Consider the following 269229-nt stretch of genomic DNA (forward strand, 5'->3'; position numbering starts at 1 on the left):
AGTTATTTTTAGTTTTTAAAGACAGTATGCATTGATAGTACACATTTGGAGACTTGGCATTTTTAAAATGTCTTTTTCTCTGTGAGGTATAGCATTTTTCGGCATATTATTCCGTTGCATACATATGCATATTTTATTGCACATAGTACGAAAGGTACACGACTGTATGCATTAAATTGTAACATATATTGTGCCCAGAGAAGACTGCATGTAACAGGTGTGTATAGTTGGCAGGATAATTTTAAAGAGATGTTCATGTACCAACCAATGAAGAGACAGAAATCGATCAGTGCCCACATGCTCTGCTGTTTGGTCTCAGGCTTAACCTGTGTCCACCGTCCATCCGATACGGCGACAGAGGGAAGGTCAGAAGCTGTGCTCCTACAGCAGAAGCTGGAAGGGGCCGGTGATCTCGCAGAAACTTCTCACAGACCCTGAGTTTAAAGCCATGGAGAGCGAGCCCTGGGAGAAGGAGTGCAGAGAGGCGGGAACGTGGGACTGGCTGAGAGACCAGGCGAGAAGCCACTCCAGTGCCCAGGACTGTCCTACAGGCCGGTGGCATCTCCCGAGCAGTCACTACGCGCCAGGCACCGTGGGTCCGCTCACTTCTTCCTGGGTGATAAGAACGGTTACCCTTATTCTACTTTACGGAAGAGGAAACTGGGGCTGAGCGTGCTTCGGCCACACGCCGAGGGCACACGGCGGGTAAAGGGTGGGGACGGTGTTTGAGTCTGCGCTCAGATCTCTGCTCCTGACCAGCACCCTTGTGCGGCGGTAGCTCGTTCGTGTACAAGCCGGGGAGCGTGCCCTGGGGCAGTAGAACACTGGGCCTGGAGCCCAGGAAGGGTGTTAGGTCTGAGGAAGGCGTGTCAGGGCCTCCGCAGGGAGGTAATGGTTCAGAGAGAGATGGGGGTCCTTTCCTCACCCCAGATCTTTTAAGTGGGGGTATTTTGTGACCCCAAAGCAGGCAGCCAGAGAGAAGGGGCAGCTGATTAAATCAAGGCGCAGTCCTAGACAGGAAGCAGAGATAGTCGGGGGACCCGGGGTCTCCCCGGTGGAGGTTTCATACACAGGGGCCGACCTATGGAGGCTCAGGGTGCAGCCCAGACACGGTCACTGCGCAGGGGACGCATCAGCCGGCTCTCCTTGTGGGGCGTGGCCCATGCTCTGCTCTGTCTCCTGTTTCTCTTCCTCTTTTCCTAAATAAGGACGTGACAGGGAGACAGACAGCACAGAAACGTGCAGGAAACCGGAACGCGCAGAAGGTGAACAGCCCAGGCGCCGCCGCGAACTTCTCGGTTCCAGCCGGGACCTGGGTTTGCCGGGGACACCAGCCGGGGAGAGAGGATCATGTGGCTGCCTCCAGCTCTGCTCCTTCTCTGCCTGCCAGGTGAGCGGGGCGGGGGCTTGGGGAGCCTGCTAACGCGGGGGGCAGGACAGAAGGCGGAAGGGGTGCTCTGGGTCCAAGCCAGAGGCAAAGCGGCAGCAGAAGCGGAAGATCGCACCCACCCACCTGTCTGTAGATTCTCCTGTGCATGTAAACGTCCACCCAGGACCCTGCGCGCACGCACTGAGCGCCCACCGTGCGCCAGGACCGCCCCGGAGGCGGTGGCTAAAACCAACTTCCGCGCTCAAGGGCTCAGGGTTGGATGGGGACGGCGAGTAATTACAACACAGCGTGGGACCCGTCACAGAAGCGACTCACCCCCATGGCGACGAGGGTGCGTGACAGGGACCCAGAACTCTGCTGTTGGAAGGACGCGGGCCTTCACCAAGGCGTTGCTGGGCGTTGCTCTTGAAGAGTGAGTGGGGGAGGGGAACGGCATCGGCAAGACTGTGGAGCTCGGGGAGACTGTGGAAAGTTCCGGAACTCGCACTGGGTCTGCTCCGCCGGCGTTCAGTCGGAAGGAGCCGGGCGGGCGCGCCAGGAAGCGCCAACGGAGGGTCTGCGGCCGTCCTCGGCATCCGCCTTTCCTTTCTCAGAGGCAGGTGTGGCGGGAGCGCGTGGGTGCCATCGTCCGCCGAGGGCCGGGCTTTCAGAAGAGAGACGCTTGGAAAAGATGTTCCAAATGCACGAGGACACGTTCCTGTCCCCACCATGGGAAGTAGATTTAGGGTAAAAATGAGAGCACTTGTGGAATTATATTTTTGGTTGGGTTTCCTCATGAGGCATAGAGCCTGCCCGGCGTGGTGGCGGACTCTTCCGGAATGGCGCAGGCAGGTAGAGGTTTAAAAGCAGGAACCAGCCGGTGACTCCCGCTGAAAGTAGTGGGTTTTCTTGTAGTGGGACGGCCGAGCGGCCTGGCGGGTCTTCGAGATGCCCTGAGGCCTTCACGATCCAGGTCTGAGACTCAGAAAGACATTTACACGAGAGACATTTCAGTACACATGGGAGGTGCCCAAAACGTCCTAAAAGAGGATGACATTTTGTGACTCACGGAGCTGATGCAATGGGCACCCAAGGCAGTGGGGGCGGGGGCCGGGGCCGGCTCGCTCGGGCCCACGGGAGCTGATGGGGAGCGCGCTTTCCCAGCTTCCTGCCCAGCGACAGCGCATGGCGAGCCTGAGATGGGTCACGGTGAGGCCCAGGGTGAAGGGCTCTTCCATCAGGGAAAGGGCCGGCGCTGCAGAGCGGGCCTGCGCCCCTCCCCGCACACGCTGCTTGCTTGCCGGAGGGAGATACAGGTACCCCAGTGCCCCGGCCTGGGGGCAGGAAACCGGTCCTGGAAACCACTTCCCACGCCTTCGAGAGTAGCTGGCTGACCCCTCTAAGCCCTGGGGTCCCCTGTCCCTCCAGGTACTTTGTGGCTGGGGCTCATGTGAAAACTTCGAGGTCACTTGTGAAACTCCCCGTTCCTGTCTCCGTTTCTGCCCCAGCCTCTGGCTCTGCTCCCTCCTGTCTTTTCAGGCGGTGGGGACAGACTTTGGGCAGTGGGGACTAACTTCTAGTGGTGGGGACAGACTTCGGGCAGTCAGTCCGTGCCCCACGTCCGTGGCAGGAGGCTCACAGGGTCTCCGTGGGCACCCGGCCCTTCTCAGCACCAGGTGTGTTGGTCCTTCCTAGAGGGTCACTAAGAGGCAGAGATTTTCTTGTCCTCCCCTGAGAGCCGGGTAGACAGGACACGCGCTCCTAAAGGACACGCCCCTGCTGCAGAAAGCTCAGAATGCTGAGCCTCCCCCCAAAGGGAAGTGTTGGAACCTCACATGCGGCAGGGGCTGCGGGCCCAGGACCCGGCAGGACGGCCGGCTCTCTCTGCTCCCCCTCCAGTGCTGGCCCGACTCTCCCCGCCCCGAGGGGCAGGCTCCCCTTCGGTTACGCAGTGTTTCCAGGCTCCCAGAGCATGGGTCTCAGCTCCTCCTGCTCACCACGGTCCCCGGGCTCCTGGCTCAGGTCCCAAGCTCATGCGTTCCTCCAGGCCCCCACCCCTGAGCCAGAGCCGTTGCTCCTCCCCGGCAACTTCCCCTGTGGGCTCCCGGCAGCCGCTGCCACTGGTCCTGGGGGCCGTGGGGATGGACTCCTGGGACGTGGTTTGTGTTTTCCAGGCTCTCGGTCCCTGGCGGGCCCCAGCTTTGTGATGGGCACAGAGGGCAGCTCCCTGACCGTCCGGTGCAGGTACGACGAGACGTACAAGGGGTATAACAAATACTGGTGCCGAGGACAACATGACACGGATTGTGACAAGATTGTGGAGACCCATGGAGGAGAGAGAGAAGAGAGAAGCGGCCGTGTGTCCATCAGAGACAACGCAGATGACCTCACCCTCACCGTGACCATGAGGGACCTCCGCGCCGCGGACGCTGGGCCCTACTGGTGCAAAATTCAGACGGTGTGGATCCTGGACGCATGGTCACGTGACCCCTCGGTCCAGGTGCAGGTGTCTGCCTCCCCAGGTGAGGGCCCCCCACGCTCCTGTAGCGTGGCCTATGACTGGCCACAGGGACAAGAATGGGGCTACCCTGGAAAGTGTCTCCAGGTCTGGCCTTGTCCCCCGTCTTGGTGACGTCGGGAAGAGCCCATCACGTGGGCAGGGAGAGGCAGCTGACCCTTCCGCCTCCACAGGGGCCGCGGCCTCCCCTCATTGCTGGGGGAGACCCCGCGTGCTGAGCTGAGGCTACTTCCAGCGAGCCCCCCCGGAATCTGTACCGAAGGACGTAGACACGTCACACAGGCACCTTCAGCTTGCCCACAGGACATTCCCTGCGCCCCTCCGTCCTGAATCTGGCCTCGCTCCCCGTTTCAGGAGGCGGGCATTCCGAGCAGGAGCTGCTGGTGCCTGGGCCCCTGCGCTGGGGGCCGTGGAGCCGCCCCGCGTTCTCCCAGCATGAACCCCCACCTCAGGCCCCTCGCCTTCCGCCTGTTGCCTCTAAAGTTGTGTCCCCGGCCATGCCGCCCTCTGCCGCCCCCTGACACGGCCGCCCGCTGGCTGCCAGACGACCCTCCACGTCAGCGGGAACCTGGCAGCTTCCCCACCCCAACCCCACTGTGGCCCCAGGAGGGGTTCATGACCTGCCAAACATCCTGGCCGCGGGTTCGCGACCCCCTCGCCTTCGGGGGCCTGCGTTCCGTGCTGGTTCGGAGCCCCGCTCCATGGCGACGTCGCAGATACTGCTGTCACCCAGGCGGGTCTGTGCCCCGCACCTGCGTCCCCAAACGTCCCGCTTCCCCAGCAGCTTCCCACGCCCACGCCCGCCGAGGCCTCGGCCCCACTACCCGCACCCTCGGCCCCACTACCCGCGCCTCCTCTCCCTGGTCTCCCAGCCCGTGGCCTGGCCTGCCCTGCCCGGCCCTGGACGCGCTCCCCACCCCCGATGCAGCTCCGCCGCTCACGGGAGACTGTGCTTCCTTCTCTCGGCTGCAGCCGCGGCCCCGGCGCCATTGCTGCATCCACCCTCCGAAACCCTCACCCCGAGTCCGCCCTAAAGGCAGCGACCAGCCGCGGCGTTTGCCCGGGACCAGGGACTCGGGTTCCCAGGGCCGCGGGCGCTTTCAGCGCGAGCGTGGGAAAGTCCCCGGCGAACTCGGGCAACTCGTCACCCTCCGTAAAATCCACCTGCTGCAGTGCCGCTGGGGAAAGTCACCCCAAGTTCATGGCTTCTCACCTTACCCTTCCGTTCTTCCTCCTTCCCCGGGAGCACACGGGATACCAGGCCGACGCGCCCAGCGTCTCCCCTTCCCCGCACACGCCCACGCAGCCGAGCCTGCCCTGCCCTCTCCGCGCTTCTGCGCCCGCAGAGCGCGTCATCCGCACGGCCCTCCCCCGTGGCGCCGCGCCTCCACCCCCTTGAGCTGAATTCCCTCTCCGCTCGCCCACGTCCTTCCTGCACTCCTTGTCCACACCCTCTCCTGCCCTCAGCCTGCCCCCCGCCACCGGTCGCCACCCGCCCGTGACCCCGCTCCTGTCTCCCCTGTTCTGAAGTCGCCTCGCAGCCCCCCGGCCACTGCGCGCCACCGTTTCCCCCTTTCCCTGCTTTCGGCCTCCCCGGAAGGCGGGTGGGGACTCCTGTGCTTGGTGTGACTCCATCCGGGTGCCCACCTCTCTCCACTGAAGTGAGTCCGCCTGTGTGGGGGTCTCTGTGCCCCCCTAGAAGGACAGGGAGGGCGCCGCATCCGCCTGCACATCCCCGACCGCAAGGGCCTCCAAGGCTGCTGGGTGGAACGGGCCCGTGTCGGGTGCTCTGTGAAGGCCTGAGCCCCTGGGATGGCCGCTTTTGGGGGGACGGCATGAGGTCAGAACCGAGGGGGGTGGGGATGGAGGTTACCCCGATAGTCTGGACACTTGAGGTCCTTGGGAGGAACTGAGTGACCCCCGAGCTGTGGGTTCAAGAGGCCTGAGTTTCCACGTGAAGGGCGCTCGGAGCCCCTCCCAAGTCTCTGTGGGGCTCTCGGCCAGCTTTACCCGGACTCAGTTCTGGGAAAGTCTCACTTGCCCCGGAGGGGCCCCCCCAGGAGGGGCCTGGGTTTGGCGCCAGGCTTTCTTCTGAGCCTTTCCAGGGCCCAGCGGGCGGGTAGTGAATGGCTGGGGAGGGAGCCATGCCTGATGTATGGTTTTATCTTCAGCACCTTGTACAACCACAAGACCGACCACGCGTCCGACACCGGCCGCGTCCCTGGCTGCGAGCGCCGGGCACTGCCCAGGGTGAGGGCCCGAGGCCTGGGGCCCACGGAGGAGGGGGGTCACCAGCCTCGTGGGACCCTGGCGTGGGGCTGGCAACGCCTTTTTCCCTCACTGTCTGTTGGGTTTTCCTCCAATTCTGGTCCTGGTTTTTACATTCTCTAAGGCTGCATGGGGCTTCTGAGTGGGAAATGCCACGTGTTCTGTGACTATTCCATCCACCCCACCCACCCCGGCCCGTGGAGCAGGTTTGGGGACATGGGCAGAGGCTGGTTTCAGGCGGCTGAGCAGTCCCTCCTCCCCTCCCCGCCAGGCCCCACCCCTTCCCCACGCACTCTGGCCTTGGAGTCCTGGCCCCTCGGCCCGCTCGCTTCCGCAGCTCTTGGCTCCACCAGAGATCCCGCTCCCTCGCTCCCTCGAGCCGCCCGTGGGCCTGAGGGGAGACGAGCCAGCCCCGGGCTCGGGTTTGGGGCCCTGCTCCTCCTCCCAAAGATCCCACAGCCACGCTGGGATGCTGCTGCCTGACCCTGAGAGGGAGGGGCAGGGGCTTGAAAGTGTGGGTTTCAGGACGTGGCTGGTAAAGGGGAAACTGAGGGGCGAGGGGCCAGAGAGGGTGCGCTCAGAGCGTGCTCTGGACGGCAGGCAGGGTCTGGCTCCTCCTCTCTCTTCTTCTCCATCATCTCCCAGCCAGAGCCCCGGGCAGCTCCTGACTAAGCGGGAGAGGTGGCAGGGGCCCCGCAGAGGGGCCCTGGGGCGGGTCCCTTCTAAACTTGATTCTGAGTTGTTTGGGCTCTGGAACGCAGGGGGAAGCAGGGACAGGGGTCCTGGGACCTCCCCGCCAGGAGGCAGAGCATCTCCTGTGACCGTGTCCCCGCAGGGTTCCGCTCAGCGCCGTCCACTTCCTGCTCCTGGTCTTCCTGAAGCTGCCCCTGCTGCTGGGCGTGCTCGGCGCTGTCCTCTGGGTGAGCAGGTGCCACACGGGCCCCGGCTGGAGGCGGAGCTGGCCTGACCAGGGGAGCCTGCCGGGCGGGCCCCAGCCCTGGGAGAGACGCGTCCGGGCACCCCGCCCTTCAGACCGGACGTGAGGGAGGTGTGGGCTCTGCACGCCAGGGCGGGGAGGCGCTAGCGCCTGCGTTCTGGGGGACTCGAGCCTCGGGGGGTGTTGCTCCCGTGCCTCAAGGGAGGGCCCTGGCTCTCAGGGAGCACTCACTCTGGTCCTCGAGGGGGGGACGATGAGTCTCTGGGTCCCTGTGTGGGGTCTCCTTTCTCCTCCTCAGATGCCCAGTTCCTCACCCTCATGCCCACCCCCCAAGGGAAAGAATTCTCTGGAAGCTGCGTGCTCAGAAGCCTGGCACAAAAGCTTCTTCAGTCAGTGTCCCTGGGGACAATGGCCACCTCCTCTCGGCAGACAGGAGGCCCCCTGAGGACATGCCCCCTCATGGCTTCTGTCCTTGGGCTCCCAGCACTCCGTCCCCTCCTCTGGGGGAAGGAGGGGACAATCCCAGGAGAGTTTGGTCCTGACAATGAAGCTGCCCACTGTCTTGCGTGATCACAGTCCCTTCTCCTCTTCTGACCCCTCTTGGGTCTCAGTGGGCTTCAGCCCCCTGCGGCTCTGTGACCAGGAATGTGTGATTGGGGTCAGTGCATCTTTGCTTGGGTGGCCATCTCACGGAAAGGGCGCGCCTAAGGCGCCGCGCGTGACATTTCCTTGTGGCAGTGCGCACGGAGCTAGCCTAGCACAGCTGAGGTTGGGCATGTGGCGGAAGCGGAGGACTCAGCTCTTACCTAAACTTGGACTTGAGACCCCTGGGGGGTCTGAGCAGATCGGAATGGGGTCGTGGGCGCGTGTGAGGAAGGCTAAGCTAGCAGGTGTGTCGGAGAGTCTGGACGCACGCAGCGTTCGAGCCCAGAAGACTAGAGAACGGGGCACCGTTTCCGGACGCAGGACCGTCAGGCACCGGCTCGGTGTGCAGAGCGTGGTTTTCTCTCTGTGACTGGGCTGGCCAAGCAGGAGGGACTAGCAGGAAGCTCGAGACCGGGGTTAGCAGAGCGTTGACGCCGGAGAGAACACGTATGCAGAGGTGAATCGGAGCCCAGGGAGAGCGAACTCTTCAAGGAAGAGATCAGAACCAAGGACAGGGCAGTAGGAGACCCTACAGTTAAGAACCAGGCGTTGGGGGTGCTGTATTTTCTTCTCTGAGCTCTCCGTCCCTCTAATATCACATTGTCTGGATTCCTGCGGCTACATAAGTAACGGCACCTGGTTTCTCAGTACAAGGCGAGAACTGGCAGGGGATTCCTCTCTCTGTGTCCTTTTCTACGTTGTCTTCGGCATTTAGTTCTTTTGCTTTTCCGCAGACACCTGAAAGTAAGCGCGTCTTTGTCTATGAGTCCGACTTGCTGGGGCTTTGACAGGAATTGTGGGGGAGTTATCGATCAATATTGTGAAAGGGCATCTTCACTGTGTTGGGTCTTCCGATGCACACACGTGGCACAGCTCTCGATTCATTTCAAAGCTCCTTTGACTCCCGTAATCAGCGCTTCATAATTTTTAGCATAAAGATACTGCTCATGTTCTGGTCAGTTTATACTCGGGTACTTCTTCTGGGAGAGGAGCAACTGCGAATAGTATTGCATCTTTCATTTTGTTTTCTAACACTTGTTAGCAGTATATAGAAATATGATTCGTGTGTGTGTGTGTGTGTGTGTGTGACCTTGTAAACTCATTTATCAGTTCTAGCAGTTTTTTGGTAGATTCCTTGGGATTTTCTACCTAGACGATGATGTCCTCTGGGAAAAAGGACAGTTTTATTTATTCTATGCTAATACGTGTGCTTTAGTGGTGTCCTGGGGGCCCTCGGGAGCCTCTGGAAGGTTCTGAACATTCAGGTGGCCTGCGGGGGTGGGGGGGTGGCACCATGGGCCCCCTGTCTCCCGGCATTTCTACTTTTAAAAGAGAAACCAGAGTGGAAGTCCTCATGTTTAAATATAGGCATCAAACTCCATTAAGAAGTATTGTGATCGGAACAAAACGTGTTTGAAAGTCCTTGCAAGGCATGGGTTGCAGAGCATCAGTGTGTGTGTGTCCAGAACTGGTGCCGGGGCCATATGGTGCCCTCCACAGGCTTGGGAACTGACCTTCTCAAGTGACAGATGGACTTGCGGGGACGATGTGCGGGCCGGCCCCAGGCTGGCTCAGGGCAGATCCAGTCCTGCTACCTGGGCTTGTGACTGAGGGCCAGGGGCTCAGCCCTGCAGATCTACGAAGATGCTAGATTGCGACTGGCCCATGACAGTTTTCAAACATAAAGCCATAGTCCTGTATCCGCCACCCCATATCAAGGGCTTGGTTGCAATGACAATAACCCAGGTGTTTACCTTTTAAAAAACTCATTAAACTGTGAACTTAGCATGTAATGGCTTTGTCATTTTTGGTTGTATATACACCTCAATAATAGATTTGTTTAAATATAGAAAATAACCTTTACGAAGTTATCTTAAAAAGTCCCCACACTTTTCTCTGCTCACCTCCGGCCAGCAGCGGAAGTCCGCACCTGCACGTGGGGGGCCCGGGGCCCCTCCCCTCCACATCCCTAACTCACAGGTACCTTCTGCGAGATGCAGCAAACTCGGGCCTTTGATTTCGAGTCCCTGGCACCCTCTGGAAGGTACGGAAAGAGCGCACCGAACAGCATCATCTCCAAGCGCACGGGAAACCCGTAGGTTTAATAGGAAACACACAGCACAGACATGCCGGGTGTGAGCGGTGATGGCCCCACGCTGCCTGTAATCCTCTCCACTCACGCGACTCTCCAGAAGGCCCAGATGCCGCAGAAGGCGGGGTCAGCAGACCTCTGTACACCTGCCCACGGGGTGCGGGGCCTTTGCCTTTGTAGACGCACTTGGAAGCTTTCTGGTTTCATTCTGGCTCCGTCCTTATCGGTGGGTCTGCAACCTTGACTCCGCTCTTAGCTGGAGCCCCACTTCTGGCAGAGCCGCGGCAGAGGCCCGAGGAAAGGCGGCCTTGGGGGCACCGCACGGGGAAGACTGCAGGTGCCTCCAAGGGCCCTGTGTTGGGAGAGGGCTCTCCTTTCTGCTCTCTGCTCCCACAGTGGGGACTGGGGCCGGAGCTGTGCTGGCGGTGTTCCTGCGGCCGGGACAGGGGTGGGGGTGGGGGTGGGGTCCTCAGTGCAGGAGGGACGCTGGTCTCTGTCGGAACTGCAGCCACCGCCCCTCCCTGACAGAGGTCAGGAGGTCCTGCCAGCCCGACATGAGGGTGTCCGTGCAGGGCGGCCGTGGCTCTCCTGCTCTGACGGCCCCTATTGTCCTTTGGAGACCCCCGCATACCTGCTCAGCCACATGGAGGCGCACAGCAGGGCCGTCAGCAGGGGCACCTTGATGAAGGTCAAGAGCAGGAAATGCATGTGGCAGAGCAGGGACCTGTACAGGGGACATGGCCACAGGCATGAGGCGCTTCTGGGACAGCTCCCTACCACCTCTCAGCCAGCCCCCACCCCCGCAGCCCAGGCTGGGGTGACGGACGAGCTGGGTCCCTTCCCTGGCCGGGAAGGCCCCTCCGAGGGGCTCAGTCACGCTGCCCAAAGGCTGAGCCTTCAGCGGCCTCCCTCCGGGCTCGGTCTGGGGCCCAACACCCCTTGTCTGTGTCCTGTCAGCTTTCTGGCTGGTCTCCCCCAGTTCCTTGTCAGCGCCCCTGCAGTCCAGCTGACCCTAAAGGTTGGCCCTTTCCTATCGATTTGATTCCACTGGTCTCTCCGCCTGGTCGCTCCCTCTGGAAATTCTGCCCATCCTGCAAGCTCGGGTCTGTGAGCCTGGCTCTCCCCACCGGGTCCTCTGGGGAGGGACTTAGCCGTCTGTCCCGTACAGTGGACGCTTGGTCCGTGAGACTCTTGGGCCTTGGGTCACTTTTGTTCCCGTCAGAGTACAAGAATCTGATCCCCCACCCTGTGCCTTATCCCATCCGCTGGGACCCCCGCCCCGCAGGCCGCCCCTGCCTGTCCCTCAGCCCGCCTTCCGCAGGAGGCGTCCTGGGGGCACCACTAACAGTCTTCTCCAGGGAGAGGGGGCGCGCTGCACCACTCACCCTAAAACTACCCCCGGGCCCTTTGCACAGGCCCTGCCCCCTGGGCCCTCCTCGCCCCCGGCCGAGTTTTCCCCTGGGCTTCTCCTGTCTCCGTGACAGTCCCGTATTCCGCTCCCTCCTTGACTCAACAGCACGCCCGGCTCCAAACAGCTGCAAGCGGGGCGAAGCCGGAGGTGGAGCCGGTGCCCCGGAAAGCCACGCCTGCTCCGGACCCCCGGCTGAACAAACCATCCAGCGGGGGCCGGGCTCCAAGGACTAGGATGCAGGAGAAGGGAGGGTGATGGGCTGGGGCAGAGAAGGGCGCCGATGGAGGGCGGTTCTGAGAGGCTGGAGCTGGGGAGAGAACGGACCTTGACCCTGGACTTTACGGGAGCCCGCCGGGCTGTGACGGGGCGAATCGGGGGCTCGGGGCATTTGCCCTTTGATGGCAGAACTGTCTGTCCTTTGGGAGCCTCTGAAGGGAGGGGACTTCAGGTGGCTGCCCTCAGCTTCCTACTCCTTCCGCTCCCCTCCCAAGCAGCTGGGGAGAGAAGGGGTGGAGCAGCGGGCCATGTGTCTCCCTGTGACTGTGGTGGGCAGAGTAATGGTCCCCAAAGATGCCCTCACCCCCAGAGCCTCTGGACATGCTGCGTTACACGGCAAGGACTGCCGATGGACGTGAAAGCGCCAGCCAGCCGACTCTGAGGTGGAGAGGTGATTTCGGGCCACCCGGGTGGGTCCCGTGTGCTCACCGGGGGCTTTATAAGGGGGAGACGGGCACAGGGGGGTCGGTGTAGAGCAACGCAACGTGGAAAGACTATTGGCTGTTGCCAGCTTTGAAGGCGGAAGGGACCCCGAGCCAAGGAAAGGGCTTGGCCTCTGAAAGCTAGAAGAGCCCTGGCTGGTGCGGCTCAGCGGACTGAGCGCCGGCCTGTGAACCAGTAGGTTCCCAGTCAGGGCACCTGTCTGAGTCGTGGGCCAGGTCCCTGGTTGGGGGTGCATGAGAGTCAACCGACGATATTTCTCTGCCCCTCCTTCTCCCTCCCTCCCCCTCTCTCTAAACAACATTAAATAAATAAACACGTGAATAAATAAAAAATAAATAAAACCTAGGAGTCAAGGGAGCGATTCTTCCCTGGGCTCTGCGGAGGAGCGCAGCCCGTCAACACCTCGACTTTAGCCGGCGACGCCCGTGTCAGACCGCTGACCCCCAGAATGGCACGATAATACAACTGTGGTTTTCAGGGAAGGGTAAGAGTACTTTCCTTCTGGCAACGGGAGGCTGAATCCCGCTGAACTGCCTTTTGTTTCTCGGGGGTGGGGGGGACAGGGGGGCGGGTGGCGCCAGAGGGAGACCGGAACCTTCTCCCCCGCAGCCCAGCTGGAGAACTTGGTTTCCGCAGCACTTCAGGCCCTCAGAGGTGAAGGAGGAGGGGGGCACAGAGCAGACTGCTGTCTCTCCCCCACGCGGGAGTGTCAGAGGGGCAACGTGGGGTCCCCGACATCATCGCCAGGGAGCAGCCACAGGGCAGCGGAGGGAAAGGTCACGGGGCCCCGCTCTGCTCACCTGCTAAGGACACTGGTCACAAACATGCTGCCGTTGCTGCTCTGGGCAGCTGCAGGCGAGGACAGCAGACTGGCTGGTGCGGCCCGGGACGCTGTCGCAGGTGCGGCCCGGAACGTTGTCACAGATGCGTTCGGGGACGTTGTCACAGATGCGTTCGGGAACGTTGTTGCAGGTGCCATTGGGAACGTTATTGCAAGTATAGTCGGGAATGTTGTGGCGAGTGTAGTCGGGGCCGTGGTCGCAGGTGTCGTCTTAGCTGTTTGTGGTGACAGAAGTACCGTCAGGTCTGTGGTGACCGTAGGAATGTGTTTGCTGGGTCACAGCAGAGCATCGGTCACTCTGAGGGTGACCCGGCTGGCCCCCAGGGCCCTCTCCACACCCCGACCCCTGACATCGAGAACCTTTCTGCCTTCACCCGCCGGTCGGCCACACTGGTCTGGTCTTTTCTTGCGTCTTTTTGGTTTCTTACCCCAAACATAACACAGAGAAACAGCATTTCACCGGCACGCGCGGGCCTGGGGTGGCGGGCTGGGCAGGCAGTGGGCGCAGGTTCCTGTCTGATGGCTGAGCCCAGCCTGGCCCTGACAGGTGAGAGCCGCGCTCCTCCCCTCGGAGCTGAAGCTCAGCAGGACCTGTGCCGCCTCCCAGGGGCAGCGACCCCGAGCTGGCTGCCCAGGACGCCCCTCTCCCCGGCAGCCCTGCCGGAGCCCTTCCTGCCTCCCAGCGCCTCCGGACTTCCCCGGTGAAGGCTGCCCCGCGCGCCCTTGTCTGGCCTGGAGGGTCCCGGCCAGCAGCTCTCCAGGCGCCGACTTTTCTGCGCACCCGCCCCGCCTTTGCCGTCTTCCTCAGTTCATCTCTGGGACATTCTGTAGCCAGCGCACCTCCCCACCGCACACACGTCACACCGTATTTCACACACCAAGTCTGAAAAGACTTTATCGCCGGGCTCACAGGTAACAGATGCTCTAGGTGCCTGCTGGGGACCCGTGTCTGCCTCCTCACTGGGAATGGCCGGGGCCGGGGGTCCCTGGTGCCCAACGTGGAGGCCACCCTGAGGGCTCCAGAGGCCAAGTGGGGAGACCACCTGTCGGAAACATGGCGGCGGCTGGACTGCTCGCGGGACTTTTGACCTACGCAAACGACCCGCATGCAGAGGAACCGTTTGCAAATTAACCTGGACCTAGAACTGAAAATGGACTTTGCTGGTTCCCAGAAGAAATGTTGAAGGACCTAGCATGACACTTTGGCCTGGTGGGGGAAAAGCGGGGAGATGTAAATGCCTGGTGAATGTGTTGATGGGCAAACTCACCCTAACCCCAATGTAAGTCTGAAAAGGTGTAGGGATGGCCCTTGAGGTGAACCCAGAGTTTCCCTCTGACCTCAACAAACGTGGGGTTTGTGTTCTCTGGGTGATCTCTCGGGAGCAAGGCTACCTGACACCACCTGGCTCTCCTCCCAGTCTCAGGCCCTGGGGAGGCTCTGGTGCGTCAGGGCAGGTGTGGCTGAGCCCAGAGTCCCCTCCAGGCTCCACGGGAGGCGCCTGCCCTGGGGTGAATCCTTTCCTTCCGCAGGAATGAGTTCAGCATCCCTCGTCCCCAAAGGGGGGGGGGCGGGGAGCGGGCACTTGTCCCGGAGCTGAGACGGCCACGATGACGGCTCTGGAGCGCCCCGCCCGCCCTGCACAGCTGACACGGCCCCTGTCCCCTGGGCGCTCCAAGGGCGCGTGTGATGCCCAAAGCGCTTGGAGAAGAGGACCTGCCTTCCCTGGACAAGCCCTCTGAGGACAGCAGACGAGGACGCGCCGACGCGCCGAGGCGGGCCCTTCTTGACAGCGTCCCCGGGCTCGTGGCGCCCCCCGCCCCCACGTGCACACGCGCCCCGCCCCCAGGCGCCCACACAGGCGCACACGCGCAGTCTCCGGGCCCCGCCCCCGCTCTCGGGCAGACCGAGGGAATGTCCTGGCTTCTCCGGGCACAGGGGGCGCGGTTCCTACCTGGGCCAACGAACAGGTGAACTTGGTGCCCCAGGTCGGTTCCGGATTTCTCAATACCACACCAGTAGGCGTCGCTGTCGCTCCCCGACAGCTGTTCGATGGTCACGGTGAACCGCCTTCTCACGTGATCGTCCTGGATGGAGACGCGGTCTCTCTGCACCTTTTGCTCGGACCCAGTGGTTTCCACGAGGATTTCACAGGACCGCCAGGCCGCTCCGCGGCACCACCACTTCTTATAGGTTTCCCAGCCTTGGTCGTAGCGACACTCAATGGTCACCGATCCCCCTGTCGAACCGCTCACTGATGACGGGCCGTAGATGGAGACGCAGCCTACGAAACAGAAACCCGCCCCGGCTGCTGTGGCTCCGTGGGGTGAACGCCGGCCTGCGCACCAGAAGGCGCGGGTTCGATCCCCGGTCAGGGCACAGGCCTGGGGCGCGGGCCAGGTCCCCGGCGCGGGGCACGTAAGAGGCAACCGATAGATGTCTCTCTCTCTCACATGGATGCTTCTCTCCCTCTCTTTCTCCCTCCCTTCCCCTCTGTCCAATAATAAATAAATAAAATCTTAAAAAGAAAAACAAAAAACTCAGAAACCCAATGTGTATCACCTTCCTGGAGCCCAGGGCTGGCGGGCTTCTGGCCCCTCCCTGAGCATGACCAGGAGACTCTGCCCTCTGCCCTCTGCCCAGCGTTCTCAAAACCCTCCTCCTGTTTGCTCCTTAACCCCATGCACTTCTTCTGCGTGACCTCGATTGAAAATGCCCCCTTTGGGATCCTGACTACTCAATACGGGACCTCTGACCACGCCCCACGCCCCGCTCTGGAGTCTCCCACCCTCGGACGCCTGCTCCCCCAGCGGCCCACAGTCCGAGTCCCAGAGCCGTGAGGCGGACCCCTGGGCCTGCTCCGCCCCCACCCCGACACCTGCACCCCCACACCTGCAACCAGCCCCCTGACGACGTCCACGATAAAGCTGCAGAAACCCAGCGCAGCCGTCCCCGCGCAGACTCGCGAACGCTCACTCCCACGCACGCGCCGCGCTCGTCTGGCCCGAAACACCCAGCCCTTGTGCGTCTCCGCCTCTGCGCGCTGGGCCCTCCGGCTGGAACGGCCTCTTCTCCCTGCTTGCAGGTCTTACACGCGTCCCCCAAGGCTCAGCGCAGAGGGCACCTCTTATAGGGTCGCCGACTCTGCAGCCGGCTCAACTCTCATGCCACCAGACTATTTGTCCCTGTCTCTGTTATGGCACCGACCCCACCGACGACCGTCTGGTCTCTGTTTGGTCCGGAGCAGAAACTCAGGCGGGCAGGTGGGCGGGGCGGAGCGACATTCCAGAGTGCCTGTCCCCCAGGCTTTGCTGCCTGTCCCCGCCCGGCACTCCCGGTGCTCCAGGGACAGCGTCTCAGCTCCGGCTACCTGTCACCGCCCGCAGCGGAGGCTCTGAAACTCTCCAGACACCCGCGCCCCCCTGCCTGAGTGGGTGTGAGCTGCAGCCCGCGCGTCCAAGCCCCTCAAAAGCCCCAGGAACGTCCAGCTCCTGAGTCCCCCCTGCTGTGTGTGGAGCAGGGCCGGGGTGAGGAACGCTGTCCCGGGGGGTGTGTCTGCCGGTCCCCAGCACCTCACAGAGCCTGTGACACAGCAGAAACGGGGCTCTCACTTAACGCCGGGTGTCCGCATGAGGGCTTGGACGCGTCCCCTTCCCCAGTACACGCCCTCTCTGTCACTCTGGCTCCTCAAGCCCAGCCCACTCACCGGGGACGAGGACAAGGAGCAGAGCTGGGAGCAGCCACATGGTCCTGGCTGCCCGCCTTCTCTCCCTGGGGACCATCAAGTGCCAGTGTCCTCCAGGGTCTGGACGGAGCCCAAAGGAAAACTGCCTTTGGTTTGTCTAAATCGTTGGTTTTTTCCTCTTTTACCCACTTCCTTTAATTTTTGTCTTTGGTTCCTTCCTCATTTCATTAATTAGGAGAACAGCAACATCTGTTGGGAACATCTGACTCATGTGACTTCATGATTTTTGGGAAGCAAAGCGCCCAGGCCTGGCTAGAACTCCATTTGTGAGTGTGAGTGTGGGCGTGAGCGTGGGTGTGAGTGTGAGTGTGAGGAGCTGAGAGGGTGGCAGCCAGCACCACGGAGCAGGATGTGCTGCAGGGCTGCAAGGAGGAGCTCAGAGCTCGGGTCCCAGGCAGCGAGGGAGACCCGCTGCGTTTGCACTCTGGGAAGGACGCGGGCTCAGGGCTGACCCCAGCCTGGCTGGAGGCACAGTCCCATCCCCACCTGCCCCCAGGCAGCCCCACTGCAGGGCGTCCCAGACCCCCGCCTGCCCTGTCCCCCTGCCCCTCCCTCAGGACAGCTTCCTCCCAGGCCCTGAGTCACTGAGGCAGAGAGACCGCCGTGGGGAACTTATAAGGAAGGAGAAGTGGCCTGTCCCCTGTCCCCTCTCCCTCTCCTTGCTCTCCTCCCCTTCACCACTTCACCCCTCATTCTGGAGTCTGCCCAGAATCCCTGTCCCCGGGGAGTGTCCCCTCTGGCTCTCTAACATCACCCACTCCCACAGGACAGTCACGCACACACGCCCCCTGCCACCCCCATCTCCGGATCTGCTCAGGCTCTCACTGCCAAGGCCTGTCGGCACTTCCGCGGAACTCAGACGTGCTCAGGATGACGTTCTTGGTCATCTCTGCTCCTTGGATCACCCTGTCACAACACCTGGTCCCCAGGCCCCGGGCTCCCCCTGTGGCCCACCCCTGTGGGCTGAGCCTTCCTCGGATGAGGTCCATCGTGTGTCCCTCCTGCCACCTGTCGCCCGCCGAGGGCCTCGCTGGGTCGGGGCTCGGAGGCAGCGTTCAGAGGGCGTTGGCAGCAGAGCAGGAGAGGGAACCGCACCAGCTCTGGGCGCGTGGGTGGAAGGGGGAAGGGGGGAGGGGAAAGGCGGGGTGCCTGTCTGTGTGCTTGCTGGAGGGGGGAGCCCTCTCCTGGGGTTGGGGGCCCAGGGGCCTGCAGCCAAGAACTAATGAGGGGTGCGGGGTGGGACCGCAGCGGGCACGGGCCTCCTGCCAAGCTCCCCCTCTTAACAGTTTGGAGGTAAAACTGAGATAAAATAAATCGCATGCATTTAAAGTGTCCCATGGGACATTTTTCCCCTTGTTTTTCCAGTTATTTTTTCAGACAGTAAACTTGGGGAGCTTCAACGCAAGCCTCATTTCATGGAACCACCACCAGCAACATACCAAACAGTTCCGGCCCCTCCCCCAAAGGTCTCTGACCACGGATTCGTCGCTGTGCGCTGTGCGCCCCGCAGTCAAGCTGGGGGTCCCACAGCCGGGTGGCTCTGGCCTGCGGGGGGCCGGGGAGGAGGTGGTCGTGGGGGGGGTCTGGGGGGGTGGGTCCTGTTCAGAGCCGAGCCGCGTGCACTGCCCAGTGTCCAGTCCTGGGTATTCTCGTCATTGCGGGGGCTAAGCCTGGGAGTTCCAGGGTCCCTCTCTTTCCTTTCCTTTCTTTCTTTTTAAAATATATTAATTTTTTCTTCAGTTACAGTTGACATACAGTATTATACGAGCTTCAGGTGTGTAAGCCAGTGGTGGGACATTTATGCCACTTCTGAAGCGATCGCCCTGATAAAGCTGGTACCCGTCCGACAGCAAACAGTTATTACATCACTGCCTGTGTTCCCGATACTGCACTCGACACCCTCACAGCTCTTCTGGAACCACCGATCTACCTCTCGGTCCCCTCGTCCTTTCGTCCGTCCACCCCACCGCCTCCCATCTGGCGACCATCAACACGTTCTCTGTACCCACGAGTCTGTTTCTATTCTGCTCCTTCTCTTCACTCGTTTGTAAAGGCCCACCTAGAAGGGAAGTCATATGGCATTGGGCTTCTTCCACTGAGCACCACAGCCCCAGGCCTGTCCTTCGTCGTGGCTGAGTCCCCTTCCGCTGCGTGTGCGCGCTCGGCTGCTGGCGGCCGGACAGCTGCTCCCCCGGCTCGGCAGCTGCCAACGACGCTGCGGCGACAGCTCCTGGGCGTGGTGTTTCAGGGTTCTTCGGATAAATACCGAGAAGGGCAATCGCTGGGTCCCTTTGTGTGTCTTGTTACAGCCTTGGCTTTAACGTCTACTCTGGCTGGTCTAAGTAGCGCTCCCCCAGCCTTGTTTTTCGTTTCCATCTTCGTAAAACACCGTCTTCCATCATTTTACTTGTAGTCTGAGTGTCTTGTGATGTGAAGTATACAAATATGTAAGGGTCTGGTTTTCTTATTCGTTCAGCTGCGCTGTGTCTTTTCATTGGGGCATTTAATTCATGTGCATTTAAAGCAGGTGTTCGTAGATATGTATTTATTGCCATTTTATTATCCATATTTTTAATATTTTAAATCTTCTTCTTAAAGGAGACCCTTAAACATTTCTGGTCATTCTGGTTTGGTGGTGGTGAACTGTTTTAGCTTTTCTTGTCTGGGAAGCTCTTCATCAGGCTTTGATTTTAAACGATAGCCTTGATCAGCACAGCGATCTTGGCTGTGGGTCCTCGCTTTTCATCACTTGGAAAATTTCCTGCCAGTCCCATCTGGCCTGTCAAGTTTCCGCTGAGAAATCAGCTGCCAGTCTTATGGGCATTCCCTTGTAGGTAGCTAACTGCTTTTCTCTTGCTGCTTTTAAGATTCTCACTTTGTCTTCAACCTTTTGCATTTTAAATATGATGTGTCTCGGTGTGGGCCTCTTTGGGTTCATCTTCTTTGGGACTCACTTTGCCTCCTGGACCTGTGTGTCTGCTTCCTTCACTGGGTGCGGGAAGTTTTCAGTCATGATTTCTTCACATAGGTTTTCTATCCCTCCCTTTCTCTCTTCTTCTGATAACCCTGTGATGAGGTTGGTGTTGTGCTTGATGGTGTCCTGGAGGTCCCCTGAACTATCCTCATTAAGAGTTTTTTTCTTACTTCCGGCCAAGATGGAGGCCTAGACAGACACACTGCATTTCCCCCCACACCTAAGAAGGAATACAACTACCTCAAAACCAGAAGTTCCAGAAAATTGAGCTGCATGAAAGTCCAACAAACAAAGACATAAAGAAGAAATACTCATCTAGACAGGTAGGAGGAGCGGAGCCGGGGCGGAGCGGACATGGTGAGGAGGTGGCAGCGGTGGCAGCAGCAGCAAACTGGTGGAAAGCACAGTCACACGTTTTAAAAAGTCAGGAGGGACACCTGGGGAGCGTTCCCAGCTCCTCACCAGACCTTGAAGCTCATGGTCCCAGCCCCGGGGAAAATCAAGCCTCATTGCTTCTGACTGTGCAGACCAGTGGGGGTTGGGGCGGAGGCAGAAACTGCCGGTCTCCCAGCAGAGCCCACTTGTTTAAAGGGCCCCCACGGACCTAGAGCATCCGCAGACCCATCCACTCTGGGAACGACAGCCAGGGCAGCAGCTAGAGGGGCGCCAGTCCCATACGGAAGTGGGAGAAGAGCCTGGAAAAGGGGTGAGTGCTGGGCAGGTGGCATTGTTCCCTCTCGGACCCCTCCCCCACACACAGCGCCACAACGTGGTGAAACGGGTCACCTGCACTGACAAATACTAAGGCTTCGCCCCTTACAATGTAACAGGTGCGACAGTTCTACCTAAGACACAGAGGCAAACACACACAGGAGCCTTTCAGGATGAGGAGACAACATCTGGCCCAGACGGAGGCCTAGGCTGACACGCTCTGTCTCCCTCCACAACTAAGAAGGAATAAAACTACCGCAAAACCCGAAGTTCAAGAAAATAAGCTACATGGAAGGCCAGCGTATGAAGTTAACAAAGAAGTGGGGCTCGGGCAGGAGGGCAGAGCCGGGGCGGAGGGGTCAGGCTGTGCTGGTGGCGGGGGACGGCGGTGAGCACAGACGCCCGTATTTAGGGGGAGGCGAGAAGCGCCCGGGGAGCACCCCCGGCTGCTGACCAGACCCGTCAGCTCGCGATTCCAACGCCGGGGAAGGCAGACCCCCATCGCCTCGGACTGTGAGGCCCGGAGGGGGTGGGGACGGAGGAGGGGGCTCCTGGTCTCTCAGCAGAGAGGGAACGACAGGAATGCATCTGGGACCCCCGCCCCCACACAAAGCACCACCACCTGGTGAGAAGGGTCACCTGGTAATGACAAGTGCACGGGGCTCCGCCCCCTATAGCGTAGGAGGTGTGACAGCCCCGCCCAGGAAGCAAAGGTAAACACAAAACGGTCAGGATGGCGCAGATCATGATAGACATCCCGGGGACGCAGCTGACCAGGCAGCAAATACACGAATTAATGGACGAACAGATAGAGAATCTTTCTGAGGCTCAGTTCAGAGCTGTAGTCATAAGGCAGCTTACAGGACTAACAGCGGGACATTATCAAGACAAAGAAGGCAGGAAGGCTAGTCCTGCTGAAATGAACAAAAACACATACGAAACTAGTGGTGAGGGAAGAAAAATCAGGGATCAAATCAACAAACCGGAACATAGGGAAGGAACAAACAGTCAACCAGTGCAGAAAGAGGAAACGAGAAATGAGGAAAATGAGGAGAGGCTCAGAAACCTCTGGGACAGCTGTAAGCGGGCCAACATCCGAATCCCAGGGCTGCCAGAAGGTGAAGAAGAACTAGAAATTGAAAAGTAAGTGAAAAAATAATGAAGCAGAACTTCCCTAATTTGGGGAAGGAAATAGACTTACAGGCCCAGGAAGCACAGAGAGTTCCAAAAATACTGGGCCCAGGGAGAACCACACCAAGACACATCATAATCAAAATGTCAGAAATTAAGGATAAAGAGAGAGTCTTAAAAGCAGCAAGAGAGAAGAAGAGAATTACCTACAAAGGGGTCCCAATAAGACTATCAGCTGATTTCTCAAAAGAAACTCTGCAGGTAAGAAGGGACTGGCAAGAAATACTCAAAGGAATGAAATAAAAAACCTACAGCCACGATTACTCTATCCAGCGAAGCCGTCATTCAGAATAGAAGGGCAGAGAAAGTGCTTCCAGGACAAAGTAAAACTGAAGGAGGTCATCAGATCCAAACCACTGTTATATGAGATGTTAAAGGGACTGGTTTAGGAGAAAGAGGATCAAACTATGAACATTAAAATGAAAACTGTATCACAACAACCAACAGCAGAAGCCAGGGAACCGAAACAAAGGCAGACTAAGTAGGCAACGAGAGTGGGAAAAGAACTATAGGTGTGGGGACCATTATGGGGGGAGGTCAGCGGGGAGGGGAAGGGGGGAAAGGGAGGGAGATGGTGCAGGAATTAAGAAGCACAGCAGGAGGGAGTGGAGCCAACAGGAAGATGCTGAGAAGAACTATATGCACAACCAGTGGGCATGGACTAAGGGGGGGCAACTGGAGGGAGGGGGTCACTGGGTGGAGGGGAGCAGAGGGAAAAGAAATTGGGACAAATGTAACAGCGTAATCAATAAAGCATATTAGCAAAAAAGAGAAATTGAGAGAAAATTTTTTTAAAAAAAGATTTTTTTTTCTTTTTGCTGCTCTGATTGGATGTTTTCTGCTCCCTTGCCTCCCAGACTGCTCATTCAGTCCTCTGCTTTGCCGAACCCGCTGTCGATTCCTTTGGGTGTATCTTTGCTTCAGTTATTCTTCATTTCTGACTTGTTCTTTTCGTGGCTTCTATGTCCTTTTTGATGCTGCTGAAGCTCTCACCGGGTTCCTGGAGTGTCCTCGTCACCAGTGTACTGAACTCTGTGTCTGGAAGTTTCCTCACCTCCATTTTACTTGCTTCTTTTTCTAGCCATTTCTCCTGTTCTTTCCTTTGGGGTGTGTTTCCTTGTCTCCCCATTCTGGCTGCCTCCCCATGTTTGTTCCTGTGTATTAGGTAGAGCTTCTATGTCCCCCATTCTTGGTAGCGTGGCTTGGTGCACACGTGTCCTGCAGGGCCCAGGGGCGCCGCTTCCCCGGTCACCCAAGCTGGGCACGCCAGGGGTGACCCCGTGCAGGTTGCGTGCACTCTCCTGTTGCAGCTGAGCCACTGGCACGTCACTGGGAGGGACTGGCCCCCCGGCTGATTGGCTACGACCACAGGCAGGGGCTACAGTGCAGAAGCTGCTGTGCGGGGCTGACCCCACAGGTCAGAGCCGGACTCGCTTCTAGGGGGCTCTGGTCCCCACCGAGTCCACCCCTTTATTGTGTCACTCCTGGAGGGGGTTGGGCAGTGCTGTGGCATGATCTGAAGCTGGCCACCAGGTGTGCTGCTGGCCCTTGGGCCCCCCAGGAGGTGCAGATCAAGATCAGCTGCCACCTGTGACCTGCCTGGGCTGTTTGGCACGAGCTACAAGAAGTCTGCAGGTGGCTGGTAGCTGTGCCGGGCGTGGGGGTGCCCAGGAGCGGCCGCGCTGCAAACCGAGTCCAGCTGCCATTCGTGCCAGGCCTGGGGCCACTTAGTGAGAGGTATGCGGCATGCTGAGGTCAGGTGCTGCTTGTTTGGGACTTGTGGACCTTTGAGAGGTATCAGGAAATTCCACAGCATGCACCAAAGCAGGTCATTTGTACAGAAAGCCCCTGGAAGTGACTTAGGGGGGCCCACAAGTTGGGTGAGGCAGGGTGTCAGGGAATCACCAGGGCAGGGAAATACAGTATCAGCCAGGTCGACAGAGACTCAGGTATGTCACTGGTCTGTGCCTGCAGGGGGCAGGATCTGCAAGGGAACAATGACTTCTGGCAACACTTCTGTCTGGGAGAAAGCGCAGGGTCCCTTTCTTAAGCTGCTTCCACTTCTTGATTTCCCCAACACCCCCTCCGCGCTTTCAGGCCCCGCTGCTCCCCTTCCTGGTCTTTGGGCTGGAAAGCTGGTCTTTTCACTCCCCAACTGCCCTGTATTCCCTGTGACTGGTCAGCTCCCAGGACAAAGCAGAGGGAGAATAAAGAGAGAAAGAAATGTGCCCTGGCTGGTGTGGCTCAGTGACTGAGCACCAGCCTGCAAACCAAAGGGTCACCGGTTCGATTCCCAGTCAGGGTGTTGCAGAGTGGGGTCCCCAGAAACTCCCCAGAGCCCACAGTGTGGGTTTGGGGGATGGGACTCAGTGGAGCATTTTCCTAAGAAATACCTGGTTTCTTAATATGTAAAGAGCTGTGGCCACTCCACACGCCAAGGACATGGGAGGGGCTTTGACTGTAGAACGGAGATGAAAAGCTTACGGGGCCTGCGCAAAATTCCACAAGTGGCCGCCACTGGTCACGGCACGCTGACTGCGTCGCGGGCTCCAGTCAGGCTCTTAAAAACAAGGCGGCCCCCATGAAGCAGGGGAGCGCCACGCGGTGTGCAAGGAGGTGGAAGGAGAGGGCCCCGCGGGCGGAGAGAGAGCAGAGGCACCTCACCAGCCGGCCTTAAGGCGGGGCGGGTAAGGAGGGGCCACGCGGCTCTGGAGCAGGAGCTGAAGACCACCTCGGTGCGCCCAAGACCTCCCAGTCACGCTCGAATGATCGGGAGCGGCCGGTGAAGCTGACCTGTGCCTGGGAAGTGGGGAGCCACGGGCTTCTGCTTCCCTAGAGGGAGACAGCACCCCCGGCCTTTCTCTTCTAAATCCGTGTAACCTTTAAATAAACAACCCTTTCCTTTTCCCCAGACTTCGGTGCTGAGAGTGATGCTTTTCCGTGGCCGGCAATCGAGCCCTCATAACTGAGCAGCCCAGGGGGCCTGTTTCAATCTGGTGCCCAACGGGGGGGGGGGGGCTTTAATAATTGCCCGAGGCAGGTCAACCCCCTGGGGAGACGCCTCCTGAGGGCACCAGCCGCCTAAGTACACCTGGAGGGTGAGAAGGAAGCAGAACTGGGAGGGACTGGGGAAGTGAGATTGTCTGGCTGAGAACTGATTTCTGAGCGTTTTTGGAATAATGGACCCGTGGACGCTAGGTCTGTTTGTCCGACCAAGAGGGTTCCTTGGAATAAGGGAGTCACGGGTGCCAGAGTGGTGTGCGTGCTTTCTGGCCCTTGGGGTTTTTCTGGCGACAGCCATTGGCCTGTGCTCTGGGTCAGTTCTGGGCGAGCCCCCGAGGGCAGCCCTCTAGGGAGAATTTTAGAGAATTGGAACATATACAGCGGGTTGGCATCTGAGGATACATTATTGCTTTGTTACTGTACACTGCCCGGCCTGCAGCGTCACAGTTGTGTGTAGAACTTCCTTCCAGTCCCTACTCATGGAGTCACCCAGCGTCCCTGCCTGCAGACGGCAGAAATTTGTCACCTCTGCGGCCGTATCCCAGTGGACCACACAGTGCGTGCCCTTTCCCGCCTGGCTGCATTTGGTCACCGCGGTGTGGACGAGATCCGTCCCCGTCGGTACAGTGGGGCTGCGTGTGTGTGTACTTGTTTATTCTGGTCACGATACAATAGTCCAGGCTGTGAACACACCCACCACCCACTCCACCGCTGTTCGTATGCAGGGGGGGCTGTGAACCCCTCAGCCCGTACCTCTGCTGACCGTCCGTGTACCCTCCACGGCAGCTTTCCGAGGGACCCTCATTTCCCGTCTCAGGCAGAGTGATGGAGGGTAGGTCAGGTCAGGACGTAACTGGAAGAGAAGGTTCAATTCTTAGCCTCGGCAAGTGGTGCAGAGCACGCGTTCCCGAGACAGGAGAGGGAGGCCCTGGCGCGGGGGCGGGCGCACCGTGACCCCACCTCCCTGAGCCCTCCGGCTCTGCAGAGTGGCCCCCACGTTGATGACAAGCAGGACTCTGAAGTGAAGCAGGAGACCCCCGGGCTCCACGGCAGGACTCTGCCCCCATTTCTCCTCCTGACGCCAGGCCAGTACCTGAGGTTAAGGGTCAGCCTGGGCCTCTAAAGGAAGAGAAAACTAACGCGTCCTGGAGGGAGCCGGAGAGCGAGCTGGGGGCAAACCTTGAGGTCCGGACCCCGGTGGGAGAATATAATGCGGGATTAGGAGGAGCTGGTCAGCGTGGGGCGCTCAGCACCCTGGCAGAGCCTGGGAGGCAGGTAGCAGTGCATGCTGGGAGGGCGCCTAGACACTTGGAAGCCCCAACTAACAGAAGCAAAGGTGCTGGAATGGCCGGGGCAGGGCCTGGAAGAAGGGGTTCAGCCTTAGGAACTGAGCGACCTGAAAACCCAGCGCGTGACTGTAATGACCCCTGGGAAGCCCCGGAGGCCCCTCCATTTATAAGGACAACAAGAAATAGGCTGGTTAGGGGGGTGTGGGTGTTACCTTGGGCTCGTAGGGGCTTCCTCTCTGCTCTGGGTTCAAGGTCACGGATGCCATTACCTACTGAGCTCCCCAGGATCAAGGGGGCAGATGGAATTCCAGAACGGCAGAGGCAGCTGGAAGCGCTTACCTGCCCGGGGCCAGGTGAGCGTCATTCGGGGACCAGGCTGCAAGTTCCGATGGCAGCCACTTTGGGACCCATGGAGATGACTGTTAGAACAGGGGCCAGATCAAGACCTGGAGGGAAGAGACGCGGCTCCGTGGTCATGTCCTTGGCTCTGGAAGCACAATAGGAGCGGGTACACCTAGCACCCCACGCCGCCCTCACGCTGGTCTTCTGGCCTGGAAGGTGAACGTGTCATATCGGGGATGAGCAGGCGGGAGCGCCTGAAGTGGCCCCTCTGCTGTGAGCAAGAGGGGAAACTGTACACATCACACCTGCTGAGAAAACCAGAGGTCAGTGCCGCCCCCCCAGACTTGAAGCCCACAGTCTGGGGTCCCTTCCTATCTGCCTTTAACTCGCCGTGACAATGGGCGCGTGAACCTGACCGGGGAGCGGCCGCGTGGCAGCCTCGGTGCCAACAGCGAGGCCTCGGGTGGAGTCGGCGAGCACATCTGGTGTACCGTGTGATCCGGCCACTGTAGCGATGTTTCAATGCCCCCCAGGAAGGAGGGCCAAAGGCAACTGGGTTCACTTGGTCCGGACCCCTGTGTACCCCCTTACTCTTGTCCCAGGGCGGCGTTAATTTCTCCTCCGTCCGAGGACCGTGTTAAGGAACCTGGGGCCTTCGGACACTGCTCAGAGCGTCGCTGGTCCACGGTGCTGACGATGTCATGATAATCAGCCTGATGGCAAGAGACGAGCCACCGAGTGTCCTTCAGGGACTGGGAGCTAAACCGGCCCAGGCCGAGGCACCCGCGCGGCGGACGTTTCAGATCCCGCGGCCTGGCACGTGCTGGGCATAACCGTCAAGGCAGAGAGCACGGAAAACGTATTGTGTTTTGCAACTTGTGCTTCTAACTGACCTCCTGAGAGCTCCGGGGAGCTTTGAACTCAGGGTTAGCAGGTGTGGGGGGGAAGTGGGGCCAGAAGTGGGAAGTGGTTGGACAGTTCCCCAAACTCATGCCTCCTGGCATAGCCCCAAATACCTGCAGGCAGGCGCTGCCCAGAGAGTCCTTTAACTGGCCAACGGGGAAGGCGTGGCAGCTGGAGACGGGCGGGAGCCCAGCTTCGGTCTTCTTCATTCTGTAGTTCAGCTGGCGCCTCCTGACCGTCCTCCGTAAAGCACCCCGTAAGGCAAGAAAAGGTGGGGGGCTCCGAGAAGGTGCAGAACTATTTTGCACATTCTGTTGCTCCCACTTGCTCCGAGACCCCGGTCAGTGCGGCTTTGGATCAATTATGATCAGATAGCCAAGAATTACCAGGCATTTGAGGAAGGCCCGTCACATAGAAGAGAATGAGAGGACCAAACCAAACCAAACCATGAGCATGGAGTCAAGACGTGTAATTCAGGGAACAGGAGAAGGTTCAAAACACCATCAATCAGAGAACAAAAGAAGGAGCTTTTGCAGAAGTACATAATCTCTAAGAATAAAGATGTAATCCAAAGGCTGAGAGAGAAAGCAAGTACACAAAATAAAAGCCTCCCAAAGGCAGAACGGAATTCACAAACCTGGGAAATATATATTAAAACAGAGACAAAAAGAATTGATTTGAAGAGAAAGCAGACAGAGGGCAGGGAAGGAGAGAGGGAACTTCTGAAGGAAGTGGGGACAGGCAAGGGACCGTCACTCAGGACTCACTGGCATCATCACTTTCTATGCAAATGAGTTTACCACGAGGACACAGCCAGGGAAACAGGCAAAGATTTGGAAAGAAACATCTCAGATAAAGTGAGGTCAAGGGGACAGGCCACTTCTCCTTCCTTATAAGTTCCCCACGGCGGTCTCTCCGCCTCAGTGACTCAGTGTCTGGGAGGAAGCTGTCCTGAGGGAGGGGCAGGGGGACAGGGCAGGCGGGGGTCTGGGACGCCCTGCAGTGGGGCTGCCTGGGGGCAGGTGGGGATGGCACAGTGCCTCCAGCCAGGCTGGGGGTCAGCCCTGAGCCCGCGTCCTTCCCAGAGTGCAAACGCAGCGGGTCTCCCTCGCTGCCTGGGACCCGAGCTCTGAGCTCCTCCTTGCAGCCCTGCAGCACATCCTGCTCCGTGGTGCTGGCTGCCACCTTCTCAGCTCCTCACACCCACACTCACACTTACACCCACGCTCACACCCACACTCACACTCACATTTACACCCACACTCACATTCACACCCACATTGGACACTTTGCTTCCCCAAAACCATGAAGACACATCAGTCATACACTCGTAAATGATGCTGCTGCTGTCTCCGAATTAATGAAATGAGGAAGGGACCGAAGATAAAAGTTAAGGGAAGTGGATGAAAGAGAAAACAAACAATGATTCAGACAAACCAAAGGCAGTTTTCCTCTGGGCTCCGTCCAGACCCTGGAGGACACTGGCACTTGATGGTCCCCAGGGAGAGAAGGCGGGCAGCCAGGACCATGTGGCTGCTCCCAGCTCTGCTCCTTGTCCTCGTCCCCGGTGAGTGGGCTGGGCTTGAGGAGCCAGAGTGACAGAGAGGGCGTGTGTTGGGGAAGGGGACGCGTCCAAGCCCTCATGCGGACACCCGGCGTTAAGTGAGAGCCCCGTTTCTGCTGTGTCACAGGCGCTGTGAGGTGCTGGGGACGGGCAGACACCTCCCCCCCCCCCCCCCCCCCCCCGACAGCGTTCCTCACCCCGGCCCTGCTCCACACACAGCGGGGGGGACTCAGGAGCGGGCCGTTCCTGGGGCTTTTGAGGGGCTTGGACGCGCGGGCTGCAGCTCACACCCACTCAGGCAGGGGGGGGGAGGGGGCGCGGGTGTCTGGAGAGTTTCAGAGCCTCCGCTGCGGGCGGTGACAGGTAGCTGGAGCTGAGACGCTGTCCCTGGAGCACCGGGAGTGCCGGGCGGGGACAGGCAGCGAAGCCTGGGGGTCAGGCACTCTGGAATGTCGCTCCGCCCCGCCCACCTGCCTGCCTGAGTTTCTGCTCCGGACCAAACAGAGACCAGACGGTTGTTGGTGGGGTTGGTGCCGTAACGGAGACGCGTGGAGTGGTGTCAGGGGGCGGCAAGACCAGAGCTCAGAGGGCATCTAATCTGGGCTGAATATCAAGCCCCTGGGAGCAGCTGGTGCTCGATGCTGGGAGAGGACAGACAATAGGGAGGCAGGGTCACCTGGCTGCCCCCGCTTGGCCGCCTCCGCCCTCCCAGGTGAGTGGACGCGGGGCTTGTGGCCAGATTACAGTGGGTACACCTGGATCCACCCGGATACTGTCCCCATCTCTAGGTCTTAAACTTACTCACGTCTGCCAAGTCCCTTACGCCATAGAAGTTATCATATTCATTCACAGATTCTGGGAATAGCATGTATTTCCATGGGAAATAGACGGCTTTACTTCTGAAGCTATATCCTGAAATCTTTTATTTGCAGTATTCTGTTGTTTTTTTACTTAAAGGATTTAAACATTTGTATCGTCGTGGTTTTCTTCACTCCGTGGTTATCTAGAAGTGCGCACTGTTTAAGGTTTGGTTTCTAACCCAGCCAAGTGAGACCCGGAGACACACTCATGATTTCAGTCCTTGGAAACGTCTAGGACCCGATTTATGACAGAGCTCTGCACGGTGAATGTTTGCCCATGTTTTCTCTGTGTTTTGAAAGAATGTTTGAGGTTGTTAGGACTCACGTGCTCCCACGAACTTCCAGAGTTACCTCGGACATACGAAGGGGGAAAAAGGAAGTTTACTTATAAAAAAATTGTGTATTTATTCCCAGTGTTTAAACTTCAGTCACCTTCAAGGTGCACTCCATCTGATGCAAAGCACCCATGGAGACAGTTTTGCACGGCTCAAAAGCTTTTGAACTTGTCGACTTTGATGGTTTTTAGTGCTTCTGCTATTTATTTTTGTTTGTTGGTTGGTTGGTTGGTTTCACCTCCTCCACGTTGTCCTCTGAGGACTTTTTTAACCAGAGAAACAAACAAGCAAAAGTCTCTCGGGGTGAGATCAGGTGAATAGGGAGGGGAAGGTACAAAGGTCAGGTCATTTTTAGTCAAAAACTGCTCAACATGCAGCACAGTTGGACAGGTGTGCTTGTAAATCACCCGTCATGAAAGGGACAAACACGGTGACAGAGTCTTTCTAAAAATTCCCTGAAGCCGAACGCAGCCTCTCACAACAACGCCAGCTGGTGCACGGACCCGGACGGGTTCCTAGAGCGCTGGGCTGGCCCGGAAGCCGGTGCTACAGGGTCCCGCCCTCCAGAAGATGATTCCAGTTTTTTTGTGGTTCCCCCCTCATATACTGCAACATTCACACATACTGGTCATTGGAAGCAAAGAAATCATCAGTCTCTCATTTTTGTGAACCAGTCTGCCTTTGGTTTATAAACAAAGAATTTTTCATGGAAGCCTCATGTAATTTATATCCTATGCTCTGAGTGACTGAGGAAGAAGATTCCCAGGGACACATGTGCAGGCTGGGGTCCTGTGTAGTTGTTTGAAGAGAGGAGCTGATAAGGCCGGTCGGTTTTCTCATTATTTAACTTTTGCTCGAATACTTTTCATAAAGTTTAAGAAAAACCTTCCCAGGTGCATGAGGTCAGAGCGCAGGCGTTTTATCTTACAAACCACCTGGGGCAGGAGGTTGGGACCTGAAACTGAGGACAATTCAATGGGGAGAATGGGATCTCGTCGTGACATGGGTTCCCTCCCTGGCATCACCACTTGGTCAATGTCACAGGTGCTCCCTCTGCGGGAGGGGCTCCTGAGGAAGCACTGGAACCTGCAGAAGCATCAGGAACAGCCCCTGCAGAGGCAGGGGGGGCGGGGGGCCTCAGCCGGACCTCCGGGGTCGTGGGCGCAGGTCAGGGCGACCACAGTCCCATGGGCAGGGGTCCTCTGTGTCTCCCCCCAGGAGACCAGTTTAACACGGACAGGTGCAAAGGGCCGTTGGGGAAACAAAGACTTGCTGGCCCCAGGGAGGCGGAGGGCGTGAATCGCCAGAAGCTGTGATTGCTCAGTGTCAGCCCTGGGTTCTCTGAGGTCAGTGTCTGTGCCCTTAGGTGGCTTCCGCGGTGGCTCTGAGGCAGTGGGAATTCAAGGACAAGTGGTCTTTCTGGAGGGAGGTGCATTCCTTCCTGGACTCTATTCCACCCGCCAGGCACGGGGACTTACAGGAGCTACTCCCAGCGCAGGAGGCAGCGGCCCTGCCCTTGGGCGGGGGTCTGAGGGAAGGTGACAGGTACGTGGGGTTGTGTTTTCTAGGCTCAGCGGATTCATCAGCTGACATCACAGGCCCAGCCGAAGTACGTGGCCCAGAGCGAGGCTCGCTGACCGTGCAGTGTCGCTATGATCCAGGGTGGGAGACCTACAGGAAGTGGTGGTGTCGAGGAGCCGTTTGGAGCAGCTGCAAGGTCCTTGTTCAGACCACTGGGTCAGAGAAGGAGGTGAGGAAGAACCGGGTGTCCATCAGAGACAATCAGACAAGCCGCACGTTCACCGTGACCATGGAGGAGCTCAGGCAGAAGGATACAGACACTTACTATTGTGGGATCGAGAGAGCTGGAACTGACCCTGCATCCCGAGTTAAAGTGACCGTTGGCCCAGGTAAGAGCATGTGACTGCGTCTCCTGAGGGCCTGCCCTGTCCTGGCCCCTGAGGGCCCTCTCCAGTGACTGCGCTCGCCCAGCGTGAGCTGTCACAGAGGGTGGGTGAGTTTGGGGTCCCACTCAGCAGAGTCCCCAGCACCCTGGAACCGGGGAGGCCTGTTACAGCCGCAGAGGCTGCACGTTCAGTGTCCCGCGGAATCCTGACCGTGTTCCTCAGAAGGAACTGGCCCAGTCAGAGAAACTTAGTCACTTGTCCCAAGTAAAGGCTCATCCTGAACACGGTGATTTCGTTCAGGGCTGGTCCTGACCTCGGAAGTCTCAGGTCTTGGGCGTGGGAGCCACCAAACCAGCCCCGTTCTGCTCTCGTCCCTGCTGGACAAATAGATGGGGGGTGGGGTGGGGGCTTAGGTCCAAGCCGCGTCACGTGCAGCAAGTGTTCCAAGCTCAGCTGAACTGCCGCTGCCCCGGACCAGAGGCTGTCCCGGGCCCCGCCCCGCCCAGGGCCTGCTCGCTGTCCTCGGGGACCTGCGCCCAGACTCACCTGAGCCTCTGAGGCTCCCAGAGGCCAAGGGGCTGTGAGGGGTCCGGGCTATCGGCCCCTCCCCTGGCCCTGCTCCAGGCTGCCCGGCCCCCACGCCTCCCAGGCTGAGAGCCACGAGCAGGTCCACGGGTGGGGTGGCAGGCAGAGGAGACCGTAACCTGTTCTGTACGCCAAGCGACAACTACAGTGTCGACCACCAAACGCACCACCAACATGCTCACAGTGCCAGTCACCACAGAAGCCACTACGGGCGCCCCGACTGTGACCAGCATCCGCTCTGATGGCAGGTAAGTCAGCTCGGATGCTGAGTCCCGGTGGCCCACTTGTCCCAGACTTCTCCACTGTGGGGACCCTTTGTAGTCCCAGCTGCCAGCCAGGATGCCAGGCCCCCCCCAATTGCTCTCAGGCCACACAGTGTCCGCGGTGACCCCAAGTCCCGATCCTGCCCCTGGGGCTCCGTGCCCTGGGAGGGGGTCGGCTCAGTCACTCATCGTCCCCACTTTTCCTGGGTTAAGTCCTTGTTACTGGCACTGCGTTGAGCTCCGGTCACACAGACGTGGAGCGTCCCCTGCCGAACTCAGAGGGTGGGACATGGATGGGCAGGCGGTCAGGGCAGAGGGCATGTCGGGTGTGTGGGCACAGGGGTCATGGTGCCACACGGATGGCTGTTGGTTCTGATTCCGGGAGAACAGGGAGGCTCTGGGAAGTCCCGTGTCCCTGGTTAGTGCTATGGCCACAGTGGTGAGACTGACTGTCCCCTGAGCCTCTAGAGCACCTCGCAGCTCACAGAGGGCTTCCCTGTCCCTGTCCTACTCATGCTGTGACCCACCTACGACCACCTCCTGCGGAGGAAGGGGCAGACACACACGTCCCCATTCTACAGAGGGAGAAGCTGAGCCTGGGTCATGCTGCCTAGGGCCCTGCCCAGCCCCGCGGCCACGGGGCTTCCTGGGAGCTGGGCAGCCCTTTTCGTCTGCCCCCCCCTTGGCCCCTGGGCTTTGGTTCTAGACCTGCTGTGACCTCGGGTTGCTGGGCCTCCCCCCAACTTTCCACCCCAGGGTCCCCTCTGTCCCCTCTCCATTTATGCTCTGTTTTGAGAGTTCCTTTCTATTGAACTGTTTTTAAAATGTAATAGCAAGAAGTTTTTCTTGTTTCATGAGTCAAAGCCAGATGTAACTACCAGTTAGGGTGTTCGCTCAGCTTGCACGGGTAACTCATTCATTTACAGTGAATAACCGTGGGGCTCCCCGTGTCTGTCACTGGTTTAGGGAGCACTGGGGACAGGAGCATGAACAGAATACCCAGGTGTCTGCCCTCCAGGCACCTACAACCGAGAGATACTAATGTACCAAGGAGAGTAATTAACTGATTATTGATGAATTCATCCCACAATTCCTGTGAGAAGTGTTGAACAGGGGGTGCTCCCTGTATCTGTCTGCTTGGGCCGCCTCGCATGGCCCCACCTGCCGGGCGGCGGGCACAGCAGTCAGGTGTCTGGGGACAGCTCTGGAGGCTGGAGGGCTGAGTCACTGTCGCAGACGGTTTCTCCTAAGGCCTCTGTCCTTGGCGTGTAGATGCCATCTTCTCCATGTGTCATCCGGGGGGGTCCCCTCTGTGTGAGTCCATGTCCCCACCTCTTCTTCTCAGAAGCCCCGTCACCTCCCTCCCAGGAGAGCACACTGGGGGGCGGGGGGAGCAGTCAGGAGTGAGGGGAGGGAGTCTGGGGACTGGAGGCCAGTGTTGCCCTGGGCCCAGGCCTGTCCTCACGTCGGTTATTGGGAACCACATCCTGGGCAGAGGTTGAGCTGGAAGAGGGTCCTGGGAGGCAGCTCACTTCTGTCCCTGTGTCCCTCCCACAGGTCCCTGCTCAGCAGCGTCCACTTCCTGCTCCTGGTCTTCCTGAAGCTGCCCCTGCTGCTGAGCATGCTCGGCGCCGTCCTCTGGGTGAACAGGCCCCTGAGGGGCTCTGGGGGGCGGGGGCCGCCCCGCGCTGAGACTCAGTAATGCCATGTCCATTCATGTCTTGTCTGAACGAAAGGACCTCCGTCAGAAGGGAAAGAAATGTTATTACGGACTGACTGTGGTCCGCGGGGCTGGGGCGTCTAGAAGCAGCACAGGCGCTGCCTCAGGACACCGGACCCGCGTCCCCCGAACCTACCACCATGACGCTGGGCCGCTGCGCCTCGCTCCGGTGTCCCCTTCTCTGCAGCCCGTGTCCTTCCGTTGTCTTGAGGCCAGTACGCAGCAGGAAGGACAAACAGACATGCAGGAGGAAAGGCCCTTCCCTGGGTCCCAAGGCCTCGGGGCGGGTCTGATCTCCAGCCTGTGAGCCGCCTGCCTCGGCACTGGCCTGGCTTCTGCGTCCCGTGGGGTCCAGGGCCGTGCCCACGCGGGGTTCGCAGCTCCTGACTCCTGACTGGAGAGCCTGAGCCACACACTGGCCACGTGCCCCCGGGCGTGGAGATCCGGCCGCACAGGCGAGCGGAGACGCTGGAGCTCTTGCGCGCTGCGCCTCTGCTGCTGGCGGGGAGCGAGGCCCTGAGGCGGCTGCCCTCGGGCGTGGGAACGGACATCGCGTTCTTCGTTGTCCCCGTCACCCTCTGTGCACATACATCAGTGCTCTCACGTCTCCGGAGAGTGGTGAGCGTGGCCACTTCTCTCGTCTGGGGCCACAGGCAGAGCCACCTGTCTGGGGACGGAGGCGCGCTCCGTCCATCACGCTGTGGAGACAGAAGAGACCCAGCAGCCGGGCGCTGGGACAGATGGGGGAGGCGGCAGGGACGGGCCGAGGCGGCTCCTTACTGTCCTGAGAGCCCGCGCTGGGACCCCGCGGTCGGACTGCGAGCTTTCGCCGGCGGTTAACTGCGGCGGCGGGAGGCAGCCCCCCACGAGCGGCTGCCTAGGGGTGGAAAGACACTGTATTCGGGGCTCCTCCCTGACCTTGAACATGCCGCGCCTTCAAAGCGGGAAAGGGCCACTCTGCGCCCACCCCCGCCGCTCTGCGCCCACCCCTCCACCGCGCTGCGCCCTCCCCAGCCGCGCGTCTCCCCCTCGGTCGCGGCGGACCCCACAGTGGTTTCGCCAGAGTCCTCGCTCAAACTCTTGCTTTTTGTCTTTTTTAATCCGGGGCATTGGACCGCCGGGGTGCCCGCTGTGTCAGGCGCGGCCGTGGGTACCAGCTCCGAGAGCCCCACCGAGGGCGTAAAGGAGAAGAAGGATGTTGCAGAGGAGGCAGAGAATGGAAGAGAGGCGCCCGCTCACGGCACCGCCATTGAGGAAAAGGGGGGGCAGGAGGCTGACAAGGAGGCGGATGAAGAAGAGGAAGAAGGAGGGGAGGAGGAGGAGGAGGAAGGGGATGGTGAGGAAGAGGATGGAGATGAAGAGGAGGAGGCTGAGGCAGCTGATGGTGATGAGGATGGGGGTGTTGACACCAAGAAGCAGAAGACCGATGAGGACGACCAGACGGCAAAAAGGGAAAAGTTAAACTTGAAAACAGGCCGCGGTGACCTGGTCACCGTCCACGTCCCCTCTCAGAGCAGAGAGTCCTGCCCGCCGCGGGGAGCGCGGCCCTCTGAGGACACTCGCTCCACCGTCCACCCAAACCCACCCGTGAATTTGCAACAGGGAAGGAAAAGCACCAGAACCTCCAAGGCCCTGCTTTTTGTCTTAAAAGTACTTTAAAAAGGAAACTGTGTTTGTATTTTTTATTTACGTCTTATATTTTTGTACACCTTGTGAGGGGTCAGCCATTTTTCATGACCTCGGGACGACCAGGCCGGCCTGTGGCGCGACCTCTGTCCTGCTTCCGACCGGACGTGTGCTGTGAGCCTGCTCATCACAATCTCAAAGGAGAAACACACCTCGGAGAAAAGCAAACACAGCACCACCAACAAATCTTACTCCGAGCGTCCCGGTAACTCCCTGCGCGTGTGCGTGGCGGCGCTGTAATGTGTGAGATGGTGAAAAGGCCAAGGAGGAGGTTGCTTTTTCCCCCTTTTTGGTCTGTGAAGTTGCTGTTTATTTCATTTTTGGCCTGTTTGATGTGTGTGTGAGACATGGTGTCCCACCAATAAACGGGAATTTTATTTTGCTGAGTTGTTCTGAAAAAAAACAAAACAAAACAAAACAAAAAGCGGAGAAGGGAGGCCACCAGAGCAAAGGGACAGCCAAAAAGGAGAAACAGCCCCCGGGGGTGCTGCAGTCCCCCAGAGGCATGAGGGGGAACAACCCGTGGGGGGCACACAGCCATGCTGGAGGCTGTTTTCTCAAGAGCCCCCAAATCATGACCAGTGTCTCGTTTAAATCGTTGCCTGAGGAACCCTCGCTCCTCCAACTAGCGCCTGCCACCTGGTGGCCTGTCTTTAGGCAATTGTCACCGCGTCAGCTGGGGACAGTCAAGAGAGTAGCTGTGGCCCCAGAGAGGTTTCCCAGGGACTAAACCGCTTACGGACTGCCACTCAACGCTCTATGTGGGTCCCGCCGGGTCTTTCCACGGGACAACATTTCTGGGGTCTGCACTGCCATGCAGGGGACTGTTCACACTTAAGTACAAATGGGGTTTCCCTCTCAGCTAAGTGACTGGTTACAGGTGTAGCCCAGAAACCTTCAACACTATCCCCAAAACCTGCGTAAGCCTGGTTCCTAAGCAATGATCACCATGTTGCCGGGGGCCAGCCCGCGGGGGGCGCACAGACACCCCAACCCCCTATGGGGGGCTATGGGTCCCCTCCCACGGCTTGCTGGGGGCCAGCCAGCCTGTGGGGGGGCGTGTGGACACCCCCACTCCCTACAGAGGGTTCTGCGGGTCACCCCCAAGGCTTGGGGGGGTGGGGGGGCCAACCTCAGGGAAGAAATGGAGGTGGTTTTCCAAGTTCTCGGTGAAGCTGGAGCCATGCAGACTGGTCATGAGCGCGTGACCAAGACGGAAAAACCATTCAAGGCTTCAGGGGTCCGGTGGGGCAGACCCAGTGCTGGGAGCTCAGAAGAGGAGAGGCCCCCCAGGTTGGCCCCAGCCTCACTCCATGTCCCCCCGAGAGACAGTTCGGCTCATTGTCGCCTCCTGAAACCTTAATATTCTGGAACAAGAGCCCTTCCCTTCACCCTTGGCCTGAAAGTAGCTGGTCTCACATCCCGATAAGGCCCGGTCATGTGTGCACCGCACGGGACGCCCCCGTTGGCCACAGGAAATCAGCCCTTCGTAAAGGGCAGGACTTGCTCGGAGACGGTGGGGGGACGTGAGCCCAGGCGGTCGCAGCTGTGCTGCGGGCCGAGAAGGGCGTGGGGCCGCCAGCTGCAGCCGAGCGGGGGTGGGGTGCTCTCCCGCCTGGGAAGAGAAATGGGAACTGCAAATTCAAATTCTCAGCACTGCTTTCCCAGCCACGGGGTGCGCTGAAGCCCCGGCAGCGCACATTTTCCGACCAGCTCAGAGCGCAGGAACAAGCGGGGGCTGGAGGAGGAAGCAGAGGCGCGCTCAGCGGGGCGGAGGAGGGCCGTCGAGCAGCCCCGGTGAGCCGCCCCCAGCGCCGGGCGGCCGGCGACCGCGGGACCGCCCAGGGCCATGTGGCTGCTGCGGGCGCTGCTGCTCCTCTGCGTCCCAGGTGAGCGGGGCGGGCAGGGCCTTGGGGAGCCGCCCCGGCAGCAGGGTGGGAGAAGGGCTGTCACGGGAGGAGCAGAAGCAGCAGCGTCAGCAGAAGGACGCGGCGTGCCCCCGACGCCCCCGTGCGCCCCGGGTCCTCGCTGGCACGGGGTGAGGACCCAACAGAAAGTGCTTTCCGCGCGCGCGCCTACGAGGCCCAGAGCAAACCAGGCCGTTTAACCATCATTTCCATTACTGTTACCGTCGGGACTGCGCCCAGGGAAGGGGGACGGGAGCCCCGAAGCGGTACTTACGGGTCCCCCCGCGATCTAATCCTTTTCCTAACCCTTATCGAACCCAGAGAGGTGCAGATGTCTTGCTCTAGGTGAGCTCATGAAAGGCACAGCTAAGATTCACGCCGAAGTACTTTCCCTTCCAAGGTCAGCGACCCCTAAGTCCCTGTGAACAGCGGTCTGGGCCCCAGGAGTCGCCTGCGCCTCGTCCTGGTGGGAAAGTTCCCATAAGCGAGGGAGGCGGGTGCAAGTCCACGCTTCTCTTCGAGGCGCTGGTGGGCAGGGCGCTGGCTCTGGGGGTGGGGCGTGGGGTAGGAGCGGAGGAGTATCCGAGGAGAGGGGGGTCTGGGTGCGACTCAGGGTGACCTTCGCAATGTCTTTCCACCCAGACCTGAGGAAGCGCCCCCGAGTCTTCACGGGTGGGACCTAAAGGGGTGACCAAGTCCCGCGGGGAAGGCCACCCCACCCCCACTTTAGAAACCGGGAGAACAGCACCCCCAGAGGCAGAGCTCGGAACAGCAGCAAACGCAGGGAGGGCTCAGAGCAGCGGACGCGCTCCCTGCGCCCCCAAACCCATCCTCGGAGGTTCTCGGGTTGGAGCGTTTTGTCCCCTCGAGCAAGGTCCCTCAGCCGCAGCACGCGAGGCGGGATCATTCCGTGCTGCGGGGCCGGCCTGTGCACTGTCAGAGGCTTATTTAGCAGCATCCCCGGCCTTTACCCACACACACACTGTGACAACGAGAAATGTCAAACATCAGCAAACGTCCCCTGGGGCGGGGGCGGGGGGAGATCACCCCTGGCGGAGAACCCCCACGTCAGGGAACGTTGGTGGGAGAGGCAGACAGCACGCTACGCAGAACAGCGGTCAGCGGGCCCCGAGAGCTCGCTTGCTGGGAAACAAAGTGCAAGATAAATAAAACGAAGAAGCACAGGTTACGGTTCTTCTTTTCATTTTAGAACAAAACAGAGCAGAAGTCTCACCGTCTGGGGACGGCAATATCTTGCCTGGAGAGCTGGATGTGTGGAGGGAGGGAGGGAAAGAGAAAGGGACGGATGGATGGACGTGTGGACAGATGAACAGACACACAGACAGACAGATAGGTGATAGGCAGATAGAGCACATGCACAATTCTTTTTCTGAAATTTGGAGCTTTGCCAAAGCCGTTCTCAGCAGCCTCGTACCCTGGATTGACCCCTTCCTGTCAAGAGCAGAGCAGGCAGCGACTCCTCGGCCTGAGGCTGACTCTCCAGGTGGGAAGCAGAGATTTTAAGGGACGGGGCCCTAGGCATTTGGAACTGGAGCCTCCAGAGAGACCGGAGAGGCAAGGGCAAGGTCTCAGCGGTGACAGAGGACCTGAGGACGAGATCCCGGGCATGGCGAGGCTGGCAGGGGCTGCTGAGGAGCAGGGATGGGAGGGGCCGCTGGCGGGCCAGCCGCGAGAGCAAGGAGTCCCTAAGGTGTTAGGTGTCAGCAGGTGGTGCTGCGGTATTCTGCGCCAGGAGGGAAATCGAAGTACGGAAGTTCTCAAATCACAGCCAGGAAGACCCCCTTCTTAAATGGCCTCTGCACAGCCTGGCCGCCTGTCATCTCCTGTGGGGTGCAGGCCTATGAGCAGGAGGTCCTGCCTACGTAAGCGGGGACTATGAACTTGGTGTCCACAGGTGAGCCCTGGGGACAGGAACACAGCCAGAAACTGAAGGCTTTTCCTCTCAGCTCTGAGCACCGGGCTCTATCTCATTTTTCCTGGTTCCCGTTCTTATTTTCTGTTTTCTAGTCCGTCCGTCCATCCACTCATCCATTCCCCCATCCGTCCCTTTATTCAGATTATATTTAGTGGCTTCACTCAATTCTTAGTGATGAATGGGGACAGGCACCTTGTCTCAGGGCTGACACTTCTGGGGACCCAGAATCTGTCCGGGGCCACTGGCCTTCCTCTCCCCTCTCATTGTGAGTTGTTGGCTGGGCACGCAGGCCGGGCCAGGCCTCTGAGGCTGGGACCCCGCAGCCGGTGCCCCCTTAGATCTCCTTGTGTCTGTGGCCCTTCAGGAGGAAGACGAGACTAACTGTGTCTTCCAGGCTGTTTGTCCCTGAGCGGCCCCCGCACAGTGACGGGCACCGCGGGCGGCTCCCTGAGCGTGCAGTGTCGGTACCGGGAGGAATATGAGACGTTTACCAAATACTGGTGCAGACAGCCATGCTTGCCGCTCTTCTCCGAGACCGTGGAGACCGGCGCCGCGGGGGCAGAGGCGAGGAGGGGCCGCGTGTCCATCACGGACTGCCCCGGAAACCTCACCTTCACGGTCACCTTGGAGAACCTCACTGCAAGCGATGCAGGAAAATACAGGTGTGGGATTTCCACGATACTGGTGGAAGAAGGCCTTCCTGGCTTCTTGCCTGACCCCTTTTTCCAGGTTCAAGTGTTTGTTTCCCCAGGTAAGTCCCTCCTTCCTCCTGTAGCAGCGACGAAGGAATCTGAGCTCATCTCTGCAGAGCGTCCCTGCAGGGAGGGCCTGGGCCTGGTGTGTGTGCATGTGAGTGTGCGGGAGATGCGTGTGTGAACGTGTGCACGTGTGTGTGACCTCCAAGTTTCCCGCCACCACCCCAGCCGCTGGCAATGCCAGTGGGCCTCAGGTGTGGGGGGGAGGGCCCTGTATCGTCCCATCCCTCAGGGCGGAGGGCCACATGCGCCCTTCCTGTCCGCACGGGGGTGGGATGGGGTGGTGTATGGAGGTGGGGGGCGGGGTGTCTACTCCAAAGGGGTCCCCCTCTCACTTTCCCTCGGCTTGAGCTCTCAGGATTGAGACCTCTCCGCACTCCTAGGCCCAGGGCCTCACTGGGGGTCAGGCACCCTGAGCGGCTCAGGGTCAGGGGTGGCCCAGACTGCCAGCCTCCTCCCTCCGAGTGGTGACCCCCGCTCCAGGGGTCCAGGGCAGCCCCTGCTCCTCCCCTGCCCTCTCCAGCACCCACCCTTGGGCCTTTCCTCAGCCTCTGCCACTGTGCTGGCCCCGGGGAAACCCATTTTCTGGAGGCCCTGGCCATGGGGTCAGCGGGGTTTGTCCGTGGGCGCGGGGAAGGCCCAGGAGGGAACCTCTAACCCTCTGTCTGGCCTCTGCATGTGTCATATCAGCTCTGTCCCCACCCCCCCCCCCCCCCGCCTCTGCTTCTGCTCCTTCTCCCGCTGACACTCCTGACCAGGCAGGAGAGAGCCCAGTGACCAGGCACCTCCAACGTCCTGTTCTGTTCAAAGTGTTTCTTGATCTTTTCATAAGTCCGTCCTTCCTTCTTCCTTCCGGCTTGTTCTTCTTTCCTGAGCGCCCTTCTTCCTGGTCAGTCTGAAGGGGCTCGGTTCTCCTTCCGCCGCCTGCATGTTCTCAGCTCCCCGGAGGCCTGTCCTCTGCGCTGGCTTCTCTCTCCTGTGCCGCAGGCTCTCCCCGAGGTGTCGTCGGTGTGCCCTGAAGAGCGCAGCCCTGAGAGGCTGGCTGTGGGCCCAGTGGGGAGAGGGGGGCTTGGGGGGCTGCAGGAGGTGCCCCCTTTAGGTGACAGCCCAGAGCTTCTCTTTTCCGTGGGGTCCCTCAGTGTCTGAGCCTGGAGGTTCGTCCTCTGTTGACCACTGAACGGGGCGGGATTGGGGGGTCTGCTGCAGGCTCCTGCCTGAGGGGGTACAGGTGAGGCTGCCAGTACCCGAGGAGCTGGGTGGGCTGAAGGGGCTGGGGGCCCACTTTGCAGAGTGCAGGTTCCACCTTTGGGGGGCTGCTGGCATCTTCCAGCCATCGACTGTGGGCGGTGCCTCAGCTCCCAAACTTCCCTGAATCAGCCTCACAGCTTCTGGGGGGGCGGTGGGAGGGGGTAGTGGGGTGGCGGGCGAGAATGGATGCGTGGGCTGGGGGCGGGACCTGAGGTCTACCTCTTGATCTGACCTCCACGCGCCCCCGTTTTCAGCGAGAGGAGGAGCACCTCAATGCTCAGAGGCAGGAGGGGATGCACTCCCGACCTGGCAGATAAAGCGCCCACCCGGCTGCAGAGCGTGTCGGCCTGGGGTCGGTGGGGACACGCCTGTGCTCTGGCCAGGCCTGGGTCTCACTGCGGCCCCGTGGTGGTCTCAGAACAGCTGCGCAGCCCCTGCCCTGAGCGCCGCCTGCTTCATGAAGCCAGGACCACGCAGCTGACAGGGACCTAGGCCGGGGGGGGGGGGGGGGCACGGGCAGGCTCTGGGCCCTGCCCCTCACCCTCACCCTCACCCTCACCCTCCCCAACGCCCTACAGCCTCCAGCAGCGAGAGCTCCGCAAGGACACCGGGGCCTCCCAGCCAGGACCCCAGGTAAGGCGCCCACGGCCTGGCATCGTCTGCCCTTCGCGCAACCCCTCCCCCAGGGCCGGGCTTCCCACCCACAGCGCCTCAGTGACGCGCCCCCCGGCGAATGCCGAAGTCACTGCCTGGGCACCAGAGACCGCGCACGTGCCGGGGGGTGAGCACGGCCAGGCCGGCCAGGCAGGGCCCTGCAGGACGGTCCCTCCAAGTCTAGACAATGGCCGATGGGCAGGTCGGTGCCAAGGCAGAGAGCTGATGACCGATGGCAAGTGGGCGGGATCGGGCGAGAGGAAAGCAGGTGACAGGTAATAAAGGTGCCGGCTAGACAGGCGGAGGCGACACCAGTTACCGATCCCGACTACGGAGGGAAGTGAAGCGGGAGGTGTTGAAGGACAGGGGGTGGGGGATGGCGGGTGGTAGGCATGACAAAGGCTGTTGAGATGCTCCGTGGAAACAAGGAGCAAGAGACCGTCTTAGCCGGTTCCCTCAAAATCAGACCCTGAGACGAGAGTCCAGGTGTGACCAGCTCACAGAGAGGTGGCCCCAGGAAGTTCAGGGAGGGGCGGGGAGATTAATGAACGAGCTGCCGTCAGGGGGGCTGGTGGGACACTGCCCCGAAGGGCCCCGCTGGGGGACGAGGGGGCCTCGGTGGTGACGCACACTCATCTGTCCTCGCCGCAGGGGGCCGGGGGGCGGGGGCGACTGCTTCCCTGTTTGTACACAAAGGAATGGTCAGAGGCCTCTCAAACAGTGACATTTGAGCAGAGACTTGAGGGAGGTGGGAGAGTTGACCAAGCAAGAATCTGGCCCAGGCATGTCCCAGGCCGAGGGCCACGCCCGGGCCTGCGCTCTGTAGCGCTTCTGGCTCCCAAGCCGTGTGACTGCTGCAGCTAGCGGCCCCTCGGGCGGGGCTGGGGGGCGGGGGGCCGGGGCGGAGGGAGAAGCCACTGGCAGGTCCAGCACCGTCCACGGCTGCAGAAGCTCAGGTGGGCAGAGGCCCCGGGGCCGGATGCCGGCGGGTGTGCTGCCTGTGAGGAGCCCGAGGGGGCTGTGTGCTGGGACGGGGGGCCGAGGGGACCGGCCAGGAGCTGAGCCTGGGAGGTCGCTCCTCGGGGTGGGTCGTTGGAGGCTGTCCGTGGGGTCTCTGCTCCCATGGTTCTATCTAAGGATGAACTGAGACTTGAATTTGAGTGTGGCATGGCTACAAGGGGACACGGGTCCTTAAGGAGGGTCCCCCCAGAGCTGAGCTCCTGTGCGTATTGATGGCTGAGGGATCGACACCGGGGTCAGAAAGCCGTCACAGGAGCCAGGCCGCCTGGGGCCCTGCGTGTGCCTTCCTCTCCGTCCCTCACCCCCATTCTCGTGCGGCTGCGGTGCCCTGGCACCTGGAGTCCGTTCCGGGCTCAGTGGAGGACAGGGGTCCGCGGCTCTCAGCCTGGGGCTGCCTGGCCCACGCGCCCACCAGGTTCAATGCTGCTGTTCAGCGCTGAGGCCGCAGGACCCGGCTCCAAGGAACATGGGGAAGAGGCGCAGCCCGGGCTGCGGCTGCTGCGGGGAAACCCACGGCCAGTCCCTGTGTCCCCCACAGGTCCCTGCTCCGCAGCGTCCACTTCCTGCTCCTGGTCTTCCTGAAGCTGCCCCTGCTGCTGAGCATGCTCGGCGCCGTCCTCTGGGTGAGCAGGCCTCGGCGGGCGCCACGGGGGCAAGCCCAGTCTGACCGAGACAGGCTCCGGCCGCCCCTGCCCTGGGTGTCCTGTCCGGAGACACGGGCACTGGGCCAGCGAGGGCGCCTCTGACCCTGACCCTTGCATCCCCTCCCAACTTACTGCCGGAGGCGTTAGAAACAACCATTAAAAACGCATTTTCATGAACTAGGTCGCCTACGCAAAAGCGTGTATATCATGTATGGGAAGAGTGTGCTTTTCTTGGCGGTTTGAGACACAAGACAAAAGAACTTGTTCCAGACCATGGACTCCCTGGACTGGAATCTAAGACAGGCCCCCGAGACTCTGTAGGGTCCCTCTTCACTCTGGTGCAGGTGTGTCTTCTTGGGGCGTTGGGGTGACTTGCTTTTTCCTGCTCTTCCAACTATCCATAAACGGAACAAGCATGATGTTCTCTGGAGCGTCCACTCTGAGTCCCCTCTCACTGCATGTGACGGGGTGGAGCCATCGCCGCCATCCCGGGCTGATGGTGGACCTATATGGTTCTCTGCCCAAGGAAACAGGAACTGCTGACCGTCCTTCTTCCCACGGACGGAGAGGACGCCCTGGCCACGGGGACACAGTGCGCCACGCACCAGGGGCTGTTCTCAGAAAGACGGCGTGGGACGGAAAACCACTGGGGCTGGGCTAGCAAAGGGGCAGGTTCACAGCAGCCACCATTCCGCACTGGGACTCCTCTGGGTTTGTCAACAATCAGCTTAGCGAATGGAAAGGATGTTTTCAAATGGGCCCAGAATTTGTTTTAAAAGGGTTCATACTATAAGAGATGCAAATATGGAAAATGACTTAAAAAAGAAGTGTGTGCTCATCAATACCACCACGGGGGCCACTTGGGGACGCCCCGGAGCCCGAGGGTGAGGGACCCCTGGAGCCCCAGGGTCTGGATGGAGGCAGAAGAAGACAGAGGAACTGAGAGCGGGGAAACTTGCCTGTGTTTTCTGCGGGAAGGAAATGGGTGAAGCAAAGTAGAGCAACCGAGCAGGTTTAGGATGGGAGACCCTGAATCACTTTGGCAGGCCCTGGTCTATGGGAGTGGCCCCCAGTTCTTAGATACAGGCCCTGGGGTGATTTAGGGCAGGGGCACACGGTCCCAGACCGCAGGAGCCTGGAAAAGCACAGCAGTGGGGGCAGGGCCTGGGGCCGGAGAGTCTGCATGTCCCAGGCAGGTGTGCAGGCAAGTCCTTTACCACCTGAGGAATCGGCTGCGCCAAGGACGGCCCGGCCCCAGGGCTGTGGCACAGCCGGACTGTGGCACCGCTGAGTTGTTTCACGCTGAATAAAGTTTCCTTCTTCACCGCGCCCCAAATTGGGGATTCTGACTGGCGTTGAGTCCGTGCCAGTGACCATCGGGTGACACATACTAACATAAAGTTGTGCAAATCATACTATTCTCATGTAGCCACCGCAGGGATCAGACACCCACGCCCTGTGGGGGCCCCTCCCACTTGCATCAGGGAGCGGCTGTGGGGCCCATCGACCCAGCAGAGCAATGGTTTGTGGCTTCAGGGGTGGGTCCCAAGATACACAGCACCTTGCTCTCTCCTGGATCTCTGACTCTGAGAGGAGCTAGTGGCCACGTCATGAAGCCACTCAATCAGCTCTATTTATTCCCCCCATCCGAGGGGAGAGAGGGAGAGAGAGAGAGAGAGAGACCTTGATGTCAGAGAGGGGCATCGATGGGGTGCCTCTTGAGGGTCAAACCTGCACCCAGGCATGTGCCCTGACCCCCTGACCAGGAACCGAACCCACAACCTTGTGGAGGACGGGGTGATGCTCCAGCCGACCGAGCCCCCTGGCCGGGGCGCCCACCAGCTCTACTGAGCGAGGAGATGAGGCCTCTTGCTGACAGCCCTGGGAGGGCGCCATCTTGGAAACAGACCCGCAGCCCAGCCTTGGGAGGAGGACAGCCCTGGCCGACACCCTGACTTCCTCTCCGAGAAACAAGCCCTGAGCCAGGACAGCCCAGATCATCACTTGGATCCTTGACGCTCAGGAAGTGTGACGTAATAAGTGTTTTCAGCTGCTATGTTTTGGTGGAATTTCTTGTGCAGATGGATGCTATCTGATACAGTGGGGCCACACTTTCTAGGGCCTCTCTCTGCGGCCACGTCAGTCCTTAGCCCTCACTCACTCACCTACAGTCAAATTCAGCAAATAAGTATCAGTAGACTTCCAGCCCAGATGGAGGTGTAGACAGACACGCTGCCTCTCCCTCCACAACTAAGAAGGAACACAACTACCTCAAACCTAGAGACAACCAGAAGTTCCAGAAAGTTGAGCTGCATGGAAGTCCAGCAAACAAAGATATAAAGAAGAAATACTCATCCAGACAGGAAGGAGGGGCGGAGCTGGGACAGAGAGAACGTGGTGTGGTGGCAGCAGTGGCAGCAGCGACAGGCTGGCGAAAAGCACAGTCAAACATTTAAAAAGTCGGGAGGGACACTGGGGAGCGTTCCCAGCTCCTCACCAGACCACTCAGTTCACGGTCCCGGCCCCGGGGAAGATCAAGCCTCATTGCTTCTGACTGTGCAGACCAGTGGGGGTTGGGGTGGAGGCAGGAACTGCTGGTCTCTCAGCAGAGTCCGCTTGTTTAAAGAGCCCCACGGTCCTAGAATGTACACAGGCCCACCCTTTCTGGGAACAATGGCCAGGGCAGCACCTAGAGGGGCACCAGTCCCATATGAAAGTGGGAGAGGTGCCTGGAAGAGGGGTGAGTGCTGGGCAGGCAACATTGTCCCTCTCGGACCCCTCCCCCACGTACAGCGCCACAATGAGGTGAAACAGATCACCCTGTACTGATGAATCCCTAAGGCTCCGGCCCTTACAACGTAACAGGTGTGACAGCTCTACCCAAGATACAGAGGCAAACAAACACAGGAGCCTGTCAGAATGAGGAGGCGGAGAGGTATGGACCAAAACAGGGAATGAATCAAGGTTCCAGTGGGAGAACTAAGCGATGAGGAGATAGCCAACCTCACAGATGAAGAGCTCAAAACACTGCTGATAAAGATGCTCACAGGCTTGACAGGTGTGCTTAAGTACGACAAACGCATAAGGGAAGAAGTGAACGCTATGCTAAGTGTAAGGAAGGAAAGTCCACATAAAACCAATGGTGAAGGGAAGAAAACCGGGGTTCAAATCAATGATTTGGAACATAAGGAAGAAAAAAAGAGTCAATCAGTACAGAATGAGGAAATGAAACTGAAAAAAAATAGAAGAGGCTTGGGAACCTCTGGGACAATTTTAAATGTGCCAACATCTGAATCATAGGGGTGCCAGAAGGAAAAGAGGAAGAGCAAGAAATTGAAAGTTTATGTGAGAAAATAATGAAGAAAAACTCCCCAAATTTGGCGAATGAAATAAACATACAAGTGTAGGAAGCACAGAGAGTCCCAAACAAGCTAGACCCAAAGAGGACCCCACCAAGACGCATCATCATTAAAATGCCAAAGGTTCAAGATAAAGAGAGAATCTTAAAAGCAGCAAGAGAAGAGCAGAGAGTTACCTACAAAGGGGTGCCTATAGGACTATCAGCTGATTTCTCAAAAGAAACTGCAGACAAGAAGGGATTGGCAAGAAGTATTCAATGTGATGAAAAGTAAGGACCTACTGCCAAGATCACTCTGTACAGCAAAGCTATCATTTAGAATGGAAGGACAGATCAAGTGCTTCCCAGATAAGGTGAAGCTAAGAGTTCATGATCACCAAACCGTTATTATATGAAATGTTAAAGGCACTTATTTAAGAAGAAGAAGATCAACACTATGAACACTAAAATGACAACAAGCTCACAATTATCAACAATGAATCTAAAAAATATAAACAAAATCCAGCTAAGCAAACCAGAATAGGAACAGAATCATAGGTCTGGGGATCATTGGAGGGTTATCAGCTGGGAGGGAGAAGGGTAGAAATGGGGAAATGGTGCAGGGACTAAGAAGCATAATCGGTTGATACAAAATAGACAGGGGGAAGTTAAGAATAACATAGGAGAGGGTGAAGCCAAAGAACTTATATGCGTGACCCATGGACATGAACTAAGGGGGGCGGGGTTGCTGGAGGGAAGGCATGTACTGGGCAGAGGGGAGCAAAGGGATGACTGTAACAACATAGTCAATAAAATATACTTTAAAAAAAGATGTGTCATTAGCTAACCATCGTCGCTGCTGCAGTGGGGCACTGGGTCACACCGGGATGGATAAAACAGACGCCAATGCCACGATGACATGAGCTGCGTCCTAGTGCGGCAGGTGGGCGGGACCCAGCAGAAGGAAACCCAGTAACCGCGCTTGGCAGACTGTGGAGGACATACAGGGTCAGTGACCCAGGCCAGCGGAGGGATCCCTTGGAAGCATCATCAGGGAAGCCTTTCTGAGGAGGTGACGTCCCAGTGGGCTCTAAAGGACAAGAAGGAACAAGCAGGGAGAGAACTGGGGAAGGGACCCAGGAAGAGTGAAAAGCAGGGGCCAAGGCCCGGGGAGGGACGGACCCTGTGACTGGAACACAGGGTCACTTCGGGGCAGGGGAGTGAGACCCAGTCGGGTCCGCTCGCGCCGTGGAGGTCAGACTGGAGGCGCGTGTGACGAGGAGCGGCGCTGACTGCTCTTGACCTTGCTGGTGAGGAGAGGAGAGCGGGAAAGGGCATTAGGGGCACGGGAAAGAGGGCTGTCCCTGTCATGCTGAGAGGACTGAGGATTCCTGTGTGTCAGAGGGAAGGGGGGGAGGGCAGCTCGGGGCGAGTCCAGGTCAGGACAGACGGGCAGTGAGGAGAGGAGAGCCCCACCTTACAGGGTGTGGGTGGCCGCCACACTGGGGCGTGTGGCCTGGACCGTGGAGAGCGTACTTGGGGGGAAAGGGGCAGACCTGGACTGTGCAGGGCAAGGCTGAGAAGCCAGCGTCGCCCAGGGGAGAGGTTAAATGGGTCCTGCGCCTTGAGGAGGCTGAGCGGCCCCCCACGCACCGGCTCGGTGGGGAACGGTCCGGCAGAGGATTCAGGGCCACACGGAACAAGTTTCTCCAGGACACTGTTTTCGTATGGAAGGATGGGAGGCGGCTCATCTCTCAGGTGGAGAAGAGCGCAGAACTTCCGTCTCCCGCGCCTTTTATTGGGGAGGGGATTCGGGAGATACGAGGTCAGGACTCATGACTCATCAGTAAGCTTCCAGACGCTCGGGTTACAGCTGACAGTTACTGCTAACAGAGGCCAATACAGAGAACACAGCGGCCAGGCTGTGTCAGGCCTGCCAAGCGTCCCGACGCCAGGCTGACATCAGGGGCAAGGCTGCGTACATTCCTTGCTACAGACGGTTTGCAGGTAACTGAGGGATAAGAAAAGCAGAGCGAGCTCCAAAGCATAGCGAGCGCTCTCTAAACCCAGTTCCCGTGGGAACCCTCTGCGTGGCATCCGGTCCTGTCTGCCGCACGGCCTTCCAGTTTTCCCCAGAGACTTGGAGGCCTTCCTGGGGGGGCCTGGCTCACGGCTTGGGCTACAGCTCCCGAACCCACAAGGTGCGGTCCCCCACACCTTGACCTGCCTCCCTGCCATTCCCGGGGTGAACTGGTCCGAAAGCCATCCTGTCATGACAGCAAGCCTGTCCGGGTTGGGACAGACCTGCCTCCCTGCCCCTGGGCAGGACCGTCCCCGTCTCTGCACCTTGCAGAGGGGCCCCAGCAGGCAGCGCCTCTGGGCAGACTGGTCTCTCTGTGCCGCCGATGGAGAGGAAAGGCCTCAGCTTCACAGGGTCCCCGATTCCCGTTCGGCATCCCCACACCTCCGACCCCTCCCTGTGGGCGCTCCGCCCTCTGTCCTGGATCTCACAGCGGAGGTGACACAGAAGCGCGAGGAAGAGCATGTGGGCCGCTCCACAGCGGTGTCTGCAGAGCAGGGGACACACAGGGGGAGACGCAGCCTTGGGTGGGACCCCAGGACCAGGTGGGACCGTGAAGGCATCTGAGGTCGTGGTGCCAACCTGCGTGGGGAGCAGAGTGGGGGTCCCGCAGGGCCAAGCTCACCGGTGTGCCTGGGGCCACCTGTTGGCGGGTCACAGCCCCTCTGTGGTCACCACCGAGTTCTTCCTCCGCAGGACTGTCTCCCCTGAACACTAGGAAGTGAGACATCGCAGAGGGTGGGGACACCCCGTCAAGGAGGAAACGTCCCGGCTTGGCTCTGCTGTGTGTGGCCGTGCGTGGCCCTGGGAGGAGGGGTGGCTGTGCGCCCTGAGAAGGGCCACACCTCACCGTGGGACTCTGACCTGGGTCAGGCACCGGGAGCGAGGGGAGCCCAGGGCGCCCAGAGGCCTTGCGGCTGCCTGCCCAGGCTCCCTGCCCCTGACCTGCCCCAGCGGTGGACTGGACACCGGGCTGGACAGGGGGCACAGAGGCCCAGGAAAGCAGAAGCGCACCCGGGGGACTCCAGCTCTCTGCGGGGAGGCTCGGCCTTGTCACCCGGAGGGCCTGGTCTCTGCGGCCCCGTCTGCGCTGGAGAAATGGCCCCGGGGGACAGGGCCCCATGGCTGCCCTCCGCTCTGTTGCTGCTCCAGGCCCTAGGTGAGCGGCGCTGGGCCCGGCAGGGAGCGCGGCCCTGCGTGGGAAGGAGGGAGGACCGGGTGGCCGTGGGTGAGGACCCGGCCCACAGGAAGTGGGGGACATGGGAGGGAGGGGAGGCCGAGAGGCTCCAGGAGCGGCAGCACCTGCCTCTGCAGCCCCCCGAGGGGTCGGAGCATAAGGCAGGTGAGGGGGCTGCTGCGCCGCACAGAGGAGCGCCGGGAGAGAGCGCCGTGCTTGTCCCATAATTGTCACAGTCAGGGTGTGGCCTCGGTGCATCCCTCACACTGATGGGGAGCTACTTCCCCATCACCCTCACCCAGTAGGAGCGAAGGCCTGTCTCCTGCCAAGGACTCCAGGCCCTGAGGGCCCTTGAGGGACCTGCACCCCAGGGTGCCCCCGGCCCTGACCATCGGGTGAGGAGCTGACACTGGGTTGTGTCTTCCAGGCTGTTTGTCCCTGAGCGGCCCCAGCCGCGTGACGGGCACCGTGGGGGGGTCCCTGAGCGTGCGGTGTCGGTACGAGGAGGAGTACAGAGGAAATAAGAAATACTGGTGCAGACACCCATGTTTTCCGGTGGAGAACAAGATTGTGGAGACCACGGAGCCAGAGAGAGAAGTGAGGAGCGGCCGCGTGTCCATCAGGGACGACCCAGCAAGCCTCACCTTCACAGTGACCTTGGAGAACCTCACAAAGAGTGATGGAGGCACATACGTGTGTGGGATCGATATACCATGGCACGAACTACTTTTGGACCCCACCTTCCAGGTCGTGGTGACTGTGTCCCCAGGTGAGCCACATGCACCCTCCCCCGTCCCCGCCCCGGCTGCCTGGTCTGTGGCAGCCACCCTGTTGGTCAGGACACGCGTGGACTTGAGCTGGGTGAGTGGGGGGAGGATGGGCATGATCACACATGCACATGCACGCACGCCCATGCACAGCGCACGCACAGGCGCACACATGAACTCACGCACGTGTGCACACAGACATGCACGCACGGCGCACACATGCACACATGCACTCATGTGCGCGCGCACGCACAACGCACGCACAGGGGCACTCATGCACACGCACAATGCACACACAGGCACACATATGCGTGCACGCATACACACGTGCACATACATGCACACGCACACACAAGCGCCCTCTGGCTGTCCTGCACCCCTCCGAGTGCCACGCCTGGACAGTCCCAGGCCGAGATCTGTCCTGGGGGCACAGGCTGAGCACGGCCCTGGCTCTGGGGACGTGTGCTTACTGTCCACTCTGAAGGGGACCCCGTGTCTCTCCCTGCACGTCTCTCTGTCGTCCCTGAGGGCACCGCCCGGCTGGGACATGTCCTCTCACCGTCGGCTGTCCTGGGCCGGGTCCGCGAGAGGACACCCTGGACGGCCGCTGGGCACCAGCCGTGACCCTGGGGGTCGGCAGCAGCCGTGAGAGCGCCCCATGCTGGGCTCCTGGCATGTTTGGGGGGCCACCTGGTCCCTTCAGGCTGGCCGTGTCCCTGCCCTCTTTCCCTGAGGCCTTGTCTCCGCAGGAAGGGGCCCAGAGGAACCCCTGAAAACGCTTCCCCCCGACAAAGGGGAAGAGAGAGGATGAAGCGGCCCCCACGTGGTGTGGACCCAAACCCTCTGCCACGTTCCCCCCCAGTCCCCGCTCACAGCTCGCCCGTGTGCCTGCTCCTGAGCTCAGGTCACCGTTCTAAAGACCTAGACTGCCCCCCGCGTTCTCGTTCTGCCACCGTCTCTGGAGCCCCTCCTTCCGTCCTGCAGTTCTTAGCTTCTCGTCCCCACAGGGAGTTCCTCACGTGCCCTGAATGCGCCCACCGAGCCACAGGGTCCCCTGCAGAGGGGCCCCAGGAGGGGGCCCAGGTGCCGGTCTGGCGTGGCGGTGGCCGCGGGGGGCCGGTGGACTCAGCACGTCTGTCCCGATGGCCTAAGTGGCCTTGACTGGATGAGGCAGAGCCATGCAGCGGGAAGAGCGGCCGGCCCAGGGGGAGGGCACAGAGCCTGACGCGTGCCTCTCCCGCAGCCCCCACGCCCACCCCGATCTCCACGAGCCCCCTGGGCCCGCCCTCCTCCCTGCCAGCGACCACCTCGCCCAGTATGACCAGGCCGGAGACCCCTGATCCCAGCCAACACCCTCGGTAAGGGGCTCCCTCCTGGAGGACTCTCCTCTGGGTGGGGGTTACAGTGGGGAGGGGGGTTATTTCCTTTCCTGGCCCCTCTCATTCATCAGCCTCACGCCTGATTATGAAGCCCCTCCTGCGTGCCAGGCACCCCTCTCAGCTTTGGGGCGCAGCAAGAGCCACCCAGACAGCACTGAGCTCTGATGGAGGCTGGGTTCTAAGGGGCGGAGCCAACACACATGTTAACATGTAAACATGCCAGTCCATGATGAGTGCTTGGGGAGACTGCGGGCCGGGGCAGAGCCTAGGTTTGCTACTTAAGACGCCACGTGCTGATTAGAGGCCGCTTGAGGGACGCTTGCAAGATCTGGGGGAGCCGGGCTCTCGGGTGTCTGCGGAAACAGGGCTCCCGGCAGAGGGCGGGCGAGTGCCAGGTCCTGCAGAGGAGCCTGTGGGACCCCAGCAAGGGCCGGGGCCGGCGGTGGAAGCAGCACTGTGGTTGGTGGCCCTGCCCAAGCCCTGGTCACAGTCTCATCCTCTGGGGGCGGTGGGGGCTCAGCAGCGTCCCTCCTCCTGCCGTCAGCGGCCACGGAACCACGGCCCGTGCTAACGTCCTGCGGACGCTGACCTGGCACCAGTTACTTGCTGTGAAGAAACCAGAGCCGTCTGTACCCTCACGGGACGGGCGGGCTACAGGGGAGAAGACATCCAACCAGCACCCACGTTACTGGTTCCTGTACCGCAGATGGGGGACCCGCTAACACGGAGGCCTGGGGACAGACCCTTCTCTGGGGCTGAGGGCCACCTGCCTCCCCGGGTCTATGGCAGCCCTTCCCTGTGTCCACCGTCCCGATTCTCAAGGGCGGCTGTTAGCCAGAGAGGCAGAGGCAGCTGCCCCGTCCGTGGCTGATCTCTGCAGGGGCTGTCGTGGCCTCAGGACCTGGGCTGAGGGACCGGGGGAAGGTGGAGGTGGCTCACTGTGTGTCCCTGTGTCCCCCGCAGGTCCCTGCTCAGCAGCGTCCACTTCCTGCTCCTGGTCTTCCTGAAGCTGCCCCTGCTGCTGAGCATGCTCGGTGCCGTCCTCTGGGTGAACAGGCCCCTGAGGGGCCCTGGGGGGAGGGGACAGCCCCGCGCTGAGATCGAGTTACACCAGTTCCCATCGGTGCTCCGCCCAAGGACACAGCCAGGACGGGAGTGACCTCGTGACTAATAAATCCAGTGTCCCTGTCCCTGTTTCTGTCCGACTGTTCTGTAAGCTCGTTAGAAGGGTTCCCCTTGGACTGTACCAGACGCACAAAAACTGTCCCTCATCCACGCGTGCTCAGTCAGCCGGGGGAGCCCTCCAAAGGGGCGGAAGAGCCCCGACAGCCAGCCGCCCTCAGTCCGTGGCAAGTCCACGAGCTGCTCTCCGTCCTTCCTCGTCCCACCCACTGCCCTGTCCGGGGCGCCCCGACCGGAGCGCGGACCCTCCAGGGCTCCCGGCCTGGCTCCATGGGTGATGTTCTGCGTCCATCCCCTTGTTTGCCCCATGGTCCTGCCACACGTGTTCACATGGGTTTCCAGAGCATACCCATGTTTTTAACAGTCCCCAAGGTGACTTTATTTTGGTTCTTCAGATTCGTTTAGAAATAATTGACCCAGAGCGCTGTGCACGTTTAAAGGGCACCACGTTTTCATGATTTTAAATGCAAAGAATGCGCACTGCGCTATCAGCGCGTGTCTCCACTGGGTGCGCAGTGGCTTCCTCTTTCTTGGGGTGAAAACATCTAAGACCCCTCTCCTCGCTCAGCAGCTTTCAGGTGTAGCTATAGCAGGAGTCGCTCTAGTCACATCCGTACATTAGACCCCAAATTCATCTTTCAACTGGCAGTTTGTGCCTGTGACCATGGTCTCCCCGTTTCCCCAACCCCGCCTCACTAGCCACACCCCACCCTGTGTGGCCTCTCTCAGATCCCACGTGTAAGTGATACCTTGCAGAGTCTGCTTGTTTAAAGGGCCCCCATGGTCCTAGATCATCTGCAGACCCACCACTCTGAGAAAGATGGCCAGGGCCGCAGCTAGAGAGTCGCCAGTCAAATACAGAATTGGGAGAAGTGCCTGGAAGAGAAGTGAGTGCTGGGCAGGCAGTATTGTTCCCTCTAGGACCCCTCCCCCACACACAGCGCCACAACGTGGTGAAACTGGTCGCCCTGTACTGACAAATGCCTAAGGCTCCGCCCCTTACAATGTAACAGGTGCAACAGCTCTACCTAAGACACAGAGACAAACACACACAGGACCCTGTCAGAATAAGGAGATAGAGAAGAGTTGCCCAAAAGGGGGAACAAATCAAGGTTCCCGTGGAAGAACTAAGCAACAAGGAGATAGCCAACCTCACAGACGCAGAGTTCAAAATGCTGGTGATAAAGATGCTCACAGGCTTGACAGATACCCTTGAGTATGGCAAACACATAAGAGAAGAAGTGAAGGCTATGCTAAGTGAAACGAAGGAAAATCCACACAAAACCAATGATGAAGGGAAGGAAACCGGGGTTCAAATCGATAATTTGGAACATAAGGAAGAAAAAAACAGTCAACCAGTGCAGAATGAGGAAATAAGAATTGAAAAAACGAGGAGAGGCTTAGGAACCTCTGGGACAACTTTAAATGTGCCAACATCTGAACCACAGGGGTGCCAGAAGGAGAAAAGAAAGAGCAAGAAATTGAAAGCTTATGTGAGAAAATAATGAAAAAAAACTTCACAAATTTGGTGAAGGAAACAGACATACAAGTCCAGGAAGCACAGAGTCCCAAACAAGCTGGACTCAAAGAAGACCACACCAAGACACATCATCATTAAAATGCCAAAGGTTCAAGATAAAGAGAGAATCTTAAAAGCAGCAAGAGAAAAGCAGAGAGTTACCTACAAAGGGGGGCCTTTAGGACTATTTTAGGACTATCAGCTGATTTCTCAGAGGACACCTTCCAGGCAGGAAGGGACCATCAAGAAGTATTCAATGTGATGAAAAGCAAGGGCCTACAACCAGGATCACTCTGTCCAGCAAACCTATCACTTAGAATGGAAGGGCAGATAAAGTGCTTCCCAGACAAAGTGAAGCTAAAGGAGCTCATCGTCACCAAGCCATTATTATATGAAATGTCAAAGGGACTTACTTAAGAAAAAGAAGATCAACACTATGAACACTAAAATGACAACAAACTCACAATTATCAACAATGAATCTAAAAAATATAAACAAAATCCAACTAAGCAAACCAGAACAGGAACAGAATCATAGGTGTGGGGATCATTGGAGGGTTATCAGCTGGGAGGGAGAAGGGGGAGAAATGGGGAAATGGTGCAGGGACTAAGAAGCATAATCGGTTGGTACAAAATGATAGGGGGAAGTTAAGAATAATATGGGAAAGGGAGAAGCCAAAGAACTATATGCACGACCCATGGGCATGAACTAAGAGGGGCGGGGTTGCTGGAGGGAAGGCATATACTGGGCAGAGGGGAGCAAAGGGATGACTGTAACAACATAGTCAATAAAATATACTTTAAAAAAGATGTGTCGTTAGCTAACCATCGTCGCTGCTGCAGTGGGGCACTGGGTCACACCGGGATGGATAAAACAGACGCCAATGCCACGATGACATGAGCTGCGTCCTAGTGCGGCAGGTGGGCGGGACCCAGCAGAAGGAAACCCAGTAACCGCGCTTGGCAGACTGTGGAGGACATACAGGGTCAGTGACCCAGGCCAGCGGAGGGATCCCTTGGAAGCGTCATCAGGGAAGCCTTTCTGAGGAGGTGACGTCCCAGTGGGCTCTAAAGGACAAGAAGGGACAAGCAGGGAGAGAACTGGGGAAGGGACCCAGGGAGAGTGAAAAGCAGGGGCCAAGGCCCGGGGAGGGACGGACCCTGTGACTGGAACACAGGGTCACTTCAGGGCAGGGGAGTGAGACCCCAGTCGGGTCCGCTCGCGCCGTGGAGGTCAGACTGGAGGCGCGTGTGATGAGGAGCGGCGTTGACTGCTCTTGACCTTGCTGGTGAGGAGAGGAGAGCGGGAAAGGGCATTAGGGGCACGGGAAAGAGGGCTGTCCCTGTCATGCTGAGAGGACTGAGGATTCCTGTGTGTCAGAGGGAAGGGGGGGAGGGCAGCTCGGGGCGAGTCCAGGTCAGGACAGATGGGCAGCGAGGAGAGGAGAGCCCCACCTTACAGGGTGTGGGTGGCTGCCACCCTGGGGCGTGTGGCCTGGACCGTGGAGAGCGTTCTCGGGGGGAAAGGGGCAGACCTGGACTGTGCAGGGCAAGGCTGAGAAGCCAGCGTCGCCCAGGGGAGAGGTTAAATGGGTCCTGCGCCTTGAGGAGGCTGAGCGGCCCCCCACGCACCGGCTCGGTGGGGAACGGTCCGGCAGAGGATTCAGGGCCACACGGAACAAGTTTCTCCAGGACACTGTGTTTTGTCTGGAAGGACGGGAGGCGGCTCATCTCTCAGGTGGAGAAGAGCGCAGAACTTCCGTCTCCCGCGCCTTTTATTGGGGAGGGGATTCGGGAGATACGAGGTCAGGACTCATGACTCATCAGTAAGCTTCCAGACGCTCGGGTTACAGCTGACAGTTACTGCTAACAGAGGCCAATACAGAGAACACAGCGACCAGGCTGTGTCAGGCCTGCCAAGCGTCCCGACGCCAGGCTGACATCAGGGGCAAGGCTGCGTACATTCCTTGCTACAGACGGTTTGCAGGTAACTGAGGGGTAAGAAAAGCAGAGCGAGCTCCAAAGCATAGCGAGCGCTCTCTACACCCAGTTCCCGTGGGAACCCTCTGCGTGGCCTCGGTCCTGTCTGCCGCACGGCCTTCCGGTTTTCCCCAGAGACTTGGAGGCCTTCCTGGGGGGCCTGGCTCACGGCTTGGGCTACAGCTCCCGAACCCACAAGGCGCGGTCCCCCACACCTTGACCTGCCTCCCTGCCATTCCCGGGGTGAACTGGTCCGAAAGCCATCCTGTCATGACAGCAAGCCTGTCCGGGTTGGGACAGACCTGCCTCCCTGCCCCTGGGCAGGACCGTCCCCGTCTCTGCAACTTGCAGAGGGGCCCCAGCAGGCAGCGCCTCTGGGCAGACTGGTCTCTCTGTGCCGCCGATGGAGAGGAAAGGCCTCAGCTTCACAGGGTCCCCGATTCCCGTTCGGCATCCCCACACCTCCGACCCCTCCCTGTGGGCGCTCCGCCCTCTGTCCTGGATCTCACAGCAGAGGTGACGCAGAAGAAGCGGGAGGAGGAGCGTGTGGGCCGCTCCACAGCAGTGTCTGCAGAGCAGGGGACACACAGGGGGAGACGCAGCCTTGGGTGGGACCCCAGGACCAGGTGGGACCGTGAAGGCATCTGAGGTCGTGGTGCCAACCTGCGTGGGGAGCAGAGTGGGGGTCTCGCAGGGCCAAGCTCACCGGTGTGCCTGGGGCCACCTGTTGGCGGGTCACAGCCCCTCTGTGGTCACCACCGAGTTCTTCCTCTGCAGGACTGTCTCCCCTGACCACTAGGAAGTGAGACATCGCAGAGGGTGGGGACACCCCGTCAAGGAGGAAACGTCCCGGCTCGGCTCTGCTGCGTGTGGCCGTGCGTGGCCCTGGGAGGAGGGGTGGCTGTGTGCTCTGAGAAGGGCCACACCTCACCGTGGGACTCTGACCTGGGTCAGGCACCGGGAGCGAGGGAGGCCCAGGGCGCCCAGAGGCCTTGCGGCTGCCTGCCCAGGCTCCCTGCCCCTGACCTGCCCCAGCGGTGGACTGGACACCGGACTGGACAGGAGGCACAGAGGCCCAGGAAAGCAGAAGCGCACCCGGGGGACTCCAGCCGTCTGCGGGGAGGCTCGGCCTTGTCACCCGGAGGGCCTGGCCTCTGCGGCCCCGTCTGCGCTGGAGAAATGGCCCCGGGGGACAGGGCCCCATGGCTGCCCTCCGCTCTGTTGCTGCTCCAGGCCCTAGGTGAGCGGCGCTGGGTCCGGCGGGGAGCGCGGCCCTGCGTGGGAAGGAGGGAGGATCGGGTGGCCGTGGGTGAGGAGCGGGCCCACAGGAAGGGGGGGACATGGGAGGGAGGGGAGGCCGAGAGTCCCCAGGAGCGGCAGCACCAGCCTCTGCAGCCCCCCGAGGGGTCGGAGCACAAGGCAGGTGAGGGGGCTGCTGCGCCGCACAGAGGAGCGCCGGGAGAGAGGGCCGTGCTTGTCCCATAGTTGTCACAGTCACGGTGTGGCCTCGGTGCATCCCTCACACAGATGGGGAGCTACTTCCCCATCACCCTCACCCAGTAGGAGGGAAGGCCTGTCTCCTGCCAAGGACTCCAGGCCCTGAGGGCCCTTGAGGGACCTGCACCCCAGGGCACCCCCGGCCTTGGCCATCTGGTGAGGAGCTGACACTGGGTTGTGTCTTCCAGGCTGTTTGTCCCTGAGTGGCGCCAGACACGTGACGGGCACCGTGGGGGGGTCCCTGAGCGTTCTGTGTCAGTACAAGGAGGAGTACAGAGGAAATAAGAAATACTGGTGCAGAAGCCCGTGTTTGCTGGACAAGATTGTGGTGACCACGGAGCCAGAGAGAGAAGTGAGGAGCGGCCGCGTGTCCATCAGGGATGACCCAGCAAACCTCACCTTCACAGTGACCTTGGAGAACCTCACAAAGGGTGATGAAGGCACATACTGGTGTGGGATCAATATACCATGGCACCCACGAGTTTTGGACCCCAACTTCCAGGTCGTGGTGACTGTGTCCCCAGGTGAGCCGCACGCACCCTCCCCCGTCCCCGCCCCGGCTGCCTGGTCTGTGGCGGCCACCCTGTTGGTCAGGACAGGCGGGGACTTGAGCTGGGTGAGTGGGGGGGGTGGGCATGATCAGGGCACAATGTGTGTGTTACGTTGTCTGCGTGCACACGCACATGCACACACGCCCACGCACAATGCACGCATGGCGCACACATGAACTCATGCACGCGTGCGCACGCACATGCACGCATGGCGCGCGCACACACGCACACGCACAACGCACGCACAGGCACACACGCGTGCACACATGCACACGCATGCACGCACATGCCCACACGAGCGCCCTCTGGCTGTCCTGCACCCCTCCGAGCGCCACGCCTGGACAGTCCCAGGCCGAGGTCTGTCCTGGGGGCACAGGCTGAGCACGGCACTGGCTCCGGGGACGTGTGCTTACTGTCCACTCTGAAGGGGACCCCGTGTCTCTCCCTGCACGTCTCTCTGTCGTCCCTGAGGGCACCGCCCGGCTGGGACATGTCCTCTCACCGTCGGCTGTCCTGGGCCGGGTCCGCGATAGGACACCCTGGACGGCCGCTGGGCACCAGCCGTGACCCTGGGGGTCGGCAGCAGTCGTGAGAGCGCCCCGTGCCGGGCTTCTGGCATGTTTGGGGGGCCACCCGGTCCCTTCAGGCTGGCCGTGCCCCTGTCCTCTTTCTCTGAGGCCTTGACTTCGCAGGAGGGAGTTCAGGGAACCCCTGAAAATGCCTCCGCTCAACAAAGGGGAGGAGAGAGGATAAAGCAGCCCCCACGTGGTGTGACCCCAAACCCTCTGCCACGTTCCCCCCCAGTCCCCGCTCACGGCTCGCCCGTGCGCCTGCTCCCGAGCTCAGGTCACCGTTCTAAGAACCTAGACTGCCCCCCGCGTTCTCATTCTGCCCCCGTCTCTGGGGCCCCTTCCTTCCGTCCTGCGGTTCTTAGCTTCTCGTCCCCACAGGGAGTTCCTCATGTGCCCGTGGGCTCCGGTTTAGGGGAGAGGAAGCGAAACCCCGCAGAGGCCTCGGGTGTGTGAGGACAGGGGTCTGTCTGGGGGCCCCCAGCACAGGCCCCACTCGGTGGGCCCCTCGGTGACCTTCCTTTCTGCTCCTGTCCTCCCCCAGAGAGGACGGTCCTGTGGCTGCCGTTGGGGGACCCAGGGCACCTCCTCCGCACAAACCGCCACGGGCTGCAGGCTTAGCACCCACAGAAATGCATTGCTCGCCTGCCTGGTGCGGGGGCCGCACTCAGTGGCCCCCCCGTGGGTGGGGACGGCTTTGGGTCGCAGACTTGCTGTGCCCTCTCGGGGTGCCGACCCCGCGGACGACCCTCGGTAAAGGGCCTGCCTCCTGGGGCTCTGACACCTGGTGGAGTCTCCTCCAGGTGGGGGCGGGGAGGGGGGTTTTAATTCCTTTCCTGGCCCCTTTTATTCCTCAACCTCACAGCTAATTATGAAGCCCCTACTGCGTGCCAGGAACCCTCTCGGCTTTGGGGCGCAGCATGAACCACTCTCACGACCGATCACCTCCCAGTGCTTCGCCCCCTAATCCCATCCCACCGGCGCCAGGTGCTCAAGCGAAGACTTGGGGGGACGCAAACATTCAGACGGTAGCATGTGCTGAGGGACTGCGGGGTCCCGTCACTCAGGGCTGACCCCGCCGCACATCCCTGTTCCCCGAGAGTCTCGCTCAAGCTGTCAGCCATGCCCGAGGCCACCCATCGCTCTGGCGGTCAGCGGCCACAGAGGGGAGTCACCGCACCCCCTGCAGGGGGACGGGGAGGAGAAGGGGCGGCTGTGGCTGGGCAGTGGCCTGGAGCCAAGCACTCTTCCCACAGACCCTCAAACGCTTGCATCTGAATGCACCCACCGAGCCACAGGGTCCCCTGCAGAGGGGCCCCAGGAGGGGGCCCAGGTGCCGGTCTGGCCTGGCGGTGGCCGCGGGGGGCCGGTGGACTCAGCACGTCTGTCCCGATGGCCTAAGTGGCCTTGACTGGATGAGGCAGAGCCACGCAGCGGGAAGAGCGGCAGGCGCAGGGGGAGGGCACAGAGCCTGACGCGTGCTTCTCCCCGCAGCCCCCACGCCCACCCCGATCTCCACGAGCCCCCTGGGCCCGCCCTCCTCCCTGCCAGCGACCACCTCGCCCAGTATGACCAGGCCGGAGACCCCTGATCCCAGCCAACACCCTCGGTAAGGGGCTCCCTCCTGGAGGACTCTCCTCTGGGTGGGAAGGGGGAGGGGGTTTTATTTCCTTTCCTGGACCCTCTTATTCATCAGCCTCACGCCTGATTATGAAGCCCCTCCTGCTTGCCAGGCACCCCTCTCAGCTTTGGGGCGCAGCAAGAGCCACCCAGACAGCACTGAGCTCTGATGGAAGAAGGGTTCTAAGGGGCGGAGCCAACACACACGTTAACATGTAAACATGCCAGTCCATGATGAGTGCTTGGGGAGACTGCAGGCCGGGGCAGAGCCTAGGTTTGCTACTTAAGACGCCATGTGCTGATTAGAGGCCGCTTGAGGGACGCTTGCAAGATCTGGGGGAGCCGGGCTCTCGGGTGTCTGCGGAAACAGGGTTCCCGGCAGAGGGCGGGCGAGTGCCAAGTCCTGCAGAGGAGCCTGTGGGACCCCAGCAAGGGCCGGGGCCGGAGGTGGAAGCAGCACTGTGGTCGGTGGCCCTGCCCAAGCCCTGGTCACAGTCTCATCCTCTGGGGGCGGTGGGGGCTCAGCGGCGTCCCTCCTCCTGCCGTCAGCGGCCAGGGAACCACGGCCCGTGCTAACGTCCTGCGGACGCTGACCTGGCACCAGTTACTTGCTGTGAAGAAACCAGAGCCGTCTGTTCCCTCACGGGATGGGCGGGCTACAGGGGAGAAGACATCCAACCAGCACCCACGTTACTGGTTCCTGTACCGCAGATGGGGGACCCGCTAACGCGGAGGCCTGGGGACAGACCCTTCTCCGGGGCCCAGGGCCACCTGCCTCCCCGGGTCTATGGCAGCCCTTCCCTGTGTCCACCGTCCCGATTCTCAAGGGCGGCTGTTAGCCAGAGAGGCAGAGGCAGCTGCCCCGTCCGTGGCTGATCTCTGCAGGGGCTGTCGTGGCCTCAGGACCTGGGCTGAGGGACCGGGGGAAGGTGGAGGTGGCTCACTGTGTGTCCCTGTGTCCCCTGCAGGTCCCTGCTCAGCGCCGTCCACTTCCTGCTCCTGGTCTTCCTGAAGCTGCCCCTGCTGCTGAGCATGCTCGGTGCCGTCCTCTGGGTGAACAGGCCCCTGAGGGGCCCTGGGGGGAGGGGACAGCCCCGCGCTGAGACCCAGTAACACCTGTTCCCATCGGTGCTCCACCCAAGGACACAGCCAGGACGGGAGTGACCTCGTGACTAATAAATCCAGTGTCCCTGTCCCTGTTTCTGTCCGACTGTTCTGTAAGCTTGTTAGAAGGGTTCTCCTTGGACTTTACCAGACGCACAAAAACTGTCCCTCATCCACGCGTGCTCAGTCAGCCGGGGGAGCCCTCCAAAGGGGCGGAAGAGCCCCGACAGCCAGCCGCCCTCAGTCCGTGGCAAGTCCACAAGCTGCTCTCCGTCCTTCCTCGTCCCACCCACTGCCCTGTCCGGGGCGCCCCACCGGAGCGCAGACCCGCCAGGGCTCCCGACCGGGCCCCCCGGGGGGTGTTCTGCGTCCATCCCCTTGTTTGCCCCATGGTCCTGCCACACATGTGTTCACATGGATTTCCAGAGCATACCCATGTTTTTAACAGTCCCCAAGCTGACTCTATTTTGGTTCTTCAACTTTGTTTAGAAATAACTGACCCAGAGCGCTGTGCACGTTTAAAGGGCACCACATTTTCATGATTTTAAATGCAAAGGATGCGCACTGCGCTGTCAGCGCGCGTCACCACTGGGTGCGCAGCGGCCCCCTCTTTCTTGGGGTGAAAACGTCTAAGACCCCTCTCCTCACTCAGCAGCTTTCAGGTGTAGCTATAGCAGGAGTCGCTCTAGTAACATCCGTACGTTAGACCCCAAATTCATCCTTCAACTGACAGTTTGTGCCTGTGACCTGGGTCACCCCGTTTCCCCACACCCACCCCGCTAGCCACACCCCACCCCGTGTGGCCTCTCTCAGATCCCACGTGTAAGTGATACCACTCAGAGTCCGCTTGTTTAAAGGGTCACACAGTCCTAAATTATCCGCAGACCCACAACTCTGGGAAAGACGGCCAGGGCCGCAGCTAGAGAGTCGCCAGTCAAATACAGAACTGGGAGAAGTGCCTGGAAGAGAGGTGAGTGCTGGGCAGGCAGTATTGTTCCATCTCGGACCCCTCCCCCACACACAGCGCCACAATGTGGTGAAACTGGTCGCCCTGTACTGACAAATCCCTAAGGATCCGCCCCTTACAATATAACAGGTGCAACAGCTCTACCTAAGACACAGAGACAAACACACACAGGACCCTGTCAGAATAAGGAGGCAGAGAAGAGTTGCCCAAAAGGGGGAACGAATCAAGGTTCCCGTGGAAGAACTAAGCAACAAGGAGATAGCCAACCTCACAGATGCAGAGTTCAAAATGCTGGTGGTAAAGATGCTCACAGGCTTGACAGATATGCTTGAGTCTGGCAAACACATAAGAGAAGAAGTGAAGGCTATGCTAAGTGAAACGAAGGAAAATCCACACAAAACCAATGGTGAAGGGAAGGAAACTGGGGTTCAAATCGATAATTTGGAACATAAGGAAGAAAAAAACAGTCAACCAGTGCAGAATGAGGAAATAAGAATTGAAAAAATGAGGAGAGGCTTAGGAACCTCTGGGACAACTTTAAATGTGCCAACATCTGAACCACAGGGGTGCCAGAAGGAGAAGAAGAAGAGCAAGAAATTGAAAGCTTATGTGAGAAAATAATGAAAAAAAACTTCCCAAATTTGGCGAAGGAAACAGACATACAAGTCCAGGAAGCACAGAGTCCCAAACAAGCTAGACCCAAAGAGAACCACACCAAGACACATCATCATTAAAAAGCCGAAGGTTCAAGATAAAGAGAGAATCTTAAAAGCAGCAAGAGAAAAGCAGAGAGTTACCTACAAAGGGGGGCCTTTAGGACTATTTTAGGACTATCAGCTGATTTCTCAGAGGACATCTTCCAGGCAAGAAGTATTCAATGTGATGAAAAGCAAGGGCCTACAACCAGGATGACTCTGTCCAGCAAAGCTATCATTTAGAATGGATGGGCAGATGAAGTGCTTCCCAGACAAGGCAAAGCTAAAGGAGTTCATCATCACCAAGCCGTTATTATATGAAATGTCAAAGGGACTTACTTAAGAAAAAGAAGATCAACACTATGAACACTAAAATGACAACAAAATCACAATTATCAACAATGAATCTAAACAATAAAAACAAAATCCAACTAAGCAAACCAGAACAGGAACAGAATCATAGTTATGGGGATCATTTGGAGGGTTATCAGCTGGGAGGGGGGAGGGGGAGAAATGGGGAAATGGTGCAGGGACTAAGAAGCATAATCGGTTGATACAAAATTGACAGGGGGAAGTTAAGAATAACATAGGAAAGGGTGAAGCCAAAGAACTATATGCACGACCCATGGACATGAACTAAGGGGGGCGGGGTTGCTGGAGGGAAGGCATGTACTGGGCAGAGGGGAGCAAAGGGATGACTGTAACAACATAGTCAATAAATATACTTTAAAAAAGATGTGTCGATAGCTAACCATCGTCACTGCTGCAGTGGGGCACTGGGTCACACCGGGATGGATAAAACAGACGCCAATGCCACGATGACATGAGCTGCGTCCTAGTGCGGCAGGTGGGCGGGACCCAGCAGAAGGAAACCCAGTAACCGCGCTTGGCAGACTGTGGAGGACATACAGGGTCAGTGACCCAGGCCAGCGGAGGGATCCCTTGGAAGCGTCATCAGGGAAGCCTTTCTGAGGAGGTGACGTCCCAGTGGGCTCTAAAGGACAAGAAGGGACAAGCAGGGAGAGAACTGGGGAAGGGACCCAGGGAGAGTGAAAAGCAGGGGCCAAGGCCCGGGGAGGGACGGACCCTGTGACTGGAACACAGGGTCACTTCAGGGCAGGGGAGTGAGACCCCAGTCGGGTCCGCTCGCGCCGTGGAGGTCAGACTGGAGGCGCGTGTGATGAGGAGCGGCGTTGACTGCTCTTGACCTTGCTGGTGAGGAGAGGAGAGCGGGAAAGGGCATTAGGGGCACGGGAAAGAGGGCTGTCCCTGTCATGCTGAGAGGACTGAGGATTCCTGTGTGTCAGAGGGAAGGGGGGGAGGGCAGCTCGGGGCGAGTCCAGGTCAGGACAGACGGGCAGCGAGGAGAGGAGAGCCCCACCTTACAGGGTGTGGGTGGCCGCCACCCTGGGGCGTGTGGCCTGGACCGTGGAGAGCGTTCTCGGGGAGAAAGGGACAGACCTGGACTGTGCAGGGCAAGGCTGAGAAGCCAGCGTCGCCCAGGGGAGAGGTTAAATGGGTCCTGCGCCTTGAGGAGGCTGAGCGGCCCCCCCACGCCCCGGCTCGGTGGGGAACTGTCCGGCAGAGGATTCAGGGCCACACGGAACAAGTTTCTCCAGGACACTGTGTTTTGTCTGGAAGGACGGGAGGCGGCTCATCTCTCAGGTGGAGAAGAGCGCAGAACTTCCGTCTCCCGCGCCTTTTATTGGGGAGGGGATTCGAGAGATACGAGGTCAGGACTCATGACTCATCAGTAAGCTTCCAGACGCTCGGGTTACAGCTGACAGTTACTGCTAACAGAGGCCAATACAGAGAACACAGCGACCAGGCTGTGTCAGGCCTGCCAAGCGTCCCGACGCCAGGCTGACATCAGGGGCAAGGCTGCGTACATTCCTTGCTACAGACGGTTTGCAGGTAACTGAGGGATAAGAAAAGCAGAGCGAGCTCCAAAGCATAGCGAGCGCTCTCTAAACCCAGTTCCCGTGGGAACCCTCTGCGTGGCATCCGGTCCTGTCTGCCGCACGGCCTTCCGGTTTTCCCCAGAGACTTGGAGGCCTTCCTGGGGGGGCCTGGCTCATGGCTTGGGCTACAGCTCCCGAACCCACAAGGCGCAGTCCCCCACACCTTGACCTGCCTCCCTGCCATTTCTGGGGTGAACTGGTCCAAAAGACTGCCTGTCATGACAGCAAGCGTGTCCGGGTTGGGACAGACCTGCCTCCCTGCCCCTGGGCAGGACCGTCCCCGTCCCTGCACCTTGCAGAGGGGCCCCAGCAGGCAGCACCTCTGGTCAGACTGGTCTCTCTGTGCCGCCGATAGAGAGGAAAGGCCTCAGCTTCACAGGGTCCCCGATTCCCGTTCAGCATCCCCACACCTCCGACCTCTCCCTGTGGGCGCTCCGCCCTCTGTCCTGGATCTCATAGCAGAGGTGACACAGAAGCGCGAGGAAGAGCGTGTGGGCCGCTCCACAGCGGTGTCTGCAGAGCAGGGGACACATAGGGGGAGATGTAGCCTTGGGTGGGACCCCAGGACCAGATGGGACCTTGAAGGCATCTGAGGTCGTGGTGCCAACCTGCGTGGAGAGCAGAGTGGGGGTCCCGCAGGGCCAAGCTCACCGGTGTGCCTGGGGCCACCTGTTGGCGGGTCACAGCCCCTCTGTGGTCACCACCGAGTTCTTCCTTTGCAGGACTGTCTCCCCTGACCACTAGGAAGTGAGACATCGCAGAGGGTGGGGACACCCCGTCAAGGAGGAAACGTCCCGGCTCGGCTCTGCTGTGTGTGGCCGTGCGTGGCCCTGGGAGGAGGGGTGGCTGTGTGCTCTGAGAAGGGCCACACCTCACCGTGGGACTCTGACCCGGGTCAGGCACCGGGAGCGAGGGGAGCCCAGGGCGCCCAGAGGCCTTGCGGCTGCCTGCCCAGGCTCCCTGCCCCTGACCTGCCCCAGCGGTGGACTGGACACCGGGCTGGACAGGGGGCACAGAGGCCCAGGAAAGCAGAAGCGCACCCGGGGGACTCCAGCGCTCGTGGGGAGGCTCGGCCTTGTCACCCGGAGGGCCTGGCCTCTGCGGCCCCGTCTGCGCTGGAGAAATGGCCCCGGGGGACAGGGCCCCATGGCTGCCCTCCGCTCTGTTCCTGCTGCAGGCCCTAGGTGAGCGGCGCTGGGCCCGGCGGGGAGCGCGGCCCTGCGTGGGAAGGAGGGAGGACCAGGTGGCCGTGGGTCAGGACCCGGCCCACAGGAAGGGGGGACATGGGAGGGAGGGGAGGCCGAGAGGCTCCAGGAGCGGCAGCACCAGCCTCTGCAGCCCCCCGAGGGGTCGGAGCATAAGGCAGGTGAGGGGGCTGCTGCGCCGCACAGAGGAGCGCCGGGAGGGAGGGCCGTGCTTGTCCCTTAGTTGTCACAGTCAGGGTGTGGCCTCGGTGCATCCCTCACACAGATGGGGAGCTACTTCCCCATCACCCTCACCCAGTAGGAGCGAAGGCCTGTCTCCTGCCAAGGACTCCAGGCCCTGAGGGCCCTTGAGGGACCTGCACCCCAGGGTGCCCCCGGCCCTGGCCTTCTGGTGAGGAGCTGACACTGGGTTGTGTCTTCCAGGCTGTTTGTCCCTGAGCGGCCCCAGCCGCGTGACGGGCACCGTGGGGGGGTCCCTGAGCGTGCGGTGTCGGTACGAGGAGGAGTACAGAGGAAATAAGAAATTCTGGTGCAGACCCCCGTGTTTGCTGAACAAGATTGTGGAGACCACGGAGCCAGAGAGAGAAGTGAGGAGCGGCCGCGTGTCCATCAGGGACGACCCAGCAAACCTCACCTTCACAGTGACCTTGGAGAACCTCACAAAGGGAGATGGAGGCACGTACTGGTGTGGGATCGATGTACCATGGCACGAACAAATTTTGAACCCCACCTTCCAGGTCGTGGTGACTGTGTCCCCAGGTGAGCCGCACGCACCCTCCCCCGTCCCCGCCCCGGCTGCCTGGTCTGTGGCGGCCACCCTGTTGGTCAGGACAGGCGTGGACTTGAGCTGGGTGAGTGGGGGGCGTGGGCAGGATCAGGGCACAATGTATGTGTTGCGCTGTCTGCGTGCACACACACGTGCACACATACACACACATGCACACGCATGCACACACATGCACACGTGCCCACACGAGCGCCCTCTGGCTGTCCTGCACCCCTCCGAGCGCCACGCCTGGACAGTCCCAGGCCGAGATCTGTCCTGGGGGCACAGGCTGAGCACGGCCCTGGCTCCGGGGACGTGTGCTTACTGTCCACTCTGAAGGGGACCCCGTGTCTCTCCCTGCACGTCTCTCTGTCATCCCTGAGGGCACCGCCCGGCTGGGACATGTCCTCTCACCGTCGGCTGTCCTGGGCCGGGTCCGCAAGAGGACACCCTGGACGGCCGCTGGGCACCAGCCGTGACCCTGGGGGTCGGCAGCAGCCGTGAGAGCGCCCCATGCCGGGCTCCTGGCATGTTTGGGGGGCCACCTGGTCCCTTCAGGCTGGCCGTGCCCCTGCCCTCTTTTCCTGAGGCCTTGACTCCGCAGGAAGGGGCCCAGAGGAACCCCTGAAAACACCTCCCCCCGACAAAGGGGAGGAGAGAGGATAAAGCAGCCCCCACGTGTTGTGGCCCCAAACCCTCTGCCACGTTCCCCACCAGTCCCCGCTCACGGCTCGCCCGTGCGCCTGCTCCCGAGCTCAGGTTGCCGCTCTAAGGACCTAGACTGCCCCCCGAGTTCTCATTCTGCCCCCGTCTCTGGAGCCCCTTCCTTCCGTCCTGCGGTTCTTAGCTTCTCGTCCCCACAGGGAGTTCCTCACGTGCCCCGTGGGCTCCGGTTTAGGGGAGAGGAAGCAAAACCCCGCGGAGGCCTCGGGTATGTGAGGACAGGGGTCTGTCCGGGGGCCCCCAGCACAGGCCCCACTCGGTGGGCCCCTCGGTGACCTTTCTTCCCGCTCCTGTCCTCCCCCAGAGAGGACGGTCCCGTGGCTGCCGTTGGGGGACCCAGGGCACCTCCTCCGCACAAACCGCCGCGGGCTGCAGGCTTAGCACCCACAGAAATGCATCGCTCGCCTGCCTGTGCGCTCAGTGGCCCCCCCGTGGGTGGGGACGGCTCTGGGTCGCAGACTTGCTGTGCCCTCTTGGGGTGCCGACCACGCGGACGACCCTCGGGAAAGGCCTGCCTCCTGGGGCTCTGACGCCTGGTGGAGTCTCCTCCAGGAGGGTGCGGGGAGGGGGGTTTTAATTCCTTTCCTGGCCCCTTTTATTCCTCAACCTCACAGCTAATTATGAAGCCCCTACTGCGTGCCAGGAACCCCCTTAGTTTGGGGCGCAGCATGAACCACCCTCATGACCGATCACCTCCCAGTGCTTCGCCCCCTAATCCCATCCCACCGGCGCCAGGTGCTCAAGCGAAGACTTGGGGGGACACAAACATTCAGACCGTAGCGCGTGCTGAGGGACTGCGGGGTCCCGTCACTCAGGGCTGACCCCGCCGCACATCCCTGTTCCCCGAGAGTCTCGCTCAAGCCGTCAGCCGTGCCCGAGGCCACCCATCGCTCTGGCGGTCAGCGGCCACAGAGGGGAGTCACCGCACCCCCTGCAGGGGGACGGGGAGGAGAAGGGGCGGCTGTGGCTGGGCTGTGGCCTGGAGCCAAGCGCTCTTCCCACAGACCCTCAAACGCTTGCATCTGAATGCGCCCACCGGGCCACAGGGTGCCCTGCAGAGGGGCCCCAGGAGGGGGCCCAGGTGCCGGTCTGGCCTGGCGGTGGCCGCGGGGGGCCGGTGGACTCAGCACATCTGTCCCGATGGCCTAAGTGGCCTTGACTGGATGAGGCAGAGCCACGCAGCGGGAAGAGCGGCAGGCCCAGGGGGAGGGCACAGAGCCTGACACGTGCCTCTCCCGCAGCCCCCACGCCCACCCCGATCTCCACGAGCCCCCTGGGCCCGCCCTCCTCCCTGCCAGCGACCACCTCGCCCAGTACGACCAGGCCGGAGACCCCCGATCCCAGCCAACACCCTCGGTAAGGGGCTCCCTCCTGGAGGACTCTCCTCTGGGTGGGGGTTACAGTGGGGAGGGGCGTTATTTCCTTTCCTGGCCCCTCTCATTCATCAGCCTCACGCCTGATTATGAAGCCCCTCCTGCTTGCCAGGCACCCCTCTCAGCTTTGGGGCGCAGCAAGAGCCACCCAGACAGCACTGAGCTCTGATGGAAGATGGGTTCTAAGGGGCGGAGCCAACACACACGTTAACATGTAAACATGACAGTCCATGATGAGTGCTTGGGGAGACTGCGGGCCGGGGCAGAGCCTAGGTTTGCTACTTAAGACGCCACGTGCTGATTAGAGGCCGCTTGAGGGACGCTTGCAAGATCTGGGGGAGCCAGGCTGTCGGGTGTCTCCAGAAACAGGGCTCCCAGCAGAGAGCGGGTGAGTGCCAAGTCCTGCAGAGGAGCCTGTGGGACCCCAGCCCAGGCCGGGGCCGGAGGTGGAAGCAGCACTGTGGTCGGTGGCCCTGCCCAAGCCCTGGTCACAGTCTCATCCTCTGGGGGCGGTGGGGGCTCAGCGGCGTCCCTCCTCCTGCCGTCAGCGGCCACGGAACCACGGCCCGTGCTAACGTCCTGCGGACGCTGACCTGGCACCAGTTACTTGCTGTGAAGAAACCAGAGCCGTCTGTACCCTCACGGGGTGTGCGGGCTACAGGGGAGAAGACATCCAACCAGCACCCACGTTACTGGTTCCTGTACCGCAGATGGGGGACCCGCTAACGCGGAGGCCTGGGGACAGACCCTTCTCCGGGGCCCAGGGCCACCTGCCTCCCCGGGTCTATGGCAGCCCCTCCCTGTGTCCACCGTCCCGATTCTCAAGGGCGGCTGTTAGCCAGAGAGGCAGAGGCAGCTGCCCCGTCCGTGGCTGATCTCTGCAGGGGCTGTCGTGACCTCAGGACCTGGGCTGAGGGACCGGGGGAAGGTGGAGGTGGCTCACTGTGTGTCCCTGTGTCCCCTGCAGGTCCCTGCTCAGCAGCGTCCACTTCCTGCTCCTGGTCTTCCTGAAGCTGCCCCTGCTGCTGAGCATGCTCGGTGCCGTCCTCTGGGTGAACAGGCCCCTGAGGGGCCCTGGGGGGAGGGGACAGCCCCGCGCTGAGACCCAGTAACACCTGTTCCCATCGGTGCTCCGCCCAAGGACACAGCCAGGACGGGAGTGACCTCGTGACTAATAAATCCAGTGTCCCTGTCCCTGTTTCTGTCCGACTGTTCTGTAAGCTCGTTAGAAGGGTTCTCCTTGGACTGTACCAGACGCACAAAAACTGTCCCTCATCCACGCGTGCTCAGTCAGCCGGGGGAGCCCTCCAAAGGGGCGGAAGAGCCCCGACAGCCAGCCGCCCTCGGTCCGTGGCAAGTCCACGAGCTGCTCTCCGTCCTTCCTCGTCCCACCCACTGCCCTGTCCGGGGCGCCCCGACTGGAGCGCAGACCCGCCAGGGCTCCCAACCTGGCCCCCCGGGGGGTGTTCTGCGTCCATCCCCTTGTTTACCCCATGGTCCTGCCACACATGTGTTCACATGGATTTCCAGAGCATACCCATGTGTTTAACAGGCCCCAAGGTGACTCTATTTTGGTTCTTCAACTTTGTTTAGAAATAACTGACCCAGAGCGCTGTGCACGTTTAAAGGGCACCACGTTTTCATGATTTTAAATGCAAAGGATGCGCACTGCGCTGTCAGCGTGCGTCTCCACTGGGTGCGCAGCGGCCCCCTCTTTCTCGGGATGAAAACGTCTAAGACCCCTCTCCTCGCTCAGCAGCTTTCAGGTATAGCTATAGCAGGAGTCGCTCTAGTCACATCCGTACATTAGACCCCAAATTCATCCTTTAACTGGCAGTTTGTGCCTGTGACCAGGGTCTCCCTGTTTCCCCACACCCACCCCGCTAGCCACACCCCACCCCGTGTGGCCTCTCTCAGATCCCACGTGTAAGTGATACCACTCAGAGTCCGCTTGTTTAAAGGGCCCCACGGTCCTAGATCATCTGCAGACCCACCACTCTGGGAAAGATGGCCAGGGCCGCAGCTAGAGAGTCGCCAGTCAAATACAGAATTGGGAGAAGTGCCTGGAAGAGAGGTGAGTGCTGGGCAGGCAGTATTGTTCCATCTCGGACCCCTCCCCCCCCACAGTGCCACAATGTGGTGAAACTGATCGTCCTGTACTGACAAATCCCTAAGGCTCCGCCCCTTACAATGTAACAGGTGCAACAGCTCTACCTAAGACACAGAGACAAACACACACAGGACCCTGTCAGAATAAGGAGACAGAGAAGAGTTGCCCAAAAGGGGGAACGAATCAAGGTTCCCGTGGAAGAACTAAGCAACAAGGAGATAGCCAACCTCACAGACGCAGAGTTCAAAATGCTGGTGATAAAGATGCTCACAGGCTTGACAGATATGCTTGAGTACGGCAAACACATAAGGGAAGAAGTGAAGGCTATGCTAAGTGAAACGAAGGAAAATCCACACAAAACCAATGGTGAAGGGAAGGAAACTGGGGTTCAAATCGATAATTTGGAACATAAGGAAGAAAAAAACAGTCAACCAGTGCAGAATGAGGAAATAAGAATTGAAAAAATGAGGAGAGGCTTAGGAACCTCTGGGACAACTTTAAATGTGCCAACATCTGAACCACAGGGGTGCCAGAAGGAGAATAGAAAGAGCAAGAAATTGAAAGCTTATGTTAGAAAATAATGAAAAAAACTTCCCAAATTTGGCGAAGGAAACAGACATACAAGTCCAGGAAGCACAGAGTCCCAAACAAGCTAGACCCAAAGAGGACCACACCAAGACACATCATCATTAAAAAGCCGAAGGTTCAAGATAAAGAGAGAATCTTAAAAGCAACAAGAGAAAAACAGAGAGTTACCTACAAAGGGGGGCCTTTAGGACTATTTTAGGACTATCAGCTGATTTCTCAGAGGACACCTTCCAGGCAAGAAGTATTCAATGTGATGAAAAGCAAGGGCCTACAACCAGGACGACTCTATCCAGCAAAGCTATCATTTAGAATGGAAGGGCAGAGAAAGCGCTTCCCAGACAAGGCAAAGCTAAAGTTCATCATCACCAAGTCATTATTATATGAAATATCAAAGGGACTTATTTAAGAAGAAGAAGATCAACACTATGAACACTAAAATGACAACAAACTCACAATTATCAACAATGAATCTAAAAAATAAAAACAGAATCCAACTAAGCAAACCAGAACAGGAACAGAATCATAGTTATGGGGGTCATTTGGAGGGTTATCAGCTGGGAGGGGGAGGGGGAGAAATGAGGAAATGGTGCAGGGACTAAGAAGCATAATCAGTTGGTACAAAACAGACAGGGGGATGTTAAGAATAACATAGGAAAGGGTGAAGCCAAAGAACGTATATGGACGACCCATGGACATGAACTAAGGGGGGCGGGGTTGCTGGAGGGAAGGGGGGTACTGAGCAGAGGGGAGCAAAGGGATGACTGTAACAACATAGTCAATAAATATACTTTAAAAAAAGATGTGTCGTTAGCTAACCATCGTCGCTGCTGCAGTGGGGCACTGGGTCACACCGGGATGGATAAAACAGACGCCAATGCCACGATGACATGAGCTGCGTCCTAGTGCAGCAGGTGGGCGGGACCCAGCAGAAGGAAACCCAGTAACCATGCTTGGCGGACTGTGGAGGACATACAGGGTCAGTGACCCAGGCCAGCGGAGGGATCCCTTGGAAGCGTCATCAGGGAAGCCTTTCTGAGGAGGTGACGTCCCAGTGGGTTCTAAAGACAAGAAGGGACAAGCAGGGAGAGAACTGGGGAAGGGACCCAGGGAGAGTGAAAAGCAGGGGCCAAGGTCCGGGGAGGGACGGACCCTATGACTGAAACACAGGGTCACTTTGGGGCAGGGGAGTGAGACCCCAGTCAGGACCACTCGCGCCGTGGAGATCAGACTGGAGGCGCGTGTGACGAGGAGCGGCGCTGACTGCTCTTGACCTTGCTGGTGATGAGAGGAGAGCGGGAAAGGGCATTAGGGGCACGGGAAAGAGGGCTGTCCCTGTCATGCTGAGAGGACTGAGGATTCCTGTGTGTCAGAGGGAAGGGGGGGAGGGCAGCTCGGGGCGAGTCCAGGTCAGAACAGACTGGCAGCCAGGAGAGGAGAGCCCCACCTTACAGGGTGTGGGTGGCCGCCACCCTGGGGCGTGTGGCCTGGACCGTGGAGAGCGTTCTCGGGGGGAAAGGGGCAGACCTGGACTGTGCAGGGCAAGGCTGAGAAGCCAGCGTCGCCCAGGGGAGAGGTTAAATGGGCCCTGCGCCTTGAGGAGGCTGAGCGGCCCCCCACGCCCCAGCTCGGTGGGGAACGGTCCGGCAGAGGATTCAGGGCCACACGGAACAAGTTTCTCCAGGACACTGTGTTTTGTCTGGAAGGACGGGAGGTGGCTCATCTCTCAGGTGGAGAAGAGCGCAGAACTTCCATCTCCTGCGCCTTTTATTGGGGAGGGGATTCGGGAGATACGAGGTCAGGACTCATGACTCATCAGTAAGCTTCCAGACGCTCGGGTTACAGCTGACAGTTACTGCTAACAGAGGCCAATACAGAGAACACAGCGACCAGGCTGTGTCAGGCCTGCCAAGCGTCCCGACGCCAGGCTGACATCAGGGGCAAGGCTGCGTACATTCCTTGCTACAGACGGTTTGCAGGTAACTGAGGGGTAAGAAAAGCAGAGCGAGCTCCAAAGCATAGCGAGCGCTCTCTAAACCCAGTTCCCGTGGGAACCCTCTGCGTGGCCTCGGTCCTGTCTGCTGCATGGCCTTCCTGTTTTCCGCAGAGACTTGGAGGCCTTCCTGGGGGCACCTGGCTCATGGCTTGGGCTACAGCTCCCGAACCCACAAGGTGCGGTCCCCCGCACCTTGACCTGCCTCCCTGCCATTCCCGGGGTGAACTGGTCCGAAAGCCATCCTGTCATGACAGCAAGCCTGTCCGGGTTGGGACAGACCTGCCTCCCTGCCCCTGGACAGGACCGTCCCCGTCTCTGCACCTTGCAGAGGGGCCCCAGCAGGCAGCGCCTCTGGGCAGACTGGTCTCTCTGTGCCGCCGATGGAGAGGAAAGGCCTCAGCTTCACAGGGTCCCCGATTCCCGTTCGGCATCCCCACATCTCCGACCCCTCCCTGTGGGCGCTCCGCCCTCTGTCCTGGATCTCACAGTGGAGGTGACACAGAAGCGCGAGGAAGAGCGTGTGGGCCGCTCCACAGCGGTGTCTGCAGAGCAGGGGACACACAGAGGGAGACACAGCCTTGGGTGGGACCCCAGGACCAGGTGGGACCTTGAAGGCATCTGATGTCATGGTGCCAACCTGCGTGGGGAGTAGAGTGGGGGTCCCGCAGGGCCAAGCTCACCGGTGTGCCTGGGGCCACCTGTTGGCGGGTCACAGCCCCTCTGTAGTCACCACCGAGTTCTTCCGCCGCAGGACTGTCTCCCCTGACCACTAGGAAGTGAGACATCGCAGAGGGTGGGGACACCCCGTCAAGGAGGAAACGTCCCGGCTCGGCTCTGCTGCGTGTGGCTGTGCGTGGCCCTGGGAAGAGGGGTGGCTGTGTGCTCTGAGAAGGGCCACACCTCACCGTGGGACTCTGACCCGGGTCAGGCACCGGGAGCGAGGGGAGCCCAGGGCGCCCAGAGGCCTTGCGGCTGCCTGCCCAGGCTCCCTGCCCCTGACCTGCCCCAGCGGTGGACTGGACACCGGACTGGACAGGGGGCACAGAGGCCCAGGAAAGCAGAAGCGCACCCGGGGGACTCCAGCCGTCTGCGGGGAGGCTCGGCCTTGTCACCCGGAGGGTCTGGCCTCTGCGGCCCCGTCTGCGCTGGAGAAATGGCCCCGGGGGACAGGGCCCCATGGCTGCCCTCCGCTCTGTTGCTGCTGCAGGCCCTAGGTGAGCGGCGCTGGGCCCGGCGGGGAGCGCGGACCTGCGTGGGAAGGAGGGAGGACCGGGTGGCCGTGGGTGAGGACCCGGCCCACAGGAAGTGGGGGACATGGGAGGGAGGGGAGGCCGAGAGGCTCCAGGAGCGGCAGCACCTGCCTCTGCAGCCCCCCGAGGGGTCGGAGCATAAGGCAGGTGAGGGGGCTGCTGCGCCGCACAGAGGAGCGCCGGGGAGAGAGGGCCGTGCTTGTCCCATAATTGTCACAGTCACGGTGTGGCCTCGGTGCATCCCTCACACAGATGGGGAGCTACTTCCCCATCACCCTCACCCAGTAGGAGCGAAGGCCTGTCTCCTGCCAAGGACTCCAGGCCCTGAGGGCCCTTGAGGGACCTGCACCCCAGGGTGCCCCTGGCCCTGGCCATCTGGTGAGGAGCTGACACTGGGTTGTGTCTTCCAGGCTGTTTGTCCCTGAGCGGCCCCAGCCGCGTGACGGGCACCGTGGGGGGGTCCCTGAGCGTGCCGTGTCAGTACGAGGAGGAGTACAGAGGAAATAAGAAATACTGGTGCAGACGCCCATGTTTGCTGGTGAAGAACAAGATTGTGGAGACCACGGAGCCAGAGAGGGAAGTGAGGAGCGGCCGCGTGTCCATCAGGGACGACCCAGCAAACCTCACCTTCACAGTGACCTTGGAGAACCTCACAAAGGGAGATGGAGGCACGTACTGGTGTGGGATTGATATACCATGGCACGAACAGTCTTTGGACCCCGCATTCAAGGTCGTGGTGACTGTGTCCCCAGGTGAGCCGCACGCACCCTCCCCCGTCCCCGCCCCGGCTGCCTGGTCTGTGGCGGCCACCCTGTTGGTCAGGACAGGCGGGGACTTGAGCTGGGTGAGTGGGGGGCGTGGGCAGGATCAGGGCACAATGTATGTGTTGCGCTGTCTGCGTGCACACACGCGTGCACACATACACACACGTGCACAAGCACACGTGCCCACACGAGCGCCCTCTGGCTGTCCTGCACCCCTCCGAGCGCCACGCCTGGACAGTCCCAGGCCGAGGTCTGTCCTGGGGGCACAGGCTGAGCACGGCCCTGGCTCCGGGGACGTGTGCTTACTGTCCACTCTGAAGGGGACCCCGTGTCTCTCCCTGCACGTCTCTCTGTCATCCCTGAGGGCACCGCCCGGCTGGGACATGTCCTCTCACCGTCGGCTGTCCTGGGCCGGGTCCGCGAGAGGAGACCCTGGACAGCCGCTGGGCACCAGCCGTGACCCTGGGGGTCGGCAGCAGCCGTGAGAGCGCCCCATGCCGGGCTCCTGGCATGTTTGGGGGGCCACCTGGTCCCTTCAGGCTGGCCCTGCCCCTGCCCTCTTTTCCTGAGGCCTTGACTCCGCAGGAAGGGGCCCAGAGGAACCCCTGAAAACACCTCCCCTCGACAAAGGGGAGGAGAGAGGATGAAGCAGCCCCCACGTGTTGTGGCCCCAAACCCTCTGCCACGTTCCCCACCAGTCCCCGCTCACGGCTCGCCCGTGCGCCTGCTCCTGAGCTTAGGTTGCCGCTCTAAGGACCCAGACTGCGCCCCGAGTTCTCGTTCTGCCACCGTCTCTGGGGCCCCTTCCTTCCGTCCTGCGGTTCTTAGCTTCTCGTCCCCACAGGGAGTTCCTCATGTGCCCGTGGGCTCCGGTTTAGGGGAGAGGAAGCAAAAACCCACGGAGGCCTCGGGTGTGTGAGGACAGGGGTCTGTCCGGGGGCCCCCAGCACAGGTCCCCGCTCTGTGGGCCCCTCGGTGACCTTCCTTTCTGCTCCTGTCCTCCCACAGAGAGGACGGTCCGTGGCTGCCCGGGGCCGTGGGCTGGGCCGACCATTGGGGGACCCAGGGCACCTCCTCCGCACAAACCGCCGCGGGCTGCAGGCTTAGCACCCACAGAAATGCATCGCTCGCCTGCCTGTGCACTCAGTGGCCCCCACGTGGGTGGGGACGGCTCTGGGTCGCAGACTTGCTGTGCCCTCTCGGGGTGCCGACCCCGCGGATGACCCTCAGGAAAGGCCTGCCTCCTGGGGCTCTGACGCCTGGGGGAGTCTCCTCCAGGAGGGTGCGGGGAGGGGGGTTTTAATTCCTATCCTGGCCCCTCTTTTATTCCTCAACCTCACAGCTAATTATGAAGCCCCTACTGCGTGCCAGGCACCCCCTCGGCTTTGGGGCGCAGCATGAACCACCCTCACGACCGATCACCTCCCAGTGCTTCGCCCCCTAATCCCATCCCACCGGCGCCAGGTGCTCAAGCGAAGACTTGGGGGGACGCAAACATTCAGACGGTAGCACGTGCTGAGGGACTGCGGGGTCCCGTCACTCAGGGCTGACCCCGCCGCACATCCCTGTTCCCCGAGAGTCTCGCTCAAGCCGTCAGCCATGCCCGAGGCCACCCATAGCTCTGGCGGTCAGCGGCCACAGAGGGGAGTCACCGCACCCCCTGCAGGGGGACGGGGAGGAGAAGGGGCGGCTGTGGCTGGGCTGTGGCCGCGGGGGGCCGGTGGACTCAGCACGTCTGTCCCGATGGCCTAAGTGGCCTTGACTGGACGAGGCAGAGCCACGCAGCGGGAAGAGCGGCAGGCCCAGGGGGAGGACACAGAGCCTGACACGTGCCTCTCCCGCAGCCCCCACGCCCACCCCGATCTCCACGAGCCCCCTGGGCCCGCCCTCCTCCCTGCCAGCGACCACCTCGCCCAGTATGACCAGGCCGGAGACCCCTGATCCCAGCCAACACCCTCGGTAAGGGGCTCCCTCCTGGAGGACTCTCCTCTGGGTGGGGGTTACAGTGGGGAGGGGGTTTTATTTCCTTTCCTGGCCCCTCTTACTCATCAGCCTCACGCCTGATTATGAAGCCCCTCCTGCTTGCCAGGCACCCCTCTCAGCTTTGGGGCGCAGCAAGAGCCACCCAGACAGCACTGAGCTCTGATGGAAGATGGGTTCAAAGGGGCGGAGCCAACACACACGTTAACATGTAAACATGCCAGTCCATGATGAGTGCTTGGGGAGACTGCAGGCCGGGGCAGAGCCTAGGTTTGCTACTTAAGACGCCACGTGCTGATTAGAGGCCGCTTGAGGGACGCTTGCAAGATCTGGGGGAGCCGGGCTCTCGGGTGTCTGCGGAAACAGGGCTCCCGGCAGAGGGCGGGCGAGTGCCAAGTCCTGCAGAGGAGCCTGTGGGACCCCAGCCAGGGCCGGGGCCGGAGGTGCAAGCAGCACTGTGGTCGGTGGCCCTGCCCAAGCCCTGGTCACAGTCTCATCCTCTGGGGGCGGTGGGGGCTCAGCGGCGTCCCTCCTCCTGCCGTCAGCGGCCACGGAACCACGGCCCGTGCTAACGTCCTGCGGACGCTGACCTGGCACCAGTTACTTGCTGTGAAGAAACCAGAGCCGTCTGTACCCTCACGGGGTGTGCGGGCTACAGGGGAGAAGACATCCAACCAGCACCCACGTTACTGGTTCCTGTACCGCAGATGGGGGACCCGCTAACGCGGAGGCCTGGGGACAGACCCTTCTCTGGGGCCCAGGGCCGCCTGCCTCCCTGGGTCTATGACAGCCCTTCCCTGTGTCCACCGTCCCGATTCTCAAGGGCGGCTGTTAGCCAGAGAGGCAGAGGCAGCTGCCCCGTCCGTGGCTGATCTCTGCAGGGGCTGTCGTGGCCTCAGGACCTGGGCTGAGGGACCGGGGGAAGGTGGAGGTGGCTCACTGTGTGTCCCTGTGTCCCCCGCAGGTCCCTGCTCAGCAGCGTCCACTTCCTGCTCCTGGTCTTCCTGAAGCTGCCCCTGCTGCTGAGCATGCTCGGTGCCGTCCTCTGGGTGAGCAGGCCCCTGAGGGGCCCTGGGGGGAGGGGACAGCCCCGCGCTGAGACCCAGTAACACCTGTTCCCATCGGTGCTCCGCCCAAGGACACAGCCAGGACGGGAGTGACCTCGTGACTAATAAATCCAGTGTCCCTGTCCCTGTTTCTGTCCGACTGTTCTGTAAGCTCGTTAGAAGGGTTCTCCTTGGACTGTACCAGACGCACAAAAACTGTCCCTCATCCACGCGTGCTCAGTCAGCCGGGGGAGCCCTCCAAAGGGGCGGAAGAGCCCCGACAGCCAGCCGCCCTCGGTCCGTGGCAAGTCCACGAGCTGCTCTCCGTCCTTCCTCGTCCCACCCACTGCCCTGTCCGGGGCGCCCCGACCGGAGCGCGGACCCGCCAGGGCTCCCGGCCTGGCTCCACGGGGGATGTTCTGCGTCCATCCCCTTGTTTGCCCCATGGTCCTGCCACACATGTGTTCACATGGATTTCCAAAGCATACCCATGTTTTTAACAGTCCCCAAGGTGACTCTATTTTGGTTCTTCAACTTTGTTTAGAAATAACTGACCCAGAGCGCTGTGCACATTTAAAGGGCACCATGTTTTTATGATTTTAAATGCAAAGGATGTGCACTGCGGTGTCAGCGCGTGTCTCCACTGGGTGCGCAGCGGTCCCCTCTTTCTTGGGGTGAAAATGTCTAAGACCCCTCTCCTCACTCAGCAGCTTTCAGGTGTAACTATAGCAGGAGTCGCTCTAGTCACATCCGTACATTAGACCCCAAATTCATCCTTCAACTGACAGTTTGTGCCTGTGACCAGGGTCTCCCCATTTCCCCACACCCACCCCGTGTGGCCTCTCTCAGATCCCACATGTAAGTGATACCACTCAGAGTCTGATTGTTTAAAGAGTCCCACGGTCCTAGATTATCCGCAGACCCACCCACTCTGGGAACGACGGCCAGGGCTGCAGCTAGAGGGGCGCCAGGCCCACACGGAAGTGGGAGAGGTGCCTGGAAAAGGGGCGAGTGCTGGGCGGGTGGCATCGTTCCCTCTTGGACCCCTCCCCCACATACAGCACCATAACGTGGTGAAACAGGTCACCTGTACTGATGCATCCCTAAGGCTCTGCCCGTTACAACGTAACAGGTGCAACAGCTCTGCCTGGGACGCGGAGGCAAACACACACAGGAGCCTGTCAGGATGAGGAGACAGAGAAGTATGGCCCAGAAGGGGAAACGGATCAAGGTCCCAGTGGGAGAACTAAGCGACGAGGAGATAGCCAACCTCACAGATGAGGAGAGAGACAACCTAACAGACACAGAATTCAAAGCACTGGTGATAAAGATGCTCACAAGCTTGACAGATATGCCTGAGTACAGTAAATGCATAAGAGAAAAGTGAAGGCTATGCTAAGTGAAATGAAGGAAAATCCACATAAAACCAATGGTGAAGGGAAGGAAACTGGGGTTCACATCAATAATTTGAAATATAAGCAAGGAAAATAATAGTTAAGCAGTGCAGAATGAGAAAACAAGAAATGAAAAATGAGGAGAGGCTTGGGAACCTCTGGGACAACTTTAAATGTGCCAACATCTGAATCATAGAGGTGCCAGAAGGAGAAGAGAAAGAGCAAGAAAGTGAAAGCTTATGTGAAAAAATAATGAAGAAAAACTCCCTAAATTTGGCGAAGGAAATAGACATACAAGTCCAGGAAGAACAGAGAGTCCCAAACAAGCTAGACCCAAAGAGAACCACACCAAGATGCATCATCATTAAAATGCCAAAGGTTCAAGATAAAGAGAGAATCTTAAAAGCAACAAGAGAAAAGTAGAGAATTACCTACAAAGGGGTACCTATAGGACTATCAGCTGATTTTTCAAAAGAAACTTTGCAGGCAGGAAGGAACTGGCCAGAAGTATTCAAGGTGATGAAAAGCAAGGACCTATAACCAAGATCACTCTATCCAACAAAGCTATTATTTAGAATGGAAGGGCAGATGAAGTGCTTCCCAGACAAGGTAAAGCTAAAGGAGCTCATCACCACCAAGCCATTATTATATGAAATGTTAAAGGGACTTATTTAAGAAAAAGAAAATAAACACTATGAACATTAAAATGACAACAAACTCACAACTATCAACAACTGAATCTAAAAAAAAACAACAAGCAACCAGAACAGGAACAGAATCATAGGTCTGGGGATCATTGGAGGGTTATCAGCTGGGAGGGGGAGGGGGAGAAATGGGGAAATGGTGCAGGGACTAAGAAGCATAATCGGTTGGTACAAACAGACAGGGGGAAGTTAAGAATAATATAGGAAAGGGTGAAGCCAAAGAACTTATATGCACGACCCATGGACATGAACTAAGGGGGTGGGGTTGCTGGAGGGAAGGGGGTTACTGGGCAGAGGGGAGCAAAGGGAAGAGAAATTGGGACAACTGTAACAGCGTAATCAATAAAATATACTTTAAAAAAAAAAGTTTTGACTAGAGGATCCTAACTAAGTTATATCCAATTAAGGGTAAAACTTGTCTTGTCATTTGTGAGGAAACCCACTCACCAGCTTCCTCTCAGCCGCCTGCCTGGGCTGCTTTTATCTCCTCTCCTCTGTGTGGAGGGTTTTGCCCGGGGCGCTGACAATAACGTGGGGTGTGTGCTCCCCCTAGCCCAGGGTACGGGTTCTCAATTCCCCTAACAGCTTTTTTCCTCACCCCCGTCTGCTAGTCCAGAATGCCCCCTCTCTGCAGGATTGTCAGCTGGCTCACACATTTCCGGGCAAGTTCAGGGGACGGGTGTCACGGGCACCAGACTGATTCTGCCGGCAGCTCTGGGGCCTGCACCGCGTGCTTAGTGGCTGCCGGGCCACCGCAGCCCACAGGAGTTGCTGCGCCCTCACCGGCATGGGGAAGTCCACGCCCACCCAGCCCCAGTGCCCCTAAGCCTCCCTGGCCCCCTTCCTCCCTGTCCCATGCCTCTTCCTGCCACCTTGTCTGCCACCCACCGCAGGGCACAGACTCAGATGTGCCAGAGCCGTTTGCAGGTCTGGGCTGAATCTGGGGACAGTCTTGCTGGGTTGGGTCACGCTGTGTCCTAGTGCCACACTGGATTTCAAGCCATAACTTCAAAGAATGACCCTATTTCTCCCTATGGGTGTATGAAGGCAGGTTCCAATCGTATCAACTTTTATGAGCCCAACTTACAGATGCAAGAACTGAGGCCCAGAAAGTTTAAGTTTAAATTGCCCTCAGCCACACAGCTCGTGGCTGGGGCCTGGGCGGTTAGAACCCAGGTCAGAAGCCCCGAGCGCACGCATCTGCAGGTATGCCAGGCACGCTCCCCTGGCACCGGGGGTGAGGGCAGCGGGCCGCTTCCTGCCGCTGGAGGCCGCAGGCGCACTGCCGCACCCCGGGCAGGCAAGGCCAGCTGTCCCCTCCTTGACCCTTCTGCAGACACCTCCGCCCTGGCCCCTCTCACCCCGCACTGTCCCCTCGTTCCTCTTTCCTACCTAGTGGGAACTCTGGGGTCCTCCGACGCAGGCTTACTAAGCAATGACACTCCTGCCGCTGAGCATTTAAAAGCAGGAAACACTGACTCTGTAAAAGGAAGTGAATGACGGAGAGGCTCAAAGGCGTCCGCGCAGCAGGAGGGGCTCGCCCGCGCTCAGGCAGGGCTCCGGTGTCCAGCTGGGACCCGAGGGGCGAGGAGCCCGCGGGAGGACCATGTGGCTGCTGCCCCCGGCTCTCCTCCTGCTCAGCCTCCCAGGTGAGCGCATCCGTCCCAGGTACAAGGGGAGGGGTCGCGTCTGGGAAGAGGAGAGGCGGCTCTGTTCATTCCTCCGCAAAAGCGCAGGGGGTCCTACTCGGTGCCAGGCCCCAGGACGCGGCGGGGAAAGCGAAGCAGCGCTGGCCGGTAAAAAGAGGCCCCGGGCGGCTCGGTGGCGGGAGCAGTGAGGCCCCGACGGAGCTGTGCTCGGAGGTCAGAGCGCGCGCTCACGGGCACGTGGGGGACAGACGCCCGCACACACGCGCACGCCCGGTCTCCCGCCTACGGACACTCCCACGCAAACACGCCTCCCCCAGACCGAGGCCGAGACCCCCGGGGTGGGTCGGTGGCTGGGCGGGCAACTGCTCCGCCTCCAGCTCTGCATTCACTTGGAAAGGGGGGAGCGGGGCAGGTTAGCCGAGGATGGAAGAGAAGCTGCCCACTGAGTCTGTGCGCGTGGACTGCCGTGAACCGCCGCGGGGCCGCTTCTTCGCTGCGCAGCAGGGAGTGGACAGGGAGAAGTCGGGGTGACCCCACCTCCCCGGGACGGCCTCTTGTCTGCTCGCTTCCGTGAGCCCCCGACAGCCCTGGGGGGCCGTGGGGGACCGGCACGGAGTCGGGGCTCTTAGGTGCTCGCAAGGGGAGAGACAGACTCCCTGTCTCCCACTGAGGACAGTCAGGCCAGTTTCCGGGGGCGCAGACCTGCACCCCAGCAATGCCGTCCGAGCCTGGGCTGGGTGACTGCGAGGGGGACGTCCGCAGGGACACCGCTAAGCCCCGCCCCGCCGCACACCCACCCACGCCTGACGGGCGTCTCCCCTGTGTGTCATTGTCACCTGCCGTCGGCGCAGACGCAGAGCTCAGCTGTTTCTCGATTCGGGGACAAGGCTATTAACAAGGGTTTCGCACGTGTGGCAATTTTTCCTGAGCGACGGACGCAGGAGGACGTTTCCATCTCAGACCCATGAAAACGAAAACTGGAAATTCCAGCAGCCTGACGCTTTCAGAGCCACCAGCCCTGTCCCCGGAGCCCTGCTGTCTCCTCCTGTTGTCCTCTCTTCCTCCGAGCGCCCCCGGAAGTTCACGCGCACCTAATGAACTGTCCCATCCCTTGTAATCTGTGTTTATGAAAGCCCCCCCTACCCCCGTGTTCAAAGGGCGAGCCCAGGCCCAGTGTGAGCATTGTGGTCAGGTTAGGTCCGCAGAGCCAGGGCGGGTGAAGCGTCTCCCCCAAAGCAGCAGCGTCTCCCCCAAAGCAGCAGCGTCTCCTTCCTGCTCCCCGGGTCAGACCTCTGCGTCCCACGGCGGCGGCTGCTGCCCTCCTTCTAAGAAAGGAAATGACCCCAATCCTCACATTTGATCTTAATTTACATCAGTTGCTGTCCCTATCGGCCCTTTTTTTATCTTTTCAATTTTATCTTTATGGTTTTATCAGTTAATGGTCTTACAGACGTTTTAACACAATAGAAATGTATGATTTAGAAAGTGAAATCCCCCCGCAAACCCAGTCTCAGTACTCACCACTGATAAAAGTTTAGAACAAATATTTTCCATTTTTTTCCCCCAACTCATGGGCTATGGGCAAAAAGCCAGGGAAATGGAATCATGTGCCCTGTGCTAAGCAACTTTTTTGACCTAGTAATGGTATACCTGGGACATCTTTCCCATTGTTATCTGTGATTTGTCTTTTTCTTTTTAGCCACGTTAGGGACAGACCCAGAAACGTTGGCCGGATCCCCGGTTCACAGCATTTACATCTGTGTCCAGCACGTACTGCTACATTAGCACTGCAAATGGCCTCCTAAGACTTCTTGTCCCGTGGTATGGAAATTACAGTTAATCCTAGAATCAAAAAGATTAGGTCCAAGATCTTTCCAAAAGCAATCGTGCCTACCAGAATGCGGCCCCTGCGCAGGACCCGAGGGGCAGGGGTGGGAAGAGAGAGCAGAACTGAACACGAGGTCTCTGCCCGAGGGACGGAGCCCACTAGCCGGGGAGGCAGAGACGCTGCTGAGGGTAACAGCTTCCCACCCGGTGCAGCTCCCCACGCGACGCTCAGGTTCCTCCGAAGGGTCATGGGAGCCGGCAGGTCTGCTTGGGGAGGGGAACGAGACTCTGCAAAGAAGGCTGAGCCTTGGTGGCATCGTCCAGGGTGACAGGAGGGGCAGGGGTGGGAGGAGGGGTTCCCGGGGGAACAGGAACGTCAGCAATGGCACAGCTGCCTGGGAGGATGCCTCAGAGTCAGGGGAAGCGCACGCAGAGTGGGTGGGGGTCACGGGGCAGAGTGGGAGGCAAGAGCGGCAGGGCGCGGCTGGACGGAGAGCTTGGATCCCGACCGCAGAAGGACAGATGCCGAGCACGCGTTTCAGACCCTCCTGAGACCGTGGGTGTGGCTGCAGGAGAGGTCCTGCAAGAGCTTTAAAGTGTTGTTAAAGTTTTTATTTTAGAAAAAGTAATTGTTAAAGATAATTTCATTTTTTAATTACAGTTGACAGACAATATGATCTCAGTGTCGGGGGACCACGTAGCGGTCAGACACTGATGTGCCTCATGCACTGACCACCCCGTAAGTCCAGCACCCATCGGACGCCACGCCCGGTCACTAGTGTCGTTGACTCTGTCCCCTCGCCCGGTGCTTGGCACCCCACGACCGCTCTGTAACTGCCAGTCTGTACTTCCTGATCCTTCCCCTTTCCGCCCATCCCCCCAGCCACCATCTTATCTGCTGACCACCCGTGTGCTCACCGTGTCTGTGAGCCTGCTTCTGTTTTGTGGCTTGTTGACTTTGTTTTCTAGCTGCCACACGTCAGGGACATTATACAGCCTCTGTCCCTCTCACTGACCTCTTTCACTCAGCACGATGCCCGTTGATGTCCCAAATGGCAAGATCTCATTCCTTCTATGGCTGAGTGAGATTCCACTGTATACAGGTGGCACGATCTTCTTACCCATCTATCTGTCAGTGGACACTTAGGCCGCTTCTTGAAAGATTTTCAAGTGCTCGCAGCGACTGCGGATGAGGACTAGGTACGGAAAGTTTCAGGACCTGACTCCCGCAGCCCAGTGCAGGGGAGGGAGGGGGAGGGGAGCCGCTCGCAGGAGCGGGAGGTCCCCTGCAGATGCCACGGCCACCAGCCACGCACCAGAGGAGCCCCTGACCTACCACTGATGAAGCGAGCCCGGATGTCTGGGGTTTAACACGTATCCAAGTCATAATGACGCGCAAGGTGGCACGCGGCGCCGCCATTTTACACGCAAAGAAGCGGGACTCCTCCAGGGTTCCCCAACACGCCTGCGGTAGACGCGTCTTTCTGGGTCTGAAGCGCCTTCTCTTCCCGCTCTGCCCTGCGGACCCGGGCAGCAGCGGAGGAGAGGACAAGAGCAGCGTGAGAAGCACTTAGGACGGACACTTGAATGACTGTCTCAGTGACCAGTTGGGAGGGAGGGCTCTCGGGAGGCTGTTAGCGCCGTCGCCGGCTCCGGAGCCGCGGGTCAGCCCTGCCGACGGCACGCTTCTCGGGAGTGAGAGAGAGAGAGGAAGAGCAGGGGCCAGAGGAGAACGGCGCTGAGGGGACAGCTCAGCAAGTGTCAGATGAGCAGTGCCACGTGCTGTGACCATGCCCAGGAGATGAGGACCAACGGGGCCAGAGCGAGTTGTCCCTGAGGAAGGCATCGGGGCAGCTGGACGGGGGACAAGGTGGCTGCGACGGGTCAGCCCGAAGGCCGGGGGCCCGGTCCAGCGGACATGAGTCTGCCGCCGTCTGAGCCCAGGGCTCTCCCAGGCCGGGCCTGGCAGCGGGGACAGGGTCTGCATCTTGGGCTTCTGTTTTCCAGGCTCCTCCTCTTCCATCCAGGGCCCGGAGTTCGCGAGAGGCCGGGCGGGGGACTCGCTGACCGTGCAGTGTCGCTACGCGCCCAGGTGGGACACGTTCCGCAAGTGGTGGTGTCGCGGAGCCAAGTGGAATTCTTGCCGGGTCCTCGTCCAAACCACCGGGTCGGAGCAAGAAGTGCGGGGAGGCCGGGTGTCCGTCAGGGACAACCAGAGAGACCGCCTGATCACGGTGACCATGCAGGACCTCAGGCCAGGCGACAGCGACACCTACTGGTGTGGGATCAACAAGGCTGGGAGTGACCTTGGGGCCCGAGTCCGAGTGCTCGTGGAGCCAGGTAGGGGCTTCCTCAGCTCTGCGCCCTGGGGCTCGGGGCGGCTGGGAGGGTTCCGGCCGCCGTCCTTCCAGGGGCAGAAGGGAGACGGCCGGGTTCCCGAGAACAGGCGTGAGAGAGAGAGACAGGCAGATGCAGGGGCAGCGGGGCCGGGGGGTGGGGGGGGACCAAGGCCCAGTAGCCCCTGGACCGCTGGGAGGGTTGAACCTGAGAGAGGCAGGGGCTGCGGGGCGTGGAAACCGTCCCCAGGGCTGCCCAGAAGGGGAAGCCAAGGTCTGCGGGGACACGAAAGGGACTGACTGGACACGTGAGCAAGGACCCAGAGAGGCTGGAAGCGCCCTGCGCAGAACTTGAGAGAGAAAGGCGTTCAGGGGTCTTGGGTCGGGAGCCCGCAAGGCGCCCGGTGGCCTCAGAGGAGCCCTGGTGACGGCATCCCATGGGGCTCAGCCAGGAGCTCCCCACGTGACCAAGGAGAGGCCGGACCGAGGACTCAAACACAAGGGCATCACGGACGCTCGGGGCCGCGGGTCGCCGGGGGCCACGGCCAGGCTCGCCGTAATCTGCCTCGTAGTTTCCTTCCCCGTAGCCGCTGTGCGCTGCGCAGCCAGGACGTGCCCTCCCATCCACCAGCCTTCCGGGGGCTCCCGCCCCTCGCCACCCCAAAACCGAGAAGCCCCGTTTCCGGAACCGTGTGTCCCTAAGCCCCGCTCACGCCCTGCTTGAGTGAAAGACCAGGGACTTCCCCCCAAACCAGCAGCCCCACTGAGCGGAGGGAGTGCGGAGGGTGTGGGAGGGCTGACCTCTCCCCTCAGAATAAACTCGGGTGCCTGCTCCCGTTTAATTTTTATTTCTTCGTGCCACATCTGAGAATGACGGGAACAGTAATTGCGTCAGAGATTCAGGTGACTCGGTGGGCAGGGAGAGCCCCAGGGGCGTCTCCAAAGAGGCCCAGCTTCCCGACCCAGGGGCAGGGGGCCGCGTGGCGGGCAGGGGCTGGCAGGGCGGGGTGGCGGCGTGCGCTGCGCAGCAGCCCCTGGTCGGGGCCAGTAACCCGTGGCCCACCCTGCCTGTGTCTAGAGACCACAGCTCTGTCCGGCCCAGAAAGCCTGCTATACGAGCCAGCCGCCAACAACTACTCCGGCCCCCGCGCCCGGTGAGTGGCTTTGGTCCGTCCTTTCTCCTGCCCCTCCCTGGGGCCTCTCTCATGGGGCGGCCGAGCCTGGGGACCCCTCTGACCCTGTTCGGTTGCCCGTCAGAGCCAGCGGCAAGGCCCAAAGCCCTGGCCCGCCCCGCTCCTCACAGGCCGTCTTCCCGCCCCCATCTCCGTTCTCCCCCATGTGGGACCCTCCTCTGTAGCATTATCCCCCGTTTGGTTGTCAGCAAAAATGCTGTGATGACCTGGTGGGTGCCAAGGGGGGATGGGACACAAGTCTCCACGACACAAGGTATCAATCAGGTGCCACAGAGCAGGAGAGGGACTTAGCGGAGCAGCGAGGACACGGGCCATGGCCTGTCCTGGGGGACCACACGTCGGGCCAAGGGGGCCCCGGAAGGAAGCCGGGCCCAGTCCAAAGCCAACCCGAGAAGCTGAGGGGCCCTCAAGGAGCCCTCAGGGTCGGGCCCTGGAGGTCTGCGGGGAGTCTCAGAGTGGGGCGGCTGGGCCGGGCTGGCTCACGCTCCGGCGTCAGGGCACTGGGTGTGACGGGCCCAGAGGGGCCCCGGGCTCTGACCCCTCTGTCCCCTACAGGAACCACTACATCCTCCTGGTATTTGTGAAGGTGCCCATCTTACTGCTCTTGGCCGGTGCTATCCTCTGGTTGAAGGGGACTCAGGGGGTCTTCGAGGACCAGTGGCAATAGCCAATCTATACGAACTTGTCCTCTGACCAGATCAGAGGCGCAGTCCCTTAGACAGACAGACAAGGAAGCCCTTTCGAGCCTGGACCCCGTTCCCAGAAGAGACATGGATGGGAGGAGGGACCTTCAGAGGCCTCTGGATTCCCCGAGGGCTGGCCGGGGACCCCCCAGCTCTGCACAGCTCGGGACGCAGCTCAGACCCCCCCTGAAGCATCACCTGAAGGCCCAGCACTCTGTTCCCACTCCTCCCGCTGGTCGCACCCCACCAGGGGTCGCGTCAGGAGCTGTTGGGATGGAGCCCAGGCTCAGACAGTTGCGTCCTCACTGCTGGACGACCCGGGGCACAGAGCGGGAGACCGAAGAGCAGGGAGAAGCAGCGGGAAGGGGAGAGAAAGAGGGACAGAGACGGAGCCCTGGCCGGTCCTTGGTCCCTGGCACTGCTGAGGCCAGCTCCAGCCCCCTCTGCCTGCTATGCCTGAGCTGCTGATAGATGTACAAGTTTCTTAAATGCGTTTTTTTTCTTCTTCAGCTAATCAAGGTGGGTTTGATGGCCCTTGCCCATGGGAACACTGACACACACACACACACACACACACACACCCAAGGAGAGTGATTCTGTGGGTTCCTGGTTGTAGGGCTGAGAGACAAGGTTGTCCCTCTGCCCAGCTGGGACACCCCTCCGAGTACATGGGGCTGACAGATGGCGAGCCTCGCTGGGCCCAGCCCCAGGGCTGGCCTTCTTGCCTCCCCACTCCCTCCTCCTCTTCCTCCTGCATCCTGACTCCCAAGGCCCCTGTCCCCCCATGGCTCAGGGGCAGGGGCTACTCCCTGGGGCCACGACGTGGGAGTCTGGCCTGTGCTTCTCCTCTCCGTCCCCGTGGGGCTGCTGGGCCTCAGACACTATACTGCAAGGCCAGGAGGGCGGTCATAACAACTGAGGAAACAATGTTGTCTCTTTCAGTAACATTTAAATAAGCTTAATTAAGCCCTGGCAGGTGTGGCTCAGTGGTTAGGCATCATCCTGCAAAACAAAGGGGCGCTGGTTCAATTCCCAGTCAGGGCACAGGCCTGGGTTGAGGGCCAGGTCCCCAGTTGGGGGCATGCAAGAGGCAACCACACATGGATGTTTTTCTCCCTCTCTTTCTCCCTCTCTTCCCCTCTCTCTAAAAATAAATAAAATATTAAAAAAAAAAAACAACAACAACAAGGTTTGTTAAGTGTCTGAGGGAGCCTGGACAGTGTGGCTCAGTGGGTTGGAGCATCATCCTGGGCACCAAAAGGTTGTGGGTTCGATCCCCAGTTGGGGTGTGTACAGGAAGCAACTAATCAGTATTTCCCTCTCACGTCTGTGTGTGTCTCTCTCTCAAATCAATAAAAATATCCTCAGATGAGAATTTTTTTAAAGAAAAGAAAACTGCCAGGGGAAAATAAGGCTGCCTGTCTTAAGTGGTGCCTTAAAGATAATCTCAATAATTAAAAACGTCTGTGTCGTCCCAGCGCCTCTCTCACAGACCCCACGCGTTCCTTCTGCTTTGGGGGTCCCGGCCAGATCAGAGCTCCCGCTGCGGTGGCTCATCTGCTGTTCAGCGCAACCATCGTGGTTTCAATTTCATTATTTTGTTTTTCGTTTCCAGAGGTCCTACGTGGCTCTTTTTCAGATCCACCGGCTGATTTTAAATAGTCCCTGCTTGTTTTTGTGATATTTTCCACGCCCCTGGTGTTCCTTTAAGCCTCAGAAGCACCCTTTCTGGTCTTCATCACGTCATGTCGACAGCAGAAATCGCTGGGAATTCAATCTCCTGTTTGGGTTGGCGGACTCTCCCTCATGGTGACTTATTTCTCCTGCACTCAGACACATCCCGCTGGCAGCTCGCACGTGGGTCAACCTAATCCTTGGTTTGAGGCCACTTCCCTCTAGAAGCATTTACGTCGGCTTCTGCTGGTCGTCAGGGGAGACGGTCCCGTGGCAGCATTTTAACGCCCCTTTTCCGGCTCAGAGTCTCCGTGACTCTGTGTTCGTCTGAATCCCAGCCCCTTACTAATGATTCCCAAAGGATACTCTTCATATGGTGATTTATGATAACTTCTTCTACCTGAAGCTGCGATGGAGACAGGCGTTTTATATATTTTTTAAAATTTTTATTGTTTTCCCATTACTATTTGTCTTCCCTATACTCTCCTCCACCTCCACCAACCCCCTCCCTCCCGCAGGGGTAGGTTTTCATTGTTACTTTTTCACGTTTTCCTTTGCTCACGAGTAGGTAAACCCAGTCTACCATCGTACTGAGGACGTAGACCCTTTCGGGGTTCCGATTGCTGCACCTTGTGATCCGTGTCCGAGTGTGTGGTCCCCCATTCCTGCAGTTCGCCCCAACGCCCCAGCCGCCCCGTCATGGCTCTGGCTCCAGAGCAGCCACATCTTCCTCTCTGCCTTCACTGTTAACTCATTTGGGGTTTTAGGTGGTCGTCTGGCCCTTGGGGACGCCCCCGAGTCTGTTGGCACGAGTCCCTCCCTGGCCGTGGCACCAGGGCCTCAGCGCTGCTTTCGTTCTGTGACTGGTCCTGACCCAGGGGACACGGCGCAAACAGTGAGGTTACCCCAACGTGCGGGAAAGACAGTCAGGCCAGTGTCCTGGGAAACTGCCTGGAGCCCCACTGCTCAGCCACTAGCGAGCACCTATTCACACAGAGCAGCCGAAGACGGCACAGATGCCCCCTGACATCTGACCCTCCAGGGTATGCAGGCATGGGGACCTCTGGGTGTGTCTCCTGCTGTCCCAGTTGGTGATGTGTCCCTGTCACGGGCCCTGGTGTGCTATGATTTCCCGCCCACACCAGCCAGCACTGGGCAGCCCCCATCAACCACACCCCCAGGATAATAGAGACCTGACAGTCCCCACTGTCATAGTGCCACCGACTTGTCCCCAAAGCCGAGGTGTTGCCACCACCCATCACATGACATCGATGTTCCAAAGATGAGATGAACCCCGATTAAACTGACCCCGATGAGAGCAAAGACAGGAAGGGAGGCAGTCCAGGGCTGAATCACCCTGATCACCCCCAGCGGCGACGGGCAGACTCTCCCCCTTGGCATCCTGGCCGCAGAGAGAGGCAGGAGGACCTCTGAGAGGAGGGGCTGTGGCCGGGGACCAGAACGACAGCGCGAGCTGGAGAACGGGCACATTCTGTCGTTCTTACACGGGAACTTGGCGTGCAGTCTGCCTATTATGCTACTGAGATAAAGCTCCCGGTCAGGGTCCCCACCCAGCTCTGGACGTCTTCTGTCACGATTTCCTTTGAACATTTCTGTCACCGTTGCCTGTCCGAATCCTTGAAAGGAAGGCCCAGCTGGAGGGGTGCCAGGAGGAGGCAGGTGAACGAGGAGCTCCAAGGAGGTCCGGGCAGGGGCGTGGGGAGCTGGGGAACCAGCGTCCGGCCCAATGGGGGCCGCAGGCCACAGGAGGCTGTTGTGCACTTGAACGTGGCTGGTCTGCATTGAGGCACGTGGTGGGTGTCAGATACACACTAGGTGTTCAAGAATTTTTGTGAAACAAGGAACTTAAAATGTCTCCAGTACCATTGAGGTAATGTTCTGAGTGTATTGGGTTGAATCAAATGTAATCACTAAAATTAATTTCACATTTTATACATCAGCCGAGGTAGGAGCTGGACAGGGGGGATTCAGGAGCTTCCCCCAACCCTGCTCCGTCCCAGGTACCATGGAGGTGGCCGTCAACAGGCAATGGCCACCTCGCCCCAGGATGACCGGCAAGGGCTCCGCAGAGGCTGTGCCATTCCACCTGGGGAGGAGCAGGTGTCTCCCAGGTAGGGAAGGAAGAAGGGGCCCCAGACAGAGGGGGAGCGTGGACACAGCACCAAGACACAAAGGAGCTCGGGGACATGGGGACAGACGTGTCAGGATGTCAGGAGGAGAGGCACCAGGCTAGAGGAGCAGGTGTGAGTCATCAAATGCCCTGCTAAGGAGACCGAGGCCTTCGGCCGATAGAATCGGGGTGGGTGCTGGGAGAATTTTCTAGTCTTCCCTCTCCTGGTATCTCTCTCGGGTCCTTTAGACTTGAAAATAAACTTATTTAGACTCCAATAAAAAGAAAAACCACCTTGGACTTGCCCCTCATTTGCTAAGGCCGGGCCCATAAGGACCCGGGAGAAAGCCCGGGTGGCCCCTCAGGACCAAATCCTGGGTGACAAGAGCCAAGGGCACCCCACAGGGTCTGGATGGGTGGAGTCCAGTGCGGTGCTGCTGTGACCTCCCCTGGGACTGCCCTGCTCCTGGCCTTCGAACGTCCTGCGTACAGTGCGAGCCTAGGCTTCAGGGCTCCTCACGGACTTCTTCTTTAGAATTTCTAGAATGCCTGAGCCCACCCCGCCTGCTTGTTCCCTTGGTGATGAGGGCAGAGGAGGAAGAGGAGAGCTTATCTTGTTTACTTCCCTGTCCCCTGGGGGCAGGTGGCCCCTCGGAGGGCAGTTACCAAATAGATGCTAAGTACAAGAAGGAGGAATTGACAGACGAGGTGGGGGGGGGGGGGCTAACTCTGTAAGAAGTTCATGTAAATTAACGGTTAGAGATTCACATGCAATCTTTTCCAGGCCCAAAGGACCAACGTCACGACTGGACTTGACCTCAGAAAGCCAAAGAAACCCTCAAGATCAGAGGCCCTCAGCCAGGGGGGATTTTTGTCCTGCAGAGGACATCTGGCGATATCTGAGGCCATTGTGGTTGTCACTGTTGGTGTTTGGTTGGGGGTGGCATCTGCGGGCCCCTACGAGGTAGAGGTCACAGCTTCCGTTAGTCATCCTAAACACACAGCTCTCCACAAAAGAGTGATCTCAAAATGCCAATTATCCAAAACAGCAATAGCTAAACAAAGTCAAACACTGACTTGCCAGACAAGCCCACAATTATGCTCCTCAGGGGTATCTGAGAGAAATAAAAATTGTGTCCACAGGAAAATTTGTGCACAGGATTTCCGACCAAGATGGAGGCGTACACAGACACGCACGTCTCCCTCCACAACTAAGAAGGAATACAACTACCTCAAAACTAGAGACAACCAGAAGTTCCAGAAAGTTGAGCTACATGGAAGTCCAGCAAACAAAGATATAAAGAAGAAGTACTCACCCAGACAGGCAGGAGGGGCAGAGCCGGGGTGGAGAGGACGAGCTGTGGTGGTGGCAGCAGCAGTGGTGGCGGCAGCAGCAGGCCGGTGGAAAGCACAGTCACACGTTTTAAAAAGTCAGGAGGGACACCTGGGGAGCATTCCCAGCCCCAGACCAAACCGCACAACCCACGGTCCCAGCGCCGGGGAACATCAAGCCTCATTGCTTCTGACTGTGCAGACCAGTGGGGTTGGGGTGGAGGCAGAAACTGCCGGTCTCAGCAGAGTCCGCTTGTTTAAAGGACCCCACGGTCCTAGAACATCCGCAGACCCACCCATTCTGGGAACGATGACCGGGGCAGCTGCTAGCGGGGTGCCAGTCCAGTGCAGAAGTGGGAGAGGTGCCTGGAAAAGGGGCGAGTCCTGGGCAGATGGCATTGTTCCCTCTCGGGTCCCTCCCCCACATACAGCACCATAACGTGGTGAAACAGGTCACCTCTACTGATGCATCCCTAAGGCTCTGCCCCTTACAACATTACAGGTGTGACAGCTCTACCTGGGACACAAAGGCAAACACAGGAGCCTGTCAGAATGAGGAGACAGAGAGGTATGGCCCAAAAAGGGGGACAGATCAAGGTTCCAGTGGGAGAACTAAGTGACAAGGAGATAGTCAACCTAACAGATGAGGAGACAGACAGCCTAACAGACACAGAATTCAAAACACCGGTGATAAAGATGTTCACAGGCTTGACAGATATGCTTGAGTACGGCAAATGCATAAGGGAAGAAGTGAAGGTTATGCTAAATGAAACGAAGGAAAATCCACACAAAATCAATGGTGAAGAGAAGGAAACCAGGATTCAAATAAATGATTTGGAACATAAAGAAGAAATAAACAGTCGGCCAGTACAGAGTAAGGAAACAAGAATTGAAAAACATGAGGAGAGGCTTGGGAACCTCTGGGACAACTTTAAACGTGCCAACATCTGAATAATAGGGGTGCCAGAAGGAGAAGAGGAAGAGCAAGAAATTGAAAGCTTATGTGAAAAAATAATGAAGGAAAACTTCCCAAATTTGGTGAAGGAAATAGACATATAAGTCCAGGAAGCACAGAGAGTCCCAAACAAGCTAGACCCAAAGAGGACCACACCAAGACACATCATCATTAAAATGCCAACGGTTCAAGATAAAGAGAGAATCTTAAAAGCAGCAAGAGAAAAGCAGAGAGTTACCTACAAAGGGGTGCCTGTAAGACCATCAGCTGATTTCTCAAAAGACACTTTGCAGGCAAGAAGGGACAGGCAAGTAGTATTCAAGGTGATGAAAAGCAAGAGCCTACAACCAAGATTACTCTATCCAGCAAAGCTATCACTTAGAATGGAAGGGCAGATAAAGTGCTTCCCAGACAAGGCAAAGCTAAAGGAGTTCATGATCACCAAGCCATTATTATATGAAATGTCAAAGGGACTTAAGAAAAAGAAGATCAAAACTATGAACATTAAAATGACAACAAACTCACAACTATCAAGAACTGAATCTAAAAAATAAAAACAAAATCCAACTAAGCAAACCAGAATAGGAACAGAATCATAGGTATGGGGATCATTTGGAAGGTTATCAGCTGGGAGGGGGAGGGGGAGAAATGGGGAAGTGGTGCAGGGACTAAGAAGCATAATCAGTTGGTACAAAACAGACAGGGGGGAGTTAAGAATAACATAGGAAAGGGTGACGCCAAAGAACTTATATGCACGACCCATGGACATGAACTAAGGGAGGTGGGGTTGCTGGAGGGAAGGGGGTACTGGGCAGAGGGGAGCAAAGGGGAAAGAAATGAGACTGCTGTAACAGCATAATCAATAAGATATACTTTAAATAAAGAAAAAATATAATTTGTGCATGAATGTTCCCAATGGCGTTATTCACAACAGTCAAAAGGGGAAAGCAGCCCAGACACCCAGCAGCCACTAAACGGACGAGCTACTGCGTAGGCTGCAGCCGAGCCGCCTTGAAGGCCTTACGCCAAGGGAAGGAAGTTGGGCACATTCACGCCGCGCGTCGGAAGGCTCAGGGGGTGCAGGCGGAGAGCCGGCCAGGGTTGCCTGGGGCTGGGGGGCCGCGGAGCGACTGGGACGGGACAGGCTGCCCCTCGGAACAAGGAAACGTCCTGAAGTTCGAGGCTGGCGGTGGTTGCCCAGCTCTGTGATGGTCTAAGAGCCACCGAACGGCACACTTCACTTCAGAAGGGCAAAGTGTGCAGTGGATCAACTGTGTCTTTTTTAAAAATCACTTTTAAAACCTTAAATCGTGCCAAGGCTGAGAAACTCTCCTCCGAACACGGAACATGCCAGCCACTGACTGCTTAGTGACGGGACGCAAGGTGAAATTCATTGAGAAGGAGAAAAGCCCAGGGGAGGGAGGTCAGGAAGTGCCCCCCGCCGCGCGGGGAGGCGGGGACAGAGGTGGGGAGGGAGGGAACGCGCAGCGTGTAACGGGGCCGCCCCACGCTTGCACGCCCACACCCCGCTTTCGCACGGCCACCCCTCCCGGCCCGACGGCGGCTCTGCGGCCGGCCAGACTCCAGCTCCTGTCCCTGGTGACGGAGCGCAGCTCAGGGAGGTGACTCAGGTCTCGTCAGAGCCTGGTCCAGAGTCCCCGCTCCGCGCAGGTGGCGAGGACTTGGGCGCCGTCCCCGCCTCCCCAGCCTCAGTTTCCCCGACTTTCCTGGACTCCGAGTTGGGACGGGAGGCCTGTCCCCTGACACCTGCTCCAGGCTCTCTGATGCAGGCCCGGCCGTGCCACCCCTGACAGAGAACTGGAACTTGGAGGGCTGTGGCCTCAGACACCGGAGGCAGCGGCTGGTTTCCTCTGAAGTCAGCCGCCTACAGCTCTGTGCCCGGGAGGAGGCGGCGGCAGGGGTCGCCCCCAGAGCTGGGGCCCCAGGAAGGCAGCACCTCCTGCCATGGGCACACCTTCCAGGCCGGGCTCCGCAGGGAGCTCCCGGGTGGACTGTGCTCCCGCCACCCCGGGTCTGCGGCCGTGCCCCGGCGCGGCTCTGCGGGCCCTCGCGGCGGCGCCAAGTCAGGCCCGGCCTTTCCTCCTCTCCCCGCAAAGCCTGGAAAGCACAGAGGCGAGCCCCGGTGCCCTGCTTCCGTCCGCACCGCGGCCCCTCTGAAGCAGCGGCCGAGGGAGCCCGGGGGTGTGCGGGCGAGAGGGAGCTGCCCAGGGCCACGGGGGCATCGGCAGCGCCTCGGAGCCGCTTCCCACAGCAACGCCTGCCTGGTCTCACTTTGTTCTCTGAGTGTGTGTGTGTGTGTGTGTCCATGTGTGTCTGTGTGTGTGTCTGTGTGTGTGTCTGTGTGTGTGTGTGTCTGTCTGTGTGTGTGTCTGTATGTCTGTGTGTGTGTCTCTGTGTGTCTGTGTGTCTGTGTCTGTGTGTGTCTGTGTATCTATGTGTGTGTCTGTGTGTGTGTCTGTGTGTGCGTCTGTGTATGTGCCTGTGTGTGTGTCTCTGTGTGTGTGTCTGTGTCTATGTGTGTCTGTGTGTGTGCCTATGTGTCTGTGTGTGTCTATGTGTGTCTGTGTGTGTGTCTGTGTCTGTGTGTATGTCTATGTGTGTCTGTGTGTGTCTGTGTCTGTGTATCTATGTGTATGTCTGTGTGTGTGTGTCTGTGTGTGTCTGTGTCTCTGTGTGTCTGTGTCTGTGTGTGTCTGTGTGTCTGTGTATCTATGTGTGTGTCTGTGTGTGTGCCTGTGTGTCTGTGTATCTATGTGTCTGTGTCTGTGTGTCTGTGTGTGTCTGTGTGTGTGTCTCTGTGTGTCTGTGTGTCTGTGTATCTATGTGTATGTCTGTGTGTGTGTCTCTGTGTGTCTGTGTGTGTGTCTGTGTGTCTGTGTACCTATGTGTGTGTCTGTGTCTGTGTGTCTGTGCGTGTGTCTGTGTATCTATGTGTGTGTCTGTGTGTGTGTGTCTGTGTATCTATGTGTATGTCTGTGTGTGTGGCTGTGTGTGTGTGTGTTCCCCTTTTGCATCTCAGAACAGTAGTAAAAAGAGAGGAAGCCCTGGGGATGACTCACACATGCACAAATAATAAAAATGGAAGGAAGATACCAACCAGAGCCTGCGTGTCCACCCCCTGGGGGCCTGCTGCCCCTTAAAGCGTCTTCTGAGACCCACTGGCCCCCACCCCAGAGAAAAGTGCTCACAGGGCACACTTGGGCCGTAATGTCAACAGTTAAGAAACAAACAAACCTTTGCCTTCATTGAAACGCAGCCCTTGCTTTGATCCGTTAGTTACTTAAAATGGAACAAAACATTGTTTCGAGTTGAAAGAAAACCCCTGGGACTTGGCACAGCTGAGCAGGCGCCAGGTGAGGGTCTGGGAGAGCCGGGGGGGGGGCGGTTTGCAGCAGGTTTGAGACCCCCCGACGTGGAGAGAGGGGGCTGTGACTGTCTCTCCCCTGCCCAAGGGTGTCCCCGCCCCCTCGGATCCTTCTAGCTTCTCGGCGCTCATTTGGGACCAAAGGCAGGCGCTTCCCTTAACACGGGATCACAGACGTGCAGCAGCCACAGTTTACATAGCTTCTCTCTTACCATATCTTAAACTTTATTGATATCTCTTATATTAAAAATCAGTCTGTATAAGGGTCCGGGGGAACCGAGGACACTGCCCCCTGCTGGTCCTGAAGCCGCGGGCAGGCCTCTCCTCCGGCCACTGCCTGCCTGGGCTGTGGAGGAGGGGTCCCAGTCTCCGTGCCCTGGGGGTCTCCTGGCTCTCTGCCAGCTCCCCCCACCCCACAGCGAGCGGACACTCCACGGGGCTTTACGGAGGTAATGGTACGTGCGCCGCGCCTTCCCCTGGACTCCCACGGGACTGCGCGTCCACCCCCCCCCCCCACGGCCGCAGTGAGGCCGGGAGAAGGAAAGCGTGACAGCAGCCAGCAGGACGGGGGTGTGTCCCGCAGGCCCCCAGTGCAGACGGACAGCCCACAGGAGCCCAGCTGCTTGCTGGTCACCACAGAGGGGGGCGGGCTGAGGGGGCTGCGGGGGTAGGGGAGGGCTCCCCGTGGCCCAGAGACCTCCAGCTGTCGAGGCCGGAGATGCAGGCTTATGTCTTCTTAATCACGCTGTACTCTGCCTCCAGCTGGGGGGCCCTCTCGCGGGGGGCCTCGTCGTCCTTCGCATCCTGGCTCTGGTAGTCGAACACCACCGTAGTGTAGTGAAGGTCCTCCCTGGGGGCCTGCTGCGGAGAGAGTCCCAGTCTCAGCAGGAGGCGGGGGGACCACGGGCCCAGCCCAGGACGGGAGCGGGACACCCGAGGGGCCACGGGAGGCTTCGCCGCGGGGCCCCAGCCTTCCCCGCTGTCCTGCCCTCTTCCTCCTGAAAGCACTGGGCCCCGAGACCCTGTACAGCCACCTGCGCGCCCCTCCCGGCCAAGCCCAAAGCCCCAGGCTCCAGGGCTGGGGGCCCTGGCGCGCTCTGCACTGCGCGTCCCCAGGTTAGAGCAGCGGGGCAGGCGCGGCCCCGGGACCACGTGTCTGCTGCTTAATCTCCCCAACTTCGCCTCCAAGCGGTCCTCGGCCTCCGCGGGGCCTCTCCCACTAAGCGGGACCCGGGGGTCACTTTGCAGCGGCCCTGCCGAGGGCTCCACCTGCAGCGGGTCACTGATCAAAGCCTGGAAAGCAGGCCTGATACCAGAGAGGCGACGGGGCCAACGCAGTGAGAAGTCACAGGCGTCACCACTGGGTCCTTGTGCAGAGCCGGCGCTTCAGAAAAGCTGTACTTGCATCAGGGCGGTCGTCACCGGTCACCCAAGCAGCCCCTCCGCCCCCAGCCCCATGCCCAGCAGCCATGACGGCAAGCACTGACCACATCGGTGCCTGTCCCGTTTCCTGCGCGGCTCCCGCTCAGAGCCCCACCCCCAAATGTGTCACCTCTGGCACAGCCCAGGCGCACACTCACCACGGTGCTGTATTCCACCTCCGCCTGGCTCGGGGGCAGGGGCTCATCCAGAGGGGACCACGAGCGCAGCTCCAGGTTGGCATAGCAGGGCTCGCTCTGCTGCACAGCCTGGGGCGGCAGGGGGCGGGGCTGAGCGACTGTCCAGGAGCCCGTCCGCGGTGCATCCCAGAGAGGCCTCTGTCCTCTTCTCTGCGTGCGTCTCTGTGCTCCGGGGGCCCCAGGCCCGACTTCCTGCCCTGCCTCCGGCCCCGCTGCCCTCCCCGGGCAGTGTGTGACCTCCCCCCAGGTCTGTGGCCCAGCCAGAAGGAGGAACCTTCCCTCATTCTGTCCTCCCGGGGCTGGCAGGCTGCCCAGAGCTCAAGTCACGCCGCGGTGACCAGATCTCCCAGGCATGGCTCTTCCTGCTCCGGGTGGGCACCCCGCTCCTCCATCGTGACCCACCCAGACCTCCACCAGCCAATGGGACGCCTGACCCAGCACCCCTGCGCTCTGCCCAGCCACCCGCCCTCCTCCTGGCGGCCTTTCTTACCTCCTTGGGGTTCTGGGGTGGCTCTGGAGTCTTGCCAGCTAGAGAGACAGGGGAGAGTGAGGAGGTTTGTCCCGGAACGAGGCAGGGACAGGGGTCCCTGTGACCCGTCTGGATAAAGGCCTTTCCCTCGGGACTTCAGATCTGCAGGACAGCTGGGACTCAAGGGGGTGTGGAGTGGCTGCACTGGGGAACGAGGGGCTGGCTGAGCGAACGGGTGACAAGGAGAGGGGACCACGGGAAGACAGCCCAGCCGTGGTCAGCAGACAGGAGCTGAGACGCGTGACGCCGGGGAGGGATAGCCCTGATATCTGAGCAGAAAGCCCACCTTTCATCACAAGGAAAATATTACAATACGTTAAGTGCAAAAAAATAGGCTTAAAAGAGGAATAATGGGGTGAAGCAATGTTTTAAGAAATATGTTCATAAAGAGGCGTCAAACAAAAAAGACTGGAAGGACGTTCCTCAAATGCGGCTGGTTTTCTCTGGGCAGAGGGGGTTTTAGCTTTTAATGATTGTGGGAAATCTATCTCCTCCTTTGTGCTTTTACTTACGGTACTTTGGAATTTTCTACAACATTCGCATATCGTTTTTGTAAAAAGAGGAAGTTCTCTGGGTGAAAGGGCACTGCAGGGAGCGCCGAGACCCGCAGATTTGGGGCGGCCCAGGCCGGGGAATCCCCGCATTGCAGGCCACGTCCACATGTGGGCTGGGCTTTGAGAGGAAGGGACAGGAGAAGGACATGGGAGCAGCCGGTCGGGAGAGGAGCTGGCTGACCCCCATCACTCCGCTCCTAAAGGCCTGAGCCACGCTGGGGGGCGGGGAGGCGTGCGCCCCTGGGCGGGGTGGAGGGGGCAGAACGGAAGGCAGTGGCCCCCCGAACGCGGCCACCAGCATGTACCAGCTCCCAACAGCCCTGCAGCTGTGGGGGAGGGCCGCCCTCCCCGCTCACCCCTGGCTCGCTGCGGCCCTTCAGGGGCAGGACAGAGATTTCCTGGGGGACCCTCTGCTCTTGAAATCAAGAACCTCTTAAGCCGAGGAGGCAATGTTGGCTCCCACTTTATCTCAGGTGGGAACGGGCCCCCCACCGGCGACGAGGAGGCCACACCACCCACTCTTACTCAGCTCCCTCGCCCAGTGTTTATCGGGCACCCACTTCCTGAGCACGAGATGCTCTTTCTTTTAACCTGAGCTTAGAGGAGAGCGGCTGGGTGCCCAGGCGGCCGGCAAAATTCAGTAAGAGCGGCACATTAATGCGGCAAACACACTGCGCGCCCCCTCGAGCCGTGGCCCCGGGCCTGAAGGGCCTGCTCGGGCCGGTGGGAGGAGGCGCGGAAGCAGGCGGAGCCGGTTTGGCATGAAAAAGGCCGTGACGGTGCGGGTACAGAGGGGCACCCAGGAGGGCCCCCAGGCTCCTTCTTGGGGGCAGGAAAGGTCCCAGAGGAAAGGGAGTCTAAGGACAGTCCCTAGGGCCTCCTGGAGGGAGGCAGGGACAGAGGGCAGGTGCTCAGAGTGAGCACAGAGGCAGGACTGGGGCCTTGGCAGCTGACAAGAAGTTGGAACCGCCTGCCTTTCAGGGTGACGGACAGGTGGGAGGGGTGGGCAGGGCCAGACTGTGAAGGGTGAGACTGTCCTGCAGGGGCCTAGACATCTGAGGACGTGGGAAGTCACAGACGTGTCTTAAACAGAAGAGGAACATGGCTTCATGGGGCAACATCCCGCCCCCCCACCCCCCTCTGCCCCCCCCACAAGGCCCCACCGTGGGAAAGGCCTCCTAGGGGCCCGCCTCCTGCAGCCCGTGTGCACCACGCCAGGGTCACCTGCTCTGGGTCGGCCCTCCAGGGTCACCAGGATACGCAGTCTGAGGACATGTGTCCAGTGCCCACCCTGGGGCGGAGGGCAGAGGGACAGGGGCCAACTCACCTTTGATCCGCCTCCGCATCATCCTCCAGGCCAGCAGGGAGGCCCCCACCAGGAGGAGCAACAGAAGCGCTAACAAGGAGAGGAGCACATGGAGCCTGCAGGGGACAGGACGGGGCGGGTGAGGCGGGGCCCTGCCCTGCAGGGGACAGAACGGGGCAGGGGGGCAGGGCCCTGCCGTCCCCCCTTGGCTTCAGTAGACATGTAAGGTCACACACAAAAACAAACCAGCAGCACACCTTCCTGCCCACCCCTCACCCACCCAGCCCCGAGCATCGCGCACACAGTGTTTAAGAACCGTCTGGAGGCCTCTGTTCCGACGCAGGAAAAACTAGGAGTGCACGCTGTTTTCTCCTGCTTTCGCGCGCACGAGGCACAGGACAGACACTAGCTTTTCCCTTAGCAGGGCCTCTCGCGCCCCGACCGGTGTGGCTCCGCGGGCCGGGCGTGGTCCCGCCAAGCGAAGGGTCGCAGGCTCCGTCCCCGGTCAGGGCCCGTGCCTGGGTGGTGGGTGCGGTCCCCGGCCGTGGCGTGCATGAGAGGCAGCCGATCCACGTCTCTCCCGCACATCCCTGTCTCTCCCCCCTTTGTCCTTCCCTGCCCCTCTCTCTAAAAATAAATAAATAAAATCTCTTAAAAAACAACAATGCTCCTTGGACCCCGAGAGGGTGGGAAAGAACAGACAGAAGACAGCACATCTGGAGCTCGTCCGTGTGGGTCCCTATAAGCCGCCGCTCCTGTTTTCCACGGCACGGCGCTCCCTCGCCTGGATGGACGGGCCACCACGTACCCAACTCGTCCCTCCCGATGGGCATGTCCCCGTCTTCTGCGATTACCCGCACTGCTGAGAAAACCCACTGGTAGCCCCGCCCATTACACACGTGGGCGAGCAGCAGCACACGCACTGACACGGGTTAAGACCCGGCCCCTCCCTGGCTCGGGCTCCTTCTTTCATCCTTGGGTGGCCCTCATCACATTCTAGTTTTTCCTAAAGAGGCGCCTCCCCTCTCCCCAAATTGCCCCTCGACACCTAGCTCTGCCCCCCGTGCGGGTCTGCAGAGCCCACTGCTGGGGGTGCTGTGTCTGGGCCCCGCGTCTCACCGGGCCTGACGCTAAGATTGTCACTGGAGGCTCGCAGAAGCACCTGCAGCGAAGGATCTGACAGGTCTCTGCCCCGGCTCCTGGGCGGGAGGCCCTCAAGCCTCGGGACTTCCCCTGTGATCCACGTGCCCTTGTGTCACCCTGAGGTTACACTCAGAGGTGAGATGACTCGGGGTGGGGGCAGGTCACCAGGAGGGACGACCATGGGATCAGAGATTTGGGGGAGGTGGAGGGGGCTGGGAACTGAGTTCACGCACACGGTCAGTGATTCAACCACTCGGGCTCTGTAATGAGACCCAGACGAAAACTGGACACCCGAGCTTGAAGGAGCCTCCTGGTTGTCAGATACCTCAGTGTCCCAGGGGGTGATGCACCCCACCCCACGGGGAGGACATGGAAGCGCTGCTTCCAGAACCTTCCGTGTCCTTCACTTGGCTGGTCCTGACCTTTATCCTTTACGGTAAAGCTGCTACCGTTAGCATAGCGCTTTCTTGTGCATATCAACGGTCCCACCAACTATCAAAGCCTAGGGGGTTGTGGGTCCCCAGAGTGCAGCCAGCTGGTCAGAAGGACGACGGCCTAGGGACCCCCACAGTGCTCTGACGTCGGAAGCAGACAGTCATGTGGGACTGAGCCCTTGACCTGTGGGGTCCGTGCTCACTTCAGGGTTAGCGCTGGAGCTGCATCATGGGACACCAGGTCTGTGAACCCCAGAGATGGGCTAGGACAGCGTGCATTCTTCCAGAAAGTCTGTAAACGTTGTCACAGTCTCCCGGCTTGGTAACCCCCAGCAGGCCAAGAAGCTCAAGCTCAGGAGGAAGAAGCTGACTAAGACTTTGGGAGCCCAGAGGCTGGGTTAGGGCCCAGCCTGCCTCTAGTGGCTGCACGACCCGGCACATCGCGGCCCCTCCCCGGGCCTCGGTTTCCTCATCTGTGAAGTGGGAGCAGTAAGGTGGAGGGTTAGGGTGCGGAGCACGTGGGTCACTCACCAAGGTGTTTAGCCCACCTGGTGGCCTGATATCTGCTCTCGTTAAACATCACTTTCCTCCCACTCCCCCCACCCCCCGCCAGCTTCTCCCTGAGACGCCTCCCTCACATCCCAGGGCAGGTCCAATGTGGACTCAACGGCCCAAGCTGGGGGTCCAGATCGCGGCTTCCGGCCTGGGCCCGGCGCGAAGGGACGCGGAGGCTCCCACTGGCCCGGAAGGAGGTGGCAGCCTGTGCTCCTTCGGGACACGGGACTAGGGTGCCTTACCCGCGGCCCTCCTGGGAGTCGTCCAGGCTCTGTGGTCTGGGGGTGACCTTCTCTGTGGTCGGAGCTGTGGGCACAGGTGGGATTTTGGTTGTGATTGCTGAGGTCTTGGCTAGAGTGGGACTTGCAGGTGACGGTGACGGTGATGGTGACAGTGATGCTGGTGCAGAAACACAAGTCAGACCCTGGGATCCCTCTTCTGCCGCTCCCACCATGGCCAACACCTTTCTGGTTGGATTTCACACAAAATGCTCACTCAGGAGGGCCAGAGTCTCCCCAGCACCGCCCTGAGCGTTTCCTAACGGGACTTGGGTGCCGCCCCCAGGAGTCCTGATTCCACCCTGCCCAAGGGGGCCAAGACCCTCCAGAGAGGCCCTGCGCCACCTCCGCACCTGTCTCCTCCCCTCCGGCCACTGCCCCGTGCTGCCCGCCAGCGGTGTCCGCTGAGCTGCAAATCTGACGCGTTGTTGGGGTTCCCACAGCGCTCAGCCCCTCCAGCTCCCTGCCTCCCCCACGCAGCTCCCGGCTTCTGCGGGGCCGGCCCACAGCGTCTCCTCTCTCTCTCCTTTGCACACTCGGCTCTCTCGGCCTCCCCTGCGCCGGCAAGCACTTCTGGTCCCTCAAGACTGAGAGCGGGCGCCAGCTCCTCCAGAAAGCCCCCCAGTCTCTCATGTCTCTCCCTCCCTCCCTACATACACACACACACACACACACACTCACACACACACACACACTCACACACACACACACACTCACACACACACACATGCACACTCATAGTTTGCTCCCGGTCTCTGATCCAATCCCTGCCTAGCTAGTCCCACCTGAGACTCTTCAGGCAGCTGGAGCAGGGACGGGGGAGGGTGTGGGGATGGGGAAAGGTGCGTGCGGCTCACCTGGGGACACAGTCACCACGACCTGGAAGGTGGGGTCCAAAAGTTGTTCGTGCCATGGTACATCGATCCCACACACGTATGTGCCTCCATCTCCCTTTGTGAGGTTCTCCAAGGTCACTGTGAAGGTGAGGCTTGCTGGGTCATCCCTGATGGACACGCGGCCGCTCCTCACTTCTCTCTCTGGCTCCGTGGTCTCCACAATCTTGTTCTTGTTCAGCAAACATGGGCGTCTGCACCAGTATTTCTTATACTCTGTGTCCTCCTCCTCGTACCGACACCGCACGCTCAGGGACCCCCCCACGGTGCCCGTCACGCGGCTGGGGCCGCTCAGGGACAAACAACCTGGAAGACACAACCCAGTGTCAGCTCCTCACCAGATGGCCAGGGCCGGGGGCGCCCTGGGGGTCACCCCACAGGTCTCCCCATTTCACACCCACCAGATCACATCTTGAGTCACCTTCCTCCCTGTCACCCCAATATTTGGATCACAGAAGTCCCTTCCTCCAGACCCCAACCTCCTTTCTGGCTGCCCTGCCCCCTCCTCACTGACCGGAGGTCTCCCACTTCTAACCCTTCGGGACCCCCTGAGAACCCGCCCCAGCACACTGCTGTCCCCGGAAGCCCGCAAGTAATATCTCAGCGTGAGCCCCTCCCCACCCCCCGCAGCGCTGTGTCCATGGTGCCATGACCACAGGATCCTGCCAGTCCGTCTCCAGGGGGCCCATCGGGACCCGCCCTCCTGGCCTGGGCGAGCAGGTGCCCTGCAGAGAAGGCCACCCCACACCCCGCCGGGGGCCTGACATTTACCGAGAAGATGCTAATGACTGCGAGGGTGAGTGGAAAGGGCACCAGCTCCGGGACACACCCGCTGTGTGTTCCGGGGCAAGTTACCGACCCTCTCTGAGCTTCCGGTGCCGCGTCTGTAACGCGGTGGTCACCGGTAGGCCTCGCCCTGCGTTTGGGCCAGTGAGTGAGCTGACGGGTGTGACGCGCCTGGTAAGTAGGACTGGGTTGGACTGTCTGGAACTGCGGGCACCAGCTGTTTTTGACTAAGCACTGGGTCTCCGTCCAATGAAACGTTAATCCTGCTGTTTAGCCGAACGAAGAAACGAACAGAGGAAACCACCACAGGCACAGGGAGAACGAAGGGGATCAAGACGGCACTTGGCAGAAACTGTCTACAGATAAGCGTGTAAATCTGGATGAGTGTGATTTCCTAGAAAAACCCAAACCCTAGAACTGACACGGACCCAGCGCTTAGTAAAAACTGCCGGCCTCCCTCATCATCCCAGACGGCGCTCCTGGCCCCGGGACCTGAGTTGGTTCCCACCGCTGTCCTCAATTGTCCCCTCCCTGTCAGCTTTCTCTGCCTGCATCCTGGCTGCCCTACCAGACCTCGGCCACCTGTCCCCACCACCCATAGCACCTGTCCTGTCCTGTCCGTCTGTCAGGCTCTAGTGTCTGACTTCCCTTTGTATTCATTCCTTTTGTTTTTTAAATCCTCACCCCAGGATATGCTTTTAGTGCAGAGACAGAGAGAGAGAGAGAGAGAGAGAGACATCGATATGACAGAGAAATATTGATCGGTTGCCTTCCATATGCGCCCCCGACGGGGAATCGAAACTGCAACAGTTTTGGTGTAGAGAACGGGGCTCTGGCCACAGAGCCACCTGGCGAGGGCGCTCTCTGTGCTTGTTCTTATGTGTCTCCTCTCTCTCTCTCTCTCTCTCTCTCTCTCTCTCTGTCTCTCCCCCTCCCGCCTTCTCTCTCTCCCTCCTTTTCTTTATCCCCCACCCCACCCCGTCATTTGCTTTTCTCCACCTTCCATCCGAAATCTTGGGTGAAAAAACGTCACCTTTTCTCCCCAAGGCTTCTGCCCCTGTGAAGATGTCACGATAACCAAGAGACAGGGAGGTGTCAGAAAACCCACAGTCTGTCCCCTGTGTACCTGGCACTGTGACACTCACACACCACCCTCCCAACGTGGCTGCTCTTTGCTTGGACCCTCCAACACTTACCACCGACCCCTCCCTGCTACCCAGACACACAGGAGCCTAGAGAGCATCCGGGGGCCAGGGTCCCCCCCTTTTCCAGAACTCTTCCCCCAGAAGGTTCCTCTGTCACCCTAATGTTTACTTTAGGGTCACAAAGTCTCTTCCTACTAAACCCCAGGGAAGGGAGCGAACCCTCCGACTCGGGCAGTCAGGAGAGGAGCACGTGCTGATGCCCACCCAGCGGGAAGGGAGGAGAGTGCAACGCAGGAATCAGTGACTCGCGGGACAGGAAAGCAGCGGAATTGGGGTGTGCATTGAAAAACGGGTTTTTGTTTTGGGAGAGACCAATAAGAAAATGGACGTTCTAGTGGGCAGTCTCATCCAGGAGAAAAGGAAAAGACACACACGCACACAAACAACGGGAGGGAAAATTAACCAGGGTAACTTGCAAGTCTCTATAAATTAGTCTGTAAACTTGGATGAAACTGATGATTTGCTAGGAAAATATAAATTATCAGTATTGGCCCCAAATACATGTTTTAATGTAGGTCAGTAGTGATGAGTGTATACATATCTCAAAACATCATGTGTAGCCCTGGCCGGTGTGGCTCAGTGGATTGAGCATCAGCCTGCAAACCAAAGGGTCACAGGTTCAATTCCCAGTCAGGGCACAGGCCTGGGCTGCGGGCCAGGCCCCCAGTTGGGGGCACGTGAGAGGCAACCACACACTGATGTTTCTCTCCCTCTCTTACTCCCTCCCTTCCCCTCTCTCTATAAATAAACAAATAAAATGCTCTTTAAAAATATGTATATGACGTAAATATACACAATTTTAGTTGTTAAACGTACCTCAGTAAAGCTGGGGAGGGGAAAGAATATTTTCCCTTCAAAAAACGAAGGAGCAAAACCCAGACAAGTTAGTTCTCTCGAACTTTCAAGCAACAAAGCATTCCCGTTGCCTCTAAGCTTTGGCAGAGAATATGGAAATGGGAAGCCCTCCCCAGTCTGTTCGTGAAGTCAGCGTGATGTACTGGGACTGGAATCTGGCCGATTCCCTGAACATCATCCCCCATCTGACTAGGTCAAAGGAGAGAAGTCCCCCCACTCCCCTGCAGGTGGTGCAAAATCTGTTGCTGATTTTAAAAGGCTTCATAAAGAGACACAAGCGGACACTTCCCTCAGACTTCATGGGAAACGCGGACACCTGCCCTGCTCAGGGACAGGGCAGGGGTGGCCACGCCGCCTCGGCCCTGGGCATCATCCTGGCCGCCCAGCTGGTGGTCAGCGAGAGGGAGTGCGGAGGGAAGCAGGTGTCAGGAGGGAAGGGAGCTCCCCAGCCAGCGGATCCCATGAGAACAGCCGGGAGGGTCAGTGGACAGAGGGCGGCACGAAATGACTGTTTCCAAGTTAACACACAAAAAGCCACAGCTTCCGACAGCCAGCCATTCAGCCCACGGGACCAGCTAAAACGGGCCAAACCACCAGAAAGACTGCAGATATTCTAGGGGTAACCCGGACCGTAGGACCTGTCTGCGGTCCTTCTCCCCGGACAAAGCCTGCGCCCGCCCCCCCAAACACACAGCCTGCCCTCTGTCCCCACTCCCCACTGGTCCCCAAGCTCTGTCCTCTCAAGGGGCCCTGCCGGCACACCTCCATGTCCCCAAGACAGCGGCCTGCTCCCATCCAGCCGCCAGCTTCCTCCACGCCCTGGGACGTGTGAACCAGGAGGGCGCCTCCCATCAAAACAGCCCCTCTATGTGCTCAGGGCGGCCTCACAGCCTCCTGAAAAGCTCTTCCTCCCGTGCCCACCCCCACCGGGCTTTCTCTAAGATCAGGGGATGCCACAGCAGTCAGACCCCCACCTCTTTTGCTCCCAGGGGTGCTATCCTTCCGTCTGTCCATCTTACCTGGTGGACAGAGCGTGCCCCATCCTGGCTGTACGGAGGGAGCCCAGGACGGAGTCCAGACCCGGGCTGCTTCACGGAACACCTCCCCCCAGCAGCCCTCCAGCCTCCCCCACCCCCGCCGACCCTCACCTGGGACCCAGAGAAGCAGCAGAGCGGCCGCAGGCAGCCACCAGGCCAGGTCCTGCTGGGTCATCCCTGCAGCAGAGGTCCCCAGGGCTTCAGTGCGCCCCGGGGGAGGGTCAAGTCTCCAAGGCTCTCACTTCTGCTTCCCTTTGTGCCGGCTGCTTCCTAGTTCAGCTTCGTTTTGGTTTTGTTCCTAGAGCTGGTCAGAAAATGGAGAAAGCCGGGGGGACTGGCTGAGACACTCCGGAAGCGACATCTCTCCTCTCTCACACCCTCCAAAACCAGAGCCCCAAGTTCCCTTCCAGTTGGGCCCAGTTACGCCCCCACCCTGTTTCCTGGTGGTTGGTGGCCAAGGCGGTACCTTGAGGGGAGAAGCCCTGGGCAGCACCCACAGGAAGGCCACCCTGGGGGCTCCCTTTCCATGAGGCTCCAGCTCAAAGCCTGGACCCCCAAATTGGCACAAGGACCTCAGAGTCCCTGAAAATGCTCCCTAGTCTTGTAAATGTGTCTTCAACTTGACCCAATGGTCCTCGGGCTGTGGCCTTTCTCCCTGTGCGGCCCCCACTGGACCCAGCTCGGGGCAGCACGAGACGGGGGACTCGGCAAGCCCTTCCGGCCACAAGGCCACCTCCCCCAGGGGCGTACAAGAGGACCGAGGAGACTTGCTGGCTCTCCTTCTGGAAGGTTCCATGGGCCCTTGGGCAGGAATCAGGAGGAGTTCTATAGCAATGCAGTCGTAGACTAAGTAACACTTGTGAAGACGTAGACCTTGAACTGGACAGGAGAAGGAAGAAGGTGTCACGCTGGGCCACTTACTTGTCACACGCTGGCAAAGTGTCCCCGGAAACGTGCGTTTTGCAATTCAACCACCGAAAAGCAGGGCTGCAGTTGTGAAGGTCAGGGTCAAGGAGGGGGACGCGCTGGGCTGAGAGGCAGGAGGCAGGGCTCTCCTGTGGCTCATTCCCGGCCTCGCACGTGACCTCGACCCACACAGCTGATCTGCGGGAATAAAGGGCACAATAATTATGACACAATCAAACGTGAGGTAATCGTACCCCGAGACCCCACCCCCACCCCGCTGGGAATGCACCTTTAGTGAAAAGCAACAGGAAAGCAGGATTCAATCCTGAGAAGTAAGCTTTCCACGGAGGCCCTGGGATCGATTCTGCTTGGGAACAGAGACGTGCGTTTGAACCAGGGTGGAGAGAGGAGGCCCAGAGGAAGGGACCCCCGCCACGCCCGTCCTGTGCGCCCCGCCTGTCCACAAACCCTGAAGGAGAAACAAAGTGACATCAAGTTACTACAGGACGTCAGGAAATTAGGGAAGGGGAAGGGGGTGGGGCTAAGAGGGGGTAAAGGCAGGGGAGCGGAGGTGGTTAATGGTGATGGAAGGAGACCCGACTTGGGGTGGAGAACACACAGTACCGTGGACGGATGCTTTGCTATAGAATTGTGCACCCAAAATGTTTATCATTTTATTAACTGATGTCACCCCAACACATTCCATTAAAATATTAAGGAAATGGCGCTTTCCTGCTGTTCCCTACTAACCATTGGCAGCCGCAGGAAGGCCCACCCTCGGGTGCAGCCTTTGTGCCCTTCTCAGGGGGTCCTGCAGCCACAAGGGCCCTGGCTGGGCTGGGAGCCTCTTCCCAGAGTGGACGCTGGGGCCCGGGGGAGGGTGTCGCTGGTGCCAGCGGGGACTCTCCAGGCAGACCCGCAGCAGCTCTGAGTCCTGCAAACCATGGGGGCCCCAGAGAAGATTTGGGGATGCTTGAGTGTGGGGCTTCTCAGTAGCACAAGTCAGGGCTGCCCTCTCTCCAGAGCAATCGGAGGCTCCCCATTCTCTCTGCCTCTTCCTTCCCCCGAGTGAGGGGCTCGAGGGCGGCCTGAAGGCCAAGGGGCTGCCCCGGCCCCAGCAGTGGCCCCGGGATGAGGCTGCAGTGAGAAGAGCTGTCACCTGCCCGCCAGGTCCTTCCACCACCGTTGGGTGGACACGCTCAGGGACTACGGGCCGACTGGACGAGAGGCAGTTGGGGGGAGGGGGCAGCAGGGACAGGACAGAGGAACCCCGGGTGAGGCCACCGTCCGCAGCCTGGCCCTGCCCCCGGCCCCATCGGGCCTGCCTGCCTGCCCGCTGGCTCCGGGGACTGCCCACACCCCGCCGCCCACTTCCTGGAAAGCTGCCCTGCCCGGCCCGGCCTCCGAAGCAGCTTGAGGAGCCCCTGTCCCCGTGCACCCCACAGCCTGTGACACACTCTCCCGCTGGGCCGGGTGCACTGCGGCCCCACGGAGAGGGAGAGGAAGCTGCGGTTCAGCAGCCGGGTCCCGGCCGGGGGCCCGAGAGCCCCGCCACCCGCAGAGCGGCCACTGCCTGCCGGCCCTGCCCAGCTGGGCGGGGGACCCGGGATTGGGACCTGCTCTGGTGGGGCCCTGCAGAGCACAGCAGGCACCCGTGGGCGGCTCAGCAGGGGAGCACCCCACCACCCGTCAGGGACCTCTCCCTGGCTCTACCTGCAGAAACAGTCTTGGGCTCTTCAGTGGCCTAGTCACAGCACGGGGCGCCCACAGCTGGAGAGGACGCCCCGCCTCCGCAGGCCCCTCTGAGCCCCCCACACACACAGCCCCGCCCCCTGCTGTGTCTGTCCCAGCATTTGATCCTCTCGGCGGGGCTGCCACCGCCTGCCCTCCTTTCCAGGGTCAGACTGTAAGACTTCACAACAGCGGGGCGCCCACAGGGCCCCCCCAGCCCCCAGCCCACGTGCCCACTGCACTCCCAGGCGAAGGGAGCCGGAACCCTGACCCCGCCCCGCCCCCAGCGAGAAGGAAGGGGCAGAACTGAAAGTGGGAACAGTGGTGAGGGCTGCAACCCACCCCCAGCAGAGGACTTGCCCTTCCTGGCTTCACCCAAGTTCCCGCTCAGTTCAAACGGGCTCCCGCAGAGGCCAGAGGTGCACGTACCTGCAGCGGGAAGTTGTGGGTGTCACCCCCCCACCCAACTCCCCAGGAACATCTGAGGGGCCACATCTGCTAGCACTGGCCCCAGGTGTCACCTGCCTCACGGGTGATGCCCTGGGAGTCCTCCAGGGAGCCGGACAGGGCGGAAGGTGAGGGAGGGCAGCCACCCTGAGGGAGCCCCTCACGACTGTGATGGGGGCAGAGCGGGCTGTCCGGTCCTGGATCCTGGCCCTGAGCTGCTTGTGCGTCCCCGTCCGGTCAGGGGCACCTTCTGTGAAACGCGAACACTGCTCCGCACCCACGCACAGGGCGCTCAGCATGAGGACACAGACGGGGACGTACTTCTGCCCTGAAGCTGTGGGTACCAGTTACCGACCTGCCACCATGGGCCTGTGTCACAGCTCGGAGCCATGAGATCACTCACCCGCCACTCACGTTTGATGTGTGTGGCCTACTAACCCGGCACCCCTGTCCACGTACCATGGCTCCGAAGGGGGTCTGCACGGGGCGGGGAGTGACCCTGAGGGGTGGTGGAGGACGCCCAAACTGCTGGCCGGAGCAGGAGGACAAAGGGGATATTGGGCAATGGGACCCTGAGAACCAGACCGACAGGCTTCCCAGGGATCCCCACTTCCCCTGCCGGCTCCTCTGCTTCCTCCTCCCTCCCCACCGAGGGGACAGCCAAGGGCGGGCAAGGCCAGAGGAACGGACACCCCGCGTGGGCTCTGGCTGCTCTGCTGACCCGGGGTGGGGTGAGCCAGCAGGCGGGCGGCTCTAAAACCTCTCGTGTCTGGCCTTGGGAGCCACATTTGCCCCTGACCTTGATTAAGGTTTCTGACATTCTGGGGAGGGCTCCAGCTCCCAAGGCCACGGCCAGGTCACAGCTTCCTCCTGTGACACCCCTCCCCCTGCCCCCCCTTCACCTCACTGCTCATCTGTCCCAGCGCCACGGTGGCCTTCCCACAGACGCCTCCAGAAGCTGCTAGGATGTGTGCTTCCCAGGGCTGCCTCGGGTGGGGCACTAACTGCGCTGTGGCAGGTGTGGGCCTTAGCTCTGGGGGCTGGGTCTCTGTCCCGGTCCAAGGCAGCAGCGGAGCGTCCACACGCTGCCCGCCCGTGAAGGCGCAGCCCAGCAGGACGCGCGGCTGGCCCGGGTCTGCCGCGTCCCCTCCCTTCCCGCTGCTCCCCACTCCTCTCTGACGTGCAGAGGCACCGGGCCCACTCCCACGCTCTGAGTCCCTCGGTGATCACTCAAGGCAGAGATGCAGGAAGAGGAGCAAGGACCATCCCCACACGGACGAGTCAAGGTTTCTGACGGCGGCCCACGGGGCAGGAAAACTATAAAACTGGACTATTCTTCAGACGATTACAAGATCTGCAAAAACGTGAGCGCACGGTGTGGGCTGGTAACGGGGCCCAGGTGTAGGTCATATAAAGGGGCCTCCTCTCCTTCCCGTAAACTCTGGCACTTCCAGGAGAGATTCGCGTGTCATGAGGTTAATACCAAGTGTGAGGAAATGTTCTACAATGGGGTTCTCATAACGGTTGTAGAATTCTGTAAATTACTACACGTTGCTAAATTATACATTTAAAATGAGTAAAGTTCACAGGGCGTAAACTACGCTTGAATATTTAGAAAGCAAATGGGACGCCCATGGTGAATATGAGTCAGAAGACCCCCGTCCCGCCCTCCACACCCGCCATCTGGACCCCCCAGGCCCTTCGCCACGTGCTCCCTCCCCCACGACCCACCCTCCCCCAGACCCCTCCTGGCACGACCTCATGTTCCTACAGCAAAGACCTGATTCCCTTCCCTGCAAAGTGAGAGGAAACAGGGAGGCTGTCACCAAACCAAGAACCCAAGTATGTGGCTAAGATGGTGCAGCTGAGGGGCAGGCGTCTCCACGTCTGCTCGGGAGTGAGGGGTCAGCCTAGTGGTGTTGGTGCCGCTGGCCAGGTCACCCGGGAGGGATGGGGGACACTGGAGCTCAGGCTTCGGGGTGTCTCAGGATCCTGGTTTGCAGCCAATGAGGCCCAATGGGTGCTCAGACGCCCAGCCGGACCGTCCGCTCTGAGGTCAGCCTGGCACGCCCAGCTGACCACGGGGCTGCCCCTCCTGGCCCCGGTGGGACTGTCCTAGAAGGAGGGGTGGGGCTGAGGCTGCAGTGGGGGCGAAGGCCAGCAGCCTCGACCCGGGAAGGGAAAGGGGCCCCACACCTCCCTGCCCGCCCCTCCGGGTTATGTTCTCCACCGCCAGGCTCTGTGCTACAGGCTGCAACGTCCCAAGGCTCCTGCACACATGTGTTTGGGCCACAGGGAAAGGGACCCAAGACTGAGACCTCAGCCCTGCAGAGGCGTCCAGCTCTAGAGAATGGAAGGCTTGTTTGTTGCGGGCAGTTTCAGGGGTCAGGTGCACACAGGGCAAGGGGGTGCAGGGGTGCAGGGCTGGTGGGAGAAGCAGAGAAGCACAGTCGGGCAGCTTCTCCATCCACTGACCCCCTTCGCTTACGCAGAGGCAGCCAGGGGTCCCAAACCTGCATGCTTATTAGACTTACTCGGGGAGCTTCTTAAAAAAACGCCCATGACTTCCAGCCAAGATGGAAGCCGAGACAGACACACTGCGTCTCCTCCAACAACTGGGAAGGAACACAACTACCTCAAACTAGAGACAACCAGAATTTCCAGAAAATCGAGCTGCATGGGAGTCCAGCAAACAAAGATATAAAGAAGAAATACTCATCCAGACAGGTAGGAGGGGCGGAGCCAGGGCAGAGAGGACACAGTGTGGTGGTGGCAGCAGCGGTGGCAGTGGCAGGCCAGTGGAAAGCGCAGTCACACATTATAAAAGTCGGGAGAGATACCTGGGGAGCGTTCCCAGCACCAGACCAGACCAGACTGCGCAGCTCATGGTTCCAGCGCCGGGGGAAATCAAGCCTCATTGCTTCTGACTGTACAGGCCAGTGGGGGTTGGGGCGGAGGCAGAAACTGCAGGGCTCTCAGCTGAGTCCGCTTGTCTAAAGGGCCCCCACGGTCCTAAAGCGTCCGCAGACCCACCCACTCTGGGAACAACCGCCAGGGCAGCAGCTAGAGGGGTGCCAGTCCCATACGGAAGTGGGAGAAGTGCCTGGAAAAGGGGCGGGTGCTGGGCAAGCGGCATTGTTCCCTCTCTGACCCCTCCCCCACATACAGCACCACAACATGGTGAACCAGGTCACCCTGTACTGACAAATCCCTACGGCTCCGCCCCTTACAATGTAACAGGAGCGACAACTCTACCTGGGCGCAGAGGCAGACAAACACAGGAGCCTGTCAGGATGAGGAGACAGAGAAATGTGGCCCAAAAGAGGAAATGGATCAAGGTTCCAGTGGTATAACTAAGTGGCAAGGAGATAGACAACCTAACAGATGCAGAGTTCAAAACACTGGTGATAAAGATGCTCACAGGCTTGCCAGATGTGCTTGAGTACTGCAAATGCCTAAGAGAAGAAGTGAAGGCTATGCTAAGTGAAACAAAGGAAAATCCACACAAAACCGATGGTGAAGGGAAGAAAACCGGGGTTCAAGTCAATGAGTTGGAACATAAGGAAGAAAAAAACACTCAAACAGTACAGAATGAGGAAACAAGAATTGAAAAAAAAAAAATGAGGAGAGGCTTGGGAACCTGTGGGACAACTTAAACATGCAAACATCCAAACCATAGGGGTGCCAGAAGGAGAAGAGGAAGAGCAAGAAATTGAAAGCTTATGTGAGAAAATAATGAATGAAAACTTCCCTAATTTGGCAAAGGAAATAGACGTACAAGTCCAGGAAGCACAGAGAGTCCCAAACAAGCTAGACCCAAAGAGGACCACACCAAGACACATCATCATTAAAATGCCAAAGGTTCAAGATAAAGAGAGAATCTTAAAAGCAGCAAGAGAAAAGCAGGGAGTTACCTACAGAGGAGTTCCTACAAGACTCTCAGCTGATTTCTCAAAAGACATTTTGCAGGCAGGAAGGGACAGGCAAGAAGTATTCAAAGTAATGAAAAGCAAGGACCCACAACCAGGACTACTCTATCCAGCAAAGCTATCACTTAGGATGGAAGGGCAGATAAAGTGCTTCCCAGACAAGGTGAAGCTAAAGGAGCTCATCATCACCAAGCCATTATTATATGAAATGTCAAAGGGACTTATTTAAGAAAAAGAAGATCAAAATGATGAACATTAAAATGACAACAAGGAAACCAAGCACATCGTGCCCTGCGCTGGGCCTGTTTGAACACCATGCAGCTTCGCGTCCTCCGGGTCCGGGAAATGTGCTTACATTTTATTCTTAGATCATTTTTTTCTTTCTGCATTTTGAAAATTTCCTTTTTTTTTTTTTCCCCTCTTTCTGAAATCGGCATTTGTTGGGTAGTAAACCTCTTGGGTCAACAGTTTGGGTTTTGTTTTTGTTTTTGTTTTTTTTCTTTAAATCCTCTATATCCTTGTTCCCACTTCTTCACCCCTTTGCTACCTTCTGAGAGATCTCTCCTAACTTGTTTCCTAAACTGACCGAATTTCTAAGTTTTTCTCTTGCCAGCACTGTGATGTTTCAAATCTCTTCTCTGTATTCTAAGTACATCATTTGTATTAGAGAATTATACATTTGTGTCAGAGAAGGAAAACTCTGACTCCAAAAAACCTCCGCTGCCTTGCGGCATACCTCTTCAGGGGAAAGGCTAAGGGAGTAAACCCCGACAGAAAATCCGGAGCCGGAGTCCCTAAGGCGGTTTGACATTGTAGTCAACACCGGCAACTCCTGCGGCGCACCTAAAGCCAAGCTGTATTGACTTTGTCTTTCCCTTGGACCCTTCAGCTGCGAAGAGAGGGGGGGTCTGCTGCATGGGCAACAGCAGACCCTCCATATCACCCTGCCCAGGCTCTGTAGCTTCAGTTTCACTGGAGAGGACACTCCAGCGTCATCGCAAGATGTCGACTCAACACGGGAGGAGACAGATACCGGTTATAAGCTCATCCGATTGGCGAAGGAAACGAGCGCCAGGGGTCTCCTCTGACGGTGGGAGAGGTCATCGCACCTCACTGGACAACTACCGCCCGCCTCAAGCTGGGCAGCCCCAGCCAATTAGGTGCCGTCTCGCCATGGCTCGCCTGCCCCACTGGGTGCGTGGGGATCAGAGAGGCGCCTCTCGAAAAGTGGGCCACAAAACACCCGCACCAGTTAATTCCAAGCAAACAACAAGAAAGAAGCCTCCGGCTCTTCGCCTCGCTAGCTGGAACATCAGGACCATGTGCCCCGGACTTACTGCAGACCTTCCGTGGATCAAGGGTGCCAGGAAAACCGCTGTCATCGATAGGGAACTGGCACGACTAAACATCGACATTGCGGCTCTACAGGAGACCCGGTTGGCCAACAACGGAACTATCAGAGAAACCAACTACACCTTCTACTGGCAAGGGAAGTCTCCGGACCAACCAAGACAGCACGGTGTTGGGTTCGCTGTGAAGAACACGCTTGTTAACTCCATAGAGCCACCCACAGGAGGCACAGAGAGATTACTTACCCTCCGATTGTCAACAACTTTCAGCCCAGTCAGCATTCTTAGCGCGTATGCCCCAACCCTCTGCGCCACCACCGAAGAGAAAGAACAGTTCTACCATGCACTGGACGAAGCGTTATCCAAGATTCCCAGAAGTAACGCTCTCTATCTCCTTGGAGACTTCAACGCAAGAGTAGGAGCCGACCACATGGCCTGGCCCACCTGCCTCGGAAACTTCGGGAGAGGAAAGATCAATGAGAATGGTCAGCGACTGCTTGAGCTTTCGTGTCACCACGGCCTGTGTGTGACAAACACATTCTTCAAGTGCAAAGAGATCCACCAGGTGTCATGGAGGCACCCCCGCTCCCGTCATTGGCACCAGCTTGACCTCGTCATCACCAGAAGAACGGATATTGGCAGCACCCTCCTCACCCGCAGCTACCACAGTGCAGACTGCGACACGGACCATGCCCTCGTGGTAAGCAAGGTGCGCATAACGCCGAAGAGGTTGCACCACTCCAAGATGAAGGGTCGCCCACGCATCAACACCAGTTGTGCCAGCAACCCAGTTAAGACCCAGCAATTCATCAACAAGATGGAAGATGCACTCGGCGAGGGAGTGGCGGCAGATGACATTATCGAATCCAATTGGCCACGTCTCCGCGACGCCATATACAACTCCGCCATTATTGCTTACGGGAAGAAAGAGCGGAAGAACGCTGACTGGTACGAGGCTCACTGGGAAGAAATGGAACCCGTGATCGAGGCTAAGAGGAAGGCCCTACTGTCTTACAAGGCCACGCCCACTCCCAGTACACTTCAAGCTCTACGGGCTGCCAGGAACAAAGTCCAGAAGACCGCCCGCCACTGTGCCAACACCTATTGGCTAAACCTGTGCAGAAGCATTCAGGAAGCCGCCGATATAGGCAATGCACGAGGAATGTATGAGGGTATCAAGAAGGCAACAGGCCCAATCCCCTCCAAGATCGCCCCCCTTAAGTCCAAGACAGGTGAGGTCATCACTGACCAGGAACAGCAAATGCGGCGGTGGACCGAGCACTACCTCGAGCTGTACGCAACGAAGAACACCGTAACAGACACTGCTCTTAACGCCATCCCAGACCTACCAGTCATGGAGGACCTAGACACCCCACCTACTGCGGCAGAGCTCGGCAAAGCCATCGACCACCTCGCTTGCGGGAAAGCACCAGGAAGCGACGGAATCCCTCCAGAAATCCTAAAGAGCGGGAAACCAGTCCTGCTACAGCCGCTCCACCGTCTACTCTGTCGCTGCTGGAAGGAGGGTTACATCCCCCAGGATATGAGAGACGCCAACATTATCACCATGTACAAGAACAAAGGAGACCGCAGCGACTGCAACAACTACCGGGGCATCTCTCTCCTCAGCGTCGTCGGCAAAGTATTCGCCCGGGTCGCTCTTGCCCGCCTGCAGACCCTTGCTTCCCGCGTCTACCCAGAGTCCCAGTGTGGCTTCAGAGCTGGCCGCTCAACAGTGGACATGATCTTCTCCCTACGCCAGCTGCAGGAGAAGTGTCACGAGCAGCATAAACCACTCTACCTCGCCTTTATCGACCTCACGAAGGCGTTTGATCTGGTCAGTCGAAGCGGACTCTTCAGCTTGCTACGGAAGATTGGCTGTCCACCACATCTGCTTGCTGTGGTCATGTCCTTTCACGACAACATGCACAGCACGGTGTCCTACAACGGCGCAACCTCTGAGGCCTTCCCAGTCAGCAGCGGAGTAAGGCAGGGCTGCGTCCTCGCGCCTACGCTGTTCGGAATCTTCTTCTCCATGCTCCTCCAATACGCCTTTAAGGACTGCAGCGAGGGTGTCTTCATTCACACCAGATCCGATGGCAAGCTCTACAACCTGGCCCGTCTACGAGCCAAGAACAAAGTCAAAGAGGTGCTCATCCGTGAGATGCTCTTCGCCGACGACGCAGCTTTGACATCACACTCCGAAGAGGGACTCCAGCAGCTAGTCACTTGCCTTTCCCACGCATGCAAGGAGTTCGGACTAGCCATCAGCCTGACGAAGACGAATGTTATGGCTCAAGGCACGGGGACTCCCCCATGCATCACCATCGAGGGGTACATCCTGGAGGTTGTCAACGACTTCACTTACCTCGGGTCCACCATCTCGAGCTCTCTGTCAGTCGACTTGGAGGTCAACCGGAGAATCACCAGGGCAGCCACAGTTATGGCCAGACTGAACCGGCGAGCGTGGAACAATTCCAGCCTCACTGAGAAAACCAGACTGCGCATCTACCAAGCCTGCGTACTCAGCACTCTCCTCTATGGCAGCGAGACGTGGACCACCTACGCAAGGCACGAAAGGAAACTCAACAGCTTCCACATGAGGTGCCTGCGACGCGTCCTGCATGTCACCTGGCAGGATAAGGTCCCCAACACCGAGGTGCTGAAGCGAGCCAATATGAGCAGTTTGCATGCAGTTCTTAGCGAGAGACGCCTCAGGTGGCTCGGCCATGTCAAAAGAATGGATGCAGGCCGTATCCCCAAAGACCTCCTCTACGGCGAGCTAGCCGAAGGCAAGAGGATGACAGGGCGCCCAAAACTGCGGTTCAAAGACATCTGCAAAAAGGACATGACACAATGCTCCATCAATCTCAACACATGGGAAGTTCAAGCAGACGACCGCCTAGCCTGGAGGCTCGCGGTCAGGCAAGGTACGTCACGCGCGGAGGCTGCGCGCAACGAGGAGGCGGTCCAGGAAAGATCGAGGCGGAAGCAGCGTCAACAGCAGCAACAACGGCCATCTGCCTTCACCTGTAACAAGTGTGGCAGGGATTGTCACTCCCGAATCGGACTGCACAGCCATTCTCGGCGGTGCAGATAGACTCTCGGGAAGCTACGCCATCGTCTCTCGAGACGGACGGCTGCCGACGACGACGAAAATGACAACAAACTCACAACTATCAACAACTGAATCTAGAAAATAAAAACAAAATCCAACTAAGCAAACCAGAATAGGAACAGAATCAGAGGTACGGGGATCATTTGGAGGGTTATCAGCTGGGAGGGGGGAGGGGAAGAAATGGGGAAATGGTGCAGGGACTAAGTGACAGCCTCGGTTCCCATGCCCTCCCCCTCCCCTGCCTGCCTGCAGTTTCCTGTGATAATGGGGTGCGTCAAGCTGAGCCCCGCTTGGCCTTGTTCGGCCCGTCATGCTCACACCTGCGAGATAAATGACTAAATTCAATAGTTCCTTTTTCTTTCCCCTGTAAAACAACCCCCTCCTTCCCTAGGAGTCCAGAGTTGGAGCCATTCTCAGCACGGCTTCCTCCTGCTTGCTAATTCCCTCAATAAACTTCTTTTTTTGCTCACTGTGTCTTGATGGTCTTCTGAGTGACTCCATTCTTACACTAAGAAGCATAATCGGTTGGTACAAAACAGACAGGGGGAAGTTAAGAATAATATAGGAAAGGGTGAAGCCAAAGAATGTATATGCACAACCCATGGACATGAACCAACGGGGGCGGGGTTGCTGGAGGGAAAGGGGGTACTGGGCAGAGGGGAGCAAAGGGGGAAAATGTGGGACAACTGTAACAACATAATCAATAAAGTATATTGTAAAAACAAAAAACAAAAACGCCCACACCTGAGCCACCTCCCCAGCCTCCCTCCGCTTCTCCCACCCAGCTGGGCCCTGAGGCTGTGACCCTGCCTGTCTGGGTGGAGCCCACACCCCGAGGGAGGAAGAGGGAGGGTGAAGGCTGCTTCAGGGCAGAAAGGAAGTTTCAGGCACATTGGACCCGCCCAAGAGCAGGTGGAGGAAGCATGGAAGTTCTTGGGGAATTTATTTCAGTCCCACCCCCTGGACAATCGAAACTCCCCAGAGAAGGAGGGGCTCCCCAGGGGGACAAGGCATGGCAGCCAAGTGGGGGGCTGTGGGGCCCGTGTCCCCGCCCCAACCCCTCAGCAGGGTCAGAGCCATCAGGTCGACTCTGGAAATGAATGGGAGGGCGGACGGGGGGACGGCTGCAGGCAGCGAGTAAGAGCGTGGACTCCGGGTCTCCTTGTCCGTCTGGCCTTGAATCCCAGCCACTCGTCTGCCCATCAGCTCAGACCTCCAGCAACACTTCCCTCGCCTTTCTCCCAGGCCTCAGCCGCTCCTTTCCCTCCTCCCCTCATTATCCCACCACAGCCACACCTTCCAAAGGCCCAGCCTGTCCCTCCCCAGGGACCGCTGTGCCTGCCTCTGCCCGGGTGACCCCACACGTGGACGGGCTGCCCAGAACCAGGGGCCCGGCCACCTCCCTCGGAGGCTTAGACCTAAGGCCTGCCATACTCTCACTGTCCAGCAGGGGACACTCTATGCCCAGGCACCGTTTCTTCCCTTTTTTGACAAACGTTTAATGGGTACCTGTGTGTGCCAAGCCCTGGGACCTGAGACAGACACGTGGAGGTTAAAAATAAAACAATTCTCCTCTCCGGGAGTTTGCGGTTTAGTGGGAAACGTGTAAAAACAAAGAAGAGAAAACAAGGGTCCCCTTAGGAGGCAGAAGCAGTGCTGGGGGCCTGGGGGGAGAGGGCCCCTCCCTCTGTCAGACCCAGGAAGCGGCACCGACAAGACCCCAGGGTCCTGGACCCTAGCCTTGGCCCCTCCCCCCCACCTCGGTCCCACCTGATCTCTGTTCTCCTTGAGGAATTCTGGGAGCCCTTGAAAATTCTAGGCCCCAGATGGAGCCTCGGTCATGGGAGGCGTGGGGGTCCGGCCTGCGGTTGTCTCTTTCCTCTTCCACCCCACCCACCCCGCCCCCCACCCCAGTCCCAAAAAAAATGAGAAAGAAGGTGATCTTCTGCCAATTTCCCCTGCCCACCCGTCACAGCTCCTCCACCTCCCCGCCCCCCCACCCGCAGCCTCTCTGGGCTACCGGTTTGGGGGTGGGACATTACGCCCCTCGCCCAGGCCTCCCCACAGAGGCCCCAGCTTGGCAGAGAATACAGATTCCTGAGCCCACCTCACACTTCCTGCATCAGGATTCTCAAGGGCTGGGGCCCCGGAATCTGCGGTTTTAACAAGATCCCCAGGTGATCCCAACAACCGGACACGTTTAGGAGGCTCTACGGGGCAGGCTTGTGGGACGCCCAGGCCCTCCCCTGGGCTCAGAGCTGCTGGAGAGGACAGGACAGGGTTGGTTAGGGTGGGCCGGGCCAGGCCGGGCCAGCGCAGGACTGCGTCTCACGCGTGGTAGCCCACTCAGTGGGCATTTGTTGAGCGGAAGAGCTGGTGGCAGTGGGGTCACAGAGGTCTCTGGTTCCCACACGGGGCTAAGCAGAGGGGGATTTAATGGCGCGCGCCCTGGGCCCCGACTTCTGAAGGGCCCCGCAAAACCCCAACTTTACACTTTTTTCTAATGACACCAAGTATGGTTTCATGTGTGCAATTTTAATTACGTACAAGTTGCAAACTTGCAGGGCCCTTCAGAAGTCCGGGCCCAGGGCGCGCGCCCGGTGCGTCCCCCATTAAACCCGCCTCTGGGGCTAAGGAGATCAGCACCTCTGCAGCGTCCCCTAGATGGCCTCCCGTCGCCCTCGGGGCCCCACGGGTGGGAGCTTTAGGGTGAGGGTCCTGCAGAAGAGGTGGCCTGGAGCCGTGGGAGAGGGACACAGTACTCGCTGCGCCTCCGCAGCCCCGGGCAGCAGACGTGCATGTTAAACGCGGTAGGAGCAACGGAAGGGTGACCAGGGCTGCGGCCATCCAGAGCCTTCCAGGGCTGTGTCAGGAGCAGACCGGCAGGGCTCACTGCGAGGCTGTGGCCGGCAGCGTCCCTGTTCCCAGACCACACATGCGGCCGCCTGGCTGGGGGCCCTGGGGGGCTCGGCCCCGGCCTGTGTCCTGGGCGGCTATGGACTGGGAGGGAGGAGGGGCCGAGTGAGGGGAATAGGCCCGGGAGAGGGAGGGGCGTGGAGGCTGAAGAGGTTCTGGCCAGGGGAGCGGCTTCAGGACCCGAAACTTGGAAGAGGAGGGAGTTCATAAAGAAGTGCCCGGCCCTCGGGCAGATGAATCCAAGGTCGGTGTCAAATGAAAGCCGGAGTCCTCCCAGAAGTCCCGACTCTGGTACCTGAAAAAGAACAGACGTGTTTGCAAGGCCACACGTCCAAAGGACGCACAGTGCGCCCTCTCCCTCAGGAGGCCGCAGGTCACTTCCTTCACCGTGTGGCCAAGCTCCTCCCCTCGCCCCCTTTGGCCTCATCCAAGACCAGCCCGGGTGTCATGGGTTCAAGTTCACACATCCCCCAGTTCGTATAGTGAAGTCTCAGTGTCGCAGAATGCGACCCGATGGAAGGGTGGGGTCTTCACGGAGCCATCGACTGAAACTGAGGTCATTAGGGTGATCCCTGACCCCATAGGACGGGTGTCCTTATAAAAGGGGAACTTTGGACACAGAGACGCACACAGAGGTGACGTGAACAGACGCAGGGAGATGACAGCCGCCTACCAGCCGGGGAGCAAGGCCTGGACGGTCCCAGCCTCGGTAGGAAGCGACCCTGCAGACACCTTCCTTTGGGACTCCAGCCTCCAGGGCCGTGAGATGATCCATCTCCGAGGCCCCGGTCAGGCGGCCCGAGCAAACACGTACACCAGGTCCCTGCTCACTGGCCCCGCAGAGCGGACCTTGTAATAACTCAGAAACGCCCTTCCTGACCTTCATGCTTATGACCAAGGGGGAGACGCCCTCATCCCAGCTCTGCTGTGCCCTGCAGCTCCGCCTTCCCATCGGACAGAACCTCTCCCCTCCGCACCCCCGCCTCCTCTGTGACCCAGGTCCCTGGGTGGCTCTGTCCTGCAGCTCAGCACCGTATGATGTAGATGGGGGGGGGGGCCGGGGGCTGCTCCCGGGTCGGGGGACAGGCTGCTGAGTTGATGGGGCCAACGGGGTTCACGGATCAGAGGGGGCAGACTTGTGTGCCAGACGCGGGTGCTGGGAGAGAGCTCGCTGTGGGGACTGAGGTCGATGAGAAGGACGGCAGGGAGCAGCCTCTGATAAATAGTGACAAAGAACCGATGAATGAATGAGTGACGAGCCAGGTGCTATTCCCGCGTCCGCGTTCTCTGCCCTGCGGGACGCAGCGTGTTTCATGAGGAGCCACACACAGAGAGAAGCTGCTAAAGGCGTCCCCGCGCGGGTCTGTCCACGAGGCCGGCCTAGTTCAGCCTTGGCAGAAGGGCGATCGTTTAGCGAGGCTGGGGTGGGGGCGGGCGCAGGGGTCCCACGCACCTACATGCAGTGAACATACTGCCCTCCCCAGCCCCCCACCCCACCCTCAAGCTCCTCAAAAATCCCCCCAAGGGGAGAACGCGCTGGAAAAGCCAGGCAGGGTGCAGGACGCCGGTCTGTCCTGGAGGGAGGACGGGGCGAGGGGCAGGGCTGGCGCAGGGCCTGCTGGGAGGCGGCCACCGCGAAGGGCAGGGCAGTGATACCGCAGGCTGATGGGGGCGGGAAAGAATGAGGGAAAGGAAGGGAGAGAGGGAGCAAAGAGTAAAAGGTCTTCCCGTCCCCATCCGCCAGGTCACAGTGACGCCCCCTCCAGTGAGGGCCCGCTCCTGGCCCCCCCAGCCCCCCCAGCCCCGCCAGCCCGCAGCAGCCTCCCGCCTGCCCCCCAAACCCCGCCCCACAGGACGCTCCTGCAACTGGATCCCTGCGGCCGCAGGGGAGAGCTGGCGGGGACTGGCTGTCTCCAGGCCGGGGGCCCCGCCCACACGTGCTCCCCCCCCTGCCAGGAGAAGGGGGGTCGCAGTGGCTTCTCTGCACCCCAAAGGCCCGGTCCTTCCACTCAGCCTCCCATCCTGGACTGCAGACGCTTGTGACCTTTCTCCAGACCCTGCTGACACCACACTGTTCGTCCTGGTATCACTGGGGCCAGCCCGTAGCAGGAAGGGATCTCCTGGGAGGCCCCTTGGGCTCATTATGTTCATGTACGGATGGCTGTCCCCCAGGGGGCCCCCCTGCTGCCCTGGGTCAGGCTCTAGAGCGGGGCTCGTAGCCCCCCCCCCCACCACTGACGTCTGGGGCCTGGTCATTCTTTGTGGAGGGGCCTGCCCTGTGTGAGGCAGGATGCCCGGCCGCACCCCATAGCACCATCACCCTCCTATTGTGACGACCAAAGCCGTCCCCAGACACGGCTCCTGGTGGAGAACCGCTCCGCTAGGTGTTAGAGTGGGCGCTGAGCAAGCCGCACTCCAGGGCCCCGGGGCCGGGAACCAGAGGTGCCCCCCAGCCCCGGAGGCGGTGAGGGCATTCCTGAGCCCCTCCTCCCGGCTGGCTTACACCGTCTCAGGCCAGCTGGGGACTGTGACCCTCAGCCGGACGACGAGACCAGCCACCGCTCCGACGAGGGTGCTGAGCAGGCCCTGGGAGGGGGGGTGTAGGGGGCCTGGGCTGTTTTCTCGTCACCATGAGTCAGTGTGGCTGGGGCACTGGGAGGGACTCACCCCACCTCCTGCCGCCCCAGGTGCACGGGGTACAGAGCTGTGTCTGGGGGTACGGCCAAGGGGTTGGGGAGCCGGGTCCCTCCTGCCTCCTGCTCAGGGCAGGGCCGCCTGGGAGTGCTCAGGTGAGGAACCTCCACTGGCCCTCTGGTGCCATTGGACCACGACAGGGCAGCTGTGTCCCCTTTGGGGCTGTCAGGTCAGCAGAGGGCACCTCCCCCCACACACACCAGCTTAGCAAGGCCAGGAGAATGAGGGGACAGCCAGCTTGGATTCAGCCCCCTTGTCTCCCGGGACCCAGTGTCCCTGTCCCAGGCACAGCCAGCCAGTGGCCCTGCGCCGTCCAGCGTGGCTCCGGACCTGGGTCAGCCCTGTCATGGAGGTCCCTCCCAACTGCTGGGGACCCCACACCAGGGTGTAGGCAGATGAGGAAACGGAGGCAGGGTGAGGGAGCTGCCCCGGGTCAGGGCTATTAAGAACCAGGTCTCCCCCTGCAGGAATCAGGGTCTGCCTGCCCAGTGCACCCCCCCCGCCCTGATCCCAGCCACCTGCCATCCCACCCACGTGGGACCTGGCGCGTGAGGGACCACAGAGCACAGGGAGGGTGTGGCACCTCCGGAGGGCAGAAAACTGGTGAGATCCGGCCTGGAAACCAGTGCGCCTGGGCAGGAACCGCCGGGCAGCCCGCTCCTGAATGCCGCCTCGTCCCTGACTTTCAGGAATGACCTTGAGGGGCCAGAGCACTAAACGTGAACTCAGGGTGCTAGGACTTCCATTTTACAGATGAGGAAACTGGGGTGTCAAGAGAGCCACCCAAGGTCACAAAGCTGGTAAGAGCTGGGACCCGCACCTGCAGCGGGCTGATGCGTGGGCCGTCTTCTCTCTCTGCGGACCTGCCTCGTTCCAAAGGCAATCGGTCTCCGGCCCCCGCCTCCTTCCCTGAGGGTACGGATGTCCCTCCCTCAATCCCCCACACCCCACAGAGGGACCCCCAGCCCAGCAGCATCCTTTCAAGGAAATGAAGGTCAGAGCTGCCCCCTGAGCCCAAGGAGGATGAGGTCAGACATTACGGGGCTGGCGCAGATACTCAATAATTCATGGGCTGCCGGGCGCAGGGCTGCAGCGTCCGGAGGCCGGAGGCCCGCGTGAGACGGCAGACAGGAACTAGTCTGGTCTCCGGCACCCACACCTGAGCCCGCACACCCCCGGGGCCAGACGGTGGTTAGGCCTGGTGGGAATGGGTCCGAGGGCCCACTGAACGCCCCACCCCCCACCCCACCAGCCACCCGCCACAGCTGCACGAGCAAGGGAAGTCACTGAACCTCTGCTCTGGCTCCTAATGAGCCGTAAGGAGCCCCGAACAAGTGTGGGCCCCGCTTGTGTACATCAAATGCCGGGACTGGCCCTCGGCAGGCCCTCCAGCCCCACGGGAGGCACTGAGCACCCCCGGCCCCAGCACACCGGCCCAGGAGCCCAGTATTTCACCGCAGAGCGCCCCCCGCCCTGGCATGCTGGGCAGCAGCGGGGCTAAGATGAAGGCTGGCCCCCCCTCCCATCCCCCTCCATCCCTACATTCCCAGGTCTTGTGTGTTGGGTCGGTTAGGGGCGCTGGTCTGAGGGGCTAGGCCGGTTTGGGAGGCCTGGTTTCCCCTCTCGGAATAAATTCCCAACCAAGAAGTTACTTGGAATCAAACAGCTTTTCTTGGTCTAAAAGGCAAGGAGAAAGACTTCAAAAATACATATTATTAATAAAGCCCAGAAAAACACACTGGGATTCCATGGTAGTAATACCTCACAAATGGAGAGTAAAGTCATTCAATGCTGAGCAGGTACAGAGTCCGAAGCACTCACCTTGAGACAGAGTTCCACAGAGCGGGGGTGGAAGGCACCGGGACGCCGGCCTGACCCCACCTGTGACAGGTCTTCCTCCCTTCGGGGCTGGTCTGCGGTGCGGCCGGACCAGCTCTCTCTTCTGCACATGGCCAGGGACCAGCACGCAGGGCTGCGGGCGTGCCTGAGTCCGGGCAGCCTACCTCTTTTAGGGGCCCCCCCCCGTCTGAGCCTCACTGCAGGCCTCCAGGGGCTCTGTGAACAGACCCCCATTCACTGCAGGCTGCTACCAGTGGCCCCTTGGCACGGCACAGGGCTCACGTGATCCTGTCACCTTGGAAGGCAAGAGAGTCCCTCTGTTTGCTGTAAGGGGTCTTGGGGCCACTCCCCCAGATCAAGAGAGGTCTGAGGTGCACAGACCCCCCCCCCCCCCCGTCCCTTCCGTCGGAGGGCAGTTATACTCCAGTCTGGGAACTGAGCAACCCCGTGCAGCGGGTCGGACATGGTGGGGTGGGGGGCGTCACGCTTGGGGGTGCAGCCCTCCTCTCATCTACGGGGCCTGCTCACCCCAGTTAGCTCTGGAGAAACACTCCAGTGACAAAGGCACAGGCTGTGGGGGCAGGAGGTGACATTGAGCAGCAGCAGAACTGGCTACCGGGTGACACGGGGCACAACCGGCCTTCCTCGCCCTCTTCACGGCACCCAGAGAGGAGCTTCGGGGGGCGCCTGGGGAGACCCCTCGGATGCACCAGCCGTCGGGCACCAGAGGGCAGGTCAAAGCCAGGGAGACGGGGCTCCAGGGGGGTCCCCACAAGTCTGGAGCTATGCACGTCCGCCCCGGCTGGCAGCATCACGCAGGTCCCACGGGTGCCCCCGCTTCCCTGGGTGTCGTCAGGACGCTCTGGAGCGTGTCCTGGTGGGAGGGCAGCACCAGCCAGGGAGGCGCCCGAGGGGAGGCAGAAGCCTCTCCCCTGCCGTCAGGACACCGCACGCACGACATTCAGTCCCGGATGCCATGTGCCTAAGGGGCCTCCCCAAGCCCCGCAGGTCTGTCCCAGGCCACGCGGTCCAGGACTCTCAGCTGGCCCCTGAGAGCGCAGCCCCGCCCCCATCGTGTTCCCCGAAGGCGGGGTCCCCGTGGCGCAGAGGGGCGGGGAAGCAGCCCGGGGCTCAGGTCCAGGCCCCCAGGCCGCGCGGCGGGGCAGGCAGTGTCTGCGCCCGCCCCGGTGAACGCTGGCCCAGCTGGCGGCCTTCCACGCACAGTCCGTTCCGGCGGTGGCACAGGGCCCAGGTGAGAGCGGCGAGGGCCAGCGTCTGCCGCGGCACAGCTCCAGGGACGCGCAGGTTCCCCTCGGCTCACCCGGGCGCAGAGCGGGGCCCCAAGGGCGGCCAGGAAGGCCCACAGCGTGGAGACGGGGGCATCTGAGGATGGCCATCTGGACACCGGACAGCCACAGCCTGAGGACACGGCTGTGATGTGGGGGCAGGGTGTCATGAGGGGGCTGGAGGCAGACTGGTCTGCAGACAGATCCTTGGGGCCTTGGTCACTTGGGGGCCAGGAGACGCTGGGCAGGGCCCTAGAGCCCCAGCCATAAGCCTCGGGCTTTCACAGGGTCCCCCACTTGGTCCATCGCTCCAGATCGGTGGCCGCCGGGCCCTCCCAGCTCCGATGACCAGGGTAGGGAAGGTGCCGGGCCCCGCCAGCCAGGACACATGGGAATGAGGACACCGGGCGATGTGCAGTCCAGGGAACAGGGCGTCTACCATCCTGTTTTATTTTGCGGGGACTGAGCCTAAAGCAACCAGAAAGAACAACCGTCAAAGGGGACCCCATTGCTCGGGGCCCAAGTGCAGGTTTAGACTAAAAAGAGGGCTGGTGTTTCCGGGGGGCGGGGGGGCCCGGTGCCATCTGACATAAAAGGAGAAGCCTGGGCAAAGTTTCATTTTCCTCTTCCGCAACCTTTCCCTCCCTTCCTACGGAACATTTGTTTCCCTACAACCGGTGTCAGAAAATAGCTGCTGGCCAGCTGGGGCGCAGCGTTCCCAAGCCCGGGGCGGGGGGCGGGGGGGGGCGGGCCTGGCGGCCCCTCGCAAGGCCTCCAGCTGCTGTCTGCCCCCAGGCCCGCGGCTGTCCCAGGGCCACAGGAAGTCAGGGCCTCGAGGACTCCTGGCTGGCCTTGGCGAGGCCGCATCTGAAGGCTGTGTGGGCTCCGTGGGTCCGTCCGCTGACCCGAGAGAGGAGGCAGGAGAGCTACCCCCGATTTCCCGAGGCCCCGTCTAACCCTGGGACGGCAACTGTGCTGGGATCTCTGACTCGGGAAAGGAGGGGCTGTCCTGCCCACCTTTGGGGACAGCCATTAGGGTGACAATGAGCTGGGTTGGAAAGGCTTTACTGGAAAGGACCAAGCAAAGTGGCATTTTAACAGTTGCTGCCCTACAGTTAAAGCAACCGGCACGTGGCCCGACCCTCTGCACCTGGTAAACCGCTTCGTTCAATGACCTACGAGCACAGGGCAGAGTGGGCCGCCCCCCAGTGCCACAGGGGACCTGAACCACCGTCCCTCCGAGAGAGGCCGAGGGTCACCCGTCTCCCCTCCCACACAGGCCCCCTCCACATGGCCCCTGCAGGCATGCCTGCTGGGGGCTCCGCCTTTCCTGATCTGTCCCCACATCCGGCCGTGGGCGGGGGTCCCAGGGAAAGCTGCCTGATTTCAGACACGTGCGGGTGTTGGACTAGGCCCCAGACAAGAGCTGGCCCAGGAGTCCATTCTGGTCCCACCGGGCACAGACAGGCTCAGGCGGAGAGCCCTTCCCTGGTGGGTGTCTGCTACTTCACTGTCCGGGAGGAAGGCCGCGGTCCTCCCGTGAGCAGGACGTGGCGGGGGGCGGTGGGTGAGGACCACCCACGGCCACAAGGAGTAGGTCACTGGGAAACCAAGAGCCGGGTCAGAAACGACACCCCCAGAGGAAGGGCTTGTCAAGCACGGACGTGTTTATTAGGCACCCTGTTCCTCACAGAGGAGCGAGACCCGGGACAGAGGGCGGAGGTGGAGTCTCTCAGGGTGGCAGGAACCCCCTGGACTGCAGAAAAGGCGGGTGCTGCCCGGCCACCACCCCGAGGAGAACACTGGCTGGAGGCGCCCCGGGCATGAAGCCGGATTGGCTCCTCGACTCCACAAACACTGAGGAGTGAGGAGGGACACCTGGGACACCCACCCAAACACTGGCCAACAGGGGGGGCCTCACAGCTGAGGCGTAAGCTGCCCTGAGCCATCGCGGGGGGCGGGGAGCCTGGGGCTCTCGGGCAGTCCCCAGCCCAGGCCGGTCCCGAGAGCCCTGGCCGCACCTGCCCGCAGCTGCCCGCTGCCTCCTGGGGGCGCTCAGTCCCACACGTAGGGGTTTCTAAACACCTGAGAGTTCTTGCTGTCTTTGGGCGGCGTGGCCAGCTGGTGGCCCTGTGCTGCATACATGTCTTCGGCCCGCAGGGTGGAGTTGGCACTGCCCATCACCTGGCTGTTGGCAGTGGCCCGTGGGAGGATGACGTCATAGGCGCCTTCCGCCTGGAAGGAAGCGCAGGGGGTCACACAGCCGGGCTCGCCAGCGCCGATGCGCAAACCGCAAACACAGCGCTTCCCGTGGGGCTGTGCCTGCCAGCTCCCCTCCCCCACCCCGCCCCACCCCTCCCCCACCGGGCCCCAGTGTCAGGCTGGATGACTCTGTCTCTGGAAACAGAGGCGCTGACCTCTGACCTCCAGGCCCTTCTCTCCCCTGGCAGAGGGCCAGGCCCCTGGGCTTGCGAATGACACCCCGAGGGCACCTCTTCTCAGTCCCCTCCTGCCCCTCAGGCCTTGAGCCTCTGGAGTTCCCAGCGTCTCACTCGGGTCTCCCTGCAGCCCCCAACAGTGCCCCAGCTGCTGGGGTGCCTGCCCGGCCGGGGACAGCTCGTGTTGGGCGCTGCACATGCCCCCCATATTTCTATCCAGAAGTCTGATTGGAGACTGAAACCCCCGTTTGCTGCCTGGGACCTGTTCTTGTGTGGGGGAGACACAGCTGAGGGGCGCAGCGGCTCCCGAGGGTCCCAGCCCCCAGCCTGGAGGAGAGGCAAGCCCCTGGCCCCTCTTGCTTTCACGGGGGAAAAAGCTGCCACCAAAGCCCTCCCCTGGCAGCGCCTGGGACATCGTGATGGGCGTTCTCAAACCTGCGTGGGCATCAGTCCCCTGGGCACCCACACCAGGTGGCGGGTGGCAGGTGTGTAGCAGCTGGGGTGGGGAGAAGGGAGGAAGCCCTGGTCAGGAGTGCCTGCGGGTTTCTCCAGGGGGCGACGCCCCTCCTGGCAGATCCCAAGTTATCAAGGGACGGTCACTGAGGAGAGGCTGACCACAGCGCCGTCACGCCGCTGGCCCTGCCGACAGGCGTTTTAGCGAGATCGCAGGCAATGGTGGCGCTGGAGGCCTGGGGCTGCCTCTTGAGAGTCACGGTGTGAGTCCAGATTCCTGCCCAGAGGGTGAGGTGAGTGTGGGCCCCCTCGGTGGCCGGGTCCAGAGGACTCTGCTCACATTTGGGAGCCCCCTTGGCCCATCTGGGCTCCCGGTGGCCGCAGGTTCGGGTTAGGGAGATGGAGGTGGGGGGGTTGGGGGGCTAGGAGCCTCAGAGATCTCAGCTTTGCCCGCCTCCCCACTCCACCCCGGGCTCCCAGCGGGACCGGATGAGAACACCACGCTGCTGGCCACCCTCCTTCCGGTTCCCAGCACCCTGCCCAGGCGGGTCACTGACCTCTCCCCAGGCGGCTGCCAGCCGGGGAGGAGGAACATATAAGGAGTGAGTGAATCTAACCCCGTCTTCCTGTTCCCACCCCCTCCCTTGGCTGATGGAGCATCTGGTTTCCAGAACCCAGGGGAGGTGTGAGAGCTACTGCCTGCCACAGGAGGAGGGGAGCCTCCCAGAGACAGCTGTGGGGAGTGCCAACACCTCCCCAGGCCCGCTGCCTGATCCTCTGTCCCTTTGGAGCCACCAAGAATGACACCCAGTTGGCTGAGGCCCTTCTCTGTCCCTCCCTAAGCTTCTGAGGGTGAAGAAGGCAGCTCCCACCAGTCAGCATTCTGCCCCGCAAGCAGTCCCAGTTCGTGTGTGACGCCCCAGTGACACGGGGTGGGAAGGTCCCACCCTGATATAACCGAAGTGCATGCTGGGAAGTGCACTAGGAGTTGGGGCTCGGGGGTCCCCAAGGAGACGCCTGTCTCCTCCCCGCCTCCTGCACCCTGCACCCCGCGCTGGCTGCACGGCCCGCTCCCTGCCCACGGAGGCTTCTAGCAGGGCCACGGGGACTTGGGCACCCCACTCACCGGGCCTTTGTGCATCAGGGCCATCTCGGTGGGCTGGTACACGCTGGTCAGCAGCTGCCCGTTGTACCCACTGTACGGTGACACTGGTCTCTTAGCTGCAAAGATGCACAGGAGAGGTTTGAAGGCCGGGCTCTCAGGTCCCTTTCCCAGCTTAGAGCGAGGCTCCCAGGGGCAGGGGCAGGGGACAGAGGACTAGGTGGCGCAGGGGTAACAGCTAACCCAGAGGGGAGCCTGGCTGGGGGTGGCCAGCTTGGGGGTGAGGCTGTAGGTGTGGGGGCCCCTCCGGAGCCCAACACCCCTTTGTTCAGATGCGTGGGGAGCCATGCCACTGGCCTCCCCTCGGGCTTTCCTACAGGGCAGGAACCCCCCTTTGGAAGTCAGAAAACTGCTCAGTCAGCAACCTTCACATCTCCCCCCCCCCGCCCCCACCCTCCAGGGCCTGAGGCCAGGAGGGCACAAGGGCCTTCGGTGCCTTCCTAGATGGCCGGCCTCTAGCTCTGGCCGCTACGGCTGTGGGCCGGCTGCCAGGCACTGGGGTAAGTACAGCAGAGACCCCACAGTCCCAGTCCAGAGTCCCCTGGGGACACTGAACGCACATCCTGTCCCGTGGACCCTGGGCACGTCTCCAGACTACGTTCAGCCCCAGAATACTTCCTGACCTGTTCCACCCTGCCGGCCGCCCAGGGGTCTAAGGAAACCTGCAGACCAACCCCGAGCGGAGAGTGGGCTGCGCCTGGGGGGCAGGCATAGCCTGTCTGTCTGTCTGTCTGAGGCAGGCTGGTCCTGCAACTCAAGAGGGGCCACAACTGGGCTCTACATGCTGGGCTCACTCAACTTGGAAAAAAAAATTAAAGGAGAGCAAACTCTCACGGCCCCAGAAGTGCTGGCCTTGAGAGGGCAAAGGCTGGCAGCCACCTGGCCGCCATGATAAATTCACATGAGGACAGAGGTGGGGGCGGCCGAAGCTCCTCCTACACTTACCCACAGCCCCTCCTCTCTCCTGCCAGCCTCCCTGGCTGCACCCCCAGCCCACAGACACTCAGCTGGGCCCGCTCTGCACGCCAGGAGCCACCCTGGGGCAGGTCAAGGATCCGTGCCCAGAAGGACAAAGGTCACTCCTTCCCCGGAGCAGAGATTATGGGATCTCAGTTTGTAGGCAGGGAGCCTGATTCTGGAACTTTCCCGCCTCTGACTCTGACCCCTGGCAGAGGCCCCAGCGCTGGCACTTAAGCCCCCAAAGGTCTTCATTGGCACCGTCTGGGGTGGGGGGCAGGGCGCTTAGACAGCATCTCTGCTTTGGGTCCTGTCACACGGATGGGCTGGGGCACAGGAAAGCATGCAGACACATTGGGGGCTGTGGTCCTCGCAGCTCACAAAGGTCAGCGAGAGGCTCCTCCTCCTGATTCCCAAGCTGCCTCCTGGGGGCGGGGGAAGGGCTGGGCACCTGCTGCAAAGGCTTCTTGCCCCTTCCTGCCCCTTCCTCTGCGCGGGCACCCTCGGCCTGACCGCCGCGAGCTGGGCTCTACCAGGAAAGCCTGTCCCATCAGCTAAGAGCCCGGGCAGGAACCTGGGGACCAGCTATCTGGATAGTGGGTGCTGCTTATTAGACTGGTATATAGCATGAGTATTTTTATTAAAAAGAAAAAAGTTTAGCCCAGCCAGGTAGCTCAGTTGGTTAGAGCATCGTCCCAATACGCCAAGGTCGTGGGTTTGATCCCCGGTCAGGGCACGTACAGGACTCGAGCAATGATGCATCAATAGGTGCAACAATAAATCGATGTTTCTCTCTCAAATCAACTTTTAAAAAAAATTTTAATTAACTGAAAAGACTTTTAAAGAAGACTAAGATGACTAGGGATATGTACATAATAGAAAAACACGTCCCACAAGGAAAATGATAATAATCATAAAATAACCCTACTGCGCACAGCTGACGGCCAATACTTCCAGAGCACCAGCCGAGGGCCAGGCACACACATTAATTAAGCCTCCCCAGAATCCTCTGAAACAGGATCCATCCTCATCCTCATTTTAAAATGAGGAAACTGAGGCACGTGGAGCTAAAGTGCCAGTCAACAGCGGTCAGTTCCGGGGACGGAGCAGGAAGAATTGGGGAAACAGCTGGGAGAACACTTTGCTTTATATGTAACGTTTGAAATTTTATGGTGAAAAGTATATTCATGAATTACATGACTATAGTAAAAAAATCTTTAAAGAAAATGGAATTTAAGGACTTGAAGGCAGAACACAACAGCTAAATATCAAGAGCCTTGCTCGAGACCAGCCCCCACCTCCCCGCCCTGCAGCAGAGGGCGGGGCAAGGGGCGGGGCGGGCAGAGAGGGGGCGGGGAAAGGGGCGGGGCGGGTAGAGAAGGGGCGGGGAAAGGGGCGGGGCCTACCTGAGGCCGGCTCGTCCATGGAGAAGGCCTTGTTCTCCACGAACATGCTCTGGCCCTTCTGCTCCTTCAGGATGGTCTCGTAGCCCACGCCCCGGGTGGGGTACAGGTCTCCCTGGTAGCTTTGATCCGGGCTGGCCTTGGTCACCTGGGACACCTCAGGGATGACGTAGAAGAGGACAAAGGCCCAGGCATTGGCGGCGAGGGCGATGGCCAGCGTGGGGTCGTCCCAGGCGGGCCGGTTGTGCTGCCGGTTGCCGTAGGTGTACATGACGATCCACACCACCCAGATGGCGATGGAGGTGGCCGCGGTGAGCAGCACGAAGACCCCGTGCTTCCGCCAGCGCTTGAAGCGGCCACACAGCGCGGGCCAGGCCCCCGCGAAGGCCACCAGCAGCAGCAGCATGACGTAGATGAGCGCCATGACGAAGTCCACGTTGGCGATGTCGCAGGGCGAGGCCGCGGCCCCGCCGGCGCTGCCGTTGCCCAGGGTGTGATCCCCGCCCCCTCCGCGGACCAGCGTGATGACCAGCCACTCCGTGTTGATGATCACCTCCACAAGGGTCAGCAGCAGGGCCACAGTGAAGACCACCCAGCCCCGGGGCCCGTGGTTCTTTCGGGCCAGGAAGTTGAGGGCAAAGACATGGGCCACCAGGCAGGAGAAGCAGATGGCGAACAGGACCCCGAAGAGGAACCGCCGGGAGGCGCAGGTGGAGAAGTCAGGCTTCACCACGCAGGCAAACACGAGGCAGAAGAGGCCCAGGGTCCCCAGCAGGAAGAACACCTGGGTCCCCAAAAGGCTCCTCTTCTTGGTGTCCTGCACAAAGGGGAGGCTGGCCACAAGGATGATGGTGAGGACGAAAGTGGTGACGACGCCCGCCCCGGCCACCGCCTCCAGGACGATGCCCCAGGCCCCGGAGCGGTCGCACAGGTTGTAGTAGAGGGGGCTGAGGTCCGGGCCGCAGCCAGGCGGGGCATGGCTCTGGGCCTGCGCCCCCGGGCCCAGGACGAGCAGCAGCCCCAGGCACGTCAGCAAGCCTCTGCGGGCGGCCATGCTGGCTCCCGGGCCAGGTTCCCACGGGGTCCCTAAGGACAGAGGGAGAAGAGGCGGAATCAGTCCTCCGAAGTCCGACGCCGGGTGTGGCGCTGCTTCCCCGGCCCTGAACCGGGGCAGACAGTGCAAGTGGATTGTGAGATTGTCCCCCTGGGCTTCAGAGTCCTTCTTAACACAGAACTCCTGGGAGGCGCAGAAGGGACCAGGGAGGCAAATGAGATGAGGCCATTTGTCTTCCCTGTTCCTAGTCATGGAAGAGAAAGAAGCTGTTATTGAATTTCCAGGTCCCAACCCACAACCAGCCATAAAATGGGCCCACGTTTTCCCCGAGGTCTTGCGGCTGGGGTGGGGACGAGGGGGGTTGTGAGCATGTCAAAAGCAAGCATGCCACCCACTCGGCCCTTTCCCCCTTGCTCTGGGACTCCCAGAGTTCAAGAGGCCGGACACCACACCCCGAAACTCTGTCCGTGGTGAACCAGCCCTGAGTTCATTCGCTCCATCCTCTGTTCGTTCCACAGTATTTCACAAGCACCTGTGACAGGCACTTGCCACCCGAGAGACATGCAGAGTCAGGAAGTTGTATCGGAAGTTTCCCAGCACGTCCGACCCCGCCCTGCCACGTCCCCTTTCTGCGGGTCACTTCCCCACCTGCACAGCCGGGCCCCCTCTTCAGAATCCCCAGTCCTCTGTCCCGCTCAGGAGTCTCAGCATACAGTAATTTCCCAGCTAGGGAGTTAATGACTTAATGCAAGAATTCTCCTACGAGGAGAATTTTAACATTTTAAAAGCAAGAACCAGGCAAGAGAAATGCAAAACCCAAAAGAATTCACCTATAATGAAAATTTTTAAGGCACTGTAAAAAAGGTAAGAAAGCTCTTTTATTCCCACCAGGAAGCTAGCTGAGGACTCTCCCCGCTCCCTCGGCCGGCCCTGCACAGCGGCTTTACGGGAGGAAACCAAAACCCTGCCCTCAGCACCAACTGGGTTTGTCCGGCATGAAGCGGAGGTGAGGGACGTGGCAGGTAAGAGAAGTAAAGAGCGAATCACGTGAGTTTTCCAGTCAAAGGCTTTACATTTAGTTGCAGAACAGGAAATTTAAATGCTCTAAGATGCAAGTTATAAATAGCAGCCCTGGCTGGTGTGGCTCAGTGGACTGAGCGCCGGCCTGCGAACCAAAGGGTTGATGGTTCGATTCCCGGTCAGGGCACAGGCCTGGGTGTGGGCCCCGTCCCCAGCTGGGGGTGCGCAAGAGGCAACCACACACATTGCTGTTTCTCTCCCTCTCTCCCCATCTCCTCTCTCTAAAAAAATAAATAAATATAAATGCCAAAATTCTGGGAAATGCAGGTCTTTCACATTTAAACCACTCCATAGGTTCAGGTAACTAGAGATAACTTGGGCCCAGGAACTCTCCGGAAAGACGGCAACCCAGCCTTCCTGGGCTGACAGTGACCACTAGTGGCTGGCAGGGGAATGACATGATCCAACTCCATCCTCCTCACCACCTTTTTTTTTGGGGGGGGGGGGGGGTTGCACAGTTTACCTCTCATGTTTTCATCATCCCTGGTTACTTAATTTTTCTTTCTCTCTTTCTTCTTCTTTTATGTAAATCCTCTCTCGAGGACATTTTTTCGTTGCTTGAGAGAAATACTGACGAGAGAAACACTGATTGGTTGTTTTCTCGTGGGCGCCCAACTAGGGATCAAGCCCACAACCTGGGTTGGTGCCCTGACCGAGAATTGAACCTGCGAACTTTCAGTTACAGGACAACCTTCCAATCAACTGAGCCACCCTGGCCAGGGCCCTGGATACTTAATTTCTAATAGGCAAACAAAAACCCTAAATCTCAGGTGATAGAAATTGTCTCTCCATAATTCCATGGAAGGACGCTGCTACTAACTTAGGAAAAGAAATGAAACTGACATAATAAAGATCTATTTTCAACTTCCTTGAAGAGCGCCTGCAGGTCCCTTGAAAATATTTTTAGTCTCTCAGCCTTCTCCGCTACCTCCTCATCTTCCAAATAAGCTTGCAGTTCCCACGAACTCATCCTATTAAATTATTTTTCAACTACAGTTGACACACAATATTGTTAGTTCCAGGTGTACAACATAGTAACTAGACATTTATACACCCTAGGAAGTGATCACCCATCTACTCTTACTAACAGTCACATTCTCTTTAAGTTTAGTTTATTGATTACGTTACACTATTACAGTTGTGCCAATTTTTTTTTCCTTTGCTCCCCTCCGCCCAGTACCCACGCCCCTTCCCTCCAGGAATCCCACCCCCCTTAGTTCACGTCCATAAGTCATGCATACACGTCCTTTGGCTTCACCCTTTCCTATATTATTCTTCACTTTCCCCTATTTTGTACGAACCAGTTATGCTTCTTAGTCCCTGCACCATTTCCCCATTTCTCCCCCTCCCCCTCCCACCTGATAACCCTGCAAATGATCCCCATACCTATGATTCTGTTCCTGTTCTGGGTTGCTAGCTGGATTTTGTTTTTATTTTTTAGATTCAGCTGTTGATGGTTGTGAGTTTGTTGTCATTCTAATGTTCACTGTTTTGATTTTCTTTTTCTTAAATAAGTCCCTTTAACATTTCATATAATAATGGCTTGGTGATGATGAACTCCTTGAGCTTAACCTTGTCTGGGAAGCACTTTATCTGCCGTTTCATTCTAAGTGATAGCCTTGCTGGACAGAGTGATCTTGGTTGTAGATCCTTGCTTTTCATCACATTGAATACTTCTTGCCTGTCCCTTCCTGCCTGCAAAGTTTCTTTTGAGAAATCAGCTGAAAGTCTTATAAGCATCCCTTTGTAGGTAACTCTCTGCTTTTCTCTTGTTGCTTTTAAGATTCTCTCTTTATCTTGAACCGTTGGCATTTTAATGATGATGTGTCTTGGTGTGGTCCTCTTTGGGTCTAACTTGTTTGGGACTCTCTGTGCTTTCCTGGACTTGTACATCTATTTCCTTCACCAAACTTTGGAAGTTTTACTTCATTACTTTTTCACATAAGCTTTCAATTTCTTGCTCTTTCTCTTCTCCTCCTGGCACCTCTATAATTCGGGTGTTGGCACATTTAAAGTTGTCCCAGAGGTTCCTAAGCCTCTCATTTTTTTCAATTCTTGTTTCCTCGTTCTGTACTGGTTGACTGTTTTTTTCTTCCTTACGTTCCAAATCATTGATTGGAACCTGGTTTCCTTCCCTTCACCACTGGTTTTGTGTGGATTTTCCTTCATTTCACTTAGCATAGCCTTCACATCTTCCGTTATGCATTTGCCATACTCAAGCATATCTGTCAAGCCTGTGAGCATCTTTATCACCAGTGTTTTGAACTCTGCGTCTGTTAGGTTGGCTATCTCATCGTCTGTTAGATGGACTATCTCCTCGTCGCTTAGTTCTCCCACTGGAACCTTGATCCGTTCCCCCTTTTGGGCCATATTTCTCTGTCTCCTCATTCTGACAGGTTCCTGTGTGTGTTTGCCTCTGTGTCTTTGGTACAGCTGTCGCTCCTGTTATGTTGTAAGGAATTTGTCAGTACAGGGCAACCTGTTTCACCACATTGTGGCGCTGTATATGGGGGAGGGGTCAGAGAGGGAACAATGTCGCTTGCTCAGCACTCGCCCCTTTTCCAGACACCTCTCCCACTTCCGTATGGGACTGGCGCCCCTCTAGATGTTGCCCTGGCCGTCATTCCCAGAGTGGTGGGTCTGCGGACATTCTAGAACCATGGGGGCCCTTAAACAAGCGGACTCTGCTGAGAGCCTGGCAGTTTCTGCCTCCGCTCCAACCCCCACTGGTCTGCACAGGCAGAAGCAATGAGGCTTGACTTTCCCTGGCGCTGGGACCGTGAGCTGCGTGGTCTGGTGAAGAAGAGCTGGGAACACTCCCCAGGTGTCCCTCCTGACTTTTTAAAACGTGTGACTGTGCCTTCCGCCAGCCTGCTGCTGCCACCGCTACTGCCGCCACCACACCGCGTCCTCTCCACCCCAGCTCTGCCCGTCCTACCTCTCTGAGTGAGTATTTCTTCTTTATATCTTTGTTTGCTGGACTTCCATGCAGCTCGATTTTCTGGAACTTCTGGTTGTCTCTAGTTTTGAGGTAGTTGTGTTCCTTCTTAGTTGTGGAGGGAGACGCGGCGCGTCTGTCTATGCCTCTGTTATGGCTGGAAGTGTGTTGTGTCCACGTTCTGACGTGAATGTTATTGTTTTCCGAAATGACCAGCACTGTAACCGCGTCGGTTTCTCTGACTCCCCGTGTAAAAGCACGTTCCCCCGACACCGTGACTTCCACAAGCTTTTCCAGGGGATGCTGTGCAATCGTAGATCAATAAATGCACACACTTGGGCTTACAAGAGTTGGACCAAGAAGAGAGTTGGGAGAAGGGCTCACGGGCTCGGGGGAATGCCGGGGCCCCCCAGGAGGTAATTTATAGATAACACGCAATGGGGTCCTATGCACTCAGCCCCACCCGGGCATCTCTGGCTCACAGCAAAGCAGCCAGAACTTGGGGTCAAGCTGGGAGATGGGGAACTGAACCCTGAGAATGGGCACCCAGACCTAGCCTCCCCGCGTCTGAATATCTTCAAGGGCTTCTCATCCCACCCGCCTCTTCCGGGCCGGGTTTAGAACAGGCAGTTAGTCCAATCTGCAAATATTTACTAGGCACCCAGGCGGCCAAGGGCCAGCTGTTCTCAGAGCCCTGGGAAACACAAACAGGAACTAACAGTCCCTGACTTGATGGCATTTAAAAATCTCAAGGGGACAGAGTATTTAAGATCTTGCCACCCAGAATACGCCATCAGTTTGGCTCAGCAAACTTGTATAAAAATTCAAAAAAAAAAAAAACCCCAACCTAACAAGACAGATCATATAGGCTAGGTAAGTGCCACATGAGAGATTTTACGTCGGGGGGAGGGAACGTGCCACAGAAACCGAGAGGAAGAAGCTCTCCCCACTGCAGGGTCAGAGGGACAGAACAGAGGCCTCCCATCACGGTCACCAAGTACAAACCGAGCGGCTCGCTTGGGTCAGATCAGAAATGCCATAGGGAGGAAGTCCTGAGCCTCATCCGAAAGGCACCGGGGAGCCACCAAGGGCTGCTTTTTGCTCGAAGTGGGGCATAACCAGAGTTGTGCTTCAAGGCTTGAGGCTGCCGCAAAGCACAGGCAAGCGATTTGTTGGGCACCCATGTGCCCGGTTTAAAGATCCAGACCAGGGTAAGCCATGGGGGGCAGACCTGAGCGGTCTTTCCAGAATAAACTCTAAGGCCCGGCTGGGTGTGAGGGAAAGGGCACTAAGCCTACTCTCCAAGTTCAAGTCTAAGAACAGCCACGTCATTATAAAACAGCACGCCAGGTCCCAATTAGCTCTGCGACCCTTATCGGTCCCTCCTTGATCCCTCTTGCTCTTAGACCCACCCCTGTGGGGACCCTGCCAGAGCCCAGCCCCTCACAGGCACGTGGGCCAGGGCCAGGGGGGCGTCAGAGCTCTCACTCCAGGTCTCTCCAAACTTCGCTGGTGGTCCTGGACCACACCCATCAAGTCTCTGTGAGTCCCACCGCCGTGGGAACTGCCAAGGATGGACACAAGAACCTGCCCCTCCTCCCCCATCCAGGCATCATGCTGCCCGGAACCTACCAGCCCCTGATGTAACGGCTCATTTCTCTGAGTGCCCGGCAAATGGAAGGACCAGTGGGGAGACAAGAACACACAGGCGGGGACGTTGGGTCAGGTGGACCTGGCTCGTGTCCGTGGCCTGGGACAGCAACCCCTGGAAGCCGGTAGGAGACGCAGCCAAGGAAACTCAGAAGAATTTGATGTCCTGGAGTCCAGATTCTGCCCGTCAGCTGCTGCCACCTTCTAAGGCGGTGCAGGGGAAAGCACTCTGACAAAATGGACCCAGCTCTGTCTGGACGCTCTCCCTCCCATGGGTCCCCAGAGCCTACGCCTTGAGTCTTCTGAGGCCTCAGTGTCAGAATCCAGCGTATACACATCCCCCCTCCCAGCTCCAAGGTCTCGGGGGAGCAAACACAACACGCCCCTGCAGCACTGAACGCCGTGCCTCGAGCCGCTAGGCATCTGACGGTCATTCCTGGATCGTCCACTGGGTAGACTCGGTGCCCTGCCTCCTTCACCTGGGAGCCACATCTTCAGCTTGAAGGTTATCAGTGGGACCAAGGAGAGGACCCTCCTTCTGCCCCACGAATTGCCCCACACCATGGCGGCAGCCCAGCCCCAGCCTGAGACTATTTCTGTTGCTTTGTCTTGCTGGAATCGGTCGTACAAATATTTTTAATCACCTCTGAAACCGGCCTGTCCCCAGGCTCAGCTACTTAGCCCGAGCAGGTACCAGAGTCCCCTCCCACCCTCTGTCCCTCTGGGGGAGCAGAGGCCCCAGGGGCACCAGCCGTGTCAAGGACCAGCCAGTCCAGGCTGGCTTCACCCAGCAAGGATGAGAGAGCCGGGCCTCTGCTTTCCCAGAACAACTAACGACTCCCCCAACCCACACAAAAGCTTGAGAGCCACCCTGAACAGGGCACCCTAGGCTTCACACTGTGCCCCATCTGCCTCCCGGGCTCAGGAATATCGGCTGCCTTCCAGGGCGCCGTGAGGGTTCCCCCTGAGGTACCTGTGCTGGGCCAGGAGTGACCCCGAGCATCCTGCCTCCCCTACCACCACTCAGCACACTGTCAGGAGAGATGGATGGACCCACTGACAGCCCTCCCACCTCCTCCCCTTCTCCCATCCCTCCCCTCCTTCCTCTCGACCTGAGCAGCCTGCCCAAGCAAGGAGCTACCTCCATGCCTAGGGGAGGGAGGGGGGAGGGGGAGGGCACTGGGGGCGCTTCCTGGAACCCCAGCCTAGGCCTCCACAGAGAGGGTGCGCCTCTGAGCCAAAAGTCCCGGAGCTCTGAAACTTGGAAGTCCCCTATCCAAGGGTCTGCTCTGGGAATGTCACTCTGGAATGCGCCCAGGGCGCCCCCCCCCCCCACCAGCCACACATGAAGGCTCAAAGAGGGCAGCGGAACTCCAGGAGCACGGATCTCTGTTTCCACATATTCTGGTCCCTGTGCTTTGGATCAAGACTGGGGAGCTCTTAAGTGGCCAGGCTTTGCCGGGCGCGGAACGGTGGGCCTGGGGATGAGGGGCACCACTCAGCCTCTGAGACTGGAAAGGGCCCCAGAGAAACCTTTGGGGGGGGGGCGGGGAGGAAAGGGTCTAGAGGCCGCGATGCCAGAAGTAGAGGATCTCTGTTCGTCTAAAATCCCAAACTTCGGGCAGGAGCACAGAGTGCTCCCCTCGTCACTCCACCCCCGCCCCCACTGCGTTCTACACCGACGCTCCATCCGGACCCGAGGCGCGGGGCAGCCAGCGCCGGCCTCTCCCCTATTTCCTCTGGCCACAGAAACCTGCCCTCCCCATGCACCGCAGCGGGCAGCGTAAAAGACAACGGTCCCCAAGTCGTCGCTGACGGTGGACTCGCGCGGACGCCGTGGAGTTAAAGGGAGCACACCTTGGAGACCCCGATTGTGGAGTTCTCCCCCGCCCCCCCCCACACTCGGAGTTGCCGCGCCAGGTTCTCCCACCCCCAGTCCCTAGCAGGGTCGGGGTAGGAAAGTTTCTGCGATCGAGCGGAGTCGGAGCGGTGTCCTCCGCCCTCGGCTCCCTCTGCCCCCGTCCACTCCCTGCGAGTCCAAGCCGACTCTTCCGGGCGGCCGCGGGGAGGACAGAGAGGGAAGGCGGCCGTCCTTACCTGGGACGCGCCGCCGGTCCGGCTCCGGCGCGGCGTTTGGGGCCAACTCCAGCCCCAGGCGAGGCGCAGGCGGAGGTGGGAGGGACTCCGTGCAGGGCGCGGGGCCAGGCCCGGCCCTGGCCTGGGGTGGCTGGGCCCGGGCGAGGGTCGGGGCGCGAGGCCTGCCTCTCCCTGGACCGGGGCTGAGCTGGCCAGGGCTCGGGCGCTCGCTCTCGTGCTCGCCTCTCCCCGCACTGGGCTCCTTTCCCGCGGCGAGGGTGGGCCAGCCCTGAATCACCGTGACAGCGCCTCCATTCAGGCGCCGGTCGGGCAGCCACGGCTCCAGGTGTGTGCAGACGGCTCACCCGGTAACAAAGCCCGCGCGGCCCTCCCCCTCCGACTCACCTCCAGACCTCCTCCAGGCTCCAGCTAGTCGCGCTCTCCGGCAGCGGAGGGAGGTCGGAGTTTCTGGCGGAGCGCGCGGGCGGGTGGCTGGGTTTGCCGCCACGCCCCCGCGCGCGGGCACGCGCACACTTACGCGCACTCCGTCTCTAGACTTGGCTTTCTCTCCAGAAAGCGGTTTGGGGTGCAGCCCCGCGCACCTCGCGGGCGGACTCTCCTCCCCGCACGCACCAGCGCGCGCCTGGACTCGCGCGGGGGCCACTTGGGTGCGTCTCTCCGTGGTGGACGCCTGGCCTTTGTCACCTTCGTCCTGACTCTCCCATGAGACACCCGCTGGACACAGCTCGCTGCTCCGGGCTGGAGCGAGAAGCACACTCGGACACAAAGTCCGCCTTTGTCACGTCTTCTGTGCCCCCTCCCCGAGCTTGCACACGTGGACACACCACACACCACACACCGAGTGTCCGCCTCTTGCATGCGCGGTCCTTCCCCAACACTCGGACCACCAAGTGTACGTGGGAACACCACTGCGCTCGGTGGGCCGAACTCAGACCACTCTGGACCGTGGGCAAACGTCGCGCGAACCCGACTAACCCGCGCCTGGGTTTCCAGCGAGCGGCCCAGACTCGGACCAGCTCTGAGCGCGCGCTCCTCTCGCCGCGTCCCGGTTCCCTGTTCCAACTTGTCCTAATTAGTTTTCACGAGTCTGTTCCCCTAGGTATGTCTTTAACCGGCCCCAGAGGCCCGTCGGTCCTAACTCCGCTGCCAGCCCCTCCCATTGCCAGGGGACTTTTCCACGAGTTCGGGTACCCTCGACTCTCACGCCCCACGTCCACTCCCAGCCCCCGAGGTGGATCAGCAGTGGATCGGCGGGATGCCACCCTTCCCCCTCTGGCCCTAGGAATCCGCAGAAAGGGAACCGCAGAATTGAGGAAGCGATTCCAGGCTGGGACCTCCCCAGCCCAGTAAACAAGAGGTTTTCCGGCAGCCTGCGGTCCCCGGGGACCGCGGGCTCCGCGCTAGGTGGGCTGCGCTGTCCAGGTCGCCCGGCGGGGCCTAGTTAGCGCGGGCGGGAGGCCCGGGGGGAGCGCCGCGCACCGGGAAAGGAGAGGTTGTTGGGCCTGGCCAGGGCCCAGGGGACACGGAGGGAGGGCAGGGCGCCGGGTCTCCGGGGTGCCGGTTCTCGTGACGCCGAGTTGCCTGGGGGATCGCCAGAGGCGAGCGGCCGGAGCCAGCCGGCGGCAGGGCGTGTTTGCTCAGCCTGGAGCGCCGGTGGGGGGAGGGGGGGTGACAGGCGCAGCGGGGGGAGGGGGGAGGCAGCTGGTCACGGGCTAGGGGGTGGCAAGGTGGGGGGAGGGGCGCCTCCCTGGCTGTTTGTTTTGCGTGCCTCAGTCTATGACAACCTGGAATCTAACTCGATGAATCACCCCGCGCTGCCGGAGCGATAAACCTCGGGCCGGCTCCTCCCTTCGCACTCCCGCTTTTCGGACGCCCGGAGGGAATGTTTGCTTAGCGGCCAGAGCTGGCGGTGGGGCCCAGGTTTTCTAGAACCTTTCTGGCTCCCTTTCTGGGCCTTGCCCCTCGCCGGCTGGGCTGGGAAATGAAGATTGAATTGTTTCACTTCTTTTCAACCTTTCGTGGTGAGCGCGATTTTGCTGCAGAGTTGTGCCTTTGGTTTCCCTGCCTTAAGTCCGCCCCCCACCCCACGACTCCGGGACCCCCGCGCCCCCAATGCGAGGGCGTGCAGGTCTCGTCGTAGGGTCCAGGCCACTGGGTGCCACTGTGGGACGGGCAAGCCCGGCTGGCCGGTGCTGTAGTTCATGGACAGGGCGAGTACCCCGCGGAAGTCAGTTTGCTGGGAGGGGTTGCTCAGGAGCCCGGAGACTGGGCCGGGGTCTAAGAGCCCTGCCTCGCGGAGACACAGATGAATTGTGGATCCGTCTCCGTTTACTTTCAAGCTTTGGGCGCCCCTTCACCCAAAGAGACCTCCGGCAAGAAACGAGTCTTCCTCTACACCCTAGGCCCAGGCAGGTGGCAGGGGGAGGGGGATCTGGTGCCTGGCCCCCCGCAGGAGCCCTGGGGACAGCCACTGCCCTCTGCCCTCAGCCAGCCTGTCCAGCAGACAGCAGTGGAAATGTAGGGCAGGTTTCTGAGAACGGCCTGCTTGTTCCCTTTTCTCCCCGTCTCTGGAACACGATCTGCCTTCCAAACAAAGCAAGGCCCTGGGTGGAGGGCCAGGGACCCAAGTCCCCTGGTGCCCTCTGCTTCATTCCCCTGGGGCCTGTGCTCCCGAGGTGGGGAGACCGGGAGCCTCACCCCACCCCCAGCCCACGGGTGCTGCTGGCCACAGGGGGCCTGGAGTCTCCAAGAGGGAAGTTCTGTGGGAGGTGCCCTTCTTTCCGAGACTCCAGCTGTAGTGCCATCTGTGCCCCAGTCGTCTGCCACCCACTGGCACGGGAGCCTTGTAAACGCCATCTTCCCTAGGAAAGAACGCTTTGAGAAGGGCTCCCCGATGGGTGCTGGACTTCCCGCAGCCCCGCTGAAATGGCCTTGATTCATGGGAAGCTCCCTTCTCTGACCTGCAACAGCCTAAGGTGCCAACAAGGCCCAGGGGTCAGGCGCGGCTCTGCCACCTGCCAGCTCTGTGACCTGGGCAGGTCACTTCACTTCTCTGAGCAGCACTCTCCTCTCCCGTAAGAGGGGTGTGACGCTGCCCCCACACCTGGCTGTGAAATCGTGGGCAGACCCGTGATTCTGCAGTCCCAGCAATGGCAGCAGGAGCTGAGGCGGCCCTAGAAGGTGGCCCCACACCGACCTTCCCCCTCACACCAGGGGCCTGGAAAACAGCCCCTCCTGCCACCGCGGCTCGGAGGTGCCAGGCCCTCCTGGGAAGCAGCCGCCCCGCGGCCTGCACTCAGAGTCTAGAGCGGGGGCCTTGCTTGGGGCCCAGCAGAGGCGGCCTGGGGTGCCGGTGGCCTCCTGGAGGGACTTCCCTTTTGCCTGGGTAGCAGGAGTCCTAGAGTGCAGCTTCAGCCTGCTGAACCTCTTTCAGGGGCCATTCCCTGGGGTGGGCGGGGGGTCAGGAGGCCCCCTGTCCCAGGGGTGGAGTGCCCCTGGCCTAGCAGTCTTGGCCCAGTGGAGTGAAAATAGTTCCCTGCTGAGCTGAGGGCGGGGCCTTTGGCTCCCTGACAGGTAGGTGGCTGGAATCTTGTGCCTGTAAACAGATTTTGCATTTGCCCTCTGCTTGCCACCATCCCCCGCCCTCCCATTAACTGGTTACTGCCCAGGTCACGGTGTCTGACTGTACGTCCTTTCCTCTGAGGCTCCCGGGACTGTCTGCTTGGAGCAGCAGGTGCCACCTGGTTCTGTCAGAGGACCCAGGTACCAAGATGGCCCCTTAAGAGGTAGGAAGCCAGGGGGCAGGGGCAGGTGACTCAAACACTCATTCTCCATAACTGGTCGCCCATGGATGAGCCCTCTGGAAATATACCTGAAAGTGCGCCTTAGACAGAGCCTGCTGGAATGTCACCGGAAGCTGAACCCACCCACGCACACCCCGACATCCATGGCTCAGTGACCCCTGACCAACACCCCGTGGAAGAAGCAGCCTGGATTTTCGGAGCTGCCCAGGTCTGGACAGCTCCCACCCACAGACGGAGTGAATCTAGGAACGGGGGTCAAAGCGGAGGGTCCAGGATGTTGGCCCCTCAGACTACCCATCCCCCCCAAAAAGCATGCACACAGTGCTGCATTTAGGCTGCCCTTCCCTTCAGGCAGTCTTGCCCCCGGTCTGAGACCCTTTCAGGGGTGGGGGTACCTTCTATCTCACGTCCAGTCGTCCTGCGAACCCCCGCGAGTCGTGGGGCCTCCCTCCCTGGCCCGGGCCTCTGTGCACAGCGCCTGCACGGCTTCCACTGCCTTTAAGTGAAAGGCCAAACCCCCTGGCCTGGCATTCAAGGCCTCTGCTGCCTGCATTCAGCCGCAGCTCCACCCTCGCGGCTCCTCTTCCCCGCAGGAAGTGGCCACTCCAGCTGCAGAGTTCAGCTCACCTTCCTGTGGCTCCACTCATGTTGCCCCCACCCTCAACCAGGCTGCCCCATCTCTGGGCCCCTCTGAATCAGCGCCCAGTTCAAACCCTCTCCTCCTCCCGGAAGCCTGAGCTGGCGATGAGCTGGCAACCCCATTCCGCTCCGTGGTGCTCCCTCTCGGTGTTCCCAGAGCCCCCACCGCCCGCCCAGCACTGCTTTGCCCGGTTAATTACACCGCAGGAAGAGAGATCTGGCCTCCTTAGCTCCGGGAGAGGCGCAGTGGAGAATGAACTCCAGGTTTTACACTCAGCCCCTAGGATGGTGCTTTATACCATAAACGCAGCGGTACAGGCAGTACCGTCAGTGGGCTGATTGGCCGGGAACAGAGAGGGGGCCTCCGCCTTCTCTGAGGGGCAGAGGCTGGGCTGGGCTGGGGTGGCTGCTGTCCTGAGTCCATGGGTCCCCCTGGCTCCCAGAATCCCAGGGCAAGAAGTGCAGAGCGACGCTGGCTAGTTGGACCATGCGAGACCCCTAACAGCTTCCCTCTCAATAGCACTGTGCAGCTTTCAGAGTGTCTTTTGTACATATATTTGATCTTTACAACCCTGTGAGCTCAGTAAGGCAGATAGTCTTGTCTTCGTCTTACAGATCTAGAAACTGAGGTTCACAAGGCGGAGTGCCCGCCTTGGGTTAGAGCCCACGGGGTTGAACTCCGCAGGCCTCGCAAAGCGCGTGCTGTGCCCATCTCGGGTACAGCTCTCACATTTCTTACCTTTTTTTAAAGAAAGATTTTATTTATTTTTTAGAGAGAGGAAGGGAGAGAGAAAGAAAAGTAGAGAGAAACATCAATTGGTTGCCTCTCACACGCCTCCAACAGGGGACCTGGCCCGAAACCTGACTGGGACTCTCACCTGCGGCCTTTCGGTGTGCAGGCCGGCACCTAACCCGCTGAGCCGCACCGGCCAGGACACGTTTTCTGCCCTATTCATGTTGGTTTAGGTGCCTGTCTTATGTCCCGGAGCTCTCCGACGGAAAGACGTGCACCTGACCCGTCTTTGTGTTCCCGGGGTGTCCTGCCCGCAGTAGGCCCTCAGTAAATGTTTGCGAGGGAAAAGGAGGGGCAGGCTCTGCAGGCAGCCTCCCTGCAGCGAGCGCCCCTTCTCCCAGCGAGCCCTTCGCCCTCAGAAGCCAGCCCGGGGCCGTGCTGGGACCTGCGGTCGCCCGGTATGTGGCGGGGCTGCGTGTCTCCCTCTCCGCCCCTGCCTCCTCGCCAGCCGCTGGCCCCGTGGGTCGTCCTTTCCGTACAGGGCCGCCCTCCCCGCCTCCACGCGCCTCACCAGGGGCCAACACAGTCCCCCACAGCCTTCGGAAGACCCGCCCCCCGCCTGCGGTTTGAGGGTGCCCCAGACTCTCAGACTGAGCCAGGGCCCCAAGGTGAGTGGGGGAGGGCCAGGGGGGCCCCCGGGAGGGCCAGGCCTGTGCACACTCACCAGCGATGGCACCTCCAGCAGGGCAGGGCCAGCCGGCTGGCTTCTGGGCCGTGTCCTGTCCCAGCTGTCCCCTGCGCTGCTTGGGGCCTGAGGCGCCCTCACCGGAAGCCCAGCTGCAGAGCCGCCCGAGGCTGCCCGGAACCCGGCGAGCTATTCTGGGCGCGCTGCAGCTCCGGGGTGCCTGGCAGTGGCTGAGACGCTGGCCCCCTCGGTTCCCACACTGCCCTCCTCCCCTCGGATGAAAGCACCAAGCTCGGTCATTATGCTGAGTTCGGAGCCGCTGGTGGCGGGCGGAGGGTCTAACAGCAGCTGTGGTCAGGCTGAAGTGGGGCGGCAGCCTGCGTCCTTGCTGGCCCTCGTGCGGTCATTTCCCTTCGGTTTTAGAGGCGTCCTCATACCCACGCTGTGACGCCAACCCATTCGCTGGCGTCCTGGCCGCGGCCCCTCCAGTTAAATCCAGTGATGGGTTTCCGCTCAGGGCCTTTTGTCTTTTTTTAATTGAGGCTGTATGTTCCATTCTGCAATGTAAGCATTAAAGTGTCAGGACTGAGTTGAGGTGAGAGAAGATGGGGATCATCACCCCCACCTCGCAGCAAAGGCAACCTGTCTGGGGAGCCCTCAGAGATGCCCCCGAGAGGATGGGGCGGCTGCGTCCTCCCCACGTGGGAACTGGGGGCCAGGATGGGAACAGAGTCCACCCACGGCCGCACGGTGTGGGACATAAAGGTCAGGCCTGGTGTCCCGACTCCCTGCCATGGAACCAGAGTCTTGGAACTGGAAGGAGCCCAGCGTGGCGCAGAGAGCACAGGCCGGGCTTCTCTGTAACACGAGGCTGTGGTCCTGGCCGCACGCGGTTGCCGCACCAGTGACCTGGGGCTGCAGATCCGAGAGCCCAGTGACTCAGAACTTTCTGGCTCCGGACCCGCCCGCTCCCACTGCGACCCACAGAGAGGCAGAGAAGCTGGTGCTCAGACCGTCCCAGACTCGGGCACACAGACCTGCACTCGGTGGAGGCATTTGTTTAAAAAGCAGATTTCTGGGTCCCGCTGTGGACTCGTGAACCCAAGCCTCTAACCACAAAGCCTAGGACTGTCTGTTTGACAAAATCCATGCCCCCCCCCCCATGTAACGAATGACACATGCTGACCTTGAGAACAGGCGAGACAAGGTTAAACCAAGAATCGCTCAAGTCAGCTGTGAGGAAAGGAGGGGGCACAGGCAGCCCCCGCACGGCGTGGGGGCCCCGCGAAGGGCTCTGTCCTCACAGCCAGCAGGCAGGTCCCCGCCCCGCTGGTAGTGAGGGGCTTTGGGGCAGGGGGAATGCCGGAGCCAGGGTGAGGAGGCACAGACCCCATCGCCCACAAGGGCGGGGGTGCAGGGGCCAGAGCCTTGCAGCTTCTCCGGGCCTCCCTGCACCCAGCCCTGCCCCCCGGAGTTGAAGGGATGACAGGGTTGGGGGGGACCATTGGGCTTCTCCTCCCCTGTCTTGCCCTCCGGCCCCAGACCAGCGACAGGGAAGGTCAGGGGTCTAACCGCATGGGCGGTGATTTGCGAGGGCGAGGTCCCTGTGTTCCTGGTTTGGCCCTGTTGCTAGGCACCCGGGGCTTTCCGCCCCGGTGACCTCCCACACCTGGCGCGTGTCCCTCACACAGCCCGGGTCTGTCCCACGGCTGACCACAGGCCCGCCCGGTTGGAAGGCCTGGATTCTGGCGTGTTGGGAGGTGAGAGCTCAGGAAGCAAGTGTGAGCAAGTCCCGGAGACAAGCCCGCAGCGGCGAGTTCCTGGAGGCCAGAGGAAGTCGCCGAGTTATTTCTCTCAGTGTCCTGACTTGCCTTTTTGTACCCAAGCTCCTCTTCCCAGAGGCTCCAGACAGAAGTCCCATCAGCTGACCTTGATATAAGGGCCTCAGATGCCTGTATGGGGCATTTGGGGTCAAGGCGGGGGGCCCGGGGGGAGAATAATGTTTTCTTCCCCCTTCTAAGTGCTCTGCTGGGGACTCTGTTACAAAAGATCCATTAACGAGAGAAAAACAAATACGTTTACCACCATGTGCACTTTATGCATCTGTGAGACACCCGGGGGAAAATGAGGAGCTCAAAGAGGTGGCTTAGAATTCTGACTTAACTACCATCTCCAGCTAGAGCCAACGGGAGGAAAGGCGTGGGGAGGTCAGTCTAGGGGCGAGGACCAGGGAACGTGATAAACCAGGGTACGTCTCGTTGTGCAGACTTAGGCCAGTGCCCTCTCCCTTGATAAGTTCTCACGATTTTCCAAGCGTCTTCCTCTTCCTGGTGCAGAATCGGAGCTGCCCTTAGAAATACAGATTTTTTAAAAGAGTTTATTTATTTTTTGAGAAAGGGGAAGGGAAGGAAGAAGACAGGGAGAGAAACATCCGTGTGTGGTTCCCTCTCGCACGCCCCCAACTGGGGACCTGGCCTGCAGCCCAGGCCTGTGCCCTGACTGGGAGTCGAACCAGTGACCCTCTGGTTCATAGGCCAGTGCTCAAGCCACTGAGTCACACCAGCCAGGGCTAGAGATTTTCTTTATAAATATAAATTTCCCTTCCAAAAGGGTAACTGTGGCTGTTTCTAGAGCTTCAAAATAATTATTTTCAAAATAATTAGCTCAAGATCATCCTTATGCTAAAGAGGCATATTTTGGGATGGTGTAGTCTGCCAGTGTTTAGTGGTAATTTAGAAAACCACACCCAGTACCCTTCCCTCATGTTTTACAAGGGCTGGCCCTGGCCCTGGGGCATCATTAGAAAGTGAGAAGCACACCTGGAGCTTCTTGGCCTCCAGTTTTCATAGGTGCTCTTGCTCATTCAAAGGCAGAGTTCCAGCCCTGGCCGGGTGGCTCTGTTGGTTAGAGCATCATCCCGATACACCAAGGTTCTGGGTTCGATGCTTGATCAGGGCACATACAAGAATCAACCAATAAATGCATCAGTAAGTGGAACAACAAATCGATGTTTCTCTTCTCTCTCTTCCTTTTCCTCCCCTCCCCTTCCCAACCCTCCTCTCTAAAACCAATCGATAATAAAAAAAAAAAAAGGTTTTTTAAAAAGGTGAAGTTCAAATGCCATCACTTTTTCTTATTTCTGCATTTTCCCCCATTGACTCATTCGTTCCCTGCAGCCACGTGCTGCTCCGGCTCTCAGGCACGGGGCCTGTGCCCAGACTCGGAGGTAAAAGGGGGTGGGCACTTCTGGGGGCCCCATGGCTCCTGGGCCTCTGTTGTCCAGTCGGTCGGATCTGCTTCAGCTAAAGCAGCCGCGCAGCGGGGATTTGCTCCCAACAGCCCGTCCCCCAAGCCTGTCACCGACACCATATTGCATTTCAAAACATGGGTCCTGCTTTCGGGCCATTTCCTCGCTGGGGCTGGAATGGCTCATTCCCTGTCCTTGGACCTGCTCTGGCAGGCACATGTGCCCCAGAAAACCCCCCTCGGGGGTGCCTAGCCTGCTGCCACCTGCAGGTCCCGCACCCCTCCCCCAGGGGCTGAGGAGCTGTCCCTCGGGGCCAAGGCCACGTCTGACCCGGCAGCCTGCCCCGCCCCGCCCGCAGGGCGGTCAGTGCGCACAGCCAGCGGTGGGCAGTGCTGGGCCGGGAACGTCCTGGGTGGGGGATGGACGTAAGTTGTTCAGTTAAGGCAGGAGCACTGTTCAGGGAGTCGGGGGACCTGGGCTCAGCACCCGCCTGACTGCTGAGCAGCCGGCTGTGCGGCCCTGGGAACCTCCTGTCACCGTCACCGTCACCATCACCATCGCTGCCCTGGAGCTGTTTTCTCACCGTATATTAACAGTAACGGACGCTTCCCGGGGGCCAGGGGCTGACGATGTTACATATCGACCCCTCTGCTCCTCCCCATAGCCCATGATGTGGACGCGGTGATTCGTCAATAAATAAGGGTAAATGAGGAAACCCGGGGGGCGGAAGTACCGTGTTCGCGGTCGTTAGCGAGGAGGTGGACGCCGACCCCCCAAGGTGCACTTGTAGCGACTGTCACATGTATCGGCCAGCGAGGGCTGTGTAACAAGTGACCACCGCATTTAGTGGGGATGTATGACACGCAGCGTCCGTGGGTCGGGAAGCGGGGATGGATTAACAGGGGCCCTGGCTCGGACCCTCTGCCGCGGCCGCAGTCACGAAGTTGGCCAGGGCCGCGGCCGTCTGAAGGCCACGGCGGGGCTGCGGGGGCTGCTTCCGAGGCGGGGCCTCACGTGGAGTGGTTGCTGGCCAGAGGCCTCGGTTCCTCTCCGCGTGGACTCTCCACGGGCCATCAGAGTGACTCCAGCTCTGCCTCGCACTGCGCTTGGCCTTTTCCCCTGTATCTCTGTGTCTTTTCTGTCTCTTAGGAGGACACTTGTCATTGGACGCAGGGCCCACCTTAACCCAAGGTGATCTCATCTCAGAATCCTTCATTACATCTGCAGAGACCCTTATTCCAAATAAAGTCACGTTCTGGGGTCCCAGGGGAGCATATCTTTTGGAGGGAAGTGAGAGACACCCTTCAACCCGCCAAACCTCCCAACCAGCTCCGTTCCTGTGAACTGTGGCTACACGACAAATGACCCCAGAACTTAGTGACGTCACACCGCACAGTTTTCTTCTCTCTCACGGTGTCTCTGAGCGAGGAACTCAGGAAGGGCTGGGCTGGGCGGCTCTGGCGTCCAGTCTTTTGTACGATGGCAGTCAGAGCACAGAAGGGGCTGGGCTCACAGCTCTCCCTCCCCCCCCGTGGTCTCGGGGGTCTCTGTGCAGCCTCCCCATGGGGGCTCCTTGGGATTCCTGCTGGCCTGGCGGTCAGACCACTCCCTGGAGAGCAAGGCAGAGAGCTTGCGTTTTGTGATCTAGCTTCCAGAATCACCCAGGGTCCCCTCCACTGCTGTGTCATTCAAGGCAGCCACCAAGCCCTGCCCTGCCTAGGTTCGCAACCGCTCTCTGCAATAGTGCACCTCCCTTTCCAGGTGTGGAGACTGAGGCTCAGCAAGGCAAGAGACTGCCAAGCTGTGACAGAGCTGGGCCCCCCAAGTCCCCAGAGCCTGCATTGGAGCAGGGAGGAAGGGACATCTTCTAAGATGCCTTTGCATATCTGTGGCCGGTAGCTAGTGTCTTGGTTATGCAAATGGCTTTGGTTCTTCCCAGGCCCCAAGGAGATGGGAGGGGTTCTGACCATAGAAAGGTGAGGAAAGAGCAAATGGGGCCTGCGCAAGGTTCTGTGAATGGTCCGAACTGGTTACCCCGCCCACTGCGTCACAGGCCACAGCCAGGGATTTAAAAATAAGGCAGCAGCCACTGGCAGAGGGGAACTCCATGCGGTTTGCAAGGAGGTAGGAAGGAGGTACCATGCAGCTTGGAAGGGCAGAGGGAGAACCACGCGTGATCCAGTGCAACACGGCACGTGTTTTCCTGGACTTTTACACGGAGGCTGAGGACATCGTGCCCCAGATCCTGAAGGAGACAGCTGACGGATAAGGGATGGGGAACTTCTGGGAGTGTTTTTGGCTTCTAGCCTTTTGGGGAGCAAGGGAAGTGCTGGGTCCCGTGGGAGAACAGGGCTCTGAGCTGAAGTGCTCACTGTCCTCCCCAGGTCGGAATATCAGAAGTAAAAAGTAAAGACCTGTTCTCCTCAATAATAGTTGTTGGGTTTTAGACCAGGGCGCCACGTGAAAGGACCCCCTTTCGCTCGGTAACAAGTTACCAGAACTAAGGGCAGAGCCACAGCTGAACCCAGGGAGGTAGCTTCAGAGCCCATCACTACAACACATGCTCAGTGCCTGGGGGCGGTTTCTCTTCCCCAATTCTCTGTTCCTACAGGAACAGAGGAACATGGGCCTGACCAAGCCCTGCCTGCTACCCAGGCTGGTTTGGGGACAACTGGGACCCCGTGTGAGTGTGAAGGAGGCCTGTGGACAGGTGACCTGGCTCCCAGCCCTGGCTCTGCCACACCTCTGGGTGTGGCCTTGTGTGTTTCCTGTTCTATAACAAAAGGGCCCATGCCTGGTTGTTACCTTTTACGGTTGTCACGGGTGAAATGAGGTTTGATACGTTCGAGTGCTTGCTAAGCTCTTGAGTGCTGTTCAAATAAAAGGCATCGTACGTCTCTCTGAGTTGTTCAGAATGCCACGAGCACCCAGCGGCTTCACAGGTGCGTGATTTTCAGTTAAAGGTGCCAACCCCAGGGGGAGAAACACCCCCAGCAGCGCTGCCCCGAAACCAAGGCTGGCTGCCCGGGAGACCGCGGGGCCAAGGCATCAGTGAGGGACTGCGGACTTGGGAGCTTGGGGACAGGATGACTCTTCCAGAGGGTTCGCGTCCTTGAGGGCTATGTAAACAAAGCGCCCCAAATCCAGTACTCTGCACAATAATGCATCTTTGTCTCGTGGTTGCGTGGGTTGGCAGGGCTCAGCTGGCTGGCTCTTCCTCAGCAACGGGGGAGGGGTGTCTGCACAGCTGCAGCCAGAGAGCCGCTGGGGGTGCGGTCAACTCCTCCGAAGGCCCAGCGGGGCTGGATGTCCGAGGCGGTGGCTCTAGCAGTGTGGCCCCGGCTCCGTATGTGACAGCCCTGCGCTGCAAGAACAGGTAGAACGGCCGGTGTCCCGAGGGCCGGGTGCGGATATGGGTCAGCATCACTCAGCCATGTTGTTTGTGGCCCGGATGAAAGGGGCAGGGGCAGTGACCCAGCCTCTCAGTGGGACAGGGTGTGTACCAGGAGGGCAGGAACTGATGGCTGCCACCTTCAGAGGCAAGCTGTGGCCCCCAACAAGGGACAGCCCCACTCCGCAGGCTCCTGCGCTGCCCAGCTTAGACAAGCTGTAGCTATGACAGTATGGGGGTCCCTGGCTTTGGCAGAAGTGTGGGGACAGGAAGAACCTCCTCAACAGAAAAGCCACTGGGCAGCCTTAGCCCCCACCCCCACCTCCCGGACGACAGGAACAGTGCTGGGCTCCAGTCAGGGACACGCTGCGTGGCCACTGTCCGGCCTGGCCTCGCTCCCCCGTCCCCACCGCAGCACTGGCCAGGCAGTTGGATGGCCTTACGGGAGCGGGTCTGACTGTCCCCTGGGCAGCGGCGGTGCAGGCCGGGGGGCAGCCAGCGTGGGAAAGGGAAGCCAGCCAGACAGCCCTGGCATTGACTGACTACCCGCCTTCAACAGAGAGCTCATCACCGCCCGCTTGCTGGCAGGTCTCAGGCCCAGAGCCGACGGAGCGCTGCTGGGCCGCCCCACCGCCCCCATCCACTCCCCGACTCCCCGGAGTCCCGGCTCCCAGCTGTGGCTCCCCTTAACCTTGCCCCACACTCCCGGCTTCCCAAGCCAGCCCCACCCACGGGCAGAGTTCTCCCCTCCGGCGGCCTTCTTCCATCCTGTAGGATGGTTGGGTCCTCGGAGTGTGCCGGACACCAGGGCCACCGGGAACCGCCCGCGGCGTAATGGTGTCCCGGGGCTGCTGTGACGACGACCACAGACCCGGAGGCTTCCCAGGACAGACATTTCCCCTCCCGCCGTCCTGGAGGCTCAAGGTCCCAAGTCAGGTGTCGGCAGGGTTGCTGGTCCTCCTGAGGTCCGGGGGGAGCCTTTGCACCCCTGGCTCCTGGCTCCCGGTGGCTCCCAGGAGTCCCCAGCTTGTGGACACCTCACTCCAGTCTCTGTCCCCGTCTTCACACGGCCTTCCTCTGCACGTCCCCGCCTGTCCTCTCTGGTTCTTATAGGGACACTATCATTGGTGTCAGGGCCCGTCTTAGTGCAGTGTGACCTTCATTGTACCTGTAGAGACTCTATTTCCAAACATGGTCACACTCTGAGGTTCCGGGTGGACGTACATTTTTGAGACACACCAGTCAAGCCAGTCCATGGGAGCATGGGATGTGCACCCAACTACCCCCAAAGAATCTTTCCACCCAGGACGGTCAGCTCTCCGGGGACGGACTGGCAGCTGGCCTGCAGGTGAGCCTACGGGGGCCCCAGCGCCGGAGCCCCCCTCCCCGGAAAGAGAAAACGCAGGTGTCATGGGGGCTGCCTCCCTGCCCCTCGCCGTCTGCAGAGGCTCCCAAGCTCCCTCCCCAACTCCTGTCCTTTCCTTCCTGGGTGTTCACTCTCATGGCTCCCCATGACAAAAGCAGGTCTGTGTGCCCTGGCGCACACGGTGGCCTCTCTGAGCCCCAGGCCCCCCACTGTGACGTGGATGCCGCCCAGGGTCCTTATGGGCGTTGAACGAGCTCTCACGTAGCCGGCCGGGCCCAGGGCTGGCACGCGGAAGGTCCCCGGTGAGTCAGCCGGCGGCCCCGGGCCTGGTCCTGCCCATCGATATCAGGTCTTGTGTTCAGTGCTTTCCAGGGGTTATCTGAGCTAACCCTTAGGGCTCCGGGAACCAAGTACTATTTTTATTTCCATTTGGGGAAACAAGGAAACTGAAGCTTGGAGAGATTATGGAACTTGTTGAAGGGCATTCCGTCAGGAAGGAGCGGCAGCAGCTCTGGGGCTTGAACCAGGTGGTTCCCACGGGGCAGCTCGACCCTCAGTCCAAGGTGATGTGAATAAGAATGAAAACCTTTCTGCTCCTGGGCCTTCATCCCCAGACTCACACCGCCCCTCCCCGCGGGGTCGTTCCTTGTTTATCTCTAAGTGGCCACAGGTGCGTTCACTGGGAAGGCATCTGTCTGGGTTTAACAACACCCACCGAAGGCAGAGGGAGTTACAGGGGTGGGCTGGGGGTGCTCAGGTCACAAACACCTGCTTCATCTCCCCCCCCACACACTCCTGTCCTCTGCGGTGGCACGCAGCCGGGCTCCTGGGAACCCTGCAATGGCGACTGCAGGTCCACAGGAGTTGAGCGAGGACGGCCAATCCCCAAAATGCTCAGACCTGCCCTAGCAGGGCCAGCAAACTGCACTCTACAGGCCAAACCTGGCCCGCCGCTTGTGTTGATAAATAAAGTCTTATTAGCACACCGCCACGCCCACTGGTTGATGTCCGTCTGCTTTCCTGCTACAATGGCAGCCTTGCGCAGATCTGTGGCCCAGCAGCCAGGAAGCTGGAAAGCTTTGCTGCCTGGCTTTTCACGGACACTGCTGAGCCGGGAACCGGGGCGCGTCTGCAGGCTGCCCTCTGCACCAGATGAGGGCTGGCCGGGCGGACAGGGAGGGGAGAAGGGAGGGGAGGGGAGAGGGGAGGTTTTGAGGACGAGACAGCCTGGAGGTGGGGATGTGCTGGCGTCTCTCCCGGCCCTGCGAGCAGCCCTTGTTCACGCTGAGGACGGGCTGGGTCGGAAGTGGCGCTCCTGCCAGCGTACTTCACTGCTGCCCTGGCCCCCAGCAGAGAACACTGCCGCCCTCTGTCCCCGAGGGGCCCCGGTCCCTGGCGGCTCAGGGGGGCAGGGCAGCGCTTGTTCCCTGTACCCCTGGAATCTCCCTTGCACACACACACTCACAGTGCCTGCGGACCCCAGGGCAGGAGGGGGCGTCCTGAGGGCCTGGGAGCCACGGTAACCTGAGCCCAGCTGTTGGAGCGACTTGGTTTGTGTGGTTAGCTGGAGGGGCCTCTCTCCCCCTTCAGGGAGACATCCTGGGGACCTGCCTCCTGTCTCTGCCTCAGTCAGGGGGACACGCCCTCTCAGGAAAAACAGTGGTCTCCTCATGTGCTCCTGGGGTACCCTGCTCCTCCAAACGCTGCACCCCAGCCTCCGTCCCCGACCTGGGAGGGCTGGGAGGGCTTGTCCTGGGCAGACTCCAGCCACACGGGGGAACCAGCGCCCCCCCTCCCCGCACCCCATGTGAGGAGCTTCACTCAGCAAATAAACAAGCCCAAATGCCCACGGCCCTGTCCCCCCCCCCCCCCCGCCCTGCCCCGGCCATGACGGCGTGCCAGCCCCCGGCTGTGCCCTTGGGCCCTGAGTGCCGTTGGCCCAGGCTGGCCTCGCACCCGCTGAGCTGTCAGCACCCTCGGACACCCCCAGCTGCCCGCGCTTTGGGGGTGGCTGGCTTTTTGGGGGGCGCTCACTCCGCTGGGCTGCTGTCCCAACCACTGATTTTCCCCCAACAATTGATTTATTTTATTTTATTTTATTTCATTCCTCTCCTGGTGATTGATTTTTTTAAATGCTTTCTCTGCTGACTCCATTCTGCTCTACAGAGCCCCGCGCTCTGGCACCGGGGCCCGGCCTGCTGGCTGGCTGGCCAGATAGCCAGGGAGAAACATATGTCCCAACCCTGGGGGCCTGGAGGGAGAAGGGAGGAGCCTCGTCGCAGCCTTCTCTTCCTCCCAGGTCCCTGTCCTAGCTGACCTCATCGCCGCTCTCAGACCAAAGTGTCCCTGCTGGGCCGAGTGACCCACGCACAGGCATGCAAGAGGAGCCTGCCGCTTAGCAGGGCTGGCGACTGTCGGAAAACCACAACATTCATGATTCCAGTAACTTGTTTAGTCACTGCGATCATTTACAAATGTTGTAAGTCACCAAAGGGATTCCGAGTTATTAACCCATTTTGAAGCGAACCGGCGTCGTTTGAAGAGGAAGAGGTCCTCACGCCTGCACCCCCTGCTGACGCGCCCCATTCCCTGAAGAAGCCGCTCCGCACGGCTCGGGCTGGAGCCTCCCAGACATTTCTGGGCTGGACTCTTCGTGTCTTACAACACTTCCGTGCGGGGGGCAGGTCAGCAGCGGGCGTGCCCGGTGGGGGCTCAGGAGGCCCACCCCTTTGCCCCGAGTCCCACAGTGAGGATGGGGGACCTGGGCGCGGAGGGGCCCGCAGTGGCCCCAGCAGAGCACCCGCTCTGGGGCGGAGCCGCAGCCTCGTCTGTTCTGGAAACTGGAGAGTCGGAGGGCGATGTTCTCAGACCCAACACTCACCAAGCGAGACAAGACGGATTCCCGTCCACCTGCAGGAAAAACGATACGTGACGCTCCTGGAAGTGATCCGACCGGACAAAGCACGTCGCCGAAGGGCGAGGGCTCCCGCGCAGGATGGCAGGGTGCGCTCTTCATACCCTCAGGGGCCACGTGCACTGTTCTCCCCGGGAGGCGGTGAGCGGCTCTTTGAGTTTTTCTGTAAAATCAGCGTTTTTTCCTCGCTAACAACCTACCCACCCAAAGCCTGACCTGAGTGGCGAAGTCCTACTTAAAACAAGAAGGTTGAGAGCCTCTGTGGCGCAGAACAGCCCTGACAGACACGACTTCCCACGGCCAGACCACGGCCTGAGAGCGAGTAAACATGCATCCTGTTCAGAAAGCAAAGGGACGATGTCTGCGTAAAGGCACGGGGTCCACACCAAGTTAGTGGGAGGAAACGGAGGACAAGCTGTCATTTATTCACTTTTCCCTCCCCTTGTCTATTTCTGCTGGGCCGTCACTGCCAAGGCCAACCCACCCTGGCTATTTAGCGGAGCAGTGGGGAGGGGCGATGAGGGGCAGAGGGGGTTCCTGCCGAGGAGGCCAGGGCAGCTGCTTCCTGGGCAGGCAGGGCTAGCCCGGATCTCTGCAGAAGCTCAGGTCCCCTCTCTCCAGGCTGCCGGGAGCCAGTGCAGGAGCCGGAAGGGAAAACAGAGCAGGGAGCAGAGAAGAGAAGAAGACAGGCCCCTCAGAACGAAGGCAGAACACTTCTTGTCCCGATGCGTGCCAGAGCTCGGGGAAGCAGGCAGTTCTGGCGGCAGGAGGCCGGGCCTGGTGTCCATCTGGCTGCTGAGCTCACGAAATCCTCACAACGCCCCTCCCTCGTGGGCGGTATCATTGTGTCTTGCTTCAGAGGTGAAGCGCTGTAGATTCAACACAACTCCTACCAAGACTCCAGTGATGTATTATTCCACAGAACAAACCAGGGCAAATAGGTCAGGAATGTATACGGAACCACAGAAGGCCCTGCCTAGCAGCAGCCACCCTGAGAAAGAAGAGCAAAGTTGGAGGAATCCCGCTCCCTGTACCGAACTGTACTACAAGGCCACAGTGATCAAAGCAGCATGGTGCTGGCGTAGAAGCAGACGCATCGGCCAACGGAGCAGAGGCGAGCGCCCAGAAATAAAGCCACGGCTCTGGAGTCGATTACATGCAACAGAGAAAGCGAGCACATGCAATGGGCTAACGACAGTTTATTCAGGAAATGGCGCTGGAAAAATTGGACAGGTGTGTGTAACGTGACAATTTCGATGTTCGTTTAAATTTCAATCTGTATCAGCACATACATACGCCTTCTTGCTGCTGAATAACAGTCCACTGTGTGTAGAAGAGCGGACAAACGGAGGGAGGCGCGGCTGTTTGTACAGAAAGAGACCCGCGGGCTATGATGATGGCTGCTTTATTAACTCCCAGTGCAGCTGTGGCCCCCCTCTTGCCGTCCCTGCGTCCGTCAGTTAGACGTTCGGGTTGTTTCCACCTTTTTGCTGTTATGAGTAACCCTGTTCTAAACATCTGTGTACGAAAAAAAAAAAAAAAAAAAAAAAAGAGTTGAAGTGACGGAGTCAGTCACGTCCTGGGCAGAAACGAGGACGTCAGGGACTCCAGCCCCCAGGATTCTCCGGCCACAGTGCCCGAGAGCCAGAAACCCTGGGCGCAAATCCTGGCTCCGCCGCCCGCTGGGGGGCTCCTGAGAACTCCGTCTGCCTTTCTGAGCCCCCAATTCTTCATCTGAAAAGAAGGGTCTGTCCTGAGGATCGACTGTGGTAGAGGAATGAGGGCTCTGGAGGCGGCCACACGCCCCGTGAACAGGAGACGGAACGGTCGCGCCCTCCCACCGCCTCATTCCGTCCCAGAACTTGGTCTGCTGGGGTCATTCTGTTCCATTGCCGAGGTCAGGTGCACATATTCTGAACAGTATTTTTTTTTCAATAGGCAATATATTTACACGGTTCACAGATGTAAAATTGTGCAAAGGTGCATAACGAAAAGGCTTGCGCCTCTGTCACCAACGGAGCCAGTTCTCGGGTCCCCCTCCAGAGTCTTCAGCTGACACAACCGGACAAGTGCACGTACCGGTTTTGTTTCTCTCTTTTTACCCAAGTGGCTGCGCGCCCCTCTGCTCCCTCATGGAGAACTGAAACCAGCCAGCTGCACGGCTGCTCCGCTTCTGCTCTGCCATGTCCCTGGGACAGGTTTCCTCAGCCACACCTCTCTGGTTCTAATTCTTCCTTCCCACCGCGGGGCACTCCATGAGTGTGGCATCGTCCCCAATGGAGGGCACCTCCAATGCCTTGTCATTCTGCTAAAAAGTGCCACCTAGGTCCTTTCGCAAATGTGCGTGCACAGCTGGACGTTAATTTTCTAGAAGTGGAACTGCTGGGTCGAAGAATTTTGTGCACTTAGGAGATCCTGCCAAACTGCCCTCCACGGAGACTGTGTGGGTTTGCAGTCCTGCTTGCAAAGTGTGAGTGTGCCGTCCCCCCCTTGCCGACTGGGCAGTTGTCAAACCTTTGATCTCTGCCAACCCGTGCGGCGCCAAGTGGGGTCTGGGCGCAGTTTTCACTTGACCGCTCTCGTCCTAAGCGAGGCTGAGCATCTTTACCACGCCGGTCCCTTGGGCCAGCCAGTGCCCGTCCGTCCTCAGACCAAGGCCGGGACCTTGCCCACTCTGCAAGACCCAGCTCTAGATGCGTGTTTCTGTCTGCCAGCTCCTTGCTGAGTCACCCGCAGAAGGAACGGGCTGCAGGCTCAAGTTATTTCCGCCCCGGGAGCCCCCGAGCTGCCAGTCCTGGGGACACCTTGGTCTCTGACACCCCCTGTGGGCGCCCAGCGCCGGTCACACCCGGACTCCCTGGCCCCCCTGGGAGAAATGGGGGCTTGCAGGTAGAGGTCCGATCAGACGAGTTAGGCGTGGAGAGGCCTCAGCTAGATCTGGAGAGGGAACACTTGCAAGGAAGGAGCTGATGAGTAACGCCATCTAGAAGTGGCAACGAGAGGAAGCAGGCCCGGCACAGGGGAGGGAGGAAGGAAGGTGCCGGGAAGAGCTGTGGTCAGGGAGGGGGGCCAGCTGCCGCGCAGGGGCCGGGGAAGTTGGGAAAAGGCTCTCCGCGGGCACCTCTCCGGGCTCACTGCCGCCCTCCAGGGTTAGTGCTCAGAGCTGCCCTGGGCACACGCGGGACAGCCCCTCGGATGCCCACAGAGGACTGGGGCCACTCGTGCAGCCAGCGACAGGTATGGAGAGGCCCAGCGCCCCTCGCTGACCACCCCGAGTGGGGTCTCGGCCCCCCCCGGGGGGGGGGGCAGCCAGACCGGGCTGCTGTCATTTAACCTCCCTGCTGCCCTGTGCATCCGGCTGTGTCCCGCCGCCAGACAGAAGCCGGGAGGAGCCAGTGGCTGGATGCCTGGGCCCTGGGGAGCCTGTGGCCAGACTCGGACAAAAAGCAGCCTCGCCCTGAAAGCTGCCGAGGACTTACTTCATCCCGGAGCCCTTTACAGCAAGGACGCAGTGCGCTCCTGTGACCTCCAGGGCACCTGACCGGGGCAGCCGGGCCCTGGCACCGCCCGCCACGGCAGAGCCCCGGGCCTGCTTTAGGCTGGCCTGCCATCCGCTCCCGCCTCCTGAGCTGTGTCCTTCAGCAACAGGCCCGGGGGGGGCTCCCTTGGATCTCGGGCCCATTCCAGGGCCCCCCCATGCTGCTGCTGGTGCCCGACGGGGCGGCCTTTCTGCTGCGAGCTGCTCCCCGCAGCTGCAGAGCCTCTCCTTCCGGACACCTCAGCCCCCCTGGGGGGGGGGGTACAAAAAGTTGAGGTTGTCACTATGGAGGACGAGAGATGCTGAATTGCTTTCTGAGAGACCTGTCGCCGCCTCCTGGTTTCCTCCGCCTCTCCATTACATTACCCTCCGCCCCGCCCCGTCCTGCTCCTCTCCCCCAGCCCCTGGAGGCTCTCGCTTAGAGTTGGGGCGAAAGACGTGAGCTCTCTGGCTGCACCCCAAAGTAACCAAGAGCCCTGTGCTGAACAGCAGCTCACTTCTCCAAATATATTGCTGCGCCACCTTCGCTGACAAAAAGCAGCCTATGTTTGGGGGAAAGAAGTGTGCGCGCCTCTGTGAGCCAGGTGCTCCCTGACAGCGGGTGGACGGTGGCCCGGGCCCGCTGAGTCAGCCAGACTCCGGAGCGAGCAGACAGTGTGAAACCAAGGCTGGGACGGCAGCCAGCGGGAGAGGACCGCAGGGCGATCTGGAAGCTTTCCTCGCGGCTCAGTCAGCAGCTTGTGCAACTCGGTTCAAGTTCAGGGGCCAGCAGAGGGGTGTGGACTGTGAAGGGCAGGCTGAAAAGCAGCAGCAAATGGGCCCCCCAACGTAGAATTTGGTTCCAATGCCTTAGAAATGCATTTCTTTCTCATAACACACCAAAGCAGGCGCCCTTGGCTGGGCAGTGGTTTTCCTCCACACGGTGGTTCAGGGACGAAGGCTCGTTTTGTCTCGGGGCCCTGCTGTTCCCCGGGGTGTCGTCCTCTGTATCCAGCGGGGGAAGAGGGAGGGAAACATGGGGGCGCACACGCTCAAGGCTCCGGCTTCGGCTCAGAAGTGATATATGTATATATTCTGATCACGTTCTATTGGTGGAAGCTAGTCACATGACCACCCCTCATTGCAAGGGCACCTCGGTGCTGTGGCACCTGCTCTTCAGTGACCATGCCACCAGATGAAAGGGAAGCTAACCGTCTCTGCCGAAGGACGAAGTCAAGGCATTTAAGTCATGGGACTGAGGGAGCAGCAATTCATTCCAGGTTCTAGGGAACCCTCTAGAAGAAGGAACTGGGTCTTCAGCTAGGGAGTCCTCTTTCTTTAACTTGCTAGAGGGGGTTTTGCTTTGGCCAAGGACTCAAAGGTCCAACAGCATCAGAACTCGCAGGAAGGCAGGGGACAGTGGCAGAGAACCAAACGTGTAAGGAACCTGGGCCATTAGGCCGGAAGCTGTGCATTCACCTGCGACTGGTCTGTCAGAAAAAGCTGGTGTCCCAGTGCCCAGCCCAGTGACGGGAGCTTGGGCCCCTGGCAAAGGCTGCGTCTGCACGGGGTGGGCCCAGGTGCAGGATGAGGCCGCAAGCCCCAGGTGGTGGGGACACGGGATGCTGCCTTCCTTCTCACCTGCGCTCACATGCATGACCTGGAACCTTCACTGGCTGGCTGTCACCGAGGAACACATTGCCACAGACGCAGAGGCTTAATGCCATGGATTAGCTCATGGTTTCATGGAGCAGAAGTTCGCGGGGGCGGGCTTCACTGGGTCTTTGTTTAGGGTCTCAAGGCCAAAGCCAATGCGCCGGAGCTCATTTCGGGGGTCGGCAGAGCCAGTCACCCATGGCTGCAGGACTGAGGCCTCGTGTCCCACTGGCTGTCGGCTCCCAGAGGCTGCGCCCAAGGCCTTGCCAGGGCCGCAGCGCCACCTCAAAGCCAGTGTCAGCGTGGCACGGCCTTCTCGCACTCGGGGCCTCTGCCATTCCTCCTGCCCCCAGAGGGACCCTGCTTTGAAGGCTCGTGCGATCAGGCCAGGTCCCCCCAGTAACCACTCTGCTTGAAGGTCAGCTGACTAGTGACTTTAATTCCACTGCTGATCCCTTTTGCCATGTCAGGTAAAGCAGCCGCAGGAGTGACACCCAGGGACGGAGACTGGGCAGCACCTTAGAATTCCACCTTCCCTGGGGCCTGAGGCTTGGCAGCTGGGACCCTGGGCGGTGTCCTTGGTGCTAGAGGGACTTCTGTCTTCTGGCCAAAGAGCTGCCCCAGTTGGTCCCATCCAGCCATGGGGCGGTGACCGATTAGCCTGGCCCAGATCTTACAACAGACAGGGCAGATCTGGAAACAGAGAGGAAATGCACCACCACCCTGCCCCTGAGTTCCTTTCTCTGAAGCCTCATGGAGTCTGCACCCTCTGCCCCTCCAGGGAGCCGCTCAGCACTGCCCAGGGCCCTCTGCACCCGAGAGGAGAGAGCGTGGGGACCCACTCACTAACGCCCGACCCCCCGACCCCCGGGCTCAGGTCTCACGCCCTGAAGGGAGCCAGAGTCCTCCCGCCTCCTCAGCCTCTCGCCTCTGCCCCACCCCCACGCACACCCCTCCTGGGGAAGGGCAGGCCTGGGCACAGCGATTTCAGGACTTGGCGGCGCCCCCGGCATTCCCTGGCTCAGCTCCTGACCACCCAGAGGGTGCCAGCCCGAGAGGCAGCCCCTGGTTTGCCCCCACAGATGGGCAGCAGGAGGGGCACGCCCTGCCCCTGGGCCCCTGCACCCACCTCTGGCCCGGACAGGGCACCTCCCCAGCCCTACCTCTGCTTGCCCGTGGCTCTCGGCTTCCTTGAGGGTCTGCCCTTAACAGGCCCCCTAACGTTCCCTAACATGGGTCTCGCTCCTTTCAAAGCTGTTCCCTGTAACAAGGCCGGTAAGGAGCTCCCCGTCCCCCCACCTCGGGCTGCTCCCCTTCAGTGGCTCAGGAATGTGGGGGCCTGCAGCAAAAACCACTAAGATTGTTTTCTAGGCCTCAGGCCTCTGCCCTGGGACCCTCAGAGCCAATCTACACTTAGTGCGCTCCCCGCCCTCACCGGGGGGGCCCCACCTCAGCCTTGCCTACCCGTGGCCTCCCCTCCTGGCAGACTTGAAGAGCGCGCCTCTCTGGGGGTCAAGAGCTTCATCTGAGGCCACCTGCAGGGCCTTGTGGCCTTTCCTTCCCCCTGGGACCCCACGGCCGGCAGGCAGCAGGGGTGCAGGCGCTAAGGGCCCGGGCAGCCCTCCAGTTCCTCGGGGCCCAGATGCGACAGCAGAGCCACTGGACGGGACAGGACCGCACGGCAAGGGCCTGCTTGCTGTGCGTGGCTGCGACGCCCGCTGTCCTTGGAGTTTCAAAGCCGGAAAGAAAGCGTCCCATTGGCCAGACCGCTTGTTGGCGTTCGTGTGCCCGGAGTGTGTTTACCAAGGGCACGGATAACAGGGGCGGTTCGTCAGCACCGAGAAGGCACTGGGACCTGATGGCCAGCTGGACGCTTGGCCGGAGCACGGTTGGGAGGTGATGCGGGGAAAGCCAGGACCGAGTGGCCAGAAGCCAGGCCGGAAAGGCCTGCATGTAGAGAAGCCAGGACTAAATCCTGGGGCAGGGGGACAGCCTTGGACGGCTTCACGCAGTGAAAGGGTCGGGGCTGTGTCCAACAGAGGGAGGGACAGGCCTGGGGGAGAGGCGGTGGGCAGGGGTGGGGGCGGGACCTGCTGCTGGAGTCCTGGAGAGGTGACAGAGGCCGGTGGCCCGGGCCCCACCGCGCCCCGCCTCCCCCTCAGCCCCGCTCCCTCTCCCCTTAAGCAGCAACCATCCGCAACTGAGTCTCTATTGGAGCCGAGTGTGCCCTGCATGGACCCTGCCCAGGCGCCAGCCGCTCCGCCCAGGGAAGGGTCCCAGACCTGCCGCTTCTCCGTGTCCTTCGGCCCCTCTGGCTTCCGAACAGGTTACTGCTCCTTTCCTGGGACCCTCCTCTCTCCCTCTCCTCTGTCCGCCCAGCCTGCATGTCACCCCTTTCTCCCCTCAGTGTTTCAAAGGCCAACCCTCTGCTGGACGCCTTTCTAAGGAAAAGAAGGAAGGGAGGAGGCTGGAGGCTGGAGTCCCACCCAAATGTCTAAAGGACACTTGGGGGCCCTGCCCACCCCCCTCTCCTGCAGGGTCTGCGGCTGGGGGCAGCGGTGGGCTGGTCACCTCCCTGCCGACCACACCCTGTGGGAAGTGAGCAGGTGGCCCACGTGCGCCCCAGGTCTGGGACTGGAGAAGCCTCTCTCAGGTGGTGACCACACCCCCCGTTATGACCCCGGGAGATGTTTGCTCACCAGGAAGCAGAACCACCAAGCCATCAGAAAACAAATGATCACACCTGCTGCTTTTCCTTCACAGGTGGGACCCTTCAACCCTGAGGCCAGAGGGAAGGGAAGGGAGGGGGCGGGGGCGGGCCCCTGACACAGCACCACACTCCGGAACGATTCCTTCTGCTTCTGCCCACGGGACCCAGCAGCCACCTCCCCGCCCCCCACCCCCAGTGTAACCCAGGGGAGTCGGCCTGAATTCTGGCCCCTGCAGGGCCGGGAGAATGCAGATCACACGAAGGAGTGTCACGTTACTCGGGCCAGGGCCTCACCTCACGGCTGTGGCCACAGGGCCAGCAGAGCACACACGCAGGCAGCCAGCGGGTCACCCGACCCCGCCCTGCGGCTCAGTTCTCCCTACCCTGAAAGTCCCCTTTTCCTGTGACACATCATATAATCACAGAGTGACTCGTGAGGTCAGGAACGGAGATCTCGGGGCCACCTTAGAACCCCGCCTTCCTCACGGCCTGTGGCCCCTGTCCTCTGCCTTCGGCTGCCCCCCACTCAGCGAGGCTGGGCCAGAATCCCCTCTGCGCTGTGACAACATCGGAGTGAGCAGTGGGGCCCCCAGGCCGCGGGCCGGCTGCTCTTGCCCTCCCGGCCCAGCTGTGGTTTCAGGTGGCCTGGAGCCAAGAGCTTGGTAGCCCCGATTACAGCCACCAGGCCTCTCCACACACTTTCTGAGTTTCTACCTGCTTCCCCTCATAGACATCATAGAATCTAGTGTTCATTCATTTAAGAACTATTTCTCGAGAGCACACGCGGAGCGCTGGGGTAGGAGCCGAGGCCAGGTGCGGGAAGGTTGCCTTCAGAGGACAGCGAGGACAGGTGTGCGCACCAGTGCCGGGGCTCCTGTCTGGGTTCTGCGGCTCAGCTGAGTCAGCGGCCTCTCTGATCCCTCGTTTGCTGGCCCAAAACCCGGGGGTGACGCTCGCCGGTTGCTGGTGACGGACTGAGGACACAGGCGGACGACATGGAGCACCTCTTCAGCCGGAACGCCACTGCAGCCCGCGGAAACCAGCCTGGGAGGCCAGCCTGTCACCTGTGCGTCAGGCACGTGGGAGTCAGACCTCCGACTCCAACAGCAGGCCCAGGAGGCCCAGATAAGCTCTGTAGCCGAGACTTGATTTATGACTGACAGCTTCCCTAATTCTCATCCCTGCCTCCCAGGCAGGGTCAAGCAGAGAAAGCCACTCCAAAAGACGCCCCAGTTCCAGTTAGCCCCCAACTGCTTCCCCAGGCAGAGAGTCTGCCATCAGGGCCTTCCCTTCGTTCTGCTAGAAAGCTCTCCGCTCCTGCCCGGCTGAGTCCCTGCCTAAGGCCGGCCACGGTGGCTGACATCTTGTCCAGCAGGCCTGGCACCAGGAGCCTTTGCTTGTTCCCACCATGGGGTCAGGGAAGTCAGGGACTGTGGAGGAGCTGGTCAAGGGCCCAGAGCTCTAGAAACGGGGGGAGGGAACATCCGGGGTGGGAAGGTCCCCGCGGGACCAGAGGAGCGTGCAGGGAGGGAAGAAGAGTGGCCACTCGCACAGGTGTAGGGGGGCTCTGCCCCCCGCCCCCACTGGTGAGCCTGTGCCCCTCTGTTCTCCGGCACCCACCCACATCCCTGGAAGACTCGGTCACTCGTCCTTCTCCCACGAGCAAAGAACAAGGCCCTTCGGTTGGAAACAAACGCACACGGACCAGCCCCTCCCCCCACCAGGTCCTCTTCCAGCCTCCCCTGCCCACACTGCCCCCCCAGAGCTGGGGCAAGTCCGAGGCTACGGTGTGAGGGCAGCTTGGCATGCGTCTCCCTCTGCCTTGCCCTGCCTGCTAAATATACATCTAGGAGGAGCCGGGGAAGAAACACCACAGACCTCATTAACTCCTTCACCTCCCACTGCCACAGAGGACGGGCCGGAAGGGGGGGGCCGGCAATCCGGAGCCCCTGCCAGGCTCAGCTGGCGGGGTGGGTGGGATCCCGGGGTCCCCCTGGGGGGTGACCAGTGGGGAGGAGACCAACTGTGCCCTCACCCCTCTTCCCTCCTCCCCCACTCCTGCCCAGGGAGAAGCTGCGGAAAGGAGGGCAGGGGGGGGCGGGGGCCCTGCCGCCCAAACCTCATGGCCGTGTGAGGCCAAGTCAGGCCCTAACCAGCTTTCTTCAGAAAGAACCGGAGGGAGGCCTCAGCTCTGCTTTCCCACAACACTGAAGGACAGCCGGGCAGGTGGCCGCCTTCTCCCCAGGGAGGGTCCCCTCTCCAGGTTTCTTGAATAGAGGTGTGAAGGCGGGAGTGGGCCTCAGACTGGAGGAGGAGGCTCAGGGGACGCAGGACTAGTTCCCCACCTCCCTTCTCCCCCCGCCCCAAAGGGGCCCATGACTAGGCCCCCCATCCTGTCCCCACCCCCACCCCAGGCTGCAGGTCAGGGGAGAGCTGGGGTGGGGGTGCTGGGGGAGGGGGAGGCAAAGCTGGGGCAGGTAACGGTCCCTCCTGCTCTGTGACCAGAGCGGGGAGCTCAGCAGCAGCTCCGGGGACATGTCCAAGACCAGTGGCAGGCGTGGGGGGGGCTGAGCCTGGCCCCAGCCCTGCTCGTGACTCACTGTGGGGTTTGGCCGTCCCCTCCTTCACCTGCCGTCGCGTGGGGCCGCTGCCAAGGCGCTGGCTCCCTCAGAGGGCAGAGCGCCCAGGTGGCCGCTGTGGACAGGACCCACTCACTGACCAGGGCGTGGTCCCACGGGGCTGAACTGGAGAGGGGCGGGTGGGACCCCCAAGGCGCTGACCGAGCCTCCTGGGGCCCTGAGCCCAGGCCGGCCAAGCCACCCCGTGGGGAAGGGCAGCCGGCCAGCGAACCGGAGGCCGGCGATGGCGGGGGACAGAGGGGCCACGACAGGGCCCTTCCCACGGCACCGCGCACGGGCAGCCTCCCAGCCCGCCCGCCGGCCTGCAGCGCCCTCTGCTGTCCGAGCGGCGGCGGCGTCCCCGGGACCGCGGAGGCCGGGCCCCGCGTGGGGCGCGCGGCGGCCAAGCCGAGGACAGTCCCGTGGCGCGGGCAGCCCACCTGCAACCTGAACCCGAAGGGCTCCACGTTGAATTGAGAAAACGTGGGCCTGCCCCCGCGGGTCCTGAGAAGCCTGTCTCCCCGACCCGCCGTGTCCCCTCCCGCCCCCGCCCTGGGAGGACGCGACAGCCGCGGGCCCTTTTACCCACCAGACTGTTTGTGGGGACACCGGCTGACGAGGCAGCGAGCAGCAGGTCGGGGGAGTGAGCCAGGCTTGGGAGCCGCCTGAGAGTTCCGACACCTCCACGAAGAAGGGAGGGGTCCCACTTAAAGACACGGGGCTGACTCCAAATCGGATCCACCAACCAAAAAGGAGAGAAAAGTGGAGGGACGTTTCTGTTAGGCTCAGAGGACTTCCGGTCAAGCTGGCGGCATAAACATGGCTCACCTCCTCCCACAACCACATCAAAATTACAACGAAAGTATAAAACCACTGTCACTCAGAACCAGAACCGTCAGAAATCCAGTTGAATGAAGCCTGACAACTATGGAATTAAAGAAAGCACATCCATCCAGGCGGGTAGGCGGGGCGCAGACGCGGAACGGGCTGGCCCCTCACCCACGCGGTGGGTAAAGGTTCGGGAGTGAAGAGGCCCGGCCCCACACCAGGCCCTCCAGCCCTGGGTTTCAGAGCCAAGAAGACACATCCCTCCAATTTCCGGCTGCAAAACCCAGCGGGGATTGAGTCAGTGGAAGGAGCTTCTGGAGTCCCAAGCAGTTCCTCTTAAAGAACTCACACTTGGACTTAATCAGAGTCACCCACTCCCTCTGAGCTCCAGCACCCGGGTAGCAGCTCGAGAGGAAGCGGTGGCGTACAGGGAGGGGCTAAAGTCTGGCACCAAGGCAGGAATGGGGGGACAGCTTTCTACCAGACAGGAAAGCGGGCAGAGGCCACGGTCCCTTTTCTGAACCCTCCCCCACAGAGCCACAGAGCCAGCAGGCAGGGGCCGTATCTGAGACTCCATCAACCTGGCCAACACTGTTTACACTACCCAGGGGCTCCCCTGGCCCGGGTCTTCCCAACTCGAGTCCCACCCAACTTACAGGCCCACCCACACTTCTTTTCCATACAAACGGCCGGTCCTGGCTCCTGCTGCACAACCTCCTAAAGCCTCAAACACGCAACAGCCGGCCTCAGTGAGCCCCGGCCCCGGCACTAGCAGCAGCCGGCCTAGATTCACAGCTTGGCTTCACCTGGGAACCTCCAAGCCCCGCACAAGCAGCAGCCACCTCAGATTATTTACAGCTCAGGCAGGGCGGCCCCGGGCAAACACAGGTGGGGGCCATGAGGGTGCTGGCTGGAGGGGGGAAAAGGGGGAAAAAGTGGGACAACTGTAATTGCATAATCAATAAAATGCAATTTAAAAAAATAAAGGTAAGAGAAAAGTTACTTTCATCAAAAAACTGGTTGCGGGAGAGGGGGTGGGTTGGGTGGGGGAGAGAAATGGGGGAAAATGGGACTACTGTAATTGAAAAACCAAAAATAAAAATTAAAATTAAATTAAATTTAAAAAACTGGCTACGCCGACAAACTGACATCTTTCCGTAAAATAACCAGTCGTTGTCGTTGGCAGCCGTCCGTCTCGAGAGACGATGGTGTAGCTTCTTAAGAGTCTATCTGCACCGCCGAGAATGGCTGTGCAGTCCGAGTCGGGAGTGACACGGTATCTGTCTCCTCCCGTGTTGAATCGACATCTTGTCCTCCCCAATTTCATAAATTGAAGCCCTAACCCCCTGGGCCTCAGAATGTGAATTTAAAGAGGTAATTGAGTTAAAAGGAGGCGGTTAGAGTGGGCCCTGATCCAATCCAACGGGCGTCCTTATAAGGAGACTTGGACGCATGGAGAGACACCAGGGATGCGCCCGCACAGAGGCAGGGCCATGTGAGGTCACAGGGAGAAGACTCGAATGAACCCAAACCTGCTAACACCTTGACCTTGGACTTCCGAGCTCCGGAATCCTGAGGAAACAAGTGCCTGCTGGGTGCGCCCCCAGACTGTGGTGTTTGATTACGGCGGCCCCGGAAACGCAATGCGCACAGACACAGAGGCCAGAAACCGAGTTTTCAACCAACTCCCACACCAGCAAAACTCACAGACAGGCCTGAGAAGACATGGGAGACACTTGAAAATTACCTGCCCTCAAACATTAACGAAGAGGTAACGCCAGAACGGAAGGCCCATGGACAGACGGGCCGGTGGTGGTGGAGCCGCAGGGAGGAAACGGGGTTCCATAAAGGAGCTCCCTCAGCCGAGGGTATGGGGGGGGGGAGACCCGCCCCCCGGCAGTCTCCTTCCCTAGAAGCCAGTGGGAGTCCAACGATAAAAATGCATAAAAGAAACAAGAGCAGGTTTTTTAATTAAATTTTTACTTATTTGAGAGAGAGAGAGAGAGAGATGTCTACTTGTTCCACCCATCCATGCATCATTGGTTGTTTCCTGTCTGTGCCCTGCCCAAGGATTGAACCTGCAACCTTGGTGTATCCGGACGATGCTCTAATCAACTGAGCTACCCAGCCAGGGCAAGAGCAGTTTGAATAACACTTGTCATTCACATGTCAGTGACATGCTACTCCAAGCGATGGTTTCTTCATTTGATGAAAGATTACCAGGAAAGTTTAGAAGAAATTGTTAACTAATGCAGCATATTAGGAAAACATGTTATCGGTTCCCAACCCTGGTAAGACCAAGACCAAAATGTTATAAGTGATACAAAGTGTCTCTGAAGCTGCCCTTCCTCTAAACCTCCTGCACCTGCGCGGAGGTGGGCACGGACGAACCAGGAGTCGCCGGCTGGGGCCTGAGTCTGCATCACTCTTTGCCAGCTTCTGGCGGAGTTTTTCAGAAAAGAGGAAGTCACGTGTGGCCCATTCTGGGTGTTAGGTCTAGAGTCTAGCGGGTGTGGGGCTGCAGCCCGTGACCACACCGTCAGCAGAAGAGCCTAGGCGGCCGGTCTGCACGGAGGCCTTGTACATCGCCTCCCATCAGGGCAGGCCCGGTCTCGCCCCTTTTCTGAGCTTTTTTGGACTTTAGGATTGTAGAGAAAGGATTGGGGACCTGCCTTTTCCTCTCCTGGAAGTGGCTGAAAGTCTTTTCCTGGATGGCCCTGCTCTGGGTTAGAGGAAGAGGGGGAAAAGCCGAGTGTTTATTGTGCACTGACTGTGCGCCTGGCACACACCTGGCTTTCCCCTACATAACCCCATTACAGGATTGGGTGCAGGTGGGGGCCCAGCTTCCACCCCCCACTCAGGGGAAAGGCCAGCTCAGCCTGCCAGCTGATGTGTTCACCCAGCGCCCAGAGCAGGAGCTGATCCACCTGCTAGTCTCTCCCAGCTGCCCCTGCAGGAGAGGGGCCCGCAGACCCTCTCAGGATCAGAGGGCACTTCCTTCTGGGCACGGTCATGGCCACCATGAGGACGCAGCCCCAGCAAACCCACAGGCCCCTGGACCTGTTCTGGCTCAGGGCAGGGCGTTAAGTGGAACCAAACCAGAAAGACAGGAGCCCATGGAGACGTGTCTCCTTCCAGTTGGGGCGTCCGCCTTGGGACCACCCCCGTTCCCAAGCAGCCTCTCCCGGTGCTTGGCCTGGTGCGTTTGGTTCCCCCAGCCCACGAGTCCTGGGGGCACCGTTCTTCTCATGCTGGCTTTGCCACGGGAAGCCAGAGACGTGACCCATTCAGGGACTGAGAGGCGAGGCCCAGCAAACAGGGTGGGCTGGAAACAAGCCAAATTCATCCGCCCGTCCATCCGTCATCCATTCACCTTTTCTTTCATTCACTCGTTCATTCAACCAACGTTAATTTGGCCTCTGTAGCGCGTCAGGTGAAACGTCCCTCACAAAGGAAGGCCCGTAGCAGCGGACATGATTAACTTTGCCCCAGGAAATGGGAATCGCTGGTGAAGCTGTGCAGGAGCTGGATAAATTGTCCTCCCCTCTGTTTGGGGGGCCACTCCCAAAGGAAGGACCCTTTCCCTCTGCCCTCAAACTGCAAGGGAGGGAGTTGATCAAATTTTGTGGGCGCAGCCACTGAGGCCCAGCACACCTGGCCCCAAGCCACCCCCAGCTCACTGGCGGGGCCCCTCTACAACACTGCCCTTTGGGGGAGTCCCGGAGGCTTCAGCACAAGCTCCACCCCTGAGCCCTCTGGCTGTGACCCCACAATGCAGGGCTGGAGCATCATGGGTGACCTCTCGGATGGTGGCCCAGGAATTCTTGCTGTCCAAGCCGTAGAGCCCCGGATCTGGAGAGAGGTCTCATGGGCCAGGCTTGGAGCGGTCGGTCCTGCAGCTGCTGCGGGCGGTGGGACCGGGGGCGGCTCCCCGAGGGGCGGCTGGCCGGGAGGGTGTCAGGAAGCCGGGCGCAGTGGCAGCCAGGGCCACCGAGAGAAGTCTGGGCAGGCTGCCAGCGGCGCTGGGAAACCAGGACCCAGTGGCCCCTGCAGGCTGTGGCTTCCCTGGGCCCCGTGAGACGGACGTCACTCAAGGACGATCAGTCCCAGCAGACAAACACCAGCCGGCGTGTGGGGGCCAGCATCAGCCCCGGCCCAGCTCCTGCCACTCCAGGGGGACATGACCAGCGCAGCCCACAGCGCGCTGCACACACAGCTTGACACGGGGGAGAGTGAGGCCCGGCCTGGGGTCGCCTTCCACCCTCGCCCTCTGGGAACTCGGCGGCCTGGCTTCCAGGTCCCACATCTGGGGCTGGAGCTACCTTGACCCCACCCCCACCCCCACCCCCAGGGCCACCCCCGCCGCAGCCGCACAAGTCTTACTGCCCCCTGGTGGCCGTGTTCTGGCCCTGCAGGGCTCTGAGAACCCACTGGCTTTGCCCAGGTCCCAGAGTAGAAACTATCCACTCAGGCCCCCAGGGCGAGTGTCCAGGCCCCCTCGCCCCAGAGCACAGTGAAGTCCCCGCAAGCACCGATAATTCCCCAGGCCGCCACCCCCACACCCCCACTCCACGAGGCTCTGGGTGAGCAAGGAGCTGTTTACGGTTGAGTCGAAAGGCCAGCCGTGGGCGAAGGAAGGGCTCTGTCAGCGTTTCCTGAGCACCGACTCTGTCCCTACACGCGTCACCCTCGTGGCGGCCCCTGTACACTGACTCTGCTTCTCTCCGTTTCGCCCGAGAGCGGCCCAAGGCCCAGAGAAGCTCAGCAACCAGGCGGAGGCCACAGAGCAAGTATGTGGCCGGTGGAACTGAATCCGGGGGGTCCCTCTGCCAGAGCTGCCCCTGGCTGACCCCCCCCCCCCACCGCCATAACCGGCTCTGGAAGAACAGGGAGGGCGAGGCCAGCGAGGGCTCAGGCTGCGTGGAGGAGGGGACGCAGGTCGGACAGATAGCACTCAGACGGGGACGGGCATTCCCGTCGGGGGAACAACATGGCGGCAGGGGGGCGCTGGGGCAGAAGAGCGAGGTACCCCCTTGACCCATAGCCTGGCCTCAGCGGAAGCTTTCAAGAGTGCGTGAGTGGCTTCAGGGAAAGAGTCCTTGTACGTTGCTAGAGGCCCCTGAGCACATGGGGCCTGGAACCAAACCCGTGACTCCCTGCTCCCCGGGCTCAGCGTCCCAGGAAAGCCGAGCTCAGGAAGGGAGGCGTTCCAAGTACAAGGGAGCCTGTGATCTGGGCAGGCCTGGGGCTGGGTCCACCCTCGAAGTGGGTGTTACTGGAGCCCAGCGTCTGATCCCCCACTCTGGAGGCTCAGAAACTCGCCACTCAGCCCCCAGCTTGCGAGAATTTTCCATTGCTTTTACGTTAGAGAGAGTCCTTGCCCAACAGGGTCCTTCATGGTTACAGCAAAGACAGCACGGGGTCGTGGAAAGAAAGGTTGAGTCAAAAAGCAACATTTGAGCCCTGGCTGGTGCGGCTCAGTGGACTGAGCGCCGGCCTGCAAACCAAAGGGTTGCGGGTTCGATTCCCAGTCAGGGCACGGGCCTGGGTGGTGGGCCAGGTCCCCAGCTGGGGGTGCATAAGACGCAACCGATCCATGTATCTCTCAAACATCATACTGATGTTTCTCTCCCTCTCTTTCTCCCTCCCTTACCCTTTCTAAAAATAAATAAATAAAATCTCCTTCAAAAAAAGAAGGAAAAGAAAAGTGACATTTGAGTCCTGGCTGTGCCTGCTCCCGTGGCCGTGAGCCCAAGTCCCTTTGGTTATAAACACTTGTGTCCTGGTCAGAAAGTGACAGTGCTCTCTGGGAACACTTAGCTTGTGACCTGCTCTCAAGGAATCGGAGAGCTTCCGGATCCGTGGGGCAAAATAAAACAGTATTTCAAGTCCTCTCTCTCCAGGACTGCGCAGGGCAAATGCCCTCTTTCCTCTCTCCTGCTCCAAGACCCTCGCACACGACACATGCATACACACGCACGCAGGTACCTGCACATCTACACATGCACACACATGTATGCACACACTCCAGCAACCCTCTGGCTGAGAAACGAGAACAGAGAATATACCTATTCCCGGAAAGCCAGTTTCAAAGTCAGTAGAAGAGGTTCAGGGTTAGCAGAAATTAGAAAGAGCAGGAGGTGGGGCCTCTCAAGGGTGGGGTCACAGGGGACCCTCGTGGGTCTTCCTGGTAACCTGGGGCCCCTCGGGTGCTTGCACACTGGCAATGCCTAGCTCCAGCAGGTGGATGTGAGCTTGGGGAGGAGCCGACAAGCAACCGGGATGCTCCGAAAACAGCGGCGCAGGTGGGCTACCCTTCTAGAAAGACCGCTGGCGTTAAGAAGCACGCTTACCAAAGCACCATTTTCTGAGTAGCGGGTTCTCGTACGGCCCCCCCTTTCTCATCGATAGCATTCCCACTGAGAAGTATCGCGCGTGGAAATCGTACGCCCTCAGAGGCCCGGACGCCCGTCACACGGAGGCTCTGTCTTGCCGGGCGGGGCTGGGGGGATGGTGCAGCCCAGGGGGAGGGCAGGTGGCAGCCCGTGGACACGGGACAGTGGATCTAGACAAGGGGAACCAGGGTGGAGGTCAGGGCAGCCGGAAGGGGTTTCCGCGGGGCTGGACAGCTCCGTCTCTGCCAACCTGGACGAGGCAGGCGCCAGACCCAATGCCTGCTGCGTCTGTGGCACAGAGAGGGCTGGGGTCGTCGGGTCTTCCTGTGCCAGCCAGGGGCAGAAGTCAAGGCATCGAGCTGGTCTCTGGGATCCAGAGAGCAAGGGAGGGCAGGCTGCGTGCGGCCCGTCTCCAGTCAGGACCATCCCTGGGAGAAACCGCGCTGGGTCTCTGGGAGCCCCTATTCAGTTCATCGACCTCTAAGGAGCCTCTCCCCTCAGGACGGTGCCAAGCCCCACCCAGTCCCTGAAAACGTGAGGTCCCAACAACACCCATCCACCCGTCCACACGCCCCCAGGCTCCTCCCTCCTCTCTGCTCCTGTTTTCACAAGGGCACACACCCATCTGCACCCACCCAGCAGGGACCGCCCCAGCTCTCTGCCTCGGGTTCTCCTGTGGCCGGGGCAGGGTGCCAAGTCTGCTGGGTGTCTCCCTGGAATTCTGGGAAGGGAGACATTATAGCTGGAAATTGGACAGAAGCCGGTAAGGGAAGCCTTACAAGCAGGTGACCCTAGAGACCAGAGGCCACTTGAGAAGGTGAGTTAAAGGAGAGGGTGACAGAGCAGACAGGGGCGCACCCCAGCATTGCCAGTCCCCACACCCAGGCTTGAGCTGGGTAGGGGTGTCCCCTTGCAATGACACGGGGGTAGGGTGAGTCTGCCTTAAGCCCAGACCTGCTACCTCGGCTCATGGGATGGGGGAGGGGCGGTGGGAGCCTGAGCTGCCTAACCGTCTCCACCCCCAGGCCCTTCCCTGCGGCCTGCTCACCACGGCACCCCTGCCAAGTGAGCTCTGCGCCAGAGCGGAGACCGGCCCGGGGCCCGGGGGCAGGGCTTGGGGCCTCCAGCCTTGCTGACCGTCAGCCTGGGGCCTCTTGCCTGCCCTTCTAAGAGCCTAAAGCTTCCCGGGAGAGGACCGCTACTCAGCTGGGGGTAGGAGATGGGTGGGGGGGGGTCCGGATCTGTCCTGCTCGGGGCCCTCGGCAGCACAATAGCCCCTGGGCTGCCGCTCTCTGGCTTAAGAGGTTGCCTGGGCAACCGCTGGGTCCAGTTTCCGCCAATCCAAGGCAGAGGCTGGGTGGGGGATGGTGGCCGGCCAGGAAGGGGGTGCCATCCCCTGGCATTCAGTCCTATATAAGGAGCAGGGATGTGAGAGGAGCGTTCTGGGCTTCACTGTCCCCCTGGTGGGCTGGAGGGAGGGGCGTGAAGATGCTGAGGCTGGGCTGCACCAAGCCTGGGTCCTGGGGCAGCTTCTGGGCCATCCTGACCTTGGTGGGCCTGGCCGCTCGTGCAGGTGAGTGGGCCGTGGGTGGGGTGAGGGTGGGGGACAGGGAGGCAGCGCAGTGGCCGGCCAGCCAGGAGGAGCCCAGAGTCCACACCGTCTGGGAGGAGGGCAGCCTGCCTTGGAGGGGAGGCGGGGGCCCGATGGGCCGGGGTCCTGATGACAAGAAGACCCTTCCACTGTCTGTTGTCCTGGGCAGTTGGCCCCAGCCCTCGGCATTCGGGCCTTTCGAAGTGGCAGCTTGGGGCAGCGGGGCTGAGAAATGAACCTCCCTTTCTCCCTCTGTCCCCCTCTTTCTTGCACACAATGCTCTGCTCCCGGGGGAGCCTTCTCTCCAACAGTTCACGTGGACTGCAGGGGGTGGGGGAGAGAGGGCCCATCCACGGCAGTCACACGCCCTCCTTGTTGCCTTGTGACGCTCCTCACACCCCTCACAGCCTGGGGAAGTGGCTGGCAGCGTTTTCTGCCGCTGAGTTTTCTGTGACTGAGTGCATGTCCCCATCTGACCCTCATGGCGCCTTCTGGAGACAAGACAGAGGGGCCCGGCCTCCATGCGCAAGTCCCTCGCCAGTCCCATCCCAGCAGCGGCTCAGTCTCCATACTTTCCCTGGTCCCCGACAGTCCAGCCACTGAGGGGACCATCCCTCACAGAGGGGACCCAAGAGGGCAGCGGGGCCTGGAAACAGCTCCCCCTGTCTGACGTCTCTCACGCTGCCCCCCCCTCCCTCCCAGCCTGCAGCCCCCCAGCCTTCTCATCCAAGCTCCCAGCACCCCCAGGGCTGGCTCTCAGCCTGAAGCTCCTCCTCCTGGCTCCTCTCTTCCTCAGTGAGCTCGCCCCGGGCTCCTGGAGCTCACAGAGCCCCGCCCCACCAACATCCTCACCTCCCTTGTGTATCACACCCTAAAACTAGAGGGCTCGCCTGGGTGCTTGCTGGGAACATTCCTGAGCAGAGGACCTGCCTTGCTTGGCTCTCGGCGGCCACATTTCAAGCCCCTGGGAGAGTGTCTAGCATGCAGCCCCTCCTGAGCATTGCTGGACAGTTCTTCACAAGTGGGGGGTTCCTCAACCCTCGCCTGGGGTTTCTGGCGTCATGGAGGCCCGTTCTGGGTGTCCTGTCCCACACCGGTTCATGCACATCTCTCTTGCTCTGCCAGGAGCCCACCTCCCTCCCAGGGCAGCCGCTCGGGGTCCGCTCGGGGCTGGGCTCACACCAGGAAGCGCTGTGCGCACACACAGCAGTCCGCGCACTTCCTGGGCACAAGCAGGTGTGCGCACAGCCTCCCCGGCCCACCGGCCCTCTGCCCACGTGCAGGCGCATGCACCTCCAGGGGTCGGTCCCTCTGCACCCCTAGATCGCGGGTCTGGGCCCAGGTACCTCCTCAGACTGTGCTGTGCTCCTTCCTGCTGCAGCCCAGAGAGCGGACGGCGGAGGCGAGGCGGCGGGCAGCGCCATCCACCACTCCCAGCTGCTGCTGCAGCGCCTGCAGGAGCTGCTGCGGCAGGGCAACGCCAGCGACGTGGTGCTGCGGGTGCAGGCTGCGGGCACCGACGAGGTGCGGGTCTTCCACACGCACCGCCTGCTGCTGGGGCTGCACAGCGAGCCGCTCCGGGAGCTGCTGAGCAACCAGAGCGAGCTGCTGCTGCAGGAGCCGCGGGACTGCGCCGCCGTCTTCGACAAGTTCATCAGGTGGGCCGGGGATGGCCTGGGACGAGGGGACTCCATCCCTGCCCAAGCCCCAGCACCCTCCACTCGCAGGGGCCCGGAAGTCCGGCCCCTTGGAGGTCCTTACGTCCGCCCCCCGGACGTCATCATCCCTGCCCCTTCTGCCCTCTTCCTTGCAAATGCAGCGTGGCTCCGGCCCCGCGTGTAAGTGACCAAACGCCCGCAGAGCTGCTTCCACACCTGGCCAGCAGAGCGTTTTCAAACTACAGGTCCCGGGCTCCACCTGGACCGCTGGCCTCGGGTCTGGGGCTCAGCAGTCATCTTTTAATTTCTAAAGCGTCCGTGGGGGCTGTTGTCTAGCCAGGTTTGGAACCCCAGGGTTAGGGGCTGCGGCAGCCAGCCCGCTCTGTCCCCCTCTGCCACCTGCCGGTGCGCAGCACACGGGGCCGGGCACACTGCAGTCTGGGAAAGGGACCGTTTCAACAGCCTGGACAACAGGGTTGCCAGGGCTCCAGCCACCCGTCCGCGCTCTAGGCAACAGGAAGAGGGACAACAGAGAGGGCCAAAGGGGTCTTCCCCTCACCCCAGGCGGTTCTAGAACCACCTCCCCTCCATCCCAGGCTGCACCTCTGCTGACATCTCACTGGCTGGGATTGGGTCACGTGGCCACACTTGCTCTGAGGAAGCCTGGGGAGCACCTGTTCCTCCCAGAGGCAAACCCGCCTGGCTGGAATCCCGAGAGAGGGAGACCTGGGTGGGGGGCTGGTCTCTGACAGTCACTGAATGGGGGCCCGTAGGGGCCGACCGGGCAGGTGAGCAGAGGGACGCAGCCGACGGAGACGAGAATGAGGGCGCAAGAGCGGTGGCAGGTAACGAGGCGAAAGACAGAGCAAGAAACCCGAGGCCGTGGGAGTCAGCCTGCGGGCCACCTGCTTTGCAGCAAGTGCCATTTGATCTCCACTTGTCACCAGGACCCCGGGGGTGGATGCCATTGCCCTTTCCTAGAGGTTCACATAAGGTTGACTGGGGAGCGAAGGTAAATGACTTGTCCACACATAGCAAGCGAGTGGTGGGACTCATATCTGAACACACGACCATAGGAGCCACGTCTGTAGGAGCCACGTCTGTCTGGCTCCAGCACAGAGCGCAGCATCTGGCAGGTGCTCTATAAACACGTGGTATTTATAGGTCCCCATGAGAAACAGAAAGAGGAGGCTGAGAAGTAGAATGAGTGACAGAGGCAAAGACAGGAAACCCCAGGGCCCTGACCTCCACGCTCTCCACCTAAGGCCAGGTCCCCTCTGGTCACAGAAAGCCCAGCTGCAGGCGGGGGGCGGAGGTGGCCCCGCTCCGACCCCACCCCGTCTCTGCACCTCTTCCGCAGGTACCTCTACTGCGGGGAACTGACGGTGCTGCTGGCCCAGGCCGTCCCTCTGCATAAGCTGGCCACCAAGTATGGGGTGGCCTCTCTGCAGCGGGGCGTTGCCGACTACATGCGCGCACACCTGGCGGCCGGCGCCGGCCCGGCCGTGGGCTGGTACCACTACGCCGTGAGCACGGGTGACGAGGCCCTGCGCCAGAGCTGCCTGCAGTTCCTGGCCTGGAACCTGTCGGCCGTGGCGGGGAGCTCCGAGTGGGCCGCCGTAAGCCCCGAGCTGCTGGCGCAGCTCCTGCCGCGCTCGGACCTGGTGCTGCAGGACGAGCTGGAGCTGTTCCACGCGCTGGAGGCGTGGCTGGGCCGCGCGCGGCCGCCCCCCGCCGTGGCCGAGCGGGCGCTGCGCGCCATCCGCTACCCCATGATCCCGCCGGCGCAGCTGTTCCAGCTGCAGGCGCGCTCGGCCGCGCTGGCGCGCCACGGCCCCGCGGTGGCCGACCTGCTGCTGCGGGCCTACCAGTTCCACGCCGCCGCGCCGCTGCACTACGCCAAGTTCTTCGACGTGAACGGCAGCGCCTTCCTGCCCCGCAACTACCTCGCGCCCGCCTGGGGCGCCCCGTGGGTCATCCACAACCCGGCCCGCGACGACCGCAGCACCAGCTTCCAGACGCAGCTGGGCCCGAGCGGCCACGACTCGGGCCGCCGCGTCACGTGGAACGTGCTGTTCTCGCCGCGCTGGCTGCCCGTCAGCCTGCGGCCCGTCTACGCCGACGCGCCCGGCCCCGCGCTGCCCGCCGCGCGCCCCGAGGACGGCCGGCCGCGGCTCGTGGTCACGCCGGCCAGCAGCGGCGGCGACGCGGCGGGCGTCAGCTTCCAGAAGACGGTGCTGGTCGGGACGCGCCTGCACGGCCGCCTGCTGGTGCGCCACGCCTACAGCTTCCACCAGAGCAGCGAGGAGGCGGGCGACTTCCTGGCGCACGCAGACCTGCAGCGGCGCAACTCCGAGTACCTGGCGGAGAACGCCCTGCACCTCCACCTCATCGTCAAGCCGGTCTACCACACCCTCATCCGGACCCCCAAGTAGCCAAGCGGGGCGGCGGCGGGGAACTGGCGACCCAGACGACTCCATTCGGACCGGGGAACGAAGGCCTGGCACGGATGGCCTGCAGGGTCGGGGCGGGGCCGAGCACTGCCCCCCCTCCCCACCCCCAGCAGCCAGGTGCCGTGTCCTCGGGAGTCCAGACGAGGGGTGGTAGACCAGATGCCCGGGTTCGGAAGCTGCAGATGATGCTTTTGGTGGAATAAAGTGATGCTCATTGCTTGAAGCCCCCAGGCCTGGGGAAAATCAGCCCTCAGATCTAGGGGTTCCCTTTGTCTCCTTAGCTTTCCCAACGCTCCTCACCCTCACACGGAACAGGGCATCTGAATGGCCAGGCTGGGCGGCTCCCACGCCAGTTTTCCCACTTTGAAGCGGAGGCGCTAAGCCAGGCAGTGTCTGAGCTGGACTTCCCAGGGAACCACTTCATTGGGGAGGGAGCCTGGACAGGAAGAGGCCTTGGCAGCCCCATCTTTCCTTGGGGGGGGGGGTCTCAGGGTTTAGAGACACAGGCATTTGTAGGTTGGTGTGATGTGACCAGCCAGAGTGAGGTAGGGGTGGGGGCAGGGAGGGGCAAGAGAGCTGGGCTTAATGTCCATCAGGCATGGCCCTCCAGTCCAGGCAAGGTCTAGTTTCTAACACAACTGTCAAGACCCAAGTGGGATTTTATTGTTAAAAAGGAAGCCACTGCCAAGTAAGGAAACCAGAGTCCCACCCTCCCCCCACCCGCCCATACAAGAAATATCCATGGCCCTGCCCCTCCACCCAGGACGCCCTTGCCCCGGGCGTGGGCCCAGAGTCCTGTCCCACTGACAGTTCTCTTCTCCAATTCCCGAGGCCAAGTCTGGCCACAGGTCTGCGCAGTTTTGGCAACAGGACTCTGCCCAGGGCTGGGAGGCCGGGGATCCCTGTTACCCCAGCTGCGGCTCCTGGGCTCCCCTCCCTTCCCAGTGGCACACACACGGAAGGGCTGGGCATTCGGAGGTCCTGAGCTCCTGCTTCCAGGTCACCCCCATCTGCCTAGTTTCCATCTCCTGTTTCCTGCTACCCCCATTCAGTCTTGGGGGGCAGGAGAGCCGGTTCCAGGCAGGGTCCCTCAGTGATGCCGGAAGTGTGCGTCTTTGCCGTGGGTTCCTGTGCCATGCGGCCCATGCCTGGTGCGCTGCGAAACGCCAGCTGGATTGGAGGGGACAGTGAAGCGGGAGGAGACCCCAGGGCCTGAAACGGGGGACGGGCCAGATGCAGGGGTTAGGAATGCCTCCCCCTCCCTTCTCTGATCACTCCCTATGGAGCACAACCCCAAAATGCCAGTCCCACAACATGCTGCAAGAACCCCATTTCCAGCCAGGGGTGGCCACAGAGGCAGCTCAACACGTCTCGTCTCCCCTGCCCGTCCCCTCTTGCTCACACTGACCTGTGTTCTGACTTGGAGGGAGTTTGACCTTGGCCAAAGGCAGCATGACCTTTCCCGGATGCCGGATACCAGGGGTTGCGTGCCCACACACTGGCATTCTGGGGTCTGAGATGTTCTCCGGGGGACGGGGCCCCAGGATGTGTGTCTTGGGGCAGGCGAGCTGTGTTGGGTGGAGAACAGTGGGGTGGGGCTTTAGCTGCAGGGGGATGGGCTACAGGCTTCTGCCCCCTGCCCGCTACTGTCCACCAGGGTGACAGAGGCGTGCAGAGCGGCGCGGGGCTGGTGTAGGTGCCTCTGAGCCTCTGAACCTCTGAGGGAATCCGGCCCTCAGGCCCAGACCCGCCAGCCCTGGCCTCACCCCTTGCCCTGTGACTTCAAAAGATCTGGACCTCCGCTTCCTCCTCTTTGCTTCCAGAGACTCCTCCCGTTTCTTGCCCAGGTTTTTCTTCTGGCCACGCAGCCAGGGCCCAGGTCCGTCACCCCGACGCCCGGCCACCCGGGACGGGGCCTCGCCCGTGCTGCTGGACAGGTTGTCCTCGCTGGCAGCGTGCTGCAGCATGGGGCTGGGGGGCCGCTTGCAGGCCAGTGGGCCCGGCGGCCCAGAATCGTCGGCCTCACTCAGCGACAGCAGGGACAGGCTGCTGCGCTCCGTCGCGGGGGCCAGCAGGTAGCGCCCGTCGGTGCCCAGGGCCCTGGAGCGCCTCCGGGCCGCCTTCACGGAGATGTCCTTCGTGCCGGTCAGGATCTCCTTCCTGTCTGCAGCGGGACAGAGGGGACACCCGACCGGGGTCAAGGCCTCCTCGTCCCCTCCCTCCCGTACCTCCAACAGCCCTCCTGTGCCAAGGCAGAATCGGGTGGGAGCCAGACACCCGGGTTTCCACCCCGGCACCCCGGCTTGCTTGCCACTCAAGAAACCTGGGGCAAATTTCTGAGCCTCGCTTTCATGTGTAAACTAGGGGTGATAAAACCAACCCCCTGGGGCTACTGAGGCAATGGGCGTGGTCTATGGCGCTGTGGCGGGGATTCGATCTGCATCTGCTATTGCGGTTACTACTGAGTGGGACGGGGTTGCGGTCCCCCATGCACATGCTCCCCATCCTGGTTTCCAACTGTGACCCTTTCCAGGCGTCGGTGCCTCCTTCACAGGGTGGGCAGCGCCTGAGGCAGGGCGCGCTCAGCAGGGCAGAGGGCAGGAAAGGGCTTGAAGCTGGTGGTCCGAGCAGATTAGACAGTGCCTGGTCGGGCTGACCGGGCAGGCAGGGGCGCACCTTTGTGAGACAGGGGGATCTCCGGCTGGTTCTCGCTGCTGTCAGGGGAGGAGTTGAGGCGGCTGCTCAGGCTGAGCAGGCTGTCCTGAGGGGGGGCCTGGGGGCGAGGGGGTTGGGAAGAGAGAGGCACTGGAACCAGCCGAGACCCCCTGCGCCACTCCGCAGACACAGCAGGGGCTCAGCGGTGGGGGCTGCCTTGGAAAGGCTCCATCCCAGCACATGGATGCCCGCCCCGGTGCCTCCGCCCTCCGCGGAGGAGCCCATAGGGCCGATGGGTGCTCAGTGCTCACCTCCTGGGTCCCCAGGCTGCTGATCTGGATGGGGGGTGGGGTGGGCACAGAAGAGCTCTTCACTGGCCACGCCCGGGGACTGGCCTTGAGCACGAGGTGGGCTTCACTGAGGTTGGCAGAGGGGGACGGGCATCTGAGGACCACGTGGTCCCACAGAGTTTCCACCCCCACGTCAGGGGAGCGAGAACCCAGGAGTCCGGCTCCACATCCGTGCTGCCCCCTCCCTCTTGCTCCCACTCCTTCTACCCTGGGAAGCCCTAGTCTGGGGCAGCATCCTGCGGGGGCTCAGGCTGGCCGGGCAGCAGGAAATGGCCCCGGGCTCACCTCTCGGTGCTGAGCGGGGGGAGGACACTGTTCGGTGGGCGCTGCGCTCCGGAGCTCAGCGTCTTCACACTTTCCAGGTCGGACTCCGGAGTCCGCGTGGTTCCTGCCAGGGTTATCTTGGGCAAGGAGCTGTCCTGGGGAGGGGGCAGGGGTGGACAGTCAGAAGACACACCGGTGGCAACAGCACACAGGGAGACCAGGGCCGTGATGTGACTGGGAGCCCTCAAGGGCGGAGTTCAGGGTCCCCAGGGGCCCTCACTGCCTGGTCTCCTGCAAGGGCACTTGGGGGCGTTCGTGACATCTCAGAGACCAGTGCTGCCCTCTGACGCTGCATGAAGACAAGTGCCAGAGAAGAAAGCCCCAGGACAGCGAGCCCCAGCTGGGCAAGGCTTTGGGTGGGGTGAGGAGGGCGAGTCAGCTTCCCAGGGTGTCAGCGTCGGCCCCTCCCTCACCCCCTGCCCAGGTGCCCACCTGCAGGGCCCTAGAGGCCACCCGGTCCATGATGGTGGCCCGCTCCAGGCTGCCCTCCTCCAGCTCCCGCAGGTACACTTCATAAAGCTCCTCCAGGTGTCGGGGCACCGCCAGGTTGTAGTCTGCGGGAGGCGGGGCAGGGCTCAGGCGTGCCCGGGGACTGCGCGTCCACGGGGCCCGTGGGTGGTTCAGGGGCGCGAGACCTACCGTCGAGGATCTGCCGCTGGCCCTGGATGATCTCGTCGCAGAGCGCGCGGTGCTGCTCCAGGCGGCGGACCGCCTCGCCACGGTGGCGGAGCGCGCCGTCGCGCAGCAGCGCGTGCGACTGCATCTCCGTGTTCTCCACCTCGAGCTCGTGCACGCGGCACAGCAGGCTGAGGGCCTCGCGCTGCTCCTCGGAGCCGATGCGCCCCGGCAGCGTCTCCTCCAGGCGGCGGCCCCGCGCGCTCAGCTCGCGGCAGCGCTGCTCCAGCGCCATCTGCGGGCGGCACGGGCTCAGAGCCAGGCAGCGCGCGGGCGGGGCTCCTTCCGGCCCAGCCTGCGCACGCCCCTCCCGTCCCCGGGCTCCCAGGCTCCCCGGACGCTCCGTGGGCTGAAGCGCCACGCCAGGGCCCGCCCTCGAAGCTGTATCTTGGGCCTCGCGACCAGGGGCCGCTCCACGTGGCCCCTCCGTGCCCACCTCTGGCTGCTCTGACCACAACCTCCCCCTCAACCCAAGCCCGTCTAATGCCCTCAGGGCTGGTGGCCCTGAAGGCCCCTGATCTGGGCACAGAAGGCAAAGATCCATTATCTGGAAAGCCCTGATTGTAGTACCGACCACCATTGATTTTGAATCCGCAGTACGTGAAAGGCATTTATGTCATCTTCCCCACAACCACGCGAGGGCTGCACGTGGACCCCTCCCGTTTTACACATGAGGAGCTCGAGGTGCAAAGAGGTCACCAGGGAACTTAGCAAGGTCACACAGGATTGGTGGCCTGAGCTCCCAGGTCTCACTCCCCACCCAAACCTGCCCCAGGCCCTCTGGCTCCTGCCTCTCAACCCACTCTCCCCGCTGCCAAGCCCCGGGCACCTTCTGCTTGCGCAGCTTCTTCTGCTCGCCCACCAGGGCGGCGATGCTCTCCCGGGCTGAGGCCACCTCTGGAGGCTCGAGGACGTCCGGCTGGTCATCACCGGTGTCCGAGTCCTTCTCGCTGTCATCCTTGGTATAGGATTCCTTCCGCCGCTCCTCCCTCCACTTGAGCGCCCTGCGTGACTTCTCCTGCTCCCAGCTGCCACCAAAGCCCCATCCCCAGGGGGAGACATGGGACTCAGGCCACAGGGAACACCTTCCGGCTCCCAGCCCCTCTACCCCAGGCCCAGGGTGGCAGCAGGCAGGTCCAGGGGCAGGGGAGGGGGCCTCACCCAGCGATGGTGAGCAGGTGGCGGGAGGTGTCAACCTGAACCTCCATGGCGCGGTTCTCCAGCTCCAGCAGGCGCCTCCGCACGTCCATCTGCTCCCGGAACGCGCCGATGAGCTGCGCCCGCAGCTGCCCCATCTCGGCCTGCTCATCCGGCCCTCTGTGCTGTGGGACCTCGGCTGCCCGTCAGACGGGGTGTGGGGAGCTCAGTAAAGAGGGGAGCATCAGGCCAGAAGGTAGGGGCCCACTTGGAGCCCTTACCTCCCTTTCTTCCCAAACCACTCTGTCCAACCAGCCTCCCTAGAAAGGCCTTGATGGCCACCTCCTGCCACACTGAACTTCCTCCTGGAGTCCTCAGGCTGTGGCCCAAGGGTGGCCCTCGGCCCCTCTGTACAAACTGCACGTCCACTAGCCCTAACAGCACTTGTGTGTCAGCTTCTAAAAGGTGCCCCGTAGGCCCTGGCCAGGTGGCTCAGTTGGTAAGAGCGTCGTCCCAACACACCAAGGTTGCAGGTTCAATCCCTGGTCAGGGCACGTACAAGAAGCAACCAATGATGCATCAGTAAGTAGAACAACAACTCAATGTTTCCCTCTCCCTAAAAATCAATAAATAGAAATTTAAAAAATAAAAAAATAAAAATGAAAGGTGCCCTTTAGACACTTTACGGCCATCAGCTGGAAAACTGTCATTGCAAATTCAGACGTCCAGATGCAGAAGGTGCCCCTCCCGGTGGTGCTGGGCACGGCCTTGCCGCGCGGCACTGCAGCCCTGAGGGTGAGCCCCACGCAGCTCAATGCCCGGGTGTCTCTCCTGTGACCAAGCCCACCCAGCCTTCAGAGGGCGCAATTCCATTTCACAGCTGAAGGTTCAGAGCAGTTGAGTGACTAGCCCGAGGCGACCCAGCCAGCGTCTGGACTCGAACCCAGCACTGCCTGACCCCAGAGCAACCTGAGACAGCCTGGAAGGGCTGCGGGAGACGGGGCCGTGCACACACCTTGGATGTGGCGAACGTGACCCTGCTCCAGCCGCGCCCGGGCTGGGCCGCGCCTGCCCGGCTCATCGATCTTGCACTTGAGCCGCCGGATCTCCCCCCGCAGGTCTGCGATGATGCTGGTGTACTGGGCGATGTGGTAGGAGACACTGAGCAGGTTCTGCCTCACCTGCGGGGAGCACAGGCCAGGAGGCAGAGCGGGCGCTGTCACCCCAGGGGCCGGGTGCACCTGCCGGGTCTTCCTTTCTCCTTTGCCCCGCCCTCTCTAGTCTTTCTGGGGACCCCACCTCCTGTCACTCAACAGGCCTCTGCTCCTAAAGTGCTGCTTCCCCTGTTGAGCCTTCGGTGGCTCCCCACTGCTCAGAGAGACACCCTCACTCCTTCAGTGCTGAAGACCCCCCACCGTCTGCCTGGATTTTCTTTGGACTCACACCCTGTGATGCAGCCAAGGGACCGTCCTGCTCTCCCGCCCCACCAGACACCACCCCCTTCCTGGTTCTGGAACCCCCGCCCTCACTGCTCCGCCCCTTCAGGAAGGTTCTCCCCATCCTTCAGAGTCCTGCGCACAGCCTCCGAAGAGATCCATGGAACCCCACCAGGCGGTCAGCTGTCAGCACCGTGTACCTGCTTTTCATAATATTCTGAACTATCGACCGTTTCAAGGACCCGTCTCCTCCCCCATTCAGTTCCCTGAGGTTGGCGTGGACGGCAGCTGGGAGGTGTAGTGTCGTGAGGATGCTCCTGCCTTACATTCCCCATCTGCCCCCCACCCCATGCAGATCCTAACAGACAGCGGCACAGTCTCGGCACCATCACTGCCGGGCGGGGAAGCCACTGGGCTTCCTCGGCCTCGCCTTCCCGAACGGCACAGTGTGATGGTGGTACCTCCTGCCTCCCTGGAGGAGCACAGCATGGTACGTCAAAAGGCTCAGCAGTTATGAGTCTCAGGATGACAGGCTCCCAAATGGAACGGGTGTCTGAACGGGTGTCTGAAGATGGGAAGGGGGAGGGGCAGGGGGCTGGGCCGGGGAGCACAGACCCTGAACAGGAAGCAGCGGACCCTTGGGGCTCTGGGCTCCCTGGCGGGCAAGCAGGTGTTGGAGGTGCAGGGGAGGGCACGGGGGGACATTTGAGGGGGGAATGAGGCCAGCACACTGGTGGCTGGCTCCAGAGAGAGTGGGGAGGCGTGGCAGGGTCTGGCATCGGTGCAGGGCGACCGCCTTGGCTGGGGAAGGCGTGCTCTGGGACAGACTGGGAACCTCACCCTGGTCTTGATGTTCTTGGCCCGGCCGGCGTAGGTCAGGGTGTTCCGGGACTCCTCGAAGGCGCTGCTCGCTGGGCTGATGTGGGCGATCATGACGGTGCGGCTGTTGCCGCCCAGGGCATCCTGGACGGGAGAGGGCGAGCCTGTGGTCAGACAGGAGCTGCCTCCCTGGGCTGTGCCTTCCTCACCCCCTCTCTCTGTCTCTGTCTGTGTCTCTGTGTATCTCTCTCAGGTCCTGGCGCTAAGCCCAGATATCCCCTCCCCCTTCCTACTTTCACCTTTTTCTCCCAAGTTCTCATCTGGAAATTTCGAGGATCCTGGGCAGGGCCTCCTGGCTCACACAGAGGAGCGAGGAAAGACAGCAGAGGCAGGCTGGGAGCCGGAGGGGGCCCCCTCCTCCCTGCCATGACCTCTGGCCTCCCAGGTGCCCCCCTTTCTGACTGCTGATGGCACTGTTGTTTCGTCTGGAGGGAGGAATGGGGACCTCGAGGGAAGACTGCACGTGGCTGTGGCTGCCCCCTCCTCTGCCCGGGCGTGTTTGGTGCAGCTGAGTGACATCCTGCAGCTTCCGTGCGCTTTAAAGCGGCACTGATGGGCTGCTGTCCCTGCCTCTCAGATGGCAGGTGGGAAGTGACCCGCAGCTGGGATGTTCCCCCCGCAGACCTGTGTGTGGCTCCTACCTCCTGCACTCACTAGGGAGAGCCCTGGGGAAGGCTGCTGTGTGCCTCAGCTTCCCCACCTGCAAATGGAAGGACCAGCCCCCTAACTCACAGAGAGGCTGACGGCAGGAAAGGAGCTTGTGGAGTGAAGCCCTGAGCACAGAGCCCGGACAGGGGCAGGTCCCCAAACAGCAGACTCTGTGAGCCATGAGGCTGCCTGTCCCTCGGAACCCCAAATCTCGGTTCCCTCAGACCCACAGCCCGGGGGGTGCCAGGTGTCTATCCCTCCCTCCTGCCCGCTGCCCACTTCAGGGACAGTGGTCAGATAAAACGCGATGCAATTTTGGGGACAGACTTATACTAAAAAAATAATCATTCGTCGTTGATCTGAAATTCAGGTGTGGCTGGGCATCCTGGATTCTTAGTCGCGGAGCCCGGCAGCCCCCCTCGGGCCCAGCGCCTGGCTCCGGCCGCAGCGGGCACCTTCAGGAGCCGCGTGAGCTTGCTGTCGCGGTAGTTGATGTACTTGTTGGTGTTCTTGTCGCTCAGCGCGTTGATGCAGTTCCCCAGCGCCAGCAGGGAGCGGTTGATGTGGGCCCCCTCCTTCATACGCTGCCCACGGTTCTGCGTCTGGGGCGAGCAGGGGGCAGCTGTCAACACCCACGCCCAGGGCCCGGGGCTGGAAACCCCTCCCGCTCCCCCCAGGGCTCAGAAAGGCAGCCGTGTCCTGCCCTCCGCCCAAGGGCGTTCTCCAAGGGCAGAGAAGGAGAGGCCACTGACTGTAGGACGGACTCCAGCAGGACTGAGAGAGGCTCTTCTCCGCCCCCCAGGGTGCCCCACCTGCATGCTGCTCCTCTGCAGCATCCCCCAGTCCCTGTCCCTGGGCCCCCACCCCTGGGGAGCTGGGAGGCTGGCTTGCTAGCCCTCTGCTCCGCCCGGCCCCCAAAAAATCCTCCCAGGCCTGGGGAAGCTGACGGCACCTGTGAGGCCACACCCCCACCCCCCGCACGGCGGCTCCCCGGCCGCAGGGGAGCTGGCCCACCTGGGACGCGCGCTCGGAGCCCGCCAGGTCGATCATGAACAGGCGGCCGAGCCGCACCTCCTGCTGGGCGTCCCTGAGCCGGCGGCGCTGACGCACGGACACCTGCAGCACAGCGTGGGAGCGCGAGGAGGCCCGGTTGGCGGCCGTGGGCTCCTGGGTCCTCTGCCGGTTCCCCTTCATCAGCAGCTGCATGATCTGGTGGGCGGGAGGGAGGCCACTCGTGGGCACCGCCGGGTGGGGAAGAGCCCGGCGGTGGCGGGCCGGCCCCTGGGGAGGCAGGGGCTGTGTGCGCGGTCCCCACCGCCCCCTCGGGGTCACTGTCTGTCCCCGCTGCCCGGGCTGGCTGCACAAGACTCGCCTCCTTGGCGTTGACGGTGGAGACCTCCGTGATCCCAGCCACCTGGATCAGTCCTTTGGAGTCCTCCCTCAGCTCCAGGAACCCCAGGGCGGGGTTCAGCAGATCGCGGATCATCTCATTGTAGATCTGAGGGGACAGGTGGGGCCCAGGTGTCAATGGGAGACTGGGGGCAGAAGGTCCCCGCGAGGGCCAGGCTCCCCCTCCCTCCTGAGCGAGGAGGGGACAGGCGCCACAGGCCCCTCCCTCTCTGCAGGGTGTGGATGGGGGGACCTCAGCATCCATGGGGACACAGCGACTTGCCAGAACTAAGGACAGAAACCATCAGAACCACGTGGGACGCCCTGTGCAGTCAGGCAGGGCGCTGGGAGAAGGTGAGGGCCTGACTGATGGCCACCCTGCCTGTTGCTAGGCAACCCCAACGCCACTCTCCGCGACCCCCGCGCCAGGTGTGTGTGCCTTGCTGGCCAAGTCAACACCACGCCGGTCGCTGGTCGCCGGGCTGGGAGCAGCTGCTGGAATACTGTCCCCCGGGTCCTCCGGAGCTGTCGCCCAGGAGATTATCAGCCCAGAGGGAGCCCAGCGGCCAGTGGGCAGATGGAGTCCTGCCCACTGGATCTCTCCCCTCGGCCGGCCTCTGCGGCTCCCTCCCCCACTGCCCCGTCGCTGCCTGGTGGTGACGCTCCCCCAGGTGGGCGCCGGGGCTGGGGCTAGGGAGCCAGGCGGCAGGTCCCAGCCTGTCGGTACATGTCCAGTTCTTAGCTGCCCCCACGTTCCCAGAGCGCCCGGAGGCAGTGGGCACGGTGGACAGGGTCAGCTTGAAGGACGGGGCCTGAGGACAGAGGGCGGCTGAGCCGGGCTCAGTGGCGAGGCTGTGGTGGCGTGTGGGGCCGTGAGCGCGCACCCTGCCTTGGAGTCCCTCCTTGCTCCCTCGCTGCAGCGTGTGACCCTGACCTTGCTGCCTGACCTCTGAGCTGCGGATGTTTGTAGAGTGGGGTCGGCAGTGTGGGCTTGGGGGAGAGCAGCAGTGATGAGCAGCCCGGGGATGGCCCTTGGTCCGAGCTGGCGTGGGGGGCTCACCTCCAGGTAGGACATGGTCACCTCGTACTCCATGTCACCGCTGGTCTCCTCGATGGCGCGGAAGAGGTCGTTGAGGGTCCGCACGTAGATGCCAGGCTCGTGGTCCGTGCCCAGCATGGTGTAGGTTTTCCCGCAGCCTGGGCACGGCGAGGCGGCGGGTGAGTGGGCTGCGTGGCGAGGGCGGCCTGCCGGGCAGGGCCGTGTGGCAAGCCTGGGGGCGTCCTCGAGGCTGGGACCCCCAGATGGCAGGGCGGTGGGGAGCGGGGAGAATGGCGTCTTGGCTGGGGCCTGAGGGCCCTGGGAGGGGGTTGGATCAGCCCCGTCCTTGACTCCTGCCCCTGCTGGGGCCAGGCTGGGTCTCTGGGGGTGCGGGGGGGCTGGCTCCTAAGAGGGGGGCACAGGCATACAGCACGCCCGCCCCTCCCGTAGGGACATCCTCACCTGTGGGGCCATAGGCAAAGACGGTGGCATTGTAGCCCGAGATGACGCCTTTGATGAGGCCCTTGGTGGTGGCCTGATACACCATCTCCTGCGGGCAGAGGGGACCCATGAGGGGCTGGGACCCAGGCGGGGCCGAGCACACAGTCCCACGGCCCCCAACGGGAACGGTCTCTGTCCCTGGGCCTGGAGAAGTGGGGGTGGGGTGGGGGTAGAGGCCTCTACTTTCACCCCGTGGGGGACACCAGCCTGAAAGAAAGCACAGGACACCTGAGACGCTTCCCCCCACAGCTGGCCAGCCTCGAGGACGAGGACGCTCTGCACCTGCTCCTGGGAGCACCCAACAGGTGGGCAAGACAGGGGTCCCTGGGAGGGTGCCAGCTCCCCAACAGCCACTTCCCCACAACCAGATGGGCTTCAGCGCCTTCAGGGTGTGCCGTGGGGGTGCCCACGTAGGGCGGTGCCTGCACACCGGCCCGGTGTCCCCACGCAGGAGGCTGTGCACACGCCATGCAGGCAGGCACACGCTTGCACGCGTGGGGACACCGTAGGGTGGAAGCCAGGGAGCGAGTGCTGGAGGGAGGCTGAGGGTCAGTGACAGGTCCCCTGAGGGGCCAAAGGGATCCCAAGCCCAGCCCTCTCTCACCTGCGTGGCAGTGAAGTCAAAGGCCACATCGAACAGGTAGGACTTCTCCCGGGACCTGTGTGCCCGCAGGACGTCATCGGGGTCCTCCATCGGGTCCATGAGAACCACCATCTGCAGAGGTCCCCGAGGTGGCCACGGTCAGCCAGGCGCCCCGGGTCTGCACTGTCCCTCGTCACTTAGGATCAGGGACAAGGATGGGCAGGGCTCGGCCCACCCAGTGCCCTGTCAGGTGCGTGGCCCTAGGTGCCCCACGGTCCCCTCCTCTAACTGCAAGGCCACGCCTCAGGTGCGCCCCCAAAGGAGGGGTAATAGTGACGTGGGGCAGCATTTATTAAGCCTCTGTTTTGTGCCAGGACGTATTTTGAGCACTTGCCGTACATGGACTGTTAGTCCCCACAGGCCAGGTGGCCCACTGCTGTCCCCACTCGTCAGAGGCGGAGACGAGACTTGTCCAGGCTCACACACCGGCCAGTGGGGGAACGGGACCCGAAGCTGGGATCTGGGTTCAAAGCCTGCAGACCCTTCACCAGCTCACTGCAGCCTCACCTTACACTCCTCCCCCACCCCTGCCTCGCCCCCTCACAGCACCCCCAGGGGTGGGGCAAATAACCACCGGTGGCTTGGGGACAAAGGAGAGGAGCAGGAGGGCCACTGCCTAGGGACTGCTGCCAGGCTCCCCTCAGCAACCTCCACACGCCCTGATGCCACCCCTCCTGCACACCTGGCCTCCTGCAGCAGGTGCCCACCTGGGCTCGCCGCATCTACACTGGCCTGAGACCCCCCCGGGGCCCAGCATGGCCTTCTGGGCTTCTCTATGGAGGAGGGAGGGGCCCGGCGTCCCCCCAGAGGCCCGACCCCTGGAGCTTCACCAGGTTCCGGGTAAGCCCGTTAGAGGGACGAACAGCCCCAGACAGGCTGAGCTGAGGCCTTGCGCAGGGAAACTGAGGCCGCTTACCCGAGCCCCCCGCAGCCGACCAAAGGCGGGCGGACACAGGTTGTCGGGCCCGCACCCGTCCCCAGCCTCTGACCTCCCCAGGGCTCCAGCCCCACTGCCCTGCAGCCTCTTCCAGGATCCTGTTCCCATCTCAGGCCCTGAAGCCAGCAGCATGAGCCCCGGTCAGGTTTCAGACCCAGGTGACAACAAACCCAGGGACAAGCTCGCGGACGGGTCCCCGCGGGACAGGACGCCACGGCAGCCCGCCAGCTGTAGCAGTCCTCGGCTCTCGGGCGCCAGCGCGGACCCAGGCAGGGCCTGAGGGGCACCCTCGGTGCGGGCGGGAGAGCGGCCCCCGCTGATGTCCACGCCCCACTGGTTACCTCCAGACGACCTCCCAGCCCTGCCAAGCTCATGGTTCCTGGGCATCTGGTTGCCCTGACAGCCAGGCTCCTGAATCAGTGCGCTGTCTGCCCGGCTGCCCCGACCCCTCGTAAAGGGGCCTTTGTCTGGGTTCCCATCTATCTGGGTCCCAGCCTGTGCCCCACCCTCCAGAGCATCCCCCTCCCCGGTCCCCTCTGGCACACAATGGAGCCGTTGTGCCCATGGCCAGGTGAACTGGAGCCAAGCCACAGCGGGCTGGCCAGGGCTGCTCTGGGCCACCAGGGAGAGCGGCACAGGGGTCAGGGCCAGTGGCCATGTGTGCTGGGCACTGAGTGAGGCCCGGGGTGGGGGGAGGGAGGCTTCCTGCCTCTGGCGCCTGCAGCCGAGCCACGTGGAAACAGTTCATTTGAACAGCAAATGCTGGGCTACAGCAGGCACCAGACTCAGTTCTGCCCCCAGAGGAAGGCTTCCTAGAAGAGCTGGCGCCGGCCCCGCGTCTTCCAGGATGAGCAGGAGTGGGCCGGCAGGTGGGAGCTGAGGCGAGCCTTCTAGAGAAAAGCCCGCATGAGGCCTCGAGGGCAGAGGCCGGGCATCGGGCTCTGCTCAGAATCTCCAGGCTTCTTGGGAGAAGCCCAGAGCCAGGGAGGGAGCCGAGGGATTTCTCTCCTGTCCTCCCAGACAGGACTCCACAGGGCACAGGCCCCACACGGCCACAGAGGTGAGAGGTCTGGGCCCCTGTGGGCACACGCTTGTCCCCACTCTGGGCGGCGCCTGTACACCATCCAAGGCTCCCGTCGGTGTCCCCGTGGCTGGCACCCAGCGCAGGCCGCAGGAGTGTCTGCAGATCATGCGTGCCAGGCACAGCTGCGTGCTTTGCACACGTTTCCTGGTTCTCCGCGCCCGCAGGGCCAACACGCGCGTTAGCGCTGAGTTGCAATAAGGAACCTACTGGGAATGACCCCGGAGCTGCCTGGCAGGCCCAGGGCTGCCCGGCCACGACTGCTTGGTTCCTGACCAGCAGGCTGCCCGCCCCTGCCTCTCGGGGGAACGGAGGCTGGGTGAATGCCGCCTTTTAGGGGCTGAGTTGTCTTCTCTGATATCCCGGCAGCATTTTTCAGGCGCTAACCTCCCGCACCCAGAATGCGACCTGACTTGGAAACAGGGTCTGCGCCGAGGTAGTTGGGCTAGAACGCGGTCATGCATGGCTATCTGATGGCTGGTGTGCTTCTGAAAAGGGGAAATGGGGACACAGACACGCAGCAAGGGAAGACAGCTGCCTGCAAGCCAAGAAAAAGGGCCTGGAACAAGATCCTTCTCATGGCCCGGGGATGGAGCCAGCCCTCTGGACTTCTGGCCCCCAGAGCTGTGAAAGGACAGGTTGCTGTCGCTTCCGTCACCGGGTCTGTGGCCCTGCGTCACGGCGGCTCCCCTGCGGCGGGCGCTCCCGCAGCCCTAGGGGCTGGGCATTCTCGTCCCCGGTGTTCACGCCTGCGCACCTGGGCACCTGCCTCAGGAGGTCCCAGTGGGGGCATCACTCACACAGGACGCACAGGTGCCCCCCAGTGCTTGTGAGAGGGCGGCAGCAGGGCCAGGAGCAGGAAGGTGGGCAGCTTCGTCATGGGGGGGAGGGGATGCTCTAGGCCACAGTCCCAGGCCTCCCAGCGTGGCAGAGGCCCCAGCGGGACCCGTCCCTGTCCCCACTGCCCTCACACCCAGACCTGCTTTTAATTCACTGCAGATTTGGACTCTGCTGCAATTCTGGAGTTTGAGGCAAGGGTGGCTGATCTGTAACCTGTGTCCCCTCTAGGGACCAGGCGGGTCCCCAGCATCTCCCAGGTGAACAAGGCATGTCAGGGGACCCCTGGCCGCCCCCCACTAGGCTGCCCGGGCTCTGAGCGGCCCTGTGGTTCGAACCAGCTTCTTCTGGCTCCCACGCGGCTAACGCTAGACCAGGGCTGCTCAGTCTTGGCACGAGTGACACTTTGGGCTGGACTGTGTCAGGGGCTGTCCTGTGGTCCTGCGCACCCTAGGGTGCTCAGCCTCATCTACCCCCACCCCCATTGTGACATTGCCAGCTGTCCCCTGAGGAGCCTCCTTGGGCCTCCAACGCCAGCAGCAGAGACGCCCCAGGGAGGGGCCGCCAGCGGGGTTCGAGATCAGCACGGGGGCCCAGCAGGGCCCGGGGAAAAGAAATCACACTGACACCTCCACCCGCTCCCGAGGCCCCGGCAGAGGCGCAATCCGGGGAGGCCCCAGCCTGGAAGACGTCCTCTCTGCGCCCGAGAGCCAGACCCACCTTCCTCTCCAGGCGAAAACAAGACAAACCGAATCCGGGTGGATACCACCCCCAGAGGCTGTTTCTGGAGTTCTGTCTGCTTTCCCCCCTGAAGGAGAATTTACTGCCAGTCATACTTTTAGCTGTGAATGCGCCGTTCTGTGGGTGCTCAAGAAAGAGGCCCCGATCCAGGAAGGGTGTCCCCGGGCCCCGTCGGCAGCCCTCGGGCAGCACAGGAAAGGTCAGAAAGGAGCCTGCTGAGCTCACAAAGCCACCGCGGCCCGTCTGGCCGCTTAGGACAGAGCCACACTCAGCTGATGTCCTGGCCAGGTCCCCACCCGCCGACAGGACGCTGAGGACCCCGCGGCCCGGGACGAGAAGGGCTGTAGGGCTGCGTCTCTCGTGGGTCTGCCGACCCCTTTATCAGAGACCCCCACGGAGCAGGGGACATGCAGGTTCCCAGGCCCTGCCCGGAGTCTCCGTCAGGCTCAGGAAGGCAGGCCCGCAAATCTGCCTTTTAAACCAGCCCTCCCGCCCCTGAGCATCCAGACACCGAGGCTGAGAGCCCTTGCCTCCCGGCAGCGTCACTCCCTGTAGCCAAAGAGTAGGACATGACCCAAACGCCCATCAGCGGATCAAAGGACAAATAAAATATTATTCAGCCCCAAAAAGGAATGTGGTCCTGACACCTGCTACAAGCAGATGAGCCTCGGAAACATCACGCTCAGTGGGAGAAGCCGGACGCCGAAGGACCACAGACTGTAGCTTCCACCCCGGGAAGTGCCCAGAGCAGGGGCATCCATGGAAATGGAAAGCAGGTTGGTTAGCGGTTGCCTGGGGCGTGCAGGGGGCTGGGGAGGCCGGCAGGTGGTGGCTAAGGGACGGGGCGGGGGGGGTGGGGTGGTGGTAAACAATCCTCCCGTCCCCTCCTAGTCACTCACCGGGCTCGGCTCTTTGGGGCCACAGGAGCATGAAGGATCCAGATGGTGGGTGCGGAGGGAGCACCCCACCCAGGCAGCAAAGCAGGCTAATGGCAGGCTGCCCGCCCCCGGCATGCACTGTCCCCGGTGCTCTGCATCTGTCACCTCATACTTTATTTATCTTTCACGTAGCCTCCCGATGGTGTGGCCGCAGCTCCCCTGCACAGGATGGCCTATAATCCTCTCAGAGCTCCTGGGCAGCTTAGTCTCCTGCCTTCTGATGAGGAAACGGAGACCCACCCAGGACGCAGGGTGGCGGCCTTGCATGGCTCCTCAGACAGGACCCGGGAGTGCAGGGGAGACGGGAGGGGGGGGTGTGATAGTGGCTAATTATGAGATCATACATATTGTCCACGGCTTAAATCCTGTAGGTACACAGTCAGGAAAGCTGGGAGGAGCGTCGGGCAGGCTGTGGGCTTTGTGGGAGGAGAAAGGGGGAGAGAAGGGGGCTGTTCTGGGGTTTTTGACTCCATCCTGGGAGTCCTGGGCCCCCCAGCCCTCTCAGACTGCCCGCCCCCCACTTTGCAGTCATCGATGGCATCCCTGGGGGGCCTGGTGTCAGGGCCTAGTCCCACCCCTGACGCTTCTAGGAGTCCGAGCTCCTACCACACTGCCGGGAGCCCAGACGTGTGGGGGTGACCATGTGGGGGACCCCGGCCTGAGAGCTCTGGCACAGGCCATAGGAAGGCAAGAGGTGGGCCCAGTTCCGCTTACCCCTGTGGCCCCAAACCACCCCCTAGCTCAGCCCTTGAAGGAGACCAGCATCCATGAAGCCCCTGCTGCGTGCCTGGCGCTGGGCTAAGCCCGGGGCGCCCCTGGCCCACAGGCGTTGAAGGGGCGTTATTATGATTCTTGTCCTGAACTGAATGGCGGCTCTAGCATCCCGGGCCTGTCACGGTAGCCGGACCCCTTTTACAGGCCCAAACCCCAACTCCAGCTTCCGTGGAATCCGGCCACCCTGGTGTCCAGAGGACATGTGTGCTTGGCGCAGCCTGGCCGTCACCATCCCTCACGTCCCCAGGACAACAGTGCCTAATTCTAAGGAAGGCTGTCCTAGGACCCCTCACGGTGGCCTAATCCGGTGGGTGACAGGGTCCTGGGTCCACCTTGCCCCATCAGGGGACTCAGCAACACTCACCTCCCTGCTGACGACCGAGGGCCGAGCCCTCAATAGTGAGGGCTGAGTGGCTCTCCAACACCAGACCCGAGACGCTCCCATCACAGGGGGTGGTGGGGGCAAGAGGCAGAGCCCAGGGGCCCAGGACAGACGAAGCTGGGGTGAGAAGCCCCGCCGGGGCACGGGGCCTAGGGGCTGTGACAGCCGCAGCCAAGGGCGCAGTGCAAAGCCGGCGGGGAGTTCCTCCTGCATCCCAGCCAGACGTCTCTCCGGAGGAGGCCGGGCGCTGTGTGGGCACCGAGGGCCATGTTGTCCCGGAAACACTCCCAGACCCACCCCATCAGCCCGCCGGGCTCCAGACCTCAGGAGGAAGGGACAGAACTGCAGCGGGCCCTGGCCCAGCGGTGAGGCTGCCCGAGTCTACACCCCAAGGCTCCCTCCAGGCCAGGGCCACAGACACTGGAGAGGGACAGAGGTCTAGGGCGGGGGCTGGTCAGAGTGGGAGGCAAGGGCTGTCGCCGTGTCCCTTGTACTTCCTGGACTCCTGCGCCTTCACCGCCCGCTTGCCAGGGCCTTGCTGGTCGGAAGCTGCAGCTTCTGGGTTGGCCACCGCCTGCCACTCGCTGGGTGGCTCGTCCCCAGCTGCAGGCCAGGCAGGCACATCTTTGAGCCCAGTGGGGACAGAGGCCTCGCGCTGCCCCTGGAGGCCCCAGAGCCCTGAGCCCACACGGCCCAGACGTCCCGCCAGCATCCCCAGGCAGACAAAGGAGGGGCCCGGGTCCTTCTTGGGGGCAGAGCCCGGCCCGATCCCCGGCGGGGACAGAGGGAGCCAGTGTTTGCCGTGTGTGGGCACACAATGGGCCATGCCCGGACCGGGTGTTTCCATCAGCATCAGTTAATACCTCGGCCCCCATCCTGGCCACCGGCCAGGAGCAGCCCAGAGAGAGCCACCATTGTCCCGGCCCTGCGGACCTGATATCCTTGGGGACAGGTGGACAAGCAGGGAGCAGCCTTGCCTGGAAGGAAGCTTCTCCCCCTGTATTCTCTGGCTCTGGCTCTTCATGCCGGCCCCCCTCGGCAGCCCCACGGAATGTCCGTCTCTGTCATCACACGTCTGTTAGACGCCTGCTGTGTGCCAGGCACTGGGAAGCCCCGTGCCTACGCTAGCCCACAAAGACCCCCTGGGGACACACCACGATTACTGTCCCCACTTGCAGAGGAGGCGCCGGAGGGTCCGGGAAGCAGCCTGCCCAAGGCCGCGGCACAAGCGGCAAATGGCAGCACCCATCCTCCACGCCGGTCATGGGCCTCCTTGGGCTCCTGCTGACCTAATCAGTTTAGCTGGGGCCCTCCCAGACCTCCCCTTGCACCTCTAGCCCTTTCTCGGCCTCTGCCTCCTGCTTGAGACACATTAGGTTTCTGCTACCCAAGCGATCGCCACCGGCCTCACCCCAGGACCTTTGCACATGCAAGGCCCTCGGGGGCAATGTCTCCCTTCCAGCACAGTCCCACTTGCCTCTTGATCACCCCTCCTGTTCCAGCTCAAGCCCCATTTCTCCCTGACCGGCCGGACTAGGTCCAGGCCCCCTCGCTGTGATGGCGCTCCACCCTCCTTTGTAAGCCTGTTAGCCACAAAGCCACATCTGTTTGCGATTCAGGGCTTTGATTAATGTCTCGTCCGCCCGCACTGGACTCTAAGGTAACGAAGGGAGGACAGGTCTTTTCTGTCCACCTTAGTTTCCCAGCGTGTTGTGGGTACTTGATCTTTATTGCCTCCTGTGTAAACAGAGGTGGGACTTGCCCTGCACACCTCATCATGGTGACATGAGGATCAAGAAAACAAACAGACATCCCAGGACTTTGCAAAATATGAATACTCTGGAGGCAGGCATTAGCTCCAGACCATACAAGTGCACGCTCTGTGGGTAGCACATATGTTAAATTGAGGTGGGAAAGTCGTATCATGGCACATGAGGTGTGTGAAACTTTTAGGGCTAGATGGCAGGTCAGGGCCCACCCAGGCTAGAGAAGCTTTCAGCTCTCCTTGTGTCAATCTAGGAAGGCTTCCTGGAAGAAGAACCCCGGTTTCCTCGACGATGTCGCCAATTCACTGTTAGCCCAGAGTTCGGTGGGTAAAGAAAGGATGGCATTGTAAGTCATAGCATCCTTTCCTGTCCCTACAGGTGAGCAAGCACCCACCCCCAGGAGGTATGAACAGGCCTCTTCTCTAGCCTGCCACCCCGGCCACAGCCCCACGTACCTGCTCGTCCACTCTGTGGGCAATGAGGGTGGCTCCTTCCTCCAGTTCTGTCACGCTGATGGGCCGAACCCGGAGCGCCACCTGGGAGAGGAGGCCAGACCACCAAGATTAGACAAAGAGGGCGGTGCTGGCCACAGAGAGGAGGAGGAGAGGACCCCAGGGTTCTCCTTGGACCCTCCTCATCCCAGGTTGCCTTTGTCTTAAGGAAATCACAGTCAGGGCAGTCACCTGGGTCAAGAGCAGGAGGGCCAGAGACTGTGGCATCTGTCTAAGTCCATGAAGTTCCCCGGGAACCTGCGGCTCAGGGTGACCCCCGTGGGAGAGAGCTGTCTACTCCCCCGGGCTGCATCAGTTACATGCCCAGATTAAGCAGCTGCCGCTCCCTTGGGCTTTGAACTCAGAGCCCTTGGCACTGAGGCAGCCGCCTGGGCTTCGTGAATGAGGAGCTGCAGCCAAAGGTGCAGCCTGAGCAGAGCAGGACAGGGCCGGGGGCCTGGAGGACGTCCCCTCCTCCTCCTGAGCCTGCGGCCACATTCCTCCCCAAGGACAGCCCCACGGAGCCCCTGCCCTCTCTGTCCTCCAGCCGCTGAGAGACAGTGGGTCTTCGTTCTGCATGAGCCTCCCCCAGAGGACGGGGGTGTGTGCGCTTCTGCTGATCAAGGGGGAATGCCTGTGTGTGTGGGTACAACGCCCCTCACAGAGGGCCCTCCGCTGCCCGCCAGGTCATCTGGACCGGACTCCTCCGCCAAACTCCAGCGGGGTTGCCCCACAGAGGCGGGGTCTCGGGGGCCAGCATTATCCTCCAGTTACATCACCACCCACCTGCTGGTGACAAAGGCCCAGTCCCAGATCTCAGAAGTTAGGGAGGGGCCGTGGCCTTGGGGCCACTGAGATGTCCCCTCATCACTCTGACCAGGGCACCTGTGATCATCAGGAGTCTGTCTTTCATCTCTACGTAACCCCCCCATCCCCGCTGACACCCCTTCATCCGCCCCGACTCCCAGGGCTCTGGGGCCATCCCAGCCACTGCCAGCATGTCTCTGAAGTACTGAGAGTCCTGACTTGGACAGCATCTTTGTTGCAACCCAATACCCAGCCCCTCCCAGCCCCGTGCCAGCGCCTCTGGTACCCGAAGCCTCGTGTTTGCCTGCCTGCGATCCCCAGTCCCTCTAAACTCCTGGCTCCCCTGGGGTGGGGCACCCTAGGGTCACCAGGAAAGGCCCATCTGGGCAGGCAGGTCAAGCCTGCCTTGGTGTTTCTGGATCAGAGAGCAGTCTTGCCCCAGAGACCCCTCTGCACAGGTTTTGGGGTGGGGGACCCCTGGTGGAGTGGGGTGAGGCTGGCTGACTTTTCAGGCCTCGGCAGGATGGCCAGGATGCCTTTCTTCCTGACACCAGGGCTCGGGGACAGTTGCTCAGGGCAGTCCCACTCCGCCCGTCCCGAGTGTCCTTTTATGGGGGGCGAGGGGAAACGGCTGCCCTGTCGGAGGCGGACTTGGAGTCTGCGCCTCAGATGGGGTCCAGGCGGAGGTGGGTGGGCGTCTCACCATGAGTTGCTGGTCCTTGCAGTCCCCACCGTCCTTCATGCTTGCGGCGACGGAGGGGCTCAGGCCGCGACAGTGGGCATGGCCGAGCCGCACCCCCACCGCCACGCCACCGGGGGCCCCGCAGCCTCGCCTGGGCTGCTGCTGCCTGACAACCCGAAACCAACAATGCGCCCGGCCAAGGGCGCCGACCGGGAGGCGGGGCAAGGGGAGGGCTCGACGGCGCCCCCGCCCCTCCCGCGCTGCGGCCGAGAGTTGGTCGCGTCGGCCGGGGAGGCGCTCGAGCCGGAGCCGCTTTCCCGGCCAGCGCCCGCCTGTGCGTCCCTCTGGCCGTCGGCGCGGCCCCGCGCCCCCCGCCCGGAGCGCACCTGCCGCCCGCCCGCCTGCCTGTCTCTTGGCGTCTCCAGGGCGGCACCTGGCCGCCTCGTGTTTCCATGGGCGCCGCGCGCATCGTGGCTGTGGCTGGAGTCCCGTCTCTGTCTCCGATGACACAGGGGATAACAGTCATCCCTTTGCCGGGCTGCCCATCGGAGTGGTGGCCGGAGCAGCTGTCTTCCTGGGGACGTGTGACGTCAGAGCCCACCCCCACGCACCCCACTGGCAGACAAGGCCCTGTGGGGAAACCCAGGATCTAGGTCAAGATGGTGGGGTCTGTGTGACCTCCGGCTCCCAGCCCCAGGGAAAGCTTCCACACTGGGCAGGAAAGCCAGGGCCATCGCGCGGGCTCCAGGCTGCTGAGAACAGCGGGAGTGGCACAGCCAGGGAGCACAGGGAACAGATTCCCGGCCTCGGGGCCTGGAAAACAGGACTCTAGTCCCCGCTGTGCGCCCCGTTCACCGAACCACCTGGAGCCACTGCTTTCTGCCTCCTCTGGGCCTTCGCTTCCTGGGTGATGGGGAAGCCCCTCTGCTCCGGATGGGCCAGCTTCCTTGTCTTCTCCTGCCCCGGCCCTCCCTGAAGTGGGGCTGGCAGCCCCCGGCAAAGACTGGGCGAGGGGAGCCAGTGGGGCTCCCTTCCCAGGGAAGGAGTGGGGTGAGTGAGAGCTGCTCCCCGGGCGCGGTCTCCGCTGGCCTGGCGCACAGCCTGAGGCACAGCGGGATGCCAGCCTGCCCCCTGGGACCGGCTTCCCCGGCTGCCCTGAGGAGCCTGAGTGTCACAGTTATTAATAAGCAACACAGAGGGCCACCTGTGGCCTTGGGTTTGATACTTAGGGAAAGCGAGGGAAGCTTAGTAGAAACCAAAACCTCCTGCAGGGGGTGTCAAGGTTGTGTCCTGCTCCCTGCCCCAGGCTGTCCCAGGCAGACCCCAGGCTGCCCCAAGGCTGCACAGCCTGCCTCTCAGTCTTGGTGGCCCGTCTCCCACTTACTTGTCTGGCTGACTCCTTCAGAGCTAATCTTAATGTCCCCTCCCTGTTCTCTGGCTTTTCTGAGCTCCCTGAGCTCCTCGCCCGTGTCCCTGGAGTTTCCAGGGGACGCACGCGCCCTCACCCAGTAGCCCTGAGTGTGGATGACATCAGTGACCATTGCTGCCCAGTAGCAACAATATTTCCCAGCAGAGATGTGCGACGCTCTCCCCTCCCTCCAAACCCACGTGCCATTGGAATCTATTCACCCTGGTGAGCGCTGAGCCCTTCCTAAAGCCCTGTGACCCTCTGGGGCCCGAGGGACCCAAGTCCCCTGCTTGTGAGCCGCACCTGGCTATTTGGAGCCTGGGAGGTAAATGAAAGAGAAACAAACACCCACTGAGGACTGTTCTCTGAAGAAACCTGCGTCCCTCCAGGGTTGGGGCTCTGATGCTGCAGGGACCCTGAGAGACCAGCTCACACGCCATCCTGGCATCAGTTCCTAGTAACCTAGGATCGGTGCCCGCGGGGAAGGCTGTCCTGGATGGACCCAGGTACTTCTGCATAAGGGAGGTAATGGACCCACCTACATTGTTGCTGTGTTATTTCATTTATTCCCCCCCAAAAAAACCCAATGCAGGTAACAGAGGTGCAGACAGGTAGGGGACTCTAGCCACCGCCCCCACTCCAACCGCCATCTTTTCTCACCGGACACCCCATGCCCAGTCCTCCCAGCCAGCCTCAGGGGTGCCTCCCTCCCTACCATGACCAGCTCAGTGGTTTTGTTTTTTTAAAAAATGCACCCCTGACCACACCTCTCCCTGCTTCTCAATGCTCTTAGGAGAAGGGAAAATCTTTAATGGGACCATCAGGGCCCTGCCTGCCTGGCCCTGCACATTCCGCAGGTGTGTCCCAGCCCTCAGGGACTGCACTGTAGCCACACCCACTTCCTGTCAGTGAGAAGGACAGCAGCACCCGCCGCCTGGAACGCCCCCTCCATTGTGCGTCCTCGTGAGCACACGTGTGCGTGCATGTGCACACACCTGCACACGCACCACCCGGCTGCCTCCTACTCGTTCTGGGTCCCAGCATTACTGTTGCTTTCCCACGAAGGCCTTTCTGACAGCTCCTTCCCCCCTAGAGTCTAGTTAGTTCCTCCTGTTATCCCTCCCATAGCACCCAGTACTTTCTCTTAAAAGGTCACTTGGCACAACCATTATTCTACGTTTGTGTTTGGCAGCTCTTCGCCCCTCCCACCAGTACGCAGCCCCGGGGAGCAGATCCGTGCCCGGTGCCTGGCGCAGCGCTTACGAAGACCATGTTTCATCGAATAGACTTTTTCCTCGAAGTCAGGGTTTCTACACTTGGACTCTCCTGGCCTTCAGGCTGGACCACTCTTTGTCTGGGGCTGTCCTGCGCACTGCAGGGCACTGAACAGCATCCCTGACCCCCACTCGCTGCGTGCCAGTAGCCTCCTCTCACCCTGTCATGTCATTCCAGCTGTGCACGGACATTGCCAAACGTCCCGTCGGCGGCGAAATCAGCCCCGGTTGAAACCACTGCCTTGGGGCAGCTCCGGGCTCCCCGTGTCTTCGCACAGTGAGGGGCCCGTCCCAGGAGACCGTACAGGGAGGGACATGTGATCTGTAGCCACCCTCTGCCTGGGCGTGGAGGGCCTGCGGGCTTGGGCACCGGGACCGGAACTGCGGGCGCAAGTCCAGGTCGCCACTCGCTCCTTCTGTCTGCGTCTCACTGGGCGCGGCCATGACTCAGGGACGGCAGATGCTGCTAAGCCTCCTGGGGCTATTCTGAAGCTCAAGTACACAAGTGACCTGCCAAGATTATTCTATGGGGGTCTAGCCACAGTGGACACGCGATGTTCCTTTTTTCCCCTTGGGGCACAAGGGCAGCTAGCCCTGGTCTCTCCCCAATAAGATTCGTCACACAGGCATTTTTTAAAAGGATTTTATTTATTTATTTTTAGAGAGAGGGGAAGGGAGAGAGAAAGAGAGGGAGAGAAACACCCATGAATGTTTGCCTCTCTTGCACCCAGGCCCGTGCCCTGACTGGGAATCGAACCAGCAACCCTTTGGTTTGCAGGCCAGCGCTCAGTCCACTGAGTCACAGCAGCCAGGGCATTTTAAAAAGGGCATTTAGGGTCCCTGTCAGGACCACCCGACACCCACAGAATGAAGGGTAGTTGGGGACTTCCCCTGGGACAAAGCTGGCTCTGATGTGCCCTCTTGCCTACGACATTGCTGGCGATGGTCACCGAAGGCTCTGCTGTGCTGTGGTTTCAGGGGAGCCTGCGGGAGCCCCCGCGGGCCCTGCCCAGGACCTGCCCACAGGTGACCGATGTGCAGGCCGGGAGTGAGCGGCCTGGCCCCCTGGCCCCCGACTGCCCTTCACTCACTCTGTGAACTGGGCAAGTCCCCACACCTCCCTGGAACCTGGTCCTTCCTCTGCAGGGCAGGGATAATCAAAGTGCAAACTTTCCAGGGCCTTTGCAAAAGAATCACAGGAACAGTTCTAAGCGCCGGTGCATAATAAGCACTAACCATTAGCCTCCTTATCATTGATTTAATTTGCAAGAATTAAAATAACAGAAAGCTTGCAAAGCACAGGAATAACCCAGCTGGATTCCTGGACCTACTCTGACCCTCTTGGAGGCAAACATGCCAGGGGCGTTGCTTGGACAGACATCCTACAGTGGACAGACTTTCTGTTCCCAGGTGGCATGTGAACGGGGAGGGTCAGGGAGAAGGAGAGCCCCCCACCAACCCAGCGCGGGTCTGTCTGAGGTCCTGCCATAAGCCCAGGGGAGGCTTGGCAAGCCCCGGCCAGGACAGCCCTTGAGAAGCTGAAGGGGACGTGCGGGCCCGGCAGAAAGGCTGGGCGAGACCCGAGGCGGAGAGGCTGCGGGGGCCGAGGCAGGGCGCCCATCTCAGGGCTGAGCCCAGCCCTTGCCTCCCTCCTCGGGGTCGCTGGGGGCGGGGCTCAGTGGCTCAGTGGGGTCAGCGTGGGGGCTGGATCGGGGCCCCCTTGCTCCCCTGCCCTCCTCCAGTGACACTTTAAGGAAGGTGCTCAGCCCCTGACTTGTAAAACCAGGGCCGTGCCAAGACACGAGGGACGGAGGCGCCTGCGTGGGGGCGTTGCCAGCCCGGCTGACCTTTCAGGCTGGGGTCTCTTCAGGGCTCTCTCCTTCTTCCACCTCCTCCTCTCCCTCTGCCTCCTCCTCTCCCTCCGCCTCGTGCTCTCCCTCCGCCTCCAGACTTGGTTCTTGCTGCCAGTGAGAGACGGCGCAGAATCACTGGTGGGGGCTCGCCTCCCTGCACCCCGGGACTTAGCCCTGGGCCGAAAGCCGCCAGCGGGCCGAGGCCTGAGTGCTGGCCTTGAGAAGCGTGAGTCCGTCTGGAGACAGGGTTCCTCTGGAGGAAGGAGCAATGCCTCCCCTCGGCCAGAGGGACAAATTAAGGTCCATCCGATGCAGCCACCTGCTCGAGGTGACCCCAGGGGTCAGCAAGCAGGCAGCGCCCGGCGCTGTGGCCCCTCCCCGCCCACGTGGGCCCCACCAGAGGCCCTTACGAGCTTGGACTTCTTCATGGCTTCCACCTCTTTCTTCTTCAGCTCCGAGAAGATGACGTCAAAGAACTCCTCCTCGGCCTTGGCCACCAGCTCCCCGACGCTGGCGGGCTCCTCGTCCCGCAGCTCCTCGTCCCTGCCCTCGGACCTGCCCTTCTCCCTCAGCCGCATCTCCCGGTGCTTCGCCTCCAGGACCTTCTCCCGCCGGGTCTCCCGCTCAAAGATCTGGGACACACAGGGACAGAGAGGCCCGTGGGGAGACGGGGCGGCCAGGGACCCCAGCCCAGGGGCTCTGCTCACAGCCGCCCCCCGAGCAGCCTGTACCAGGGCTCCGGGCAAGGATGGGGGGCTGAACACTGGGGCGGAGGGGCGGGTCTGGGACAACGAGTCACTCAGTTCCAAGGGGCTCCAGCAGCACAGGCAACAGCACGAAGAACGCCCCCCGATCGGCACCGGCTCAAAGGCGGGACCCCAGCCTTGGGCACAGCCAGGAGGCTCTCCCGGGTCTCAGCACCATCAGCGGCTTCAGCATCGGGAGCTGCCCAGCTCTGGGCTCTGCCCCCAGGGCTCCCGGCCAGGGTGAGGGGCCGTGGCGGATCCCAGCCCCAGGGCCCCGTCCGCAGGGCCGTCCCCTGTCACCTGTCCCCCTATTGGCAGCCTCCTAAGCCTGCACCTGATGGGCTCTGCTGCAGATATATATATTGCTTGAAACTGGACAAACTGAGCTAGTCAAGCCACTTTGATTGATGTGAAAAACTCAGGCCTGAAGAGGGACAGTGACTTGGCCAAGGCCACTTAGCTACTTAGCGACCAAGCCAGCGAGGAGTCAGACCATCTCGCTCCGCAACACCATTTACAGGGCCCATGTCAGGACTCCACGCGGCACCCCCAGAGTGTCCACTCGTTTCCCAGGAGGCGACAGGGAGCGGCCACACGTGTTTCCTGACCGGCCCGCTCTGCAGGGACTGGGCCAGGACATGGCCCAGACTGCAGCCGTCCCTGGTGCCGGGCACGCACCGAAGAAGCCATGTTCTTCTCGTTCCTCTGGAGGGTGCACAGCCCGGGCGAGACCTCCAGCAGTGTGGTCGTCCCCAGCTGGGAGCCGCAGGCAATGAGACCCCCGTTGTCCTGCACCCGGAGGCAGAAGAGGGCCTCGTCACACACCTGCTGGAGGGCCAGACGCACCACATGGAGAAGGAAGGGGAGCCCAGTAAGCCTTTGTCTGGTCACCCGGCTCCTGGGAGGGGTCAGCAGACTGCCCCGTTCCAACGCCCTCGGGGACTCCCCAGACACAGGGTGAGGGTCACGCTCTGAGCCCCCGGCCCCAGCCTCCTCTCCGGCCTTGTGCCCACCCCCCATGTGCACCCCCCCCTACAGCCTCACACCATCCATGCACTGGGGCTGAGGACCTGGGTGGGTGGGGGACGGGGATGCATGACCTTCAGGCTGAGGGCAGGCTCAGACTGTTTGAACACAAAGTCCCAGACGTCCAGGGTTCCGTCCATCTTGGTGGTAAAGAAAACCGCCGGCCTCACCGGGCTCCAGGCGCCGTCGCTGAGGTACGCCATGTGGTACCTGCAGGGGCCAGGGCCACCAGTCAGGGGCCACTGTGATCAGGAGGGACGCAGAGGCTCCTGGGCCACAGGGTCTCATTGGTGGCCAGGCAGTCCCTCCTCGTGTCTGACTTCTAGCCGTGCCAACCTCGCCCACCCACAGCTCCCAGGCTGCACCTCAAAGGGCTCCAGGCTGGCCCTTCCCGTGGGCCGACCACGGGCCATCCCCACGGCCTAATGCAGGGAGCAGGCCCATGTGGCGAATCTGCACCCTGGGGCGCTTTGAAAGAAGCAGAGAAGGACGCGCCCGCAGGAGCCCCTGGTATTGGCCCCAGGAGAGTGTCGTCCTCGTCCTGGGCTTCATCTAGACTGTGAGAGATTTCTGCAGGGAAGAGCGCACCCGAGCCCCCATCTGACGGCAGACACGGAAGTCAACTCGGAACGGAGTCCAGACTTAAATGTGTGGCCTGCGCCGTGAAACTCCTGGAAGGAAATGCGGGGAAAAGTTCCCTGACCCTGGGTTTGGTGGCGGCTTTCCAGACGCACCAGAAGCACAGGCAGCGAAGGCCAAGATGAACACGTGGGACAACGTCGCACTAACATGCTTCTGCACCGCAGAGGAAGCATCAGCAGAGTAAAAAGACAGCCCACGACATGGGAGAACATATTTGCTCACTGCCTGTCTAATAAGGGGTTAATATCCAAAATATATAAGGAACTCATACAATGCAATAGAGAAAAAAAAGAGCCCAATTTAAAAATGGGGAAAAGACCTGAACAGACGTTTCTCCAAAAAAGACACAGAAATGGCCGACAGGCACAGGGAAAGGCGCTTGACATCACTAACCATCAGGGGAAAGCGCATCAAAACCACGACGAGCTAGCCCCTCGCCGGCCATAGTGGCTGCTGTGAGAAAAGCGCACGGTAACAGGCGTGGGCGAGGATGTGGGGGAGGGAGCCCTCCCGCGCTGGGGGTGGGAACGCAGACAGGGGCGGCCCCGGTGGGAACCAGCACAGTGGCTCCACAAAACAGCGTGTCATTAAGCCATGAAGATCCTGGATGTCTACTTCCGGCCAAGATGGAGGCGTAGACAGACACGCTGCGTCTCCCTCCACAGCTAAGAAGGAACACAACTACCTCAGAACTAGAGACAACCAGAAGTTCCAGAAATTCAAACTGCATGGGAGTCCAACAAACAAAGATATAAAGAAGAAACGCTCACCCAGACAGGTAGGAGGACACAGTGTGGTGTCAGAGGCAGCAGCGGCAGGCCAGCAGAAAGCGCAGTCACACATTTTAAAGAGTCAGGAGGGACACCTGGGGAGCGCTCCCAGCTCCTCACCAGACCAGGCAGCGCAGCTCATGGTACCAGCACCGGGGGAAATCAAGCCTCATTGCTTCTGCCTGTGCAGACCAGTGGGGGTTGGGGCGGAGACAGAAACTGCCGGTCTCTCAGCTGAATCTGCTTGTCTAAAGGGCCCCCACGGTCCTAGAACATCCGCAGACCCTCCCACTCTGGGAACCATGGCCAGGGCAGCAGCTAGAGGGGTGCCAGTCCCACGCAGAAGTAGGAGAGGTGCCTGGAAAAGGCTCGAGTGCTGAGCCAGCAGCATCCTTCCCCCTCTGACCCCTCCCCCACACACAGTGCCACAACGCGGTGAAACAGGTCATCCTGTACTGGTGAGAAAATCCTAAGGCTCCACCCCTTACAACTTAACAGGTGCAACAGCTCTACCTAACACAGAGAGGCAAACAAACACAGGAGCCTGTCAAGATGAGGAGACAGAGAAGTGTGGCCCAGAAGGGGGAACGGATCAAGGTTCTGGTGGAAGAACTAAGTGACAAGGAGATAGCCAACTTAACAGATGAGAAGATAGACAACCTAACAGACACAGAATTCAAAATACTGGTGATAAAGATGCTCACAGGCTTGACAGATATGCTTGAGTACAGCAAATGCATAAGGGAAGAAGTGAAGGCTATGCTAAGTGAAATGAAGGAAAATACACACAAAACCAATGGCGAAAGGAAGGGAACCAGGGTTCAAATAAATTATTTGGAACATAAGGAAGAAAAAAACAGTCAACCGGTGCAGAATGAGGAAGCAAGAATTGAAAAAAATGAGGAGAGGCTTAGAAACCTCTGGGACAACTTTAAATGTGCCGACATCCAAATCATGGGGGTGCCAGAAGGAGAAGAGGAAGAGCAAGAAATAGAAAGCTTATGTGAGAAAATAATGAAGGAAAACTCCCCATATTTGGTGACAGAAATAGACATACAAGCCCAGGAAGCACAGAGAGTCCCAAACAAGCTAGAACCAAAGAGGACCACACCAAGACACATCATCATTAAAATGCCAAAGGTTCAAGATAAAGAGAGAATCTTAAAAGCAGCAAGAGAAAAGCAGAGAGTTACCTACAGTGGGGTGCCTATAGGACTATCAGCTGATTTCTCAAAAGAAACCTTGCAGGCAAGAAGAGACTGGCAAGAAGTATTCAAGGTAATGAAAAGCAAGGACCCACAACCACGGTTATTCTATCCAGCAAAGCTATCATTTGGAATGGAAGGGCAGACGAAGTGCTTCCCAGACAAGGTGAAGCTAAAGGAGTTCATCATCACCAAGCCATTATTATACGAAATGTCAAAGGGACTTACTTAAGAAAAAGAAGATCAAAACTATGAACACTAAAATGACAACAAACTCACAACCATCAACTGAATCTAAAAAATAAAAACAAAATCCAACTAAGCAAAGCAGAACAGGAACAGAATCAGAGGTACGGGGATCATTTGGAGGGTTATCAGCTGGGAGGGGGGAGGGGGAGAAATGGGGAAATGGTGCAGGGACTAAGAAGCATAATCAGTTGGTACAAAACAGACAGGGGAAGTTAAGAATAATATAGGAGAGGCTAAAGCTACATGCACGACCGGTGGACATGAACTAAGGGAGATGGGATTGCTGGAGGGAAGGGGGGTACTCGGCGGAGGGGAGCAAAGGGGGAAAGAGATTGGAACTACTGTAACAACATAATCAATAAAATGTACTTTAAAAAAAGAAGACCCTGGATGTCTGCGCACAGGTAAGGTGAGTGATGGAACAGATAATGTCAAACGCGCACCTGCAGGAGCCCCTCCCCTACCCCCAGCCGCTCACTGCAGAACTGGGCTGCACTGCGCACCTGAGCTCAGAGCATCTTTATTCCCCACAGCTCAGAGGTGACCGCAGCCCTGGTGCCCACTGACGTGCAGACAGGTCAACAACACGTGGTCACCACCCGACTGCCCCCTGTAGCTCGCTTCCCTTGTGCTGACGATGAGGTGACCGGGGAGCAAGGCTGCCTACGAAAATTAACTCGTGGCTTTCGTTGCCACTGACCCGGGCGGCCGGCAGCGCATTCCTTTGTGACGCGGCCGGGTCAGGCCTCTTCCCAGCATAAGCTCGGGCGCTGGGGAAAGGGGTGTTTCCTCCACTGTGTGAGGGGCGCACGGATGTTCAGGTCTCTCCTGGGCTGGGCTGCCCCCTCTGTCCCCTCCACCCCCCTGCGTCCCCACCACGCCGCCCCCTTACTTGGTCCACATGATGGACGACTCCCGGCTCTCCTCCGACCAGATGCGGGCGGTCCAGTCGCCCACGGTCAGGAAATTCTTCGGGTAAAACGGATTCCTCTGGAGGGCGTAGACGGGGCCGTGGTGGCCGGGGAACGTGCACACGATCTTCTCAGCCGGTGTCTTGGCCTTGCGGTTGCAGGAGACGATGATGCCCTGCTCGGTGCCCACCATGAACTTGGTCGGCTGTGGGGGGGAGGGGTGGGCAGTGACACGGAAGGCGCCGGGAAGCACCAGCCCGGGCTGTACCCACCCGCCCCAGGGAGCCGCCCCTCGCCCAGCGTCAGCGGACACCACCCTTCTTGAGAACCTGCGCAAGGTCCCTGTGCCTAGTGACGCCCCCTGACTCTTCCAGTTCTGGTGACTCATCACCAGCCCGCTTCCCACTGCGCCACTGTCACAGCCCAGTGAGGACCAGAGGGGAAACAGGCAGGACCCTCACCATCGAAGCAAAGGGAGACGTGTGTGTCCCCCCCCGCCCCATCGTTTATCCAAGTGAATCAGGGACAATTACATCAGCTCGCAAGACGGTCACGAGGCAAGTACCCAACTCAGCCCACGTGGCCGTCACAGGCGTCCGGCACAGGCTGTGCGCTCAGTGACCGGCGCCGGGGAGGGGGTCCCGGTGGCGGCACAGTCACTGCATCCGGCACCTGGCCGGGAAACGCCTGACTGCGGGACAGAACCGTGTTCCGCGCCTCCCTCCCTGGACCTCTGTGCGCGGGGTTGAGGGCCAGTTACACTGCCTTCCACGCCCCCCACCAGCGTTCACCCACCAGCCGCGGGTGACGACTCCCAGGCCAGGCATGAGACCAGAGCACCGCCGCCTCCCGAGGGCCCAGAAATGACGTCACACGCACCAGAAGCAGACCAGGGACAATTCCAAGGGGGAGCCAGGACTGGGACTGGCGTGAGACGCAAACCAGGAACCCACTCAAGCCCAGCGCCGTCTGAGGAAGCCGGTTCCCCCGGCCCCCCTTTGGAGGGAGTCTCCACGGGCTGCTTCTGGAAGCTGCCCTCTGACTGTTCGCCTTTGGTCTTGACGGTTCTTTCTCGGCTGCTCAAGTCCGTAACTGTGCCTGTTTGCCAAGCCCTCCCCTGGAGGAAGGGAAGTGGCCGGCCCCGGCTCCCACGCTCGGCTGAGACAGAGCCTGGCCTCGGGCGCGGGTCCGCGGCAGCCCCCTTACAGGGAACGCGGCTCTGCTGGAACCTGGTCCTGTCTAAGCGAACGCGGGCCCTCCCTCGTGCCCGGCCACCCGCAGGGGACTCGCTGGGAACGAGGACGGCTCCCTCCTCAAGGAGCTCTGCTACCCCCTGCTGGGCGGTCATTGTAAAGACCACGCGGGGCCAGGAAGGCGCTGGCCACCTGGGCAGGGCGCACGGCGAGCAGAGGCCTGGGCCCCACCGGCACCTGCCACACCAGCCGCGCCCGCTCTGGGCTGCAGCTGCCCCAGCGGCAGAAGCCGGGGGCAGGGAGAGGAAGGGACACTCACCAAAGTGGCCTCGAACTCCAGGGAGATGGCCCCCAAGGCGTTTTCCAGCTGCTCCTTCCTGCTCAGGTCCATGACCATCACCTCGGTGGGCTCGCTCAGCTTCCGAATGTCCCACCACATGACCTGACGGCGGGGGACAGCGGTGAGGCCTGCAGTCCGGCGGCTCTCCTGGCTTACGTCTCCCTCACCTCCTCCCGCTCCCTGGCATGTCACCGGGCAACAGGGTGTGTGACCGAGGCTGCCATCAACCTACAGGGACAAACCAGCTTGGAGAACGTCCTCTCTGGTCTACAGGCCCAAACCTGCCTGCCATCGGGGTCATGCGCAAGCGTCATAAAATCCCGGTGCCGGGGCCTCACCCCCGACCTGCTGAGTCAAAACCACCGGGTGGGCCCCAGCTTCGGGGTCCTTAAAGGCTCCCCACCATACAGCCCTGTTATAAATACACATGCACTTTGATCCAGAAATCCCACTGCCAGGAACGTCTGGTGTCGATGTCCCTTCACGTGTGGGTGGTAACGCTCTTTGCTCCATTTTTTGGTGACAACAAAGTATTAAAATCCACTTAAATAAATTAGGCCATACCCAATGCTGTCCTTAACAGGCGCCGGGCTGGGCGTTAGGAGGCATGAAATCATCTCCAGGACACATTAAATCAAAAGCATCAGGAGCAGATCCACAGGTAAGTGCGTAAAAGGCGGGCGAAGAAGACAGAAGCGTCTGCTTCTGGGCGCAGACGCCACCCCCGAAGGCAGACACAGGGAGCGGGTGTGGGCGGGGCCTGCAGGGAGGGCCACGCGGGCCGACCTGCCCTTTTGTACCCATTGCGTTTTGTTCCGTGTGCGTGCATTACCTACTTTTCCATTTAAAATAAGATGTAGCCCTGGCTGATGTGGCTCAGTGGACTGAGCACCGGTCTGAGAACCAAAGGGTTGCCGGTTCGATTCCCAGTCAGGCACAGGCCTGGGTTGCAGGCCAGGTCCCCAGTTCGGGGTATGTTGGAGGCAACCCCACAAACATGGGTGTTTCTCTCCCTCTCTTTCTCCATCCTTTTCCCCTCTCTCTAAAAAAATACAAATAAACTTTTTTCTTTTCCCCCCTCCTTTCCTCTTCTAAACTCTTTTTTTTTTTAATAATAAAATAAAAATAAGATGCAAAAGAGCACATTCCCTTGCGAGTCCAGTCGGGAACTGCTCCCACCCCTCACCCTTACGGCACCCCGCCTGATGGGACCCGCCCTTCTGCACCTGCCCATCCGTCGACGCCGAGAAGCACTCTGTGCCCGTCTTCGACTGCAGCCAGATGGTGCCGTACACAGGGTCCCGATGGCTGAACTCAATTGGGGACAGCTCAGCCACCAGGCTGCCCTTACGGGTGTCCCAACAGGCTAGTGTGGAGGAAAATGGGGGGCAGGTGAACAAGAGCATAGGCTGCCTTTCCTCGTGCAGGAAGAAGGGGACAGATGGGGCTGCTTCTCTTGGTTCGGCAGGTATGTGGTTTTTTAGAATCAGCACTAGGTTCAAACCAGCCGGAGCTCCCAGCCAGCCCCTGAAGTCCTCATACGATCTTTGTGGAAAGACGCCCAGAGTGCACGCTTCATTCATTCTTCTGAGCCCCTGCCATGTGTGGAGTGCCACCCACCCTGGGCCCTGGGGAAGCCACTGGGAACAGGACAGGCCCTGTCCCTGGGAGGCAGGAAGGGGACCTGCCAGTACAGCCCATGATGTAATTTCTCTGGTGGGGGATATTTGGGGGTGGTCAAGGAAAGCTTCCTGGAGGAGGTGAGAGGGAACCAAGACTGATAATGAACCTAGGATGGAGTGAGCCAGGCAGAACGAGAGCAGGGCCTCCACCCCCGGGAAAGGCTCCGGGAAGGAAGTGCGTTTGCGTGACCCTCCTGCTGCATCAGCTCATTCCATGTATCCTCGGTGCCTTTCCTGCCGCTGCTGGGAAAACGGAACCCACAGAGTCACCTTCGCCCTTGATTCCCATCTGTTGGTAGCACTTCACCTCTTCTGTTTTACCGGAAACACCGGAGCTTACCTGCCTTTTGTCTTAATAGATTTCATTCCATTTCCCCACAAGGCAACAGCGAGGACCCACCCTGTTGCTCAGAGCTGTCTCTAGGGAAGCTGACTTGGTAAAACAAGCAACAAAAGTGCTTGATCCTTAAGTGGTGCTTTAGGGGATCCAAGGCTAAAGCGCTTGCCCGGCGCCAGCCTGGCCCGGAAGTGGGCGTCCTCAGCTGAGCTCGCCCTGCCCGGACGAGGGAGAGCCGGTGGTCCCCACCCGCCACAGAGCCCAGAGCCTGGGCTGGCCGGGCGGGCGCAGCCGCTGCCGAGGGGGGCTATGAACAATGAGCGAGGCCGAGCTCCTGAATAAAGCGTGCAGCGTGGCTCCACTCCCAGCTTCTCGAGCCTGGCACCCGGCCATGTGGCAGGGAGGTTACAGGAGCCCACGTCTCTTCCCTAACCTGGCAGCGGCCCCAGGAAGGCGGCAGCAGGTCTGCGAGGGAGGACAGAGGTGTCAGCGGGCCGAGAGGCCGCCTGGCCACAGAGCGTTTCTGAGAAGAATCGACCCAGCCATTCCGGCTCCTATGCCCACACCGGGAGGGGGAGGGGAGGCTAAGAGCCTGTGAAGGCAGGAGGGTGGGAGCCCTTTCTGTGCCTGTCAAGTCTGGCTTGGGGTGCAGACAGGGGTGGGCTGAGTGACTGGCTGCCCCAGGGCCAGGGGTGAGGGGCAGGCAGGAGTGTTCAGAGCCCACGTGGGCCGGTCTCGTCCAATCTCGCTAGCAATCAAAAGACTCCGTTTTCTGGGCATGCGATCAGCAAACATAGTGGAGTAAGGACCTCTGAAAAATCTCCTCCATAAAAGCAACGCGAAAACTAGCAAGAAGGGTCACAACCAACTTTTTCGGAGCCCTGGGAGTTAGGCAAAGGCTTCCAGGAATGCAGAAAGCGTGGCCCCTGGACAGACAAGCTGACTCTTGGTAAGAACAGTGAGTTGTGTTGCTCTGTCACTGGTCCTTCTTAAGACTCCCCACTCCCCGTTCTGCAGCGGCCTTGAAAAAGAACACCCCGCTTTCCCGGGAGAACGCAGCCTGGCAGCCGCGGGAGGGAGCGCAGCGGGGCTGGGCCTCGGTCAGGTCTCCCATCCGGAGAGCTGTCCTCTGACCTGGCTCCCCCAGGGCCCACTTGCCAGGTCATCCGCAGGCGACCTGACTCAGAGCCCGCCCGGTGAGGAAGGTCTCTCATCGGGGCAGCGGGTGGTGAAGAACACGGGTCCCCCTTACCGATCTGCCCGTTGTAGCAGCCTCCCAGGAGCACGTGGGAGTCTTTGGGGTTGTACTCCAAGGTGACAAGAGGCGATGACGGCTTCAGGGCAATCTCGGGCCTGTTGGGGTTTTCTAAAAAGCAGGGGCGGGGCAGGGGGGCGCCCAGAATTTTCCACCAGGCCTGGAAAGGAAAGCACAGGGCCACACAGGAGCGGGGAGCCTGGACACCTCTCTCTGCCACACCGGGGCCCCATGGTCTGAATCTGACCCTCGCCACCCTCCTGATGGTTTTGGGGGGGAGTCACACGTGTGTATGTATGTGTGTGTGTGGCACTTATAATTCAAGTCCCTTTCCCAGGTTTGGCGTGGAACAAAGTTTGGACCTGAAGGCTTTCCTGTCTGTATCCTGAGGCTAAGGACAGGGCTCACCCCACAACGCGCTGAGCTGCTCAAGAGGGCGGGGGGCTCCGTTCTGTGCCTGGCGCCTCCCCCTACTAATAACAGCCCACATTCATCTCCTTGCTGACAACAATAAGGGACATCGGAAAGCGTGACACCCGCCACCGACTGCGCCCTGCCAGGCTTTGCCCTTGGAGTGGCTTTCTGTCAACGGTGGCCCGTGCTCCCAGGGGGACACACTGCTCCCGTGTGCCAGGAATGAAGGACAGGCACTTGGAAAGCGGGGGCAGAAGTGAGTCCCCGCGCCTCCCCCTTGGGCCCCTTCTCAGGCTGCTGGGGGTTCTCTCTGATGTGCTCTTCAGGGGCCCACACTGGGACTTCGTGGGGCTGGTCTCCAACGCCCTGATTACAGATCCGGAAATGAAGCGAGTTTCCCGCTTCCCTGGTCTGACTGCTTGGCTGCGCCTGAACCCCACACAGGGACGGGGTGAGAGGGTCCCTCCTGGTCCCCAGGCCCTCCCTGGGGGGTCCCCACCCACCCACTTGCTGCACCTCCCGTCCCCTCCCTGGCCACCGGGCCTTTCTGGTTCTCACCCAGGTCCCAGATGTAGGACTCGTGGCTCATGCCCTCGGGTGCCCGTTGGAAGTTCAGGCACGAGTAGGCCACTGCCAGCTTCCTGCTGCCGTCGGGGTGCCAGGACAGGTGTGTGGCTGACCGCTTGATGTCCTGGGGGTCCCTTCAGGGGGAGCAAAGGGCAGAGGGCTGGAGGACGAGGCTCCCAAAGGTCTTATTTACCAAACCTTTTCTTTAAAATATTCAAGCATATTTAAGCATACTTAAGCATTCCCTCAGAGAAATTTATTTTAAAAACAAAGTTTACAAGATTCCCTTAATCAGATCACCAATCCCACGAGCCACGGATAAAAGCTAATAATAAAAATGAAAGCACTGGAAACAAAATACTAAGTTCCAATTTGCTGTTTTTGTTTGCTGAACCTTTTGAGCCTGAGGTTTGATTTCCCATCAATGTTAATGTAAAAGGGCCCCTGCTGGTGTGGCTCAGTGGATTGAGCACCAACCTGTGAACCAAAGGGTCACCAGTTCAATTCCCAGTCAGGGCACATACCTGGATTGCAGGCCAGGTCCCTAGCTGGGGGCACACAATAGGCAACTACACATTGATACTTCTCTCCCTCTCTTTCTCCCTCCCTTTTCCACTCTCTAAAAATAAATAAATTAATTAATTTTTAAAAAAGAATTGCTAAAAAATAATAATGAAATAAAGCATGCAGAATTCAGCAATCACGCTCTGGCATTTGCCCAAATGATTCCAAAACCTATGTCCGCACAAAAACGTGCATGCGGATGTTTATAGCAGCTTGATTCTTAATTCTTAAAACTTGGGACCACTGAAACGTCCTTCCAGCGGTGAGTGGATAAACTGCGACCCACTCCCACACTGGAATGTTATTCAAGGACACACAGAAAGGAACCTCAAGCCGTGAGAAGACTCGGGGAAACTCCGCGCGCATCGCTAAGCGAGAGACGGGTCTGAAAAGGCTCTGCCGCGCGCTTCCGCCTACACGGCCTTCGGGGCGAACCAAAGCCCCAGAGACGGCGACAAATACAAAGCGGTCCCTGCGGAAGGTTTGCGGGGAGAACGGACCGACGGGAAACGCAGGTGATGCTTAGGGCAGTGAGGCTGCTTCGTGTGATAACTTGGTCAAAACTCGCGGGATGTATGACGCAGAGCGAGCGTGGACTACGGACGGCGGACGCGCTATGGGCCACAGGTTTGTGCCCCACCCCCCACCCCCGCACCAAGTCATCAGCTGAAACTTAACCTCCAATGTGGTGATTTTAGGAGATGGGGGCTTGGGGAGCAGATGAGGGCACGAGGGTGGAGCCTCGCGATGAGGTTAGCACCTCAATACATGGGGATCCAGGGCGCACCGGCACCCCACGGCGAGATGGCCACGGTGAGCAAGGGCTCCACCCGCACCCCGGCCTCAGAGCTGCCAGCCTCCGGACCGCGGCGAGCGGCTCCTGTCGTTCCTGAGCTACTGAGCTTTTGTTCCAGCAGCGGGAAGGGAGGAAGACCGGATGATAACGATGGGTCCGGGCAGGCTCATCGCTGTGACATGCGCACCCTCTGGGGCGTGATGATGATGGGGGGGTGGGGTGGACTCTCTTCTTTCCTGCCCCCAAGCGCTATTACAGGACAAAAGCTCAGGCCGGGGTCCTGGACACCAGAGCTCCATCCTCGGTCAGGTCCCGCGCCCCCGCTCCTCGTGCGCTGACCACTTCCGCTCCCTGGCGTCAGGCTGCTTCTCTGGGGGCTGGGTGGGATGGTCAGTGACGCCATTCGGCACAGGCCGGAGCCCCCACCGCACCGGCCCCTCCCCTGCAGGCTCCTCGGGGCAGCACAGCGCAGCCCTGGCTCAGAAAAGCCTCCTTCCTGCTCGGGTTCCGACTGGGTGAGTTCAGCCCCTCCCGCGACGCTCAGCGGTCATGGCAGCAAAGTGAATAACGCCAAGGGTGGCCTTGGAGGCGACACGCTCTCAAAATGCCAGGTATCTTCTGCATATTCAAGCATACACACATACATGCACAGACACACACATACACATATACCCGTGCCCATGTGCACATATGCACATGTATGTAGGTGTACTTCAGACAAAGCCGCGCCCTCTGCCTCCTTCCTGCACCTGGTTGTGGCTTCACGTAGTCAGTCTCGGAAGCACTCCCTCTCGCCCCAGTGGGAGCTGCCCCTCCATTTGGCCAGCTGCGTGGTTTTGTCCCGCGGGGGTGGCCCCGGCTGCTAGAACCAGCCGCTACCAATGGGTTTCACAAGCCTCCCGCCTTCGCCGGGCACACACCCCGCTGCAGCGAATAACCATGCGAACAGTGACTTCACACACGTGTATCTGTGCGATGACTCCCTGTTGCCAAACTGTGTCCTTAGACAGTGTTCCCAGTACACTCCTCCCGAGAGTGGGGACAAGGGCCCCACCTGGGCCCGCAGTGTGGCCACCACTGATGCTCAGCACTTTGTGCTCCCTTCCTGTGGCATGAATCGTCCCCCCCTCCTCGAAGCCTTGCACCCTTGCTCCATCTCTCACCAGCCTCTGTCCCTCCCTGTCCCCCAACCAGGCCCGCCCCCGGGAGGGACCGCGTAGCTGCTGGACGCTGTATGCTCTGCCCTGGATCCAGCTTGGAGCCACGTTGGGAAACACCCACCGAGACGACAGAGATCAGCCGGCACCCGCCTAATGATAGAAATACCTGAAAACGTTGATGGTTTTAGCGGAGGGGGCCTCTTCCGTCACCTCCACCGTGTCCTCCTCATCAAAGTACTCCTGGTAGATGTCGATGGCGTTGTTCTGCTTGATGCAGTGCTCCATGATCTGAGGAGGACACGCCACGCGCTCTGGCGGTGAGCAGAGGTCCTCTTCCCCGCTCCAGCCCTTGCGGTTTCAATGGGGCAGCATCACCCCAACGGAGGGACATTGGTTCTTAGTGGTAAAATAATATTACTTTTCGTGTACAAAGCACAGAGGCACATATGGTACACATACAGACACATGGCCTCCCTATAGCACGGGAACTTCAGGGGGGAAGGCAACTAGGAAAAGACTGTCTAAAAAGGTTCCTTTGGGACAACAATTTTTAAAAGGTGAAGAAACACGGCTCCAGCCAAACAGAAGTATTCGTGAGTCTCTACATAGCACCCATCTCCCGGTTCCTTCCCCCAGAAAGCCCTCCCCATTATTCCAAATGTCCATCATGGAAAAGCCCATGCTCAAGTGCCACCTCTTCCAGGAAGCCTTCCCTGATCTCTTCCACAGGAAATCAACTCTCTCTCCTAATGGGGCAAAACGGCAAATTGTCCCTTCTTTTCCCACAGGTCTCTCTACATTCTGTGGTGATCTCTCTGGATATGTCTTTAATCTCTGGAGGATTTTAAACTATTCGGAACCAGATATATGTGAATTTTATTCTTGCACTCTATTACCACGCCAGGCACCAGAAGCTTGGTGCAAATGTGTTGAATGAACGAATGTTCCCCACTGGTAGGTAGCTGGGCGTGAGTCTCTTTGGGGTTCTCTTTGCCCAAAGGGGCTACTCTTCAGACTCCTTCTAAAGCCTGTTCAGCCCCTACACCACCCTGCCTTCCCCTCTGGCCTGCTGTGGTGGCCTGCCTGCCTGTTCCCAGCCGGAGGGTCTCTTAAGGTAGCTGGTATTCTTCCCCTGAGCTGCCACCAGGCCGAGCATGGAGCCATCGGGCTGTGGGGTGGCCGGGGAAGCAGAGCGACAGCCGCGGCATGGCAGTGCACGCCCCGAGCTGCAGGAAGCCTCACCAAGCCCAGCTGAGTGATGGCGTTGACATAGTTCTCGTCTTTCTCCACCTTCTTCCGGAAGCGGATTGTCTGCTCCAGCTCCAGGGGGTTCACATCCTTGGGCCAGCCCCCCTCCATGTGGTTGACACCCCGGGTCTCCATCTCGAATCTCTCTGTGTTGGCCTGAACAGAGAGCCCCGGTGAGCGCACCCACCCCCAGTGCCCCTGTCCAGCTGCCTCGGCAACCCAGGATCCCGCCCTGGGCGCTCAGGGCCGGACCCGTGACGTGTCTTCGGCCAAGACCACGATATTTTCAGGAACCAGGAAGGCGGTCACATGTGGGTCCTCGGAGGTCACAGGCAACCCTGAACGTGCCACTGGGAGGAGCTAGCAGTTCTGCAGCAGATGCTCTGACCATGGACAATGCACTCCTGACCTTATCTGAAGCCCGGCCCCCTGTTCTGGAAGGTCCCAAAGGGAAAGGAAGTGGATACGCTTCCCCGCCTACCACTCACCGTGCCGGGAATGGAACCCAGGAGCAGCTAAGAGTGGGTTTGCTTTGCTCGTTCTCTGTGGCTGGGAGGAGGGTAGCGGCACCGTTTACCCCTAAACTTGCAGGTTTGCCTCCTTTCCACGTTTCCCCATTCCAAAAATCGTGGCAACATACATGTAACCTAAGTTTTACCGCTTTAAATACTTGAAGTGTACAAAGCGGCAGCGTTAAGGACATCGCCACGCTCATGATGTGCCTCCGTCACCCCTCTCTGGTTCCTGGACGTTTCTGTCACCCCCTCTGGAAGCCCTGCACCCACAAGGCTGGCTGTCACCTCCCTCGCCAGCCCGTCTGAGCCAGCTCTCTCACAAAAGTGAGACGACCTCGCCGGCCAGAGCTGCTGCCGGGGGCGCTGCTGTGGCCTGACCCCCGTGGCGGCCGTCTCTACGCCACGGACAGAGCTGCCCGGGTCCCCGAGCCAGCAGTGAGCCGATAGCAAGAAACGCTGTTCCCGTCCTCTGCTCTGTGAATTATCAGAACCACGCACCGCGCGGTGTGATGAAATCAAATGTGATTTCCCACTCGGTTGATTTGGGACGTGGTAAATGGGTTATGTCCTTCAATCTAATTTTCTCCCCGCAGTTCCCGACACATCAGGAGCTGACCGCCTGGTTCAGGCAGGCCCCGCTCGCCGGGGGCTGAACGGCAGCAACGTGGCCCAGTTCTCTCATCCTGGAGGCCAGACCTTCGGGGCAGCCTTTCCTCCTCGCAGCCGGGAGCCGGCCTGCGGGTATAAAGCTCTGCACCCTCACGCTCTGGCCCGCACGGCTCCGTGGGCTGGGCCTCGTCTTGCAAAGCGGAAGGTCGCCCTTCAATTCCCAGTCGCTGCAGGCCTGGGTTGCAGGTTCGGTCCCCAGTCGGGGCGTGTACTAGAGGCAGCCGTTCATTGTTCCTCTTTTGCATCAACGTTTCTCTCCCTCTCTTTCTCCCACCCTTCCCCTCTCTCTAAAAAAATAATAATAATTAATAATAAAAGAAAATAAAACTCTACCCCCTCAGAATACCTCCTCCACCTCTACCAAAGGCCAGGAACGACCCCAGAAAGGGTCTTAAAGGCGAGGCCGAAGGCCCTGGGAGTGAGAGCGTCCCGACTGGCACCCGCAGGCTTGGTGCTGGGCCTCGTCCCGGCCCCGGCCACCGCGGCGCCATCCTGCGCCCATAGGCCGGCTTCCAGGCGGCCGAGGTCACCCAGACCCCGGGGCAGGGACCCACCTCGTGCTCCGACATGCTGGTGGAGCACTGCACACCCACGTCCACGGGGTTCCGCTCCACGTACTGCTCAGCCAGCTCGGGGTCAGGCGGGATGTCGATGTTCAGCTCGGCCTGGCGGTCGGAGAAGCTGCACGGCTTCCCGAACTCGCTTCGCTTCTTCACGTACACGTACACGATCTCCATGGCTGCGGCCGCTGCAGGGCAGACGGGGGGTCGGGGTGCGGTGAGGGGCGCCTGGCTGCTGCTCCCCGGCCCCCGGGGGCCTCCCCGGGAGGGACCCGGCTCGGGGCCCCCAGTCTGGCTGAGGGGAAGGGCTCTAGGGGGTTTGTCCGGAAGCTGAATCTTTATTTTCAGAAATCATTCACTGAGTGGAGATGATGGGCCTTTGCCACTGCCCTCTGAGTGGACTGTAAATCTCCGATGCTCAGAGAGGCCCTGAGGGCCGTGTCCGGACCACAGAGCTAGTCGGGAGCAGAGCCGGTCCTCCTGACCCCGAAGCTCTTACTCGTGAAAGGATACAGCTTTTACTGAGCTAATGTGCTTAGTGCAGGGCAGGAGGAAGTACTGATGCTGATTATGTAGGGCTTGATTTCTCGCCAGGCACTGGACCTGACCACACAGCACACGGACTTGAGAGCCTTGGGCCTTTCTAGAAAGTCTCCCACTCAGCCACCGGATTGTCCGCAGGCTCATCCATTCCCGAGGTCTAGGTTACCAGACTCTCCCCTCCGCCACTCTCTGGGGGCCACTGGAACCTCGCCCTCCACATCGCTGCACCCAGGACAGGGGGAGAGCAGGCTGGACCTCTTCCTCAACGGGCGGGCTAGTCGGGCCTTTGAAAAACCCCTCTGATCTGTGCTCTCAGTGGTGAAAGTCACAGCGGGGAACTGCAAAGCAGGCGGGCTGGGTCCAGACTTCGAGTTCTGACCTTGACACTCGCCAGTGGCTTGGTCTTGGCCGGGCCACTCGGTCCCTCTGAGACCTGACACCCTGGGGAGCAGTGTGAGATGCAGGTGCTCAGATGCCTTGCAAGGAAGTGTCTTCTTCACTGGCACTAACTGGAAGTCCTAGAAACGCGGTGGACAGTTCCCACAGATTGTTCTTCCCTCACCCTCAGAAGACCTTGACCCCTCTAACCGCTCCCACGGCAATGCGCTCTGTGGGTCTGAGTGCTCCTCATTGGCTTACACTGCTGGTCTCTGATGGGGCTGTCAACCATGGACTTGAGCAGGGCATCTGCATGCGGGCCGCTCTTAGCTCTCAGGAAGCTGGCTTCCGATCGCAGGCTCCCAAGGGCTCGGGCTGGGGGCCTGTGAGGCAGCCGGGCCTGCGCGGAGCCCAGGGGAGGAGCTGCTGGATGGGTGGCCGGGGGCGGGGAGTGGGGGAGGTGACTTTACAAGAGCCTTTCCATGGTAGCGCTCACATCCAAAGGCCTTCAACACCCACGAGTTGAGGTTTTTACCTTCGAGCAGGTGTCACTGTCTTTAAATGATAAGGGGACTTGGTAGAAAAGCGCTTGGAGCACCTGCACCCGGCTTTAAGTAAACCCCATAGACAAGTATCTAAACTTAGGAAACAGATGGAAAATGCACCAGAAATGTTACCATAGTAATTCACTTCTCCAAGCAACTTTGTACCCTAGTTCGTGCCTACAGATGCCTCCCGGGGCACCCCAAATGAGTCTATTTTTTTAAAAACCTGATTACACAGACTTTGCCAGGGACTCACAGGTTTTATGAGTACCAACTGTATGCTTTCTACTGGTTCTGATTATAGTTTCATTACCTCCCTTATTCCACAAACATTATTAAGACTCTGAATAATCAAGACACTGTTGTACTGGCATAGGGACAGACATATAAATCAGTGGGACGAAACTGAACGTCCAGAAATAAAGCTTTACATTTTAGGGTCAACTGATTTTCAGTAGAAGTACTAAGGAGACACACAAGCTAGCCGGGCACAGAAGTGGGGCTTGGGTAGCCAGGCAGTCACAGGCAGGAGAATGACCATGGGTCCCTACCTCACACCACACACAAAAATAAACTCCCAGTGGACCACAGACATAAACGTAAGAGCAGAAGTTATAAAACTTAGGTGGGAGAACATAGAGGAAAATCTTTGTGACCCTGATTAAGATGAGTTATTAATTAGATTTCTTACATATGGCATCCAGAGCACAGTTCATAAGAGAAAAAGCAATTACTTGGACTTCAGTCGAACTGAAAACGTTTGCACTTTAAAAGACGACGTTAAGGAAACGAAAAAACAAGACGCGGACTTGGAGAAAGCATTCGAACCTCACATACCGGATGGAAGACTTGTATGCAGAACCTGTAACGACCTCCTGGGCCCCGGGCGCTGTGAACGCGGTTACCGCCGCGACCCCCCCAAACAGTATCGCAATTCCCATTCTCCCGATGAAGAAACTGGTGCCCTAGCCGTTAAGGACGTCCAAGGTCACAGCCCTTCAGTCCAGACAGCCCAGGACCGGGACAGCCTGAAACGCTGCGGTTAGAGGACCCGCCGCCCAGTAGGGTCCCTCCGCCCCCCCCCCGCCCCCCGTTCCCATCAGCGAGCTCTGCTCCTGACTGCCCACCCCGCGCCCCGCAGCCCGGGCTGTACTCGCCCTCCATTCAGCTGAGCACCCGCCGGCGGTCTCCCGCCCCCTCCAGGAGGCAGAGCGTGTGGGGGACTGGCTGGCCGGGCGTAGGGGGTGCAGGAGGCGAGGTGTTCAGAACTTGCAGGGCCCTGTGACTCGGGGGTACTGAGGACAGCGGGGACCAACGCGGCGGGCACCTAAGGGCGCTGGTCCTGGCATGCGCCACCGGTGGAGAGATCCGCAAGGACGCTCATCAGGAGTTCCCAGCCCTCCCGGCGGCTGTGACCCTCGGGGGCCCCCCGCCTTCGCGCTCCACGCCCCTCTCAGCCGCCGACGTCCTCCGGCGCCCGCCCTTACCCCGGGTGCGCTCCTGCTGCCGCGGGGCCGCGGGACGCCTGCAGCGCCGCTCAAACGGCTCCTGGGCCGCGGCGTTTACCCGTTGCCTAGCAACCCACGCCGGCCCGCGGGCCCCGCCGAGCTGCTGCGCAGCGGCGAGAGGAGCACGTGACGTCGCGTCCGGAAAGGACCCGCGCGCCGCGGGTTCCTCCTGCCTCCTCCCGGGGTCTCCAGAGTTAGGAGGAAGTTAGGCGACAAGTTAGCCAAGATCGGGAACGATCAGCGCTTGCAGGGGCTTTGCCAAGGCGCGTATCCGAGTCCACAAACACGCACCCGGCAGGAGCCGGAGAAAACGCCGAGCTGGAGTCGGCGCTGCGAGGTTCTGAGCCGCGGTTGGTGACGCCCGGCTCGCTACCGATCGGTTTGCCTGTGACCTGGCAGGTCGTTCGACTACCCACGCTTTGGTGTCGCCCACTGAGTGGGAGTTATAACCCCAGGGTCCCCAGTGCTGCCGTCTCCCTCCGCCCCAACGGCGTATAATAAGGATCCGAACTCTGACCGAATGGCCACAACGGAAGGGACGCACCGCAGAGCCAGGGCAGTGGCCACTGGGTGACCACTGTGCACCCCGACAGCGCTGCACAGAGGCACCCAGCCAGGGTGCTGGGCTGCCACTGGGCTCTGGCCCTCCCTCCAGGTTGCCTCTCTGCGCTCCTGTTGGCTTATTTACAAGATGAGTGATCGCCCAGGGTTCCTGTTAGGTTTGGTTAACAGTGAACACAAGCACCTGGGACAGCCCCGGGTAGCCTGCAGGTGTTCCACACGCTACTTATTCTCGGCAGTATTAGAGCCACGGTCGACACGCGGAGCTTCGGAGAGACTAGAGCAGGAGCCAGGCCGAATGTAAGAGCAGCCAGGTGAGCGGCCGCGACGCCCGTCCCACGGCCCCATCTCTCAGCCCTCACACTGAAGTTGCTACTGAAGTCTGCTGTGCAGCTCTCGACCCCATGATCCAGCCAAAAGGGACCCCTCGGTCCACCCCTTACCCCGCAGCCAAGGAAACCAGACACGAGTGCGCATTTTAGTACAAGCGGTTTATTTGTCCCCAGGTGAGGGCGCACGCGCAGCAGGCAGAGGCGCGCCCTCCCGGCTCCTTCGGGAGCCGCCAAGGGTCCTAGTCTAGTTGACAGGCATTAAAAACAACTCTCTAGTTGCCAACAATGAAAGATTAAGAAGCAACAGCTGTCGTCACAGTTTCTATCGGCACACACCGTGGCCATGCAAAGGGGTTCATGGCACACGGTTCACACAGGTCAGTGCATGTGAGGGTCCTGGCTGCCCTGTGGCCCCACTCGGTGGTGGGGGCCTGGCTGGGGGCTGAGCACCACTCTGCTGTTTCTATGAGAAGGGGGCTCTTCCAAAACGGAAATAGCACCCTTGTCCCAGGCCATGCCACCCCATGTCCCTGCTTTGGCATGAGCCTGTGGGGGCGTCTGTGCTGGGCACTCCGAGTTGGCAGGATGGGGCAGCACCAGAGACCCTAACCCTGGCTCCTCGGCGGGCACTGTGATGGGTCATCGTTTTCTCCTGGTTAACAAGCTGCTTCTCACCTGGCAGGTCCCGCACGGATGCCCGGGACAACAGCGGCGGGGGGTGGGGAGGACAGCGTGGTGGGGGCAGTAGGGAAGACCCCTGTCTCCGTATCAGGACACAGTTGTCCAGCTTTGCTAAAACCTTGACGGACAAAGTCACTTGAAGATAAGAGGGAGGGAACCGCTGGCCTGGCCCTCCCCTGGATGGGCCCTTCATGCTGTTTGCCCTTCCTTCCTCCCTTAAACGGCCTTGGGAGGGGTGAACCCACTTGCCATCAAACAGCAGCTTAGGACAGGAAGTCTCGCTGATCCTTGTTTTGTTTAAAAATCCCCCTCCCCTACCCCTTGATGTTTAAAGAACTGGCCGGTGTCAGTGAAATCTGAAAAGGAATGGGATACAAATCAAGTGTAAGGAATGAGCCCCAAGTTCTCTCGTGACAACTGGATGTGCTGTGAGGTTTAATTCTTTGGATAATCGAAGTATCTAAAACACTGGGGAAAAGTTAAGGTTGCTTTCAAAGTGTGTGTTGACGCCTGAGACCGCCCCTATCTGCGGTGAACAAACTCACGGCATCGACTTTGGAACGGAGGGTTACCGAGAGGCAGGCAGGATGGGGCAGGCTTCCGCCTGCAGAGGCCCACCAGGCTCGAGGCTGTGGTCCCCTGGCCCCGGGGCCCCCTGCCTCCTCCGCAGAGCGCTCCATCACCTTCCCTCAGTGGCTCAGGAAGAGACCACCAGGCCCCGGGAGGCTGATTCGGACAGTTTTGGGTCTCACTGCGAACAGCACGTTCCTGATCAGCAACTCCACCTTTACTAAAGGAAAACGCTGCCATCCACACAGCCAGGAGGAGACAGGTCACTCAGAGGATCACCCGGGCTCCTGGCAATGGGACCTGGAGCCTGACCTGGCCCCGCCGACTGCTCTTCTCCCGCTGGTGCGGGTGGGAGGTGGGACAGAGGGTGGGCTGAGCCGGGCTGCCAGCTTAGGGACAGCTCAGGGGTGGGGGCCGATTCTGCCTGAGTCCCGGTGGCCCTGCTGTGGGAACAGGGCCTCCCAGCCCTGGAAGCAGCCTTCAGACGCCTTTGGTTTCCACTGAAGAAATGCAGCCCTCGTGTGACTTAATTACAAACCAAAACGGGCCGAGGAGGCGGGACCCCTGGAAGCCTCTTAGGCTGGAAACTCGTTGCCGTAGTGCCTCAGGTGTTCCTCCGCCAGGGACTGGTAGGCGGCCCTCATGCTGGGAGTGTACTGTGGGAGAGAGGAGGGGACAGTCAGACCAGATGTCACCATGGAAACTGGACACTGCTAGCAAAGGCGCTGGGAATTTCTGGGGGAGAGGAGGCGGGCAAGCCGCAGTTAGCCCAGTGGTCAGGCACCAAGGTTTGGGGTTTTTATTTTATGTATTTTTAGAGAGAAGGAAAGAGAGGGAGAGAAACATCGATCGGCTGCCTCTCTTACATGTCCTGACCAGGGACTGACCCTGCAGCCCAGGCGATGTGCCCTGACTAGGAGTCAAACCCGGGGCCTTCCGCTTTGTGGGACGCCCAGCCCACTGGGCGAGCACCAAGTTTCAATAACAGGCATCGTGGGGACTGGAGGACACCGGGGTGACTCGGGCAGGCTTCCTGTCTGTGACGCTTGCAGCCCAGGGCCACCAGGACAGCTGGCTCCCAGCCACAAACACACGCCCTGCCCAGCACACCCCCTGCACTGTGGCTGCCTGGCCCACTCCCGCGCACACTCGGACACCGGGGACAGCATCAGGGTGCACCTATGCACTCAGGACCCCAAACAGCGAGCAGGCGGAAGGCAGAGGCCCACTGAGTCCCAGAGCCAGGTGCAAACTGCAGCTGTGCGTCTGCCTCGTCCCCTAACCCTGGAGGAGGTTCTCTGATCCCTCCGAGCCTCAGTTTCCCCACCTGCAAAATGGACCTGAGAGCACTCAGCTCACACTGAAAGGACAGAATGATCTAGAGCAGGCGAGACCCCCAACATGGTGGCCTCCAAACCTCCTCCCAGTGCGGGAGCTGGGGAGCCGTGGCCACACGCAGCGCATGCTCTGCAGACGTGGCTTCTCACACGGCCACATCTCACACCGCAGGGCCTGAGCGTCTGCACTTCCAGCCGCTCACGTGCTGCTGGCCGGCCGACTCCGAGCAGCGGGGTCAGCAGGACCAGACCCAGGCCAGTCACCCCGGGGTGGGGAGGGGAAGCATCATGGGCCACAACCAGGGGCGATCCCCCCCCAGGGACACTGGCAGTGTCAGGAGTCACTGTAGCTGGCACACCTGGGGCTATGGCCTTGAGCGGAGGAGTCCAGGAGGCAGCTCCACACCTGACACTGATGGGACAGGCCCCACGGCCAGAATGACGGGCTCACAATGGCAGCTGAACAGGATGAGGAGTCACGCCCAGGGCAGGGCTCTCCACACGCTCCCACACGGTTGGCTGCAGCCTCCCCTGGGAACACGCTAGAGCTGCGATCCCTGGGCCTCACCCCAGATTTTCTGAATGAGGAACAGGGCGGGTCCTCGGGGGGCCTCTGCTCAGGGGTGAGACACTCCTGCAGGCAGCGGTTCCCAAACGCACGCTGCGATCAGACCACCTGGGCTGCTCGTTACCCCTCCCCGGAGCCTGCCCTGCAGACTGTTTCAGGGGACTGGGGGGACGTCTCGGTTTTGATATTTTCAACAATTGCCTGGACCTTCTGTCCAGCAATCTAGGACACGGTGCAGGAAGGACAGGAGGGATTCTGGGTGGCGGTGCTAAGGGAAGGCACATTTCTAGCCACGGGAATGGGCTGTCCATTCCGATGGCCTTGCTTGACACCCCCCGTCTGTCCCAGAGACGGGGCAAGCAGAGGGAGGGCAGGGAGCAGCCCACTGTGCGGTCGCTGTTGGGACGCCCGTCCACACCCCCCGTGCTGTGGGCTCCTGGGTCTCATGCCCCTGCCAAAGGAGGACGGTCAGGTGGGGAGTGGTCCCCGGGGCAGGGCAGTCAACTCTGCCAAGGCAGTTAGGGTCTCTGGGCAGGTCTGAGTTCCAGGGAGAAAGGTTGGTTCTGTTCTTGAGCCTCGCAAAGGTCTGTTCTTACTTGTCTCTACTAACAGCAGGGAGAGTGGCCTGGGTCTTTCCGAGCAGAAGGTGACCTGGAAGTCCCTGTTATGTGGCATCACAGCGCTTTGAGGATTCATCTGCACAGCAGCGGACTTCCCTGACTGTCTGTGCTCAGATTAATGGTAGAGCCGGTCTGTGTCCCTGGGTGCCCAGCAGCGGGGCTCCCAGTCAGAGAGAAAAGCCAGGCGGGGCTTTCGACGGTGCTGACCTCCACCCACCCGTCTGCCGGCCTCAGGCCCCTGCACTCAAGAGCCTGGCCAGGGCCTAGTGCTGTTTCTAAAGGGACAGCGGGGGAGGTGCCCTGCGCAAAGACAGCAGGGTGGGGGTCACGGCAGGGAAAGCCAGGTCAGAGCAGTTTGTCAGCCCCAACTCTAGGGCCACTGGGGCCGGTCGCTGTTCGTGGTGGGGTCATCCTGCGTCCTGCAGAGGCCTCAGCGGCATCCCTGGTCCCCACCCCCAGATGCCATCAGCAACCACTCCCAGGCGTGACAACGAAAAGTGCCAGCAAACGCAGCTTCCGCTGGGGTCACAGTGCCTGGGGCAGGCGGCGGCTCTCCGGTGCGCCTCGGGGCCACCTCCTCCACAGGGCCCCTCCGGCCCGCAGAGCGGCAGGGGTGGCTCCTCCCTCCAGGGCCCCAGGTACCGTGTGGCACTTACTAGGGGCAGCTTTCCTGGGTGCCCCTCCTGAGATTACGCGCTTCCCGAAGACCAGGGTCCGGCCCTGTGGTTTTCACTGAGAGCACTTGCTGGACACCGGAAGCACCCTGTCCCCAGGGCCCAGGCCTGTGCCACTGCTCCCCTGTCCTTGGGTCTCCAGTGCTCCCAGTTTACCAACTGGACGGTCCCTTCCCAACTACCTGCACAGGGCAGGGGGAGCACCTTATCCAGCCGAGTAAAGGCCGGGGCTCCCTCCCCGACAGACACCTGGCTCAAGAACCCTTCCGCCATCCCCCACCGCGGGAGCCCAGCTTACCGTGGGAGGAGGGGAGCCTCTTCCAATGAGCGGCATGTTCTCGTAGCGGGGGTTCCCACCAAAGAGCACGGCTTGGTTCCTGTGGGGCCGACAGGCGATCTCAGGGGGGGCGCCTGCGAGAGGCAGATCCTCGGCCCGAGACCACCCTGCGGGCTTGTGGAGAAAGGCCTGGCATCTGCGGTAAGCTCCTCCCCCCCCCACGTGGGTGTGCCGGGGGCCTTCCTGCCCGGCATCCATGGCTGCAGTGAGGGGCCTCCCCCCGCCCCCAGCACTCTGGACCCGCAGACCTATGCCCCTGGGGCTGGGCAGCGCGCGGGGAGGCCCGGGCGCCCCTGCCGTACATGTACTCCGAGACGGGGGCGTTGGAGACGGTCTGGGCGGGGGGCTGCAGGCTGGTCTGGCTGCCCAGGCCGCTGCTGTAGCTGCAGAAGCTGTGCAGCTGTCCCCGCGATGGGTTGTAGGCGGCGATGCGCCGGGCCTGGGGGTTGAACGGGTCGTCATCATCGATGTCATCGTAGTCCCTGTCCCTAGAGTGACACACAGAACACGGCCGACCATGAAGGGCGAGGGAGGCTGCAAGGCACTGGGGTCCCGGCCGGCTTCTCATTTCCCCCAGGACCCTCCCTCTGGCCACAGGTGTGTCCCCGAGTTGCCTCTAAAACATGGTCCTCAGCCCCATCTCCCACAGATCACTCAGCCCCGTTCCCAGCTTCCGCCTCCTCCAGGCAGCCCGCTGTGCTGCCACGTGCACACTGATCCTCCCTGACCTGCCTCCTCCTGAATGACCTGCCCCCTCGTCTCTGTCTGCCTCCTCGGAGAGGCTGCAGGCGCCACGGGAACAGCGCTACAGCCCATGCTCCCTTGTACGGGCGGCACCGCTTCCCGCAGCGAACGCTCTCCACACCTACCTCACACCAGCGTCCTGCAGAGGAACAGAGCAATGGCCGTGGCACGACATTGTCACCATCCTCAGGCCCACTCCTGCCCCGGCTCCCCAGGAGTACCCCCTTGGGGGTCTGTCTGGACTCTCAGGGAAGCTTCTGGTCCCTCACAGTTACCAGCCCTGGGCTCAGTCAGAGCAGAGCCTCCCGCCTGTTCCCCAGAGAAGCCCCCTCCAGGCAGCCCACCTGGTGGTAAAGAGCTTCCAGGCCCGCAGCCCCGCGCAGATCAGGGTGGAGAAGGCCAGCGCCGCCAGGAGGGAGAAGAGGCCGAGGAAGAGCAAGCCCGCGACACCATCATAGCAGACGCCGGCAAGGGCATCCAGGTAGTCCTGCAGGAGGAGGCCCCCCAGTCAGAAGGGAGGGGCACAGCCTGGGGACTGCGCGTGTCTCTGGAAGCCACTCTCCCTCAGACTAGCCTGCGTCTCCTTTCACATCCCAGCACCTTGGACAACCGTTCAGGGCCCGCCCTCTCTGGAGCCCAACACAGGGGGCCCCGTGGGCCCCTCTGCAGGCGTTTGCTGAGCTCCTGCTGTGCACTGCGAGGCACCGGAGGGGCGGCTCTGAGCGAGACTGGCCCAGTTGATGGGGATCTGGGGGGGCGGGGGAAGCCAGAAGACAGGGCGTTTACTCTGAGGCCAGGATGGCGAGGAGCGGACTGCACCCTGAGCGGCGAGCTCCGGAAGGAGGGAAGGGGCCACAGGAGCCAGGCTGAGACGGTGCCAGGCCGTGCGGGGCCTCGCAGGGCAGGCAAGGGGTTTGCCCTCTATCACAACGTGACAGGCAGACACCAGAGGGTTTGGGAGGGAAGGGGTGCGACCCAGTTTGTTTTTAATTTAAACCACTCTGGCTGCTGCATGTGAAAGGGCTGGAGTGGGAGGGGGGCGAGAGACCAGCTAGGGAGGCAGGGCCAGGCGGACGCTGGAGTGAGAGGGAGACAGACGGACTCAGGGCCTCTCTGAGGGTGCAGCTGCGAGCGCTGGCCGAGGGGCTGACTGGGTGGTGGGCAGGGGAGCGGATACAGGGGCGATGCCTGTGTTCTCAGCTTTTTTTTTTTTTTTAAGACTTTATTTATTTGCTTTTTAGAAAGAGAACGAGGGAGGGAGAGAAACATCAATGTGCAGAGAAACACTGATTAGTTGCCTCTTGCACACCCCCAACTGGGTATCAGGCCCACAACCCAGGCCTGTGCCCTGACGGGGACTCAAACCGGCGACCTTTCGGTTCACAGGCCGGTGCTCAGTCCACTGAGCCACACCAGCCAGGGTGTGTTCTCAGCTCTTAAGTCAGACTGCCAGCACCCAACACCTGAGCCTTGACTTACTGATTCTGGCATCTTCAGTAAGTCACACACACCTGTCTTATCTGTCTGTCTACACATGCACGGGTCTATCTATCTTTCCTTCCATCCATCTGCACGTAGAGTTTTCGTACCTATACAATTTCCCATGAAATGATACATATTTCATAGTATAACTGCAAGGACTAAGTGACAGATCACATGTCACGTGCACAGGGCAAGCTGCGTGCAGAAGCAAGAGCCCGAGAACAGGCAGCCAGGATGGCGACTATCTGCTCTGCAACTACATGAGATGTGAAAGCTGCCAGCATACCTTGGCTTATTGCTTGGGGGGGGGGGGGGGGGCGCAGAATCACATACTCCCAGTGTGACCCCTGCATTAGTGTCTGATAGTTCAAATTCCTGGAGAAATGGCCCTGAGATTGGGATGTCCACTTGCAACCCAGCGATGGGTCGACCAGATGGCCAGAAGTCTGAAAAGTGGGGGACAGTATTCCTTGTTCAGGTGAAGGTCAGCAGTGTTCTGGAGGTGATTTGCCCAGTCCTGCCACCTCATCCCCTGGCATTTCCACTGAGTCTCCCTGTCACAGCTACTGGGGAGAATCGAGAAGCCAAGCCCCTCTCCCCACTGTCTGCTGTCTGGCTTCTCCCTTCCCCAGGCCCACAGGGAGCCCAGGCAATCCCTGTTCTAGCCTCCCTTGGCGGCTCTGGGACAACGTGGCCACCCTCCACGCGCCCCCCAGGCCAGCCCAGTACCTTGTGCAGCCCTCGACAATCCAACATGGCTGTCAGCTGGTGGAGGCTGGATTCCGAGGAGTTCAACAGGAGCTGGATTCTGAGCAGATCGTTCTGAAGCAGGAGGAGGAAGGAGGCAGACATGCAGACAGACAGACAGGCAGAGACGGAGTCGGGGGTGGGAGGGCAGGGCTTGGGGGTAAAACCACACACAGCAGCCTTTATTTAAAGCCACACGAAGGAACCAGGCTGCGGGGAGAGAACGCCCTCCGTCGCCGGGCTCTCCGAAGGCCTGGCCCTGCGGCTTCCCCTCTGCCAGCGTGGATGCTGGGGACACTGTCTCACCTCTGCCGTGGGGAAGATGGGCACAGCGAACTGCAGCAGTCCGGCCACCTGGATCTGCATGGTGGTCAGCGAGCGCTGGAAGATGGTCAGTGCCTGGGCCGGGACAGAGGGCAGCCCTACGGTGAGGTTGCACGTCCCAAGCCCCGCCCCTGCCTTGGCCCCGCCCCCTGCCTTGGCCCCGCCCCTGCCGCGCCCCGCCCCCTGCAGCACTCAGGCCCCTTTGCATCTGCCCTGGCCTCCCTGCCTATGGCCTCCCTGCCGCAGGGAGTGCTCCCCTTGTCCCCCAGGCTTCCTGAGAGGCCTCTTGCTTCTTGCTCCTGGAAGCGCGGCCCTGGGACCAGCAGCAGGGCCTCCCCTCCGAGCGCGCGGGCAGGGCCGGCCTTGGGCCCGCCCCAGAGCTGCCTCACAGCGCCAGCGTATCATACCTGCTGGAAGGGGCTGCTCACGCTCTGGCCGCAGTACAGGTAGTAACGGGTCACCTCTGCAAGGCAAAGACGGCGTCAGGTGGAGCTCACAAGCGACCAGGCCTCTGCCGAGCTCCCAAAGGAGGCCGGTTCTATGAAATGGCCCAGAGGTCCTGCGAGGCCCGAGTGTGGGGCTGGGGAGGGACTGGGTGCCTATAGGGCTGAGACGGGGACGTGGAGGCACAGTCTGGTCGGCCAGAGCGGCCCTGACCACAGCGGCCCCCAGGCCCGTTACCTGTGCTGAGCCGGCCCTCTGTGATGTTCAGGATGAAGGTGTCAGGAGCCACGCAGAAGTCACTGGTGCCCTACGCCGGGGAGAGGAGAGAGAAGCAGGGGAAACTGAGGACACCCGGGCCCTGGCAGGAGCCACGTGCCCCCAGCCCCAGCCACCTGGACCTCTCGGCTTAGTCCCAGGTCGACAACAACAGTCAGAGACCAGCCTCCCGGGCGTGAGTCCTGGCTCTGTAACTTTGGACAAGTGACTTATTCTGTATCCCAGGCGCCTCGTCTACACTATGGAGAGAAAAGCACTATTCGCCTTAGGGATTGACCTGTATGCAGCACCCATGTTTCCGATGCCTCCCCTGGGTGGGCCCCGACGAGCCGGGCCAAGGCCGGCTGCGGGCTGGGAGGCAGGGACCCATTTGCACCTCGGCTCCTTTGCTCTTCTCTATTTTATTTTCTGTCTTGCTCTTATCAAATCCCCCACACTCTGGGGTATCAATCTACGAAGCCTTCCCCGGACTCTCTTTAAAGAGTGATGCTGGTGCCAAATGAGCTTGTGTGTGCAGGTCCTGCTCATGAAAACCGGGGGTGGGGGGGGGGGTGCTGAGAGAGAGAGGACCTGAGCTCCGGGCTCTGCCAATGATGCGCTGGGGGGCCTGGACCACATGCCTGGCCTGGCTAGGTGACTGCCAAGGGCCCCCGGGGAGCAGCTCCGGGCCCTGGGAGAGGTGGCAGCAAGAATGTCATCCTCTGAGCCAGGCTCTCCCCAGACCCAGCTGGGGTACAATGGGGCACTGGGCGAAGGGGCCGCCACTTCCCAGAGCAGCCAGGGTAAGCTCTGGTCCTCTGGCCGGTTCCTAGGGGCCACCCCTGCTCCACGGGGTGCTCCTGAGTGGGGGACCCTCCCCGTGGCCCTGCACGGCCAGTGCCCTGTTCTCCTTCAGGAGCGGCTGCCTCGGGGTCCAGTTCGGAGGACACCACTCACTCATGCCCGGAGTCGTAGGTACGTACTGAGTACCCACGGGGTGCCGGGCACTGCCCGCGCTCGGGAGACAGCAGCGAGCTGTGCAGAGCGTCCACAGAGCCCTATCTGCAGGTGCACGCGTACACTCCCACGCGAACAGCCAGGCACTCGGGATCTGGAGAGAACCTCCCCACTCACACACCACAAACGTGCCTGAGCACACTGCTTTACTGCTATAACTCAGAGCCACCCTGTCGCTGGAGGGGCTGGGGGAGGGGAGCCAGCCCGAGTTGGGGGTGGGAAGAGAGCAAGGCCACCATCTGGGTCTGGGGCACCCCAAGAAGTTTGGGATTCAAAAAGAGGCAGGAGGCCGTGTCAGAGACTCCACCAGAGATGTGGCCTCCCTGTCCCCTCTCAGGGGACAGTCCTGCTCTTCGCTCTCCCATGAGGACCCAACTCTCCTGCCAATGAGGACACGGGCCTGGAAGTGCATTATCCACGCACAGGGATGGGGGCAGGGCGAGAGGGGCACCCGGCGCCCAGGGCAGGTGGAGAAGCCACCCGGCACCCAGCGCAGGTGGAGGCTGAGCCCGCAGGCCGCTCCTGAGAGTGGAGGGGACAGTCTGGAGGACTCGGCCTGAGGCCCTCCCATAATGACAACGGCTGTATGGGAACGGAGCGGCTACTGTGTATCCAACTCTCACCATGGCCACCCTCCTCGTCCCACTGACTGTCCTTTGAGGCGAGGGCTGTGACCTCCCCCCCCCCCCCACTTCACGCAGGAGAAGGCCAAGGTCTGGGGAACCTCGGTGACTTCCCCAGGGGTCCACTGCTGTGAGGGGCATCCGGATTCCCAGGGAGCTCCCTGCAAGTTAGCGGCGTGCGGCCAAAGCTCCCGATGCCCCGTTGCTCCCTGGGGAGGTTCTTTCTGGGAACGGGAAAGGCAGGGGGCGGGGGACAGGGCAGGGCACAGCGTGAGTCCTCTGGCCCCACTGCTCTCAAAAACAGCCTCTCAGAGGGCAGGGGCAGGGAGGCCACGCAAAAGCTGCTTGCAGTGGCCTTTGACGGTCTGCGTCCCAGTCCCTCCCTCCCGCTGGCTCCTCCTCACCCCACTTCTATCAGCATGCAGCAGGCAGCAGCCCAGTCAAAGGCTCATTCACACGGGCCCTGGCACCGGGCCTGCTAAACCCATCAGGGACCCGGCCCTTCTCAGGCTCCCTTGCAGCCCGGAGCCCCAGTGGGGAGACGGAATTGCCTGTGGTGTCCTTGAACGCTGAGCCTGGGTAAGGAGGCAGGAGGCAGCGGCCTCCCGAAGGGCAGCTGATGGGGGGTTGCTGCTGCTGCCGCAGAGGCTGCCCGGGGTCGGGAGACCCCAGGCGCGCACACCACGCCCCGTGGGAGCCTCCTGTGCTTGCCCTTGGCCAAGAGGAGGCCAAGGCCAGGTGGCAGCCACTCCCCCGGGCTGTGGACAGCCCTCCCCGCTCCTGCCGCCGCCAGGACGCTGCTGAGCTCACTGTGTGCCCTCCGACCTGCCTTCCCTGTATCTGAAGGGGCCCTGCCCTCGGGACACCGGCTCGTGCTTGTCCAGTTCTCCCTCCACCCAAAGAGGACACTGCATGATTGCAGGGGGGACCCCAAGCAGGAGCTGCCCGCCCCTCTCCCTCTGGACCAGCTCTGCCGAAAGCTGCTATGGGCCCTGCCCAAGGCCAGAGCTCCCGGACAGCCGCCAGGCCCCCGGGCAAGGGCCCGTTCTTTTCTCTCCAGGAAGCTGAGAGCAGATGCAGGGCACAGGGTTAGTTCGTGGCCCTTGAATCAGCTAGGGGTTCCCCGACATCCCCTGGTAAACCTGGCCCCCGACACATACACACGCACAGCACACCCCTCCACTGTGTCGGCTCCCGCGCGCTTGCACATATCTGCCCACAGTCCTTCTCCTGCAGGCCGCCACTTAGCCAAGGACGAACGTGTCCTCGCTCGCCCCTGGCACCAGGGATGCCCCGGAGCCGAGCCGCCGCTGGGTGCGTGAGTGAACGAGCCAAGGACCCACGCACACAGCTTCCCTCAGACCCCTGCGCGGGACGCTCTCCGCTTGCACTTTCTTCTTCTTCTTTCTAACATTCTGAGGCCCGCCCATCCGTGGACACGCATCACTGTGTGTCAGACCGCGAGTGAGTGCAAGGTCAAGGGGGCGCAGGCAAGCTGAGGGCCGCCCCCCACGTCCCCAGGGCCCACGGGGTGTGCCACTGAGCCAGGGGCCCCGCCAGCCCGAGGGTCAGACCCGGGGAGAAGTCACCTGGCCGTCCGCACGTGTGTGTCATTACAAGGAGTAGGCAGGCGGCTGGGACAGGCCAGTGGGGGAGGCAAAGGGATGGGCTTCAGACATCTTCTCGTGGCTCTGGCCCTAACTGCCTCGCGATCTTGGGGAGGCCCCTTCCTTTCTCTGGGCCTGTGTACCCCCTCTGAAGAGCACAGGGGCTGGAGCGGAAGAACGAAGCCCCTTCAGTTCGGAGACTCTGGGGTTTTAGCTCAGGGACTGAGACCGGAAGCCTCCCGCCCCGGGGGCTCTGGACAGAACACACTGATGTACCAGCCCCCGAGCCGGCCCTGGTCAGCCCAACCCTCACCCACCCCCCCAACTCACCACCGCCGCAGCGGTGTCCACGGCCACGGACGTCCAGCTGAGGAGCAGCGCCAGCAGCCCGCAGCACAGTGCCCTGGAGGAGAGGCGGCATGGGTAGGGTGCAGACAGGGGACCCCACAGCGGCCATCACCCACCGACTTCAGCGCCCTTCCTCTCGGCATGAACCGCCCTCCCCGGTCCCCGCTGACGACCCTGGGCGCAGAGCCCTGGGTGCTAGCTAAGGACGAGGTCCTGGTTAGAGACAGCGGGAGGGTCCATCGCTTGGGCAGGCCCAGGGCGGGGGTCACGGGGAGGAAAGACCAGTCCTTGCTTGGAGTCCAGAAAACGAGTTGGTGGCTTCCGGCTGTGGCTCCCGCCACATGGCACGGTCACCCCACACGCCTGCCCAGAGCTTTGTCCCAGGCCCGCAGGTGGGGCTACTCACAAGGCCAGGAGACACCGGGAGCGCTTGGCCAGGCTCAGGCAGGCGAGGAAGCAGATGGCCAGGTCCAGGACGAAGAGCAGGAGGTAGGAGAGCCACCTGGGAGGAGCGCAGGGACAGTCAGGTGGAGCAGAGCAAACGTCCCCGTCAGGAAGCCCGAGCAGGTGACAAGAACTTCACAGAGCGGGAGCAGGGGCAGAGCAGGGACTTCTCCCAGCCCCCAAACGGGAATCTTGTACTCATTCTTTTTCTCCATGCAGGAGCCAAATAAACTCAGGAGCCCTTCTCTCCAGCAATGGTTCTCAGCTCCACTGACACCGTACAGAGGGGAAGGAGTCTCAAGTGTGGGGAGGAAGTGGGAGGGAGCTGGAAGAAGGGGATAAGGAGGCTTCTGGGGGGCCGGAAGCGCTGGAGGCCACCTGGCAGTGAGTGCTCTCCTCTCTGTCCCCAAAAGAGCCTGATCAAAACACTCACACCCCGCAGAGCAGGGCGGGCCCCCTGCGGGGCTCTGAGGCAGAGAATGAGGTTGGGGGCCCTGGGGAAAGTGCAGAAACCGCCCTCCACTGGGACGAGGCCAACAAGGAGCCAGTTTTTGGAATCAGAGCTGGAAGGAGCCTGGAGGACCCTCTGGTGTTAGGGTCCCATGTTCACAGACTGGGGAACTGAGGCCGCAGCACGGGAGCCTGGCCCAGGAGCTGCCCGGTCTGCCCCCCCAGCCTTCCTGCAGGGACCAGGCCCGGCTCACAGTCCTGGTTTCGTGGTTCAAACCCGCAAGTTTCTTGTTACTTCTCCCCCCACCAGCAGGAAATCAAGCTAGGGTTGCTTCCAACTCCCCCAGGGCTGGGACCGCAGGCAGAGCCTCCCATTGTAAGGAGTTCCTGCAAACAACTGCAAGCCCTGCATTTTCCCAGACGAGCTGGGGGATGACCTGGGGACGACCTGGGGACGTATTTCCAACCAAGAACGTGGCTCGGGAAGCCTCTCGGGTGGACTCCACAGCCTACCCACCCCCTGCCCGGCCTCTGGAAGCTCTCGCTTGTTCCCTCCGTCAGAAGAAGCCCCTCCCAGGGCGTAGTCTGTTCAGGCTTTTTACCGCCTCTAATCCTTAGCCAGGAACTGCCTTGTATAAAAGCACTAAAACATATTTGCTTGGCTGGATGGCTAAGCCCTAGAACCGTCCAAAAAGCAAGGATGAGGAGGCTGCCCGGAGGAGACCCAGCCCCGAAGGCTGGTTGGTTCAAGAATGAAACAAAGCCTGGCCCTGGCTGGGTGGCACAGTTGGTTCGGGCACCGTCCCGACCCGCGCAGGCTGCGCGTTCACTCCCGTCGGGGCCCCTACAAGAAGCAACCGTAACCCATGAAGCAGCAGTAAGTGGAACACCGAATCAATGTCTCTCTTCCGCCCCCCTCCTCTCTCTCAAGTCAATAATCATAGAGAGAATAAAATAAAGCCTCGTTCCCGAGCCGCTCAGGAGAGGAGGAGCGAGCAAGCAGCAGAAGGCGAGGACGAGGACAGATGGGCGGCCGTGTTCAGGAGCCACGGACACGGACCCTGGAGGAGGCCTTCGCTGCCCGGCCTGAGCGAGGGGTGGGGGGCGGGGCTGGGAGCTCTAGGGTCCCTGCCAATCAGCCAGACTGAGATAGCCCCTGGGCACTTGGCACCACCCTCCCCTCCCCTTTATAATGAAATCACCTTAAAAATAAGTTCTTTTTGATATAGAAATTCTGACTTCCCTCATCCCTGTCATTTTCAAAGTGCCCACATCAGGCCCTTAAGAGTGCACAGTCCTGCGCTGGGTCCACTTAGACAGGATGGCCCACGTTCGACCTCCCCCCAAACCCCCAGGAAACAAAGACTTCGAAGGCTCAGGCAACAAATGGCCCTCATGTCACAGGACGAATCAGTCGCCCCCATTGGGGGTCACTGGTCACAGCCCAGAACTGACAGCTTCTTTCCGCCGCCGGGGAGGAAGGCACCGTGGCACATGAGCCTTCACCCGGCGGGAAGCTGGGCCGAGGCCCCTCTCAGCCCAGCCATCCATGAGGTCCCGGGACGCAGGGGCCGGACGTGCTGCAGGGGGACAGGCGGGGAGCAGTATCTGGACCCGGGGCCTCAGGGGCTCCCCCTCGTCGGGCCCCTGCCGTCTCCTGCCCGGGGAAGGCGACAGCCCAGGGCCGGCGGGGCTGGCCAGAGGCCCCAGGAGCATCTTCTCCAGGCAGGTCAGCCTGGGGCGCGTCTTCTCATAAAGGGGAAATGACTCCAGAAAACCGGAGTGAACTGCACAGTGTTGGGCTAAAGGCTCTGGCCTTTGCAAAAGGCTTAAAAAGGAGCCAACAAATTGGGGTGAGGGGGTCCCAAGAGCTGACACTTGTTGGTCCGGACTCATGTATCTGTTCCGCCCTCACGGTCCCTCCGTGCTGGGCCCGGGCGCAGTGGGCTGGGCGCCAACTTTCGGTCAGAAGCCACCCAAAGCCCAGACCGCGGCCTGCCTCCTCGGCCGCCCCAGAGCGACCGTCACTAGACCCTGCCTTTGGGGGACGGGCAGCTGACCTGTGCCCAGCACCCTCCCCTGGGGTCTGAGGGATGCAGAGGCAGGGTTGACATCAACAGACCCCCAAAGAATAGGCGCGAGTACAGGTATGAGTTTGCACACCTGAGTGTGGCCCAGGCGTGGTGGCTTCCCGCAGCCCCCGTCCCTCAGGCCGGGGCATCTGTAGGCTGGCTAAGAAACGCCAGCAGGGGCGGATCTGTATAGGCAAAGAGGCCACCATCGCCCTGGCCCTGCACCCCACGGCTGAGTCTCGAGGTGCAGGGTTTCCCATCCCGGAAGCCTTGGCCAGGTGGGAACATGTAACCCACTTGCACCTGCCCCGGCCCTAGCTGGGCAGAACGCTGGTGCCAGGGGAGCCCCGTGCTGCGTGCCGGGAGGCCACGGCCCGGTCCGCACTGGGGTCCCGGTGCAGCTCTGCCCCTCCGGGCCTGGGCGCCTGCCCGTCTCAGGAGGCCGCTCCGCAGGCCGGCACTCGGGCCCGGAGGCTCATGTGCTCTGACCTCTGTCCGCGGCTCCTTACCTGCCTGGGCCCTGAGACGCAGGCCCGGGTGACGGGAGCGGGCGCAGCCCCCCTGCCCGCCCCCGCCCCCCACGGGCCTCACCTGTAGTACTCCACGCGGCCAGTCTGGTCAGCCAGCTCGGTCAGCTCGGCTGTGACCTCTGCCCACACGGGGAACCCCGACAGCTGGACGATGATGGTGCCGGCCACCTGCTCCAGGAACCTCAGGGTCTGGAGGTAATCGCCCCGCGTGGCGAAGATCTCACTGAGTCGGGCCAGGTGCTGCTCCAGGTCCACCTTCATCTTCCGGGTGGTTCCGGACACCTGGGGAGAGGCCGGGGCTGGGAATCGGGCCCTGGGCTGGAAGGGCCGGCGCCAACTCCGCCAGTGGAGCAGGTGCGTGAGGAGCGAGCACAGCCGCGTGGGTGCCGCCCCCGCCCTGACGCGCTCAGGAGGCCGCTGCCCGCGAGGATGGAGGGCAGAAGCCCCACGTCCCACGCAGCCCTTTGCCCCTGCATCCAGGGCACAGGCCCGGTCGGGCCTCAGCCAGGCCCTGGGCTCCCAGACCCAGCGCCTCCCTCTGGAGAGACCCAGGTGGGGAAGTGAGCGAACACCCAGGTCTCCTCCCCGCAGATTCTCTTTGGACTGTGGGTTGTTTCAGCACAAGGAATCGAATGCCTAAGCCAAAGCGTCCCTCTGCTGCCGCCTGGCCTTCTGCTCCCACCGCGAGGGGAGGGCCTGCTGTCCAGCGGCAGCCGCTGAGCCCGCGTGGAGGCAGCCGGTAAAGCCTCGGAATGACGGGCAGCCCGAGGTGCCGCCTGGACGCGTGCGCGAGGAGGGAACCCGCACCCCGGGGGGGCCCTGCCCGCACGCCGATCCTGCGGCGGACGCACGGGCTCCGTCCCCCGCTGCACCGCGAGGACCGCGGTTGAGCGGACCCCGAAGAAAGCAACTTGCTAGTCCAGGGTCGGGGGACGATCCGTGGTTTGACAGAAAGGACCACGCAGAGCTCGGCATCGCAGAGACGCTCAGCCAGCGCAGACGGGGGGGTCCCCGTGAGATGCGGGGACGCTGCCCGAGAGCCCCACGTACTCCCTCCCTCCGGGCCTTCTCTGGGCCGCTGCGTTGGCTCCAAGGGGACAGGGTTTTGCTGTCCTGAAATTGTCCCACTGAACCGACAAGCACAGCCGGCTGGGAGTGGGGTGGCTAATCCCAGGCCTGGAGGGGAGATAAAAACGGCCCGGGAGAAGGGGGAGGCGCTCCCACAGCCTGAGCAGATGGCACTCCCAGCTGCGGGGGCGGGGCGGCAGCTTTGCGGGTTTTCGCGTCTGCGCTGCTCTGAGTTCCTGGTTCCAGAAAGGAGAACAGCGCCCTTTGTTTCCTTGTTTTCTTGTTTCAGGGTCGGCGGCTGGTTCCCTTTCCCGGCTCGTTCCGAGCTCACAGGCCAGGGTCGGGGCACGAGACACGGGGCGCAGAGGTCCCCCCGCCTCCGCCTCGGCGACCTGGCCGCTCTCAGCTTCCCACGGGGAAGTAAACAGGCGCTGAGCATCCCCGCCCTGCTAAGCCGCCCCTTTTCAGTCCAGTGAGAACAACATGCAAGTGTGTCGCAAACACAGACCCAAAAGGCGCCGTTATTAAATCTAACGTTAGGCGCAGACCTCGTACCCCGTGATATTTTCACGTTTCTCCACTATGAACGCGAGAGCAAGGCCCGGGAAATGACCCGCAGACCTTTTCTGCAGCAAGGCCACTTCTTTCCCTCCCACGGCTCTGCCTTTGTAGCTTCTCTATTTCCTTCGATTCCTCCTTGGAAAACAACAGCCAGTAACGTCTGCCAGGCCCTCGCTTTCATCTGACGTCTCATAGGAAACAAAACAGTCAAAACAGAAAAACCACAACGCTGACCTAGTGCACCCCCTTCTCCATGTCACCCCCAGGTCCTTAGAGGTTCAGGGCAGACAGAGCTCCCAGCAGGGAGACAGAGAGGGGACACCCCAGAACTGGGTCAGTGGACAAGAGGGCCAACTCTGCTCCCAGGCTGGGCTGGGGTCAGAGGTGAGTGAGCAGATGGAGCCGTGGCCCCGGACCACCAGCCGGCTGCAGGGGGTCAGCGGGGAACTCGTGATCACTGCAAACCCCCAGCCCCACCCAGGCCTCCAGAATCGGACCCTCTGAGGTGAGGCCAGGGGACCCTGGCGTGACCTCTGGGGGGACAGAAGCTGCCCTCCTTAAGGTGGTTTTCTAGAAGAGCAGCTGTGTCGGAGTCCAAGGGGTGGAGCCTCGGTGGGCTGGTGGGGAGGGGCCCCATCCCAGACCCTTGAAGGGAAGGGCGAAGACCAGATACCTCCTCGGTTCCTGTCCTTGCTCTGGAGCACAAGCTGCCAGCCTGGGACAGGAGCGCACCTTCCTGGGCCCGGCTCCTCTGCCCTTGGGCCTGCTGCCGGCTCCCACGAGAGCCCGGGAAGCACGCTGGTCCCTGGGCCGGGAAAGCGGGAGACAGCCACGCTCTCAGGGGCGGTAGAGTCCTAGGCCCTTATCTCAGGGGTGAAGGGTGGGCCCCTGAGGCCCTGAGGGGTGAGAGGTGGGCCCAGGCCCCTTCACTGGGACACAGATGGGGGGCACTGGATCCAAAGAAGGCACCCACCAGCACTCCAAAATGGCCCTTTCCGACCCCCAAATCAGAGCATGTAGCTGATCTGGAGCCTGGGCCCCCTCCCACTGAGGCCCGAGCGAGGGGCTTCCGGTCCAGGACAGGGAGCCCGGGGGGCCCCTCGCTCGGGCCCAGGTCTGAGTCACCTGACTTGCCCCGCAAGTCCTCCTGCCACTTGCAGCCTTCGCTGGCTCTAAGAGGCGTGGTGACAGCAGTCACGATGACAGCTGTCACAGCTGCCCTATTCGGAGGGGGCTGTGTAGACGACCAGGCCCTGTCACCGACCGTACCTTGTCAAACGTCCTCTATCTGATACGTGGCCTTCGCCGCATGGATGGGCGCCCTCAGGACCTGCTGCCTCCCCGGAGCCCACGAGATGGGAGCACTGGGTGCCCGGAGGCGGCGGGGCCGCTGCTGTCAGGACGGAAGCAGCTCCCCTGGCTGGACCCTCCCGGAGGCGTGGGGCTGTGCCCTCCCTTTTCAGAAACGGTGGAGAGAGGATGAGGCGCTGACCCCCAGGGACACATGGAACCCTTCCCTTTGGGAACGGGAGGGACACAGGGCTGCTGCGGATGCCCAAACCCGGCCCTGGAGCCCCAGCCCTGCTCGGGCGGGCGGGCCAGCAGGGGGCTTGTCCCCAGCTCACTTCCCGGGGGTGCGGGCATGAAGCCCTCAGGTGCTCCCATCGGGATGGCTCTGGGACTTTCTTCCTCAGCCCCTGGGGAGACGAGGGCCATTCCTAACCCTGGTCACCAGCCAGCCAGTGAAGGTCACGGCTCAGGGGCTTCCCTGGGCAGGGGATTCTCCTTTCGGGGCCGGGTTCCTCCTGCAGGTCCTGACACTCGGGAGCGGAGGGAGAGAGGGAGGAAGAGCCCAGAGGCCGTAGCCAGAGGCCCCTCCTGCACTGGGGCAGGGGTGCAGGCGGGGGAGCCCAAGGACGAGGTCCCAGCAGGCCAGGCCACCCCAGGCCTCCTCGCAACGGTCAGGGTGCCTTCAGCCCACGGGGCCACCCTCAGCGTCCTGTCCCGGCTGCTTGGCCTCGCCGCACAGAGCTGCCCAGACCCAGTGTTCAGAGCTCTCCCCCGGGGACGGGCCCCGCTGCCCACGAGGTTTGGATGGACAAGCTCTGCAGGAGGGCTGCGCCCTGGTTGGCACGCACCCCTCAGCTCCCCAGAAAGGCTCTGAGGCCAGAGCCACTGCCCTGCTGCCCAGGGTCCTCTTCCAGGACCCTCTTCCACCCAGGGCTGGGACAGCGTCCCGAGGCTCCGGCCAGGCTGCCTTTCAGGGTGGAGGCTGTCTCACACAAATGGGCCACCTGCCTAGGTCACCCTCTGCTGGGCCAGAGCGGGTCAGGAAGGGCGTGACGTGCAAGGACAGGTTCCCCTGACAGCTGCCCTGGCGCCTGCCTCTCAGGGGACCGGGGCGGCCCAGAAAACCAGCCCCCGTGAGTTGGTGCTTCCCACGACGGGGACACACAGTTGAGGCCAAGGTCTACCTCTGAGAAAACCCGGAGTCCCCGCCTTCCCCGTGTCCGTCACCAGCGCTGCAGGCTCAGCAGGGGGCTCTCTCCTTCCCTGGAAGGCCGCCATCTCCTCCGGCCAGCCCAGCCCGACCCTGAGCCCCGAGCCCCCAGCCGGGCCACGGGGACACCTCGCCAGACTTCAGGCAGTGTCACCCCCACCCCTGCCGGGGCACCCAGGACACCTCGCTGGGTTTTGGGCAGTGTGACCGCTCCTCCCCACCCCCCACCAAGGGACACTGACTTCTTTTTTATTTCCCTTCACCTCCGGACACACAACAGTCTGCACCCAGCACTTAATGTAACCATAGAAAGAGCCTGGGGTTCACTGTCCAAGGTCAAGGTCTCCCAGGCCAGAGGGGAAAGCGCTCAGCGCCCCGGAGGACGTATGGGCTCTGACCCCCCGGCCGCCTCTGGTCCTCACTCACTCCCCTGACAGCCCTCCCGCCCTCTCTGCTCTTGGCAGGGTCAACTGCGGCCCCAGGGAGCCAGGCCGGCTGGGGGCTGACTGGGGCCCTTGTTCTGACCACGCTGACCTCACCGGCCGCGCCCGCCCGGCCTGCTGCCCGGAACCTTACCAGCGCGTCGATCCCGGAGAAGGTGTGGTTCGCATCGTCCAGGGAGTAGACCAGCTGGGACGCCCCGTCGTTGGCCTCGCTGTTCCCATAGAAACCAACGCCCACCGCAGCGCTGCGGGACAGGCCCCAAATGACGTTAGAGGTGACACCAGAGTGTCTCTAACACGGGTTTAGGTTCCCAGCACAACTGCATGGGAAGTTCAGCAACGACCCATGTACCTCCTGCCGTGCCCCCCGCCGACCCCCACTGTCGACAGCCCCAGCCAGAGCGGGGCAGTAATTACACCGAGGAGCCTGCACCAGCGCCCGTGTCATCGAAGTCCGCGGTGCGCGTCAGGGTTCACACCTGGAGTGCCTTCCGTGGGTTTGGACGCATGGAAGGAACGCGTCCGCCGTGATCACACGGAGGGTTTTCCTTGCCCTACAAACGCCCTCTGCCCTGTCCATGCCCCGCTGCCCCGCCCTCGCAACCTCTGATCTCTCCTGTCTCCGCAGCTTTGCCTTCTCCGGGAGGTCACGTGTGGGAACCGCGCAGCGTGCAGCCTTTTCAGATCGGCTTCCCCCACCCTGAGACGTGTTTACGCTTCCTGCGTGGCTCTCCGGGCTCGACAGCTCATTTCTCTTCAGTGCTGAGTGTCGTTCCGCCGTCTGGATGGGCCACAGTTGCTCGTCCATCCCCCGCTGAAGGGCGTCTGGGCCGCCTCCAGGTTTAGATGATTATGAACAGAGCTGGTCAGACATCCACGGAGGGCGGGTTTTCCACTTTGGCTAAAGAATCGTTCCCGGGGGCAGGGCTGGGGACGATGCCGACATTTCTGGCAGGCGGGGGGGGGGGGGCGGGGGGAGGGGTTGAGGGACAGCCTGGCGCTGACCTGGTCGACTCGGGCCGCAGCTCCGTCCCTTCAGGCAGCAGGAAAACACACCTGCCCTCCCGTCCCATGGCCCCGAAGGCCAGGGGACTGACTGCGGGCCGACGGCCCTGCATCTTCGCCCGTTCCCCAGGGGACGGACACAGCTGGACCCGGGGACCGATGGGGTCTCCTGAAACCACACTTGTCTCTCTTGAAAGCCCCAGGGGTGGGGACCCACTGAGACCCTCCGGCTTTAGACGGTTCCGAAGCCCCCTCCTCACACCAGGCATCCACGCTTTCTGGTCTCCCCTGGGGCAGCCCAGAACCAGCCCCGCTTCCGCAAGGGACCCCGTCAGACACGCGAGTGAGCCCCTGTGGCGCCCTGCTCCCAAGTCTGCTCCTGCAGACCCTGGTCCTGCCGTCGCTGTCCTCCAGGTTCCCCGGCCACAGGCCAGTGTCGCCCTTCAGCGTGGCCCCTGAGGGAGGCGCCCAGGCCCAGGGGGGCTCTGGGCACAGGGCAGGGCTGCTGCTGTCCTGGGATCCTCCTCTCCCCACTGCTGACCTGCTGGTGCCCCAGCACCTTGGACACCTTCCTAGGACCTGCCGTGAAGCCCGGTCTCTCCCCCTCCCGTGGCGTTGAACTGGTTTTTGTTTTGTTTTAACCAAGAGGAGAGCTGGGTCTCTGTCAAATCTCATCTGGTTGATTTTGGTCCAACATTCCAGGCTGAACAAATCATCTCAAACCTCGCCTGTCACTTATCACATTTCAGCCCAGCCACGCCCCCGGGGGTCCTCTCAGCAGCCATCAGCAGCCCCCTGAGGTTCCTTCCACACCCCAGTCCTGGGGGTGGGGGGCATAAGCACGCGTGTCTGCTTTCCCTCTTTTTCTTGAAACAGGACAGGAGTCAAGATGAACTCTCCTGGGAGGCTGCTACAGACACCTCCTTCCAGGTGCCCTTGACCTTCAGCTCAGCGTTCCTCAGGCGTGGTCCCAGGGGCACCAGGCAGAAGCGCCTGGAGTGCCAGAAGGAGGTGTGGGTCGAGGGCACCCACCTTGCGCCCACGGACCGGAGTGGTCTGGGAACGTGCCTTCCCCGGTGCACCAGGAGCTGCGAGGGGGCAGGAACAGCGCCTGCCTCCTACCTCGGGCTCCCCCTTGCCCGGCACAAATAATACGTGGAATTCTCTAGAATGAGTCACGCCAAGTGCCGTCCTCCTGTTTTGAGTTTTCCTTCGACAGCAGGTAATGATTACTTACTGGCACCGACCCTCCCGTTACTTTTACTGCTCCGTAGTCCTTTGTCGTGTTTCGGAAAATCCTGGGCCAGCACCGGCTGCTGCGGCTCGGCGGACTGGATGCCGGCCTGAGAGCCGGAAGGTCGCCAGCGTGATCGCCGGTCAGGGCGCAGGCCTGGGTTGCGGGCCACATCCCTGGCCGTGCCAGAGGCAACTGGCCGATGTTTCTCTCCCTCTCCTTCTCCTTCCCTTCCCCTCTCTCGAAAATTAAGTAAAATCTTTTTTGTTTTAATGAGTTCACACAAGAGGGCTCCCCACGTGCCAGCAGTTTCTTCAGCTGTCCTGTCCCCCTCCCTCCCACCCACCATTGTGCGCTCAGTCCCAGGAGGGGGCTTTCCAACACTGCGGTGGCTTCAAAGGAGCTCCTCTCTGCAGGGACCCACACTTGCCTTCAAGCTCCAGATCTGGGCTAGAACTCTCGCCTTCTAGTCTCTGACCTGAGCCCCGGCCCCTGCCTCACCAGGCCCAGGGTCCCGCTCGCGTGCCCAGCCCCACAATGCTGCAGGCAGGGCACGACGGTGGACAAGCCCCGACGGACAGAACCGCAGTGGCGAGGAGGGCCTGCACAGAGCGGGTGCTAAACAAGGGACTCGGTCCCTGGAGGGCGGCTGCCCCCAGCAGCTCTCAGGGTAGAGACCTGAGGCTTTTGGAAAAACCGCTGTGGATGCAAAAACAAGCAAAGTACGAGCTGTCACAGCAGGGCCGGCACTGTGAGGACACAGCCGGGCAGGGCGGCCTCTCGCCCGCAGGCAGAGATTCACGCTCTTCACCCGAAGCGGAGAGGGCCCGCTCGCTGGTGGCCCGGGCAGCTGGGGACCTTGCAAGGTGCCGCAGTCGGCCTGGGCTGCGGCCAGGCTTTCTCTGCCCTCACAGGCTCCGGGCAGCAGCTGGGAGGGGACAGGGACTCAGGGAGCAGAGGCTTGGGGGTGACACTCAGGACACTGATCAAGGAGCAACCCGTGGGGCTGCCCGGCTCAGCCCCACCAGGCTGGAAGGTGCCCCCCGGGGCTGGGGTGGGGCACCCTAGAGAGGCCCCCCCATCACCAACCCGGGCACCTGAGTCCTGCTGCCTGGCGAGAAAAGGGCCAGCGCACACCCCAGGGACAGGCCCTCCGACCGAGGGGCCCGGAGCTCAGTCGAGACCAGCCACTGGGGTTTGCGGGGAGCAAGGTGGGGGGCGGTAAGGACGGGTGTCACCGCCACGGGCTGAGCTGCGGCCCGCTTCCACCCGCGGGGCCCCCCGCGCCCTCTGGCACCGTGACGACGCGCCAGGCCCGGCGCAGGAGACACTCACCAGCAGGCCAGCCCGGCCGCCACGGCCGGCCAGGTGACCCAGCAGGACGTGCGCCGCTTGCTCTGCCCCGCGCCGTCCCGTCGGCAGCAGCACGCGCAGGCCAGGGGCGCCGCGAGGAAGACGAGGTTCAGGCCCAGGCCCACGGCGGCCACCAGCCCCAGGGACAGCAGCGACTGCGGAGACAGAGGCCGGGGTCAGCTCGGGTCCCGTCCTCGGCCGCCCGCGGCGCTACGGGTGTAGGAACCGGGACGAGGGGGCATTCTGCCGGCCCTCCCGCCGCCCGAAGCGCCTGCTCCGGACAGAGCCAGGCCCTGGGGCCGGGCCCGGGAGGAGCCGGGAACAAGGCGCAGCTGAAGGCCGGCCCGCAGGTCTGCGGCTGACCTCCCCGGATGGAAACCAGGACGAGGCCCTGCCAGAGCCGGCGCCCAAGGCAGGCGCCCTCCGCCGCAGTGAGAGCTGGGGTGACGGGGGTGACTGAGGGAGAGGGACGTCCTGGGGACCGGGGCATTGAGGCCTCCCAGACAGCTCGGAGCTCAGTGGGGCCTGGGGCCAGGCCAGGAGGGGACAGCCTGGTGTGGCAGCGTCCTCCGAGCATGTCCTAGTGCGGGGGTCCATCCGGGGGAGCCAGAAGCCAGCACCGTGCTGGGGGATGACAGATGCCAGGACGCAGACCTAGGGAGTCCCTCTCACCGCGTCCTGAGCAGGACCGCGACCCCCACGTGCCAGTGGTAGCAGCAACACCCTGAGCTCGGCGGGGGTGGGAGGGGCTGTCACAGGCCCACCAAGGACTGCAGGGCCCCGTCAAGGAGGTGCTGTCTGTCAGGAGGCCTGTGCGCCACACCGTGCCCACAAATCTCTCGATTCCGCCAGATGGGCACCCGATGGCACCAAGATTGGTGGCCGCCAGCCAGGGTGGACGCGGCTGTAAGTCAGGTGCCCAAGGTGACGGCCCCTCCCAGCTTCCCACGTGCCCCCAGTCCGGGCTGTCGGGGAGGAAGCCTGTGTTAGGGAGCCCCAGGCTGGTGGTGATCAGTGGAGTGGGGTCTCACACACACTTACACTCACTCACACACACACACTCACTCACACTCACTCACACTCACACTCACTCACACTCAGTCACTCACACTCACTTAGTCATTCACACTCACACTCAGTCACTCACTCACACTCACACTCACACACACACTCAGTCACACTCACTCAGTCACTCACAGTCACTCACAGTCACTCTCACACTCAGTCACTCACACTCACACTCAGTCACTCACACTCACTCACACACACTCACACAGTCACACTCAGTCACTCACTCACACACTGTCACACTCAGTCACTCACAGTCACACTCAGTCACTCACACTCACTCACACACACACTCACACAGTCACACTCACTCACTCACACTCACATTCACTCAGTCACTCACACTCAGTCACTCACTCACACTCACACACACAGTCACACTCAGTCACTCACAGTCACTCACACACTCACTCAGTCATTCACACTCACACTCAGTCACTCACACTCAGTCACTCACACTCAGTCACACTCAGTCACTCACAGTCACTCACACAGTCACTCACACTCACACTCAGTCACTCACACTCACTCACACTCACACACACACACTCACCCCCGTTCGCTCTCCTGTAAGTTACTCCTAACAGGAAACACCAGTAACATAAACCCAGACAAGCCTTTTATCTAGATTAGAGACTGGTGAACCCCCAGCTTGCCCCCCAGTCTACCCTGAACAGGAAACCCACTGGCTCTGCCATGTGCCCCTCCCCGCAGAAAGGACCTCCGGGAAGTGTGACAAGCATGGCCCAGGCCCCGCAGCCCGGCTCAGGCCCTGGGCTGGCTCCCTCCCTTCCTGTTCTCACGGTGCACGCGGGCCTCCTGCCCTCCAGGGACCCAGTCCGGTGGGCGGGCAGCCGACAGGGCCTATCCACGCTGGGCCGGGGCCTCACTTAGGTCACAGCTAATGCAGGCCAGCCCTGGGGAGGCCCTGCTGGGACACCCAAGCTGGGAGCGCGCTGTTAACCCTTTATCCCGGGATTCTCCCAGTGCTGGGAGGGCCAGGGTGGGCAAGGGCAGAGGGCGCTGGGAGAGAAGGCGAGGAGAGGAGAGGAGGCCGGTGGGGAGGGGAGGGGAGTGGAGGGCTAACCACAGAGCCATCATCTCCCACAGCCGCCTCGGTGCCTAACAGGCAGTTCGGTTCCTGCTTCTGAGCAACATTGCAAGTCCCCGTTCGCGTGGCGAAGGGGAGGAAGGAAGGGGGAGAAGCCCCCGTCTGGAGGGGCCAGGAGCTCTGCTCGGGCTCTGGCAGAGTCGAGAAAAGACAATATACCCCCTGCCCCCCACCAACCACGGCCCCCACATCAGGACACAGAGCCTCTCTTCTCGTCAAAGTGGCTGTGGTTAGCTCTGGTTTGTCACTTGTACCAAGAAACCCAGAGTGGGAACCCAGGGCCCAGGCAGGGGCAGCAGTGACCAATTTGCATTCTGGGAATGCTGAGGCCCTAGGGGGCCTCTGTGTTCAGTGGGGGAGGGGCAACCCCCTGGGCCCCTTTACCGCAAGACCCTAGGAGACCAGGCAAGCCGGCCGAGGGGTGAGGCCAGGGAGAGGGGAGCTGGAGGCCACGGGCGGGGAAGGGTTAGCACCAGCCTGCCCCCCAGGGCTGGGGTGGGGGAGGGCGCAGCGTGACTGTCCGGTGACCATGACTCAATGTTTAGACTGGACATGAATGGGGCTTCCTCATCCCAACCCTGGCTCCTCTCAGATCCTCTGGGGGCTTCCTGCCTGGCCTTTGCTCTGGAGACCTGCCCCCCAAGGCAGGGAAGGGGTACTGGGGGAGCCTGTGGTCCTGGGTCCAGGCCCCATTCTGTCCCCTCCCATGGCCTGGGGACACACACTCAGCACCCAAAGTTAAGACATGAAAATACATGCCTACGTGGCTGGTGTTGCTCACTGGACTGAGCACCAGCCTGGGAACCAAAGGGTCACCAGTTCGATTCCCAGTCAGGGCACAGGCCTGGGTTGCCAGCTGGGTCCCTGGTTGGGGGCATGCAAGGGACCGCCCATTGATGTATCTCTAGCACGTTGATGTTTCTCTCCCTCCCCTCTCTCTAAAAGCAAATAAATAAAATCTTTTAAAAAAGTAAAAAATAAAAAAATAAAATGAATGAAAATACATGCCTAAATGTAAAAAGTTAGAAACATCTCTGCTTCTCCATGCATGCCCCAAAAGAGTGGTGGCCCACTGACACCAGAGATGGGACAGGAAGCGCACACGCGGCCCCTGCGTGTGGACAGCAGCAGCAGTGGGCATTCGCACAGCACTCTAGGGCCCACTAAGGCGTTAGGACGTTTCAAGCACATTAGCTCACACGTGTCTGGTCTCCCCATCTCCCTGTGAGCGGCGGCAGGGGATGGTGGCAGTGGCAACTGAAGGAGGCAAGTGGCTTGTTCTAGAAGACACCGCTGGAGGCAGGGCTAGCGGCCCTTTCTGCTGTCCCCTGCTCTGCCCAGCAGACACCTGGCCGGCTGGGTCTCCCCCTCCCCCAGCAGCCCAGGCAGGTGCTTTACATCCACTAACGACAGCCTCCTCTCAGCTGCACCCCCGCCCCTCGGGGTCAGAGGTGAGCAGACTCAGGCTAGGTGTTCTGGGCCGCTTCCTCTCCGGACGCACAGCCGAGACGTCACCCTGAAGCCGGGGCTCTAGGGGGGTCAGGGCTCCCTCCTCCGCCCTGCTGGGCTCACCTGCCTCTGCCGCCTCCAGTGTGTCCTCCCCAGGACCCGAGCAAAGACTCAGGGTCAAGTCCACTGGGGTGGAGGGCTGGAAGGACACACTATCAGGGCGACCATGGCTCCCCAAGACCCAGGAAGGTGAGCGGGAGCCCCTGCTTCCTCAGGGAAGTTCGGGAGCTGGGTTTGCTCAGGATAGGCCACTGACCAGGCGACCTGCTCTTTGGTCACCTACTCTTTGAAGACACCCTTCGCCTTCTGGATCCCTGCAAAATTCGTCTGTTTCCCTGAGTCCCCCTCCCGGCCGCACCTGCCCAGTTCCATCACCACTTAGTCTCCAGTGTGTGCACACGTGTGCATCCAGGTGCGCGCACACACACACACACACACACACACACACACACACTAACCCCACCACAGCCCCACTGTCCATCTCTGCAAGTGTGTTCTCGGTCTTCTCTGGGCAGCGTCCGGAGGTTTCTCCCCTCTGTATGCCCCACGCCGTACACACGTGAACACGCTGTTGAACCTCAACGCCAGTCCGTGAAGTCATTCACATCACTGGGTCCTACTGTGGACACCTGCCGCGGTCACACAGCAAGTGATAAAACTGGGATTCCAACCCGGACAGCCGGAGGGTGAAGCCCCGCCCCCGGCCTGGCTGCCCGGATCAGCATGTCACCCAAGCCCGACAGAGAGCCTGTTTCCAGTTGCTGAGCGCTGAGCAGAAGGTGCCGTCTGCGGTGTTAACCAGCCGCTGTGTGACACTGGCCGTGGCTGCTGCTCAGGAGCAAGAGGACGTCTGGGCGAGACGGCAGTCAGACAGCAGCGGAACTTACCACAATAGGGGCCGCCTGAAATAATCACAGGAGCCAGGCTCCCCATCCCGGCCCAGCCCATGGAACTCGTGTCCCGCTTCTGTCCTCAGCAGGCCTAGGCGGGACGCGGAGTGTGGGGGTGGGGCTGGGGGTCCGCTGCCCGGGAGCCGCGGCCCATGGGAAGGGGATGCCCTCTGGTCACTTGATAACCAGCAGTGTGCCAGGCTCCAAATCCCAGAAGGACAAGGGCAGGGCTGTGAATGGGTCCTCCTGGCACCGATGCCACCTCTCTAAGGGACTAAGGGGGGTGGGGCAGGCTCAGATCGTGCTAGCCACAGGTGCTGGCCAGACAGGTGCTGTCTCTGGAGGCTCCCCCTGCCCACACCTCGAGGTCTGCTTGGCCCAGCTGACCCAGGGAGGAGCTGAGACTTCCCCCCATGGAGAGGAGAAAACTGACTGAAGACCCCGGATGCAGGACCTGGGGACCTGGGACACAGGGTTTGGGACGGACACACACGCATGCAACAGCACAGCTGTCTCTGAAACCCTATCGCCTCTCTTTCTGCATCTGTAGGGAGAGGAGGGAAGACTCCCCGAGCTGCTCCCAGGCAGCTTCCCAGGAAGGCTGGCTTCCATGGAGGGGAGGGGAAGGTTCTGGGAGCAGGAGGGGCTCACACAGATAGCACGGATTAGGAGGAGGGGGCCAGGCACACCCTCAGAACTGCCCGTGGAGGCACGGAGGGTCCTGATTCTCCCTCCTTCTGGAAGGGCAGGCACCAGCTGCCTGGGGCCTGGGGCTGACGGTTATTATTAAACTCCCCGCCAGCTTGCACGGCGCACCCTCCCGGATCAGGATCCTATTCCCAGACCGGCAGGAGGAGGGCCTGGCAGGAAGAGGCGCACAGTTGACTCCAGGCTCAGCCTCCAGCTGGTCCAACCGGCCCACACCGGGAAATGTGCCTGGGAGAACCTGACGCTGCAGGCGGAAGCCGCCCGAGGGTCAAAGTCCCGAAATGGGCCGGTAGCTCTAAACAAAGGGCCCCGACTCAGTTGGGCTAGGCCAGGCCTGAGAAGGCTGGGAGATTCTGCAGCTCTGCCTGGGACAGGAGGTCTGGGGAGTACCCTCCCCACACGGTTGCAGAGACCAGAGGAAAGGGCCCGCAGGACAGGGCAAGGGCAGCAACGCAGGGAGCGAGGAGGGGCGTGGCTGGCCAAGAGGCCGAGACCTCGAAAATTCAGGGTCTGGGTGTATTTGTATTGGGTGGGGGGGAGTGGAGAGGGCGAGAGCCGCTGGTGGGTTGGGGTTGACGGGAGGCGACCTCCCTTCTCCCAAACACCCACATGAGGCTGCCTTCCAGCGGCGGCCCAGGGAGGGGCCTCGGCAGCGGCTCTCACGAGGCAGGCAGGAGGGTGCTGCCGGGCGGGACTTGGGAGACTCCAGGCAAACTTCTCCCAGATCGCCCGGCCCCGGAAAGAGGGCGCCTGCCTGGAACCCGCAGAAGGAACACTCGGGGTGCCCCTTGGCTCGTGCAGGAAAGACCCGGGTACAGGCACACAGTCCCTCCCCTTCGAGGCTCTGCCCCACCCCCGGCTCAACTGCCATCTTTCCAGCTTTCCGGGCCACGAGGTTCCCAGACCGGAGGGCCCAGGGCCGAGGGGCCTGGGGCGAAGAGGAGGAGGGGCGAAGAGAAGGGGCTGCGGTGGAGGGGAGGTCTGAGGGGCTTGTGAGCGTGGCGGGCTGGGGAGGGGACGGGGGGCCCGGGCCTGGGGGGGCGCGGACTCACCTCCTGGTAACTCTCATCGCGGGGGTTGAAGGTGCTGTCCACCCGCTGCAGGCGCAGGCCGAGGTGCGGGACGCTGTGCAGCCACACCACCCACCAGGGCGCGATGTACTCCACGCGTGCGGGCGGCATGGCTCGGCTGCGAGAGCCCGCTCAGCGCCGCCGCCGCCGCCACCGCCACCAGCCCCCCAGCCACAGCAACCAGCCCGGGAAGCTTGCCTGCCCAGGCCCCGCCCCGCGCTAGCCCCGCCCCTCCAAAGCCCCGCCCAGACCCTGGGCCCGCCCCAGCCTTTCGCCCCGCCCCCTGGGCGCCCATTGGCCGAAGGGCGTCACGCCCAAGAACCCTTTTGTAGTTTGGGACCTGTCCTCGCTCCTTGAGCAGAAAAGGTGGAAGAAGTGAAAACAGCCCCAGAACGCTTCTAAATGTTTCTTTCTTTCTATTTAAGGTTTTATTTATTTATTTTTAGAGAGAGGGGAAGGGAGGGAGAAAGAGAGGGAGAGAAACACTTATGTTTTGGTTGGGCCTAACTGGGGACCTGGCCCACAACCCAGGTCTGTGCCCTGACTGGGGATCCAACCCGGGGCCCTTTGGTTCGCGGTCCGGCGCTCCATCCACTGCGCCACACCAGCCAGGGCTCCTAAGTCAGTTTCCCTAAGTCCCTGGCTTCTCATTAATTAGTTACTATCGAATCAAAGATATAAAGTGTCAGTACGGCCAGCAATCCTGGCACGAGAGAGGCAAGGCTGTCTGCTCCTCGGGCTTTTAGAGGGTGGCAAACTGAAAGACGGGGACAGAAAGGAACCACATTCCATAGCTGCCACCGGGGGAGCACTAGGGACTGAGGCACGCAGCGCGAGTCCCCTTGGCAGGCGGACAGGGCAGGCCTCCTGGAGAAAGGGCCCATGGAGCTGTCCTGAGCGGAGGGGAGCGCAGGGAAGGGGCGCAAGGCCCTCAGCAGCACCCATGTCCTGAGCACCCTGTGTGCCGGCACTGATCTACCCGTGTACAAAAGCAGGCGGAAGCCCTTCCCTGCAGGGGCTGACGGCACCTCAGTGGGCAGATGGCAGCAGTCTGCACATAAGGACAGCCACAGGGAGCGATTCGCTTTGGAAGCAAGTGGAAGCGGAGCAGGATCAGCTGCCTGGAAGTGGCTGGGGGTAGCCAAACCTGAAGTCTTGCAGGTGCACTTCCTTAGAGTTCTTTGAGGGCCTGGAGAGGCCCCAGGCAGGAGAGGGCCGAGGTTCTGCAGCTGAAGACTTCCTGGTATGACCGGGGAACACCAGGCAGGCAGGGACGGGGAGGCTGGGACAGGTCCAGGGCAGGGGAAAGGGGCCCCTGGGGCTGGGAGGATGGGAGTGGAGGAGTTAGGGGGTTGCGGTGGGATGGGGCTTGGGCCCTGACAGCCATCTAAGGAGTGGTAATGACAGGGGCAGATGCCGGTGACACAGGAGACCCTTTAGACTCCCAGGTTCCTGACTCCAGGAACCAGATGGATACGGGAGTCTACAAGTACCCACAAACACACATGGGCAGCCCACAGCAGCCCCGTGCCATCAGAGACTCAGGGGCCAGGAAAGGGAGTCCTGTCCTGAGTCGCGGCCTGTCCTCCTGGTTGTCAAGTCTGCATCTCAGTTCCCAGAGCATGACTGGGCCATCTCATCTGCGCATGCCTGAAGCTGGTGCACGCAGGCGGCACAGAAGGCAGAGGCCCCCATCCTCTCGTGGGGTGTTCCTTCCTTCAAGACTTTGACCAAGCCCCCTCTGTCCTAGGGGATACAGAGACGAGTACAGCACACAGGCTCCTGCCTGCATGGGGTCTGGAGTCTAACAGGTGCGGACGCAGCCTTCGATCCCACACAGGATCCCTGTTGGTGTGTAACAGAGATGGGGTGCCCAGGGACGTTGCCTGGAGAACGGCCTGCGGTGAGAGCTGACAGGCGACAGAAAGGCAAGCCCTCAGGGAGGAGTCCGAGCAGAGGGGCAGTAACTATGAGACCAGGGGCCACCGGGGGCAGAGGGCTGAGAGGCAATGAAGCAAGTGCCAACCCCGAAGTCAGGAGTGACAAGGAGAGACTGGAAAACTGCAGGGGACAGCCCAATGGCTGGCTGCCAGGGGCTGGGGTGCGAGAGGACTTCTGGTGGTGACATACTCTCTTGATTGCAGTGGTGGTCACACAACTGTAAATGTTTGTCAGACGCCATAGAACTGCACACCAGAAGGGGTGATGCCACTGTAAATTACAGCCCCAGGAAGCCTTACTTAAACATAAATACCTTTATAAAAAATAAAATGCACACCTTTACTTTGTAAGTATAAAAAGGGGCTGCAAGGTGGGCAAAGGTCAGGTCACACGGCCCCGCAGGCCCTGATAAGGGTTTTGGTCTCTGCAGCCTCCGCTGCTGGCCGCAGAGGAAAACGGACTTGCAGTCGTTCTGTGGGGCCCTCCGTGGGCGGCGATGACAGGTGTGACTGTCCAGCCGCAGCCGCTCCGTCCCAGAGCCTCCGGGACAGGCACAGCCTGAGGCCATGCTCACAGTCCCCGCTTCCTCCATGTCAACAGCACCAGAAGGCGACAGCTGCCTGCCCCTGCCATGCCTCCCAGAGGACCGGTAAGGTACAAGGACACAGCACTCCTCCAGGGAGATGAGTCACAACCGGGAGCAGTCAGCTCTTTTGGGGGGCGAGGACACGAGACCCGGGACCCGAAGTGGGCAGGGCCCACCTCCCCGTCAGCGGGAGGGAGTCACGGCCTTAGGACTGACCTGGAGTGTGGTGCGGGCAGCCTCTGCGGGGCTGGGATGGGCCCCAGAGAGGGAGTGGGTTCAGGGGGCAGGGGGTGAAGCCTGCATGCCCCCCTGAAGACCGGCAGCAACTGCAAAAGATCCCACGCAGGGCCATCACGCAGTCACCTGGGCGCAGAGGAACCCACACCAGCCACAGCGAGCGTCCTGTCCCGGCTGCCTCCCCAGAGGCCTGTCACCTAGCCAGGCGAGCCAGAGAGGCAGGGGCTGGACAGGAGACCTGCCAGGGCCTCCGCAGGGAGCACTCCTGCTCCTCCCACACAGGCAGCGGCGGGCCGGCCACCGGCAGGCTTAGCGACACACCTGTGCCCCATACCAGCTTCACCACCATCTCTGGGATCCGCATCGGCCACCACCGCAACCTGGGCCCGGAAGGCACAAGCCCGAGGCTGAGCCTCGCCATGAAAGGACTCCTTCTTTCAAAGAGGAGGACGTCTCCTAGGAGCTGGGGCCGGCCTCCGGGCGATGTGCTGGGACAAAGGAAGCCCAACTGGGACACCCTCCCTCCTGGGAACTGGCCGTTGAGAGGGGAAGACTGAACTCACTGGAGGTGCCTCCCATCGGGGGCGGTCAAGTCACTGAGCAGCCGTGGAAACAAACCCCGCGTCTCTCAGGCCCCGATCAGAACTCCCGCACGCCCTTCAGCCTCTTCCAGAAGAATCAGCGGCCTCGGGCACTGAGCGGCTGCCCTCCGCTGCCCGGGAGTGGACTTCGGCCTGTAAACCACTCCGGGCCGGGCCAGGACGGCGGCGCATTTGCTGGAGGAGGTCGCCACCTCGTGGCCGATCCTGGCATGACCGCACCCGCACCGCCCAGGTCCGCCGGTGCCAAGAGCATTTCTGCCCCTTTAACGTCGCCTCCTCTAACCCCACAGTAACCCGCGGAAGCAAGTGTCATGGTCATTGGCCACAATCTGGAAAGCGAGGCCATGTTGGGAGAGGCGGGCCGCCGGGGCGCCCCGACGCAGTGCACAGTGGGCCTGCCACACGCCCTGCCAAGGGCCAGGAGCCACCTGTGCGCCCCGCCCCCCAGTGCGGGGGTGGCCGTTTCAGGCTCCGTGAACTCTTATCTCTGCGTGGTGCTCACCCGGGAGGTCGCCGGCCAACATCACGCTGGTTACCAAGTGGCAGAGCCAGGATCGAACCCCCTGGGAGTCGGGCCCGGCTGGACCTAAGCTGCCACTCACGCTGGGGTCCCCACCAGGGACATGACCTGTACCCACTGCCGAGGCCCCGGCAGACCTCTACCAGGAACCCTGGCCCCTCCCATTCAGTGTCAGCTGGTCTGATGGGCTCCTCCCCCAGCTGCAAGGTCTCCTTCCTGGTTCAGGACGTGCCCTTCCCTGGATGCGCGACCCACTTCGCTGGCTACCATCTCACCTGTTCTCAGCTTTGAAGGTCCCCTCTGAGCTGGCGTCCACCCTATCCTGTCACCTGCCTCCGTCTCACCGCGCCCGTCCTGTCCCTGAACTCCTTCAGCATGAACAGCACTGAAGACCGTGTGACAGTGAGAGACCACCTGTGGCCTCCGCATGGGACAGAGAGGAGCACCAGGTGCCCGGGGGGGCTGAGCTCACCCCACCTGAGTGACCTGCACCCCGAGTGCACACTGGCTCACTTCCCAGGCGTCTGGCTCTCCTCCTATTTCCATCCATTTATGCTCAAACTTAGGCTAAAACAAGGTGGCTTCACTCGTCCAGTGGGACCCAGCCCAAGATTGGGGGAGCACGGAGGCTGCAGGCGGGACCTTCACCCCGTCCCCAGCAGGTGTCGCCACGGAACACTTCCCTTCGCGTCTTCAAAGACAAGACATTATGAAGGTTTTTTTTTAAGATTTTATGTATTTATTTTTAGAGAGAAGAGATGGGAAGAAGAAAGAAAGAGAAGCATCGATCGGCTGCCTCTCACATGCCCCCAAACGGGGACCCGGCCTGCAGCCCAGGCCTGTGCCCTGACTGGGAATCAAACAGGCAACTCTGGTTCTCAGGCCGGTGCTCAGTCCACGAAGCCACACCAGCCAGGGCAAGACACTTCGAGTTTTTAGCATTTTAATACAGATCAGCGTGTCTGGTTCATTTCAGCTCCTTCACGGCCAAACCTAGGGCAAAGGAGATCAAAGCGCGTCACCCAGGAGACACACTGGGTTACTGCTGCGGGCCTGGGCTCTGTGCTTAGCCGGAGAGCGCCCGCAAAGCTCAGGAATGACGTCCACCAGGGAGCTTCTGCTCAAAGTATTCAGTGTTTGATTAAAAAAACATGTCGGCCTTTACAAAGAGGTCCCCGTTAGCTGTCACAAAGCCCAGCAGGACTGGGTCACTCTTCACTGCGAGGAGGCAGCCGTCAGAGCCACTGTGTGCCCCCCGGTCCTGCCACCACCAGGCCGGGTTGTTTCACTGACGCAGGCGCCTGGCCCACGGCACTTCATCGGTTTTCCGACCTGTAACACGGTCATCAGAGCCGGCACCGGCCTGGCGGGGTTGACACTACTCACTCGCGGCCACTGCTGTGCATCAGACAAGCACAGTGACCCCAGGGGCCCTAGCCTGGGGCCACAGCCTCTCGGGACCGCCCTCCCTGCCCCACCGACCGCGAGAGCAGACACTTGCGGCCACAAGCGGACTGTCCGCGGTCTGGGCACAGCCCAAGGGCCCGACAGCGACACGCGCCTCCCGCCGCCCCGGCCCGCCCAGCGCCCCCCTCGCTCACCTGGGGGCAGGGACTGCTTCAGCTTCTCCGCCTTCTCTTTGTCCGTGATGACCAGGGTGTACAGGTACCGGCTGCACCGCACCTTAAACTTCACGTTGTCCTTGTTCTTCTTGATCTTGACGGCTGCCAGACGGAGCAGAGCCAGTCACCCCGCGCACACAGAGGCGGCGCCACGGGGACCCCCTGCCCTCACACACACCGACAGGCTGTGCCGCCCCCCGCCCGCCCCTCTGCTGAAGCAGAAAACAAGGGCTCCTGGGGCCCCGCTGTCTGAAAAGTGTAAGAGGCGGGCTTGGCTTCAATCGGCTCGCTCCTGCGTCCGGCACGCTGAGCACCGCCGGGAACAGCGCCTCCGCCTCATTTTCAGAAGGAGCAGAAGTAGTTTCCGAAGTGAGGAGACGGCACACCCGCTGGGAGGGAGGGCTTCCCACCCCTCCCCGCGTCTGGAGCCCGGTCTCCATGGAGAAGACCTCGCAGGGGCCACGGCCGCGCACAGCGAGCGTGCGCTGAAGCTTCTCCCAACACTGCCAGGGACCCCCTTTCTGGGCTCTGCCTCCCCACGCCCGATCTCAGACCGCAGCTCAGGCAGCGGAGAGCCCACGGGCGGCCCCGACACCGCCGGGCAGCGCGCGAAGCTGCGCCCTCCGGTCCCGG

At 60.7% G+C, this 269229-nt stretch overlaps 16 protein-coding genes across 23 annotated transcripts in view; 9 read left to right on the plus strand and 7 right to left on the minus strand.

Moving 5' to 3' along the window:
* Positions 1-1273: 1273 nt before the first annotated feature.
* Positions 1274-7662, plus strand: CD300E (CD300e molecule). Its single transcript, XM_090292924.1, is given in 5 exon segments — positions 1274-1390; positions 3544-3891; positions 6059-6137; positions 6991-7136; positions 7139-7662. Coding segments are annotated over 5 exon segments (714 nt in total). The 5' UTR covers positions 1274-1350; the 3' UTR covers positions 7240-7662.
* A 2150-nt stretch (positions 7663-9812) lies between these two features.
* On the minus strand, positions 9813-16642 carry LOC149999026 (uncharacterized). The gene is made up of 5 exons (XM_090257590.1): positions 16506-16642; positions 14754-15083; positions 12761-13016; positions 10461-10553; positions 9813-10260 (listed from the first exon to the last, which is right to left on the minus strand). Exons 1-5 carry the CDS (start codon positions 16579-16581, stop codon positions 10050-10052), a joined length of 966 nt encoding a protein of 321 aa, XP_090113716.1. The 5' UTR covers positions 16582-16642; the 3' UTR covers positions 9813-10049.
* Positions 16643-28318: 11676 nt separating this feature from the next.
* Positions 28319-34173, plus strand: CD300LD (CD300 molecule like family member d). The gene is made up of 4 exons (XM_090257591.1): positions 28319-28524; positions 31285-31626; positions 32345-32456; positions 34029-34173. Exons 1-4 carry the CDS (start codon positions 28380-28382, stop codon positions 34171-34173), a joined length of 744 nt encoding a protein of 247 aa, XP_090113717.1. The 5' UTR covers positions 28319-28379.
* Positions 34174-34331: 158 nt separating this feature from the next.
* On the plus strand, positions 34332-35858 carry LOC149999028 (uncharacterized). Its single transcript, XM_090257592.1, has 3 exons — positions 34332-34360; positions 34647-34809; positions 35134-35858. Exons 1-3 carry the CDS (start codon positions 34332-34334, stop codon positions 35848-35850), a joined length of 909 nt encoding a protein of 302 aa, XP_090113718.1. The 3' UTR covers positions 35851-35858.
* A 3822-nt stretch (positions 35859-39680) lies between these two features.
* On the plus strand, positions 39681-44218 carry LOC149999029 (protein CD300H-like). The gene is made up of 4 exons (XM_090257593.1): positions 39681-39699; positions 40115-40471; positions 42302-42356; positions 43936-44218. Exons 1-4 carry the CDS (start codon positions 39681-39683, stop codon positions 44141-44143), a joined length of 639 nt encoding a protein of 212 aa, XP_090113719.1. The 3' UTR covers positions 44144-44218.
* Positions 44219-50204: 5986 nt separating this feature from the next.
* Positions 50205-53940, plus strand: LOC149999030 (CMRF35-like molecule 6). Its single transcript, XM_090257595.1, has 4 exons — positions 50205-50617; positions 51063-51404; positions 52646-52760; positions 53745-53940. The coding sequence occupies exons 1-4, from the start codon at positions 50557-50559 to the stop codon at positions 53938-53940; spliced, it is 714 nt and encodes a 237-aa protein (XP_090113721.1). The 5' UTR covers positions 50205-50556.
* A 4335-nt stretch (positions 53941-58275) lies between these two features.
* On the plus strand, positions 58276-71686 carry LOC149999031 (CMRF35-like molecule 6). Its single transcript, XM_090290581.1, has 4 exons — positions 58276-58701; positions 59147-59482; positions 61573-61687; positions 71460-71686. Exons 1-4 carry the CDS (start codon positions 58641-58643, stop codon positions 71602-71604), a joined length of 657 nt encoding a protein of 218 aa, XP_090146707.1. The 5' UTR covers positions 58276-58640; the 3' UTR covers positions 71605-71686.
* A 4378-nt stretch (positions 71687-76064) lies between these two features.
* LOC149999032 (CMRF35-like molecule 6) lies at positions 76065-80368 on the plus strand. The gene is made up of 4 exons (XM_090291706.1): positions 76065-76397; positions 76844-77185; positions 79042-79156; positions 80142-80368. The coding sequence occupies exons 1-4, from the start codon at positions 76337-76339 to the stop codon at positions 80284-80286; spliced, it is 663 nt and encodes a 220-aa protein (XP_090147832.1). The 5' UTR covers positions 76065-76336; the 3' UTR covers positions 80287-80368.
* A 3488-nt stretch (positions 80369-83856) lies between these two features.
* LOC149999033 (CMRF35-like molecule 7) lies at positions 83857-91172 on the plus strand. Its single transcript, XM_090291708.1, has 4 exons — positions 83857-83970; positions 87805-88137; positions 89212-89287; positions 89882-91172. Exons 1-4 carry the CDS (start codon positions 83928-83930, stop codon positions 89991-89993), a joined length of 564 nt encoding a protein of 187 aa, XP_090147834.1. The 5' UTR covers positions 83857-83927; the 3' UTR covers positions 89994-91172.
* Positions 91173-99678: 8506 nt separating this feature from the next.
* Positions 99679-111761, minus strand: LOC149999034 (CMRF35-like molecule 8). The gene is made up of 8 exons (XM_090292000.1): positions 111602-111761; positions 110792-110984; positions 106762-107103; positions 105869-106025; positions 103516-103610; positions 101596-101633; positions 101067-101174; positions 99679-100347 (listed from the first exon to the last, which is right to left on the minus strand). Exons 2-8 carry the CDS (start codon positions 110853-110855, stop codon positions 100213-100215), a joined length of 939 nt encoding a protein of 312 aa, XP_090148126.1. The 5' UTR covers positions 110856-110984; positions 111602-111761; the 3' UTR covers positions 99679-100212.
* Positions 111762-130565: 18804 nt separating this feature from the next.
* On the minus strand, positions 130566-152086 carry GPRC5C (G protein-coupled receptor class C group 5 member C). Of its 6 annotated transcripts, none has more exons than XM_090291121.1 (5): positions 152027-152086; positions 137312-138394; positions 134913-135007; positions 132981-133130; positions 130566-131363 (listed from the first exon to the last, which is right to left on the minus strand). In XM_090291121.1, exons 2-5 carry the CDS (start codon positions 138360-138362, stop codon positions 131331-131333), a joined length of 1329 nt encoding a protein of 442 aa, XP_090147247.1. In that variant the 5' UTR covers positions 138363-138394; positions 152027-152086; the 3' UTR covers positions 130566-131330. The 6 variants fall into 6 exon arrangements, with proteins under 6 accessions (XP_090147247.1, XP_090147244.1, XP_090147245.1 ...); XM_090291118.1 differs by lacking the exon at positions 152027-152086 and adding an exon at positions 146512-146859; XM_090291119.1 differs by lacking the exon at positions 152027-152086 and adding an exon at positions 146512-146628 and having other exon boundaries at positions 137312-138606.
* A 29836-nt stretch (positions 152087-181922) lies between these two features.
* On the plus strand, positions 181923-186548 carry BTBD17 (BTB domain containing 17). The gene is made up of 3 exons (XM_090292570.1): positions 181923-182202; positions 183602-183878; positions 185239-186548. Exons 1-3 carry the CDS (start codon positions 182118-182120, stop codon positions 186311-186313), a joined length of 1437 nt encoding a protein of 478 aa, XP_090148696.1. The 5' UTR covers positions 181923-182117; the 3' UTR covers positions 186314-186548.
* A 508-nt stretch (positions 186549-187056) lies between these two features.
* KIF19 (kinesin family member 19) lies at positions 187057-207510 on the minus strand. Of its 3 annotated transcripts, XM_090292362.1 has the most exons (20): positions 207465-207510; positions 205919-205999; positions 197969-198079; positions 197326-197413; positions 196885-197021; positions 195808-195933; positions 195450-195644; positions 194891-195037; positions 193749-193871; positions 192488-192653; positions 191497-191671; positions 191165-191363; positions 190300-190570; positions 190093-190214; positions 189622-189755; positions 189298-189403; positions 189008-189104; positions 188098-188495; positions 187740-187899; positions 187361-187543 (listed from the first exon to the last, which is right to left on the minus strand). In XM_090292362.1, the coding sequence occupies exons 1-20, from the start codon at positions 207501-207503 to the stop codon at positions 187422-187424; spliced, it is 2997 nt and encodes a 998-aa protein (XP_090148488.1). In that variant the 5' UTR covers positions 207504-207510; the 3' UTR covers positions 187361-187421. The 3 variants fall into 3 exon arrangements, with proteins under 3 accessions (XP_090148486.1, XP_090148488.1, XP_090148487.1); XM_090292360.1 differs by lacking the exons at positions 195808-195933; positions 196885-197021; positions 197326-197413; ... (1 more) ...; positions 205919-205999; positions 207465-207510 and having other exon boundaries at positions 187057-187543; positions 188129-188495; positions 192488-192648; positions 193744-193871; positions 195450-195648; XM_090292361.1 differs by lacking the exons at positions 195808-195933; positions 196885-197021; positions 197326-197413; ... (1 more) ...; positions 205919-205999; positions 207465-207510 and having other exon boundaries at positions 192488-192648; positions 193744-193871; positions 195450-195648.
* A 3288-nt stretch (positions 207511-210798) lies between these two features.
* Positions 210799-231830, minus strand: DNAI2 (dynein axonemal intermediate chain 2). Its single transcript, XM_090290742.1, has 14 exons — positions 231781-231830; positions 228822-229015; positions 227078-227239; positions 226002-226123; positions 223307-223449; positions 222332-222445; positions 220287-220426; positions 219040-219162; positions 217509-217732; positions 213825-213960; positions 213403-213549; positions 212389-212610; positions 211973-212086; positions 210799-211305 (listed from the first exon to the last, which is right to left on the minus strand). The coding sequence occupies exons 2-13, from the start codon at positions 229002-229004 to the stop codon at positions 211976-211978; spliced, it is 1827 nt and encodes a 608-aa protein (XP_090146868.1). The 5' UTR covers positions 229005-229015; positions 231781-231830; the 3' UTR covers positions 210799-211305; positions 211973-211975.
* A 2310-nt stretch (positions 231831-234140) lies between these two features.
* On the minus strand, positions 234141-263267 carry TTYH2 (tweety family member 2). Its single transcript, XM_090291697.1, has 14 exons — positions 263071-263267; positions 256715-256887; positions 253274-253385; positions 248630-248850; positions 245479-245574; positions 245055-245127; positions 241460-241529; positions 241186-241241; positions 240761-240853; positions 240437-240529; positions 238570-238712; positions 237784-237969; positions 237443-237521; positions 234141-234601 (listed from the first exon to the last, which is right to left on the minus strand). The coding sequence occupies exons 1-14, from the start codon at positions 263197-263199 to the stop codon at positions 234521-234523; spliced, it is 1605 nt and encodes a 534-aa protein (XP_090147823.1). The 5' UTR covers positions 263200-263267; the 3' UTR covers positions 234141-234520.
* Positions 263268-267895: 4628 nt separating this feature from the next.
* LOC149999040 (large ribosomal subunit protein eL38-like) overlaps positions 267896-269229 on the minus strand; it is a 3181-nt gene continuing 1847 nt past the window's right edge. The window contains exons 4-5 of the mRNA XM_090290940.1: positions 268576-268698; positions 267896-267967 (exon numbers count right to left, since the gene is read on the minus strand). Of these exons, the coding sequence (XP_090147066.1) occupies positions 267942-267967; positions 268576-268698 (149 nt within the window). The 3' untranslated portion in view covers positions 267896-267941. The remainder of the gene's footprint in view (positions 267968-268575; positions 268699-269229) is intronic.

This window comes from Furipterus horrens, unplaced genomic scaffold, assembly GCF_987537825.1.
Source record: "Furipterus horrens unplaced genomic scaffold, mFurHor1.1.pri manual_scaffold_11, whole genome shotgun sequence".
In the NCBI taxonomy this organism is placed as follows: Eukaryota; Metazoa; Chordata; class Mammalia; order Chiroptera; family Furipteridae; genus Furipterus; species Furipterus horrens.

What these genes read in the sequence shown, in the direction of transcription:
- GPRC5C (XM_090291121.1), bottom strand. Translation starts at nt 138,362, where the DNA reads ATGGCCGCCCGCAGAGGCTTGCTGACGTGCCTGGGGCTGCTGCTCGTC. An exon ending in CATGGACGAGCCGGCCTCAG is followed by an intron (nt 135,008 to 137,311) that starts GTAGGCCCCGCC and finishes GCATCTTTGCAG; the next exon opens with CTAAGAGACCAGTGTCACCG. An exon ending in AAGACAGCAAGAACTCTCAG is followed by an intron (nt 131,364 to 132,980) that starts GTGTTTAGAAAC and finishes TGGTTGCTTTAG; the next exon opens with GCTCAGTCCCCGCAAAATAA.
- TTYH2 (XM_090291697.1), bottom strand. Translation starts at nt 263,199, where the DNA reads ATGCCGCCCGCACGCGTGGAGTACATCGCGCCCTGGTGGGTGGTGTGG. An exon ending in GCGGCCGGGCTGGCCTGCTG is followed by an intron (nt 253,386 to 256,714) that starts GTGAGTGTCTCC and finishes CCTGTCCCGCAG; the next exon opens with CGCTGCGGTGGGCGTTGGTT. An exon ending in GAGGCTCCCCTCCTCCCACG is followed by an intron (nt 234,602 to 237,442) that starts GTAAGCTGGGCT and finishes TCTCTCCCACAG; the next exon opens with TACACTCCCAGCATGAGGGC.
- LOC149999034 (XM_090292000.1), bottom strand. Translation starts at nt 110,855, where the DNA reads ATGACCCAGCAGGACCTGGCCTGGTGGCTGCCTGCGGCCGCTCTGCTG. An exon ending in GATGCGGAGGCGGATCAAAG is followed by an intron (nt 101,634 to 103,515) that starts GTGAGTTGGCCC and finishes CTGTCTCTCTAG; the next exon opens with CTGGCAAGACTCCAGAGCCA. An exon ending in CACCCCAGAACCCCAAGGAG is followed by an intron (nt 101,175 to 101,595) that starts GTAAGAAAGGCC and finishes CTGCCGCCCCAG; the next exon opens with GCTGTGCAGCAGAGCGAGCC.
- LOC149999032 (XM_090291706.1), top strand. Translation starts at nt 76,337, where the DNA reads ATGGCCCCGGGGGACAGGGCCCCATGGCTGCCCTCCGCTCTGTTGCTG. An exon ending in GTTGCTGCTGCAGGCCCTAG is followed by an intron (nt 76,398 to 76,843) that starts GTGAGCGGCGCT and finishes TGTGTCTTCCAG; the next exon opens with GCTGTTTGTCCCTGAGCGGC. An exon ending in CGTGGTGACTGTGTCCCCAG is followed by an intron (nt 77,186 to 79,041) that starts GTGAGCCGCACG and finishes CCTCTCCCGCAG; the next exon opens with CCCCCACGCCCACCCCGATC.
- BTBD17 (XM_090292570.1), top strand. Translation starts at nt 182,118, where the DNA reads ATGCTGAGGCTGGGCTGCACCAAGCCTGGGTCCTGGGGCAGCTTCTGG. An exon ending in GGGCCTGGCCGCTCGTGCAG is followed by an intron (nt 182,203 to 183,601) that starts GTGAGTGGGCCG and finishes TTCCTGCTGCAG; the next exon opens with CCCAGAGAGCGGACGGCGGA. An exon ending in GTCTTCGACAAGTTCATCAG is followed by an intron (nt 183,879 to 185,238) that starts GTGGGCCGGGGA and finishes CCTCTTCCGCAG; the next exon opens with GTACCTCTACTGCGGGGAAC.
- DNAI2 (XM_090290742.1), bottom strand. Translation starts at nt 229,004, where the DNA reads ATGGAGATCGTGTACGTGTACGTGAAGAAGCGAAGCGAGTTCGGGAAG. An exon ending in CTGCTACAACGGGCAGATCG is followed by an intron (nt 220,427 to 222,331) that starts GTAAGGGGGACC and finishes CCTCCACACTAG; the next exon opens with CCTGTTGGGACACCCGTAAG. An exon ending in TCGTCCATCATGTGGACCAA is followed by an intron (nt 213,961 to 217,508) that starts GTAAGGGGGCGG and finishes TGGCCCCTGCAG; the next exon opens with GTACCACATGGCGTACCTCA.
- KIF19 (XM_090292362.1), bottom strand. Translation starts at nt 207,503, where the DNA reads ATGAAGGACGGTGGGGACTGCAAGGACCAGCAACTCATG. An exon ending in AGCTCACGCGGCTCCTGAAG is followed by an intron (nt 193,872 to 194,890) that starts GTGCCCGCTGCG and finishes TCTCCCGTCCAG; the next exon opens with GATGCCCTGGGCGGCAACAG. An exon ending in CCAAGAACATCAAGACCAGG is followed by an intron (nt 192,654 to 193,748) that starts GTGAGGTTCCCA and finishes TGCTCCCCGCAG; the next exon opens with GTGAGGCAGAACCTGCTCAG.
- LOC149999029 (XM_090257593.1), top strand. An exon ending in TCAAGTGTTTGTTTCCCCAG is followed by an intron (nt 40,472 to 42,301) that starts GTAAGTCCCTCC and finishes AACGCCCTACAG; the next exon opens with CCTCCAGCAGCGAGAGCTCC. An exon ending in CCTCCCAGCCAGGACCCCAG is followed by an intron (nt 42,357 to 43,935) that starts GTAAGGCGCCCA and finishes TGTCCCCCACAG; the next exon opens with GTCCCTGCTCCGCAGCGTCC.
- LOC149999028 (XM_090257592.1), top strand. Translation starts at nt 34,332, where the DNA reads ATGACGCTGGGCCGCTGCGCCTCGCTCCG. An exon ending in GGCCGCTGCGCCTCGCTCCG is followed by an intron (nt 34,361 to 34,646) that starts GTGTCCCCTTCT and finishes CCGGCCGCACAG; the next exon opens with GCGAGCGGAGACGCTGGAGC. An exon ending in TCTCACGTCTCCGGAGAGTG is followed by an intron (nt 34,810 to 35,133) that starts GTGAGCGTGGCC and finishes GCGCCTTCAAAG; the next exon opens with CGGGAAAGGGCCACTCTGCG.
- CD300LD (XM_090257591.1), top strand. Translation starts at nt 28,380, where the DNA reads ATGATTCAGACAAACCAAAGGCAGTTTTCCTCTGGGCTCCGTCCAGAC. An exon ending in TAAAGTGACCGTTGGCCCAG is followed by an intron (nt 31,627 to 32,344) that starts GTAAGAGCATGT and finishes CTGTACGCCAAG; the next exon opens with CGACAACTACAGTGTCGACC. An exon ending in AGCATCCGCTCTGATGGCAG is followed by an intron (nt 32,457 to 34,028) that starts GTAAGTCAGCTC and finishes TCCCTCCCACAG; the next exon opens with GTCCCTGCTCAGCAGCGTCC.
- LOC149999033 (XM_090291708.1), top strand. Translation starts at nt 83,928, where the DNA reads ATGTGGCTGCTGCCCCCGGCTCTCCTCCTGCTCAGCCTCCCAG. An exon ending in CCTCCTGCTCAGCCTCCCAG is followed by an intron (nt 83,971 to 87,804) that starts GTGAGCGCATCC and finishes TCTGTTTTCCAG; the next exon opens with GCTCCTCCTCTTCCATCCAG. An exon ending in TACTCCGGCCCCCGCGCCCG is followed by an intron (nt 89,288 to 89,881) that starts GTGAGTGGCTTT and finishes TGTCCCCTACAG; the next exon opens with GAACCACTACATCCTCCTGG.
- LOC149999031 (XM_090290581.1), top strand. Translation starts at nt 58,641, where the DNA reads ATGGCCCCGGGGGACAGGGCCCCATGGCTGCCCTCCGCTCTGTTGCTG. An exon ending in GTTGCTGCTCCAGGCCCTAG is followed by an intron (nt 58,702 to 59,146) that starts GTGAGCGGCGCT and finishes TGTGTCTTCCAG; the next exon opens with GCTGTTTGTCCCTGAGTGGC. An exon ending in CGTGGTGACTGTGTCCCCAG is followed by an intron (nt 59,483 to 61,572) that starts GTGAGCCGCACG and finishes TTCTCCCCGCAG; the next exon opens with CCCCCACGCCCACCCCGATC.
- LOC149999030 (XM_090257595.1), top strand. Translation starts at nt 50,557, where the DNA reads ATGGCCCCGGGGGACAGGGCCCCATGGCTGCCCTCCGCTCTGTTGCTG. An exon ending in CGTGGTGACTGTGTCCCCAG is followed by an intron (nt 51,405 to 52,645) that starts GTGAGCCACATG and finishes CCTCTCCCGCAG; the next exon opens with CCCCCACGCCCACCCCGATC. An exon ending in GATCCCAGCCAACACCCTCG is followed by an intron (nt 52,761 to 53,744) that starts GTAAGGGGCTCC and finishes TGTCCCCCGCAG; the next exon opens with GTCCCTGCTCAGCAGCGTCC.
- LOC149999026 (XM_090257590.1), bottom strand. Translation starts at nt 16,581, where the DNA reads ATGGTCCCCAGGGAGAGAAGGCGGGCAGCCAGGACCATGTGGCTGCTC. An exon ending in GCTCCTTGTCCTCGTCCCCG is followed by an intron (nt 15,084 to 16,505) that starts GTGAGTGGGCTG and finishes TCTGTTTCGTAG; the next exon opens with GCTGCGTCTCCATCTACGGC. An exon ending in TCACCTGTTCGTTGGCCCAG is followed by an intron (nt 13,017 to 14,753) that starts GTAGGAACCGCG and finishes CACCACAAACAG; the next exon opens with CTAAGACGACACCTGCGACC.